The sequence below is a fragment of the Poecile atricapillus genome, chromosome 9, assembly GCF_030490865.1.
Source record: "Poecile atricapillus isolate bPoeAtr1 chromosome 9, bPoeAtr1.hap1, whole genome shotgun sequence".
In the NCBI taxonomy this organism is placed as follows: Eukaryota; Metazoa; Chordata; class Aves; order Passeriformes; family Paridae; genus Poecile; species Poecile atricapillus.
The window spans coordinates 20,916,376-21,204,733 of NC_081257.1; the positions used below are offsets into that span (position 1 = coordinate 20,916,376).

The following is a 288,358-nucleotide window of genomic DNA, read 5'->3' on the forward strand; positions in this document are numbered from 1 at the left end:
GGCAGGGGGCTGGCTTGTGTATCCATGTGTGACCCTTTGGAGTGAAGTTACTTCAAATAACCAACTTCTAAACATAAATATTTTCTTCCTGATCATTTAAAGTGCTTGCAGTAGGAATTTCACCTTTATGTAATTTCAAATTCTTACAGCATTTTAAAATAATCACAGGAACTTCCAGTTTAGGAACTTTGTGGAAAACATTAAGCTAATATTTGCATTTTCCTAAGAGGGACAGTGTATGGATGAATTTCTGGTAGTGCTTAGCAATAAACCTCAGGTGTTTATAAAAGATGCTTGTGAGTTTTCAGTCATAAGGCAAATAAAACTATGAAGTGAAAAACAATTCCTCAGTGAAAAACAATTCCTCAGTGAAAAACTGAGGGTTAAGAACAACCCTTGCCATGGGTAGGTGGGAGGGATCTCCAGCACTCACACCTGATGTGTTTCAGGGGAAGATTTGCATCAGCTGGGGACAATTAGAAATCTCCAGTCCAGAGGGATCTCCAGCACTCACACCTGATGTGTTTCAGAGGAAGATTTGTGTCAGCTGGGGACAATTAAAAATCTCCAGTCCAGGTGGTGGAGTGGGATAAAAAGAGGTGGGAAAGAGGCTGAGTCCTTTGTGGGTGTGAGGGGATGGTGGAGTTGCTGTTGCTCTGTAGGTAAGGTTTTTTTCTTAGCAGATCTTCAACTACTTGTTTTAAGGGCATGGGTTCTGTTTGAAGCAGAAGGGAAATGATGTGCTGAGCTCTGGTGTGCTATGAAGTGGCTGGGGCACTGGCATAGCAAATTAAAGATGTGGTTTTTGGAAGGTGGCAGGGCTTTATGTAAAAATGTTTATAATTTCAGGGCAGAGAGCCAGGTACCTGCTGACAAAGGGGAACTTTTGAGGCCTTGGTGTGTCCTGTGGAGGTTGTGGAATGAAGGGTGTGTGGGCTGTGCCCCTCTCTGAAGGGATGGGGGTAAGGAGTCCAGCCCCAAAGCTATTCCAGCTGAGTAATTCTGGATTGACCAGAGGCTGCTCTGCCTTGTTTTAAGAGAGCTGAAAAGAGCATTTGCTCAACTCCTGTTGAACACTGGCTGCTTGGACTTCAGCCACCATCTTCTTTTAGGAAGCTGCAGTATGGAAAGCTTTAATTAGTTCTTGTGAATGAGCAAAGCACTAATTACACCTCACCTTCCCACAGAAGTATCTTTTTTTTGTAGTGACTTCTTGGGGTTGAAACAGGGCTCTTGTGCTCCCGCAGGGTTGCACAGGGGGGAAAAAGTATTTGGTGACCTCTTTGAGGAGGTGAAACATCCATGCAAAATACGAGCTGTGGAGCATAAAAAAACCTTGATGTTGTAGAGGTGAGTTAAAAAGTACAGGCAGATGGACAGGTGAGCCCTCTCCCAGGCCACCTGGTGCAGCTGTGCTCTCCAAAAGAGCAGAGTGAGGAATAGGTGAGCTCTCTGGGGCAGATGTGTTTTGAGGAGCAAAAAGTCCCCCAGCCATCAGGTGTGGTGGTGCAAAATGCCTGTGAGCACAAGGACTTCTCTTGCTCTGTGTGCTTTTCTGGCTGGGGCACGTAAGGCATTGATTCTGAGTTCACCTGTGGTGTGTGGCTGTTGGGTCTGGCTTTGATTTCATTTTAATGTTGCTTTGACTCTGCTCAGTTCTCACCTGCAGGAATAAATGACTGGGTTTGCACTTTCCAACTGAGCTACAGAAAAAGCTCATCTGGGACTGGAGCAGCTTCAATTTGTGTGTGTGCACCTGAAGGCAAACTGGGTTTGCTCTGTGAGCTGTGAAAGGGTCCTAGGTGGGAGTGCTGAAGTCCTTTTCATGGGGGTAATTAAAGAGTCTGAGCAAAGCCAGCCTCCCATGGCTGCAATAGTTTCCCTGTGTAGCAAGGGGTTAAATCTCAATTTCAGCTGCATCTCTGCCCACAGCCAGGGCCAGCCTTGGAGCTGCAGCATTGCTGGGTGTGTGCTGGGGCTGGAGCTGAGCCCTGGGTCCTTGGCTGTGTCAGGAATTTGCACTTGTGCGTGTCTGGAGTTTCTCTGAAAAGCTGCAGCTCCATTCCTAACACAGCTCAGCTGCAGGAATCTCTGCCTGGGACTTGTTCTGGGACAGAGGGGTCAGCAAATTCCTCCCCTCTCCCACCCCCCCGGGGTTATTTGGGCTGGGCTGAGGAGGCTGTGACAGATGTTGAGAGCAGCTGTGCTGGGTGAGCTCTTGGGGTGATCTGTGGACAAACTCGGGGTGGGCAGCCCCGGGATCTTTGATCAGGCAAACCCACTTGCAGACAGACTTGACAGGAATGGAGAATTAAGCCTGACAATAAAAGTGGCTTTTAAAACTTTCCCTTCCTTACAAGTTTCTTTAATGGGAGTTCCAAATCCTGGCACATTTTGAGACTTGTGATTTCTTCCATAAGTCATAAGAGTGACTGTTTTATACAACTGCATTTGAAAGAGAGGCGTAATTCTGTGTTGGAGTCTGATGTTTTGAAAGTATTTATGTGATGGGGAACTTGTCAGTTGTGGCTGCACAGCCTCTCTTTGACTGGCTGCTTCTTAAAAGCACCACCCCAGAGCCAGTGGTTGCACTCTGGACAGACTTGGGCACATCTGGTGCTTTTTAAGCTTATGGGAAGACTGGACAGCTTTTTTTTTTTTTTCTTAAATCAAAATTGTTTAAACTAAGACAGTCTTTGTAGAAGTGTAACAAGAGAGTTGTAATGCAGGAGAAGGGTAAAACAGAGCAGGAAGGATAAATGTGAGAGATGGGTGAGAAGAGGGAGAAGGAACAGTCTGTGGCAGAGTGGGAATTCAGACCTTTTACTTTTGAGTATGGGAAGCAAAGCTTCCTGGAGCTCAAAGCATGAAATTCTGTTTAACATTCCCCTGTCCTTAGCCATCAGCTGGCTGCTCAAAGGATCTGAGTGTGTCTGTGTGGTGTTTGCTAATCTAAATCTACTGCAAATGGATGGAGGAGCTGGTTAACTTCTTGTGTGAAAGGTTATTCTGTAGCTGAAATTGCTTTAGGTGGCTCAGCTGCATTTTGTCAATAAAATGTGCCATCAATGGAGGAATTGGCAGTAAAGTTGCTCCTGTGAGCTTATAAATGGCAAGCACGTTTGAAGGGCAGCAAGAGAGTGTTTGGGAGATGTAGTTGGCAATTGTATCATCACCAAGTCTGCCTTTTTTTGGATTTAGAATTTCAGTGTGTTTAATTGCGATGGGCTGCTATGATTTACAGCCTGGATGTGATTCTCTCATCTCTTTTGGCTGTAAAAGTGAACTGTGCGGTGTGAATGAGTTCAGTGAAGGGCAGAAAAGGATTCATTCCCAGTACATTTATGGATGTGCTGGGAATACACCCTGTAACACCCCTGTAAAGCCCAGGGAATGTGTGTGGGGTGCTCATGGTACGTGGTATCGAGTTGGTATCAAGTTCTTTTTCATTTAAGGCACATTGAGAAGGGAGGATGGGTCTTGCCAGGCAGTGAACTCCTCATACCCTTCAGAAAGTTTGTGCTGATTTGTCTCCACCATGACCACATGGGCCAGGTTGTTCCTTAGTGCAGCTCCTCCTCCTCAAAAACCAATTAGTCTTGATAATAATGCTGCAGGCTGATGCCTTGTGGTTTTTTTCCTCATTTTAAGAGTGAGAAATGATGGTCATGACAAGATGACACTGGGGATCAAGTGTCCTTCTTTGGTTCTGATGCAGACTTTCTAAGTGACCTGGGATGAAGTAATTTATCTTTTTATTTGCCTCCTTCCTGCTTGTTCTATTTATTTGGGCTGTATTGAGTGGCACCTATGGGCTTTTTCTGCACACTCTCAGGTTAATGCAGTGAGGCTTGAGTGTCCTAAGGGTCTTCAGGTGTTGTGGCAGAACAGGTGAGCTTGAGCAGCATCTCAACACACCTTGTTAGTGAAGGACTTTGCCCCAGAGTTATTAGAGAGCAGCAAGCTCTGGTGTGTGTGGAGGGAAACAGCAGAATGTGGTGTGTGGAAGCTTCCAGTGATGTGATCAGCTCTGAGTGTCTGCTGCAACCCCTGAGGGCAGTGAGGGTACCCTGCCTGTGCTGGAACCTGGCCCCTGAAATCACACTCCATAATGAATTCTTTAGCAGTGCTTAGGAAATGTCATTGGTTGACAGAAATATGTAAATCTGCTGTGGTTGGGCTGTGTGAAACCCTGCAATGAGTCGGTGCAGTGCTGTGTGTGTCTTGTTCAGAGTCATTCAGGGGCACACTGGACACCAGTTCAGCTCCTCATGGGCTTCTGTGTGCCCTCAGGTTGGTCTGCACAAACACAAGTGGCTTTTTGGAGCTTGTTGCCATTTCTAGGCAAGATGAGAAATGAGCTGAGCTGCCCCACAGGGCTAAGATCCTGTTTTCTGTGGGAATCAGATGTGCCCAGGCTTTGTTGTGACTGTGGCTCTGTGAATCACTTCTCCCTGCTGTAATACAGTGGTGGGAGAGTGGCTTTGATAAGAATGGAAATATTTATCTGTGGGTGGAGAGGCTGTTCCACCTCTGCCTCTGTCTGTTCTTCCTGCTGCTCTCTGTCCTGAGCAGCAGCTTGGGCACTCTGGGACAGAAGATTTGCTGATTTAGCCTTTTTGCAGCCTTAGCTCTTTACTGAAGAGCCCTGAAGAATGGAGATGCTCTGGGATGTGTCATCCCAGCGAGGTGGATGTGCTCAGTTTGGCATTTTGGAGAGTGCTGTCCTGCCTGATGATAAAATGAGAGGATTTTGGAGCAGCTGTGTTCCCTCACTGCAGGGAGGGGAGCAAGGCATGGGTTTGTGAGAACTGCTGGGGGGGATCAAGTGTCTAATAAGCAACAAAAATAAAAATTATGTGTATCCAGACTAGGGAAATGATTCAAGAAATATGGAAATACTAAACAAATCCTAATTATAACTTTTGACAAACCTCAGGAAATAAGTTTGTTCTTTGCAGCTTATATATTTTTTTTTTTGTATTACAAGTGTTTCATGATTTTTCTTGTTGCAGCTGAGTGTAGGCTTAAGGAGCAATGCAATTCATATATTCAGTTTATATTCATGAAGCACCTAGCAGCCTCAGCTAGAGATCAGGGTTCTTTCAAATGAGGTATTGTGCAGGTTTCTAAAAGAACAGTGAAAAGCCCTTCTACCACACTCTGCAGTTTATCAGCTTCCTACAGCACGTCTTCAGTGGGGGCTTAAATCACATATGAGTGATGTTTTGTAGGAATATCAATGAAAAACTGGCTTGATGTCAGCAGTTTTGACCAACATGGGGTCGTTTTCAGCTTCTGCAGGAAAGCAGCAGCTGGTTTGGTTCTCTGGTGGCTGCTCTGGAGGAGGATGAGCTCTGTGAAGGTGGAAGGAGAGCTTTGTTGGGGTGTTGTCACTCCCAGGGCAAGGAGCTTCAGAAGCATTGGGAGGGGTGGGCAGGCTCTCCCAAAATCCACAGGATGCCACAAGAGTGCTGGTGAAATGGGTGTGGAAGAATTGGCAGGCTAGCTGTAGGTGAAGCACTGGTTATCTGCTGGGGGAGTGTGTCTGGGGAGCCAAACATTCAATTAGGCTGAATCTGGTGGGCCCTTGGAATTCTGGTTTTATGGTGTTTTGTCTCATTAGGTAAAATAAAATTGGAGTTTATAAAGAAGATCCAGAGTTCAGGGTTTGGAGCCTCTGGGGTGAAGGTGCTTGTAGCTCACAGTCAGTGAAAAAGGACTCTTAGAGCATCCACAAAAGTGGAATTCCTTGATATTGGGGCAAGATATCTTGTTTTTGCTTAGTGAGTAGGTAAATATTCCAGGCTGGGCTGAGCCCACCTCTGTGTGTGTCCAAGGTAATTTTCCTGTGCCTGGCTCACCCCTGACCAGCAGAGCTGGGTGGGGACAAGGGGGGAGCAGAGAGTGGATCCTTTGCTGGGATCCACTGCCCCTGTCCAAGGGACAGGACATGGAATTTGATCCAGATCTAACAGTGCCATCCTGAGCAGTGCATTGCACAATCTTTGTGTTTTCCTCCCCCAGAAGATCAGGTCCATGGCAGGACAAGGTTCTTTGTGATCCAGAAAGGTTTTTTTTTTCAGTCAGCTATACAGCCAGGGCTTGGTGGTTTTCTTTTGGCCTGGGGAAAGACTTGGAAATATGGAATTTGATACTGTGGAACTCAGGAAATAGATTTTTTTTTTTCTTCTGTTCCTCTCTTAATTATAAAACCTGGATAAATGTGTATTTTGGTATAAATATTACTAACGTTGGCAGTAATTGAAGGTGAACCTGGCAAATGTATCTCTCAAGCCATTTCACAAAGTAATCATTTATGAACATAGCTCTATTAATTTGTTTAGTCAGATGCAGAGAAGCAATAAAAGTGATTGACTAAAAACAATTAAAACAGTAAAAGTAAATTGTTGTGTGCATTATAAACCTGCTGAGCCTGTCAGATGAAAATTGTAGGTTTAAATGTGAAAATTAAAGCTATTGATTTTAGCTAGTGTGTGTGTGGCTGCAGAGTCCTAATTTGTTCTAGTTTCCTTTGCTAAAAGTTGCTGAGACACAAGAATAAAGATAATCCTAAAACTCATCCCAAAAAGGCATAAGCTTTCAGAAAGACATCTATGATAAATATTTGTCTTGTCTGGGAAAGATGGGGATGTTTTTTGGAAGACTTATCTTAACTGTCAGTATCTTGACACTGCAGAACTGAGTATAAATATTTACCAATAATGGTAACTTATTGTACCTCAAAGAAGGTGAGGAATGAGACAGACATGAGTCAAAAATACAGCAGTGGTACAGACCAGATTAGAGGGCTTCCTGCTTAATTTATGTGTATGACTTTATTGTCATTTTATTTTTATGCCTAACAGTAAATCTTGCATTCAGTGAACTATTATTTTTCAGTGTTCAATTAAAATGGTGGCACAAAGAGGGGGCTGTATCTGGAAGGTTTTAAGGGTTGGTTGGAGGCTCCAGCCTGTGCCCAGGACTTCAGCCTCTCAGCCAGGGCTGGGCCAGGAGCCCCTGAGCTGAGGTTTTAAACAAGAATTAAAGGTGTTGGCTTGCCAGTGTTCAGCAGTAGGTCACTCTAGTGTTTCCTCTTGCAGTTTTGTTGTATCTCTTTATATCTCAGCCCTCTGGACTGTACAATGTGTGATTTGATAGTTAACTACTTGATCAATAGACAGGATTTTCAAGTCTTGCTTTAAGGAGTGTAAAGAAGGTTTTCCAGCAGCCCTGTTTGTTTCCTCTTTAGGAAGCAGACTGAGAATTTCTGTGACCTACAAACACTGAATCTATCTAGACTAAGGCGAGAGATGGGGAAAGTTTGAATTTTTCTGCGTGCTTGAGCAGCCCAGAGTTCACAGGCAGTGTTTGTCTCAGTGGGGGATTTTTTAAATGAAAAATTCAGATACTGGGGCTGATTCATCTGAGCACTGTGGCACACCACGAATTCTTCTGAGTCTGTTCCCCCAGATGAACTCTTTGAGTGTGTCCTTGCAGCAGAGAACACAGTGGAGTTCTCCAAAGTGTTCCAAAGGAGCTCAGCTCAGGGGAGACTGGGAAATCCAGGTGTGAGCAGTGCAGCAGAACCAAAAAGGAGGAGTTGTTTCACCAGGGAGGCTGTCCAAGGGCTGGCACCTCGGGGCTCTGCTGTGGCCAAGCTCAGTGGTGCTGTGCTGTATTGGGAATGGAGAAAGTAACACACCAACTTGCAGAAGGAGCCAGTTTTATTCTTCCAGCTCCTCTTTTATAGCTCTGAGAAGGTAAACTTCTCGTTGGTCATTAATAGATCACCATCACTGGACAATTAGGAAAAACACCCCTTGACTGTTTGCTGCAAGTAAACAACAAGGTGACAAACAACACCTGCAAAGGTTGTTTTCCCTCTCCAAGGACTATTTGGATTCCTCCTGATGATTTCTCAGGCCAGTGTGAGACAGTTGTGTGGTTTAGTTTGACACAGCCACTGTGCTCCCTGCCTGGTTTCTCACACCCAGCATCCCAACAGCAGCATCTGCTGAGCTGCTTGGCTGAATCAGGTTCCAACAAAGAAACTTGGCAGAACTGTTTTACCTCTCCCATGCAACTGTCTGGGTGATCTTAATCCTTCCAGAAACTTCTGTGGGAAGTGTATTTTCCTAGCAGTGACTCTCAGTTTGAAGGAAGGTTTACAGTGTATTTCAGTTGTAGACTCTGAGTTAACCCATACTACTTTACTTTCTACTTCTGACTTTTAGATTGATACAGTTTTCCTAGACAATAACAAGAAACCTTTATTAAAAACAATGTTAAGCCTTTGTGTCACATTGATGCAACAGCCTGTCATTGCATGTTTATAAAGGCATTGCCTCATGCAGCTGCATCATCTCTGCCATGACCTCTACCTCTGAAGAATTTTCATCTGAAGCAGAGACTGTGAGGAAGAAGAGGAGCAATGGTGGAAAATTAAGCTAAAGCAATTAGCTGGTGGAGCATGTTCCATTTGTTTGGAATACAGGTACAGACTGGGAAATGCAGTGTTCAAATGCAAAGAGGAAACAAACAATATCCCTGTGAGCTGAGTGGGTCTTCTCAGTGCTCATCCAACAACTCACAGCTTGCTCCTAAAGTAGTTTTACCTCAGTTTCCATTAAATAATGGAATGCAGTGCTCAGGCAGTGAGCCTGGTAGACGATGAAGATGAATGTGTGGCCACAGATGGACAATAGCTTTCCCCAGTATGCTAAAACAACAAAGTGAGATGCTTAAATTTTATGGCTTTACATGTGTAGTCGTTGTCCTGACTGTGCATTTTGATATAAATAATAATTTATTCACACCAATTTAATTTTCACCAGTCCTAAATTTCAGTGTGTTTTATGTTTAACATTATCACAGTAGGAAACTCTTCCCTTGAGGGCAGGAACTTAGTGAATTTTCACATAAGCACCACAGTAGCATTTCCTTCCTTGTGGAGACTGTAGCATTCAGCAATTCCAGCCCTCCTGGGAACTATAGTGGGGCACCTTTATAGCAAATAATTGGAGTGGTTATGCTCCTATGTGCTGCTACTGGCAATGCCATGCTGAGCATTTGAGGCAAAGCAGGTGTGATTTTCAACTCTGGTTTAAGAGGAAGAGCGTTCCTTCTCCTATTTATAAGGATGTGACTTGATCAGGATGAATATATTGAAGTGGTGGTTAAAAGAAAAGCAACCAGAGCTCAGCTGTCTGTTTGCCAAGGGAAAAGGGATGTGATGTGTGGGGTTCCTGTTTCTGTGAGCAGCAGGTCAGTGCTCCATCCCAGGGTGGGGAAAGGATAATGGCTGTGAGGCAAAGGGCTCTGAACATGAATGTGAACTTGTGGGGCTCTTCCAAAGAGGAATGTCCTCACTGAGGAGTGGAGCAGGTAGAAATAACAGATTTTTCCCTGAATGGAGTGTTGGAAGCTAGAGAAGCTGCACCTCCAGTGGGATATTAGGGCTGTTTAGTCTCTTCCCCACGTGAACCATGGACTGTTCTATAGGAAGCACACAGCAATTAGGAATAAATATTCATTTCTATGCTGGCTGAATCTCCACACCTTTGGTAGCATTGATTCTGCCATGAGTTCAGTTTGGTACTGAAAGCTTGGCTCACATGTGGGGATAATGAGGTTCTGAGGGACCAAATTTTGTGATTCTAAGCATTGCTGAAATTCTTGTCTGGAATTGTGACTCCTGCTCGTATTGAAGCTGAGATGCTGTTAAAGGTGCTCCAGTCCTGAGTCACTTTCCTATCCAGAAAATTACTTGGTTGGAAGTTCCCAGTGTGTACCCTCCCTCCAGATTTAGACTTTATATTGTGGTAATGCAAACAGAAACTTTTTGTTGAAGTGACTCTATTCTTAAGGCTCTTAATGCACCACAATTCTTTAAAATGTCAAGTTGAAATACTGTTCAGTAATTGTATTTTCAGCCAGGACTGAATAACCTGTTACTTTAGGTATTGCAGAAATTCAGTTTAGTTCTTTTTCCCCCATGTATTGATAATACAGATTTCAACTTTGTTATAGAACATTAATATGTAACTTTCCCTGCAGTTTTAAATGCAAACTGTCTTTAATATATATGCAAATGACCTTTTCCATAGAAGTAAAATTTCACATAAATTGATAATTAGCAATTCAGCTTCTGCTGTGTAACATGCATTATGACATTAAAGTGCTAAACAGATCTGATTTTGAAAAGGATTCAATGTGAACTATGACTTTTGGCAGCACATTGTGAAGCAGTGCAATGAAGAAATAGTAAGACCTAAATGTATAGACCTAGTCATCCTAAAAAAGTTTTTATGATCATTAGAGTGGGTCATAAAAGCTGAGTTTTGTGTATGATAAAAGCTGAGTTTTGTGTATGATTGCCCCTGAAGTTTTTCTGGTTGGTCTTTAAGTTTTTTGGGCTATAGGGAATATTTTCCCATGTCATTACCTGTAATTTGCATGCTGAAATCAAACATAAAGGCAGAATGCCATTTTTATTTGTGCCAGGGTGCTCTGTGGTACCTGCATTCATTTTGCTGCAGGTGGGGGTAACAAAAGGTGTCAAAAAGCTGCCAGGTAAAATCTGCTCAGGAGGTGTTGGGTTCCTCCATCCTCTCTTAGCCTGGATGGTCCCACACTGCACTCCTCAGCTGGGAACTGTGCATTAACTCTGGCACTGAGATTATTTTTAAGGTCCAAGCCCAGCTCAGTGGTGGGGTAAAGCCCTGCCCAGCACTTCTGGCTCTGTCAGTGCTCCCTCCACTGCTGCATTGACCCTTTCCAAAAAAAGCATCTGGTTTTCTAAGTGCTGCTCCCTCAGATATCAAAGGGGGAAAATGAAACAGGAATGTTGCTGTGGAACTGCCTTCCCCAGTGCCAGACCCTTGGCCCTCTGCACTTTGCTGAAATCCAGTGGATGAAGCATGAGCTGCTCCTCAGTTGGGATATTAATCATGAGACACACAAAGCTGTTTTGCTGAGTGCTGTGTTAGATGCCATTGTCTTTGGAACCTCTTTTTTTGGTCATCTTGATGCTCTGTGGAGAAGCTTTCTGCACATCTGTCTCCTTTTGGAGGGAGAGCTCCTATCTTCCAGGAAAAATGAGACCACTCCATCAAACTGAATCGAGGGGCTTGGTAGAAACCTTACTTAACCATAGTTTTGGGCATCATTTCAAACAAAATATAAATCAGGCCAGATCTGTTTGAGCTAAAGCTCAAATCTGCCAAGAAGATTTGCAGGCTTGAGAAAATGCAGTCCAATTTTTACATCTTACACTGAAACCCCAACTTGCTACAATTTGATCACCTTTACAGAAACTCTGTGCAGCTCCAATGAGACACCTTTTTTCAAACACTTCATTTAAACTTTATACCACGAGAAGATGTGAGCTCCCACTTTCTCCAGCTCTGCAAGGAAAAAAAAAAGACTGTGGCTGTTGTGTTTGGAAGTGTATGTGCACTTACAGGAGGGGTTTGCAGAGGAACAGAATTTGTTTCACTGTGTGGCTGGGGGAAGAAAACACTTGTGAAGTGTTCCAGTCCTAATTTAATGTGCTGCAGTGGATAACTGCAGCACTGCCAAGAGAGAGAGAGGAGCAAGATGTGATGTAGAGCAAGATAGCATTTCCAGAAATGAAGAGCTGTTTCTTCTGGGGGTTGCTGGTGGGCTGTGGCTCTCCACTGGAGTAAGAAGTACTGAAATTAAATTCATGTTTTCTGTGAAGTGCTGAGGTGGTGAGCAGCGCTGCTGTGGGGAGTGGAGATGCAGAATAAATCAGAGTTTAATGTGGGTGTTCTTGAGGACTTCACAGACTCTGGGATTTCACCTGGGCTCTCTGAGGAGCCTGTGATGAATCCTGATAATCCTCTGAAGGGCTGAAGGATGTGTTGTGGCAGAGATGTGTGTCCTGCTCCTGGGGTTTGAGACACAGCTCTGCTGCCTTGCAGTGCCTCTCCCTGGCTATGGTGAACTTAATCAACTTTATTTAATGCAGGCACTTAATTCCCATTCTGCTTTTCTGCCATACTCTAACTTGCTAAGGAGTTTACTTGACCATTTTAAAAGAAAAGCGCAAATATGGAAAGACAGTCATTGTCAAAAACCACCTCTCTGGTTTTGGCTAGCTAATTATTTTACTTCCTTTTTTCTTTAGCAAATGCTGGAAAAATCATTATTTTTTAGACCTCTTATTTTTTTCCAGTTCTGAGAATGTTTGAGATTAGCCAATATGGGTTTGTTCTTGAAACTATGCTATGTGTTATAAATGAACTTTTATTTTTAAATATTTTTGCAGCAATAAGTTGGGGGTGAAAAAAGTGCCTTTGTTTTGCCTAATGATGTTGGCTTTATGGATCCATAGAACATCAGTGCTTTAATTACTACAAATGGATAATAAACACTTTGCTGGATATGAGAATGGGAGAGACACAGTGTGACTGTCATTAGGAACAATTGGATTTTCTCGTGATAAGTTGGTAAAAAATGTAAATACTACAAATAACTGCCTGAGGGCTTGTTTAGATAACGGTGCCAGAAACCAGGCAGCAAAACTGGGTTTTACAGAAATTGCTTCCTCTGTTGGAGCTGAATACAGAACAAGCTGAATGCAGATTCTCACATAAGCTGTGATGTTTTTCAGCTTCTTTGTGACCATTTTGCATTAAGATATCTGGTGCATCCTTGAATTACTGGAAAGACCTGGATATTGGCACAGGAGCAGTTGGGATCCATTTTATTTCTGGCAAAACCATCACAGGGCTGTTAAAATCTCTGCTGTGCCCATGGATTCCCTATCAATATATTGGAAATTTCCACCTTGCTGGAGCCCCTGGGGGCTGCCAGAGCACACAGGGGAGAGGGAGCAAGGCAGGGCAGAACTCTGGCCAGAAACCTGGATGTGGTTGGGAGTGTTGGCTCTGGTGCTGATGGGAGCACTGGTCAAGCTGCTCCTGGTGTCCAAGGGATGTTTTGTAGGGAGCTGCCACGCCACGAATTGAGGAGGAGGAAGCACAAGATAAATTAGCTGTGCCATCCTTTGTAGGGGAGGTTTTATGATGTATTCTTTCCTGTCTGGGACTCCCATCATACCTAGCCCTTAAAATGAGGGCTGGTGAATAATGGCTTGGGCAGGCAATAAATACATAATGCAATGCCACCTTTGAACCCTGTAGCTTGTGTGTAGGTCAAAGATTATATGGGTTGTAACTATGATTTATGCCTTCAGTCTCTTGGTATTTTTTAGACCATCTTTGCTTGTCTGCTGGTATGACTTTAATTATTTAATTATTCTATTTTAGGAGGCCACTGTGATCCTTCTGACACTGCTACAAAGTACACTTTTTATTTTTCTGAATATGAAATCAAACTTTGTGTTCAACAAAAACTTGTTTAACTATATTCAGAAAAGCATCAATAAGTACATTCATGGAAGTGTCTATATTCAAGTTTATCAATTTGTTAAAAGGAGAACTTGATTCATTATTAGCACCAGGCTTAGCAATTGTCTCTCTGAGCAAATAATGTAAACTTCCTAATTGTTGCAGAACGGTAATTACAGACATCTCAACAGCTTCTGTATTAATTAATCTCTCAGCGGTTGATCTGAAATTTTTTAAGTGATGAATGATGGCTTGATCTCAAAGCTTCCAAGATGAATGTTGTTTGATGTTTAAAGTGCATCAATCAACCCTTAAGCAGAACTTGACAAAATAATGTGATGTTTTCAGGTCTCTCCTGATCCTGTGTCTCTGCTGTACCTGAGGTCTGGGCTCACCTGCCTCATGCTGAAGGGCTTTCTGATGACATGAAAGCAAATATTGATGTTTAGTTCCACTCTGCTGTTCTTGCTGTTCAGCTGGCAGGAATGGGACCTGCTCCCAGTCCTGCAGAGAAAAGGTGCTCACACAAAGCTCCCTCTCATTCCCACCCTTTCAGGCTGAGCTGCTGCATCTGGTGAGGTGTGAGCACCTTGTGTTTGCTGCTGCAAAGCAGCTCCCAAACCCAGAGCCCTGGCAGTTCAGACATTTGGATGTGTTCCTCTCCTGGTCATTCCCTTTGCTCTGGTGTTTGAATTTCCCTGTTCTGGGGAGCAGTGGGTGCTCTTGGCTCACCTTGTTTCTTGTAGCATCCCTCAGTGTGCAGCTTTCACTCTGTGCCTTGTGCAGTATTTGGCAGGCTCATTTTGTGCTCCCTGAGGCTGTTGGAGGTAATTTTCTCCTGGAAGAGGTTGGTTTTATGGTATTTCTGCTCAAACAGTGCTGCAGCAGCCAAGCAATCACTGCATTCCTTCTTCAGTGGCATGCTCAGGGTGCTTTGTCACCTGAGGGGAGTGACTGATGTGATGGGCTCAGCCTGGAAGGGAGGGAAAGGATCACAAGTGTCACAGGTGTGTCACTGGAAACCTCAGGAGGCTTTTCTGTGGTCCTTGCAGTCTGTAGGATGAGGAGGATGCTGGGGCAGTGTGTGCAGCCTGAGTGCTCAGAGGGGTGGCTGCCCTGGCAGTGCCACAGCCTGGCTGGGTGTTGGCACTCCCTGTCCTCAGTGCCAGCTTGTCACTCTATTGGGAACGGCGAGAAGAGCGACACAGACTCTCCTGGGAGTCGATCAGGAGAATTTCTCCCTGGTTTATTACCTCAGGTCTTTTCTATAGACCGATATGTGAAAAGTACAGAAAAGAAACTCTTATTGGTTAGTAAACTAACACATCACCATCATTGGTCACTGGGGTTCACCACCCCTCGACTTTCTCTTGCAAGAAAATAAGGAACAGACAAACAGCACCTGCAAGGCTGTTCTCTATCTCTGAGGATTGTTTTAATTCCTCCTCATGATTTCCCAGGCCACTTTCTCAGGCAAGACTGAGAAAGCTATGTGGCCTGCAATTTCCACAGGCACCGTGCTCTCTATTTCAGAGTTAGCATCCGTACCAGCTCTGTTTTTAAATCTGCTGCCTCTACAGCACACAGCCCAAAGATTCCAAAGCCATGTTGTCTGCTATCACTGATATTTTAATCCACTGTTAGCCATGCTAATGTACTTTCACTTTGTGTTTCAGTTGTAATGATCTGGATAATCCCATTAACTGTCCAGGAGCTCTAGCACGGCCCATCAGAAGAAAACCTCAGGACTGCAGCACTCAAATGTAAGTGGTCCTGAACATATACAGTTAACAATCAAGTGTAATTGCAAGGAATAGTGCTTGGAATAGATGACTGCACTCTAGCCCCAGGGTGTTGTGGCAGATGCAACATAAGGTTTAATAAACTAGGTCCCTGTTGCCACTATTACTATATAAGAGTAATAATAGCAGTGAGAGTGAAAACATCCATCAAAAGCTGACAAATCTGACACAGATTATACATATGCACATGCACTGACTAAAAGATGCCATTTAAATCTGATGGAACTGCTAATAAAAAATCGTTAATGGTCTTAATGAAACATCATTTTGTTCTTATTACCCCTTTCACATGAGGTTATTTTTGTGGAAACAATTATTTGAGTGTTGGGAAAAGGTGTTTGTAATTACAAAAGTAAAGAGCAATATGTTGCCTGATAAATCATAGACACAATAACTCTGTTTAGGAAGCACCTTGTAGTTAAAGCTTAAAGTCAAAACTAGAAGCATGGTGAATATACACACTTATTTTTAGCACAGAGACTGTGTCTTTCTTGTTGTGTATTCCACCAGAAAACCCTCCTAGACAAATGACTCTTATTTCAGTTTGTGGGTGGCCTCGTCGCAGATGTGCTTTTTTAAGAACCAGAAAAAGAACATGTGTGTGATTATAATGAATTTGTGTGTGGGTAGGTTTATTTTTTAAGCAAAAGAATGTCCCAAAAGAAGTAGCAAGGAGGGACATTCCTTTGAGCTGATCCTGCTGTTGCTGCTGGTGGTGCCATGAGTGTCCCACTGAGGGGGCTGATGTCTTTGTTGGAGCTGGCAGTGGTAACTGCAGGATACAGTTCTGACATGATTTGGGCAGGTGACAGCTTTGGCAGCACCTGAGGGGCCAGGGCATCCTTCCTCCTCCTCTGGAATGAAGTGTTCTGAGATGGACTGGTGAAAACCAGTGTGGGTGTGAGTGGGTTGGGGGAAACTGTTCACATAAGTCAATTTTCATGGCAAGATCCAGTGCCAGTGTCCTATTTAAAGAAGAGCAAGCTGCTTGTCACCCATGAACCTAAAATAGCAGTGTAAATAAAAGAAAGGTCTGGTTCAACTGTGCCTGCAGCCCTTTTCCATCCCTGTTTGTTCCTCACTTGCACTGCGTGCACATCTTTGGAGTTCAGCTTCCACATCAATGCCTCTGCCTTGAATTCTGAAGTGCAAGGTGAAATGCCAGCCCTGTGGGCTGCTGGTGAGCTGTGTGCCCTGCCCAGGGCTGGAAGGAGATGCCTGCAGCTGTGGGTCCCAGCCTGGCAGGGAGATGCTGTGCTGCCAGCTTTGGGATGTGCAGCTTTGGGGCTGGCATCTGTGTGTCAGACACATCACTGCTCACTGGAACAGCTACCTGTGATGCTCTGGGGCTGTGCAGGAAGGGGGGACTCCCTCCCACCAGGCAGAGTCTCAGATCCCACTAGAAATCCTCTTATCCCTGTTTGGTGGTTTGGTTAAATAATTTTTTCTCAGCCTGTCAAACATGGTGGCAGTCACAGAGCCTGCAGGCTTAGGGACCCCCTCCTGTGTGATCCACCAGCTCAGAGCAATTCTGGGCATTTCCTGCTGGTCTCCTGCGGCATCCAAGGGATCTGGGTACCGCTGTGCTTGTGCCTCATCAAAGTCAGTGGAAGCTGAGATCCTGATTCATGCAGCTTGGAGCCTGTTGCTGAAAAAATGCGCTCGTTTTCAAGGAAACACCCTATTTGCATTCAAATGCAAATGCTAACAATTGTGTGAACCTGTTGCAGGTGCTGAAATGTGGCACCTGCTCCAGGGGGTTAATAACACCAGTAAAAGAAAACGTAGCCATGAGGCTTGCTTAATGTGGCCTCAGAGACTGGGTTTGTTCCTCTGGAAATGTGTGCTAATGAGAAAGCTATTCAATAAACCTCCACTTTTCTACTGCATAAAATGTGTGGCTATTGGAGCATTGAGTTTTTGGCTTTCCAAATTAATACCTTGCAGCATGTCAATGTTGTCCATCCCTGTGGGGAGAGTGAGGCAGGGACAGAGACACTCTCAACTCTAGTTTTTGGATAAAAACTGTTTAGACTTATGAGGCTCCTAATCTGGCAGTATTTGGAGGCCTGGGTTTGTCTTTGAGTCTTGTTTTGTGCTCACCAAGCCCAAGGAATGATGTGGAAATGTTTATTAATTGTTATTACTGTTGGAAAAAATATGGCAGCACCTGAATTGTGCAAAGGTACTTCCCAATTCAGGAAGGTGATGTATAGGCCACAGCAGAGATCACATTTGTTGAAGTTTATATTCTTTAAGTGTGTTCTTTGTGTATCTTAGTGGACTTATTTGTGGCCAATGACCAATAAAAACACTGCTGGATTTTGCTGTTTTTTTTCCCAAATGTGTAATATATTCACATTTTCCAAAGAGGGAGGGATTTGTTTGCATTGCATGGTTGTGCTGCAAGAGCTAATATATTAAACATTTTCCCAAAGGATATCAGTGGTCTTTAATTAACTTTTTTCCCATAGGCCTATAATACAGCATTATACAATATTTGGTCAGTACCCTGCTCTCCTACTCCTGGCTAGGACTTATTGGCTCTCATTTCCTGGGGGAGCTTTATGAGTGCAGACAGGAAGAATGCATCAAATGAAAAGTTAATTGTGTTTAAGCTGTGGGTGAGAAGGAAACAGGGTTGAGGCATCCATTCTGTTGTGCCTCTACAATAAGAAAAGCTAAATATACGATTTCCTAGGCTACTAATGCAGGAAAGCAGGGGAGAATCAGCTCAGCTGGAGGACAAAATATAAAATATTCAGGCAGCCACAGGAAACTTCCTACTTGAGTCTGAGAGCTGGTGGCAGGATGGTGGAGGTGCCAGCGCTGGTGGGGCTCACGTCCTGAGGAAGGATAAAATCCTGTCTGCTTCCCCAAGGCTGTTAGCCAGATTCCACAAAAGCAGCAGCGAGGGCTGGGACAGAGGGACTGATCCCTGGGCAGACTCCTCATGAGTGATGGCAGGGTTTGGTGCCAGCCCCTGGGCAGGGTCCTGCCCCTGCCCTGCTGCCAGGGGGGGCTTCAGGGGAAGCCAAATGGGGCACATCTGAGATGGGGATGTTGGAGCAGCTCCCAGTGCTCCTCCTCCAGCAAAATCTGTTTTGTGCAAGGACATCAGCTCCCAGGGGGGTGATAACATGAGAAATAGCAGCTGTTTCAGAGCAGGATTTCCAATATCCTCCTCACTGGAGATGTCCCTATTGCTTATAAGACATTTTCATTGGAAAGACTCCAACTGTCAGCAGCAATTTACCCGGTGAGGGTCTGTTGTTTTCTGCTCTAATCTGGTTAATGGGGCTTTGTGGAAGCAGGTCCTCAGATGTTTGCTTGATCACTGCTCCCAGAGAGACAGTTCTAGATTTTCTTTATTTTTGTGGGGTTTAAGGTTTTTGTAGGAACTAAAATTTGGTGAGAATTGCTGCATTAAAAAGGTGGCTTCTACCTCAGTTCTGTGTCAAATATTACCTAGCATTGGAATTTCAGATTTGATCCAGATTACTTTGATGCTTGCTGTAATTTACTCAAAATTTCATAAGCTGTAGGATTGTTTTGCCTGTGACTTTAGCAAAAGTTGGTAATGTTAATTTAGAATTTATCACAAACTCTGCCTGGTCCTAGTTCAGGTTTGAGCAGTAGAGGCCAACTCCAGAGACAGAGTTTTGAGGACTTCTGGTGAGTGGGGCATGGGAGGAGGTGGGGAAAAGACAGACAAAAATGCAACTGTGATGATTCTCTTGGAATTTGATTTGCATCTTTTCAGTCTTTAGAGTGCACAGACCAACATGCATTGAGTGAGAGCAGCTCAGGACCCTTCCCAACAGTGAGCATGTGTGTTCTTGTAAATCAAAATTAACTGGTGTGCTGGGATCTAATGTGCCAACTGCACATGGCAAGTGACAACACCACTGTGGCTTTATTGCTTGGATGCTTGTAACCTCTAGAGATCTTAATTAAGGTTTCATTGTGCCGTTCATACACTTAATTAAAAAAATCAGTTCAGTCCAGTGTCCTGATGCTGCAAATACCTGCATGCTCTTACCTTTATAATGAGTGGTTTTGCTGGAAATATTCATAAAATTCATAACATTTCAATATCATGATGAACCAAGCAGGTTGAGTGCTTGTATATGCCCCAAGGTTGTTGCTATTAGGCCAGTACTGATGATAATGTTTTAAGAAAGGTGGATTATCGGTAAATATGTGCTCAGTTGTCACAGCACAATCAGAGGAGCTGCACCCTGTGCTCCACATTCGTATCCAGGTGCACCAATCACTTTGGATTTTCCTCTCAGTGTGATGTGACAGACTGTGACTGACATTGGGTAACAGTGAAAGTGATCATTGCCCAGGAATCTTGATTGGCAACCCAGGGAAATTAAAGTAGTTTTCTGAAAGAAGTCTGGTGGAAGGATCTTAAAATAATAAAAAAGGGTGGGGGAAGAGTATTTAGTTAATAGAAAGGAGTTCCTACTTGTATCAGACTTTCTTTAAGAATGTGTACATTAAGTACTGAAATGCATTAAATCCCCTCTCCTCTACCACAATGGTTTTATTCAGATTGCAGGCACACAGATGCTGCTGTGCCTGACTTCAGCTGTTATGTCCATAAAACCAAAACAAGATGATTGGACTGAGGCTGTTTGTACAGAACACATTTAAATTAATTTAGAAATGGTGGTTTTCACTGAGATGGACAAAGTTAATAGTTTTCTTGGGTATTTGTTGTGTGATGGGCTTTTCTCTGCTGTTGGGCATTATGCAAACTCCCATTTTAAACAATGTTTTTGCACATTGTTTTCCCCTGTAGCCTAAACAAGACCATAAAATTGCTGCTACGCTTCTAATCCTGATGGCAACACTTTATATAAACTATCTCCTGATCTCAGACATCATTAACTGTGATTAAAACAAGTGGCAGTGGTTTGATGAGCAGCTATAAAGGGGTGTGCTTACCTGCCTTCTCAACCTTTTGTTCTTCTAACAGGACACTTAGATCAAATCCAGTATCAGTGGAAATTTAATATGCAGTTTCAGGTAGGATGAAATAAAGAAGATCACAGCTTGCATTAATTTATGGACAGAGCTTGGAAGATGTCATAGGAATCTTTATTTGAAGTTTTAACAAGATTTTTTTTTCCTGTGTAGACAAAGGAGTTGCCTTTGAGATGAGCTTGGTTCTGTGTGAATGATGAGGGGAATAATTCCCCACATGGATTTGTGACAATCTAGCTCAGGGTGCTGGTGATTCAAACTCTAGACTTACCCAGTTCCTACAGGGAAATGTAGAATGAATTCTGGATTTGTGGTCAGTGGTAACCAGGCCTGTATCTTTTTACCAGCTGGATGTTGTGAGTGCTGTAGAAGCTCCTCCTGAAGGAGCTTTAGTTAGAATCTCATCCCACTGCCCCAGGCTGTGCAGAAAACGTTCAGCAATAGCCAGGTCATCATTTGGTTTGGCTACATGTCAGAGATGTGTCTGGGAAGTAAAAATTACACATGACATTTGTATGAGAGCTTTAGGAAGTGTCACCTGTTTCTTTCTCTGTTGTGGTGGCACTGGCAGGGTGAGGGCACAGAGCAGGATTTTGGCTGCTGGCCCTGCAGATCTCACCTGAGCCTGACACAGGATCTTTGTTACGGAATCTGCCAAATTCCACAGGCACCTTGGCTCCATCACCTGCCAGCAAGGTGGGTTTGCTGATCAGCCCCTAATGTTTTGCAGTTGAATGTTTGAAGGCCATCCTGAAAACCCCAATTAATTATTTAGGATGTTCTTTCTTTACTGGGAGCTGTGTGAGAGAGCACCCAGCCTTTGCAGAGGGGCTGATGCCCAGTGCCAGCTCTGTCCACATCCATCACAGGGTGAAGATTCCTCCTGTGCAACAAAGGGTGCTGGAAGTGTCCTGCTGCTCCTGGGCCTGTCTGGAGCTGAATCTCCCTCTGGAGCCTGGCAGGGCTGGTGCTAACCCTGTCCCATCTGCCACTGATGCTCCAGCAGCGAGCATCAAAAACATCTAAAACAAAGGCCTGCACCTATTTTGATCAGTTTAGAACTTGTCAGGACTAAGTTCTAAAATTAGCACCTACCTGAAAATAATAATAGCTGGGGAGAGAGACTCTGTGCTCTGCTAGGAGCCTTGGAGTACTGAACTCACTTAAATCATGCTCTGAAGGCAGCAGGGCTGCTACCAGAGCGTAAAGGAGTTTGTATATGAGTCTATATATGGATTTCCCCAAGATCTTGGATCTTAAGGAGAATTTAAAGCATCTGAATCTTTCATTATCTCAGCTCTGGTAAAATATGAAGGCTTTTTATGCTGTGGCACAATGATATTTTATTATAATTTATTTTTCAGTAGGCCCCAAGAAGCAGAGGAATTACTTTCAAGCAGTCTAATTTATAGTCTAATATTTGTATGGGACTGATTCACAAGTAATTAGGTATCTGTGCTTGTATTGAATTTCCTTTTAAAGAGCAATAACTTAAGTCTATAGAAAATGCTGTGGGATTTCACCCATTCCAAAGTCTGCAAGTGTTTGTTTTTTCAAAGTAAACAATGGATGGCACTTATTTCCCTGCATGTAAAACAATAAAAAACCTCTTTTTGGATGCAGGACACAGGTTCACTATTTTAATGTCCACTGCACTATTTATGGATTAACACCAGCTGGATGATTTGGTTCCTCTTTGAGAAGTTGAACTCTCTAGAAAAAGTGAGCTTGGAGTTTCTTAAATCTTGTCCTGGGAGTTGTTTCCCCTCCAAATTATAAAATCCACTCATCTCTCTTGTGACTTCTTTGTACTTGACAGAGATGCCTTAAAAATGGCAAAAATGGGAGCAAGAGAAGCAGGAGAGGTAAAAGTCAAGGAAAACATCAAGGCATCACTTGATGACTTGAGATAACCACTCTTGGAGTTCTTGCTACAGGAGATGGCAGGCAGGAGGCATTTTCCCCATTTCCCAGACATTTCCTTCCCCCATGTCCTCGTCATGGGGACAGCTCTGCCCCACGGCCACTTCCTTGGTGGCACCAAGGCATTGCCAAATGTTGGCCAGGGAAATAAAGATTGGATGCACCAGGAGGGTCTGGCTGAGCTCTGCAGAGGTGAAGAACGGCAGGGCTGTGGTGTCAATCACTTCCCAAAGGGTCTCTCTTCTTTTGTCAAAGCTTTATTTTCTTTTGGTGTAGCAGCTTTGCTGGGAATTAATTAAACTCCTGACTAAATGCTATGTCTTGGAAGGGGGAAATGGGGACTTCCAGAGGAATTTAAAGCCAAAATTGCAATGGTTCTTTACTGATGAGGTTCAACTCTTTTCTCAAACATTCATTAATGTGGTGATTTGGATGCCTCTGTATAGAGGGAGATTGTGCTGGATCTTGGTTTTGAAAAGCATTCAGTGAATGGAATTACTGGGCATTTGGATGGGATTTGTACATTGTATCTTATTCCTCTTAATTGTAGCAAGATAAAGTAGGGATGACTTAAAAACTTAATTCAAACTTGGAGAAATGTAGCAGAATTTGGCCAATGTTGAAAATGAGATTCCAGAATCTTAAATATATGTTAGGACAACTTGGATATCAAGCAAAGCAAGGTCTGCTTAATGTTTTAAGCTCTTTCCCAAACAGCAATGAGTTTAAGCTTGTGCACAAGTGTGAATTTGCAGAAAATTACCAGGATTTCAGAACTGAGCACAGTTAGTTCTGTTTGGAGCCCCCTCACCACAGGGAGCTGTTTGGGGATATTGGATAATTGCTGCTGCTCTTTGGTTGCTGTTAATATCTGTGTTTATGGACATCTGGATACTTTCATATTGTTAACTTTTTATAGGGATCCTTAAGGGTGTGTCTGTGTGTAATTATGCAGCCCTGTGGTCTGTATAGAATTCTGTGATCCAAATTGGACATAGCTGCTATTCTGAACATGTCAGCTTCCCCTTGAACACTGAAACTTTGGGTACAGTTACACAAATTTGCCAATAAACTCTGCTTTTAAGAGCTGGTTTGTGGAAATATCTTATATATTGAACCCCTCCAAAGCACCAAAACCCTGCTTGCTGGAAGCTAGAGTGAAGTGATATGTGAACGGCTGATTTTTTCCTCACACTTTAAAATTACATAACTGCTACGCTTGGGTTGTGAATTACCAGAGCAAGTAATATTCTGCATCCAGTTGGACTTCTAATAATATGAAATGTCCCACTGAACACCTGTTTGAATTATTGTAATGGTTTACAAGCCTGTGGAGCATTTCCCAGGCCATTCTGTGCAACGAGTGCCTGGCAAACCCAGCTGGGGCAGTGCCTGAGGCTCTGGAGCCACTGCTGCTGTGTGAGAGAAGCGTGTGGGGAAGCTGCAAGGTGAAATTCCCAGCTCCCTGTGAAGCAAAGAGAACGTGGTGCTTTCACTCCTCCTGTAAGGATTGCAACGAATGGGGAAATGTTGCTTTGCATCTGTGAGCTGTGAGGTTTTTAAACCCCACATTGTTGTGGTGTGATTTTGGTGTTGGAAGAGTGAGCTCTGGAACACTGCTCTTGGTAGGCACTTTCCCAGCCCTTATGACATTTGGTTATTAAGTGAAAACTCCCAATCAAGTCCTTGCTCCAATTTGTATTTTCCATGAGTTTTTAGGGAACAGAGCTGAGGAGGGAGAGAAACCCTGAGGAGTTTGAGTGGGACGTGCAAATCCCACTGGTGCTGAGGAGGCTTTGCCTCAGAGTCACGTTGTACCTGTCTGCAGGAAGGTCATTGATGAGCTAAGGCAGAAAATAATCTGGGATTCAGTCATGGAGGGGTGAGCCTGTGTCCTCAGAGTGGGTTTGTACCTTTCAGGTGGTTTAATCCCTCTTTGGCAGAGTCAGCTGCAGGAATGGAGCCAGTGTCATTAAGCATCCCAGTGCTGTATTTCTTACATAATCACTGACTCTACAGTGGCTTCAGAGCTCTTATTGCCCACAAGCTTTATCTCATCACTGAGGATTCTTTCTGAGATGAAAAATACTGTTGTGCTCTGCAAAAACCGGATCTGAAGGCTTGGGAAGTGTCTGAGTGCATCCCCTCTGTTATTTTGGCTGTGGTCTCTGTGGGATTGCTGTGTTTGATTGCCCTGGTGACAGTCCCTCATCAGGCACAAAGGATAAGCCACCTCATTTGGACTGAGGATACAGTGAGAACCCTCCTGGCTGTGTCCATCAGTCTCAGCAGCTGGAAGTGTTTAAATGGTTGAATATCCTTTTATGCTACTGAAATAAAAATTATATTATGAATAATATATATTATATTTACTATTTTATATACATATAAGCTATACTATAATTATATTGTAAGTATTATATAATTTAATATACTTATTATAAATTATGTTCTTAAATAAGAAGCAAAGCCAAGGCTATTTCACTATTGTTTTTATTATTTCTACCTTTATGCCCCTAGAAACTGATGGAAATGAAAAGTTTAATTCAACAAAAACTTTTGTATTAGTCTTTGTGAGAGCTGCCTGAAACCATTTGTCAGGACTAGGGCTCAGATCTGTGACTTGTTTACTTTTACAGCCCCTTATGCCAATACTTTCATCCAGTATTTGTGCTATTTTGATTCTCCTGACTCAAAAAAATAAACCCCAACAAAAAAATAAAAAGTTACTCTTGTTACTCAAACTATTCCTTGTCACTGAGCAGACTTCTTACATAATGTTTCCTTTCTTTGGGTATGATGAAAGAGTGATTATTTTTTAAAAAAGTTCTGCTGACTTATTTTTGAGGAAATAACTTGATTTTTGTGAAATTGCCATGATTCTAGAGAGATGGCTCCTGCTGAACATCGAGCAGGCAGTGACTGCTCAGCAAGGTTCAGCAGGGCTGTTTAATGAGGGGTGAAGACAATACAAATGCAAATCCAGGGAACAGTTGCTTTTTCACAGTTGGTAGGCTGTGTTGCAGGTGCATTTTCTTAATGAAGGTTAATTTGTCTCATATTTTAACCTGACAGTACTTGGCATTGTTAGTATATGGGCTTGCTTAAAGAGGTAAAGGGAAGCTTTTCTTAGGTGAGGTTGGGATTTTGATTTCAAGTGTGCTGAATATTAGCTGGAGTTATTCAGGAAAGTCCTATTAGATTTTTATGAGAGAAAGGGCCTTTTGATTATTTTGACAGATTGGCACAAGGCCAAAACCAGCTCTTTTCCTTGGATATAAATCCTGAAAGGCTGAGATAAAATGGAATAGATTGGTGCTGATCAAGATTTACTGAAGGAGAACCAGAGGCAGGCTTGAGTACCACAGCAAGCAATAAAAAGGCCTTGGACACCTTCTGTCACATTAAACCCAGAGTAAGAGCCACTGGCCTGGCTCAAGCTGGTCAAAAATCACCTTATAAAGTTTACTGTGTAACTGTGAAAAAAAAAAAAAGAGAAAAATTACCCTACACTGGCAGAAGAAAAAGCTTTTCTGCAGTTGCTTATTAAGCATCATGTGTAAATTATCCATTGTTATCCTACTGTACCTCAAAGCCTTTTAAATCTCTCATGCCTCTTGTATCGACTTGTTTTCGTCCAGTATGAGCTCTCATGAATGCTGGATGCTGAAGGACTGGCTTAGAAATCAATTCCAGCTTCTGAAATATTACCTCTATGCCAGTGACTTCTGCTTCAGGGAATCTAGTTCAATATCCTATCTTACACCCATACAGATGACTCCTTCACCTTTCTTATTTCTGGAACATGCAAAGGGATATTTCTACTGTTGTAAAGTAAATAACACCAGAAATCCATGTGTGAAAAGGGCCTCTGGTATCTCTGGCAATGGTCAAAGGAATTTGGAGTTTTTCCCCTCTCACTTGAGATGTGATCCCAGGGGATAATGACTGAAAGCACAATTTCCATGATATTTATACAATAAACCAATGACTTTAGTTCAGTCCTTTATAGATTGTCACGGAAGAAAAAGAAGCATAATCTGGCATCTGAGTAGAAAGTCTCAGTGAGATGTTGTATCCATTGGCATTTTCATCTTGCTGCTCTTGCACAGATACAGAATTGGTAAAAGGATTTCTGTATTAAAAAGATGCTTATCTCCTTCAGCTGCTGAGTTCACTTTAGGAGTAAGTTTTAATAAGGAATTGCCTGTATAATAGAATAAAGTCAGATTAGAATCATGTGGGATACCTTTGAGGGGTAGTTTGCTTCATGTTGCTCAAAGTGAGGTGCAGTATTTGATCCTTTATAGAAGGATCAAATAGTGGAATATAGAAAAATTTGGATGTTTGTCAAGGGATGTACTTAATTCATGTGACAGTTTTGTTTTTTAACTTCTCAGAAGCACTTTTGAGAAGGATCTGTTATATCAAGAGTTTGGTTTGAGCAGAACCTTTGGCATTTATGCCTGAATCTACATTGAGTGTGTGTGTTCCATCAGTGGGAATTACAGTCAGCCTTTCTCGAGGAATCCTTTGGAGAAGATGATGTTTAAATGTTTAAATTAACAGCCCAAAGCCTCAGTTATGCAGAAAGAACCAAGACAGTTCCTTGGCAGAGTCAGAGTGTCTATGAAAATTGAGGATAAAGGGAGTTTTGATCAGTTGCAGGGATTAAGGCAAAGGAAGCAGTTTAATAAGGTGAGGTTTCAAAAATGTGGGTATTCCAGAGCCTGTTTTTAAAATAAATTCCTGCTTCCAGAGTTAGAGCTTCTCTCTCACCTCACAGACTCAGTTCCTGCAGCATCCTTGTGGCCACACAAAACTGAAAATTTAAAATGTTTTGAGACAGTGGAGTATGAAGCTGACTTGCTTTGCAGCAACAATTATTGATCAATCCAAATTTAACTAAAAGCCCACAATAAAGCAGAGCAGCCAGAGAGCAGTGATGTTTTTACAATATTGGTTGCAGAAGGTCCCTGTGCAGAGCTGTGTCCTCAGGGCTGGAGGGGACACAGGCATGGACCAAGGAGCCTCAGGGGGCACAGCAGCGTGGCTGGACACACAGAAAAGGTGTGGAATGAGGAATCAGCAGCTTTACAGAAGCTGGTTTTGCACTCCTGGGTGCTCTGCTAGGTTAATTTATTTCTGTCTAGTCAGAGCAATGATAGACACAAATCTCACTTCTGACTGAAACCAAATAAAATCATTAGTCCCCTGGAGCAGCTGGGGTGCTGACAATACTTTAAAGAGGCATATCCATCAAGAGAGGAGCTCGAAAATCAGCTTAGGATGAGGTCCTGAGCAGAACGGTGCTGGACTTCCAAATCAAATACAAATACTTCTGATTTCAAGTAATTGTGTAAGTTTAGGTCCTGGCTTTGAGAAAAGAGGTTTGTTTCCCTTTTCCTTTACTTTGCAGGTGTGAAATTTCACTTTGATGTACCATATCTGTGCTCTTGAAAGGTGTGCTCTTATTGCATCATACTTGATGGGCATAAATTGTTGGTGCTTTGGGTGCTGCTCACAATCTTAATGATTCGTGTACCACATTAAGCTACAAATTTGCTTTTTATTTTGATTAAATTTGTAACAAGATTGCTGGTGAATGTTGATTACTTTTAAAATAGTAAATTCCAGAGTATATTTGAGGTGTGGTTAATAGCACATATTCCATACTAGACTTTTAACCAAAATAAACCAGATTATTGCTCATTATCTGGTTTATTTTGGTTAAAAGCAGAGTTTGTCATTAAGCAAAGTTCTGTCCCTCTGAATGATGCCCTGTGTTGCTTCACCTCTCTGTGTGCAGCTGAGGTGTGCCTTGGCAAGCAGTGAGGATGTTATCTGTGATCACACCTGCCTGTTCTCCTGGCTCCATCCCTTAGAGAAAGCCCCAGTGCTTTCCCTAACCCTTTTGGGGAAGGTGTGAGAGCTCAAAATAATGAGCTTTGGAAGCTCTCATAAGACCACAGAGGAAATTGTTCACTTGCACATGGAAGTTCCATTTGGAAAATCCAGCTGGATGGGGCTTGGAGCAGCCTGGCACAGTGGATCCCTGCCTGTGGGATCAGCTCTAAGGTTCCTTCCTGCCCAGACCATTCCAGGGTTCTGTGACTCTGGAAGCTCTTGGGAAGCAGGCTCAGATTTCACTCTTAGCATGGCCCACAGTGGGAGTTGTTTTGGTGGGAAACTCCTGACCAGCTCTTCTCAGGGTGGTGGGAGGTTGTGTCCCAGTCTGGGCACTGCAGTGTGTCTCTTGTTCACCTGCTGAGCTCACAGAAATCCAGGGAGTATCTGCTTGATGCTCCTCAGAGTGCTCTGCATTTTCACACCTTGCAGAAGGACAGCTCTGACACAGCTTCACCTCCCTGAATGCAGTGGGTGAGACTGAGGCTGTAAATCTCCTGGATGACAGAACAGAAAATCTGCATGGATCCATCTAATCTATCCTGCTCTGACTGATAAAAAAGAAGGGTTGCTGGTGGGTGGTAAATTAGGATGCAGCACAAAAGTTTCACCTGCTGGAGGTGATAAATCATTGAAGTGTATCAGGCTTGTAGGATTGTCTTTGTTAATAACAACAGAGAGGATTATCTGCATTGGGGTGGGGAGGAACTGGAGGGAAGGTCAGCACCTGCAGATCCTTTCCCATGTAGATACCATCCTCTGCAGATCCTCGTGGGTTACTTCTGTCATTTTTGTTATTGCAGTTTTTCATCAGGATATTGGCAAAGAGTTGGGTGGTGTTGCACTCCTTCAACAACAATGTGAGGGGGCAAAGAAGGGCTGGCTTCACTGGCTGGGGGTGGGGAAGTGGAGTATTTTTGTTCAGATTTCCTAAATAGACAACTAAAATCACTGAGTTGTTTAAATGGGTACTTTACCCATATATCTGAGCCTTTGTGATGGAGCTTATTCTGGACATTCTGCTAGATGGTCCTCTTATATATATAAAATAGATATATTAAAAATAGAATATATATTAAAAAGTATAATAATGTATCTAATAATTATATATAATTAATAATAATTATATATAAATAATCTTTAACTTTATATATATTTATATTTCCATGTATTTTTCTCTAACTTTACTTATATATAATGATTATATGTATAATTAACAATTAATAATAATATATATAATTAATCTTTAACTTTGGTTGCAGAAATACATTGAAATATGCTGGTGCCTCTGTTATAACCAGTGTCACCAGTCAAGTCCCTGAGCTCTTGCTGTGCCTGCAAATGCCCAAGTGCCTGTTCATGCAGCCACTGTTAAAGGTTGCAGGGCTGACTCTCAGTAGATTTTGGTTCAAATTCTCCCTCTTTGCTATAAAATGGAGCTGTAGGAGTTGTCCTTGCAATTGCTGGGAGATGCTCCTGCAGCAGACTGTTCCTGCTGAGCCCAGGCTGCAGGAGTGGAAGTCAAGCAGGTGGTGAGTGTGCCAGGACATGGAGGATTTATGCAAAAGATGGATTATGTATTTCATTGAAATTTTAAGCTCTTCCTCCCTTCTCTCCTTTCAGAAGCTGGAAAGATCAGATGGATCCTAAAACTAAGATCTTGACGTGTACAGCTGAAAATCTCTGCTTCAGATCACTGGTGTGCTTTTTGCTGTGTTTTACAAAGGGCTTTGTTAAAACCAGAAATTCAGCTTTAGGAACTGCTGAGGAGGAAATGCGTTCTTTGTAAAACAAATAAGTGTGTACAGAGGTTTGTTTGTTAAAGACAGTGTTTTAGGATGCAATTAGAGCACAGCAATCGAGGAGGAGTAACCCAAGCATTTTCCAAAATCTGATAGAGCTTGAGCTGTGCAGAATGAAAGAGCTCTTCTGCATGCTGGTACTTTGTGACTGGAAGAAGCTGCACAGGTTAATGCTTTTTGAGACCCTTCTGAGTTTGCCACTGCTGGCTGAGTTAATTTAGGCCTTGGTTATCAAAGTAGCTCCCAGTGCTGACCTGACTCTGCTCCTGCTGAAGCTGGAAGGGGTTGGAGTGAGGCCAAAGCCAGGTGGTTTCTGGAAACTGCTGGACTCTGGGTACCTCTATCCAGCCTGGGAAAGGGAAACTGTGCTCTGTGAGAGGCAGGAAACTTGGGATTTTTTTTGTAAAGTATTAGAGAACAGCATTGCTGAAAAGTGATGGTAGGTCCTCTCTTTTCTACAGAAAATATTCCTGCTTATTCCACTGCTGGTGTGCATTGCTGCTCCCAAGACAATTTTTGTGAGTTATTTTAATTGACTCTGGGAGCAGGGGAGTAAATGTTATCAGGTCTTTTGATTTGTTTACTTGCTGAAAGAAAGGCAGACAGAAATTGTGGAAAAGCTGGGCTTTATCCCAGGTGTTGCCTCTTCCAAGCCCCAAAAAGATGTAAATAACCAGCCTGGGAGTATAGAATGAAACTCTGGGCAGCAATATTGCAGTTGTGTGGGGTTTGTGAGTGGTTTGTGGCGAGGAATCAGGCAGCCAATGCATTATGAGATTTCTTTGTTGCTGCAAAGGGAGAGAAAAAGTGAACCTGCTGATCAGTGAGGGTGAGAGATGCTGGAACTCTGCCTGGAGGTGTCAAGGATGGAGCAGAAGGGTCATCCCATGGGACCTGTGGCTTGGGACACATCCAAACAGGCTCAGTGAGACAAACACAGTTTGTCAAAAGTGTGGCTGGAGTTCTTGTACCCAAATCTTAACTTAATTTGGGGTTGGCAACGGTGTCCCAGCAAGAGGGTTTCACTTGGGGTCAATAGGAAAGGCTCAGATTGCTTTGGGGGCATCTTGCTGCAGAGAAAGTTAAAAGTTTTGTCTGTTAACAATGTTGCTTGAGAGAATCACAGAAAGCAGAATTTTATATATTCAAAGCAGTGTGTTTGTTTCAATTCTTTCAGGCATTGCTGCTATCATTTTTTTAAGAGAAATTAATACATTTTTGGAATTAATATTTCCTTGCAGGTGTACTTGTGTAGAAAGGGAGTGTGAGAGCTAGAAGGAAAGAAAAATTACTTCAGGATCCCATATATCTTCCCCTTCTGAGCCCCCTTTATTTTCCATTTCCTTTGGGATGGAAGATGACTCTTATCTACTGTGGAACAAGGAGAAAGAAATTATCACCTCCAAAAATAATCAGTCAGTGCCTGTTCAGGATGACCCTGTCACTTCATGTTGATATCATTCCTGAAAAGCCAAAGCAGTGGGAGCCAGGCTGTCCCTGGCAGATGGGTTTGGCTGTGGCACCCAGCTGAATCCTGGCCTTTCCTGACCCTCCTGCCCAGCAGGCACCGGAGCCACTGCCAGGGCAGGGATTTCTCCAGCACAGGCAGCTGGAGGCTTCTTGGCTCTCCTTTGGCAGCTGAGTTGCCCCAGGGAGGGTTTGCAGGGCTGCTCTAGGCTGGTGCTGGCCCCAGAGCTTTGCTTTGCTTTCTGGTTTAAATAGGCTTTGGTGCTGTAGCTGTGCTCTGTGCCTCGTGGCATTATTGCAATGAAAGATCTGTCAGCATTTCCAGGAGAAGGTGTTAATTTCAGGCACTTAAAACTCAGCAATAAAAGTTGCTTCGAGCAGGAATGCAAAGTACAAGTGCTTAGCAGTGGTGTTAATATTTATGCCCAGTCTTTCAGAACAGCAGTTTAACAATTTAAGAGATTTCGGCTGAGCTCTCCTCTCTGCACTTCAGAAGGTGGATTTCCTCACTGGCCATATGGGCTCCAGGTGTGTTTTACACTGAGGATGACAATTTGCCTGCAGGGGACACATTCCCGAGGCAGCTAAGCATCCAAAATTATTGGTGCCAGCAGCAGTAACCAAAAATTTGGTGTTAAAACTCCTCACAGCTTCCAGCACCACAGGATCTCCCCTTGTGGCTGAGTGAGGATCCTTTGGGAAAAAAATCCAAAGCCACCAACACATGCTGCATGGAATAAATCCCTTGCTATTCCTTTTTTTAACTCCTTTGAGAGTTTGGCTGAGACTTCCAACACATTTGCTTTCTTTGGGAGTTTGCCAAAGGTTTCTGTACTTATTCTTTAGTTTGCATCACATTCTCCATGTTGTAATGCTGATTGGGTGTCTTTTTATGTCAAAGCTGTAGTTTTTTATATTTTAAAAGAAGAAAGTCTATTTTTTTTTTATCTCTTGCCATTTTGAAGCAAATGGCAGCAGTCAATCTCTGAGACTGAGTTTGCTGAGCAGAACCTCAGCTGTTCTCCAGCACAGCTATCGAGGTTTAACCCAGCTAAGAAGCTCTGTTGGAGGTGCCTTCTCCATCCAAGAGTTTTACAAGCATAAGGGATCTTCCCAACTTGGCCATTATTTTGAATTACCAGCCGCAGCTCCTGAATTCCAAACACAGCAAGATTTGGGTGAGGGGATGTTCAGTTACTTCTCACAGCAGCACTATGGTCACAGCTGAGACTGATGCAGAGAAAGAGCTCCCAAGTGGTGTTATTGTCCCATTCCCAGCCAGAATTCCAGAGCCAGGGATGCTCTGGAAGGTTTCCCTTGGAGCTGTCTGGGCACTAACACTGGCTCAGAGCCCCTGCTCTTAGTGACCTGCTTTGCCTGGACAATCTGGGTGTGTCTTGGCTCTGATTTTCCATCGTAGCTTCCAGCTTTGCAGAGGAGCACTTGGGATAACCTCAGAACACGCAGGAATGTGGGTTTGTACTCCCATGTCCTGTGTTAGAGAACTCCTGTGGGTGTTTTCTGGTTTTGGTGGCATCACCTGTACAAAGACCTGTGGGGTGTTTGGGATTTTTGGAGCTTGCTCTTACAGCTACATGACCTCTACCAAAATTGGGGCTGGAAAAATATCCTGCAAGCCTGTCTCTTCCAATATTTTCCTGAACTGCTTGGCACACTCCTTTCTCTTTACCCTTTCCATGCAGTAAATTTTGCTCTTGCTGGCAGGCCTGGTAATTGCCTTATGTAGAATGAAAGTCTTCCATTCTCTTTGTTTTTATAGTATGCAGCCTTCCCCAATGAAGTTTAAAAGGACAGAAAAATTCATGGTGTTTGCAATAAGAGCATGTTTTATGCTTCCCTGCTGCTGCAGCAGAGACAATACTGCCCTGATATGGAGATGTCAGGGGCACAGGCCTGTGTCTGAGGCAGTAAATGTTTCTTTTATTTCTTATTCCCCTTTTTTCTGGTTGCTATTAATTTTAAACTTTTCTTGGCATTTGCAGCAATAAAAAGGATAAAATCTTGAGGCTTTGTTTTTCTGCTTCTGAAGCAAGACTTAAAAGAGACTCAGATGGGACTTGGGCTTATTCTGCTTTCAGAGACAGCTGGGAACTCTTACAAATACATGTGAGCCCTGGAACACCACTGTCTTGGGGCTGAGGCATTATCAGCTCCTGATCAACTCCACACAGAACACGTGCAGTGGGGATGAATGGAGACAAATGTCTAAGACCATCATGTAAAGAATTAAAATCTATCTTCCAAGCCCTTGTGACTGTGGCCAACTGTGGTGCTGAAGTTGCTTTTGTGGGTTTTAACTGCACCCTGATGTGCAGCAGCTGCAGGATGTGCTCCAGGCTGTGACCTGAAGGTGCAGAGGGCTCTGCTGTGCCTTCTGCTCTCCAGACCATTCTCACCCTCACCCCTCTCTCTGTGTTCCAGGAGATGGGGGGCACTGTGATGGTTTTCTTAAAATTTGTCCTGACTGTGGCAGATCAGCCTCAGAGCACCCAGGGGAAGCAATGACAGGCTTGCTGCTCTTGTGTACATCAGGGCTCTGAAAGCTTTGTGAGCTCAGACGAAGGAATATGTGGGGTTTGGCAGTGCTGTGCAGGGCTGGAAGATAAACTCAGCTGTAGGCACCTGCCAGCTGAATTTCCACATAATCACTGGAATTTCCATAACCACTGGAGCACTGACAGGAGGGTTTAGCTGTGTTATTTGGGTCCTAGGCTGGAACAGGTATTGTCATGTTAATGGAAGGCAAGTTCTGCCCTGGCTCACGGTCTGAACAGCCAAGAAATAACAGCTCCTTGCTTGACCCAGTCTGCTGATGGAACTGGGCTTGCTGGAGCAGGAAGGGCTGTGCTCAGTCTTGGTGAGGATGTGAGAGGCTCTGAGAACCCTGCACTGCTCAGGGCCTGCCATGTGAGCCCACTCTGACCTGCACTGGGAGCACTCTGATAAATGCTGACACTGCCCTCAGGAGTGTGACCAGTTTGGTGTTAATCCCACACCACTGTGGTCAAGTTCAGCCCTGTAAATAAATGTTTTATAATTATATAATAGGCAATATATATATCTGTTATATGATTATATATAATATGATTATATATGATTCTGTAGTGTTGATGAATGTGAGCAGCTTGGGCTAGTGGAAGGTTCTCTGCTTGTGATGAGATGATCTTGAAGGTCCCTTCCAGCCCAAACCATCTTGTGATTTTACTGCCAAAGTTTTCAGGGGACCTTTAGCCAAGATGCTGCTCCGTTATGTCACAGGAAGGAAGATTCCTTCAGAACATTCCTCTTTCTGAAGTGAGGTTTCCATTATCTTCTGTGTAAATAAGCATGGAAGTGCTCATCCTTTTTTTCTGATATTACAACAAAGGGGATTTATATGTGAAATAAATCTTTGTAAATCTTTGCAAGAGTGCCTGAATTATTTATGGGGGTTTTAGTTTGGTTTGCCTGCCGTATTGCTCTCTTGTGTTAAACACTTTATTCACCACCCAGCTTTTCACATTAATCACTGCAGGATGTGCTCAGTTATCCCTGCTCAAGAGCCATCTATTACATTCCAGTGGCCACAGCCAAATGGTCTAATTTTTCTGTTGGTTGTTCTATCCAATGGTTCATAAACTCATGGCTGTTATTACAGTAGCAGAGATGTTTTGCTGTATCACATTGATGCATTTGTTGTTTTCATGATTTTGTCATTTTCTTCTCTCCTTTTGTGGAAGAAATCATGATTGAAATGGGGTCTTGTTCATTGAGCTGTGTTCAGCAAGTCCTATCCTGAATTTCTTTGTCTCTTTATGTGTAAATAGGCCCCTGGTATTTCAGCTTAGGCTGTTTTCCAAACCAGGTGATGACTGCTTTTTTGGGAGCATGTCCAAAACCTTACAGACATTGCAACCTTTCCTCATTTTGATTGGGAAAAAGCAATAACCTTGACACATTCACATCTTTTATGGTATAATTGGCACGGAGTGGGAGACGGATGCAGGTGACCTCAGCTGCCTGGGATGGGCTGCTTTAGAATTGGCCCCAGTCCCTAAATGTGACCTCTGTTGCTGTCATTGAAGTGTTCAGTGTCTGTGCAGCTCTCTCTGAGTCTGTGTAAATGCCTTGTCTAACATTTAGCTGAGTCCTTCTGTGGGTCTCTCAGTGCTGTGGCATCTCCCCTTGCTTCATCACAAACAATAAATGGTGCATTAATTTGTATGTGCACACACAACAGGGCTTTCTTCTGCTTGTGGATATGAATGTGAACTCCTAGGGATGATGAACAGGATGAAGATGTGCAGCCAATGAGGTTTTGGTGTTGTACTTTCCTCACACACAGCTGACAATGTCTTTGAGGCTGTTTTGATCATTCCTTGGGACGCTGAATTCTTCATCTTTGTGAGTCTGAGCTATGGGACCTTAAGGGCAGTGCAGCCTTGTCCTGGTGCCTCTCCTCACCTGCCACACACAGCTCACCTCACATCAGGGCCCCTGTGAGCAGTGCAGGGCCTGTCTGATAGCCACAAACACAAATCAAACACAACTTTGGTGGGAATAGCCAAAATGATGCATTAAAAATACATGAGCACAGATGGCTGTAGAGTAAGGAAGTCACAGCTGTTTGCTCTCTTATGATTCTTAGGAACATGTTTTTAGCTAAGGTGCCTGAACCACCTAAAAACAAGGGAGGGGGAGGCCAGGAAACCTCCTGCCTTTGGGAGAAAAGCACAACAGGAGCCTTGTTCTGCTGTAATTCATGGGGGTGTTGCTCTAATCCGTAAAGCACAACCATGTGTTCACATCCCAAAGGGGCATAATTATTTCATGATAACAGCTCTCCCCAGAGTGGCCTTACTGGTATTTTAAAAAGCAATTATTGTGGAGAAAACCTATATTTTTAGTGCTGACAGTTTTAAGAATATCGAACAGTAGTTGCAGCTGAGATAGTGATTCACAGAGATTAATGCAGCTCTTCAGACTTCCCTCTTCCCAAACCAGAGAGCCAAGGGGAGAGAAAGAATTCTTTACATAAACAGCTGTAAAAGTAAAGAACTTTTAGCACCCTCATGCAAACACCAGCTGTTGTCAGGTCCAAAGAGAAATTGTTCATATTTTCCTTTTAACAGGCCAAACTGTGGAGTTCTTTGATGCAAATCTCTGCACTGGTGCTCGCTCAGGTTTTTCCAGGTGCTCTGGGAGGGCAGAGAGCAGAGTGTGAGTGACATTTGCTTTGTGAGGGAGGGGTGTTGCTGAAACCTGCATGTTGTGGGAGGTGAGGCTGTCACTTTCTAAACAGTCCAGAAATAATTGCAGAGTTGGAATCTGGCTTTGTTCATCCCCCTCTGCAGATACCCATCCTCAGGTGATCACAGTGCCTTACACAGTAATGGTTCAGCCCTCCTTATGATGCTGCAGGAGAGCTTTACTTTAACAGCCTTTCAAAAGCATGTTTCAGAGCTCAGAATTCACTCTTTTTTAAAGGTTCCAGTGGAAAAACGTGTTTGCACATTTCCTGGGGTTGTTCTGTGTTAATTCTTCAGTGATGTTCCTTTCCCCAGAGCCAGCAGTGCCCATAAGAGCTGTGTGAGTGAGGGGGAATCTCTTTGCCTGGGCACTCTCCACATCTCCTGTCTCCCAAGGAAGATGGGATATAAAAGCACACAGTGAGTTTGCTTGGCTGGAATCTCTCTAAAGGACTCCTGAAGCCTGGATGTCTTTCACCACTAAATTCCCCTTCTGTTCTGGGGGAGGTGGAACACAGGGTGGTGCAGCAATTGTTTTTGTTTGTTTTTAATAACAAGCTTTAAGGCAATAACAGGCAGGCAGTGTCAGCCTGATGTATTCTGCTTTGATTTCAGGCATTACACAAGGGACCTGACTATTTTCACATCTCCCCCTAGAGCTCTTTAGCAACAACAGTAGCAATAATAACATCCAGGTTATTAAAAAAAGGGAAGAAAGGAGAAAGCATCAGCCAGTTCCCTTAAGGAGCAGCACAAAGCTATGGTGAAGGTGCACAGGACTGGGTATCTTTGCTCCCAGGGTGAGAATAGTGCACATAAATAACAATTTCCAGCACTTTGAGCATTTCTGATGTTCAGGAAAAATAGCCCTCCTTTCAGCGAAGGAAAAATATGAGTCTTTTCACAGGAAACGTTGCCTTTTCAACCTTTGCCTGTGTAGGAAAATGAAATAAATTTTTTTAATCTCTTTGGAACAAGCATTGAGAGAACTTATGGGATTGCAGTGAGTCAGGCTGTGCCCGGGGTGTTGCCTGGGAAGGAGCAGTGAGTGATGTTATGGGGGCTTTGCCTCACCTGAAATGAGGGGCTTGGGACCTGGAGCGAGGGAATGGCACTAGAGGGGAGAGCTGATGCCCTTTTAATGGTGGAAGGGTCAGTGCTGGCAGGAGGATTGATGAAGTGCCCCTACAACGAGCTGTGTGTAACACTGAGGCTGTGCCAGGCCTGGATTTCAGGAGCACAGGGTCTGTCCCAGGAAATGGCACAGATTCACCTCTGCACTGGGTCAGTCTCAGACCTGCCATCTTCTACAGCTTCAGTTAAGTCTTTCCTTTCTCTCTCTCTCTCTCTCTCTCTATTTTTTTTTTTTAATTTAAAATGATTAAAAAGAGAACCTCTAGGCTCTTTTGTGCCGGAACTCTCAAGAGGATGCAGTTCTGGATTTCCTGTGTGCTGATCAGGTGTGTTGGATGCCAAAGAGAGGAGGTTATGAGAGGAGCTGAGGAGAGAGGGGGAGCAGTGCTGGAGGGGAGAATTGTGCAAATGTTTGGTATGAACATTTCATCAGAGCAGGAACAGCAGAAATGAAACTTCTTTATCAGGTTGGAGGAGGCTGGTAGCATTGCAAAAATGTTCAGAGCCTGTGACCTTATTTTTTTTCCATTCAGAACCATCTGTGGGGATAAACAGAATTCCCATCCAGGTGGGAAAACAATACCCTGGATGGAGCCAGGTGCAGAGCCATTGTCTTCTAGGCTGTGGCAGACATGGAAGATTCTTCCATGTTTTGAGCTGTCATCTGCATCCCTGATGCCATTTATGGGCAGAAGATTTCTTTTGCATCAGTAATTATCAGGATTAATTACATCAATCACAAAGTATTTGCATTGGTTTGGCTGGGCTGACTGTCCTGAAAATCTTTGAGGCAATAGTTGCTGAAGAGTTAAAAGAAATCCTGTTTTGCAGTGAAGGGTGGTTATGGCTGCCCTGTCAGCTGAGAGTTATGCTAATGGAGAGGGCCCAAGAACAAATGTGAAATGTGCACATTAGTGAGCACACTCCTTGTTAATTAGTGCTTGAACATGTGCATTATGCTGTGATTCAAAGGCCCTGGAAGATGTCTCTGACTGCATTTCCACTGCAAGGCATTTTGCCTTCTATGAAAATGTTTCAGGAATGCAGGTTCACCTAAAATTGCCAATTTTTCAGACTGAGAGAAGCAAAAAAGAATTCTCTTTGTTTCTTTCTTGGTTTAACCTTCTCCTTGTTCTTCAAAACACAGCGTTAATCAATGACAACAGAAACTGCTACTCTTAGGGCTGTCAATGTTTATAGCTTTGGGTTTAATGGCAAGGACATAAATATATACTTTTCATTACATTTTTGCTGTTATTTGCTCATCATCCACAGTGTCTGATATTATCATAACTCTTTGGTTGAAGCTATTAAAGTTATGGTTTGTAGCTCAGGCTGGCATGAAGCAGACAGAGCCATAAAAGAAAAAAAAAAAACCCTCATAGACTGAGATCAGCTATTAGGAAGAACTGGTCATTTTCTCCCTGGTCATGTAACAGCAGCTCCAGTCTTGGTAGATGATTTTTCTCCTCTCTTCTTCCTCGCTCTCTCCCTCCCTCCGTTTGCCACTGCTGGTGCAGGTTTGGTTTGGGATGGGCCAGCACAGAAAGTCTGTTCCTGTGCTGAGCCAGGGCACCCCTGGGAACAGGAATTAGAGCAGAGAGGACTCGAGGCTGTGCTTGCAGCTCCATGTGCTGGGGTAAACATCCCCTGGCTCAAGTGTTTAGGAGGTCACTGGAAGTTTTCTCCAATGGAAAATCTTTGCAGAGAAGCTTTTTCCTTCTCTGTGTTTGGTTTTGCCTGGCAAATTCCCCCAGTGGGGCCCTGCCCTTGAGCTTCTCATCTGCACTGGGAGGCCTCTTTCCTGTCAATACTTTGGCCTCTTTCCAAGTGAGTGGGTAGGAAGACAATGAACTGATGGAACCAACTCATCCCTTAAGGATGGCCAATAAGCAAATAAAGCCTTGGTTGAGACTTGTCAGGGTAGGAATGATGGAGATGGTGACTTCATGGGTATAAATCATTCATCTTCTGGTAGAGGATGTCTGGCTTCCTTCAGTTTGAAGTAACCAGCAACATTCTAGATGAAATTCTGATCTGGTTTGAGCTTTGCTGATTCTTGTAGTGTTTCCAGGTCCTGATAGGCATAGTGGGAAAGGTCCTTGTTCAAAACCCCACTGCCTCTGGCGAGTTTTGACCAAGCTTCTGAGGACTCCCAAGCATCCCATACTCTGTAGTAGTTTAAATTTCTGTTTACACGCTGTATTTCAAAATATAAATTTACAAAGAGTACCAAGGCTCTTTCATATCTCCCCCTTCAGAACCAGTCAGCTGTTGGCAGAGACTTACTTTTGCTGGGTTTTCCCAGCTTTCTGCAAATAATCCAGGCTAATCCTTAAATAGCATAATTCTGTGTCAGAGAATTTTAGGATTTATTTCAACCTCCAATATTCCATGTGACTACCAAATAAAATAAAACATCCTTCAAAAAAAGTCTTCATACAAATCTAATTGTATTTCCCTCCAAAGCAGCAGCAGCAGCAGCATGTTTTAGCAGCTTTAGAACAAGTCTGATTTCTATTTCCAGTGAAGTGTAATTCTGCTAAAAGCTTGTGGTAACTCACAGAGAGGGACCAGGAGTGATTGCATTTCCCACCTCCCTTTTTATGTGCATTTGCTGCTTCCTCACCTGAAGCAGCACCTTAGACTCTCTCTGACTGTGGTGTCCTTTTGTGTTTGTCCCATTTGTATTTGTCACCAGGGTGTGACACTCAATCCTGGCACAAGCCCTGAATCCATGACAGCCAGAGTTTTCTCTCTACCCACGCTGTTTAGGAGATGCTTCTGGAACCAGCTACAGAGGAATGCCCAGCCCTCATGAGTTAGTTCTGGCAAATAATAGTATAAAAAATAAGAGAGGTCTGTGTGAGTGAGGGCTTTGTGTCAGTGTCTAAAGCAGCATTTTTCTGGTCCTGTGTGTGCAGGGAGGAGCAATCAGTGAGCAGAGCTGATGGCACAGCTGCTGGACTCAGTGCTGGTGTTTTCCCAGCTGCTCTGCCCCTGTCCTGCCTGGATTCCTCTCCACAGCTCAGCACAATCTGCCAGTCCTGAGGATTTGTCCCTCTGGGTGACACCTCCCACAGGACAAACTCCAGGCTGACCTGAGACAAGGGAGGTTCACAAGGGGTCTGTGAGAGCCCTGCAGTTCCTGCTTCTCACTCCCTTCTCTTCTCACCATCAGCACTCATGTCTAATCCCCTTTAGCCTACGTTGTGGGGTAGCTCATGGGGCATGGATTGCTTTGGAAAATCCTTCCTCCTCTGCAGAGAGGGACTGGGTGCTTCTCCCCGGGAACAGAGCGTTCCCTTTTACTCGCCACAACCATTTATGTCTGAAAGCCTCAGGAACATGAGCTCTGCCTGATGTCTGTCTCCAATGAGAATGGCCTTAGCTTACACAGAAAAGTGCTGCCTCTGTCTGTGAGTGCTGCTGGAGTGAAAATTTATAATTTGATCCAAATAAGGTTAAAAAAAAAAAGTACTTTTTCAGATGAGTGATATGCTTGGTCTCTGAGCTTGTTACTCTGTGCTCCTGTTTTTTTAACAAATGGTTGTTGTCACCTGAACTGATCAGCTAGGAAAGTGAGAGGGGAAGGGCTGTTTGTGGGGTTCCTGGCAGGGTTTCAGGGGAATATTCTGAGTTCTTTGCTGGGGTCTATTGCTGATGTGGCACATGGGAAGCCCCAGCCAGAAGCAGGTCCCCTCCTCCACCTCTGGAGAAGATGAAAACCTGAACTGCATTGTTAAGGCACCCTTGCTGCCTCAGATGTTGGTGATGACTTGAGGTTTAGGGCTGTGCTGGGAATACACAATCTCTTTGGCAGGCACTTGTTATTTAGCAGAATTACTGCATTTTGGGCTCGTGTGCCCCGGCTGATGGCACTAATCTCCATGTTAGGAGACAAAGTACCAGCTGTGCCTGGCCCTATTTGTACTACTTTAGCCACATGGATGTTCACCCATTTAATCTGGAAATATTTCTCCACGCTCATCAACAGCCACATGCAGGCAAATGAAATTGCCACATTTATTCTGACTTAGTTTTGAAAACGACAGATGCTGCATTACTGTAGAACAGGGTGAGAGGGTTTGCTAGCTTTGGTTTTGTTCCTGACTTTTGAGTGTTTGATATATGAGCTATTAATGCTGATTGAGTGAAGCTACTTTTCTTCAAGGCTGGCTCCTTCTCTCAGAGCATCAAGCAAAGCTTCCACTGCAGGACTGGTGTCATTTATGCTCAGATAAAGGACTTAGAAACTGCCCTGGGACTCGGGAAGGAGAAGAGTTGGCACAAGGACTTGCAAACACAGGCAGATGTGTTATGTGGTAGTTATTACTTTTTCTTAATAATGTGAGTTTTTCCCCAGCCTGAATAATTCAGAGGATGCTGCTGTGTACGTGCCCAAAGGGGCAGAACCTTCTGCATCCTCTGGGCATGTGGGGTGTGTGCTGCACCCAGTGCAGGGATTTTAAGGGGCAAATGCAAAACCACCTGCCCAATCTGGTGCATCAAGTGTGAGCCTGGTACAGCTGCTTCTCTTCTCACACCTGACTACTTCTAGGGCTGCGCTACAGCCTTTTTTTGCAGGGTGGGGTTAGAGCCTTGTTCCCATTCCTGTGCTTGTGAACCAGCTGTGCCTGGGTCACCAGTGGGGACAGGGACCTGGGACCAAGGGGCTCTGTCCACACAGGCACTGCCCTGTCCCACATGCCAAGGGCCACCCAGGTCTCCTGTTTAAAACCTGAGCCTCTGTCAGTGTTTAGGAAAGCTGGCACTGGGGGGGGCTAAGTGAAAAGCCCTGCAAGAGCAGGACAAGAAGGACATGCTGGAGTGCCTGGCAGAAAATGCTTGTGGAGGAGGGAGCCTGTGTTGAAACTTAAAAAAAACCCTTTTAGTGTCTGGTTCATTGTCCCTTTGGGATTTGCCCTGAAGCTGCATCCTGCAGCACCTTGTTTGTTTATTTTGTGTTAAGAAATCCTTCCTAATGCCGTGTTTGAGTGGTGAATGGGGCCAGAGGATCTCCAGAGGTCCCTCCCAGCCTCAATTACTCTGTAATGCAGATGTGCATTCTACAAAATCTACAAAAACTCCTGGAAAGAATAAATGAATCAGAACCTTTCAGCCTCATTGGAAAACACTGACACAGGAGAAAGCTTTGTGGCTGCAGGTATAGAAAGGGTCAGTCTTTCCTCACTAGACACAGTTTGGAATGGAAATACTGAAAAAGGCTCATCAGTTCATTACCAAACAATCGTGTAGTGCTTGAGTCCAGTTTGTGAGTTCAGATGCAGCAGAGCAGAGAGGTGTTTCTGGAATAGCTTTGTAAGTTTGCTTTTGTGTTTTATTACATTTTGTTTTTTGTTACATTGCTGGATCTTATGGTGTAAACAAGTTTTGTTTCTTGTGGAAATTATTTGGATGTGACCTTATTGCTTTTATTTGGGCTGATCCTTCAAGCCCTAAGGAATATAAATGTTGGGTGCTTACTCTGAACTGGAGCAAAGCAGCAACTTGATAAACCTTGGGTGCCTTCAATTTGCAGCCTTTTGATTTAGTTTTATTAAACAGTTATAGCTGGATTTGCCTTTTGGGGAGCCTTTGTTTATGGCATTCAAAGCTAACAAAGCCCAGCTAAGCCGGAGGATGGATTATGGAAAATCAAAGCTAGCTCTGCAAATCGGGACAATGGAGCCTCGCCATGACACCTGGGAGGCCCACACTCCAATATGATAAAGTATTTTGTTTGAGAGAAGGTCACCAAAAGTTCACTTTTACACAGAAGTTCTTATTCTCGGCTAATGGGGCTCCCCGTAGCATGGTCCTGCAGTTGCTTCACATAAAAAGGATGGATTGTCAAAGAAATTACCTTTCAAGCTCCTCCCTGGCAAACTGATTTGAAAGGACAGCCCAAGTGTTGTGTCCTGGCCAGAGGAGCAGTCCCTGGCCCAGCCACACAAGCTGTGGTGCCCCTTTGCACTTGTGCAGTTCAGGATTTGTCAGCAGCTCCAGCCCAGCCTTTGTTGCTGGGCCTTTCTTTAGGCTTGTGCTTTATAACAGAACCTCCTGGCTTCCAGAGCAAGCATTTAATCTGTTCATGCTGTGGAAATGAAGACATTTTCAGTCCTTTGGGGATATTATGTGCTTCTCATATCGTGAGTGAGATGGACCAAGTCCTTTTTTGGTCCTGAAGAACAAAACACAAAATCAAAACACATAACAGAGGCAGACTTGGCACTTGTTCTGTGTGTTATGTATGTGATTTCCTGCACATGTAATTGATCCCCAGTCATAGCTGGGCCCACACCCAACTCTGGAAGACAGTGGGGATTATTCTTTCTGATCCCCTTCTGGCTTAGCTGGCTCAGTTTTCCCAGAAGGGGGAGAGAGATGTGAGCAGGGTGCAGGGAATGTGACCTAAAGCCAGCATCATCTGCTGGGAGAATTAGGAATGGGCTGTTTGGGCTTGCTTTAACTTGATTAGTCTTAGAGGTGATTGAAGAAGATTTTGGAAAAATGTAGTTATCTTTTTAAAATTACTTTGATTTTGCATAGAAGGGAGAAATAATATCAGCCCAGATGTTTATTTGGGCACTGGCTCCGCTGATTTGGCTCCACTGATTTTTTTATTTTTTTTTTTTATATGCTATTGGCATTATACTTTTGTAAATTAAAACCCTAATTGGAGCATTGTTGCCAAGTCATTATTAATTGATTTGATTAAATCTCCTCTAAGAAACATTGTGTCAGAAGATGACAGTTTTTCATAGGAAACTGGTAGAACCTTGTTCTCATTTTGATGAGTAAAAAGCATTGCAATTATGCACTGAGATCCATGATGCTGATGTGCAAATTTAGGTAAAAGAAAGCAGGTAAAGTTTTAATTCCCAGCATACAAAACTGGCAGATTGACTCCAGTAGAACTGACACGAGGCTTTAAAATTAAATTCGGGTTTTGTTGTCTACCAAATTCTCAGAGCAGGCAATTGCATTTGTTATGCTGTAGAAATGAGGACGTTTCTGGGTATTTCAGGATTCCAGCAAGAAGCTTTAGACCCAAGAACACATAGCAATGCTTGCTGACTGTGAACCTACTACAGTCAGTCCTGTAGCAGCTGCACAATTCATTTTTCAGCATGAGCTGGGACACAGAACCCCATGAGCTTCTGGAGGAGGGCACAGGTTGGGGTGGCAGTGTTTTAGCAGGGCTGCAGGATGGGTTTTTTAAAGCAGTGACCATGAGAAGGTCTGTGGGAGGTGTGGTGAGCAGCAGGAAATGCAGTTTGCTGTGATGGCTTGTCCCTTCGCATACCTCACTGGCACAGTGCAGGGTAATTAACTGTGTAAGTTAATAGAGTGCTTTAAATCCCCTGGGACTGCTTGGAGTCGTTCAGCTCACATAAGTGGGCTTTGTGGCAGGCCTGTGCATTAAAGCCCTCATGCTTCAGCATGAAATCAGCCCCTTTAGATGTGACCCCTTATATTTTATAATGTTAAATACATAGCACTGTCTCCACCACCCTCAGCTCCTCCAGTGGCCAGTGCTGTGTTCCTGCAGACATCATCTGGTGGTGAGATCTCCCCACAGAAACCCCTGAAGCTGCTGCTTTGTGCCATGACAGACACCTGGAGAAAAGGGAGGACAATTCTGCACGTCTGCACTCAAGGAGAGAGCACATCTCCACACAAACCTCGCATGGCTGAGGTGCTGAACTCGTGCAGAAACCTCCACTCTCCCAGCTGAACTCTGGCTGGCAGCTCACAGAGCTGTTCTGGTGAAACCCCAAGCAGAATCTTTGCTATTTTGACACATCAAACAATTCACATTCAACAAAAGCAAGGGCCTTGGGATGGAGGTACAGCATCTGCTGTGTCAGTCTCTGTCTCACTTTTGGTTTTTGAGTTTTCTAATTAGTTTATGTTCCAATAAATCCTTAATACAAAAACTGCTTTAAAACAATTGAAAATAAAACAAAGAGAAGAATTTAAATTGCTTATGGCTTGCTTTGTATGGCTTCCAGGCATTTGAGCAATTTTGCTAACAAGTATCCGGTAACCTATTTCCAAAGGCCACTAGCAGATAATTATATTTGGTTAATTTACATACTTTCAGTTTATAATCCTAATTAGTTCTCCAACCAGTAGTCCCTAGGCAATATGTAGTCTTACCTCATTTTATTTGCCATCCCTACTGTGCAAGATCTCTTAATTTACAAAAAAATGCTGTTAGGTTTGGTTCAGGGCTTTCCCATTTCAGTGCACATCTAAACCGGGCGATTCCATGCCGCTTTAAACCCTATTTGCAAATAAGTATTTTACATTTTTATAGATTTTTACATCTGGGAGACAGTGTGTAATTCAGGGAAGCTGACCCCAGTTTGACACAGAGCCTGTTTGCATTGCAGAGAGCCAGCCAAATTCTGTATCCAGGGTGTCCCCTTGTCACCTCTGCTGGGATGGAGCTGCCCAGGGATGGGGACTGAGGTGCTGCCATGGCAGGAGCAGGGACAAGGAGCAGCAGGAATGTGCAAGGGGCTGTGGGAGAATCTCCAGGAGCTGCACACACAGATTCTGCTTGAACCTCTCAGCTTGGCAATTCCATGTTCCCTCCTTGTGTATTTAGGGTCTCTCCCTGCATAATTATTTATTATTTATCCTGGGGTCGCTTTTGCTTGAGATTACACTTGATATTAGGCTGAGGAGGCAGCTGGATATGAAGTTTTATACTCCCAGGTTTAAATGAACTTCAAAAACCACTTGGAATGAGCATCCCCAGTGGAAGGAGCACGTCCCCCAGTGCTGATCCCTGCAGGACTCTGAGTACCTGAATCTGTGTCCACCAGGACCAGCCCACCACGCTGCCCCACAGGAGTGGCCGTGGTGGAGGCTGCTGGGTTTTGGGTACAACCCGTGGTAACCCAGGGGACAAAACCTCTGCTGCTGCCTGGAGATTTCTGGAATATCCTTTAGATATCAGCACAATTTCCAGTGTTATCTTTTAAGCACCGGGGTATGTACTACAATGTCATTTTTAGAAAAACTTTTGGATGAAATATTTCCTCTTAGGTATCCAGGGCTGCTTTTAGCTGGGTTCTTTGCTCTGTAATGTCAGGTTTGGATTAATTTTATGGTAATTTCCAATGTTTCCTTGCAAGTAGTAAAAAGACCCCAAATCTCCCTTTTCAACACCTCATTAAGTTCTTTGATAGGGCAATGAGAAGTGGGATGACAACTGAAAAAGGAAAATCCGTGATTTGCAAAAGCTTTTGTTCAGATTTCCAGGATAACTGATGGATTCTGTGAACTGATGCTAATTAATAAATCCTAGTGCTAAAGGAGAGAGGTAATTTTTAACTGTCCAAAATAACAAGTATTTATTGAAGAAAAACTCAAAGCTGTGAGAGTAATTCTTGGCCAATAATTTTATTTCAACATCTTAACGAATGTAGATTTTATACTGTGGATGCTTTGTTATAATTCCTGCATACCACACCGAATTCCCAAACATATTCCTGCTGCTACCCAATGCACAGAATGCTCAGCATTGATGTCACTGGTGCCCAAAGGAACCCCTGCGTGGGAGGTTATTCCAAAGGAGTCTGGTTTTTTTTTTTTGAGGAGCAGCTTGATAATAATTATTCCTCATTAGAACATTTCAAATCTTACTCTAATATTTCCAGGCAGACAAAAGGAGGCTGAGCTGTATTCTCATGCCTGGTTTAAGGATTGTTGCTGCACACTAGTCACAGCTCTGCACATTTGAGTGTGTGGGCTTGAGGAGGGGCAGGATTTTGCTGTGGCTCTCACACCTGCAGTTGGGATGAACAGAACATGGACTCAGGGTGAAGCAGATTTGAGACAGAGATGGAAAAATGTCTTACACTGAAAAAAGTGTGCAAAAAATCTGGTGTTTTCCCCACTGTACCACTGGTGATGGTAACAGCTGGTGCACGTCAGGAGAAATCCCAGCTCTGACAAAGTCAACAGAGAAACCTCTCACAGACTACAGTAGGACTAGCTCTTTATCCTGAAGGAAAAGAATGGTTTGAAGATAAATTTGCAGAGGCTTACTGACAAGATTACACAGGCTGAAGGGGCATTTCCAGGTATACAGAAGCTCACTGTGGAGTGTGGCAGACACATTCCATGGAATTCAGTGCTAGTCCACAGAGGGAGCAGAAAAAAACCGTGGACAAATCTGCTGTTTGCTTCTCCATGACAGACAAAATAGGCACAGGAAGCTGTTAATCTCTCCCCTTCCAACTTTGCACTTCTGTCACTAGGATTGCAATTCTTGCTCATTTGAGTTATGACAGAAAAGTCCAGAATGAAAACTTAGGAGGTTTGGGAGTAAGTTTTCAAGGAAAAAGGGAGAGTGGATGAAGAATCTGGGAGCTGTTAATAATGAACCTACATCACTTAATCCAGAAGAATATTCCAATTTATATCTGAATTCTTAGTCAGAAATAGAAAACACAAAGAGGAATGTGATATCTTATTGACAGCTCTGTTATTTTTTCACCATCTCCTTTAATTTGTATATTTATTTGCTTTAGTTTTTATATGCATTAATTTATATATTGTCTGGTTTTAATGCAAACCCCCACTGAAGGCTGTAGGTGGGTTTTATACAAAGCAAAGCAGGAGAACAGAAGTTCTATTTCTTTCTTACAAGTCACCTTAAACACCTTGTGAGCTGAAGATAAACATTGCTTGATTTTACTCTTGATATTCTTTGTGCTTCTCCCTTGCCTCTTCCCTCACGAAAACCAAAATCCAAATTCCCCCCAAAGTCAGGATGCCAATTATTCCCTCAGGTTTGGCTCCAGTGGCTGTCCAGGCATTTCTGCACCACTGGAGCTATACTGCATAAAATTATATTCTAGGTGGTGAAACCAGAAGGGAATAAAAAGAATTTAAGGTAGTTTGAAATATAAAACAATAATTTATTTTACTTCATTTTACTTGTTAACGTTTGTAGCTAATGATGATTTCATGAAACTGCTTTTATAATTCAATACATTCAAATCTATAAAGCAAACAGTTACTACCATGGGCTTTTCAAATTCCACAAACTGTCTTATATAAACAAATTAGCTGTACATGCACGTTTCTTCAATAGGTTGCAACATTTGCAAACATGCTTTAAAATCCTTTAAAGCTGCATAATAGTCTACTTTGCCTCAGGCTTTTCAGATGAAACCTCTATATTTTCTTCAGAAACCTTAAAGAGAAAAATGTTTAAATGTTGAGCATAACTCTAAAAACTGCTGTTTGATAAATGTTAAATATTACAAGAGAATGATTCTAATTCTGAGTTTAAACCTTGAGCTAAGTATTGATAAACAGCACTCGGTGTAGAAGTGAACAACAGCAAAATAATATCACAAAATATGGTTTCACAAAAAAAAATAAAAATACATATGTGCAGTTGTTCTTGTGGGTTTCTTGCATTCTTCTTTTAGGTAAAGAAAAGCATGGGTACCTTTTAATATGAATATAGTTTAAGCAAATTACCTGTGTAAGTATGGTTAATACATTTCTGATATTTAGACACTTCATGTAAAAGGGAACAAGTAAAAAAAGTACAGTCAGTGTTCCAAAAAGCACTGCTAATATTGCCTTTGAAGGAGATGGGCAAGCTTCCTCTCCACTGCAGAATGGAGATCCTGGCACCCACGGTCGTAGAGTTCAGTATTCGAACTATAAACTCGGTGACTGTATCTTATATACAAAACTCTTGCCACATTGAACGAGGCATTGATTCCTACCCCACTGGTAGTGTTTTATGTACATAATTTAGCACTGGGGATTGATTATACAGTAGTCACTGACAGGAAGGAATTGTACACCCGCGTGCCGTCCGGTGACTTTGTTCCATGGGTTAGCAGTTCTTGGATTGTCATCCAATTGTCAAATATTTTTTTATTTCTCTTCTTCATCATTTTTTTGTGGCTCAGTTCAATGATGTTCATCTCCTTCTTCTCCTCTGCACCTTGCTGCTCCTTTAAGCACTCTAACCTGCTCTGCATCATGAACTCCCGCCGCCTCCTCTGCTCCTTGGCTTTCACCAGGTGCTGCTTCCTCTCCTCCTTGCTCCAGTACCGGCCCATCTTCATCTCACTGATGGCATCGTCATCCGTGGTCATCCCACTGCGCTCCTCCTTGATCTTTATGGCCCGTTCCCTCAGCAGCCTGTCCCTCACCGGCCTCTTGGTGATGTAGCGCGTCCCGTCGCTCCTGACCTTGACCTTCCACTCCATCCTGGGCTCGCTCTGGCCCGAGGCCAAGTCCTTGCACATACTCACCAGGCTCATCTGGCTCTGTGCGTATTCCACGGCGGATTTCTGCTGGATCAGCTGCATGTAGCTCTGGTAGTGCTGGGCGTGGGCAGGGATGTGAGCGTGTTTGTAGGGAGAGTGGTGGTAGGGGGACACGTAGGAGGAGCCCGAGGCTTTCTGCCCTTGAGTTGGGCTTTTGCTGCCATCGCTGCCTTTCCTCTCCTTGCTCTCCAGCTGCTTGCCAAGGTCAGGATCTTTAGTGGAGGCGTGGCATTTACCAGCGCTGGATTCATGGCTCTCCGAGCCAGCAAACAAATTCTTCTGGGAGACATTATACGCCACTGCCCCCTCGTTTCCTTGACAGTTAATGCCTTCTGCAGTTCTGCGCAGGGAATTGTCAGGGGAGATCTCCAGCGTCAGCGGAGTGCTCCGGCAGCTCTCGCCCGTGTTGTAGGCACTCGAGCTGTCCTTGTCGGACTTCTCGGGCAGCTCGGTGATGTCCGAGAGCTCGTGCCTGCGGACGTCGATGCTCGTGTTGTAGTTTCGGAAGCCGCTGTTGTGCAGCATCCAGGGCTCCCGGTACTGCTCCTTCAGCTGCTGCATTTTGTGCGCCCTGACGATGTTGAGGCACTCCAGCTCGATGTTGCGCAGCTCCTCGTTGAGCATCTCCAGCTCTCTGTCGACGCTCTCTTGGTCGCTTTTGCTCATCTCCAGGGTGCTGTTATGGTAGTACAGACCGTAGGGGTTGGCAGACTTCACCTGGCACTTCAGCTCCAGCAGCTCCCGGAACCGCTCGCACTCGTCCACAGGGATGCCGAGGAAGTCGACGTCGGTGCAGTCAGCTGAGATGAACGACTCGTTGCTGAACTGCATGTCCCCGCTTCCCAGGGTGTCGTGGCTGTAGGTCAGCTTCTTCTGGCTCCCCAGAGTGTTGGAGGAGGTGGTGTGATCGTCCCCGTTGTTCTCCTGCTCGGAGCTCTCGTCGTTGCGCGTGCTGTCGTCCGTGCGCCCCACGCCGCTGTCCTTCTCGTGCTGGTTGGACAAAATAGTGGCTGTGTCTGTGGTACCTCCATCCTCCTCGTGCTTCTTCTAACAACAGAAACAGCAGGACACAAAGAAAAATTATTGCAAGTGCGTGAAATATGTTTATTTTTAAATAGTTCTCCTAATCCATCACTTTTTATGCTTTCTGAGTCTTATATGGAAGGATTATTGTTAAGAACTCAGAGAAAAGGTGAGCAAGCCCACAGCCTGCTGTGGATGTCCTTTTCAGAAGAACCTGAGGTCTGATTTTCACCTATGCAGCAACAGTGGTAGATGCCACATTTTCAAAATGTTTCTTCTCCCACTTGGGTGCACAACGCTATCCAGTTCTGCTGCAGTGCCAAAGTGAGAGCATGACTGTTCACAACATGGGGATGGCACAGAGGATGTAGAGCTCTAGAAAAATTTAGAAAAAAAAATCTAGGCAAAAACTGAGAAGGAGCTTTAATCATAGCAGAATGATGGAGAACATAAGCCTGTATCTATGGCCCTGCATAAAATTTGTAATGTAAAAACTTTTTCTTTGCCTTTTTCCCCTTGTATAGATCTTACTTCAGTCATTTGCCTGAGTTGTCCATTTGGGTTTGCAGTTTGTTTGCAGTCTGTGCATGCACATCAAACAGGAGATTCTGTAAATCAGCTCCCTGCCTGCTCTATCCACCACACACCCAGTTACTCCTCTCAGTGACCACAGTGACAGGGGATCTCCAAGAATTGTGATCATGTTGTTGTAAGGGGCAAAGCACAAAGGGTACTATTTTAAAACATCTTGGTCCCTGAGATGAAGCTGTGGACAGTCAGGTAATATCTTGATTTTACAGAAAGCCCTTTTGCCTTGATCTTAGTGTCACTCGAGACACCAAGTGTATTCAGCCAAGCTCAATATTGACTAGTGAGTGCAGTGGGAAGTTTGACAGCCCTGCACACCAGAAGGGCAGTACCTGCTGAAGCATGCTGGCAGTAAATTGCATTGCCTGGTGGTGCTGTTCCTCTAACATGTCCATGTGCAAGTCATCCAGAAAATCGTTTCTGTCATCATCCATCCATCCTTCATCCAGCTGTGTGGAAAGGGAGGGGAAAAAACAAACCAATTGTTGTCAAAAGACTGAAGACTGACATAAATTATGGCTTTTCTTTGTGAACAGTGGTTGGGAAATCTCAGGAGATTCCCTTCTGTGACAGTGCTGACGTGTCTTGGGAAGGAGCCTGTCCCTGTGCTAAATGTGGGTATTGACTGTGCCACCTCCTCCCACAGCTGCCTCCATCTCCAGGAGCAGGGTTTTTATCTTCAATAGCCCTCTACATATGAAAAAGCTCAGTCTTTTGATCCGTGGAAATACTTTAAGAGTTGAGGCAGTTTTGGTTTGTGCACAACTTGATTAGGATGTATAAAAACAGTCCAGAGCCCAGAGCTCAAACACGCCTCTTGTGAGGCAGCATCAAGGGCCAGAAGGAAAATCTGGCTGGGGTCTGTAGGACATTTTTACTCCCATTCCCGATTATCCCCAAGGGAGAGATCAGAAATCTCCAGGCTAAGAGAACAGTGATGACCCTGACCCCGTGTCTCCAGGTGCACTGGCAAGGGCTGCTCTCCCAGCACTGGAGCAGAGACAGATCAAACAATGGTGCTCCAGGCTGTTTGTTCAACACCTTTGTTGTGCTAATCCCTGCTCTACAAAGGGATCTGGTTCAACCTTTTATTGCAGCTCAGGAGGCTTCTTGACAGTATTCAAGTACTTTAAGAGACGGTGTGTGAAGGGCTAAATAATAGGTGTTTTAATGAATGAATAATCAATAGCAATAGGAATTAGAGTTCAGCGTGTTCTTCAAAACTGGCTCAAAACCATTCATAATACCTTGCACTGATGTTTGTAATAGCATTGCAGCACATATAAATCACCAAATGTCTTAGAAATTGAATTTTAATATAAAATATATATGTAAGTACCGTGACTGTTGAATTCCATTATTTTAGACCATATATATATGTGCAGTCAAAGTGTATAACATGGTTTTTGTAGATCTGGTAGATTTAGACAGGTTAAACAATTTGAAAGAGCTTCTTTCCACAAAACAGCAACTGTTTTAATGAAGACTCAAGCAAGGGTTTTTTGTTGCTGCCGTACCTGAATTTCTGGTCTTGCCACAAGTAAGGAGATATTCTTGCTCTCCTCACTGGAGAGAAGCGCCACAGCTTCCTCTCGGTTCTGCACCTCGATGCCATTGATCTTTAAAGAGAAAAACACCACCATGAAGTGTTTTGAAGTGTTTTCCCAGGGCCAGCTGGGCGCTGCTGTGCCGAGCTCCATGGGGACGCTTGGCTGGATGGATCCACGCGCACATCCTCAGCCTTGTGCGAAGTGCTGGGCGAGTGTGATGGTTGGGACATGTGAGGCTGCTCCATCCTCCTGCACAGCACCTGCAGAGCCTTGTTAGGAGGGCAGGAAGGGGAATTCTGGGCTTTTGGACACTCCCCACACGTACCTGGATAATGCGATCTCCTTCTCGGAGCCGCCCGTCCTTCGCGGCGATGCTGTTGGGGTCGATCTGCAAAGTAAGAGAATTCTGAGTGTTCTGCAGGTTTGGGAGCTCAGTATTTACTTCCCTGAATTTCCTGAGTGGTGCATTTTAATGGAAGGTTTTAGGTTTAATTATGGGTTTCTTTCCCCAAACTGGTGCAATTAATTTGAAGTGGCTCTGCATGGTGAAGAAATGTTGCTGTGTAAAATGCTATTTTTTTCACGGAGAGGGACAAAGAGAGACAAATGGGCCCCAGATGCTTGCAAATATAAACATGTGGGTGTTTTTATAATTTATATAGTTTCAGGAATAATCAAGAATAAAAATTAAAGGGGGAATATATGAAAATACTCTGAAGGCATCATCAGAAACTGAACATTGTTAATATAATGAAATTTGACTTCAGTGGGAGCAGGAGTGCACTCAGTTTGGAAAAAAGGAAAATAATTAGATTTCTTCCAATTACTGCATTTTGGCTGTTTATCCAACATGGAACAAACAGAGGATGAATGCCTTAACTGCCCAACAGTGCAGCTGAAAAGACAAATAGATGGTATCTTATGGAAAGCAGCTCAATCTTACCTCACTCACATAAATACCCATGTCATCTTCATCATCTGTTCTGTAACAGACAGTGAGGCCAAGCTTGTCCTGGCTGTTCACTCTGTGTAAATCCACTTCCTGAGGTTTTTAAAAAAAGGAAAATACATTGTCAGTGAGACACTGGTGACTGATGGAAGCAATTTTTCAAATGCAATGAAAATATTTTGCTTAAGTGATATAGTGGATGTCTTTTCATTTCACTTGTAGACGAGGTTAACTTACTGAGCAAAACGTGATTATATGCAGACAATCAATACCTGGGACATTTCTGACCCTTCAATCAATAGGAAGTCATTTTGAAAATAGACCTTTTATTGATCTTAAGGAAGAAAAATTACCTATATTTCATGTAGTGGTAAGACTTCAAAGGCTAAAATACTTATAAAACATGATTTCAATATTTGTCACAGCTGATACATATTTCCTAATAAGCAGGGTAAATTCTCTGGCTTTTCAGAAAAAACCTATAATACTTCATTAGTTTAAATTGTATAATTTTCATGAAATCATATAATAAACTTCTCAAAAGTGTGACTGAAGATCAATATATTGTCAGCAAAGCATTTGGAATTGGTAATAGAAACATAATAAGCATTTCAGTATCTTGCAACTGTTTGGTTTCAGCAGGTCATGGTGGTCTTGTTAATCTCAGAGACATTTAACCCATCTTAAAAATGGATGTTCTTCCTCTATGCTTTTTTTTCCCACGAGGAATTCCTGAGGGTTATTTTTTTTTTTAAAGGGTGTGTTTGCCACTGCTGTGTGACACTGGTTGGGAGGAAGGGCTGTAAACCCATGGAGATACCCCCAGGCTGTGGGATGTTCCTGGACCATCCCTGTGGCATCTTTCAGTCCTGCCTTCTTGCTCCTGAGGGATATCCTGGGGGGTTTAAGGTGTTTAAACAACTTATTGTGACTGCTGTGCTGGTCCTGAGGATGCTGCCGTGGGGAGGAAGGATTTTGATGTGCAGACAGAGATGTGAAAGCACCTGGAGATGTTTTTACTTCCTCAGGTGAGGGGAGTGAGCGAGGCTTGGCAAGGTCCCTCTCCTCCTCAGGCCAGGCAGGACAGAGGCAGATCTGGGCTCTGGTGCAGAGGGAAAAGGGAGCAGGCAAAGGGACACAGTGGGATCCAGGGGTGTCCCAGCCCCAGGGCAGACCCTGCCCCCTGCATCTGTGCCTGGACCTGCCATTCCACAGGAAAAGTCCTGGTAACGCAGCTCCTTATTTCTGACATCTCTCTCTGTTCCTGTGCCATTTGGAAGGGGCAAGGCAATAAAACAAGCTGATATGAATAATTTATTGGTGTGTCTAGCTGACAGCTGCCAAGATCAGCAATCTCATGTTATTTACTTGTCAACATGTGTAATTTCTTTTTTTTTCCCCCCTAAAGAAGCGTAGCTGTAAATGTCAGTGACATTTCAGCTGGTATTTAAGTGGTTTCAATCAATAGTATCCATGGTGAACTGCTGTGCTTTTCCCCCCCCTCTTTTGTTACTTAAAGGTTTGAACACAATGCTTTAATAGCGGGGTTTTCTTCAGATTTCCAAAGCTTTGGAGCTTTCTAGAGAGGAGATGGAGATTCTGCAGAAGAAAGATGAGACAAAGTGGATTCAGTTCTGATCTCAGCTGATCCTCCAGGATGCCACTGCAGTCAGTGGGTTTATGCTGCATTTAGCCTTGGGGTGAGGTGGGAATTTGTGGATTGAGCCTCATTCAGGCCTAGAATCCCATATTCCCTGTATACTTTAACAAAAAAGTTTCATTACCTTCAGGACTGCTTTTTATATATTTTATTGATTTGAAAGCGTGGCAGGAAATTTATGCTGTGGCTCTGCCTGCCATGCTGGCAGTGAAAAAAAAAATTATAATGTTAAAAAACCCCCACAAAAAACAAACAGAAAAATATGGTGACTTTGGTCATTGCTTAAATAGATCCTGTGTAACTACAAACTCTTGGAGTGGAAGGACAGGAGGGAGCAAGGTGTTATTTTCTCTCCTACTTACCACATGTTTTGACTATCAATAGGTTGTTTCCACTGTTTCCAACAGTGCACAACTATAAAGGGTATCATCATTAATAATAAAGTATGGGTTTATATTAAAATTGTTCCATCTGAGATGTCACCTGTGATACACTGGAAGGTAATAAATCATCTGGTAAAATTAAATAATATCTCTTTGGAAAGGAAAAGGACTATCTGTTGTTTTAAAATGCACTCAGAAATAGAGCAGAAAAAAAAGCTAGAGCAGAAAAAAATTTATAGAGCAGGTGTTCAGAACCTGAATTTTTATGAGTAATTAGTTGACAGACTTACTCTTGGGTACAATCCCTCTAGTCTTTGGTAGGAAGAGAGAAAGTGGATTTGATGCTACCCAAATATGATAATTTTATGAACTTAAACATAGGAGCAGCTGCTTTCCATGGGTCTTTGCATGAGTGAAGTTTTAATATAATCATAAAGGTTTGAAATATTTGAGAGATAAAAGTGTGTAATTCCAGTTGGAGTTGAAGAATCAACACCAGAGTCTTCAAAGCAAAGGTTATTTTCCATATTCAGAGGCAAGTCTGTGTAATGCAGAGATACATGAAAGGGGAAAATAGAAAACTGGCACCTGCAAGTACAGGTATTATGGCAGCTTGAGTGATTGTACCAGGAATTAATTAAACAGAGGAAAATTAATATGGGCCTGGAGAACTTTAAAGGTGTAAGTTCCTGTGTTTGCAATGCCACAGGGCTTGCCATTTCTTACAGATTTGTCTCAGGGGCTGAATTCCTGGGCAGTGGAAGGGACACACTGAGGTTATTCCACACCTGCAGCTGGCAGGCAGAGGTGCTGCCCACAGAGTGTGGGAATGTTGGGGCTGGGTTAGGATGAGAAATGTGAAAATTCTGTCTATGAGCATTTTTACACTCGCAGATAATTCAAATCTGCTTCTTCAGATCAGGTAAAAGTGACATTTTGAGAGATGTTCAAAGGAGGATTTGGATGCTCTTTCAAAATAGTCTGTGCAAGAGAAGTGTCTGAAAGATTATTGGCTCCTCATCAAATGCAGAGCCAAGGAGGACTCAGAGCTGGTTGCTGAAATCCATCTGGCATTTGCAGCAAGACAAGAAGAAATGAACGTGCCCTGTGACATTATACCTGCAACCACTCGTCATAATGAATTAGGAGCAAGTGATAATAGTAAATTAACCTCTCTAAGCTCAGAAGATCCTTCATTTGCAGAGGATTATTGAATTATTGTACTGCTGATTTAGAATTATGGCCTGCCTGCAAATTTATAAAAATCAGAGTCCTTTCTCTAACAAGACAGAGATGAGCAGTAGAGATCTGAAATGACAGATGGGTAAAAATAGTTCAGTCACTCAGAAAGCTTCATCCACAGCTTGCATGGCAAGTGCTCTGTCCTTCTCCCTCTTTCTGTAAGATGTGGTGGTTTTTTCCTGTGCTGACCTCTGCCATACCTGACCAGCAGGGTCCCCTTTTTTGTTATTCCATTAATAGGTTTCATGCAGAAAAGCAAGTCAGGGAAATAAATATAAAGAGCTATTTCCTTTTATACTGCACAAGGCCTTCTTGCTACTTTTTGGCAACTGACCCTGCCACAGCAGGAGGAAAAATCTTGTTCATGCATTCTTGAACCTAAGAAAAGTAATCTTTAAATTTGTGTTTTCATATCAAAGTGGTTTTCAACACAGGTAAATGGAAGAAAATCCCACCCCTTCCCTTTTCAAAGGAGAAAATGGTATCAACCAGATTTTCTTTCCAAAATTCCCTGCCCTAGAGAAGCTGAAATCTACCTGGAGGTTTCTGTGGCAGCCCAGCTCTGTGATGGGAATTCCCTGCCAGACCACAGAGGCTGGACCAGCTTTAGTCACCAGTGGTGCTGGGGAAGGCAGAAGGAAAGTGCTTCTCACCCCGATGCAAAGAGGTTTGGGGTGCCTCAGTAAGATAACTTGGAGGATGGCCAGGCTCTCTGCCAAGCAGATGGGCAGAGCTCCATCATCCAGACCTTTCTCACACAGCACGGGGCGTCAAGGCCAGGCTGAAAACCTCCAGAGAGCCCAGGGAGGACAACTTGCCCTGCTGGCTTGTGAGCCAGATGAAATGTTTTACCACTTCTGCGTTTGTTCCAAACAGAGAACATACAAATATTTGTGTTAGAAAGTACAGCTGTGAAGCTTTTTAAACCTTTACATATTCAATCACTGCCTGAAGCAGGCCTGCTCGGGCTGCAGCTCTTTGTATTCCGAGACACAGCAATGCCTTGAGAAGCTCCTGATCAGTGCAGCTCCCTGCAGAGCTGGAGTTTTCATAGAGAAGAAATATATTCACATAAAAGATGCTTTGAAATGCTTTGCAAACCAGGATGGAATAAAAATTGCAGAGTGCCTGTGATGGAGCCTTCCAATTCTCATGTTCAGAGAGTCGCCTCTCGCCTCCCTTGCAAACAGATTATTGGAGAAGTAAAAGAAAAGTTTCAACTGAAGTAGCAAAGTACAGCAAAAGGGAGAGCTTGAAACTCTGGTACTCAGCTTTTACTTGTGGTTTCCTAAAAGCAGTGGAGCATTAGTTTCAGAACTTGAAGCACGTTTTTGTGTGCTCAGTGTTGATCTTTTGCCGGTCAGCTGTTGTGGTTTCATGCTGGGAACACTGGGAGCTGTGCACTGGGTGGGCAAAAAGCTCTTTGAACAGATTTGGTGTCCTCCTTCAGTCTTTTGACAAGAGTGCTTCATTTCTGTCCAAGACTGAGTGAGAGTGTCAGAGGGAAATTTCTCAGCAGTAGCAAACATTTAATGCAATTTTCATCTCCAAGCCTCACTGACTCTCAACTAACCATTCAGTTGAGTTCAGTTCTTTTCTTGGAAAGCCTACATACAAGCTGCATATTGGGAAGGGTGAAGACAGAAAGGCAAATGGGAGGGAACAGGCCCCTTTTTGATGTAGAATGTTCTCCTTTGTAATGTGAGAAAGTTCCACTGAGAGAGCCCTCGCTTGGGCTGTGTCTGACAGCTGGACAGACTTGTTTGAATAAACATATTAATGCATAACACTGCTGGGGAATCCTGGAGTGACATTATTCTTCCTTTATGAGCCTGAAATGACTTCTAGCTGGGCCTCCGTGAAGAATGAATGTACTTTTAATTTATAATAAAGTAGGAGTTCACAATTTAGTTCCTCTTTACTTGCGGCATGGCAACTTCAAAAGAAAAGGAATGGTATTTATTTATTTTTGTAGCAGAGAATACATGGCAGTTACCTCTGAGTCATCAATTTTAAGACAAATGTTGAGATAAAACCGAGAATGCAATTTTGGCACCTCAGCAATACTGCCAGCATAAATTCCTTCCTATGGATATTTACATTGGAGGTTTGTTGGGAACTTGGCTATTTCACCTTTTTTGTCTTGTTTGCTTGTTACAAATCACTAACCAGTCAGTTATAGACCATAAAAGTTTAGATGAGGAGCTTCTGATTTAAATTCAAAGCACATTTTATAGACATAGAAACCCAGAAGGCTGACTTGATGGCTTTCTTACTTTCGACATTCCTGCTGCAGTCAATGAAACAGTGCCTTTGTGGTCTTTTAAAACATATCTATCAAAAGGCAAACAAAAAAGCAACCAGCCAGTTGAGTCCCTGTTAGCACTTTGACCTTACCATTGATCATAGTCTTTACAATTTGAACAGGAATCTTTAGAGGTTTTTAAGAAATACTATTAGGCCACAGAGACTTTCCTAATGCTCATCTGCCTGTATACTGAGCTGATCACCTTTGGCCATCAAGTGCTATATCAATGTCAGAATTATTAATGTTGTGGTTTAAGGCATATTAAGGTTTGGCTACTGGAGTGCGTGTGTTTAAACTGTTTTCAGCTCAACTGGTTGACCTTCTAATGGAAACATTATAATTTATCTGCAATATTAGATTTCCTAATAGGTAGATTTTGGAAAGATACCGGTAGAAAACACTGACTTGTTCTACATTTTCCTTTGAGACTGAAAACTTTATTGTATTTGTTTTTATTTAAGAGGAAAAAAAAAAAAAAGAAGGCCCTTGTTTGAAAAGTAAGGCCTTGAAGTCTGCTAAGTAGCATTTGTTTTACTGGCACTTTGAATTTATCCTGCCTTTGATTTATGTTTGTATACAGAGATGAATTGCTACCAGATCTGCAGAATTTGAGAACAGCTTGCAAACTTTTTATGGGGTTTTAGTCCTTGATCCTGCAAACACTTTTATAGAAGGAAACAACCTGGTGCTCATAGAATGACTGAACTCTGCTCCCACTGAAGCTGTTGATAAATCCACCATGATTTCAGCAGAATTTCAGGCAGGTCAGCACTGCTTGCTTTGACAAGGGTGTTAGCAGGACCAGGATGTAAGAAATCAGAAGTGCAAGCTAGTTATAAAATATTCTCTTACTCATGATCTTGGATGGATCAGCTGGGTCAGGCATTGCTGGCAGTATTTAGAACTATTGGGATATTTTGCTACTATTTATTACAAGTAATTAAAAACACTTCACTGGGTCAGTAGTGCTTAAGGGTCTTGCAGAACCCCACAGTTTCTGTGCTGCACCTTGAATGGCAGATTATTAAAATTAGGAATGGGAAAACTGAAGATGAACTTCTGATGGGATATACAAGCACTAAAACCAAAAGTGATTTTTAAAGATTTGGCAGGGAAAAGGGTTTGCATACCTTCATGAGTAGTTCAACTTTCATTATCTGTAATTTCAAATGTATACATATGTCATTTAAGTAATGAAAAAGGGAGGAACAGCTTACTTTAGCGGCAAATCTATCCTGGCCTTGTCTTGTAAAGTTAATATACTTCAAAATTATATGATCAAGAACATCTGTTTCTCAGCCAGGAAATATTTAAGGGAAACTCACAAATTTTTACTGTGGTTGTGTGGAAGAGGTCCTGCCACTCAGCAGAGCCTTTCAGATTTTCAGAAAGCCTAAATCAGCACACTTATACAGAATTTAATTAAAAGAATCAATTACTTCATTATTCATGTTAAGTTGTTAGCTGAAGATCATCAGTGCCTGGCTCACAGCTCAATGGAGTGATAAAGGTATCAGCAACTGGTGAACAATGTTATCACAAATATCTGCTTTGAAAAGTCTTTTCACTTTATACAAATCAAAGACCTTGAGGTGTGTATGGAAAGGAAATAGTTACTCTAATAGTACCTCTAATTCCAACTCATCCCGGTCCATTTCTTGATGAATTCCTCCCATGTAGTCATTTGGGTCATAGTATTCATGCACAGCTGGATGGCTGGAAAAAAAAGGTATTTTTTAGGACAGCACTCAGGACTTTAGTGGAACTTGTTAATGCATTCCAAGCTTGTAGGGGAGATGATGGACTAACCCCCACACCGAGGAGCTGCATGTGGTTAATTCTATGAGCTACACCACTTATCCCAGTTAGTGTTTTAAATGAAAATTCCATGTATTGAAGGAGGGCAGCCTGCTGCTTTTTACTGCTTGAGCTCTCCCACACTTCCACCGCCTTTACTTTGGAAGTTGTAAGCAGTGTGAGCTCTTGTGATCGCTGTTTTCTGTGCTGGATTGTTTTATCTGCAGTGAAAGTAAACTCCCTTTAATTCTCTGTTAACTAGATACATTCTGAGGCTATTTATGTAACAGCATCTGCTAATTGGCTAGCAGAGTCAAGTTGTTAGAGATTAATGTGAATGGAATTGGGAGAAGTGAGAGGAAACACTAGGAAATAATGACTGCTTTCACACGGTGGGTGACAGCACACCCTGGGAGCTGAGTGTGGACCATGAGAAGGGCTGAGAGGGAGCACCAACACCTCCATCTCACTGGTGATCCAGCAGCTGGGATCTGTCTAATGGCTGAGGAACAATACGAAGTTGAGAGGGCTAAGCTGGAATAATGCAGGCATGTTGAGACCTAAATTGTGGAATGATTAAATCATGGAAGAGTTTGGGGTGGAAGGCACCTCAAGGAAAATCTTGTTCCACCCCTGCCATGGGCAGGGACACCTTCCACTAGACCAGGTTGCTCCAGCCTGGCCTTGGACACTTCCAGGGATGGGGCAGCCACAGCTTCTCTGTGCACCCTATGCCAGGGCCTCACCACCCTTACAGGGAAGATTTTTTTTCCCTAAATGATTCACCAGGAATTAATCTTTGGCATTTTCTAAGTGTAACTGGTTTTTCAGTTGGCAAGTCAGAGGTACTAAAAGCCCCTACTGCAGCTGAGGTTGGGAGGTGGTGTCGGGGCCCTAGGAATAATCATGTCCTCTCCACAGGCTCCAAGCCCCGCTGTTTGTTCACTGCAAGCTCAAAGCTCCAGCCTTTTGTCAAGTATTTCCACTAAATCGTGCTGCTGCGTTTGAATTTTCACTGGGCTGGGAATATTGGCTAGAACCATCCTCCAGCATCAGCAGAGGGTCAGGAGGGGAGCAGACACTGCACACAGTCCTGGCTCAGTGTGTGGGAGTTAATGTGCTGTGAAAGGCACTCAGGGGCAGTGCAGGATCCGTGCCTGTTTGAACCCAAACCCCATTCCCCAGGGGTGCAGGCAGGGCTGTGTGAACCCAAACCTCACTCCCCAGGGGTGCTGGAAGGGCTGTTTGAACCCAAACCCCATTTCCCAGGGGTGCAGGATCCGTGCCTCTGTGAACCCAAACCCCGTTCCCCAGGGGTGCAGGCAGGGCTGTGTGAACCCAAACCCCATTCCCCAGGGGTGCAGGCAGGGCTGTGTGAACCCAAACCCCATTTCCCAGGGGTGCTGGCAGGGCTGTGTGAACCCAAACCCCATTTCCAGGAGTGCAGGCAGGGCTGTGTGAACCCAAATCCCATTCCCCAGGGGTGCTGAAAGGCTGTGTGAACCCAAACCCCATTTCCCAGGGGTGCTGAAAGGCTGTGTGAACCCAAACCCCATTTCCCAGGGGTGCAGGCAGGGCTGTGTGAACCCAAACCCCATTTCCAGGAGTGCAGGCAGGGCTGTGTGAACCCAAACCCCATTTCCCAGGGGTGCTGAAAGGCTGTGTGAACCCAAACCCCATTTCCCAGGGGTGCTGAAAGGCTGTGTGAACCCAAACCCCATTCCCCAGGGGTGCTGGCAGGGCTTTTGAACCCAAACCCCATTTCCAGGGGTTCAGGCAGGGCTGTGTGAACCCAAACCCCATTTCCCAGGAGAAGCACGCTGGGAGGGTGGGTGCACACCCCTCCTGCCTCTCACCACGCTCAGGATCGCCTCAAAAGCAGGAATTTTTGTGGCTTGAGCAGGTCAGTGTCTCACACACAGCAACTGAGAGGGTCAGAATCCCTTCCACTCCCTGCTCCCTGTGGATTTTCGTGGCAGGATGACAGGCAATCTGCAGGGGCTCCTTGGGGAGCTGTTTGCCTCTCCAACAGCATGTGAGGGCGGGGGGCGTGTGCGCCAGGAGATAATTGTCATTTGTATTTGTAAGTACAAAAAGCATCAAATTACCATTAACAATAATTAAAATTTGATTCTAAAACATCCATGACAACACTGGTAAGTCATTTTAGTCCCAGGAAATAACTTATTCGAGTAACAGCGCTGCAGGGTTATAATAAAGTAATTAATACACTGGAACAGAATGTAGCAGCTCTTAGCATTACAGAATTTATGGCAGCCATAAAAAATAAAGTTAAAACATAAGCAACCCAAAGAGGCAGTGAGAGGAATTACAAAATGCAATAACTTTATCCATCAAATGCCAGCAAAAAAAAATGAGCTTTATGAGGCCGTGTTGTGACTCGGCGGCATTACTCATGTGAGTAATGTCTCGCTAATGTGTAGGAAAAATGAAAATGCTGTGAGTTATGGCTGAGTGGTGGATGAATCCCGGCTACTTCTGGGAGTACATGTTTACCAGCGAGTCAGGTGAGGTTGTGGACTCCTAACACGCCACACAAGGGTTTTTTTGAGGCTCAGAAAAGCATGGCTTACTCTTCAGGCAGCAGGTAGGGGTCCAGCACGGGGACGGGAGGGCTGGGCGAGCCCATCTTGCTGAGGGCCATGATGTGCTCGAAGGTGATGTCGGTCTGGGTGCCCACGTCCACCAGCTGCGGCTCGTGCGCCTTGGCGCGCGGGGCCCTCCTCAGCACCTGCACCACGATGGGCTCCTTGGCGGTTTTGAACGCTTCCACCGCCTGCTCGTGGGTGGCTTTGGATAAATCCTTCCCATTGACCTGTGGGGAGAGAGCAACAAAGCCATCAGGGACCTGGGCTCAGCTTCCAGCCATCCCCGGGTGCGAGCGGCCGGCGCCGGGAACGATCCCCGCAATCTTTGCGCGTCTCTCATTTTCCCTTTTCTCTACAGCAACTTTACAAATCCTCTGCTCTGCCTTTTATTGTGATAGATTTCACCGGGCTCGCTCTTTGAGGTGAAGTACAAACCAGCACCCCATTTGTTTCTTGCAGATTAGAAATCCCTCAGCCCTTGTTCGAACACAACAAGTTATTGATTCTCCTGTAGTTTTTCTAGATTTGTTTTGCTTTTTAGACTCTTCACCCTTTGATGAACAAAACCAAAACTACAAAACTATGTGTTTGGGTCTGATAAACAATTTTTCAGATGAAACATGACGGTAGTACTCGGTCACTGCAATAAAAAACTCCATTTTAGGGTAGTGGAGAGAAATAACAGGAGACATGGAATTGGGAAGAGGAGAGGAGAGGAGAGGAGAGGAGAGGAGAGGAGAGGAGAGGAGAGGAGAGGAGAGGAGAGGAGAGGAGAGGAGAGGAGAGGAGAGGAGAGGAGAGGAGAGGAGAGGAGAGGAGAGGAGAGGAGAGGAGAGGAGAGGAGAGGAGAGGAGAGGAGAAAGAAGAGAAGAGAAGAGAAGAGAAGAGAAGAGAAGAGAAGAGAAGAGAAGAGAAGAGAAGAGAAGAGAAGAGAAGAGAAGAGAAGAAGAGAATCCACACACTGCACTAGGTACACACTCTGCACATCACATTAAAGCAAGTGGGGCACCTGAAGGAGAACATTACTCAGCACAGTAACTGAATTTAGCCCATATTTAACATATTGCCCAGGGCAAAATGCTGACTGATGTAAAGAGGTTTAACTTGAGTGCAGAATAGATTGAAAAGGGTAAATTCCTGCTGAATTACCTCGTGCAACACTTTTCCCCTGCTGTCATCTTGGGTTTGCCTTAGAGAGGTGATGACACCAGGATTTTTGTGAAGCCAGCTGAGAGGGGAAAGTGTTAGCATGATATTTACATCACACAAACACTTGCACTGCACACGATTGCTCCCAGTAATGCACAGCATGCAAAGTTTGGCCCGGTCAAATTAAATATCATTAACTCGCCCAATTGAGCGGATTACTTTAAAACAGTTTGTACAGCTGTAAAATTAGGTTCAGCGTAATGTTTTCTCTGGAAAAAGGAAATGCTGAGTTTGGCTTGAGTTTTATTATTTGCTGCAAATTAAACATTGCACATTTTACTGTGTGCATCCTAATTTTTTTGTTGTTGTTGTTGTTTTTTGGTACAACTCAACAAGCAATCAAAATAAAAGAATCTAAATTGCAGCGTATAATGGTTTTCAGAAATGTGCTCAGAATAACTCTTGAGCAGGGAACTATTTATGAAGATCCTTTCTCCATCTTTATAGTAAAACCTGGTAAAAAAATCTCCCAGAGGACAGATTTCCAGTTCATTCCCAAATTCTATAACGATCCTGGATCACAGACAGTTTAGCACAGGCCTGCATTTTAATTTAAGTTCCTTAGGACACTTTTATTCCTGCAAATCCGTGGACTGGCATCCTCTTTGTGCTCTCCTATGCAATTGTTACATAAATAATCATAACTTCAAGGACAGGTTGATGTCACGCAGGGAACAGGCGGTGGTAGCTGGGCTCTGTCATAAATTGTTACTACAGGAATTATTTCCAAGTAGTTTCCTGACTGTGTCGTCTGCAAGCTGCTCATGCCATGGAAAAGAAAAGGTGCTGCACAGCCAGGAGGAAGGACACAGGACCAGACTTTAGAACTGGGGTGATGAGCCAGCTAAATTTTAAGCTAAACTCTCTCCTGCTGCAGAGGGACCTTGTGTAGAAAAGGTTTGAGACTTTCTGGCATTCAGCTTTTGGCTGGTAAACTGGTAACTAAACAAGCAGGACTGTATTTGATGTGTATACAATTTTAAAGTATGGGTTTGGTAAGATGGCAATGATTACAGTGAGATGAAAGCATAAGTCACTCTACTGCTGTTATTGTGGGTTTCTTAGCCCACTTCAAAGATATGGTTGGGGGTTTTGTCTTTAAAAGTTAATATTTCTATGAGCTGTGGCAGCACCCACATCATGTTAGGCAAACAATGCTCTGGACAGTAGCTGTCCACGTGATGAATGGTTTTGGGGTCAGTCTGTGGATCCCTTACAAGAGGCTGATTCCTAAACCCCAGCTGAGTGGGAACCTTTAACTCTGCAGGTTCCTGTTCTCATCAGCAGCCTTGGCCACTGGGGTGGATGCTGATCCATGAGACGTGGTCAGAACTGCTCTAACAAATGTGGAAAGAATACACAGTGACACAAAAATATGCTTAAAAGTGCTTTACATTCCTGAAACTGGCTCCTAAAAAACCTGCAGTAAGTGCCATAATATGTGGTAAATACTGAACAGTGAATAGTTTGTAATTACTTTTTTTTTCTTGTAAGCATTTCCCATCTCAGCACACCAATAATACTATTTTCCATTAAAGGGAAATGAGGATGGCAATGCTAAATATTTGGATAATAAAAAGCAGTAATTCCCAAGTCTGCTTATGCATAACAGAGATAAATTGCTTTTTAGTCTAGAAAAAGTAGCAGGTATTGGTATTTTATTTTTAGTAACACAAAAATGGTGCAGAAGAGAAATATACTGGGATGATCTCAATAGCTTGATTTCTGGTGTCTGTGTAGTACTTGTCTCTCATCCTGACTCTAGCAAATAGGTGATACTAATATGCTTAGTTTCCATCTGAAAAATTTGTTACAATTGACAAATAATTATTCCCAGTGCTTAAAAGCCAAAAAAATACATAATAAATAAATATGTTCAGCTTTGATTTTTTTTAAAAAAGGGGGAATTTTATATTCCTAGACTTTGTTCCTAATGCTGCTGAATTGTGCTCAGCAATTTTTTCCTTATAAACAGTTACATCTGAAATAACACAGAAAAAAGAAAAAAAACCCATGCACACTAATGCTTCAGAAACTGCCAAAACCTACAAACATGCATAATTTCTGAGGAACACACCATGTGACAGAGACAATGGGATCTTTCATGGCACAAAAGATGGGTAAATTAACTTGTCTGAAAGGGTGAAATGATTAGCTTTTGGACCTTCTTAGCATTGGAAATACAGTGGATATGGAGAAAGCTGTAGATAAAGTGCAGTGACTGGAGTTAAACAGAGGTGAGTGGACTTGGATGAAATTTGTGGTGCAGCCAGACAGTGGGGTCTGCATGAGGCAGGGACACAAATACTCTCTATTAGGACCAGACAGTAAATAAGGAAGGGATGCTTGATTTTTATTTTTATTTTTTACTAGAAGCTATGCATTGATTATGAAATGGAAATAGCTTTTTACAGTATTTTATTTTATAGTATGTACTGTATGTTCTCCTGCACTAAAGTAGGCTGGAGATAGGACCAAGAAATCTATAGAGGCAGCAAGAAATCTATAGATAAAAATGGCATAATCCTGTCTGGGAGGTCTGTGTCTCCTGGAAGTTTTAATACTTGGAATGAAAACAAAATAGACACTTGAGCTTGATTTGATGCTCACTGGAGTCAAGAGGTGTTTTGCTTTTTCAGTGCCTCAGCTCAAGCTCTGACTGAGAGAGGACATTAACAGCAAATCAAGAAGTTATGAAGCCCAGTGTGCCACCAGCATTCCCTGGCCAAACTCAGATAATGGAAAGGAAAATGCTGCCATGGTCACTTAAGGTAGAAGTGATGTATATTTGTAATTGAGAAAAAGAGAGCTGATGCCCAAAGGCAGAAGAGGAGAAGCCATGGCACAAATCCAAATGAGTGACCCCAGCAAAGAAAGAAACAATGTCTTAACCTCTTATTTTGATCATGGAACTCTCATTAAGTCCTATACCCAAGAAGTAAATGGTCAGAAAAATAAACAGAAATTAATTAAAGAAGAATTAAAATAAATCTGATGTATCTGACCCCAAATGGAAGCAGCAGAACTTCATTGAGGAACCCTAAACACCAGGTGGAATTGCTGAGGAACATCCCATGACACCTTAGGAGGTGTGAATGCATCAAATATGTGCTATAGTTTGAGATTTGACTCCTAAGAGCCATGAAAAAGGCTGGAAATATTTGAGTGCTACCTTGAAGATAAAAGGGTAAAACCAGGCAGTAGAATTTTGGGGGGATGTAGGGTTGATAAGACCCAACCCCTTCCTGAGTCTGTTTTTAAATCTCTCTCAGTTGGTAGCAACATGTTAAGTAGAAAAAACAAAAAAAGTGGTATTTTGTGATCAGTGATGCTCTCAACAAGGAGAAAAGGGGAAAAAAAAAAGCCAGGAAAAACCCTCATATCTCTTAAGGCTTGTGAAGAATTTGCTCTACCTCACTAGGAGATGGCTTTCCATATAATTTTCCAGGGCTGTGAGTGTGTAAGGATTGGATATACAATGGATTCTCTCTGCTGGAGCTGTACAAGGCATTTGGCATCTCTCCTGTTGAAATCTCCTTCTTTTAATTCTGGATATGTCACAGTGAAATACCTTTTGCAAAGACAGATTTTTGCACTTTTTTATATTTAGGTATGTGCTTTTACTTTAACAATCATTCTACTGAGAGGTTTGGGATCCTCCAGCGATTCCTGAGCCAAGTACCACTGTTTAGATGCTAATTTCCTGAGGTCAGAATTGGCACAGGGTCCAGGGGCTGGAGCCTGCCAGCCTTCACACTGTGAGGACAAGGCTGGACCTCCTGTGCAAGGCAATGGGAATTTGCAGCCAAGGTTGGGATGACAGAATTGTTCTCTGGTACCAGAAAACACATTCTTATTTTTGTTTGAGGTATGAGGCAGGATAGTACATGGTTGTGCTATTATAAATGTCACTTTATCAATAGCTGCTGTTTAATTATTGAGCAAGGTAAGTGATTTACATACCTTATTTCTCTGGAAGAGAAGGCTAATTAATTGCCACTTTTTAATGGCAGACATAAATTAGAGGCCTTCAGGTATACCAAAATATGTCACTTGTTTACAAGTGGACAAAATTTCCTCCTGGTGACCACCAATTCTGATTTTCTTTTCCTTTTGATACAGCACTTATAGAAACCCCAGTAGTGGTGGTTTCTCTTTTCCTGTGAGAGCAGAATTAACACACCCGGGTTCTCTACACAGGGATGTTCCTGGAGCTGATTCCCAGTTCCCCACTTGCAGCCACAGCAGGAGCACACAAGGAGCCCCTGGGAGGGGACATTGGGACAGGGCTGTGACAGGAAAGGGCTGGCAGAAGAGAAAAGGGGGGAGGATGCTCAGGGAATGGGGCAACTCAGCACTCAGGAATGAGCAAACATCATCTGCAGTAGTACAGACAAAGTCACTCTGGGCACTGGTGGAAGTAGTTACTGAAAGGCTGAGAAATCCCTGTGCAGAACAGTGTAATTATAATTATTTTGTATTTTATTTTTGCAGCAATAGCATCTAACATTGTTTTCTGGATGTTGGGAGCACACAGCAGAAACCAGACGGGTTTCAGTAAATTATTTTTTCCCATTAATTTAGACTGATTTCTGTGGGTTTAATGCCATGCATGATAAACATTTGTATGCATTGTACAGCTTGTTGGCTCTTCTGTGTCTCACAAATGTCACAGAGAAAAAAAACTTTTTTGCCTAAGAATGAGTAAGCAGCTTTTCTTTGTAGAAATTCATGCAAATCCTTGGGAAGTGCACTATAAAAATGCTAGTTCTGTTAGACTACAGACGTCTGTGCTCCATTTAAAATGCTCTTTATGGTCTGATTCACTTCTTTAGTGAGTTCTTAAGGAGTCTGCATACTAAGAAAAAGCAGCACAACTTTAAAGATTTTTTATAGGAGCAAGAGCAGCAAAAAGCCCATTTTATAACCCCCCTTTTCCTCAGGAATTGGAGAAAAAGGTTCAAAATATAGGTTAATTCTTCTTGCAGCTCCATCTAATCCCTCTTTTATTTCCCTCATATGTACAGTCTCCCTCTTTTTGAAAACCCCAGAATTATATTGTTTAGTAATAGACTGTTTCCATGTGTGTGCACTTCCCTTCCACCTTGCGAGCCATCCATGACAAAACAGTTCAGAGCAAGGAAAAATTCCTTCCCTGAAGAGCACAGAATACATTTGTTCTCCAAACCGTTAACTTGCAAATGGAAAATCTTGGGAAAAAGACCCTGGAAATAAAGGAATTTTTATTTTGCTGGTAATTAGCACATTTACGTATTACCAAGGCAGAGCCAGGACTGTCTGCAGCATACTAAGATGCTCTTGGTTGGGTTCTCAGGCTCTGCTCCTGTGGATCACTACTCAAAATAAAACCACAGGGAATTTCATCATTTGCTTCAATGAAAACACAGAGAAATGCTGGGACTTCTGAGACTTCGACTTTTGCTAGAAGCAGTTTAAGTGGAGCCCTTTCTTTCCCAAATATGCATTAATCACGTTAAATGACTGCATATCAGGGCAGAAATGCTTTTCCTTATTTTTTTAAGTGATCTTTTGTGTATCTTTTCAGGGTTTAATAAGCCAGGTCCATCTAGAACACAGGCAGAAGTTTACAGGCCTCCCCTTTTAATGCCCCTCTGCCATTTCTGCAGTGTGACCCAGAGGGGGCCAATCAATGGGATCTCTGAGTGAGGTACAAATGAGCCATAAATAACCATGAATTACTAATGACTGGGATTCAGCAAGTGTAATTACCCGTTTTCTCACATCCTCTGCTTTGTCCACCTCTGGCACTGCATCTCCAGTGTGGCTCCTTGGGAAATGCTCTTGTCCTTCCCACATGCACTTTTCCCAAGAGGCAAAACCTATGTCTGTGTGTTCCTCTAGCACAGCAAATTGCAGATTTTTATGAATGACAGCTTTGAGAAAGCTGTGTATTCTATATTAACGTTTAAAATAACACACAGTGAGAATGAACAGCACGAAAAAATTAAAACCCTTCTAGCTGGGGTGCCAGGTTATGTGGATTCAAGTTGAATTTGAGTAGCATAAGGAACAATTTTTGTACTGAATCAGATCAAAGGTCCCTGTAGAGCAGCACCTTTCTCCCACAGAAAAAGGGAATGGTCAAAGGCTAAGATTTGGAGGGGGCTTTCCCCTGCTGTGGCCTTTTGGCACTCGCAGTTTGGTAAGGCAATATTTAACACCATGCCTCAATTAAAATCAGAGTAGTACAAGTTTCTGGTGAACAGCCCAGCACCTCAAATATTGCTGATATAATTTTAGCAGCGTATCAGACTATGCAAGCACACAGCAAAAGCCAGTTCTGCCTCTGGAGACCTGCTCCAGGCACTCAGACAAAAGGAACCTCGTACAGATGCGAAGATGAAACACAAAACAAATAAATGATGTGCCTGAGGTGACAGCAGGGCACAGCACAACTGAAACCTCCCATCCCTTCTCCCAGGCACTGTGCTCAAGACCATTCCAATTCCCAGCACCTGTTTTCACACTGTTGTTCACTGTTTGTAACTTTTAAGTCCAACTTCCCACTCCCTCCCTTCCTCCACCAATGCCTCAGTGGTGCAGGACGGGGAAAGAGCAATTTTGGACAGCTCTGAAGATCAGCTGTGATGAAGAGGGTTATTGAAGCTGGTTCCATGAAAAGATGGAGACAACACCCAGTTCTGCTCTGTGGGAAGCCAGTGGCAGATCTCAGAGGGTTTCTCAGTGAAATCCTGCTGCTTCAGGAGCTTTGGCACCTTGGGCCTCCCAGCAGCAGAGCTGAAGTGGCTGGAGAACATGAACCTCAGAAGGGCTCGTGTAGGCAGGAGCCCCACCACCACCACCACCCTCCATGTGCCATGGCCATGAGCTCTCACAGTGTGACATTGATAAAAACACCTGCATTTTCCTCTGCTTTTGGCTAAAACCAGTGGCAGTTACACAGGTACATTGGGTCAGATGCAAGAGCTTCTGCTGAATGCTGAATTTAAAAATTCTTATCAGCTGTGATCTTCCAACATATGAATGAAACATATGAATGATTGCTTTCTCTAAAATGATGTGCAGTTTCCACTTCACAGGAATGTACAGGATGCTGGTTTGAAGTTGCAAAAAACCCTCTTGTTGCAATTCCATTTGAAGATTTTGTTATTATTTGGGATAATTTTGATATTTTAGTGCCCAGTTCCTGTGCTAGTGGACAGTATGTCCAACCACCTGTTTGTACCTACCCAGTGCCCTGATTCTGAACATTTGTGTTTCAGATGGTGGCATCTGGCTTTTTGCCTAAAGATATTCCATTATTAATAGGAAGTTTTTCCTTAATTCTCACTGCTTAAATTAGTATTGTAATATTTCATGTTTATGTATATTTGATATTATTTATTCTGCCCCTCTCCTGTCAAATCTCTGACTTGTGACCAAGTTCCAAGGGGCCACTTGGATCTGCTGCCCTTGACCCACCAAATCTCTTCAAGGACCAGTCCCAGTGTTCCTGTGGCTGTAGAGTTGTCCTGTCCCACTGAAAATGAAGCCTGACCTTTTGTTCCATCATTAATGAACACAAAACACATTTATTGAATCTGCACTTTTTCATTACTCCATATGTTTCCTTTTTTCCCCAGCCCATGTCTGACATGTGACAGTAAAGCTCAGAGTGATTGTCCCTGGTGCCTTCTCCCTTGTGACTTCTTGCCACCTGCTTCATAGCATTAAACAGATGTGTAAGTGTAAAGCATCACAAAACTCAGCCCTTCAATCATTCATCATTTAAAAAAAAAATCCTAATAAATCCACCCTATGGCTGAGCATTTTATCTGCCCACTGTAAAGATAAAAAGCACTGTAGATTTTAGGAAGATTATTCAGCAGTGAGACATTTCGTGTGCAAAGTAGGTCAAATTATGCATTTATATCGCAGGTGACCATTAGGCATTTGTTTATTTCACATCAGATCTTGTTTATGTTCCTTTAATAGCCAAAATATTCCTCTAACTTTATAATAAAGAATATCTTCCAGAGAAATCCTAACAGAGGCATTGCATTATTCATCATCAAGTGAAGAGGAAAATTTCAATTGCCAGTTTCTGGTAAATGTCTAATTAGGAAAGGGGACTTGTGAGCCACAGACAGGCGCCACGATCATTAAAGGGCAGTTTTCTGAAGATTATGAGTCTCCAGTCTGTCAAGCAGAGTTTTTCTACAGCTGAACTAATTCTGCTGTAGAAAACCCCGTCTAGAACAAAGCCCTTGGAATTAACATCTTGTTTAAGCAAACACATGCCTACTTTGAAGTAAGTGTGATAGGTTCACAACTGTTATTGAGGTCAAGTTTAATGGTAGTGAAGTGACAGAATCGAACTTCAGCACTAGTTTTAATTTCAGCTGCAGCACAGGCTCCACATACAGAGCACTTGAAGCCATACACTGTATTTCAAGTAGAGCAGTTCCCTATAATTGGCACCACCACTTTGGTCTGAACATGGAAAACTACTGAAATGTAGAGAAACTAATTCTCTGGCTGCCCAATTAAGTTTGAGGGTGTGAAAAGCATATGTACAGAGGCAATTATTTCTGTTTCCCAAATCTTACAGTTTTGATTAGTTTTTTTTTTTTTTTTTTTGAGCTGAATGTTTACTTTGGCAAGGCTCACTTTGGCCCTCCTTTAGGATAACACCATTGCTCAGTAGGTTTTAAGTCTAGTTAGACTGTTTCCTTGAATTAGGCTTTCTTCCTGATTGATTATTTTGGTCTCATTTTCTCAAGTCTGAACGTGCGAATGGAATTCTGATGGGGAAGGGCCCCTTGCTGGTGATTAGCTCAGTGCAGCAGGTTTGTGTGGGAGTTCTGCTGCACAACAGTGCCCTGCAAGCGATGCCACTGGAAGCTGCCAATGGAAAACAGCCTTGGCTTGTTCCTCATCATCACTGCTGACCTCTCGTTAGCACAGAATTTGTCTCTGACCTCGGTGCTTATATAACCTCGGCCACAGAGCATCTCAGTCTGGTGTGAAACACAAATCCAGCTTGCCCACTCTTGTTTTTCACCAACACTGTCACTTTTCCACGTCTCAGGGACGTGCCAGGCCAGGAGTATGAGTGAGGCTTTCAAGTTTCCGACAGGCTGAAAGATCATGGCAACAACTGTTTATTTATACATGAACTTTAGTATTTGTGAGGGGTGCCAGCTCAACAATCACGGAGAAGAATCTTCTGACCTCATCTCAGCTGAGCCAAGGGCAGTGGCAACGTGAGCTTGTTTCCTGCCAGTCTGTCCTTACCCTGGAGGGACAGCCTGGGCTCTGTGCTCCTTCACCTCAGGGTTTCTCAGCTGCAAGTGCCAGTTTTGATGGGATCTTCTTATGGTATCTGCCAGCACTGGCTGAACTCCATCATCTTCAATCCCAGGGAACAGCTCTGAGCACTGCCCATGCAAGTTTAGAGTTATCTGTGGTTTAAAATTCTATATTGACATCCTTGGAAATTCTTCCGGGGGAAGGTGTCCCTGGCCATGGCAGTGGGGTTGGAATTATAGAATTCTTCAAGTCCCTTCCAAACCATTCTGTGACCCTGTGAGGATTCTATAAAACCCTGTGTCCATTTAGGAAATGATTTCACTGTGTGTTTACCTCCCACACTCTGGGCAATGTGTGCTTAGAGTGAAACAGGTACCCAGAAAGTTCCTTAAATTGCAGGCTTAAACCTTTTTTACTCTATTTTACACGCCCAAAAGCTCTGTCTCAGATGACCCATTTTTATGTAAGTTTCCTCCAGTGGAGTTTACTTTTTGGTCCCTCACAAATTTTCATACAAAGGGAAAAGCCCTTATTTCTGTTCTTGTTTATGTAGGAGTTGACATTGAGGAAAGCACATCAGGAACCTGCTGTTAAACACCCTCTCGATTTTTTTTTTCTTCCCCCATCTCCCTCCATTTTCACAACTTTTAGTATCTTATGAAGAAGATTTCCATTTAACCAGACACCCAAAAATCTAATAGCACATATTACTTCATTTAATTTGCTGTATTCAGCTGGGAAGTAAAGCCTGGGCTACATCTAGGATGGGATATGCACCCCAGTGCTGCCACACACCCGTGGTGACACTGCCCTGCACCAAGGCTCCAAGCTGCCACAGTCCCCTTCCTATTTGTAGCACAAAGCATTGATATGCACAGCTACAACAGGCTCTAATGACGAGGTGTCTTAATTTGGTTTTTATTATGTGATTAAAGGTACAATAAGGTAAGTGCTCAACAAGAGGGAAGACCATTGTTCTGCATCATTAAGCTCACAGCAGCCCAAAAAGAAACTGTAGGCAATGTGCCAAAGCCCTTAATGAAGAGGATCTCTTTGAATTATCTATGGATGAGGAAGGGATAAAGCCTGAGCCCTGGTATATTTGATCCTCTTTGAGCTCACTGTTAGAGGACTTACAGAGCCAGCCATACTGGACCTTCTGGAATTGTAATTCATGGAAGCATTAATTTCCCAGCCACACTAAAGCTCTTGGCCTAATAGAAAAAGTGCAGTTATGCACTATTATTAATTCCTTCAAGTGTTTTCTGAATTCCTACATCTTGGAGTCATGAACTTTTAAAAAATAAGGCTATGGAGATTTATTTGTAACAATGCTCCATATTCCCTAAAATTGAGTTATGCAAATTTTGTCTGACTCAGATTTCTTAAATAGCAATGCCTTCTTATCACATGATATTAGGTTGTTATGTCACATGGATGACACAAAAAAACACTGAAAGACATTTTCTACTGTTGGCAGATTTTGAAACTTTTATCTTCTATATTCTGTAATAAATGGCAGTGATCCTTCATCTGCCTCACCATTAAATTGCCCTGGTGTGCAGGTTACATGAGGACGTATTTTTATAGTTGTAGTGACATATAATTATCTGGATGTGCTCCATAAGCTACAGAATTCCCTCCCTCCTATCTTGCAAAAGAGAGAAATCAAAGTAGACCCCTGTTAAAATAATTTTGCACAGTTATTTATATTCTAGAGTAATCAGGGATTATAGTCTTAAATAATTCAGGTTTTACTATGCTAGAAATCCCAGTTTTACAGGATTACATGCACCTTTCACTTCTGTGGAAACTGGGGGTATTCCAGCAGTGTTTCCCCAAAGACTTCCATACTTAATGAGGAGTACTGGGCACTCACACACTGCTGAAACCAGGCTGCAGCACTTTGCAGGTTGATAGAATTCTAAAACCAAACTCCTGCCAGGGATCCGCACCTGCAGCTGGCACTGGATAGTTCAGTCATCTCAGATATCAGCAGGAACTGTTCCTGGGACTGATTTCAGGACATGTATTTAAAGAATGCTGTCCTGCATCTGTTGGGAGATGTCAGTAAGTTGCAAAGGTTCTCTGCCGCCTTCCCTTCACAGCAAAAATTGAGCAAGCTTCCTGAGCAATCACAGCGTTTGTGATCAGCTGCTGTCTCAGTCTGTCCTGCTTGCTGCGCTCCTGAATGTGACTCACTGACAGTCCCCAAACCCAGACTGCCCAAAAACGTGGCAGGATAAGGAATTATTCCCCCAGCCGCTGCTGGATCTGAGCAGAGCATTCACACAAAGCACACCTGGCCCCAGGTGTGCTGCTGCAGGCAGCATCTGCTTCTCACTTCAGAACACTGTCCCAAAAATCTGACTACCTCCCCCTAAAATTCCTCCCCCCATCACATGCACAGCAGCTTAGCAAGTGGAAGTGTGCTGGTATAAATAGAAATGACAGTCAACATGTCTTTCTATTTGCACCCACAGGTTTTTTTTTTTTTTATTCTGTAAAGCGTCAGCGTCCTTTGGGTGAGCGAGCGAAAATTAGATCACAACTACGTGGTTAAAATTTAATCACTTCCCTACTAGCCTACCATACAGACCACATCTTTTATTCACTTTGTTGTCAGTGACATCAGTATCTGGGATCAGCTGCAGGTGGGAAGGCAGCAGGACACGGGATTGCTGAGCAATTCCCTCTGCCGGCAGCACGGAGCAGCGCTGGGAATGTCACCCGGCAATTGTCACTTATCCTAAACCACCAGGGGAGAAAAGCACAGCTGGAAGGATCTGGGGAGGGTCTGTCCATCCAGAATCTTTGTACAGACAACCCAATTCACCTTTCCAGTGTTGACTATGCCTGCATTTCCAGAGAGACCTGCAGGAATACATCCTGAAACACCTGACCATCACTTTGCTCCATCCTGCTGTCTCAGTCCAAACTGTAGACGTGACAGAGTAAGGAATTTCAGAGGCACGTAGAAGGAAAAGCAGAAACAGGAGATAAAGTCTTTGTAATTGGGGTTAATATGTTAATACATTCACAGTAAACTTCCCAGAAGGTGCATATGAGTAATTTGGTATCTAAAGATCTGTAGGGCAGTAGTTTTAATCTGTTTCTTAGCTGGTATTTTTGCACCTCAAGGTGCAACACCCACAAGAAGTAGGTACAAACTCCCAGTGACAGGCACAGACCAGGCTGAGCACACAAACAAGTGGCTCCAGGCACTTGTAAACAGGTACAAAACCTTCCTCGTGCATCTTTTCTACATGTGAAAAGAGTGTGTGACCAAGCCATGATCCCTGACAAGAAACTTAACCTAATATACACTGGAGAAACGAACACAGTCTTATCTCGTGATGAAAGTTTTGTGAGAAGTTTGATGAACAATAGCTACATTTAAATATCTGATGTTCTGCACATGTGAATGGGAAGATACAGGCTAAACCCATAAATCGCTATCACACAGATTTCAAACAAGGCAAACCCACTTTCATCTCCATCTCCTGGCACTCCAACTTCCCTGCCCTTAACAGCGGCCACAAGCCTAAAAGAGAACAAAATCTAATTCTTTACCTGACAAACTTCATACAGTAACTTGTACTGCTCTTCTGGCTTCTGCAGAGTGCACAAACTGCATCCCATGTTTAAATTCAAGCGGCAGAGAGGCTCTTCCTTATTCCCGCCAGCAGCCAGAGCGATGCCTGTGGCCAGCACACATCCAGGTGGGGCTGGGAGCCTCAGGTGGGGCAGGTGAGGAGGCTGAAGGCAGCAGGGAAAGCTGTACCGAGGAGCTCTGCCCGTCCCCGCTCGCAGCTCCCTCCCTCTGCCTGTGCCGGAGCCCAGGCACGGCTATATACCGCCACTCATGCATATTAATCAGCCCTCATTGACTATTCATAACTACCATACACAAGCTATAATTGCCAGCTATGACAGCTGAAATTTCTCTAATTAACAGGCGAGTGCTTCAGTAGCAGGCATAATAAAGGACACTAACAATTTTGTAAACCGTTTTGTAGCAATTACAAATAAACACGACTGCGTTTTTTACTACGGTCCCTCAGGATAATTCCTCCCGCATTTCGGCAGGCTGGAAGCAGGGTTTAAACGCAAGGCACAACGAAATGAATGTCACGGTACGGAACTCAGCTCTGCTGAAGTTGAATATGCTCAGTAGCATTTATTTCCCTCCTGGACTGTGGTGCTATTTGAGAGGCTCAGTTTTACAGCAGCAGCTGACTGAACTGGGTGTTTAACAGGCACAGCAGAGAAAGGCATCTCTGTCCCTGAAAGCCTCCACAGCCTTAGGACCTGGCTGCAAAGCAAAGAAGATCTATGTGAGTGTATGTGGATTTAGGGGGAAAAAAAACCCAACAAAAAGAGCATCTTTTATTAATATAGATTAGCTTTAGATTAATATGTATTCCAAGTGAAAAATGGCCATTTATGCTATCAGCTCCCATTGTGTATGTGAGAGGTGTAAATGACAGGTTCACATATTATCTGTGATATTAAAAATATAAACTTTATGAGAGTATAAAAATATGTACAATAAAATCAGAATGGCATTTATGAGTACTCAGCATTTGAGTGCGTAGATCTGCATTAAACCTGTACCACAGATGTAAAGGGTAAGACAGCAGTGAACTGCCCAATGAGCTAGAAAAGTACTCGTAACTCATAGGCTTTATGGATATTTTCCAGGCTGTGAGAGGCACTACATTGCACTGGGAGTGTGGATTGACCACCATTTCCCCAGTTGTTTAAGCATTCAGAAGGGGGTGCATTTTTATAACCTCACTGCAGCCCATTCTGCCGTAGAGAAGAGAAGAGGACAGAGCAGGCAGGAGCGAGACCAAGGGTGCCACAGGCATTGCATGGAGAGCCTGGATGGATCCTGGGCCCTGCTCATCCAACTGGTTTTGACTAAACTCTGTGAGTTTCTGTGGCTCACAGGGAAATGCTGTGCAAGGACCATCCTTTCTGTCCAAACTCTGTACCCAGGTGCTCGCTGTAGGGATCCTGTAGAATACTCAGCTCGTGCTCCAATGGCACTGACTCACAGTTTGCATTAAAATGTTGTTACTGCAATGCAGTTCATGCTTTAGTACAACTTTAGTAAACAGAGACTGACAAGAAGGGGTCCCTTGACTCTGAGGCTTTATTCTGGTAGTAAAATTTGCCTGCCTACAGAAAGAAACAAAGAACAGAAAGAAAGGAGACCTCGTTTCAGTGGTGTCCAGCAACAGGACAAGAGACAATGGGCACAAATTGAAACACAGGAAGTGCTAGCTGAATATAAATATAAAATAAAAATTAGAATTAAATTAAAAAATTCTATAGATTGAAAAAACTTCTTTCTTGTGAGGGTGGCAGAGCCCTGGAACAGCTGTCCAGAGATGCTGTGGAGTCTCCCTCTCTGGGGTTATTCAAAACCCACCTGGACATCACCCTGTGCAACCTGGATGAGCCTGCTGTGGCAGGGGGGTTGCACTGGATGATCTCCAGGGCTCCCTTCCAATCCCACCTGGGACTGAAACCCCTGCCAAACACCCAAAAGCAAGCAGGAACTTTATCCTTGGGCTGTGACTGTGCTGCTTCCCTGTTGAGAGAACTGCTGCCATGGTGGCAGAAATTGCAAGGCTGGAGCAAGGCAGAGGAGGCCTGGATGTTACTGCTGCCCTCAAGGAATATTTCATATCCCTGGGCAGATATGTCACTCACACACTGCAGCTTTTCCAAAGCCAGTGACTGTGGATCTTGAACAACTGGAAAATTCTTGCATGAGGGGACTAGAGTTCCCTGAGAAAAAGATGATGATGATAAGTGAATTAAATAAAAAAACCCCTCAGACTCTATGGAAATTGTAAAAAAGTTTATGGCTTTGATTAGATAATTTTTTGGTAATGTAATTTGATTAAGCAACTTAAGGTAAAGCCTCCAAAAAATGTTGTCTGTGATTCTTCTTAAATGCAATTAAGTTTCTTCTTAAATACTAAATGCCATTTAAATAAATGTTAGTGTTCAGTTCAGGTGGCTGAGGTCAGTCAGGAATGATTTTTTTTTAGGAATAGCACGCAGCTGGATCTGCTTAGAAATAAACCAGAAACATGCGGGATATTTAATTTCCAGTTTCAACGGAAACACACCTATTTGTTATTTCCCTATAGCAACGTGATAGACTGCAGCAGATAATGTTCCATCTGATTCAGAGAGATAATCCCCAAGTCAGGCCAGGAGAATAAACCCAGCAGAAGACTTGTTTTGATGTGTGAGTGGAGGGTCCCATAAATGTGATGTTTGGGATTCTCCAGCTGCCACAGCCCCAGCAGCAGAGAGCTCAGCCTGGTAAATGAGCTGCTCCTGGAGCCAGGCCAGTGCCCATCTCACTGGAGATGTTTCCATTATTGAAATATAACTTGTATCTCATCTATTCATCTCACAGGCAAGAAATGGCAGCACTGCCTCGGGTCAATATGGACTGATTTTCACAGCTCTTTGCCAAACTTTAAACATTTGGGCTGTAAACTTGTGTTCTGGGCTTTGTCCAGTGCTGATTTCTGCCTTTAATGGTACACTTGAGCTGAAGTTTCAGTCATTTCCAAGAGTAAGATTACAGGGAGAAAAAAAAAAGAAAAAAGTTTGTCTATGTTCTGAAATTCTGGATACTTTCTTTAGGAGGGTTTTAGTATCAACATAATTTGAAACAAGAATTTGAAGTTTGGCACCGGGATGGTTTGCGTTGTCCCTGTGAAATCTGCTAAATTTGGTCAGCTCCTCCTAAGCTGTTGCAATTTGTGTGTTCTCAGCACAAAGTTGGTACAAGCTTCCAGTTTAATTCCTGTGAGACTTTAAATGAGCTCAGTGAGTGATGCCAGGTCTGGGCAGGCCAGCTCCGTTTCCTGGTGGCTCTTTGTGAGGCGGGAGGACGGGTACCAAGAACAAAGGGATGCTCCCTGTGCTCCCCTCTGCTGGACACACCTGGGCTGGGAGAGCTGGATGTTAATGATGTGATTTGTTTTATAACATATTGACCTCACAGGGCACCTCCTCAGCACTTGCTGTACCTGGGGCAGGTAATCCCAGGCTTCTCTCGGCGTGCCCGGATCAGGCAGCTCCTTATGGGATCTGTGGTGGGCGCTAAGGATGGGTCATGTGTGGTCTGGCCAGGACCACAGATAATGAGCTGAACCAAATGGACGGCGGTGGAGGGTTTACATCACGTGTAATGGCAATGTTAGAGTGGTCCCAGCTGAATCCCAGCAAGCCAGGCTGAATGGGAAGTCAGCGAGCCAGCTGACTGGGAACAATAGGAAATAGCCTTTGAATACACGAGGTGCCAGCAAGAGCTTTCATTAGCATTTATCTAGATTACTCACTGCCTGCCTGCCTGCGTGTGACCGCGGCTGCAAAATCCCCTTCACCACAATACCTGGCTCCCACTATCAGACATTTGCTTTTGTGTCCAAAAGCTAATTCCCAGGGAACAGAAGAAGGTGGGAAGCAGCCAGACTGCCACCACAAAGGGGAGGGTGCTGCTCTTGTCCCCGGGCAGCTGGAGGTCCTGGACAGACAAGGAGGGAACGCTGCCACAGACCACGGGCTGGTTTTGCTCTTTGCACGTGTCTTAGTTTCAATTCGAGATCTCTCAGCTTGCAACTACAAACTTAATATCAATTTTAAAATGTTTGATTTATTCCCTGTTTTAAGCCTGCCAGGTGCTGGCAGGTAGGGGGAATCTGCAGGAGACTGATGCACTTCAGGTGTCCTGCCTGTCTGCACGGGATGGTGAATCAGAATAAAGAGGGAAATGAAGCACTCATGAGGGACCTGCACCCTGGAGAGGATCATTATTAGGGAACTCAAAGGCTAAAAAGCACTCTCTGCCAGCTTTTCAAGGGTAGGGCCTGGCGCTGGCAAGGGTTGGCTCTTGGACAGCAGTTCCCACCAGCAAGAATAAACTCATGTCCTTTGTGTGAGGAGCAGATGGCACACAGCTCCTGCTCAGAGCTGGCCACACACCAAACCCAGCTCGGGGCTGGGAGCTCCTAATGCTGGAGTGCCTGCCTGCGATATCAGTGATGGCTTGGCATTGTTTATTTTGTTTCTTTAAATGCAAGTTGGCTTTCCTACTCCGCAGCAGCTATTTAACATTGTATTTCTGTACATATGCTTAGCAAGCTCTGTTTAAACAAGTGATTCCTATTTCAGCAGCTTGATCAGGGAAGCGTTTGCTTAATGTATCAATACTTTAATTACTTTTCTTGTTTTTACAAATATTTAAGACTTGTGAGAAACAAAAGCTAGGAAAAAGAACAGCTGTGGCTTTATAAATAATTCTTGCTTTGGTGGGTTAAATAAACAGAAGTCATGGAACTGTGCAGATTATGGTTAGCCAGAGCGGTGTGAAAGAGGGCTGTGTTACACAATCATGCTTCAAAGTTAAGTATCTGGGATTTTTCAAAGTGTGAGAAGGTGTTTTTTAATTATAACCATTGGGTTACCTTTATTAAAGCTCGAGCGCCTCTGTTGGGAACGAGTTCTGTTTCCCTGTGTTTATTTGAAAATGTTCAATAATACAACCCACTGATATCTGTGAAGCATTGGCTTCTCAATAATACATGTAATTAGTGTAGATCTAATTTAAAAATACCCTTCTGAAAAGTTCTTTGTTGAATATGTGAAAGCAAACCAGTATTTTCTATGGCATCGTGCAGGCACAATAATTAAATACATACTCTAAATATAACAGCAAAAATATCTCAATTCTGGTGGGGTTTTTTTGCATGTGGGCATAGCAATCTGCCTATGCATTGGAAGCTTCAAGACTGAGCCAAAATATTTAAACTAAAACATACCACAAGAGAGGATGTGAAAGCAAATGTAAAACTTTGGCTTTATTCCCATCAGTTAATGCCGAAGTCTTGAGATCCTTATTTGCTCCACTTAGCATCTCTGAAAGAGTTCCAATCCTCAGAAGTAACTTAAATGAAATGATACTTATTGTTAAACTGCTGAAGGAACTCTTCTGCCCTTGAAGCCCTTTAAAAGTCCAATATCTCTGTAATTTATGCCACTTGAGGAAGGCAGTGATGCTTCAGGAGCATCACAGCCCCATCCCTGCAAGCAGTGCAGGGCCAGCAGATCCAGCACTGTTGTGTGGATTCAGTCTTCCATGAAGCACAACGATGAGGTCAGAATAGGGTAAATAACTGTTTAATATGCCACTGAGCCCTTGTGATGGGGAGAACCAGGAGAGCTGACCTATGGCCCAAGAAACTCCTCCTCCCCTGGGCTGCCTCTCTGGGTGTTGATTACGGCAGTGCCAGGAGGTCTCGGTCAAAGCTGAAGACAAAAGGTGATCCCTGAACCTGAGGATGTTCAGGCTGGATTTACAGTGATGATGCTGTGATGGAAGCGGGTGAAGTGGAGTTTGAGCTGCCAGGGCCAGGGAATGAACTCATCAAAAGGGGGGTGCTCTTTCACCTAAAGCACAACCAGCTCCAAAATCACCATCTGCCAGCTGCAACACTTCCAGCCTAGCAATGCCCAGCTGAGGGAAGGACCTGGAGGCAGATCACACTCCTCATCCTTTAGCTCAAATCCCTCGTCCCTTTTCCATTCATGACACAATGGAAGCAGCCACTGTGAACCACAAAACCAAAAGTACGGAAGGCTGGCAAGGAAATGAGAAAATCTGATTATAGGCTGGATTTGTGTTCTAAAAGCTTCTTCCCTGTTAGCTGAAACCTCAGCTTCCTCACAAAAAAGCATCTTTGATTTCCTGGTTTTGATGCTGCAACAGCCAAACTAATCTCTGTAATTTTTCATGGGTTATTTAACTGGACAGCTTCTATTTAAGAAGAATGACAAATTTAAGCTAGCAGAAATTATCACTTTTTACATGGTGAAAGTGCTGTGGTTATTGTTAGCAGTTATGAGAATATACAATAGCACATTAGGAAGATTTAAAAGAAGAAAGTGTATAATGAAAGTACAGGAGTGTAGAGTCAAATGTTAGTTCTACACGTGTGTTTATGAGGTTCCCAGGCTCTCAAATCTGAAATTACTTACAAAGCATCAATCCCCATTTTGATTTTGCTGTGAAATATCACTTTAGAGAGACAGTGCTGGTAAGCACAGGCTGCTCTGAGTAATGGTTATTTCAAAATAAGAATGTTTTCTGTAAAAGTGATAATACACTTTTAATAATCTCAGAGCACACCGAACTATTTGGTGGACTTGAATGCTGCATAAAAACTATTGACATAGCACTTCATCTTTAAAACTGATAGACACGTGCCCCCAAAGCTAATAAAGTTCATTCTAATACAAACGAGAAAGTAAAATAGTATATCATAGCCTGTGATAGCTTTGGCTCCTGATCATATAACTGTAGCCCAGGGACAAAGAAAATTGAAGTGATTTAGAAAGGTACCCAGTAGGATGTATCTGATATCAGGCAGTTTGCTGAAGCAAAACAGTAAAGCCAGAGAGATACAAAGGTGTAAAATCCATTTGACTGTGTCCAAGTGCTTCTGCTCTCTGACCTTAATGTCTCCAGATGAACTCCCCTTAGGGTCAGCTGAATAATGCTTAATAACCTATGGCCAGAGACTGCCAAGACCTGCTAAGGATCACAGCCTTCACTTTTGTGCTTTAGCTACTGTATTCATATTAAGAATTTTAAGCCATTTCTTTTTGAAAAGATATTATCTCTCACTTCTCAGTTTTTACTGCTCCACATTTAATATGAAGCAGAGCAAAACAGGAATGCCATCAATGGTTCATTAGGTTTTATATTAACCACCCAACGAAAAGAATATGTGGGAATATTAAGTATTAATGGTAAATGGCAGTCAGAATGAAAGGGCTTGCTTATATGTTTGCCTTTGTTTTCATTCCTAGGTTCAGGTGGACAATGAGGGGTTTGATTGCTAATTCTCAGCTAGAGCTCCTATGCAGGGAAGACCCAGGAGACGAGCAGACCTTCAATGAGACGGGATTCGAGTCTTTTAGGAACAAAGGAAATGTAAGTGTTCATTTCTGTCTTTGAAGTTGGGAAAGATGTGTTTTCACTGAAGGAGATTGGCATTAGCTCCAGAGCTGGTGTGTGTGATTAATTCCACTGTGGGCCCTCAGAGGGGACAGCAGGGACTCTGCTGGGGACGTGAGGCAGCAGCAGAGTCTGGGCTGCAGCAAAAGCACAGCAACAGCAGATCTGGTGTGAGGGGTGAGAGCAGAGGAGAGGAGAGCAGAGCAGAGGAGAGCAGATCAGATCAGATCAGATCTGGTGTGTGGGGTGAGAGCAGATCTGGTGTGAGGGGTGAGAGCAGATCAGATCAGATCAGGTGTGAGGGGTGAGAGGAGAGGAGAGCAGAGCAGATCAGATCAGATCTGGTGTGAGGGGTGAGAGCAGATCAGGTGTGTGGGGTGAGAGCAGATCAGGTGTGAGGGGTGAGAGCAGATCAGGTGTGAGGGGTGAGAACAGATCAGATCTGGTGTGTGGGGTGAGAGCAGATCAGGTGTGTGGGGTGAGAGCAGATCAGGTGTGAGGGGTGAGAGCAGATCTGGTGTGAGGGGTGAGAGCAGATCAGATCTGGTGTGTGGGGTGAGAGCAGATCAGATCAGATCTGGTGTGTGGGGTGAGAGCAGATCAGGTATGAGGGGTGAGAGCAGATCAGATCAGGTGTGTAGGGTGAGATGGAAATGGGGACCCTGGCTGGCTGCAATCCCAGAGCCAGGCTGTGTCTGTGCTGGGAACTCACCTGTGTTCTCCCAGCACCACCTATCTTGAAACTATGGGAGGATACAGAAGGTGGCTCAGGTCCTACCCAGTGCAAATGTCCATTGTTTAGCTCATGAAATGCACCAACAATACACAACAATATTTTCTTCCCATTTATCCTCTTTGCAATGTAATCTCACCAGCCTATGGAATTGCAGCGATGCTGGTTCATGTCTCATTTCATTACAAAATCAATCCTATTGCAAAAACATTGACTGGATAAAAGACACTCTAAGTACCAATGTGTCTCTGACACAAGGACACTTTTCATGCTTAACTTGTCTCGTCTTGAACAAGGAATTCTGGTTCAATGAGGAAAGTCATAGGAGCATTTAGGCTGGAAAAGGTCTTTGAGGTCATCAAGTCTGAGCATTTATCCCTGTTGGAGGGCCCATAACTCCCAATTTTGTTCCTTCTCTGGGTCACATCACCTGGCTTTACCTTCAGTGGCAATGGAAGCGATTTCCACCTGTTATTAGCACTGTATTTCTGGGAAGCCCTGTGAATCAATGTTTACCTTAATGAAAGACATAAATTACCCACACTGGCTCTTGTATTGGCCAACTGCATGGAGTTATCCCCCAGCTGTACTTCCTCTGCCATTTCTTCCTTTGAAATACACATTCTGATAAGCAGTATTGATCAGGCAGAATTGAAATGAATACACAGATATAAATATTTGATAAAAGAAAAGGCAAAGTACACAGGGAATCATCATCCAGAAATGATCATTCCTATCAAAAGAAACATTCACCCACTAATCTTGTCATTTCCAGCAAAGCCTCAGAGCTGCTGGTTTTCCCTCATCCAGAAACTGCATTCCAGTTTTCCTGCAGACTGATGTTTCTCTGCATGTCTCTGCAGAAACAAATGACCTTGATAAGAATTTTCAGGATGGAAGTTAGGGTATAAATATTAATTAATGAGATTATCTAGTAACAGACCAAATAAGTGGTGGTGTTTCTTTCAAAGTTGTATTATGTGTCCAGAATTTTCATCCTGGTGGCTGACTGCAGCATGAGCATGGGATGAAGGACTTGAAAGTTTGTGTGATTTATGGTGTGACTGTATTTACTTTAAATATTTTTATGGCTTGGGTTGCAGTTTGATTGTTTTGGGGTATCAGGTATAGATGGGAAATAAGATTTCAATGACATTTCTTCTCCCCTGCCTATCTTTGTTCTCTGTTGTTTCCCCTTTGAGAAGCTTCTGCAGAGTGCTGGATTTCCTTTTCAAATTATTTGTGTCTGTTCTGACCGTGATGATGACAGAAAACTCAGAGTCTGTTTAGGACACAAATGTACTGGACTGCACATACATATCTAGAGACACAATCACATGGCTGGGGGGAAGAGACTCTGGATTTCTGAGAAATACACCTATGAAAACATTAATTAAATCACAGATGAAGCCCAGATGATGGGGCTGCCTACTTAAAACACTACATTGGTTGCCAGTATGATGATCAACATAATTTTCTGCACTATTTAATTTTTTTTTCCTGTTTCTTGGCTGTAGTTAGAAGGTTATAAACTGCCAGGCATGTATTCCTAAGTCTTTGAAATTCAAGTTGCTCTCTGCTTTCTTTGAGTTTCATGTTCTTAGAGCAGGAGAGAAATCACAATAATTACAGCTTAAAATAGTCTCATTTCATGGTGTGGCTAACAAGTGAAAGTACAAGTAATGATGTAATCTAACATGTCAAAAAAGAAAATGAAAAGAGGAGACAGAAGGCAGGACGGAGCCAAGGGATGCGATGTGCCATGTCATCTTCTAATTAACTAACTGATCCTTTAAACTGTCAAAATCAGCCAGGAACTCCATGGCCCAGTGTCTTATTAATATTCATACTGGGCCACGAGAAGCTCTGATTCCAGTCCCAGTGGTTATAGTTAAACATTAAAAAAGAAAAAAAAAAAAAAAAAGCATAAAAAAAGAGCTTGGCTACCCAGGGCTGCAGGAGCATCACGAGATGGGGAAGTGAAGGCAGGCCACCCTGCTCCCCCAGCCTCTGCTGGGGGAACCCTCCCAGGCTGCACATTGATTCCTGGATTATTAGGGGAGTTGTAAATTGAAAAAAAAAAAAACCCAAAACCCACAATTATTTTTCCTCTTGCTCCGAGCTGCCGCATTGTTAATCACATTAAGCCCCACGTTGTCAAAGGAAAGAAAGATGCATGGAATGTTTTGCAAGACAAGCCCATTTTTAACTTTTGCCCACACCAAAGGAATATGCAGTTAATAAACCCTTGGTTGTTTGGAGGAACGGGGGAATTCGTTTTGCCATGTAGGATGCAATTCAGGATTGTTTTTGCAGAAATCTGGGGCCCGCAAGAAAAATAATCTTCCATAATCTTCTTATAATGCAATTATTCTCTTACATTTCAGCCTGCCAGTCTCTTCCTACTCCCACTAAGCAGTTTCCTGAACCTTGAAGTCTAAGGGAGCAGCTGACATTTGGTTTCTCCATTCATTTTCTGTTTAATTCTTCATGGCAGGACAATGCTCAAAAAAAAATAATAAAAATCCTCTCTGCTCTGAATTACATGGACTATTTTGGGGCCCAGTCTGCCACAGACAGGGATGTGCCTGTGTGGAGTAGGAGAAGGGGATGAGGAGGTAATTCAGCACCTTCTGAAGTCAAAAGGAGTTTTGACATCAGCCTTTTACAATTAATTTCAAGCCCAGACTATTTTGAGGGCAGTTAATCCCGTTTTATACTTGCCATTTCTAGCTGTGCATGCCATAGCAGAAAGCAATATATTATGTAGCCCTTTATAGCAGCATGATCAGTAAAGGAGTAGCTGAGCTGTAAATCACATGCTGTACCTCTCAATGAAAAGTAATTAAATTGTTGGAATCTCATTAATTGATATCCTTTATTTAATTGATACACTAAAGGAAAAATATCTTGGTTTATCCCCTATTTCTTCTGCTCTTTTCCCTGCCCTTGCCACTTTCCTCTGATATAACTTTTTGCAGTTTGACACAGCAGGTAGAGGGAATAAAGGCCATATTTTGCAGAGCCCGTGGGGGTCCCTGTTCCTGGGAATCAGCTGGGTGAGGATTGCAATTCCCTGGGAATTGCCCTCCCGATGCTCTGGGCTGGCCCAGCACCTCCTGCCTCCACCAGGACCATCCCAGCTGAAGGATTTTGGGTTCTCACCACGAAGCCCTCTCAGCCCTGGGTGACAGCAGCCCAGTTTTTGGCAGCTGAAGGAATTTTCCCTGATTTTCCATTGGCTGTGGAGCCTGGCTGTGCCCCTGGAGCGATGTCAGAGTGTTCTGGGATAGACAGCAGAGCTGGTGCTGCAGAGTTCTCATCTTCTTCCCTGGCCATCAACACACAAACCCTGGGGCAAGATCTGCACCAAAACATCCACATTGTGCCTAGAGAGAGCTGGGATTTGTCTGGGAGCTGCTCAGTGCTTTCTCACCCCCCCAAAAAAAAGCCAAAAAGCTATCAACCCAAATATTTAACATCACATATTTAACTCAGTTGTTTAAGCTCTATTATGGATAAAAGGCAGGCTCCATTAATGAAATAAAATAAAATTAAATACTCCAAAGTGTCTATCAGCTGGGTTAACATCAGGCTCTGAACTGCCAGACCACAAATCTCGAATATGTTGACGCTAAATGTCTACGAGGAGCATATGTTATGGATCAAAGAACACACTGATTAATCCAGCAGAGACAAAAGTCTGTCACTTTGGTCATGGTGCCATGATACCACAGAAGACAGGACTAAGGAAGCACATGAATAGAAAACAAATGCCAATGAAAGAAAGAAAAGAGAGAAAAGGAGGTTACAATCTAAAATAACAGTCAAATGCTTACACCCATGGGTGTAGCTCCTTAATGCAATTCCTATTTTTAAAAAAAACTAAAGTTCTCAAGGTTTTGGGACAGATATGAATTTCTCTCTATTTCCCTGCTATCATTTTATTAATTAATATAATTTGATATTAATTCAAGCAGTCCATAATTTTTCTTGTGAAAGTTGTTCACATGAGGCTGTCAATTGACACTGGTACCTCATGAGGGAACAGGAGCCTGGAATCACAGCAATGCATTCTGAGCTAGACTCTTTTTCTCCAGTAGTTTGTTGGTTTATTTTGCATTTCTGCCAAGCAGTTTAGCAGAGCAGTGTCTTGTTCACATGTAGTTTTACTGCAGTCCTTCAACTGAGGTATTAAAGTAAAACACACTCTTCTTAAAATCTACTTGAAAGCAGAGGAAGACTTCTTATTTTTTAGTATTTTTAAGTATTTTTCCATTCAGTATCACAGGCATGAGCACATCCCCATATCTGATATTGCTTCCTTAAAGAATGCTTCAGAAAACCTTTCCCATAACCTACAAAGCAACACTTATTTCAAACACTTTCCATTTAGTTTCAGTGTTTGTTTGAAAGTGTTTCAAACACTTGCTTTCTCTGCAGTCATATCTTTTTCCTCATTGTAGCATTTACTTTTTAATTAGAAAGGGAGAAAAAACAACTTAGGAAGATGAGACTTTCCTAAATTCAAGCTTTAATACTTGAAAGTATTATTGAATACTTGAAAGTATTTCTTGTGCAGGAGGTAGCAAATCCAATGGTCTGTGAAGATCCTCTGCTTGTAAACTGGGGGATCTGCACACAGATTACATTCAGGGCCACCTGATTTTCATTCTCTGCTGAGAATGGCATTCCCAGCACTCTTTTTAGCTTCCAGAAGAGTCTGTGGCTGGGCTCTGCTGCAGGGCTCCCAGTCCTGGTGTCATTCAGTGGTGTTTTAATGCAACCCCTACCTTTTGACAAGGTGGCCCTTCACCATCATAATATCCTGTCCATGCATGTAGGATAAATTAATGTATAATGCATGAACTAGGTTTCTCAAAAGTAGTCTGTGAGGGAGCATATTAACCATAGATGTTTTGTCATTTTTCCATCTCATTTGAGCACAGATAAGTTGTCAGTGATCTCAGACGAGAGATATTTGTGTGTGAGCCACTGTGCATGTTTTGTGTTGGCAGTAGCTCCTTATACCATGGTACCTAGCAAGCACATCAGGATTTCACCTGAATTTCACCTGATTTTATTGCAAAGTGATGCCATGGGTTTTCTGAAGGAATAACCATGGCTGTATCCAGGAGATTCCTTTAACAAGGTTGTATTTGCCCTCAGCTCATTTTTCTGCCTAATTTAAAAGACAGCTGTCACAGCTACCTGCTGTCCTGCCTCAAACCTGGACAGTGTGAAGGAAACCTGACATTTTCACAGTGCTAAAGAAACCCCACACTGGGCCCAGCCCTCTCCATGAGCCTCCCTGACCCCATCCCCAGCAGCCAGGCTGGGATACAGGGAAAAACAGCAGCGACAACTCATCACATCACGTTACACTGCCAGAATGAGCAACCTTCCCTCAGAGAAAGAGTTAAAGTTAATTGCATGGTAAAGACCATGAGATCAGAATCCTGGGACTCAGGAACTGATTTATGCACTGCAAATGTGTATATCCTTTGCAGAAAAGGCCATTTCCTGTTTAAAAATGTAAAAATACTTGATTAAACTCTGCGGTTCCCAAACCAAACACATTACACTCTTTAGTCCATTAAAACTCTGCGAGCCCGTTACTTATCGTGCTGTGATGGATTGATTGTAGTTAATCTCTCCTCCTTCTGAAGTTGTTTTCATTTCCTGCAGCCCTGTGCCCTCCCAGCAGCAACACACCAGCTGATTATAAAAATCTATTGTCACTTGGACAATGTTTATGTGAAAACAGCTACATTTTATGAGTCATTATTATTTTTGTTATTATTGTCACAAACCCAGATGGAAGCTGGAGCAGGATGGCAATAAGGACACCTGAGCAGGCACCACTGAAAATTCTTATCTTCTACCATTAGATTAAGTCGGTGTCAGAAGGTCTGATACATTCAAATGATGCTGCACTATATTATTCTACAAAAAGCACATTTTAGCTGAAGCTAACGCAGAGTAAACATGTTTCTTAAAGGGGAAAAAAAATGGATCTTGACCTTTACTCTAATTGTCCAATAATAGTTTGCTATTTACCCAGAAACAAAGGTAAATATTGTTAGTAGACCAACCTTCCCTGCAGTATTAGAAATACACAGGGGCAACGGTGCCGTCAGACCTTTTCTTTCTCACACCTACTCAGGGACTTTTTGTACAGCTGAGACTCTCTTAGAAGTGTTAATCAGGCTGGTTCAGGAATTTATGAAACAGAAACTCTCACCAAGTTGGAGCACAGTGCAAAACCCTGGTGTACAATATTAGTGTCATAGATAATTAATTTCCTTAAAGATCAAGTTCAGGAATATTTTTCTGTGGAGTTTCTGAGTCATTGCTCATTTCATGGTTTAGGGATCTGTTTATCCTGAGACTGGTGAACACATACAAGCTTCTTAAAGCTGTTTTCCAGGTCTGTGCTTCTAAATGATTTCCTTTCTCTCTGCCACTCACACATTTAAAAATATGAAGTGTAGCACCAAAAAACCCAAAAAAACCCAACAAAAAAAAAAACCCAACAAAACAAAAAACCCAACTAAACTGCAGCATTCATAAGTTCATTGAATTTCAAAAGAATGGAGTAATTTTTCAAAACCTTTCTTGAAAAGGTGTAATACAGATAAATTCTGCTGTAGACTATTTTATATTGAGAAGGGAAACTTCCTGGTGTTTGTTTTCACTTAAAGAGTTCTTAGTAGAACTCTTTAATTTTCCTCATATACCCTTGTGTATGAATTGTATTGTGAACTTTCTCTAACAAACTTGGGAAAATGGTGATGGGGAGTTACAGACTCCATAACTCAAGGAACACTAAGGTTGGTGCTTTTTCATTTCTCTTAAGCACAGAGATCTAGCTAAAGCTCAGGATTTGCATTAGTGCTTTTTCAATTCAATGTGGTGATCAGGAGGCAGAACTAATGGGATGGCTCTTGAATTATTGCATGCAATCTGAATATGTGGTTCAGACATCAAGAACAGTAGTAAAGAAGAAGGGAAGAATTATTGTTCTTCCAACAAACACACGGCTTTTGAGTGGTGGGAGGCAAGAATTGCTGTTATAAAATATAATACAGCCAGAAAAGGTGTCATGTTGGGATTTTTAAATGCCTAACATCAATTTAATCAAAATGATGCCCCAATGGAAACGGGATTATTTTATCTGTTAACTTATCTCCAGGAATCTAAAAAGCTTTGACTCATCAGTCAGGTATAGTTAATGTTACACCTTTCAGTTCTTCAGTAAGTCATTTTTCAGATCAGTCTGACTGTGTGGTTGCTGGAGAAAGTGAACCAACAGGAAAACATGGTGTGAATTTTTCCCTGCAGCTCTGGATATAGCCTTTTGGTTGCTCTGGTAATTACTTGGATCAGACCACAGGACTTGTGTGATTAGCCTGCAAACTTTGCTCTGACCTGGAAGAGAAAAGATTAATCTTTTTAATCTTTCTAACTGTCACAGCACAACTGGCATTGTGCTCTTGGTCAGGGGGGTAATTTCTTAAGTCTCATGTTTGGGGTTAAAGTCTTGCTCTTGAGTTGCAATATGTGACTAGGGTTTAAGTAACTGTTATGTGTGATTAAGAGTAATTCTGAGCAATTAAAGAAAACAGTTCATTTGTGGCAGGTGGCAGAAAGCTAAAGAAGATAATTACTCTTTTTAGCCATCTGTGTTAAGTGCCATTAGCAGAATTAAACTGGGATTCACCACTTTGAAATTTGAAGCAAAGTTCTTTTCCCTTAACTGCATAATGTAATATTGTCTGAAGTCTAATTACAAAAAAAAAGGAGTAATTTCACCCTGCTTGCCATGAGGTGCCTATTTGTTAATTTTGTTTAAAATGTTGGCACTCCAGGATATGATAAATTGGACAACTGCTTGTACTAAATGTCTTTGAATTATAAAGAAGTTCAGCTTGGAGTGAGTTTATCCTGAAAAGCCCTGATCTGCAGTGAGGAATTTCTGCTGAAAAGAAGAAACATTTCTGTCCTTCTGTCAGGTGTCTGAAATACCCCACTGCCCTTCCCAGGTCTGCTGAGGATCTGAGCATTTGCAGCGCTGCTGGCAGCCCTGTGCAGGGATCAGGCAGTTCCAGGAATGTGGATATGTGGAAAATGCACATCACCAAAGCAAAAAAGAGAGCAGGGGAAACCTTTCCTGGAGGAATGAGCACGCAGTGTAGGAATTCCTGCCTCCTGGAAGCTTGCAGGGACTACAAACCAGTCCTTTCTCTCTCCAGCTGTGTGATGATAGCACCAGGCACTGCTGGAAATGAAAAGTGCAATTCTGGAAAAGGAGGAATCTCTGAAAGTTTGAATTTTTTTTCCAATTTCTCTGTTTTCTGGTAATTATAAGGAGGCTGAGTTTCATGACTATAGGACCTGGCTCATACCCTCTGGTATTTATCAGTTGTGTCTGCTCTGTACTTTCACTTTGGGTATTAGGATTCAGGTAAAATTCATGTCACGCTGTAACCACACACAGACACAGTCTCACTCACTGTATTAAGGTTACTCAGGAAAAATTGCAAATTTTTCCAAATACTAATGGAGCTTTTGATTATAGAAGTACTTGGGCTTGGGATTTTTTACAGGAAACTTTAATTACCGGTAGGAGTTTTCATGTTCACAGGATGATCCCAGCTAATTAATGAATCTTTCTTACTGATTAATACCAACTACATTTCATTTAAAAATGGCTGGATTATGTTAAGGGAATTTTATCAGACTTTAATGACTATAATGACCAATTATAAATGTAAGGGTATATTAGGATTCCTCTCTTGTGTGAAACACTTTACAACAGCATTTCTCATAACCTGAAGTGCTGTTTATTGGCAGTACTTGTGTAATTCTGTGCCAAAATTAGTCTTGAGCAAGGACAGGAACAGGACACCTACAAGGACACCACAACAGGGCTGGGTTCAGAAAGTGCTGCTCTCTGAAGGCAGCACAGGACAGGGTCTGAGATGGTCTTGAAATAAGGAGGAGGTTCACAACCTGAACCTCAGTGATGTAACAGATTTATAAGGAATGAAGGACTGAGGATGGGATCCCCAAAACCCTTTTTATCTCCTAAGAGCACTAAGAGAAAGCATCAGGGGTTCCTGATGGAGCAGCATCTCCAGCTCTGACAGACATTTTGATCTTTCCCTTTTTCAGCAGGTTTGATATGAAGAGAGTTCTGGGTGATTTGTGTTGGCAAACTTGGCTTAACAAAGCTGCTTTTTGTTGTCAAGAAATACTACATTTCTCTTAGCATAGTGTTAAAATGGAAATGTAGATACAGACAGCCAGAGCCACCCAAGATTCCTTCAGACATCCAAGCACCTGGCAGGTGGGATGCAGGGCTCAGGAGGACCTGCAGTATCTGGAGGCCAGTCCTCACATTCCACAGTGCCTAAAATGCCACTGAAATTGGATGTTGAGGCAGAAAAATCCCAGTTCTGGCATGGTATGAATGCTACTGCCAAGCTGATCAGGCTGTTGGAACAAGCTAAATTGTAGCTACATCCAGATGAATTAAATACACATTTACTCAGATTAGATGTTATTCTGTATAAGGTTTCTCACTCTGTTTATTGTGCTTTGGTCTGTAAGTCATTGCATTGTTCCTTTAGCTGGTGAGATGTCTTTGTTTGAAATAAAAACAATGTTTGCTATGGAGGCAATATAAGCATGCTGAATTCTAATGAGTAGGTTTATGTTAAATACACAGGACAGTTATTCAAATCTCCTCACCAGACATACTGGGAGTGATGTTGCTAAGCCAGCTCTGCTGTGGAGCTGTGTGTCCTTCCCAGATACTTCTCCCTTCATTATTTCCTTCCTGAGCTGTGTTCTGGGACCCGTACAAAAGAAAGGAGTGGGAGGCAGAGATTGTGCAGGAGAACAAAAGCCCTTCAAATAACTCTTTTAGACACTTTTCACACTTTAATTGAATAAATTGTACAGAAAATCCTGTGTCTGTGGTATACAACTCCCCAGGTGCTCTCAGCTACCATATCCACAGCTGCTTATATTCAAACTAGGTAATTTAATACACTTTTATCTGTATATATTGTACAGTGTCTTTTAAAAGCAAATGGCTGTGAATTTTGACTTGGAACAAAGCAAACACCCTGTGAAGGGACACTGCCTCCCTCCTTGGATGCTGCTGTTCATCTCAGAGTATCTGAGTTATCGTTAAGAAAAGCCCTTTATGCTGATGCATGAAGTCTGTTTTCAACCACTGCGTAATGTCACTAACATGACATCCATGCACAAAAAAATGTATGGCTCATGGCAGTTGGCAAATCAGCTCCTGCCTGGTGCTCCCCAAGGGGAGGGATTCATGCATGAGGCTGCCAAAAGAAGGGTCATGATTCAGTTTGGCAGGGGCATAGCCTGGACACATTTTCCTTTAATTGCTCCTTGTCATGTGAGATGTGGTCCTGGGTGACACTGTGGCTAGAATAGTACAGAAAATAAATGCTCACTATCTCATCCATGCCAGGGTCTCTAAATGCTCTGTTTATTTTGCCAGTGATCGTTAAAGAAAAAATAATTAGTGTTTCATTTTCTCCCACCTTTTTCCTCCCCACACTTCTGAGCCATGCAGGAGTCAACATAAAGAAGTGCCAGTACAGGAAACCATTTTCCTGGCTGATCTGTAATCTTACACTCAAACTGCTTGTGCCTCACTTTGTAACTTCATCAGCACAGGGAAGAGAGGCTAAAGACACTTCTGAAGTGTCCCTGTAAAGCCTGATGGCCAGGGATGTCCTACAGCTCCTTCCCAGTGGGAAGTGCTGTAATTGTCAGCTCCACATCCCTTCCCTGAAGAGCTGCTCTCTGGTGAAGGCAGGGAGAGAAATGTGAACAGGATTTTACAAATCTGGCATATGGCAGAGCAACTGCAGGGGCTGGAAGTGGCTCAGCAGCTACAAACTACAGGGAAGAACATCATTGTGGACATAATGAAACCCCTTCTGCACCTGGGCACCCTGCACACCACGCTGGGTTTATTGGAGGTGCAGTTTTGGAACTGGGGAGGAAGGAACTGCCTCTGCTCCAGAGTGAATTTGCTGGAGATGAGGAACATTGCAGGGAGGGATGGGAATGGTTTTTTGTATTAACACTTGACTGAGATGCATTCCCTGGTAAGACATTGTGCATCCGGGAGGAAATCCTATGGTTTGCATATTACTGCAGTCTTCTTACAGCCCCTTTAGTGGGCTCAGATCTCACAAAATGATATAAACTGGCCAGGAAGGACTGCAGAGATTCCACTGTCACCACCAAACCACCGGGCAGAGTGTTTGATGTGTCCCCTGACACAGGGCTGGGCTCTGCCAGGGAACACTGGCCTGGCCTTGGGGCAGCTGGAGAAGCTCCAGCCCAGGGCAGAACTTGTGGCAGCAGCAGGAACTGAGGGTGGCTGAGGGACAGGAGCCTTGGCAGAGCAGCAGGGCAGGCCAGCACAGGCAGAGCATGAGCAGTGACCCAAAAAGTCATCCAGAAAGGCCAGACCACCCTGCCTTTCCAGCTGATCCTTTACAGGCACCAGCAGAGAGGTCTTTGTCTCACTTGTCCCCAGTAAGCTCCTTGTGCAATTATCATTAAGACTGTGTCAAGTGTTTGAAGGAATCGGCCATTTAATTGTATGAAAGCAAAGGTTTAACCACAAAAGCTGCCAGGCACTCCCACAATTATCATTTATCAGCCAAACAGAATGTCCTCGGGTTATGTATTCATCAAATGGTTATTGATTTAAGCTTTGGGCATTTTACAAGATTAAAAATTATTACTTGTGATTTAAATAGTGTTTAGAGGACAGAAATCAAATATAAACCAGTGTGTTTATAAAATGACAGGCTTTTATAAAATTGCACAGCAGAGATATTGTAGAACAGGAGCCTCCTTCCAGTGCTTTGAAACCGAAGAATGGTCTCCATACACAATTAGCCAGGTATTAAAAATACAGTGGGCTCATTTTTCATGTCAAGAGTGCTCTTCCCTGTGACTCTATTGAGAGTATTAGAGAATATCAGGTACTCTGAAAATCTCTGCAATTAATGTGAGAACACAGAAACATGAACAGCTCCTTCTGCCTCTTCCTCTTTTCTTGTTCTAACAGTCCAATTACTGAGGAACACCTGAAAAGTGACAAAACTCCTTTGGTGTTCATTTGAAATGCAGACAGCAGACATGGGTTGGGTGTTAGGAACTGGTGGAACTGGTGGCTGGTCACTCAGGAGAGGTGCTGGGAAATGATGAGGGAATTCCTGTCACCCAGAGCGGGGGCAGCTGATCCCTGATCCCACACACACACACACGGTCAGCAGCTCACAGTCACACAGAAAAACTGAGATCCTTGGCAGGAAAAAGCACTGGCAAGCTCTGTCCAGGATGGAGATCTAAATAAATTATCTTCTGAACTATGGAACAGCCTAATCACATCCAAGTGATCATGCCCTGAAGGTCTTTGGGCTCAGTGAGGACATCTCAGGTGCTGAGGATGAGCCCCAGCAGCCCAGGGTGCCACCCCAGAGGGGCAGCCTGGCACATTCCCTGTGGCCCAGCCCCTGTGGAAGCTCACTGAAGGCTGTGTTTATATACACAAAAGCTATTGAATGTTTTCCCTTGGCCTTTGGAGGCTTGGCCTCTCCAAGTGTGGCATTTGTTTACAGGTGGAACGTGTTTTAAGTGAAGGGCATTTCTCACAGCAATTTGTCTGCGTCTGAAGAGCCCGGGGCAGGGGGTAGACATTTACTTAAAGAATCTTTAGACTACTTTAAGCAGGCCTTTGGGACCTCCCTAGTGACCAGCCTATAACATGGCCTTCTGTAGCATTTCTCTGTGCTATTTCCTTTAATTGACTAACCTCAACTCTGGCTGTTCAAAATCACTTTAACCCAAACATGCCCCCGGTCTGAAGCGCCTAATGACCTTCCCCTGGCCCTAAACACATATGCTGAGACAATGCAAACATCATTTGGAAGATGAGTAAATTCAATAACCCAATTACCACTGCACCAAAATACCATTTATCAAAGGCTGGCCACAGCAGTTCAGATCTTTAGCTCTCTCTGTTTCGATGGGCCGGCATTTGGGTGAAAGTAACTAATCGATTTAGGAATGATTAAATAGAAATTTGTAACACTTGGCATTATTAAACCTTCAATCTTCATTACAACTGCTTAACAATTACATCATGGGCTGTGTAAAATACATTAACAGTAGCTGGAAACAATCTCCTCATAAATAAAGACAGCAAAGGTATTAGACTAGCGTTCAATAGGAAGTCTGATAAAAATACATATATTGTGGCATCATTAGTAGGTTGTATATTCTGAACTTTGGAGGTGCTTCAAGACTGAAAAATTTAAAAAGCCCAATGAGAATCCCCCAGCTGGAATCTAACATTGAGCTCATTTATTTTAAAAGGTCTAATTTAGTGGCAGAGCCAGCAGCCCAAGGGCTAGAGCTGAACAACAGGTCACCCTTCCATCCTCCTCAGACAGGAGAAACTTCTTTACAGCCAGCCCAAATCCCAGATTCTCTCATGGCCTCCCCACTCTCATCCTTTGCCTGAAGTTCAGGGAGTTTCTAGTTCCACCTGCTCCCTTAGACATGCAGGAGAGGGTTCCCTTTTCCTCTTTCAGTACCAAAATATTCAATGTTTAATATAAATTTTAAATTTTTAAAATAATTTCCTTTAAAATAATTTTTTTGCTGAATTTTCCTACCATCTTTGTCAAAGCCTGACCTTCCCGTGAACATCCAAACTGGGCAAACCATTCTACTAATTTTGGAAGCTTCACTTATTGCCAAAAGAAATCACAACATTTAAAAAATGTTACCCAGGCTAGCTCTGGATCACTAATCTAAAATATATGTTTATGTCCTAACACTTGGATGCTAATACAGCAGATCTCAAAGTGAAATATTTGTCTCATTGAAATTCAGTATTTACATTTACTTTTGTGTATACTGAATTAGCTCTTGACCAGCTCCTTCCATAATCTGGCAGCTACATCATTCCTGTAAAATGTTTGGATTTTAGGATATTTCCAAAGAGCATTTAGAAAAAATACAGCATATTTTGAACAGCTAAAGTAAAGGTTGGTATGAATTGTCACTAAATGCATCTCAGGCATTAATGTGAAATACATAAAGCACTTTTCCCAGGCAGAGCAATGTGTGTTCCACGGATGTTTAGTGCACAACAGGGCTGTTATTACACTTCCCCAAATCTGATTTTGGGAAGTTCTGCTCCTCTTACCAGCCAGTTCTGATAATCAGCAGTGAAGTCACACATGTTAACTGTAACAATATTAACCCATGGATTGATTGTGGGCTGGGAATTGGAAAGGTGCTTTATCTCCAGGCTGGCTCGATTTATCCCAGGTCAATGGCTGCTGAAATTTGTTCCAGCTGAGTGAGTGTCACTGTCCCATGGGAAGGGGCTGGGTGGGCCTGGATCAGGATCTGGGGAATCTCATTAAAATCCTACAGCAACCAGTATCCTTAAAACACAGCCAAGATGCTAAAAAATGAAGTATTAACCTACTGCTCCAAATCAACAGGCTTACAACTCCTATTGAAGTAATGGGAGAGGAAGTTTGTTTTGCTCCTGGCTCTCATATCCCACAGTGTTTCTGTAAAAACAGAGCTTGCCCTTAAAAGGCAAGGAAAGCTGATGACACTGATCCAGAGGGATGAAACACATTTCTACACCCACAGCTTTAAAAGCCAAGTCCCAGAGTGTCTGAAGTCAACAGAAGGATTTCTGTAGACTTCAAACGCCTTCACATCAAGCTCTGGGGAGCACACGTGTCCCATGGGAACCTGAAGAAAGTATCAAAGAGACTGGAAGTTCAGATGCTTCCAGTTAAGTTTATTTTATGACCACACCACGCTGCATCAGAGATTATCTCTGTGACTGATATAAATGTGATTTGTGTAGGGCAGGGCTAACGTCACCAGTGCCCCAGCCCAGGCAGATCACGTCCCAGGGCTGGCATCTCAAACCCTGCTGTGACAGAGTCTGTTTTCATTATTTTTCTAAACAAGATCTTAACCAGGAAATGTAAAATATGCCTTAACTTTCGATAGCCTAATGAGGTGTATTTGCATTAACTCCCCAGGCTTGAATATAAATTTAGGATTCTGTTGGTGGTCTGAACTAATTCCCACATCACTGTCTGTAGTCCAGAGGTGCTGAATCCTGTCAATGCAAACAGGTATTTCTAGGTTAATTACCTAAGACTGATCCTGTATTCCATGTACAAATAAACTATTTAGGTCATACACCTGTGCTTTGCACCCAGCTTTGTACATGAAGCTTGTATCTGAAGTTCTGAATCTTCATTTTGACCAAAATGTTTAGCAGATGTTACAAATCCGAGAATATCACGCCATCAGTAATTCAGGCATTGAAAACAGCAGTGAGGAGCAGACAGCTCATTTTAAATGAAGATGGCAAAGGTGCTGCAGCCAGGACTGAAGAATTAAAGCTGAGCCCAGTCCCAAAGCCTGTAATAATGTGCATTATTTAACCCCTGACTGAAGGTTCTCTAACACCAAGTCGCGTCTACTCGGACTTTTCCTTCAGTCCCAGGATATCTGAAGCTTGGACAGACAGCTGAGCTTGGTTAGGAGTGACAATGACTGGGCATCTTTTCAAGTGTTTAACTTTGCTGAGCTTTGTTTAGCTTTTGCAGACAGTTTTAAGAGCCGCTACTGACGTACATCCCGCCAAGCTCTGCGCTGCCAGAACTGCAGGGTAATGCGCAGCAGATGGGAGAAATCCTGCACCCAGCACGGCCAGGGTGCTATCAGCTCACAGGACAAGGTCCTTCTTGCAAGAAAAACACTTTGAAATGGTTCCTAAAACAGCCACATATGGTGGCTGTAAGGACCGACTGCCGGAGGGTGAAGCCCACAGTCTTGGGAACAGTCAGAACTCAAACACGGTAAAGATGTTTGAGTTCAGCTCTCTACACTTCCCCCTGGTAGTTCTTCTGTTCTTGTTTATTTACAGAGAAATAAAGAGTATAATGGGGACCAGTAAAGCTAATCGAAAACATTTCAGCTGGGTGTGTTTGAGTTGGCAGCACAATAATAACGGTAATAATCTCACAACAGCACTGGGTGTCTCAGAGAGCGAATCCAGTCTTCACTCATAAATGTCCAAGTGTTTATGGAGGAGGATAAATCCATTCCCTGAGTTCACCAGCTGCTGCTGAGCAAGTTTTCCCCATTGTGTTGGAGATTTTCTGTAGGTGTTGCTGGGGAGCTGTGCCTCGACAGACACCTCAATCATCCCTGCTGGGAGTTGTGCTGGCTGCAAACACCATCCAAGTGTCACCTGACTACCTGACACTGCTTTATTTGCTAAGAAACTACACACCCACTGGTGTCAGCCTGGTGTCTGGGAGACATTGGCACAGATAATCTGATTATGCTGTCATCAGGTGTCACCTCTGTGCTGAGCCTGCTCTGCTCTGCTGTGATTCTCTGGCTTGGATGGGGAGGAACGTTTGAGGATGCAGCAGGTGGTAGATAAAGGCACCCATGGACATGGGATACCCCAATCAGCTCAACAGAAAAATTAACAAACTGATAAGAACAGGGGAGAATTAATGGTTTTTCCATGAATTTCATCCTCTTCTGTTTCCCCATTCTGAATGTGTAAGGTTGGCTCTCTAAAGAAACCACAGGGAAAAGGGCATCAATCTCTGTGCCCATCTCGTTCATTTGCTAGAGTATATATACTGATTGTTCTTACAGAACATAAAGCTCAAATGCACTCTTTAATTCATGCTTAAAGGTCTGAGGACTTCATCTAAAGTTGTAACTAAATGAAAAAAAATCCCAGTGTAACCAGGTGAAATTTTTTAAGAGCAATTTCAGCTCTCAAATGTCATTTTTGTGTTGGTATCTTTGGCATTCTCAAACAAACTCAGATTTTTAAAGCTGAATTACAAGCTATGAAAAATGCAGTTACTGATGAGGTACCAAACCAGCCACACTCATATTGGTGCGAGTGATACCATTCCAACACAATAATCAAATGAGTTTCTCATAAATTCTCCTGTAATCCAATAAAGCAACAGCCTTTGTTATACAACCTTTATCAATCTCAATCTGTAATATTTACATACATATCACAGGGCATGAAAGGGACCTGGAACAACTGACAAGCAAACTGAGATAAATGACAAATAACCATCATCATGGCAAAGAAAAGCAAAATGCAGCATTATGTAGAAACTTTATCAAGTAATTAATGATCTATCTGGGAATAATTATATGTGACTCACCACTCCCATTTTCTTAAATGAATTTAAAAGCTATTAAATATCCTCTCAACAATAACCAGCATGTGAGACGCAGCTTTGCCTCTTTTGTCCACAAAATTTTATCTTAATCAGGGAAGATGGAGAGTCTTGAGGAAGAGTGGGTGAGCGGATACAGCTGTCAGGGAGTGAGGGATGGATGTGTGTGCTTGTGAGGACAAGGCTGGGTAATGGATGGAGCTACAGAACCTTGGCTTTTATCAGTGGGATAAACGGGATGGACGGGATGAACTCATGGACTGCATCTTTTTATGGCTGGTACAAGATGGGCCCAGTGAAGGGCTGTCACAAATATTGGCATTTCTGTAAAGCCAGGCTGCAGGGAGCAGGGTGTGCCCTGAGCAGGGATCCCAGAGAGCAGAAAGGTCTTTTATCAGAGAGCGGTTTAAGATGATTTAAGATGTTCATGCACGAGCAGCGCGTGCTCCCCTAAAAGTCTCAATGTCACACTGTGAAGCCTTCTTATTAGGAGAATAAACTCAGGTGATGATGAGTGCAACCATGGGGACCTCGAGTGGGGTGAATCAAACCCAGTGAGGGTCATGAGCTCAGCAGGAGAGACAAAAACTGTATTTTCAGTCCTTTTCCTGTGCAGAAGGTGGAGGTGTCGCTCCAGGCTGTGGACAGTGTGAGTTTGAGGACAGCACTGCACAGAGGTCTCTTACCAAGTACCCTAAAGACTCTGAGATTATTAGGAAAGTTATTTGCTGCACTATTTTGAAAATAAAGCAATTCAACTGCTTTTTTTGCTATCATAGGGAAAGGAATGGAAGGAACCTCCCCACCAGACTGAACTGCTCAGGGTGGGTGACTCGAGTTTTGCTTTTGCAGCTTGGCTTAGGTAGAAGGGAAGTGCTGAAATGTTTGGAGTGGTGATGGTTTTGTGAAAAAAAAAGAGAATTTAGGGCTCCTGGAGGTTTTTAAATGGAACCAAATAATGAACCATTTCTACTGGAGCAAATTTTGCACCAAGTCCTGTGTCAGTTTTTCTTCTTCATCATGTTTCAGGATGAGATTATTTTGCCTTTATATTAAGATTTTATCCCATTTTTCTACCTAGACTGTAATCTTTCTGGGCAAGGTCTGTGTTGATAAAGGTATGCATGAAAAAGTCAGTGCTTCAGCTGCATTCTCTCCTCATGCACAAAGAATGCAGCAGAACTCACATGCACAGACACCAAAGTTTTGTTCCTCATGGAACAAAACTCCCTCTTACAGTATGCAGCTGTTTCAGCTCATGATTACAGCTGGGTTTTCTTCTAAAGCTAAAATTTGCTTTAAAATTGTACAGAAATTTCACTTATGAGTCTACTTTAATGCATTTCACATACAAGTTAAATATCCCAGGAAAAAAAAATCATCAAAACATCAGCAACCTTTAAATCTTATTTCAAAAGACACAGTCTTTGCCATTAAATCTTTTTCTTTTCACCAACAAAACTATATTATGCAAACTTGGTGAGTATATGAGATAGTTTATTGTCATTATTGGTGTTCTGTATGAGTGCTAACGACCTTGCATAAAGCAGACATAAATTATTTTCACATATCATCCCTCGAGTAGCTTTATGGAAATGCACAGAGTGATTGTGTACCGAGCTCTTCAATTAAATGCCAGAGAAAAAGTGACTTTGGTATGGTTTTGCCATTTGATTTCATGGGATGATCCCATTCCCCAAAGTGACAGTAACCTACTTTTATGCTAAAGGGCAGTGGTTTGAAGGACCATATCAAAAATCTGTGCCTGTTGTAGCTAGCATTTAATTTCAACTCAATTAAATTGCAATCTGACTGGGGAGATACATATTTTAAATATTCAAATGCAAGCATTCAAAGACAATATTTTCATCTGAAAGGAAGAAAATCAGATACTTCTTGAGCGAAATTTTGAATTCTGTATCAAACCACAGGCCACATTCACACTGGACTTTTCACAGCACACAGGATGTGTATGAGATGTGCAGGAAATGTTTAAAAACACGAGCTGGTTTGATGTGGACAAACTGCCAGGAATGTGGTACACATACACCAGTGTTCATAATGAGGGAAAGGCAGTTTTACACAGGCAATCTGTAGGCTACAATTAAAACAGATAGATAAAATAGATATATCTATAAATGTGTCTGTGGAGGGATCAGGTTTTGTTGCAACTTTTGGGTCCAGATGTGAATTTTGGAGCTGGAGCATTCCCAGCTGGCTTTGAGCATTTGCTGTCCTCTCACTTGAGTGCTTGATTTAAAACTGGCTTCAGCAGCACACCTGATGTTCCCAGAGAAGCCTTCTGGAACCAACGTGCTGTGCTTAAAGGATTCTCAAACAACTCCATGAAATGCAACACAATGGAGGAACATGTGTGTATCCTGTTTGTGTAACTTCAGCTTCCCCAGGTGCTCCTGGATAAAATTCTCTCATCTTCAGCAGTTTCTCACAAAAAAGCCCAACACAACAAACCCAAATCAACCCCCTCCAGATATTCTACACTGAGTAGTAAATATGTAACAACTGGATATATATTATTTTAATTGTTTTATAGCTCAGGATCAACAAGAAACATGAGAAAATAGTTGCATTTTTGGTTTGCAACACATTTTTTTTTGTTCACTAGGCAACATATCCTGGCATCTCCTCACAGGAAAGTTAGTTTTGCTTAAAGAACTCCTCTTTTGTCCTCTTAGTTTGAAGGAGAGCAGCCTTCCTCTGGGAAATAACACCTGAGCTGACAGAAAGGATTGTGCAAGCAGCTTGTGAGCTTCACTAGCTCAAGCTGCTGCTTGTGACAACCTGGAATTAAAGGCAGTGCTCCTCTTGGCCTGGGAATTGGTGCATGGATGGGCTCCAAGCAGGGCAGTGCTTTTCTCAAAGCCCATTTCACAGAGATAGCCGAGCTCCAGCAGACAGACACACCGTGTGGGGCTTGGAGCAATTCCCCAACCCCGCCAACCTCAGCCAAGCTTTCCACTCCAGTCTGACACAATGGCTCACTGTGTTCCCTGTGCCAGCTCCCACCAGCCAAGAAATGCACACTGAATTGCATCATAAGGAAAATAAAACCGGGATTATTTAATTTGACATCGATTTCTCCTGAATTGGTAGCTTAGCTATTGCACAGTGCAGTGACTGAGCACCTCCTCCAAGCCTGGGCTTTTTCTGTGTGTAAGGAATAAAATCACAGGCTTGGAAAAGTTTCCCCCTTTCTTGTTGCCCAGCACATAGGGAAAATATGGGGAATTGTTATCTTTGGCCTCCGTATGACGCTATGAAAGTGATGCATATAAAATACGTGTTGACAGAAAGCTGAAGTGCCCTGCTCTTTTCTTTTTGATCATCTCCACTTTAAATAGCTTCGACTCTATGTAATTCTTCCTTTCCATTTAATTTGTGGGTTGAAGAAGTGAGAACAACTGTTTCCAAAGATAAACTCAAGGAATTGAAATTATATTTTTCTTTAGTTCCTTGCTCCTATGCTGGTAAATTAATTCATAAATGGAAATATTAATACTTATGATGAAAATACATCCTATAATTGCCCTGCTTAATAGATAAAGAACCATGAGAAAGACAAAGCAAGAAAAATGAATTAAAGAAAATTAGTGTTTTCATTTTGGGCACGAAGTTTTGAGTTGCAAATGAAGATAAGAAAATGAACCACATTTCCTGTTTATGTTGCCGAGATTCTCATTAAGGTGTCTCCTCTGACCTATGTTGTTATGAGAAAGGAGCTAAGGCAAGCAAGCTTATCCTAATGAGAGGCAAGAACATCCCTGCTTTTTCACAATTAGAATAAATGTACTGGGGAGCCAGATGGGGCCTTTAAAATTTTCCACAATTATACGCCTGCTGCAGATAATGGCAAAGACCTTACTTTGTTAAGGCAACACTTAAATGAACAGATTAGCAAATTTTTGGGTTTTAGCATTTTCCCTCCTTTTGTTGTGTTTTGATGTTTGGTGAGTTCTAGGGAAGAGAGAAGAAGGGAAGAAAGAGCTGATTTACTGGAATGTTTTCATTTCAAATGATAAATTTCATACAACATAACTAGAAACAGTTTTTTACTTGATAAAAGGCAAGCTGAATGAATTACCAAAAAAAAAGGGAAAGTCTATGGTGGCTTACATAAGCATCAAATGATTCTGTCATTTTTATCTGACTAAAACACCAGTGTCCTTGGTACTTCCACTACCTTGGATGTTGCTTCTCTGCTCATAATCCCCCTGCTTTCCTCACATGTCCCACGTCCCTGGCTCTGCCACAGCAATTCCTCCCAACCACATCATTCCTGGGTTTCACACCTTTCTACTGAGAGCCTTTTGCCTGCCTTCCTGCAGGTTTAAGAATGCCCTTCTTTCTTCAGAATACACTTTTCCTGGTTTGGTTTAGTTGTGTTTCTAAATATTCTGGGACAGAGTGACAACAGGAGTCACTGATGTGCTCAAATGCACGGTTGTGGTTCAGTGGCTTCAGAGGGATCTGTGCATGAGATATTGGTCATCTCCAAAAATCAGCCCCCCTCTTGACAGCCACAACTGGATGTTACCAATGAAGTGACCAGAGAAACTGACTGAGCATTGTTTAATTGTTTAAATTATTTTTTAACAATTATTTTTAGCTGTTTAGTGTGGTTCAAACATTTATTTCCAAACCTTTCACTTGCCCTTTTCTTGGAAAGCTCCTGGCAAGAACAGGAGTGAATCTGAGTGAGTTTGGATGAGCATGAGGAGGAGAAAACTCCACACTAAGAGTCTGTCTCAATACAAATACAGTGGAAGGTAGTGAAAAGCTGTTCCAAAATTTAAACCCTGTTGTGCTTCACTTGATTTAAATCTGAAGACAATCAGGAAGCAAATAACCAATACCCACCTTAAACCTCCCTGGGGTTTGGACACAGGGTTATTTAACTGCACTGACTGCTGAAAACAGTCATTCAGGAAAGCAAATTTTGGCACCATAAACAAAGTCCAATTATTTCATCTTTACCATGGCACTCAACAAAATTACCAATAAATAAAACAACTGGCAAGGCTTTAAGATCCATGAGAGTATCCAGCAGTGCAACAAAAAAAAAAACAATCGAGTTACAACTGCTATAAAGTGGGTAATAGACACAGTGGGCCCAATTTTCCCAACTTTACAATAATTTGAAAAGCCCTGCAGAGCTCTTTTCACTTGTTCATCTTACTTCCTTCACTGGGGCTCATAATTAATTTAAACCGTGCAATTCACGAACAGTTGTTCCATTGTATTGTCAACTTTGTGGAGTTTGAAAATTGTAGGAGCACTTATTGGAAATAATGATGGAAAACCAGAAATTGTGGTTGCATCCACCTTGGCTGCTTGCACTGAATTTGCATTGCTCGAGGTCTGCTCTGCACTGGGGAATTCAGGCATGGCTGGGGCAGTTCTCCACCAGATTTTTTACTCCTGGGGCAGGATGAGCACAGAGCACAGCTGGAGCTCAGCCTCTGGATGCTCAGGATGGTAAATTAGCTCACAGAAATTGCCTTTTTGGCAAACTACCCTGTACCAACCAAATTCTGGCCAAAAATGGCATGAAAGCACGCTGACTTTCCATGAAGTACTGCAAAGAAATTATCTCAATCAAAGGATCACAGAATGTCCTGACTTGAAGGGATCCTAAAGGGATCCTGTTTCAACTTCTCTTCTATGGGCAGGGACACCTTTCACTATCCCAGGTTGCTCCAAACCCATCCAACCTGGCCTTGGATGCTTCCAGGGATGGGGCAGCTTCTCCAGGCAACCTGTGTCAGCACCTCATCCGCCTCACAATAAGAAATTTTTTTTCTAAAATCTAATCTAACCCTTCCCTCTGCCAGTTTCAAACCATTCCCCTTGTTCTGCCATTCCAGACTCTTGTCCATAATTTCTCTCCATGTTTCTTGAGGCTCCCTTCAGGCACTGGAAAGGGCAATTAGGTGACCTCCAAGCTGCTCCAGGCTGAATCAAACTGATACAGCCATAGCCCCTTCTGCCTGCACCCCGTCCTGTGACACAGATTGTGTCAGCTTCACCCAAAATTGGCACAGAAAGAGGTTTTTTCCTTCCCCTGCAAGGGGTGCACTCAGTTTCCCGTGGTGGGCCTGAATGTGGAGAAGATCTGTTTGCACAAAGTCCACAGCAATCACTCAACAAACGTCTGAACTTCTGAAGGATGGGGGTGATCCGAAGGAGCTGCAAAGATTCCAGCCTGTCACAGCCCTGAGCAGGGCAGGCTCTCAGCCCCTCTCAGGGACAGCCAAACTGGGCTGGATGGGAGCTCAAAGACAAGAGGTTATTGACAGTCAGCTGATGAATGGCAACTCATTAAGCCGTGGGAATATTATTGCTTGCAATGCTCTGTCCATACAGGTAATCAATTTTGTAAGTGAATGAAACTGCATTAGGGTCACTTTAATTTCCAATGAGAATGTCGACACAAGCACTTAGTGAAGTTTGACTAATCTATTTAAAACAAACTTAGATTTGTTTCTCTCAGTAGCTGTATGTAGGCAAGTCTTGGACAGGATCAACACAGCTACTTCAGGATTAACATGCCAAGGAATTCTGCCATTTCTCATTTCTCAAAGCGTATTTCACCTCAACATCTTCCAGATACAGCTTCAAGAACCTGCCCTTCAGGCTGATGTTGCAGATTTATTTCAAATCCAAAGGGACAGCAGACTTACTTTGTCTTCATGGTAAAAGTTCTTATTTTTTCATTATAGGGCTAGATGGAAATGTCAAGAAAGTGAAATTAAAAGAGAAAAGAAAAAAGAAGAGGGTTTAATAAAGACCAGTAGTTGTCTTATCAAGCAATCCACAGGAAACGTGGGAAAAGCAAAGCATTAGCATAGCATGCCACACAGAAGAAATCTCACACTGAGCCCAGAGAACTGAAAAGGCACCCTCATCTCCTTCAATCTGGTGGGAATTTGGCCACTGACTTAGAGGAGACAGGTTGACACCCACACTGTCTAAGGGGATGATTTCCTGCTGAAGCACACTGTGGCAGCCACCCCAGAAAAACAGCAGCACCACGACAGATGCTGACTCAGTCCAAAACCTGTTCTTAGCTCAGGGACTGAGTTTTTGGCATGGCTTTGTACCTGCTCTTGTTTTATGTGCTACAGCCTCATGTGGGGATGGCACAAAGCTCAGGGAGAGAATCTTCCAACAAACATGAAATGGAGATCACAGGATCCCAGAGTAGCCAGGACGTTGACCAGCAGCAGGATGACTGGAAGCAAATGCTAAAGGAAATCAAGTTTTATTTCCTGCCCTGAAATATTCAGAACAAAATCAAATGATTAAACTTTATTTCATCCCATGAAAAGATAAAATTTTTGAAACGCATCTCCTGTGCTCAAAACATTTTGTATACAAAAGCAATCATTTTTCTTCATCTAGTTCCTCTCTGTGGAAGCAACTTTTCCACTGCCCTGGATATTCTGGTAAGCAGAAAACCTGGTCAGGGATAAAAAAAAAAAACTTTATTGTGCTGACTGCTAAGGGAGCCTAAAACATGATATGGCCACTGTCCTATTTCTGACTTATGCCTCAAGTTACCTGTCCTGTTGGTTTAACATGGACTTGTCTAACAAAAGTGTCAGATTATTCTAAATACTAACCAGCCTCCAAGGAGTAATTACAGCAACAAAAGAAGCAATCACCTGAACACAACTGGATATCTGTTATCTCTCACTGGTCACCCCAATGGCCCAAATAAACCACAGCAAAGGCCCTGATTAGTTCTGAGCACTGATGGTTCAGCTCACAATAAAGCCTCTAACCCTCAACAACAGACTTGGTGCACCACAGAGAAGAATTCTTTGTACTTGGTGAAGAAATTAATGTACCTAGGAATAGCTGAGTACAAAAGCTCAGAGTTTTGAAGTGATTCTCAGCCAGTTACAGACTTTCTGCAATCCAAGAGGGCACTGTCCTGTATGGGCTGCAAGGACTCGAGCCATGGGCACAGGGAGGCTTTTCCTGGGAGGAATCCCTTTGCAAAGGAGCTGTAGTATGAAACTCTAGGGAGTGCCCTTGTTGTTCCTCAGAGCTCTCTCCATGGAATCCCTTTCATCAACCTTGTCATGGCTCCACGTGAGAGGGCCGAGAGGTGAAGGAGGGTGAACCTCTTCTGTCCATTGGGATTGTCAACCATGTACAAAGAGTATTCAAATGATCTCATTAGCCAACAATCCTACTTCCAAAAATCCTTTCAGATGCCCATGGAAAGACAATTCTTGTTAGCCTGGCATAATTTCCATCTGATATTTTTTTCTTAAAAAGAACAGTGCACATTTGTCTGCAAACTTTTCATGCTTATCTGGGAGTAAATACTATAAACCTGGGGCTCAGCAATGTTTTTTTTAGTTCTATTAATGTTTCTTTTGAGTATTACTCACATGAGAAAAGATATCTAATTCTGGAAAATAGCTGCAATATATTTCATACTGCGCAGGAAATCAGCTTGCACCTAACCCAACACAGGCATGAGAGGGAGTCAGATATTATGGAAGGAAAAAAAAATAATTGCTTTTAAAGTACTCCAGCTCCATTCCCTTCTTGCTGTTTTGGATGCTTAAGAGCCATCCATCTCTGCATGTCTGCAGGCAGAGCTCATCCCTTTCCCAGGGAAGCCAATGGCATTGATTAGGAGGAGAACTGCCTAGTTAGCCACCTATCCATTCTGGAGAAGGGAGAGACCTGCCCATGTGTTACAGCCCAATCTCAGCCTTACAAACAGGCCCTGCTTTGCCTGGAATTGATGGTTACAGACACATCGATCCCATGGCAGAAAGGTCACACTCCCCAAAGCCAGACACATAAAAGAGAAAAATGGAGATGAAAAGCCTTCACTCTTCCGAGTGAGTGTTCTCTCTGCTGAGCTGCTCAGCATCTCTCCAGAATTCTCTCTGCATCTGGGATGGGGAGCTCAGATCTGCAAAATCCCAGTTTACAGCAGCCCAGTCTGAACACCCCAACCTTTACAAGGCTCACTGTGATTACAACAAAGCCATGTGTTAATCACAAAGAATGTCACCTTCATGTTAAAACCATCCAGACAGTTTTCAGTGGATGTGGTTCAGCAGGGTCCTCTGAGGCTGAAGTGTGCCCGTGGTATTATCATTGTTTTATACTGAATGAGGAGAGAAACTAATTCACTGTCCTTTTGTACTGGGGATAGAATAATGCATGTGATTTTCCACTTTGAAAAGATATTTAATAATCCTATTTAATGTTGAGTTAAACATTTCATTGTTTGCCATGACTAATCCACAGATTTGAAGGGAAAATTCCACTTTAAAGTGTAATGGAGCTTCTCTACTCCTTCACTTTTGAATTAGTACTAACACAATTTTAAAAATAAGTACCAATTTGTGGGGATATTTTGCAGCACATGTCCTAACACACTTATCCTAAGTGCAGTTTAATAGAGGGTGCTTTGGATAACAAATGCAAATTCGGTCAGACTGGTAAAACCAGTGCAATCTTCACACAGAGAAACCTTCTAATTAAATGAATAAACTTATTCTGAAAGATGTTCAATGAAGGATACAGAATAGGATTATTCTACTCCATCAAGCACCCTTTTGATGTTTAATGAAACTACAACACCAGGTAAATTATGGGTTTGTGTTCACTGCACACTTTTTAATGAGATTATAAAGAAAAATCCAATATATTACAAGTGGGTTAAATATATTTTTATATCTCTGTCTGGAGAGGCAACCTCCAGAATGATCATTTAGAAATATGCAGCTGACTACTGGAAAATATTGAAAGGAACACACTGTTATTAAAACACAGAAACCACAGAACTGTTGCTATTTTCAATCTGTCATGGCCAGTGAATACAATATAAAAATATGTAAATATTTATCGGTGCACAGTAATGACCTATAATAACAAATCCCATTACAGTATTTTTAAAGAAGTACAGCTGCCACAGCCATTTTTGATATTTCCATATTTTTTATTTTTTATTTTTTTTAACACTGTAGGTGTCAGGATTAGGAGGAAAGAGGCACTGAAGCCTCAGGGGCCATGAGGCATGTGCCACGCTGCACGGGGTTACAGCCCTGTTAACATTTCTAAGGAAATGAGCCTTATTATTCAAATACTTCAATTACACGAGCTCTCTGCCAATTTGAAGCAGCTGAAAATGTCACACCTCAGCGGAAGAGGGTGATGCTGGTACCAAATGGTTTCTGTAGAACCAGCCCTGCTGCTTGCTGGCACCAGTGATCAGGGGCACACAGGCAGGCTCTGGCAGCTCCCACCTGGAATTACCTATGGCACCAAGGCAAGGATGCTCTGCTGAGTCTCCTCTGATCACCAGAGCAGCTCCCAGCCCACCCAAACCCACTGAGCTGCCTTAGAGAGCTTTGCTACGATCACCACCTTCTCTTGAGCGAAAGTTACACCAGTTACAACCACTGCTGTCCAAAGTGGGTCAGCACCCACCTTAGCTTTGAACCAAAGAGAAACATTTCATCCCCCCTCATTCTGCCCAGAGGAAGAGCCCTGCCCAGGCAGTGTGAGTGGGAGCAGGACCCATTTATCTGGCACCTCCTGCACGCCAGGCACTCTGCCCGCCAGACAAAGCCTCTAAATCCTGGCCAAATGGCTAAATCACTCCTCCTCCACTTGTCAATGCTGGCTTTTGAGGAAAGACAAGTTGTCTGGGGAAGGCTGGATGCACATCTCAGCAGTCTGAATTGGACACAAACTAATTGGAAACTCCAGTGCAGATGAAGCACTGTCAGCCCTGCTCTGCCAGCCGGGCAGCGGCTCCCGGGTGCTTCACACCAGAAATCAAAGCAGGGACAGATGAAAAAGAAGCATTTGAACACCACAGAATTCATCTTGCAGTTTCTCCTGAGATTATGGTGTTTGATGGCTCCAGTGCATCACAGGTTCCTGGGAGTTGTGACTGGAGACAGACAAATGGACATTCTCAGGCATAGATTTGTGAAATTTGGAGAAAATTTAAGCTTGCTTGCTTCTAAATCCTCCATAGCTAAACCCAATATTTGTCTGAAAGCCAGGTAGCATAAACTGAGTTCCTGTATTCAGCAGTTACAACTTTGACAAAGCTTTTTGCTTTACTCAGAGACTTTGAGTCGTTGATGACACCAGTTCCAATGCTAAAAGCATCTTCATAAAATAAAACTTGTACCTCAGGGAAAAGACTAAGACTGTCTAAGACTAAGAATCAACATGAAAAAGCCAGATTACCAGGCTTGGAAATGCTGGGAAAGAATTTTTTTTTTCTAAAAAAATAATGTTATATTTCAGCCTCATTCACTGCTCACCCTATGGACTTGGCTGCTGTCTCTGAAGGAGACCCTGCACAAAACAGGTCTTGAGCCTTAGCTCAAGTACAAAAAGTACTTTGTACTGTAAAGTACAAAGGAAGATGAAACACTGGAATAATGTCAGAAAACACTAAACTGCAAGTAGCTTTAATGTTAATAATGAAATGGAAGCTCCTCACTTTGACTCCTTGTTCAGAGCTGGTGAGTTTTGGTAGGCTTTGGTTGAGGTGTGAAGGGCAGGAGGCTGAGGAGGTGCTCAGTGTTTTGGTGGGGCTGGACTCACAGACAGACAGACAGACACACAGACACATTTCTGCAGGTCTGGTGACACCTTTGGCTCTCCTGTCAGCCTCAGCTGTGGCTGTTTCACCCCAGCTGGTGGCTGCGTGTCTGTGCCAGGGTGGAGCAGAGCCTGTCCATCCCTCAGCCTGGCTCTCCTGTCCCCCACACCGCCCTCAGCACTGCTGCCAGCTCCAAGCCCGGGCTCTGAACTGGCACATGTCCCATTCTGTCACCCTCTCCAGAGGACGCTGATGCTGGCAGGCAGAGAAGCATTAGGTGAGCAGCTGGAGGTGCTCATGTCTCAGGCCAGTGCAGCTGAACCTGCCAAAGCCCATCAGTCAGAGCACACAGCTCACACACGCAGAACCTGAGCATCACCAAATTGCTACTTTAAATACAATGCATTAGCCTGGATGAGATCGATTCAAGAAGAATGCAAGTAACAACCAGAACATCTGAGTGCTTCAATAAAAACCACACTGTTAACACAATTTAGGGAAAATACAGGATGCCTAAACTTTGCACGTAATTTAATAATACTCCTCAGGATAAAAAAGAAAAAAGAAAAAGATGTTATCTGCTCTCTTGATAAATGCTTCAAATTTACAGAGATCTGATCTTCATCTGGTTTAACTCAGAGTGACTTCACTTAAAGTCAGAGGAGCCATGAAAGTCAACAGCAGATGAAGAGCTGGCCCCAGTTTGCTGTTCACTAATCTTCAGGGAAATAGTAAGATTATGGACAGAATACTTTCTTTCTCCAAGATAAGGAAATATAATATCCCTTGAATACCTCTTATCTACCCTCCAATTCAATCTGGAAAATCTTTCCTCTTTTCCAAGCTTTCTGTAGAATTTCTGTTCCCGAGCACAGCCCTTCCAAGTTTATTGGCATTTTTAATGTGTTAAAGCTGTCGCTCCATTTTTGGCCACAGCTCTTTCTTTTCCTGAGTCCTGTCAAAAAACTAAAAACCTGTTCTTTTCCTGCTCCTTCCACTCTTCAGAGAAGTTTCTTCCATCTTTTGTGGACGGAAATATTTGCTCCAGTTACAATCCCCTTGAGGCTCTGCAGGTTCTGAGCTCCTCAGTGCAGTGTGTGGGACAGGGCAAAGCAGTGTGTGTGAGCTGAGATCCCAGCACTGTTTGCTCCGTGGCTATTCTCATCACCACCACAACTCATTTATGGCAGAAAAGCAAACTGGACTCCAGATAAATCCAAGAACTGAGCGCGTCCTTCCAATGTTCCTGGGGCTGTGGTGCCATCTAGTGAGTTACTTACAATCCTCTGCGTGTCCATCTTTGCACAAAAAACAAATTTATTTTAAAATACAATACTAAATAAATATACTGCTATCCTCTGGCGGAATTCCATAAACAGAGTAATCAAATCAAATGAAATTTTTACCCAAACAGTGCCCTGAAGCATTGCATTCCCAAGGCACTGGGGTTGCACATGATTTAACGTTCCAGTGAAAGTATAAAACTTGAATCTTTGATAAAGTCATTCCAAGCAGAAACAAAGGTGCTTTAGTTAGTGGTACCCAGCCTGTAGACTAAACACATCACTTGTACAGTCGCTCTTAAACAGCTGTTTACACAATTTGCCACACTGGCAAAAGGATGTGTGAGGGACTGTTATCTGCCTCGAGTATTTTCTTGAAATCCAAAGTCCTGCAGAGCTTCTTTGTAGCAGATGCTCAAAACCACCAAGAAAAGTGGCTCAGTTTGAAGCCAACAGCTTCAAAGCAGAAATAGCAGAAATTTTCCATTTAACCCTTGCTGTCCCTCCGGGTGGAACACAGGATCTTTTTCTCTAGCTCTTCATCTCCTTCAGGTGAGCTCACTCTGAGCCACAACTGGGGCCTGTGGAGGGGACCCAAAACACCCCCATGAGAGCCCCAAAGAGTTTTTAATGTTGCCCTGCAGCCACTGAGCATCCTCAGAGCCCGGCAGCTCCGTGTCCAGCTCCCAGCCAGCCCAACCTCTCTGCACTGCACAGAAATGTGAAAACAGTGTCCACCTGCTGCTTTGAGCCTGGACATCATCAGCCTCCAGCTCAAACAGTTCAGAGGAGCCAGTGAAATCACACAGGCATTGCTCAAAGCTCCTTCATTGTGTCATCTTTGTCTTAAAACTCCTGTAAAAAATGCCACACCATCAAAAGGGCTTTGTCTTACGTGTTTCCATCTATTGCTGCTCTTTATGACACTGTAAAAATCAGTCCAGACCTACAAACCAGCTCTCCCGTGTGATGGCTGTGACAACTGGAGACAGCTTCTCCCCAAGAGACTGCAAATCACAGATCTGATCCAAAATCTGTTCATGAACATCTCCTCACCCATCTCAGAGGGGTCTGGAGCAGGCCTAACACCAAAGATGTTGTCTATTAAGTTAAATTCTGACATTTTGGAACTGTTGGCATAGTTCATGTTTCAGTTTCCATTGTCTGCAAACAGATGAATTTAATATTTTACAACAGCTTTACATAGAGATTGGAAATCTGATTGAAGTTATTCCTATTGCTGCTTTACTTCATTGAAGGAAATTTGTATTAAATTGTTGGTTGTATTTATGTGTCCACATTTGTTGCTACTTCAGTCTGTCTGAAGTAGCTGCAACCTCCAATACTTCATTCTCACCATTAATTAAAACTTTTCCAAGCTTAACACACCCAGGAAGGAGGATTGGGGATCAAGTGTTGTGTAACAGATGAACTCATATAAAATCTAAACGTGATTTAATTAGTTGATAATGGATCATTAATTACAAAGCTAGTGAAATGAAACACATTGTTGTGGAAACACATAATGGAACTATTGAGAAAGAATAGATTTGTTTTTACTAAGTACTTGTCTGCTAAGAAAACCACCTGTGCAAATAACCAGCTCAAATCGGATGACAAGCAAGTTTTTTTTATTGCTCAAGAAAGATTTGGGTTTCCATGACAACGCACCCGGGTCAAAATAGCAAATTATATATTTTTCTGCAATAAACATCTCATTTACTCTAAAAGGTTTAACATGCTGGTTTATAATGTGTCTAAAATATATTTATTAGCTAGCAGTTATTTAATACAGCAGCTTCTGCCCAGAAATGGCTGTCCAGTGACTGGGGATTCAGCTCCAAGTGTATGGGATCTATCCTAAGCCTTCTGGCATTTTAAACAAATGCTGTAATGCTGTTTGGCTCATAGTAACCTACTGTGAGCTCTGGGGAGAACTAAGCAAACAGTTTAAATGTTATACAAAAAGTTTTATTTAATTGAATTCAAGCATTTATGAAATTATATTAAATTAGGTCATATTCATAGGTTATCCAGTATTTAACATTTTCACCAGTAATTGCCTATCCATCTAATTTAAAATTTAATGACATTATTTAAGAAAAAGGTTTTTCTTGATCTGAGGGCAAATCTACTTTATTTATAGGCCCTTTCTGAGCTGGAGAATGGAAAGTACAAATGTGTTACTCATTAAGGCCCACGTTGTTACGTGGCTGCACGACTGAATCACCGCTTCCCCAGGGTGCCTGCACCAAAAACTGCTGCAGTCAGCACAAGGAGGAAAAGAGGTGTTCCCATTCCTGAACCGAAAAAACCAGGAGTAAATCTCCCCAGTAACGAGGGGCTCCATCCACCAGAGCTGCCTGCAAGTGGCTCTGAACTCAAACCCTGAGATCTGATGGAATTCCATCTCAGCCAGGGAAACAAAAAGCAGAGTTATTTAACCAGCCACAGGCTGGAGGCCACCTCTGCTTTAGGTGTGCCACTGCAATTCCTGATTGCAGTATGAATCTCTTTGATGGATGCATGACAATGCAAACATTCATTTTTCTACTAAGGAATTTGAAGCCAGCATACAGGAAAACTACAATTAGTAAAAAACAACCCCTTTCAATGATAAGTAAGAGTGTCTAAATTGTTTAATCTTTATATGTTTGCACTTATTTAATAGAGTTATCAAACTATTACCAACCAATGGGAAAAGGAGATGTCATGAAAAGAGCCTGTGGTCCACCAGAATATATTTTTAAATATTCTTTTCCTCCCACCCTTTCTTGACACTGTTGAAGTGTACCTGGCAGGAATCCTCTGAATGAGCCTGACTCCAGGCAAGGCTGGAAACTCTTATATGAAATTCTCTCTTCCTCAGAATACTCCACATCCCACAGGGAGGAGGAGGAGGAGCCTCCTCAGTGTCCAGCAAAGGTTTCCCGATTTTGCAGGGAAGTGCAGCTTGTACAAATGTGCTCTCTCAACTCCTTGCAGTAACTCCTGAAGTTTGGAAGCTGCCCCAGCTGTCCTGAGAGCTCATGGGGGCTGAGCCAGGGGGCTGAGGAGAACATTTTCCTTTGGGAAATCCACAGCATGTCCAAGTACTGCCCGGGGTCACGGCGATACGGGGCTGAGAGTGTGCGAGAGGCAAAGAAAGAAATTTTTCCTCGTGGAAAAATGGCTTTAATTTATAGAGAAACGGCTCAATTAGCATTTCTGCCATAGAACAACTTATTTTCTTTCATGGGATCAGCCCAGGCTCCATGGCAGAACACACCTCCTTCTGCCTGGAGTGATCACAGGGACAATATTGAATCCTTATCCAGACACCGCTTCTCGTGAGCAGCATTTCTTTCTGGAAGATTTTCTCCTTGTTTCGGTCTGAGCTGTGAGGGGAATCTGCAGCGGGCACACAGCAGGGCCAGCTGATCTCCAGTGGCACTTCCTTGTGTGAAGGGACACACGAGGCTCTTTCCTGAGTGATCCAAGCTGGATCTAAGGATGGGGTAGCTCATAGGAGAATTGCTGCAGCAGGAAAAGCAGGGACCAGACTCCAGCCACAGCTCTGGAGAGCCTGGGCTGGGCTGGAGCAATATGAAGGTGCTTTATGAAGGTGTTTTATGGTCACTTTGGAAAATAAAGTGCAATAATCACCTTCCAGTCTGGAATTCAAAGGTAGATTGCTGTGTTGTGAGTGAAAATAGGCAGCTGGATCAAACACCTTTTAATGCATGATTTTTGTTTGAAAAGACTCTCTGAAGATAGCCTGGGTCAGCTCTGTTCCTTTTTCCTAAACTTTCAACTAAAAGAAAGACTTATTCCTGTTTCAGTAAGAGTACATAAATACAAGTCACAGTCCCCCTGAGACATCTTGAGAACAAAACCTGAATATAAAATTCTTGATAAAAGGAGAAGTTTGCTTTACATAATTCTGCTCCCAATATTCACAACTCTCAAGTGGATAAAGAATAATAAAGTAAAGCTTAAAAGGTGAGACTGAGAAAGAAGCAGTGAAAAACAAGGGCTGGTGGAACTTAGGAAAATCCTAGCATGTTCAAACATCAGACATGCTGCCTCCCATCCTCAGAGCACATCCTTTACCCTGAACAGCCCTTGCACCAGTGAATGGGAAGTGTGGAAGGAGTTCATGGGATTAGCTATGCCCTGCCCACTCCTCCTGTCCCACCTAGAGAAACATTGCACAAACCAACCCAGGCAGCATTTCCTCACCCTCTTGCCTTTGATTAATATCTGTAGCCAAAGTGTTAATTACTATTCAAAATAAAGAGTCTGTGAGCACTGACAGACAAATAATCAGAAGAACTAAAACATTTCTATGCACGCCGGCTTCCAGGTCTGGACACAAACCCTTGGGACAGTGGATGTGACACATTCCACGTGCTCTGATTTGGTTTGGGGTGTAGCTGGGCAGTTTGTGGTCACTCTGCCATGCAGGGACCAGGCAGGCACTAGATGGCTCCCGAGTGACAGGCTTGGTTTCTTTAGAAATCAGGCTTTCTAAGGATCGCTTCCCTTCCTGGCTTAGAAATTTGTCCAATATCTCTGTTCCCCTCTCCTCGCAGAGTTTTTTTTTTGCAATTCAGCTTTGCCTTCCCAGGCACTGTGGAGTTTGTTGTTTTTTGAGGTGGATGGGATGAAACAGGGCTGTGCTGGGCTTGTGGGCTGCCCTCACACCTGGACACAGCTGTGGAAGGAGGAAGGATTTCCTGACTTCCACCCAAACTCTCATGAGGAGCTGCAGAACTGGGTTAGCTCAGCTGGGAGCCAGCTTAACTGGCACCAGCTGGCTTCCCTTGGCTGCTCATGCCTCTCCAGAAGTGACTTCCATCTTACTTTTCCTGGAGAAGCGCTTCTGGTCCTTCTGAGAATGTGACAACACTCTCACCCTTTCCCAAGGCAAACAGCTACCACCAAAATCAGCTTTTCAAAAGAAATGGGCTTTGTAAACAACAGAATGCTCTTGAAATCTCCTCCCTGTTGTGATGTGGTGACCACACAGGAGCACAACTGCTCCCAGCAGCACAGCTCTGAGTTCCACAGAAAATCTGCACACTGAGAGAGCTTTAGTAGCCTTTCTCCAGTAAACAGAAATAAACAGAAACCTAATTTCCTCCCTGAAAAGAGACAGAGGAGCTCACTTTCTAAACATGGCACGCACTTACAATTCCAAGGTAAAGCTTTCCACATGGGGAGTTTGTCATGGAAAACAAGGCCAGTTTGCCTGTCACTGGATTTGTGTTCAGGGCTTGGACACAGACACCGGTGATGTGGGAATGCTGGGGAGTCCAAGCTCAGTAATGATGGGTTTTAGATGTCAGTGAAGTTGTCTGAAGGTTATAATGCTGAGCACACTGAAGTTTCTGGCCCGTTTAATGGTGGCTGAGTGACGAGGGTTGGCCCTGGGAGCTTTTCAGGACATTAAGGGTGTTACCCAAGCTCCCATTCTCCTCTCCTGCTCCCGTTTCTCCTGGAAGGAAAGGTGCAGGTGTGGGCAGAGGGGTCCCAGGGGTGGGCTGGCAGCAGGACTGCAGGACACTGCCATGAGCTGTTCTGTTCACCTCTGCTCTCAGGAATTATCTTCTGTAATTTCACAGTTGTCTGGGTGAGGAGGAATGCATCACTGCAGTCTCCAGCAAGTACAATCACCACTAAAAGTTTTTCTGGATGTGTGAAAAGGGTCTAATTAAGGTGACCTTGATAGTCTTGAAACCCTTTGCTGAGATGGGACCTACTGGGCAGTGCATTGAGTCCAGCTGGACTGTTCAGAAAGAACAAAGCCCAAACTCAGACCATGATCAGCAAACACTGGGGAATTACCATCAACACACAGTGGAGGCACAATGTAGAAAATATAAATTCCTATTGAGTTCCTCACTTTCCCATTCCCTGTTAGTGAAAGTTCACAGAACTCCAGCAGAGATGTTGGAATAAAGAACAGCAGCAGCTCCTTGTGCATATTAAATAGATTTCCTGAGTCCATCCTCCACATTAGATTGGGCAATACACTTAAAAATTTTTAAGCATTTGCATTTTGAGGGATGAGACAGTGTAAAATGTTGCTGTGCTGCACATTAAACTTATAAAAGCGTGGCTCAGGATCCCATCACACAACAGCAGCCTTCCAAACTCAGACAGGAAACACCTGGACCTCTGTGGTCAAACATCACCAGGAGTGCACTGTACATTTTGGAACAGATCATTTCGAATTGTTAATAAATATTCATCTCATTGCAGTAAAACACTGTGTGTCCCCTGCTATAAACATTGGTGGAGCTAAATTAAATATGTGCAAGGTTAGTCATCTCGACTTTTTTCCTCCATTAAAAAAAAATGAATGCTTGACTTCCCCTCCAAGAACATCTGAAGTTTTAAAACCTTTAAACCCCTGAATTCTATGGGATATACAATTTAAATATCTCCATTTCTGTTACATTTATTCTTTGCTGACACATTTTCCCATCTTTTCTAAAAGGCTCATTATAAAGCTCCCTAAAATGAAGCCTTTGTTTCCTTTCCTGGGAAAAGCCTTGCACCTTGGCAAGCAGAGCCCTGTGGGCTCATACAGGAGTTCACTGTCGCTCCCCTCGTGGTCTCAATTTGAAAAACAAATCTAGAGATGTCTCTAATTATGTGAGAGCCAAAGGGCAAAATGCAAATTGTGTACAAATCCTCAGACCTTTCCTCCAGAAACTGCACAAAATCTGTGTCTCTATTTTTGCTGCATTACTTTTGAGGTAAAAAGTTGCAGAATCATACCTGAATTGAGATTTCCCAAATATTAGGATTAAGCATTGAATTGCTGCAAACCAGCCCTGAACTGAATGAAGCCCTGAACCTTCTGCTGCTGAAAGAGGCAGAACAAATGATCCAGGTTGGACTCGGTTCCAAATAACACAGATTTGTTAAAGGTCATGATATACAAATCCTGCTTCCATATCCTTGTCCATAAGGCTGATTCTTTATAGATAATTTGCTCAGGTTTGGGGGCTGTTTCTACATTTCTCTTGCCTAACTATCTTTTTTTAAAGCTTGCTTGGTAATATTGTATTTCCATGTCTTAACAGCTTGCATTGTTTAGATTTAACATAAGCATTCAGCAATTTTCTACTGAAATATATTGCCTGTGGAAAATTAATATATTTTTCTGTCTTTTCTCAAAGCATTTTAATACTCAGGAAAACAAGATATCATAAATCTAAGGAAAGAAAAGCTGCTTTCAATTGAGCAGAAAAAAAAATAAAAGGCAAAGTCTGTTGTGCATGTGTGTCAACAGCTTTCAAAGCTGCAAGTGAAGCACAAAAAGCAATCAGAAAAATCCTACTGCTCATACAAAAAATATTTCCCTTGGTGAGAACTCCACCAGCGCTGAAGCAGCCTTAAAACTTGGCTTATTGTGTCTGTCTGTAGCTCCACAAAGAAGACTACTTGTTTCTATTTTCTGAACGTGTTGAAAACTAGAACATGGCAGCTGTAATTCTGCTGCAGAGCTCCCCCAAACAAACAGCAAAACAACCCTGGCCACCTGTTTTGAGCAGACTTCAGCTGTGGAAAATGCCTCTCCAAAGGGAAAGTGCTGGGGAATATTTATGAGACCCTAAAAGCAAGTGGATTCTAGCTGAGACTTTTCTAGACACTGTGTTATTTATTAAATATCTGTTGCTTTGACCCCTCTGCCCCAGGGAGGTTGTTTATTTGTGCAGTCATCACTGCTGGGAAGAGCAGTATTTCTGTCCAGGGAGATGCAGGATGCAGGCAGAGCTGGGATTCCAGCCTCAGCTGTTACTGCTGTCCTATGGGGACAGGAGGAGGAGGAGGATGGACGACTCCTGACCTTCTCCAGACTTTCTCCAGGCCTCCTCCAGGCCTCTCCCTGGGCTGATGGCTCCTGAAAGGGACTTGTCAGGCTGAGTGATGGTGAGAGGGCACAGGATGCTGAGGCAGCCCCCATCCCTGAGCACCAGCCCTTCTGGAGCCACCTCAGGTGTGTGAGCCTGGCCCAGGTCCCAGTGCAGCTTTTTCTCTGGAGGGGCTGGGTGACATCTGGAATTCACAGCCTGGGTGACATCTGGAATTCACAGCCTGGGTGACATCTGGAATTCACAGCCCTTTGGAGTGACACAGGCACTGCTCACTGACTCCTGCTCCCTTTGAACACTGCTCAGCCTCCCTAGGGAGTGTTCCCTGCATCCTGCAGCAGTCCCAATGCCCAAAAATGAGATGAGTGGAACCATGGTTAGCACATCTGCTCTGCAAATTGTCTCTGAACTCGCCTCTTTTCTCCCAGCAGTGATTTTTTTTTAACTGTACCTTCACAGTGCTATGGATAAATAATTCCACAATCCCCCCTGCCCTCCATCCATTGCCTGAGGATATCCATGGAGCTGCTCCTCCCCACACCCTCCCAGCTATTGCCACACTCAATTTCCTGTCTTCTGTTGACAAAAATAAGCTTGCAAAATTGCAGACATTCTTGAAGGCCATTGTGTATCACAGATATTGGTATTCCCATAAGTAATCAGGCAGTCTGGGATTTACAGGACGCAGAAAACTGCGTGAGATGCCCAAAGTGTTTAAATACAGCAATAAATTCTGAGAATGAGTGATTCAAGAGCTTGGAAAGGCCCAGGCAGAGCATCCTCTGGAAGTTTGTAAAGTTCTGGTTAGCAGCATTACCTACACAACAGGAGGGATGAATAACAAACTCAGATACTCAGCTAAGGATGGGCAGAGAAAGGTGGAAGAGCTTCCTCAGTGGCTGAGCTGTTCTTTCCTAAGCCATCTGAACAGAAGCAATTTTTATGTAATAAAGAGATCATAGATCATCTGACATGAAGACTGTTTCAGCTGAGTGGTAGCTAAGCAAAGCATCCAGTAGCTTGGTTTGTTTTTTTGGCTGATCATAGCCAGTGTGCTGGAAATGAAAAGGAGGAATGGGAGAAGATTAGCTCATCCACCTTGAACAGATTTAATAATCTTTTTCTTTTTTTAATTTTTTTTTTAAATTTTATTTTTACAACTCCCTCCTCTAACTAGCAAAGAAGGAGAAGCTCCCATCAACAGCAGCCCAGCATCATTCCCTGGAATGCCCAGCTGTCTGTCCCCACTGCTGGATATTCCCATGTTTCTCATCTGCTGCCTGGAGCTGCTGCCAGGCTCGGTGGTGACTTCACCCCAGACATTCATGTGGAGACCAAACGTTTTCCCTGCAACCTTTGAAACATTCACGGTCTTACTTGGTATCTAGAGACCTTTATTTCAGAATTTATTCCAGCTGGACTGCAGAGCTGGGCTGGGATTTCCTTGCTGGCCTTGCCCCACGCTCAGCCTGTCCAGGGCCCCTCCTGCTCTCATGAATGGCTTGTTTGTACGGGTGGTTTTGCCACCAGCCTCGGGACTATGAACACTCTCACTGTTACTGTTTAACTACAGTAAATCAGTTAAAGACTAACTGTGGTGTTCCGGAGAAATATTTTATTTCATGCAACGAGACTGGCCTACAGTCATGGATCTGACTCCCAGACTGGAAAGACTATAAAGAACAATGATTTTGAACCTCGCTGCATATTTCTCTCCATGACTTAAACACACATGGGGTAAGGAAGAGAAGGACTTTGTGCCTTAGCAAGCTCACATGTGAATACATCTGCCTTTTCAGGTAGAGAAAATAGTCTGCTGGGTCTAAAAAATCAGCAAATAGGTATTTTTAATGAAAGATTTCATTGTGCATTTCTCTAGAGGACTCAAGAGCTAAAAGCAGACATTATTATGATAACTCCTGAGTGACCAGTTCAAACAGGGCAAACACAGCCCTGCCCGACGGATGTTAGGATAAATGCCTTTCCAAGAAACTCTCCAGATTCTAAACTACAGCATTTCATTTTTCCAGGAGCCTCTCAAGTGCAACCATGTGGATTTTCAGTGGCAGAAATATCCTGCTCACAGCTGATGTTTTGGTTTTTTCCCCCAGCCAAGTCAGGAGAAAACAGTAAATATTCTTCCAAGCAGGTCACTTATTTCCCAGCTGACATGCATTTTGCATTCCCCTATTTTCACTCTATTTTCCTTACACTCACAGGCCATATTGTAATAGGGAAAACAGTTTATATGAGAACACTGGCCTGGCACAGGTTAAACTCTAGAAAATCTTGAGTAAATACCTGTGTGGGGCTCTTTTCACTGGAGATTGGAGTATTTTTATTTAATGTGAAGCTGTTAGGGAAGGATTCAACTAAACTGAAGTTTGGTTTGAAAACTGGAGTTTGGCACCAGTTAACTCTGGTTTTTGTTTGTTTTTCTTTTTCAAAAGACAGATTCAGATTATATCATGGAGACTTTTCCATGCAGAGAAACCCTTAAACTCTGTATCATTTTGAGATCCAAGGCTTCCTGCAGCAGAACTGCTCAGATTTAGGATACAGAGAGGATGGCAAGTCTGTTTTGCATTATTCACCATCTGAATAGGGACTAATCCCACTAGAACATGCAGCCATAAAGCAGTGAGGGATGAAAATCAACTCAACTGATAGGTAGGATGTCAGAGGAAAAGGAAAACCCTTGATGCAGAATACTAGAGAAAATGAGTTTTAAATCCCTGCATGAACAGAACAAACTTCTGACATCTGGAGCATGATTTAATACTCCACCAGGTGCTGCTGTATTTAGTATTTTCAGAAAAGCATATGACAATCTTGTAGAGGATTTTTGCTTTAATTATCAGTGTGTGAAAACAGCATTAAGGAGGTGATCACAGTAAATCTGAAGCTTTGCTCTGATTAACAAATTAGCCAGTTCTAAACAGATCAAGTAACAGTCAGAAAAGCTGATGACCCTTGAAAGCAGGCTTAAACTTTCATTGGGCCACTTATTACAGACCACTTGCTTTGGATGCAAACCATATCAGGTGTGCCCCCTTGGACCAGAAAATCTCTTTATTAAAAAATGAAAGAGCCCTCGGTTTTCACTGGATGCTTTGAAGTAACAGCAGTTATTCCAAATAAGAGGGATTTTCAGGAACCAAAGAGCCTGCATTTAAAAAGAGATTGCTTACACTGGCATACTCCAATTTAATTAACTCAGATTTATAAGAAGAAAGTCTGTGTTAGTTGCATTTGTAATAGGAAATAAAAAAAAAATAAAAGGAGTTTGTAATGAAATAGAATTTATAGAAAGGGAAACAGTATTTTAGAAGTTAGCATATCAGAAATATGATGTTGTTGAATGCTGAAGAATTCCTTTTTTGTATTAGAGGAGACACTTTGCAAAGTTTTCACCAAAACTGAATGACTCTAAAGTGACATTCATAGGAGCAATTTGCTGGACTCCAACAGGTGCTGAGCTGGGCAGAGGCACATTGAATAACGAAGTTTTTTACTTTTATCTCTGTGGTTTCTCAAATTTTAAAATACTAAATCCTTCAGCTTCTCCTCAGTCTTCAGAAGTGCTATTTGACAGGAAGAGAAATGATTTCTGTGCTGGAGTAACTCGGTGTAGCTGAGGACCTGTCTGGAGGATTTACTTGCTCAAAGATAATGTTCTCCTACACACATTTCAACAGGTACAAATTAGGTGGGATCTCACAGACTGGGTCAATGCATTGCCTCACAGTTCAGCATTAATAAAGGATCTAACAAACCATTTCAATGATTCCATTTGTGGAAAATTCTATTTGTGAAGAATTCATTTTAGTCACAGAATGAGACTAGGACAGTACAGCAAACCACAGCGTGCGCTGAGTTTACAGCAGTCACAGCGTAAATTATCTGTTCATTAATTAAATCATTGATTACAGATTCCCTGTGGGAATGGCATTCCTCCTCTGAAGCTACACCATCATTTGCTGTAGCATTAAGTCATGAGTGGTTTCACCATTAACATGCAGCTCATAATTGCCGCTAGGAGAAAATGTAGGTCCTGACCTTGCAGGTACTTCTGCATGAGTAACTTTATAAACAAATGTAGTGCACAAAGAGCTCTCTCTGGAAAAGCAGAATGCCTTTCTCCAGGAATTAGAGAGTGGTGTGTCAGTAAATATCTTGACTAGGGGAGGGTGACATGTGACAGAGCCACCAGATTAAAGCTGAAAGCACATCCAGAGTTCATCTCTGTAGGACACACGTTGCAGAATGCACCCTGCCATGGGCAGCCAGCTCAGGGGTGTCTGACTTTATTCAGGGGTATATTTATTCAGAGTCCAGAATATATTTTCTCAGTCTCCAGGTTTCAATCTGCTACAGGATTTCAGTTCCAAAGTATGATCTAGTCTAGCTTGGGAATTTTCATGCGAAGGCTGTTCGTGCATCTGGTTTGATTTGTTTCTAATCAACCACTGTGGACTTTTAAAATGTATTCCCTAGGAAAGTTTAGCTGATATTTTCAAGGAAAACAATAAAGCAAATTCAGCTTTGACATGCACATTTTTTTTGCTTACACAACAAAAACTTTTGCTTTCAAGTCTGTGGTGTTCCAGAGACGCTGGGGAACAGAACTGTTTTTTTCATGCCAAAGTATGCATTTGTGTTATAAGTAGATTATTTAAAGAAACCTGTCCTGTTAAATGAAAACCCTCAGTGCAGCAGTTCATAAATGAGCATTGCCAGTATCAAATTAAAAAATGAGAACATTCAACAACAACAAAAAATTATTGCAGATCTTTGTATTTTTATCAGCTACTGAAATTACCTGTGGGGAATCTTAATTTTCTGTGAATGAGACCCATGCCCCAGCAGGTACAAGACCCAAGGAGGCACTGGAGAGCAGCTTTCCAAATGCAGCTTCAGCAGGCACTGCTTACACTTCATCCTGTGTCCCTGTGGTGGGCTCTGATTCTCTGCTGCCTTCTCCTCGTGTTTTCTCTTGGCTCCAGCACCAGCCTCTTGGTTTCCTGCTCTGTGTCATGTCCCAGTTCCCATTTTTGCCTGGATATTTATCTTTCTCCTGCTTGCCCTCCAGCCTCAGTTGACTGCTGTAATTAATGGCTTTGATATCTGCCTTATTTCATCCCTACCACTTTCTGGGTCACTGAAATAGAGCCCTTTGGAATATTTACCCACTTCCCTACCCTCTGGGGGATGCCTGGCTGCAGAACATGCCCTGCTCAGTAGAACTGCCAACCTTTCCACACACAATGTGGAATAACTAGGGAGGTTTCCAAGAGTTTTTACAGCACCCTTTTTATTTATTATAGGTTTGAGATTGGTAAAGATACCTGCAACCAGTCATCCTGGGCACCTTTTCAGATCATTTTTAAGTTACTCACACTTTACCAGCTTTGGCCAGGAGGTTGAAATTATCCACACTGGATATCTGCTTCACATTTAGTTTTGTGGAAAAAATTTCAAGAAGAAAAGAAAAAAAAGAAAGAAGCTCATCTGTTTCTGAGAATGAATATAGGGGAAAATATGCTGGTTTGCACACAGGGAGCGTTAGGACATCAGGTCTGCAAACTGTGCCTGCACAGGCAGGGACTGGATGGGGCTGGAGATTTAAACTATGGGGCTGTGCCAGGGGAAAGGAACCAGAGGGCCACAGAAATTCAGAGCCATTAAGGCTGGAGAAGACCATGATGGGAGAGTTTTGGGGGAAATATGGCCTGTTTATTAAAACACTTGAGTATTGCTGTCGCTCAGTGAAAATGAGATTTTTGCAGGTGGCCACAAGCTGGGCACTGCCCATTGTGTCAATGCCCTCATCTGACTGATCTGGAGTGCTGCCACCCCACAGCCTCACAATGCAGTCCTGGCCCTTCTCTAAAGACTCAGAGTTATGATGTAACTCTAAACACTCCAAGAAATCCCATCTAGGGCTCACAACATGCCAAATTTTCTATCACCCACCACGGAATTAACTTTTTTCCCTGTGTTTCAGGTTCGTACCTCTTAACGTCTCGCTGTGCAGTTGGGGAGATTAATTAATGATTGGGAAAACGCCACAAAAGGGGACAACTGTGGCAAAATTAGCAATTCTGTCCTTGCAGTACTGTGTCAGGGAGTCAGTCATGTGAAACAGCCACTGAGCAATTTGGGGAACACAAAAGTCCGGCAAAGCTGCTGGTCCCAGCCGGGCTGGCCCTTGCGTGCCCTGAAGGGAGCTTGGGGGGACAGCGTGTGATCACAGGGATAAAGGAAAGGACACAGAGCTGCCCTGGCCCTTGGGCCTTCCCATTTAACAATTTAACAATCTTTTAATGCGGTTTGGGTGTGTAAAGGAGCACATGGTGCAGCTTCTTGCTGTTTGCTTTAGGAATTCCAAACTGCCCAGCTGCTGCAGCCCTGCACACACAATAACCCCAGACAAATTGCTCTCGCTGCTAATCAAGGTGGCAAGGGCCAAGGTCAGAGTTCAGCTCTTTCTGATGTCAAGGGCCTTCCCTGGAGCCCATGTGATGCAGGGCTGCTCTTTAGTGCCAGCTCCATTAAGGGCTGCAGCGTTCACGCTCCGCTGGAAGCTGGCTGGGACATTTGCTTACACCAGGGGGGCTTAAGGCTCCTGGTGGTTAATCCCTCCAGCGGCCCTCTGGCTGCTTTCATGAACTACACTGGCAAGATTAAAGCTGCCTGATTTTCTTTTCCCCCCTCAAGTTCAAGAGAAACTGCCAGTGTGACTCTAAAAACCCGTGAGAGCACCCAAAAACCCCTTTGAAAGAGAAACAGGTTTGTGAAGGAGTTGGATACTGAGTTTCCTGGTTTTCAGACCAGCTTTGAGTGATTATTTAACACATATTTTAGGAAAATCTAGATTATATCTCTATTACAGTTAAGGGGAAAAGGCAAGTCTGATACTCAAATCTTTTCTTCTCCACAGCCAGGCTTTTATGTTCCCTAAAGAAAGCTGGCATGCCTAAACAGATTATAGGGAATATCTGACACTTTTATTATTGCCTTTTCAGGAAGAAGCTAATATTCAACATGAAACAACACTTTGCCCTTCAAACTTTAAAAACCTGAGTGTTAACTGTGACATTTATAATTCTCACCTCAGCAGTGAAAGTCCTGCTGACATGTGTGAAAAGGTGAAATCATAGGAGCTGGAAGGCAGAGCGTCAAGCTGGGTTTGGCTCTTCTGAATGTTTAGGTGCTTATCTCTTTTTACTGGCCTGAAAAGTAGTTGGGTGCCTAACTTGGGGATCTGGGTTTCATTAGGCAGCAGGGATCTTTACTGGGGGCTATGGAGCTCAGGTTTGCATCATTCCACGTTTATTTTTGGCTCTAAAATGGGATTTGGCTGTGGCTCTGATATTATTCCTTCTCATCTGAAAAGTACCCCAAGCTTTTTTGTGCTGCCTCCTCCTCTGTGGCTGCATTCCACATGAACTGTGGGTTTTCTGCTTCAAACAGATGTCATTTTGGATAATGTTTTGTCTGTGCAGATAAGCACGTTCCTTGTGACACCATTTCTTATAATGACCAAGAACCAACACAATTAATCCTCATACTTCAATTCTCTAGATAATCCAAACTCTTTTTTCTTCTAAACTTGAAGTTAAAAGTTAGCACAGGAAAAAACAAGTTGTTGTACTTTTGATTCTTTGTGGGAGAGGGTACAGAGTAAGTGCAATACAAATCAAGATATGTGATTAATCTGTTTAAAATCAAAAATAACAGTCTCTATACTTTCTAGCTGATGTTTCCTAGTCCTTACACAGTGTTTCTTCTACTCTGGGGGGCACTGGGAATGAAAGCCTTTGGAATCTGCATCCCAGACTCTTGCTGCTGTTTTGGTGGGAGCTGGGAAATTTTACAACTTGCTTTTTCATCCTTATTTGTAAACGGTCCAGAGAAATCAGCCAACTTCTTACCCACACGTTGGCCATTCTTCTGAAAGTGTGAAAACATGACAGCATTTTTTCCATCTTAGTAGAAAATGTCTTTTTCAATGTAAATATTTGTGGATGAAACTCCCTCCTCATTTTCTACACTAGCAGCTTTTTTCTCCTTCAAAGGGCAACTTGAAGTATTTATAACTTGAGCTGATTACAAATAGCCCATTATTTTAGTTCTAGGAAATTTTCTCACTACCAGCCAACTACTTTTACCACTTTGTACTCCACTAATATACCTACTAATGGTATAAATAACTAAGAATGGAGAATTCATAGGTATGCAGAACAGATTCATGCAATTAGAGGACAAATGCTACTTTTCATACATACATCCCTAATTAATTCTTCTAACACAATCATATGGGAAGGCAATCTGATCCACATCTTGCCTGTTCAAAACTGTTTATGTTACATGATTAGCCTTCAATAAGACAAAAACGTGAATTTATATTTTCTTTTGCACCCAGGCAAGGCTACAAATAAATATTACATGACTTCAGAGGAGTTTAGTATATAATAAAGCCAATCAAAAATCCGGCCAATTGACTGGGAGAATAAATATCATCCATAACTCCACAGATCTTTAATTGAAATAAGAATGTAAATCATTGTGGTGGGTTGATCCTGGATGGATGTCAGGTGCTGCTGCATCACTGCCTTCCTCAGGGGAGAGGAGAGACAAGGAAGGGGGATAAGGGCAGGGAGAGCCTCCTCAGCGACTTTCACAGGTAAAACAGACTCCACTGGGCACACTGGTTTCATTTATTACCAATCAAATCAGAGAAGGATAATGAGAATTCAAAACTAAACCTCAAGATGCCTTCCCCTGCTCCAGCACAGGTCTTTCCAAGGAATGCAGCTTTTTCCCTTCTCAGTTTATCCCAGAGGTGCCACCACTGGTGCTGATGGGCTGGGCCTGGCACTGGCTCACCTGGGCATGGAAAACTTCTGGAAGCTTCTCACAGCATCCACCCTGGAGCCCTCGCTACCAAAACCTGCCCAAAAACCCAGCACAATGTTCAAGCAGCTTTCAAACAACCAAATCATGGGAGAGATGAGAAATATCTCTAGGTTTAGTTACAACAAAAAGGAAAAGATGAACAGAAAATGAAATTGTAGGGCACATCTCCTGGTGTTTTTTCCACCAAACACAAAAAAAGCAGTGCTTTATATTAGCTAAAAACCCAATCTATCATTTTTTTAACTGACCATATTTTTTTCCAGCACACTCATGAGCTGGTGACAGCTGCTCAAGGCTTTCCCATAAATGACATTCCTCAGCATTTTACTAACAGAGGCCTGAGCTGCTCCAGTATTTCATCTGCATGAATTAATCTCTGTGAATTAACGTTATGGCTGTGCTGCACTCATTTACCATTACTTCCATGAACATATATTCCATGACTACTTGTAAAGGAATAAGGTTCACATTTTCTACATAAATACATACTCTTTATGTCTCTCCTGACTTGCTCTCATTAGCTCTGCACTAAATGATGTTAGACATGAGACTGAGTTAGTGTTGACTCTGGAATGCAGCACTTACACGTGGGTGACTGGCCCCTTTGCTAAGGTTTATAGTGTAGTTTTGTAGTTCATAATGCAGCCAATCTTTACAATGTAACACCCCTGCTAATAAAAATAAAATTGTTATGTAAGGCCACTGCTAAATAATGAAACCAGTACTATGTTTAATTTACCTATTAATTTCTGTGTGGCAGTAAATGCTGTTATAGAGTTTGTTATTAATGTGAGTAACCTCAAGATTGCTGCCAACACTTCCAACATAAAATTTCTGTAAAGATGTTGAAAACAAATGATACAATGCTCTGCAACTTCGTCCTCATTCCTAAATCAGGGGCAGGCTCCCAGTAATTAATTAAATGAGAGTCCCAGTGACATTATGGAGTGTACTGAAATGGAGAGAAGGAGAGGATGTTGAGCCCACCTGCTAAATCATCCCAGGTGCCTCTTCCAGGGGATTTCAGCACTGTTATATTGCCAGTTGTTTCTGGATTGACTCAGTTAAGCGATTCATGTTCACCTTTTGACTAGAATCATGCAATGTTGGAATAGTTTGGGTTGGAAGGGACATTAAAGATCATTTCATTCCAAATCCACCTGTCCTGGGCAGGGGTGCTGTTCACTACATCATCCTCATCATCCAACCTGGCCTTGAACACTTCCAGGGATGGGGCAGCCACAAACACGTGAGTGTGCATTAAATGCAAGGAAGTCTCAGGATTGTGAAGGTTTATTTTCAAACCTCCACTTATTTCCATTAAGGACCATGTAGAGCCTCCAAAAAAGATGCCAGAGTCAGCCCCACTGAACACCAAAATGCTGTGACAGGCTGGGGACAGCCCTCTCACAGAACATAACCAGCTCCAGACTCCTTGGATCATGGTAACAAATAGCTCTTTGTTATAACTAAAGCATACATAACTGTAAAATACAATTATTATCTACCTTCATAATGAAGGAACTCTGAACTAAAACTCCATAAATAATGAAAAGAAAACACAGCATGTTTAACAAAGTTCTGCCTCAACAAATCTTCACTGTGACCTCAGGATTCAATTTTAACAAGTTGGTTTTAATCCTGTTAGTTTAAGATCAAAGGAAAAGATTCATTGGCAGGGTTAAATGAAGCAACATTGAAGGATTTGGAAAAATAAGGCCAATACCCACACCAGTCCTTCTGTCTTAATTAAGTTTATATTTTTCTAAGTATTGCTGGCAGGAATTAATACTCAGAGACCTAAGCCAAAGTAGCTCACTTTAACCCGAGGACATTTTTTCACTTACTCTGACTGTAGTTCAAGTTTTCCATTTTGAAGTATTTAGCTTCATTTCCTACTTGAGAAAGTAAAGCCCTTCTCAGCAACTCTTCAAGTAACAACCATTTTCCTTTTACATGACTGAGTCCACATCGCTGGGCTTGACATTAACCTGTCCTGGTCTTTCTGAACAGTTCCCCCTGGTAAAGGTGCCAACCAAACCATGGTGCAAAAGAATATTGATTTCTGTTCCTGCAGCTGCTTTATCAGTGTGAAAAATTGTGAGAAAGTTAATCCTAAATATCAGTGATCTTTGTAGTTATGGGCAAGTAAATTCTGACATGCAACAATACACATTACTGCTCAAAAATGAGCCCGTGGTGGTCTGGTTGTCAGTGGAACTTGTGCCCACCCCGAACATCTGGCACCACTCAGAACATCTGGCACCTGGAGGCAGGTGGGCTCTGCCTGCTCTGACAGTTCAACTGCTGCTCAGATTATCTCCAGCTGAAAACATTTGGGCTACTGGAACTGGTAAAACTTCAGAGCTTTGCACAGAGAAATTAATTCCTGAAAATACTCCCTGAGAATGGGTCACCTGTGGACTTTCCCTTGTTCCAGAGGCATTCTAAGGAGGAGGGGGAGGTTGGAGGGCAACCAGTCTGCACTCAGCCTACATGGAGAATAGAAACAGACAAGCCAGATTTAGAAACCTCTGGAAGAGAAGTGAACATATAAAACTACCACCTCTAATAATCTTATTTATGCTCTAGTCCTTCCAGCTTTACACTCCTGTCCCTAAAAAAAGAGCCATGGTTTGGGTTCCCAAGACAAACACTTCAGTGCAAGTTAAGTACTTGTTACATCCCCATCCTGTTTCTCCTTTTGTCTGTACAAAATCTTTCATTAACTTTCACTGATCTCATTCTATACTGTGGTCTGGATAAATGCTGTAGGAGTTGCAATTTTGGCTGTGTCTTTGATCTCCGTAGAATGAAGGATAATTTCCTTTTTTAAGTGGTTTTGCTTGGCTCTTATACAGCCTAGCACATGGTGTAAGATTGTCCTGAGACAAAATGGAGAGGTTGAGAGGTGGTGGTAAAATATCCAGAGTTGTGATGTCAGTTCTTTCCGTCCCTCCTGAAAACCAGGAGACCAACAGTTAACTCAGGCCATCCATTTCTGCATCTGTGTGTGTACATGTCATGCATAAACTTAATTAAAACCAATTGGAACTGCTGAAGTGTAACATTACTGAGCATAACATGTATTTTGTCATGACTTCAAAATGAAAATGTGCCTTTTGACTTGTTATGGAAGTCCCGCTTGCCAGACATTTCTAAATAAAGCCCAGGAGACTGGATATACATCTTCCCTCTTTTAACCCTTCTCTTAATCACTTCCCTCTAATTCCACTTTTTATTTTTTTTTCCTCAATGTGTGTGGCTTGAGCAAAGACTCTTCTCTGTAATTGTCTTCTAAATTGGCAAAAGGACAGTACAGGGTGTGACCCTCCTCCAGTTTTTGTGCACAGTTGTATCCTCCCGGGCCCCATTCTCCTCCGAGCTCTCCCACATCTCTGTTAAGTAGCCAAGATTATACAAAGCAGTCAGATTCCTGTTACACATCTGTGCCTTCCTGCAGCAACTGGGGCCATAAAATGAGTTGTCATCGTGGTATTTGATAATATTCTGAGCCAGAGGTACCAGTCACATCTGGAATGAGTGGGTTCCCTCTTTTCGGTGCAGAGGATGGTGCATCTCACTTGCGCTGAAGTGGCAAAAGATGCAGCCAAGGATTTCAGATAAAACCGAGGGAAATGTTTCTTTTTGTCAGGGATTCATGTGGAGCTGTTTCCTTTATGGTGTATTTTGCAGGCAGTGCTCAGCTTTCCCAGAGTGAAGGTTCTCTCAGCTCCCTGTGAGCACTGAAAATGCTTTTCTTGCCTTGGGACTGCAGGGCACATCCCATTCCCTGCCCAGGGTTACACACCAGAGTGCAGCTCCCAGGGCTTGAACAACACTCAATATTGTGTTCTGGAGGACCAATTTTAGAGAAAAAACATACACTGTATGTTAGTCTAACATTATTGCTTTTGCCTTAATTCTCTTCTGTTTGCTAAAGCCAATGTTTTCAGCACCTGATACTCAGCAGTGAGCTGGGCTGACAGCTTCTGGCGCACACTGGTTTTTAATGACTCCCATCCCCTGGCACACACTGCCTCCTTTAATAAGTACCAGCCACAGGCACACATACCAGGGATGTAAAACAGTTTTATTAAATTAAGTGGAGGCACAAATGATCACAATTATTTTCTTACTAATAAAGGGAAATGTTTGCATTTATTTACACTCTACTGATTTCAAACTGAACGCACGATTGGCTGTTTTGCAATATCTCCCCACATGAGTTTTGATGGGTTTTTTAGAATTGGGTTTTCTTACCAAACACAGAATTTCCCAACATTTGGACTGTTCCTAAGGGCACTGCCCTAATGAGATGCAGCAGCAGTTTCACATCCTTGGCTCCAGCCCTGCCCTGGGGCGAGTGTCTGTGTCACCCCCATGTCCCGAGCAGGGCTGGCTTCACCTGGGTACAAATTCAGCACTGCTGTGTGCTCAAGCTGCTCCATCACCTGCACTGCGCCTGATTCTTTCTCCTGAGAATCCAATTTACCACCTCAGTGACTGAAACAAAGTGTCAACAGAAGGAAGCCAGCACGAGCTGTGCCCTGGGCTGATCCAAACCACTGGGCACTGTTTCTCTGACCCACTAACAAATATCCATACAAATCCCCAAAGCTTCTGTGGAGAATCTTTTGTTTCACTGCTGGTTTCGCTGCTATTTAACTGGCAGAGGTTTACTGGAGCAGTTTAGTGTGCCACAACCCCACTGATGGCTGCCCTGGGTGTGTGGGCTGTGTAAATCTGTAGAAGTGACCTAAAAGTGAATCTAAATGATGATGAAGGATTAATCTATGCCCTTGGTCATTAAATTATCTTCATGGCATCATAAGTGCAGCAAGAAAAGCTTACTGTCTTCAGGATGCATAATGCAACTTGGTTTTGCTTCTGTTCTTTGAGAGAAGTTTACAGGAAAAGGATAAATGGATTTTTATTCACTATTCACTGCACACTGGAATAAAAACTCAATCTGCTTTACATGGAAATTATTATTATGAGCTACTGCACACTTTTCCAGCAGAAGAAGCTCTTCAAAAGAACTAGACAGGAAGATATTCTTTCTACCTAAATACTTATTATGTTATGCAATATTTAGAAACTGCTATGGTTAAAAAAAGTGCATTCTCAAAAATCTGATCTTCTGATTGGTGTATTTTAGTACTCTAAATAGGGGGTGGTAAAACTATGGTTTCTTGGCACCTGCAAACGTGGCACTTTTGAACAGTTTCTATCTGCAAATAGGAGTATTTTGGAATTATCTCTGATCAATCATCCTACCAACAGCCATACCTAATTCCTTTCTTTTTCCTCCTTTTCTCCTTGTAAGATTTCTGCACAACCAAGCAAAAATGGGGTAAGCACAGGAGCCAGCAGCTCTCCCAGTACCACTGACAAAACAATTTTCACGCTCCAGTATCAGCGCAGTGGGAGTGTTATAAAATATCCCCCAAGTTCTCAGTGGCACATCCCCACACCTTCCTGCTGCAAACAGCTCTTGGCTCTGAACCTCTTGGTCTCCCTGTGGATGCTGCTGCTCTAGGGAATGTGGGAGACAAATCCATAAAACACTTTGCTACCTCCTGCTGCATTTTTATTTTCTCTATAGTTTCTGTGTGTTCCTTTCAGGTAACATGATATCAGGCTAGTATCACTATCATGCTGCTTATCTCCAACAAACTGCCCTTACTGAAGTCATAAAACCACAAGATTTATCTGTAGGTATTTGTACAATCTCAGTATTGTATCAGCATTTTATAGGGTGTATCTGGAAGTTCCTCTGATTTCTCAGATGTCTTTAATTTTCTGCAGTAATGTAGGTAAGATTAAATGCAAATCTTGGCAAACAAACATCTGGCATTGCAACAACAGAGAGATATGGATTTTTTCCTTTATTATTCTGCTAGAAAAACTTGGAAAATGCAGGTTTATTTTCTCCCTAAGCTCCTGCAGACCCACTCTTATATTTTGTGCAGGATATTTATGTACTAGAAATTACAATTCTATGGTGAGAGTGGCCTGGCTCTCCCAAAGGATGTGGCATTGCCGTGACTGCACACAGATGGCCCCAGGTATGTCCCACTATGTGCAGCATCTCCTGCAGCTGGTTTTGCCACAGAGGGAATGGGAAAAGGAGCAGAAACGGGTTCCTGTGTTCACATGGCTGGTGTGAGCTCAGGGAAAGGCTGGGGTGAACTCCCAGCTGGAGTCAGTCCCACAGCCCTTGATGTCAGTGGATCTGCGCTGAAGAATTGCAAACTTGAGCATATTTGGATCACACGCTGCTTCTTTATGGCTCGATAGATGTGACAGATTTCCTGTTGAGTCCCAGCTGCTCTCACTTTCCCATTTCACAGAGCAGATCCCCAGCGAGGGTAAAATTGTGGAAGATGGGCCAAACCACGGCTCTGCCCCCTCGCACAGAGCAGCAGCTGAACTCCCTGGAAGCTGTGTGAGCGTGAACGGCGCTGTGCAAAAACCTCGCAGCAGAGAGTCAAAAACCAGCAAATATTCCAGCCTTGGAAATGCCTGGAATGAGCTGCAGTGCCTGGATGGCCGGAGGAGGCTGAGGACTGTGATTTATGTTTGCTTCCAGGTGCATGTAAATTTTCCATCCCCCATATAGACTCGAGCTCTGTGCTACAGTCACAAGAGATTAAAATTCCTGCGCATTTTCTGGAACTATCGGCCCCGCTGAGGAAGGAGCATGGGAAGCACCGTTTGTTTGGTGCTTACAGGAATCCTTCACACATACATACATGTTCTTAGCATTTTGTATTAGCATGAATTAAATATTCCATTTGGGCGAGATGTTATTTTAGCTAATTTCCTGCAGACTCTCTCAGCCCGTTCCTCGGTGAATGGTGAATAACTCTTCAGTGGAGCCCAGCACTTTCAGCCCCTGCTGCTTAGAATAGCTCCCTGCTTCTCAAGTATTAATTGTACCTGGTTATGTTTAAATGTCATTAAAATATGCAGCAAGTGATCTACAGGGATTCATATTTCTACCAAAAATCGAGCCTGCACCTTAATTTCCCGCTGCAGGAATCTGGGATGGGTTTTTCCCGCTGTGCCTGTTGCAAACATCTGCCACTTCTGAACACTGAATAGAGCCCTTGCAATCCAAATTTTAACATTGTAACCCAACGCTTTTAAGAGAGAATATTGCCATTTTATTCATAAACTGTTTCAAGAAAGGAAAGGGGGAGCAGGAGCGAGGAAGGAAGCCAAGAGAGCTTTGAGTTGCTTTCTGTTTTCAAGTGTCTTGGGGAGCGCTGTGCCAAGAAAAACAGAGTCCAGAGCAGTGAGCAGCGGGGAGATCCTGTTACAGCAGCCCAGCACCTCGGGAGATGGGGCTGCCTCCGGCAAGGAGAAGCAAAGAAGGGGAGGAGCAGGGCGCTGGCTGCCTCTGCACCCCAACAGCTGCCTTATTGGGGGGGGGAATGACAGGGACCCCATTCTTCACATGATGGCAGCCCAAAGGGCAAGACAAGCAAAATCAGGCCCTGGCTGGAGCAGAGCTTCCAGAAATGGGTGACTGGGGAAAGGCAGAGGGCTCATTATTATCAGAATAATAAGCAAAAGTAGGAAAAGTGTTAAGTGAACTTACACATGGGACTGCAAACTGCTGCACAGTCAGTGTGGCCAGCTCTGGGGTTTAGAGCTTCACCACTGAGCTAACAATAAAGGAAAGGAAAAGAAAGACTTTCCCCTTTCCCCAGCACAGATGTGTGTTTTCTCTGGGTATATTTGTTAGTCTTATATGAGAAAATGAGTATTTTTGTCTAGTTAGGGTACAGATTGTAGAAAATTGCTTAGGACAAGCCAGCGACTCACCCCATACATTTGTACAGGGAGTTTGGACAAGCCTACAAAGCTCCTATTTATCCCCCCTTTAAAAAGAAAGCAGGGCTGCAAGTCCTTCCAGGCAGGCAGAGAGGGAATGGGAAAAATGCAGAGCACATACCAGTGAGCCTGAAGACGGAGTCTGGTCAATGCCAGACTGCCCCCACTTACACGTGAAGCCTGTGTCTTTCAGAGGGATGATAAAGCACAAGGAGTTAAATTAAAAAGTAGACTTGTGAAGCTGTTCTAAGCAGTGACACCAGCCTGGCCATTGCTCTGTGCTGTCACTGAGAGGGGCAAAACTGGTGAGCCCAAGGAGCCAGGCCAGACCTGGTGTGTTTTTGAAGGATCATCATTTTATGAGGGGTGAGGGCTGGAGCAGGTGGTGTGTGAACTTTGACAGGGGGCAGTGACCTACAGCAACCCTGCTATTCCTGTCCCTCGTGTCTCCAGGGACAGCTGCCACTGCTGCTGACAAGGCCAGCACAGGCTGGGAGTGCCAGCGCTGGCAAAGGACACTTGTGGTGTGTGAAACACAGGGACAACACAGAGAGTAAAGCTGTGTTGTTTCTTGGCAGTAAAGATGTGGCACTTCAAGGGTCTTACAAGCACAACAAACTCCCTCCAGGTTTAGACTGGGACCCTAAAGCCACCCTCCCTAATGAACAGAGGGTCTTTGTGCTGCTCTGGGAGAAACAGGGGCTGCTGAGAGCACTCAGAGGCCTCCATAGCCCTGACCAGCCTCAGCTGGGCTCTCTGCCCACCCCACCCATAGGCCCAGGATCCACTTAAGCTCAGATGTGGGGCTTTATTCCCTTCCTGAGCCGTGTTGGGGCTGTCCTGCTGCCTCTTCCTCTTCCTGAGGTGTTGGGGCTTCTTGGCTTGGCCATGGTGCTGCCTCGGCTCTGCCCAGAGATCACCAGCTATCGGCAGGACATCTTCTTATTGCTGCCCTGCTTTATCAGCAGCGGCTTCATTTTTAATGGGGTGTTTTACATTGCCATCAAAGTTGCATTTTGATTGTATCAGGTCAAGATTTGCTGGTTGAATCTTGCTGGGGTTTGTTTATTACCTTGGTTGCATCCTAATTAATCTCTTTGCTGAGGAAGACAAGGAGAAGGCCCAGAACGGTCTGGGCAAGGTTGTGTTTCATGGTGGGTGGAAGTGCTCACTGCTGTGCTGCACTTCCAGGCCCACAGTTAAATCCTGATCCAGTTCTTTCTGGGAGACATTGCAATCTCTTAGAAATGAGGATTTCTCCTGGAAGGGGAGGCTACACCAGGCCTTTCACATCCTTTGGCTGAGGGGACTGTTTGAGCTCTTGGCAGAACTCGGAGCAGTTCAGGTTTGCTCCCATTTGTGCCCACAGTCCCAAGCTGCCAGATTACTGTGGAAGAATGAGTGATAATTTGCTTTAGGCATTTCCATGAGGTTTCAGTCTATGAACTGCCCCTCTGAAACTGCTCAAACCATCTTCTTCCTCCCTTCCACTTGAACAAGGGGAACCATTATGTGGCCCTGGCCACTGGTTTACAGATGAACCGCTTTGTGGATGATAAAATCACTGACAGCATTGCCAAATATTCCCCAGAGCATTGAACCAGCACTGTCTGAACTCACAAGGATCTTTATTGTGGCTTTCCTGCCATGAAATTGTTGGATGTTGCTGCTTATTTCTGAACACAGCAAAAATAGCCAGCAACTTGGATGTATTTTGTAAAATGACTTAGCTTACAACTAATCCTTTAAATCTGTATGGAGACAGGAGAATCCAGTGGTTGGAGCACAGAAATAAGATCCAGTGAACTGGTTTCTAGCATTGCATTCTGCCCCTTGCATCACCTCCCCACCAACAGATCTCCATCTGTAAAAACATTGCCAGCATCACTCAGCCACCCTTCTACATGGCTGGGATGTTCTGTTGAAAAGGGATCTTAACATGTGAAAGACATTAATGAAACTGCAGAGAGAGTGAAAGGCATCAGCCAATATCCAGCCAGAAACACATTAACTGCAGTTGCTCACTGCTGGCCCTCTCACAGAGTACTTTCCAAGATAAGGTACAAAACACTGCAAGCAAGCAGTCCAGCAACCTAAATCTGAACTCCAATTATCAAGGGAGAGTCAATTATTTGGGATTACAGAAGTTAATGCACTTCAGGATTGATTAAGTGAAAGATTGTTCTGAACAAAGACCCTGTAATTAAAAATATATGTATTTTTTAAGCTTTTCTTACTCTGAAAGCCTTGTATACAGTAGTGGGAGGGAAGCTTATGTTATAGATGTGTGTGTGTGTACATACACTACCCAAATTCTGCTATCAATTACAGATACAAATCTGGAACAACTCCAGTGCTATTTGCATGGGCCTAAATTAGAACAGACTGTGGTTTGTTAACGAGGTGTGCGCGTTCAGTGCTGCTTGCTGTTCTGTGAAAATGTTTCGTGTGGAAATCAGCTTTTCATATTTACTGGTGGTGTCAGTGCTCAAGGTATCTCTTCTGCTCTATAGCACTGAGTGCAGTTGTACATCCACTTCCCAGAATTTAAAATTATCACCTATGAAAACTCTGAGGTTGCTCGAATGTGGTATGATGACAAACATTTTGCGTGTATGAACATCACTTGCTGGTCAATCTTAATACTTTTATTGATTTTATTCTGATGTTCCCACATGTATTGGATTATTCATCCTGTTTCTTAGCCAACATTCAAGGTCTTGATTGTTTTCCAAGGTAAAACTGCATTTCACTGGGTTTGTCTCTGAATCACTGTGTAGGTTTTAGCTTAAATATGGCTCAGTAAGGTAACTGGAATAATATGCTATTGGAAACATGACCTGTATTTTCAGAATCCTAATTACTGAACCAAGAAATACTAAACAGTGATAGATGTTTGCACAAGAGGGCTTGATACACATATGAAATGCCTGAAAATTAATTTCTTTTTAAAAAATAGTATCAGTGCTGCTTCTAGTTTAATTCCTTACATGTAGCCAGTGCCAGCTGTGCTTTACTGCATTCAGATGGCACTTCACATACCACAAAAATATAGTTTGTGACCAAATTACAGTGTAGTAACACTAAGATTATACAGCCATTTAGGTCAGGAAACATAAAATAACATCTTATAAATAACTCATTACATCAGCTCCTAGAGGGGAGGAGAAAGGCAGTAATAAAGAATTTAAGCGTTACTCATTTTTCATTTTATTCTTGCTATAAAAATCTATCAAATTTTCAACTATTTTCTTGAAAAGGTGGAACGATAGGGTGGGTTAAGCTCTTCCACTGCTGTGGAAAAGGAGCTGCATTTCAGTAATCCAATGGTGTAACAAATTTCTCCAGATCTTAAAACTCTGGTTTTGAACAGGTTTGATCAGTCCCAGAAATGAGAACAGGAAGGTGACAAGGCACATTCAGCTCAATAAATTACATTTAAAAATTACAATTACACAGTTACATTTTCTCCCAGGCCAGTCTCGTGTGGTTTGTGGTGGAAAATGTCGTGGAAAATGACTGACATGGCATGGAAGTGTGAGTTGGGTTTGTCACAACACACACAAGCACACATACACTGCTGAGGGCTTCAGTGCCACTCAGGACACTGAAGTGACTTCTGAGGTGTCATTTCAGAGCATTTCTTGATTTCTTAAGCTGCAATGATTTTTAAACAACGAGTTCCCTACAGATAAATGACAGTTGATTCAAAACTAACAATGCAAACTAGCCCTTCAGCATGCTCAGCTTTTTGGCCCATTTCTGAAAGAAAACATTCTGCTGGTTTAAGGAAAGCAGCTGGTTTGTGTTTATAAAATTTGCATTATCTTTACTTGGTACTAGATCATCAGCCTTGGGTTAGAAAATCTGGAAATATTTCACTGACTCTTTCTGAGCTGATTTCCATCAGTTTGTTTCCTCACCCTGACTGCAGGAGCAGGATGGACCAGGTGGTCACAATTTATCCTTGATTTCCACCAGCAGAGGTGAATGCTGAGAGCAGGACTTGAGAAAAGTTTCAGGGTATAATTCTCAAATATTAACAATGGTAGAAGTGTTCAAGTCATCCTAACTGGTACAGGATGAAAGGATTAGCTTTGTTTATTCACTTGTGATTTTACTCTAATTTTTTCCCTTGTTCTTTACATTTTTAGCTTTACAAACTTCTGCTAATAGGGTGCCCTTCCTCTCTTCATTCCTATTATGAAGTAATGAGTCAAGTCCTAATTGCCATTAAGTCAAAACCAAAACAAAGGCAACACAAAAACCCTTCATAAAGTGAAATAACCAAAAATCAGGAAAGCAGTAGTTAAAAACTGCAAAGATACACTTGTATATCGCTGTTGTATCAATATGAGTGTGGTCTGCTCTCCTGGACCAGGGACTGAGGGGGCTTTTGTACAAACACAGACAAGAGACACCAGAAACCCAAATCTGGGTCTGGGTTTTTTTTTTTTTTTTGCAATGACAAACATGTTTTAGTCACCATCAACACCAAGCTACCAAAATATGGTTTATAAGGTTTTGCTGATGCAAATTTTATTTACATGCCTCAAAACCAGTAATAATGACATCTGCAGGGGGGTTTGTTTGCCACCAGGAGGGTGGAAGGGGTGGTGAGAGCCAGGATGAAGGCACAGCACCTTGGGCACTTAATGACAGGCGAGGCTCAAACGTCATTTCTTGCTGTTCTGGGATACTCCTGGCAGAGTAAACCAGCTTCCTAGGATATTTAGCTACACATGTGGTGAAATTTGCTCTTACAGCTGGTAACTCCTTTTGTTGAACACCATCACCAATTGTTCCATGACCCAGGCAGCACCACGCAGAGCCCAGTGCAAGCCCAGCTCAACAGATGACAGCCTGGCCATTTATTTCCACAGGAGCTGGACAAAAGCCATAACTTTTATTTCTGAAAACGTTCTGGCTGTGTGTCTTGATTGAGTCAAATGGAATGTTCTTACAGCAACAAAATGCCCTTAAATATTTCAGCACAATTGGATTACAATTATTTCAGAGTGCTTAGCCCTGGAGACACTCATGTATCCATAACAGAGCTGAGTGCAATAAGATCCCACAATAGGAAGGAGTTTTTCTCAAAAATGTGGCATGATTATATGTATTTTTAAAAGCTCCTAAGGGTGAGATGTTTCAAGTCTGCAGATGTATGCATCTATTTTGGGAAAGCACTAAATCATAAAAACATTGCCCCGAAAGTTGTGCTCAAGATGTGTGTACATGTGTATCATTTTGTGTGTGTTATTTAACAGTTAATGTGACACATCTGGTGGTCAAGAGCTGGTTTGTCTGGGGACAATTGCTCAGGTATTTGAGGGGAGTTTGATGGTAACCAGACTGATATTTGATAATGCAGACCTAAACTTGCCTTATGGTGCTTCCATGAGCGACAGGGGTGTGAACATTTGAAAGGTTATTGCTTGGCAGGCCACACGTCCATGGAGCATTTTGGGTGCACAATATTTTTGTTTTGTATTTCTCCAGCTGGCCACTTCTAAAGAGTGAAAAATCTAATAGCTCTGCTTAAAGAGAATGTAAATTATCTCCATTTGACATTTGTTAGCAAAGGTTTGAGTCATTTTGCCATACACCTGTCTAGACTAAATGTTTCCTAACATAGTTACTATACTGGTTTAATAATTGAGTATTTTCAGGTTTTGATACTCATAAATATTACCATAATTTGCAGCATGTAACAATAGGAGGGAAAAGGGAAGGTTTTGTTGTGTCAAATTCCTCTTACCCCAAAGTACTTGTTAGGTTCCCCAATTAGAGGTGCAGGAATAGGAAAGTATGGATGCTTTGGTCAGTACAGCTCTAAAATCCTCTGTACCTGAGGATCAGCAGAGCCCACATTGGACTGTTTCATTTAAAACAGCACTGTCCTGAAATGCTCTGAAATCCTTCTGTGTGTTAAGCCTGACAGGTTGGTACCACCTGCCTGGGGCCTCAGCCAAACACAGATTTCAGATTCAAGTGTGATTTTCATGAATCACTGAACTGTTGGCAACCAAATGTTTTCTTGATGGTGCTGCTGAGAGCACACACAGAGCTGTTTTCATGCTTAAACTTTGTTCCTAACACTTTTTGGTAACTTCTGCTTATTTTAATAATTGAGATGTACAAGGGAGATGAAATAATTAAAACAGGCTGTGAATGTTCTGGATCATTAACAAAAGTATTCATGGCATTAGTCTAAGATATCTTCAAGAAAATATGGTGTTATTCATTCACTATAATGCATTGCAGTCAGCAAATGGATGAAGAGAGTGACTGCAGATCACTGTGAATATCAGATTGGGTTGGCACACAAAGTCTCACTGACTTCAGCTGAGAATTATTTCAGTCCCTGCTTGTTGGGGGTCTGCATTTTCCATTTCAGTGCATTTTCTGTAAGAAATGTTCCTGTTCACAAAGTACTCAAAAGAACTCCCTCTACTTGAGGGTAGGACTTCCTCCATGGATTTGCTCATGGATCCTCCCATTCCTTCCTTTGACTCTGTTGAGCTCTGTGAATATGAAATTGTGCAAATATTTGAGTCAGACCTAAATGTCTCAAGGCAAAGATTCACAGCATCAGTTCTGATAAAGGTATCAGAGTCTACAGACATTTGTGGTGCCTGTAGGAAAACGCTGAGCTTTCCTGCAGCCTGCATCCCTTGGTGGCTGGCAGCCAAAGGATGATGTGACAGCCTGCTGTCCCCTGTGACAGCTTTTCCTGTGAAGCTCCTACATCACTGTGTCTAGGACACCTTCATAAACTTGCTGGGAAATCAGGACTTCTCAAAGGCCAGGCTTTTTTCCAGGAGTCTTAACAAATGATCACTGACTGTATCAATTGATCCATTTGCTATATCATGAATACTTTTATTTCATTCTGTAAGGGCACACTGTGTTTGGACACATTTCCCTGCTGGAGCAGGACACTTCCATCCTGCCCTGTCCTGTGGTTTTGTGATTTAAGTACAGACACACATCTTTAGTGCTGGGATTGTTTCTGTTCTACTGCAGGGCTCTCTGAGACAGTTCTTTGCATAAAGCCCAAGCAGAATAATTATAGTGGCTCCAATAAGACATATGTGAATAACAAACAAAACATAATTCTTCTCCTCTTGCATTATACTGTTACAGATTTATTGAAGTGTACTAGCGTAAACTTTTGCAATTAATAGAAAATCATCAGCAAATACTTGCAATTAAAGAGTATCTAGTGTTGGGAACTACAGCACCAATCAAAGTTGTGTTCTGGAAGCCTTCAGGCAGTGATTTACACTAAATTTGTCTGGAAAGGGCTGTGGAGATGCCTTGGTGCCTTTTGAGGAGAGTGAAGAACAATAAATCAGGCTACTTTGGATTTGATTTTACAACTGGAAAAGATTACACTGATCTTGACAAAACAGAGAGGCCAGTGCTCTGATGCACAGAATTTGATGGTTACCACTCATTTTTGTCATGGAGAAGAAAGGAGCAAATTGTCCATATGCTTTTAAATAGTACTGTCAACATACTGTATTTCTAAATCAGCCTAATCCCCTTTGCTATAAATGGAAACCATGCTTTCAGTATTTCTGGTGGGAATTAGTTAACTAAGTGCTAAAACTTGCCAAACTGCATTTTATATAAAAAAGGAGCTTCGTGAATCAAAAGCTGTGTTCAGCTGCACATAAATAGGCTCCCAGAAAAACGTATGCCTTGTAATCACATCTTGATAGTCTAATACCTTCTATAAAATCCAGAAACTATTTTTTGCATCTGACAGTGTTTACAACACGGAGCCTGAAGTCTGCCCTCCTATAGTTACTGCTGGATACGACTTTACTGATGGCAAAGAAACTGAACAGGCTTCCTGGGTATTTATTTATCTGTCAGGTAAGCACCAAGTGTCCAATTCCAGTCCTGTTTCTGTGGGAAATAGGATGTGAGAACAAATGTAATCCAAAGTAGAATGTAAATTGTTAAATACCTGTGAATTTGCATGAGGCTCAGCATCCAGTCAGGACTGTATCTCAGAGTTTAGAACTTCTATGCAGGGACAAAACTTTGTTTATCCCAGTGTTGCCTTGTTTTATGGCTGTGGAGGCAGAGAGTACTTAAAACTAGAGGGAAATCTCAGCTGCACACAGAGCAGGTGCTGGATCAGTATTTTACTGCATTACCTGGAGCAAGGAGGCAAAAGAAATGGCAAAGGGGGTTGTGTAGAATTTGTGGAATTAGGTTTTAAGAATCTGGACAAAGTGTTCCCATTTGAGGCAAACCAAGAGGGATGCTCCTGAGAACTGGACGTGGTTGGACTGGGCACCCTGGTGTTCAGCCTTTAGATTCACTCTGGTAATTCTGGCCTGATACACTGCAGGTACATTTATATCCCACAGGGCTTCCTGTGGATTATCAGGTGCTTGTTTTGCTTTCAGCTGGAGAGGCCCTTTAGGGGGGAGGTACCTTTTACTATCCACTTGACAGCAGTAGATTTGATGGATGTGATTTAAAAAGAGGGGGAAAAAATGGAGTAAGTGCTTGGAGCTGATTGACAGCTGCAGTAAATCTAAGCCAGTCTTTGAAGAGAAATAATGAGTGGTAGGGCAGATGCAGCCCCATCCCTTCCCTCTCTGTGGAGGCATTTCAGCTTGTGAACAGTGCCCTGTCTTTTTCATGTGCTGCTGAAAACCAAACATGTGGTTCTGCTCAATAAAAACAAGTGGGAATCGCTGTCAGATGAACCCAGATTAAAACCAGAGGAGAAATGTGACCCATTCGGGTGCTGTGGCACTGCTGCCCTCCCACCCAGCACTCAATGCCTCCCTCCTTCTCCCAGCCTTTGCTGGGAGCACCCTGGCAGCAGGAGAGCAGGAAATGTTCCTGTTAAGGATGATGTACGATTTCCAAACACTTTGCACAAGAAGAAGTTGGTATTGATGTGATTATTTGCTGTGAAGACCAAGGTATCACTGCGTGGCCTCGTGCCCAGCCTTTGTAAGGGGGACACGTCCTGGCACAGCCTCTGCTCTCCTCCTCAGAAAGCAGGAGCTGAAGTTGTGCAGCTCCTCTGATAAACAAGTAACCCTGATTTAATGCAGTTTGTCTCCTTTTTCACTGCTTGTTTGCCCAGGATTGTTATCCCTCCTTCTCCAGGGGTTCAGCTCGCCTTCTCTGCAGGTCAGAGCTCCTCTGCCAAACACGTTAGGTGGGAAGCTGACTCTTCTGCAATATTCGTATTCCAGTGCCTCTGCCAGCTCCTCTGCTTTACAGGACCAAGTCCAGCAGAGTGAGCCCCTGGAAACCTACACAATCCCCCTCAGCATGGATGATTTTAAGCAGCAGGATAGAGGGATCCTATGTATAACATCAGGCATTGTCCAGCCCAACGGCTGCAGCTTTTCCTTAGGTGCAAAGCTTTGTAAAACACATCTTGAATTCGCTGGAACAGCTGCAGCTCTTAAATCCCACAGGAAGCTGCTTTGGGTTTCAGGATAGGGTGAGACCAGCCTCTAACAGGCTGCTGACCCTGTGAGAACAGCCCCTCACAAAATTAAGCTTTTTGTAGTAAAACCACATAAGGAGATGACTGCATTACAACCAAAAAGGCTGCAGTGCTTGAATTACTGTTTTAAACTATTTAGAAATAAATTGCTTTGTACATGTGCAGTTTATACAGATCCTAAAATAATTTATAATCCTGCATTTAGGTAGTGACCAAGATGATGAGTGTGCCAGTCCAGTGCCAGTCTGGGGGTTGATGTCACATCTGATACATTTCCTATCTGATTTCCATGAGTTGGTGATATGTAATATCCATCATGCTTTGCTGTGTTAGATCACATCTTAGAGATCTGCTGCAACATTTGTCAGCTTCTTTACCGAGCAAAGAGAAACTCAAGGAAATGTCCTGCGCTTCTGATGTTTAGCCAAACATGCCAGGCTGGTAATACTTAACAAATGCTGCTCCAAAACCCGAGTGGAGTTGGTAGCAAATCTGATCAGAGAACTTGCTCTTCCAGAGAAACTGCAATTCCCATTTACAAAATCCAAATCTTAGTCTTTCACCATTTACCCAAAGATAGAATTATTTTTTGGAAGAGTAATGTTATAATCTAAAAAAGTAATGAAATAACATGGCTGAACAGCCAAAGGAAGGAACATCGCTGTTTTAAGAGAAAAATCCCAGGAAGAGTGGCACAGTTTTTCCTGCACAGCTTTGCTCAGAAGGAGCTGAAATCCTTTGAGTAAAAGTCTGTGGTGCTGCTCTGTGCAGCACTGCTAAAGGTTAAGTTGCTGGCTGTCAGAGCTCAGTTATCCATCACATTTCTGCTGGGGGAAGGGAGCACCAACTGCTCCTTTTCCAGCTCTGCAGCCAGACTCTCTAAACAATTTCCTGCACTGGGCCCATGTAAGAGACTAAACTGTTTCTAATACAAGGAATGTAGTTAACAACTACTGATAGACAAATACCTTTTCTTATCACTAATGGATTACAACACTTGACTGCAAAAGCAATTTAGACCTTACAAATGGCATATTCAAACCCCCAACAGCAGCTACGCAGGGAGAATTGTTGTTACAGCAGCTTTTCATTACATCTTTGAATGTTTGTACTGGAAGTTGATTGTATTTTTGTTGAAAAATCAACAATATAGCTTTTTATCCCCTGTATCTCTGAAGATGAGAGTTTCACGAGATTATTCTATAGCTGTGGACAATATTTAATGTCTAACAGCTCATACTGACACTCAGCAGCAAAGCAGTGATGGCTCAGGAATGGTTTAATGAAGAAAAAAAATCACTGTATTTATTAAAACATCTGAGCTTAGTGTCCCAACATGATGGTAAATGTTGTGGGTAAAAGCTGCAAATGGAGATGTGAATAACTAATCCCCAAAGGCATGGAAGCATCACAGGTAAAATGGGATTTGCCTGACATTGCTTCGCTCAGGGAACTGGGGAATAGAAACAGAAGGGAAAACTCTCCTCTTTCATGGATTACACACATGGTCAGGCAGCAGAGTTGATCCTTCCTCCTCTTCCTCTGCCACTTGTATTCCTGTGACTATTCAGTGTTTGTGGCTCCATGGTGAGGAACCAGGACAGTCTCTGTGTGTCCCCAGCAGTGACAGGACCCACAGGGTCTGTGGATTCCAGGGGGCATCACTGGATATAAGGACCTGTTTGTGCTCTGGGAATTTTCTGCTATTAAAGAAGTCCTAGTTTTGTGTTGTTCTATACTTACCCTACTCAAAATCCTAATTACTGACAGGTTATCTCAGCCACATCAGTTTTACAGCAAATCTGTGACTGTGTCTACATAAACCAACACCTTCTAACTTAAAGCACAAACATTTTTTTCCACATATCTGAATTATGTGAAATTATTATCTCAATTAAGAATAATAGCTCCTAACCTACAAAGGTATATTTGGCATAAACCATGTCTCTATAAATGTGTTATTCCAATATACTGAGCCAAAATCATCCTGGAAGTCATGGGTTATGCTGGGGAAGGAGAAACAAAGATTTAATCTGAATTTGATACCTCAGTTGCCTACTCAAAGACTACCTAATAGTTCTGGGTGAAATGAATTGGAAAGGTGTATCCTTTTCTAGCTACTGGCACAAGTCAAAATTCTGTTTATCAACTGTTCCTGTGCTGCAAAACATCAAGGCTGGGAATCCTGGGGGTTTGGTGGGGAGGCAAGAACATGGAGTGAGCAGAGCATCCAGGGACAGGAAGCAGAAAATCAGTGAGCAGCAATTTGTGCACAGAATTCTACCTGCTCTGGGTCTCCTCCCCTTCTACTCTGTACCCTTTAAAATTTCAGTGAGTGTGAAAAGGTGGTTTACACCTTTTTCACATTAAACAAAACAACCACCCAAGGGACAAGATAACAGAGAATATGGCCCATGGGAGAATCTGTCTGAAATAATGGTTTCCTCTGAGTGTGACAATCCCCCTGAGATTGTCTGAGAGTTCTACTTTATACAGTGACTCTTGGATTTGTGGGGAGTCTCTGGTCTGGTTTGGATCTTAATTTTTCTGCTGCCCAGAATGAGTGTCCCAGCATGTGGGGAGTAGTTATGAGCTGCAGGTCTCAGCCTCCTCTGCATTTTGGCAGGATTCCATCACTCCCCTGCAATCCATCTTCTCCAGTATAAATACCAGCAGCTCTGGCCTGGACTATCTTTGGTTAAAGCAGCAGTGACGTGTCAGTGCTCCAGACTCTGTACATCAGCAGATCCTCACTGGGTAATGGGTCAGTGTTCAGTAGATCCCCAAACACATTCCCTGAAAACACCTCATTTCCCACTGTAAAAACTCAGGTTTCAGCACAAACGTCAGGCATGACAGTGAATCCTTACCCAGCCTTTGGGGGGAGGTCACTTAGGAGCCCGTTTTTTGGGAGCAGGTGCCATTTGTTGGAGCCTGCCCTGAGCTGTCACATACCTTCCCCATCTCAGAACAGCTGCCAGACTGATATAGTCCTGCCCCACCGCCCTGCAGAGCTCATGTGCCCCTCTTATCTCCCCAGGGGCTGGAGCTGCTGATACCAAATCACTAAAAATGGCAGCAGAAACAGCAATTTGGGGCTGATCTGACAGCCAGGGCTGAAGGGAAGCCACAGTCCACCCCACCCTGCATTCCTTGGACACCCAAATCTCCCTCTGGGACTCTTAGGTATACACAGAATAAATGCTTTCTCCATCTGACACTGATGCATGTTGTGCTTTTTATTTAAAGGAGTAGTATTAATTGTTGTTAGAAACAATCAAATATAGCAAGTTACAGTTGAATATATAATTCATGGATAAACCAAACTTTAATTCAATTGGAATTTTAAGCAGCTGTTCTCCATGTCATGGATGCTTCCCATTCATCATGGAATTGCAGGTATAGTTTGTTTATTGGGTACAGAACTGCAGGAGTTCTAGCTATGGCTCAAGAAGTATTTTAACAATCTAAGCATTTGTTTTCAAGACTTTTCTGAAAAGATTCCTATATTTTCTCAGACTTTTACTGTTCTCTTAATCTCAAGGAAACTGATTTATAGTTTAAGGATGAGTGAAATTCTAAAAAAGCATTCTGTTATTAATGAAGGGATATTTCCCCTAATTTTCTCTCTGTTCATTTTTCTGTCACTTTATGCTGTGCCTTAATTTCACTGATTGCAATTCTCTTAGAACTGGTTAGCTAGTCTGGTCCAGCATAACCAAAAAAAACCCCAAAATCAGTGTGGGTGTGATCTATACTTTAATATAAGCTCAGCTGGTCACACTGACAGCGATGCCTCCCTAATCCTTCCCCTGACTAGCTCAGCATACAGCAATTTAAGTTACATGTGTCATATATTGAATTTTTAGAATTATCTATCTAAATCTTAGTCTAGACAAAGGCACTGTGAAAGTACCACAAGCTTCCATCTGTACCCAGGAGTAGCACTAAAACAACCTGGAGAGGATTACAATTGTGGATTTATTCCCTGCTCCAAGGGAAGCTGCTGCTTTTGTGGTTAAGTCACCCTGTGGAGTAAAAGCTTGGGGTCCCAGCCCTGCCTCAGCCACAAAAGTGAGTAAATTGAGCTTCTGTGAGTCAGTTCTGACAACAATTGTGATGTAACCCCTCTTGGCTTTGCCCTGCTGTATGTTTTTGAGTATTTATATTTCACTTTATTTGAGATAAGCCCTGGTGACAGTGGGGATTTGATTTCTGTGAAGGTCCCCAGGCACTACTACAGGAACAGGAATAGATGATGAGCCACAGCCTTGGATTTTGTGTGAATGTTCTGTGCTGGGTTAGAGGCTGAGTAGGACAGAAGGTGCCCACCCTCTCCAGAGCAGTCTGTGTGTGATGTGTGAAGCCAAAACAAGCCCCCACCTTGATGGGCAGCCCCATTTTGTATCTGATGAGCTCCTTCAATAAACATTAGGGTTCTCCTGGGAGAGCTGAGTGAGTGAACAACCCCTCAGGTCCCCGTGGCACTGACACAGAGCTGCTTCTCAGCACCTCCTCCAGGCACGAGCTGCTCTGAGCATGGGAGAAAGCCAGAAATGGAAAGAGCAAACGCTCTTTATCCCAAAGCAGCAGTTGTCAGGAATAACAAGCCACTTGTAAAACTGTCAAATATTTGATGCTTATGGAAAATACTGTTATTTACCTTCTGTTGCTCAAGACTGTTCTGCTCCATTCACCCCACCCCATTTAGTTCATTTCTCCATTTAGCACTGGCAGTAGTAACACAATTAATTTTAGCAGGCTCTTGTTATTACCAGTATTTGATCATTTTGCTTTCCTACCTCCTGCACTGGAAAAAGCAGTGTCAGTGTGACTGTGCTGACTGCAGCAGGGAAGAACTGTAAGAGCTGAAGGTATTCCATGAGGGACTGCTGTGTGAACTAATATAAATGAGCACAACTCTTTTTTGATAAGGATTTCAGACTTGGACTGGGTGGGTTTTAGAACTGACAGTGGACACTGCAAGAAAGAACCATGAAACCTTCACATGTGACAGTTTCTGTGTATTTGTTAAAGTATATTCTTATATTCCTGTAAGAAACAGGAATGGAGATTATTCAAACCCCTCTGACCCTGCAGGGCTGAGGGCAGCCTTAGTTCAGTTTCTGGCAGTAGTTCTGCTCTTGATGAGTCTTGGGGCCCAAATTCAGAAGAACAATAAAAACAACAGAGCAAACCTTAAAAAATGTTACAGTCTCACCTCAGGCCATGAAAGGAATGGATATTAATTCAATGCAAGTATAAAATTTCATGTAAGAAAGACCTTGAGAAGAGTGCGTATCTTTCTGGCTCGTCCAGCTCTGTCATCAGGAATCCTTTAACTGCCCAAGTTCAACTTGAGCATTTTTAAAGTGGAAAGAATTTCATCAATGGACTGGAACAAAAATATTTTAAAGCATAAAGAAGACATCTGGCCATTGTGCTGCTGTTGCACATGAGATGAGATGTTTGTCTGCTCACACACATTTTGAGGCAGAAAGAAGTCACCCTTGCCCTGACTGCTTATTAGAAAAAGCATATAGAAAATATGTGCAGAACTCGCTGAAAGTCCTGTCTCACTAAATGAGAAATAATTCATGTGGCTAAAATGAAAACCTTGGAAAGACTACAACTTTTATGTACTGCAGTTTGACTCTAACCACCTGTTGCAAGGATTCAAAATAGTTGAATCCCAGGGCTCAGTGAAAGGGGTCTCTTAAAAGGGGTGTTTGAAACAACCCCAGTCCCCACCTGGAAAGGAAAGTGAGTGTGAGGCTTCACAGTGGCCTGGCAGCTGCTCCTGTGGAATTCTTCCTGTGCTGTGCATGGGGAGAAATGGCCATTTTGATTTATAACTGAAATCTTACCTTGGTTTAAGTGTGTGAAGTGAGAAATTTGCCCCTGTGCCTCTTAAAATGGATCGGGCACTTTGCTCCATTGAACCTCCTGGCTTTTACAGGCTGAGAACTGATTCTATCAGTACAAAACAGCCACTGCAGGAACATCTGTTTAACCACAAAACCTTCAGCTCCATCTTGGAAGAAAAATCAGCTTTTCCTTCCTCCTGCAAACTTCCCTGGTGTCCCCTGCAGCTGTTCTCCCATGAAACAATGGATGGATTCACGCTCACCCCAAAAGAAGAGATCTCAACCCAAATTATATCCCCTCAGGGTTACCAAGGCAAGAACTCTCTCTCTTCTTGCTGGCCTGCAGCACAGGGGAGCTGCCTGTTCCACCAGCCAGGATGTGTCCACTTGGCCTCTGCACTTGTGCTCTTGGATTCCCCAGTGACTGAGATGGAGATAAATGTGTTTGGGAATAAAAGGTTTTAGCCCCCTCTAAATTCCTCCACAGTGTTCTCATGGAAGCTGAGCAGCCAGACAAACAGCAGTGAGGTGTAGCTGTTGTCTCTGGAAAATATTCTCAGGGAACTTCAAACTTCAGTTGACAGCTTTTTTTTATTTCTTTGTTATTTAAAGTTTTTCATACACTCAACTAAATGCCCTAAACTGATGGTGGTAATGCTCTGCCTGGAGTTCAGTGGTCCACAACAATCTGTGGTTTTGCAGTCAGATTCTCCTATTTTTGGAAAACCTGTGATTTGTAGGTGAGCAGGAATCCCCAGGGATAGAGCTGCCCCATAATCAGATGTGGAGAATGTACTGTACACAATGTCCCAAAGCAAACCAGATTATTTAAGGCTGAATGTGAATAAAGTTAGGTAAATATTTCATCCAGAAGTGAATTTTAACTTAAGATACATTTATTTGTCACTAACTGAGACTTTATAAAAATAGTTTATAAATAGTTCCTAGATAAATAGCTTGTTAAGGTCCCAAAAGAATTTAAAACATCTTGCCCTGTGCTTTCTTCCCTAAAAAGCCTGTTCTGGAGAGATGCACACTTTATTTTCTTTCCCTTCCTTATCTATTTATTTATTTTCCTTTCTTCTAACTCTAAAGTCAAGAAATTACATAAGACAACATCTGAATATACCCAGATTTTATAACAAGTTAAGTGTATAAAATGCTATTAGCTCTGTCTAGAAAGTCTCTAAATGTCTGTCTAATGGCTTTCCCTTCAGTGGCTCCTTTTGCTTTATATTTCCCCCCATGCACAGCTATTCCAAGCACCAAAGTGTTACCAAAATGGAATCATATTTTATTGTTCCACTAATTTTCCACTAAGCTTTCCCTTATTTGTTTGTTGCTGGGCTATGGCTTTTCTCTTCTTTAGAATTTCAATTACTCCCCTCTCAGGGTAGGTGGTCTGTAACACTAAACCATCAGGCAATCAGTTTTATGCTTTCCTTTCCAGCTCCAGCTTTCTTTTCCCAAACAACAGTAGGAAATCCTCTGTCTGACACAGTACAGGATAAAGAAAAACAAAAATCAGGCCCATTTGTGATTCAGAGATATGCTCAGTGCTCTTAATGCCTAAAATGCCCCGTGTTTTGATATAACAAAATACTTTAATCCAAAGGCAATTTAAATGATGGACAAAGTAATGGTTGGGAGAGAACAACAACAATAAACTGCAGCTTTAGAACTGACCTTGATCTAGAATTTGTTGAATTTGTACATCCAAGCAAAAGAAAACTTTTAACTGTGGAGCTGAACTATAAACTTGAATAGGATAAATCCAGTTAGATCAAGTCACACACAAAGATTTACATTCAGAGAAAAGCAATTTTAAATAACTTGGATGCCTGACAATAACACAAGCCTGATGTCTCTCTAAATCACAAAGAGTGGTAGAAGTCAGAGTGTTTCAGCTGCAAAGTCATCACTCCAGGTTCCAAGCCTGTATCTACTCTGCAGTTAATGACAGAAATTGAAATTTAAAATCAGGACTAGAAAATGATTGTAACAAAATAACAGGAACATTCTGAAAAGGAAAAAAAACCCAAAACCTCCAATGTTTTTAGTTTTCAAACATTAAGATAATGTTGCATTTAATTTGCTTAAAAAGGTAATATGTGCTATTTAGGCAGCAACATAAGACACTGTGGTTCACTTTCTCCTATCAAAATTCCGGTTTATTTGGAAAATAAAAGCAATTGCAAGTGTGGATAATTAGGAACTGAAGGAAGCAGAAATTGAGCTGTTTACAATTGTGTTGTTATGAAGTAGGAGACTGAACTAAATATTGTTTTCCATAAAATTCTTCTCTAATGTCAAATACCACAATTTGGATTCTCTAATGATGAGTTAATGTTTTAACCATCCAAAGGAAAATATATTTGTGCCTGTCATAGATCAGCAAATTTGTCATTTGTGGATTATTTTCCCATGTTTATGGACTCTGACACTGAGCAGTGCCTAAGACCCCAGTTGTTGTTTATCTAATGCATATTCTTTAATTTAGGCAAATAAGTGACAATTTTGGATGTAGTAAAACAAATCCTCCACTTAGCCTGAACATATAAAACATGCTTAAGTTTCTCCACTGTTGATAGACACAATTTCTCCATAATTGATAGACAGTTATGGGGCAGCTTTATCCCAAGGGTTTCTGTTCACCTACAGATCCTGCAGGCTTGCACAGAACCTCCAGTAATAGTTCCAATAAATAGTTGTGAATTTACTTTGTATCCCTAGATTAGAACAGACTTTATCAATGTGACCATCAGTTCCCATAAACTCTCTTAGTGAAATCTTCGTTGCTGACTTCAGCTAGGCAGATATCAAATTAATCAAACATTGTGCTCATTACTTCAGGTCAGCGTTTGTCCTTCCATTTTTAGCAACTTTTAAAATACCATCCTACTCTCCCTGGCCACCCAGTTCCATTTCCTTGGAGAAAGGCCTTGAAATGTTGTGGTTTGCAGTTAACAAAGTGATTAACACATGAAGGCTAGATACAAACAAAGGCATTTATTCTTTCAGCATGTTTCACTTACACACTTAATTTCCCAGTCGTTTTTCCCCCTGTGGAAGATGCTGCACATCACCTGATTGCCTCGGAATATGAATGACTGGGGCTGATTATGAGCCTGGTGGCAAAAAGCGGTCAGGACCTTTCCCAAGACCTCCATTTATAGCCTTCATTTGCATTTTCCTACAAGGATAAGCAAGTTCTACCATGGTTTATCGCTCCAGTGACAACTCCCTTGAAGCAGCCATGATAATTGCATTTTTTCCTGAAACAGCAGGGAAACACTTCCTAAGCAGTTCAAAGCTTTTGGGCTTAGTTTTTCTCCAAATGTTTTCTAAAGGAGAGGAATTTAGTCCTTGCAACCAGACAAACAAGAGCTAAGCACCAGTTTCTGCATCTTGTTCATACTGAAGAGCACCGCAGGCAAGGGGATAAACAAAAGGAGAGCAAGTTATTTTTAGTTATTTTTAGTTATTTAGTTATTTTTAGTTATTTAGGACCAAAGGGACAGAGTCAGTGACAAGTGTATCATCTTTGTTCTGACTGTGGCTTTGCTCTGTAAATCTATTCAAATTGTAACACAGCACCTAAAACAAGAAGAAAATTTAAGTGAGGGGCTAATAGAGTTTCACTCCAGTCTGGAGGGCTTTTCTTTTAGATTATGCACAAAATTAATTTCATCCCAAAAGAAACTTCACAGCATCTCCTCAGCCTCCCAACTCCAACAAAGAAGTTTGCTTGGGAAAAAAGTGCTGCACAGAAAAGGGTTTATTTGTTCTTAGGTTTTGATGAAGATGATAAACTTGGGATGTTTTTGCTAAAGGAAATACAATTAGGCAGAAAGCAATGGTTCAGCTCCACATGTCACACATCTAGGAGAGGCTGATAATTTTCAGTTTCTAATTCCCATCCCCTCTGTCTGCAGATCAGGTTAGGCACTCAGGGATTCCCGAGCAGGACCTGGTCTGAGCCAGCATTCTGTGTCCAGTTCACATCTGGAGTGGCCATGGAAGCCTTGCTCTTCCCACCATGATCTGGTCCTTAGCAAACCACAATGTTTCTCCATCCTAACCCATGCTCCCAGAAATGCAGGCCCTAAAATCCTCACAATTGCAGCCACAGAATATTTTTATTTTGTCCACGACATGGTTTCTTATTTATAAGCAGAGCTTGAGTTAGCAAAAATATAAATAATCACCTTATTCACTTAACTCATGAAAGATCTGCCCAGAGCCCCTCACCATTCTCTGTCAGATTTTGGGCTTGAGAAAAGAGGTTCGTTAAAAGAAAGGAGAAAAATATTTCTGTTTAGAAATCAAGTTAGGGGAAAACACTTTGGAGAAGGCTGCAAGGGTGGAGATCAGATGATCTTTGTGTGTTTCTTTAGGAGGAAAAAGAAGTTATGCAATTCCAAGCAGTCATGTGGTATGGCAGCTGCTAAAGTTACTGCTAATTTTTATTAGAGCTGGCCAGAGCCAGAAAAAGGTCTGCTTTATAAGCAAGACCTTTTAAGAAGTAAACAAAATCTTCCTGAGCTGGGAGGCCTGCAGAACTGAGAGAAGAAAAAAATAGCACTAAAAAGTTCTTTTTTGGTTTTTTTTCTCCCCCCACCTTCAAATGATTCAGGAAATATTTTCACTCTCCCTTCCTGTTGCTGGTTTCTTTCTCACATTCATCCAATCAATCAAACAGCTGTACAATATTTACCAGTTTTCAGCTCTGATTCCTGCTCAGCCCAAAGGATTATTCACCTGCAGAATGTGGGGAGCTTTTATTCACCCAAGGCAGGCTCTGGGGCCAGGCTCTGGCTGACTCTGCTGGGAGCAAGGGGCTGGATTAGCTGCTCTCCAGAGGTCCTCTCCAGCCTCAGCCATGCCATGATCCTTGGAAACACCCTGTGATTTTACTCTCTTTGATAAAATTGGGGATGGGATTCCAGTACTCCCAACAGTCTTGTGGTATTTTCCAGGTCTGAGCACCTGTAGCTCCTGTCTTTGAAAATCTGTGCTGGAATTAAACTGGATCCTGAGCCAGGCTTCATCCCCAAACCTGCTCCCTTTTGTGCCCTTCAAAGTCATGTGGATGATGACAAAAAAAAAAAAAAAAAAGATAAAATTCACCACACTGAAGAGACCAGACACAGCTCTTCACATGTCATCTAATCTCTGTCCAAACAGGATTAATTTTGTACTGCTGTTAAATGGAGCACATAATGAAGCTGTGGATACCCCTCTGGGGCTGTGGATGATAACTGTGCCAGTGGGAAAGGGGAGAGAGGAAATGCTGCTGCAGGGATGCTGAGATCCACAGCTCCAGTTCTACAATGAGGGATCTATAAATTAGTGTTTTGTTTTTTTTTAAAAAGAGTATTTTAACACCAGGCTTAATTAGACTATGAAAAGGGGACTAGCACTAATGAAAGATACTGTTTTCCATACTCTGCCTCTTTTCCCACCTGCTTCACACAGCTGAAGCACATTTAATGCATAATTTAAACTGGAGATAAGACACTTGCACCATTTGCCCTCCTTGGGAGCAGGAATCCCTTGGTCCCTCCTAAAAGGGATGGGATCTGTCTCCACCATTTACTGCTCAGCCCTTCTGCACCACTCCTGCACCCTAAAGGCCCAGCTTTCCTTTGTGGATGTAATATATTCCCCCACACAACTTGTAAAACCCAAATTCCCTTCTCAGAGATATAAGACTTCACAGGTAGAAGCTTCTCTAAAGATGGCACACCTTTATATGAAAGCTAACATAACATAAATTTACTTTGGATATGAAAAATGCATAATAAAAGTCTTAAAAGGAAAATACTGTTTTCATTTAAAAGCCTCAGTGGTGAAGCGAAATTTTTCAACAGCTATTATTGTCAGCTCACATTTGTATTTATAAAAACTTTACAAGTCCAGTACTTGCACTTTGTAGTGGAACATAAAGTAGTCAGGTTACATTGTTTTGAAATTTATCAATACATGCAGAAAGTAAAGCAGCAGTCAACAATGTTGGAACTAAATTCCAGTGTTGCTAAGTTGTCACCATTCAGTGTTTAAAGCCCAGAACTGCAGTTAATTGTGGATAATTTTTCATAGTGCAAAGAATTAATTAATTAGAATAATCCCTGTGTATGAATCTAAAGGCATAATTGCCATACCATTTACTGGAGTACATTTGATAAACTTCTAGTGAGCGCTCTCCTTTTCCAGGTTTTCCTGCCTGGAGTGTTTCTTGTCCTACCATACCCTCACTTTTGACAACTTTGCTAAAGCAAACAAAAACCCCCACATCCAGTACTGGAATAGATTTTGTTTAGTATTAAACACCTTATTTGTCATTAAAACTAACAAGACCACTAGGGAGGAGAGACTTTGTTTTGTACTTCTCACTAGAACAAGCACCACACTCCTGCTCTGAATAAAACTCCCTCCACCAACATCAACCAGGGTCGAGCTGCAGGATCAGGATTTGGGATCCCCAGGCAGATTCAATCATTCTCCCACACTTGGCATTTCTCACGTTCAAATTCCATTTTTTAATTCCAAATGAAGAGTTATGCAAATGTGACTCAAGTGCCTTTGGATAGTGCTGGTCTGAGCTTGCTCCTTTTGTCAGTTAATTTGCACTTACTTCATGCATATCTTTAACCCAATTGGCATGGTAATGTGCCACATATGTACTAAATTAAGGATGATTGTTCCTGATTGCCCAATTATGATACCAAATGTGTGAAAATAGTTGATAGGACATTCTGTGTGTTTTCTCTAAAAAAGACTCCGCGCATTCAAAAATCTAAAAATAAAACCTAACAGCTAATCATAATGGTTTGGCTTGAAATGTGGAAAACTAATGAGATGATTTAAAATGCAAGGAATTGTACCACAAATGAAAAGATTAAATTGTCCCATTGTTATATGCTGTATGAGCAGACTTTAAAATGGCCCAACATTTGTTGGAGCCTGCCACGTTTCTCTCTGATGAGCTACAGAGGATGAACCAGCTATTTTTCACTTCTTTGAGAGAGTAATAATTCCTAACCCCAAATTCTAGATTTATCTAGGTGGTTTGTATTTTGAATTCATCACAAACTGTCCAAGGTCCCCAGCAAGGGCTGACCTGCAGCCACCAGGTGCCACACCAGGATGGGAACAAGTTCCACCAGTGCTGGGAGAAGGGAACAAGCTCTCTGTGCCTCTCACAAGGCAGGCACCCACCAAGAGCTGCATTATCCAGGCAATTAGCAGGGATTGGTTTAGCAGAAAATGGTAAACACAGCTGAGGGAGGATGGATGAGGGAATTCATGAGCTCTGGGATCAGCACAACAGGAGTCAGTGGAGTGAGTCCCTGACTTCATGTGAGATTTGACTGGAAATCATCAAAGCAGTTTGCATTTCCTCTCCAATCTTTTTCTTTGTGGCCCTAAACAAGTTAACCACACCAAAGAAAAACAACATTTGCTAAATAATCTGTGACTTTCACCATGTTTTGAAGCATTGTATCAGTAGGATTTTTCTCCCAATTTTTCCAGCCTTACAGTAATGAAAAGTTTGAGGCAAGAGGATTCAAGCTGGAGAGCAAATTCCTCATAATTGATTCTCCTTTTTCTCAAGAGCAATTTCCTGTTTAACTGCAATTCCAACACAAACATGAGCAACATTATTTAACTTCTCTGCAAGGACTGTGGATGCTCCATCCCAGAAAAGTCATTCCTCCCAAATCCAGCAGTGGCAATTCTTTCCCTGATTTGTGCACAGTTGTCATGGTCCCCATCCCGAGAGCACCAAGGGTTTTATAGGAGAGATTTCATGCTGGCTAAAGACTGAAATGGTTGTTTTCAAGCAGACTCTGTGAGCAGGGAAAGCAGGAGTGGAGGGAAGTGCAGGGGAGAAAGGACACCACACCATAATCCCATTAATTTAATTTGTGTTACACATAAGGGATCTATTCCTGAGTTTAAGAGAGCTTTCTTTGGATAATTTAGTTACCTCTTATTCATTCAACACACCCTTGAGAACAATATTCTAAGCTTCCACAGATTCAAAATGCCCACATTTTGCTTAGGGTCAGCATGATGTGGACTTCTATTAAAAAGAAGAAAGAATAAGATGGTGTGGAAATTGGAGGGGAACCCACACAGGACCATTTTCAAAAGTTACAGCATGAAATGTGTTTATAACTTGAGCTCTGCAGCCTGCAGGACAGAGAGTGTTGGTCTGTAATATTTGAAACAATATTGCTTTTTTTATTTGCAACACTTATATTTTCATTCCATCCAATTGATTTTTCTGGTTTTGTTTGTGGGAAGAACAATATTACAGTATTTAGTGTAGAAATCCTGTTGCACCTCTTTGGTTCATTCTCTGGCTCATCCCCCTGCTTTCCCCACCTCGCTGCCACAACTCAGCTTGTAATGCTGGTATGAAATCAGGGAAATAAATTTAAGAGAGGAAAAAATGCAGTGATAACCAAGGCCGCCTGTTTTCATTTACATTTTCCTCTTTGGCTTGTTATTATCACTCCCTTTCGACTGAGCTGCAGGATCTATGTTCCAGCACAGGCACGATGCTGCTTTGTGAGACACCATTAAGAGATATGGACAAAGGCTTTGGAAAGTTTTTTGGGAGCATAAACTCCAGAAAGAGCTGACTCTGCTGGAGCTGTGCTCGCTGCCCCGCCGTGTCCCTTCCCCACAAATGCTCTCGTGTGCTTGCGTGTCCTGGCAGGAACTGCAACAGCCAATTTTAAGTCACTGTCTGAAAATGTTTTCTTCTAGAAAATTAATTCCTGAGAGTACGGAGCTGCACAGTAAATCTTGTTTGCGGAGCTGAATTTTCCATTCATGACAATTCTGTTTAATCTGTATCCTTGTCAGAGTTCAGCTGGCACCCAGTGTCCCGCAAGGAGCTGCAGGTTTAGGATTATCCTGCTAAAGCTGGCATTGTTTCAAAAAGTGCTCTCCAGCAAATCAGAAATGGAAGGCGGTGTTCAGACAGTGATTTTATTGACTGATTATTTGTGGAAGCTGCCTGTGAGCGGTGATAGGTGAGCAGGGCACCCAGGGCAGCACAGGCGTGCACTGACAGTGCAGCCAGACGGGCAATACACTGAGCCCTTTCAGCCACAGGCTCAGCCTGCTGGAAAAACGAGACCCATCACGCACCACCAGACCACAAGGAATGTTTCTTCTTTTATTCATTCACTCACTCTTCAAGCCATCCTTGCCTCGCTTCGTGTCACTGGTGAGGAGAGGTTCACCGTGCTCTGCCAGGGTGTCCTGTCCTGTCTGTGGCTGATGGATTTCTGTGCGCTGATGTGGCTTTTCAGAGGCTGTGCTGTGAACACAGCTACCAAATTAATCTCCCTGAAATCCACCTAACCCCCTCCTGTGAGCAGAAAGTGGCTCTGCCAAAACACGGCGCTTTCTACACGGTGAACAGGGAGCCGGCAGCAAACGGCGAATTTTGTTTGTACATCCACAAGATTTGCTAAAAAGTTTCATTGTTCTGGTGTGTAATCTGTGAAGAAATGCACGTCCTGGAAAAGCAGCCTGTAATTTGTAGCACATGAGTGTGCTTTGGGGAAAATCAATCAAATGAACTAAGACGTGTTCTCAACTCCTAAACTAATGATCCTTCCTGTGAGCAGCATGAAACACCGGGCGAGTCCCAGATGGCATAAATCCTCCAGGTTTCAGCAGGGCTGTGACAGTTTATACTGCCTCAACAGTGCCCTAATTGTGCTGCAAACTTTTTAAGGTGGCGAGTAGTCAGCCTTTTCAAAAGCCTCCTTCTTCCCAAGCAGTCCCAGAGCCAAACAAACAAGTTTACTGGTTAGTGAGAAGAGAATGCCAGATTTAATTTATAATCTTTCAGGGTTGATGTGCTTAAAAATAAAAACTCTGAAAATCTGATTTTTGTCTTAAGAAATGCCAAGCAGCTGTGTAGAGGCATTCAGGGCTGGGACCTGAACCAACTTCTGTTGAGAGAGGAAATTAGGACCATTTTGTTACCCTGACAAAAATGAAATCTATGAGAACAGTAATTCCTTTGCAGGAAAAAAAATCAATAGTTTCAGCATGTTTTTAACGCGGCGATTTGCTATGGAACATCTTAACAATACCTCAGTAAATCACCAGCTGAAATCAGCTGCTGGCTTTGAAGGTACAAGCACAGAACTGCATGAAAAATGTAGAGGAAAGCAGAGGAAATCTCCCAGAATCGTGACTTCCTCACTCCTAAAGTCACTGTGAAAGATCTGAGAACAGATACGGGTAAGAAGCTTTGGTTTACATAGAGAAGTTACAAAAACACCAAAATCCAAATCTTTAACCCTAATCTGTTAAAAACTTCTTGGGCTTCCTTCCCTCTGTGCCTCAGATTACCCATTTACAGAGTAAGGATATTATTAAACAGTGAGGGGAAATTATTAAGCAGTTAATACCCTCAACATGATCTTCATAGTCCTATGTAAGCACTAAATATCATTATTCAACAGATTCCATAAAACAAAATACAAGAAAAAGGCCATTTCTCTGTATTTCTTACGTGCTGTTCTGATGACTGAGTAGTACAGACCATGCAACATTCATCTTGATTTTTGTCATTTAGCAGTAGCAACATAGACCTCACAGTCCCATTACTTATTTCAAAGACATGAAAAGGGCCAAAAAATTGCTTTTAAAGAAAATTCAAGCCAATTCTTAAACCTGGTTAACTTTGCATTTAACCTTCTGAAAAATGCAGAACAGGAAATCCAAATTACATAAGGAAAATGTGTTTAAAAATTATCTCTGACATAATTCCAAGGTTATCTCTGGATCGAATTGTCAGGGGATAGAATTTGCAAGCAAACAGCAATAAAGCAATGCTTCTGCTATCAGCCCTGAACAGTACCCTGATGTGTCTGTATTTCACTCTGCCTAATTCCTGCTCAGTAATTAGAAATGTTGTGGCAGTTCTGAAAACAAGAAGTGACACTCTTATTTTATATGTGCTCCAAAACACATCCATCAGAAGATCTGCAGCAAAGAAACATTTTCCAAAAGGCAATCAAATGATTCATGTTTTAGTTCATTGTAAATTCTCTGTGATGGATGCTGGAATTAATTAGGGAGATGTTATGCTCAGCATCTTATACTGGAATAAGAATTCTTTGTGGAAGAGTCTATTTAGAATCATGCTGATGATACATAAAACCTTAATATTGAATGAACAAGCTAGAGAAGTTCTAGGTAGCTGAATTCAGTTCTAGAGAAGTAAGTTGCCATCTTTCCTCACCACTTTTTATGCTTTTGAAAGCAAATGTGACCTGCTAGGATGCTCTGCTCTGTGCCAAGTCCTCCAGCTGTGTTCTGCTAGTTATAACTACATCTGTAAATCATTTCTGAGTCAAACTCCCAAATCAAAACTTTGACAGTGTGAAGGTTATACAAAAACTTGCCTCTAGAAGGACACCACCACTGGCCATTATTAATTCTCATCTAGATAGTTTACAGGTATTTCAATTATCTAAGATAATTAGAAATTAGGATGATAAAGCTCACTTAGATGCCTTGATGCAGGAGGTATCTCGTTTTTCCTTATCCAGAGCAAGGTTAGAGAAAATGTGCTAAATATAAACTCCACAGGAAGGAGAATACTCGATGAAAAAGCTGCTCTCAGGAGCTGGTGTCCACAGTATCTGTATTCTGAGGGTTCTCTTTTAGAGCACTCCAGTCTAGTGCTGTGAACTGGATGCCTGTAGTGGCTTGGCTGCATGAAACAAATTAATTTATCTAAAGAAGAATTCAATTAGCACTCTTGGAGACTGCTCCACAATGGGAACCAAACCACATTAGCTGGGCACCACTCAAGGACACTCCTGATCCAGAGTGAGATGCTGGTCTGGAGGCACCCAAAGCCAACCCTTGGCAAACAATGTGCTCCATTTTCATCAGCATTTTGTGTATATTTAGAGGTGAGAAGAGTGAATATGACAATGAGTTTGTGGTCAGCACAACAAGAGCTGTCAACACATGTCAGCCCCATGTCAACACATTGGTTCCTGCTACCCTTGGTGTGTTATTAATCCAACAAATCTGGGCTTTTCTCTTCTCTGAAAATGCAGTTTGAGCTGTGGAAAAGGCTCAGCACAAGCACAGGCATGGCTCTGCTCAGGGAGGGGACATGGCAGGAAAGCTCAGCCTGTCCCTTGTGTCCCTCTCAGCTCCTCTGGACACAGAGTGGGACTCGCTCCTCAGCCTGGACTAAGCTTGGGGAGCAGTAAGGAAGGAGCAAAACTAAACCAGAAGGAAAGAGATGCCTTGCAAGAGAGCAGATGGTGCAGAGCCCGTGGAGGTTGGATGTCCTTGTCCCCTGCACTGTGAGCCAGGGTCACTTCCACAGCTGTGACAGGGCTGGTGCTCACCGAGCCTGAACCTCAGCCCAGGACATTTCCTAACCCTGCAGTATTTGATCTCCCAGAGTTTTGGTTTTCATAGGGATGTTTGGTTTCTGGGACTGTGCACTACTTCAGAAACGGATGTCAGCTTTCCAAGGAGGCTGTGGGGAAATTCAGGCTTATGGGAAACCTTTCAGTTCAAACAAAATCGCAGAGTTCTCACAAAACCGTCCAGACCTTTTCTCAAATGTTACATCACACACAGAGTTTGAGCAACTCTGGATCATTTCACAGCTCAGCTTCTTATCTTTTTATAGTTCTGCTACTGGGGCTCCATTCTTTCCCATATGAAGAAACTTAATTAATATTTTATACCCTTACTAAGTGGTGAATACAATTTGCCATAACAGCACAGAAAAAGGCAAATACAGTTTGTCCCCTGCCAACAGAAAATCCTTAACAGCTGTTTATTGCTCATTTGCAAAACATAAGAGCAATGGAATTCCATTACTTAGAGAAACTGGCTGTTCCATGATATCCTTGGCAACAAACACCAAACTTATCTTTTTGAACAATAGACTCTCAAAGTTTCTCCAGCCTACAAAAATAAGACAGTGAGGAAGACTTTTTCTGAACTGCAGAATCCCAAACAATGGGAACTGACTCACCGTCAGCTGCATTTTGTTTCATGAAAATGAACCTTTTTCTTGCTCTCCCCCCCAAAAAAAAGAAATTGGCTTGCTGCAAATTTAGAAGAAAGTTTCATGCAACCATCTCCTTCACAGGAAGAGCTTTTTATTGAGGTCAAGACTTTGGCAAAATGAGAAGAAATTCAGACTGCAATCTAAGTAATGTAAGAACTCACCACCAACATTAAAGGAGTTACTTAAGTTTATGATAAACCATAGAGAAAAATCACAGAGAAGATTTCTCTTCTTTCAAGAATTTCCCCTGACCGTTCAAAACTTAAATACCAAGAAAAATAACGTTGTGCTTTACACCACAGATATTTCACATATGGTTTTAACTAAATAACTTCCAAGTTTCCAACAGCTTAAAAAAGAACTATCTATGGCATACCAGAGAGATGCGAGCTCCTCAGGAAGTCAGGACACGCACATACCATCCATAATCTGGTTTCTATATTTAGGGAAGGACTATACCTAAAGCCCCGGAGGTCAGCACTGAATCGAGCCCAGCATATTTTCACAGACAGATCTTCTCGACAGTGTTTACCACGGTCCACTTCTCCCAAACCCACAGCAAACATGCCATGTGAAGACCTGAGCTGGAGCTTGCACTATTAAAAGGCAGTGTATTCTCATACCTCAATAATCCTGTCGTGGATTTGCAGCCCTCCTTCCTTAGCAGCAGGCCCAGTGTCAACTATTTTCGACACAAAAATCCCTTCGCTCGATGACCCATCCTGATTGTCCTTCAAGGATGAAAAGGAAAACACATTATTGTCCCTCTCGTCTGCCCTCAGCTGAAGCTTGTCCATGTCACAACAGTGCATGTAATTTGAGAGAAATATTCTTACTGATGTCTTAATATGGAATTGCTTCATGCTAATGAGGACATCTGATACGCCAATTTTGACAGATTAAGCAACCAGGGTCGGACTTCCATTAGGTAAATTAGTTGCTTGATAATCATTTTCCTCTGACTTAGGCCAGCTCAGGAGTAATTGTCATTACAATTATTCTCACAGCAAAATCCAGCGAGACACGGCCTGCTTGTACATCAAACATAAGACAACAGTGCAATTTTCATTTTTAGTTGCACAGCTTTTCCTCTGGGGATTTGAAAATATACCCATGAAAACCCCTTACACCTAACGAGGTATTTTCATATTCCTGTGTATTGTGCTTCTACCAGTGCAGAACAACGCCTCAGAAAGTTGAAAAACTCTAAAGAAAGATTAACTTTCAAGTGAATTCACTAGGAATAAATCGTGATTAACATCAAATTTCTGAGCAGCCAAGAAGTAGTTCTGAATACTTTCTAAATTACTAGGACAAGGTATAATCCACTCCTTGATGTAATTAAAGTCATATGCAGCAGCTCCAGCCAACAAGCATCCCTAAAAAATACATTAGTGAGTGTGTGGTGCAGGAAACATCTGCTGAAGTCACAGAATTCCAAACCAGGCTGTTCAAGTTCCACCCCTTCACCTGCACAGAGGGCTGCTGGATCTCTGATGGAAAGCAGAGTGAATATTTGTTTTTTTTTTTAATGAAAGGGGCTAAAGTTGTGGCTCTGAACCCACAAACTTTACAGCAGTATGGCCTGAGAAGGAGACACCATGGGTTTTATCATTTTGGGAGTGGCACTGCACCAGGGTGTGAGGATATACAAGAATAAACAGGCAGCGAGAGAAAAGGCAGTGCAGTTAATAGACATCCATACAACCTCAAAGGAAGAACTGCTCTGAAGGAATCCCAAGAGGACCAAATGCTTGTCAGCAACATTTTTCCTCTAAGTGTTGACCTCCATGCTTTTCCCAACTGGAAAGGGCAAACATATTTTAACAATTAACATACCACGCATGGCCGGCCACCAATAATATTAAATCCAAGAGATCCAGAGTCCCGATGAAGGACCAGAGTCAGTGCTTTAGTTTCTTCACCCTAAAAAGAACAGATAAACACATTTAAAACATTGTGTGTGGGGGTTAAAACAGGACAGGTAACACTTCTACCCAGGTTTTTTGTTGGGTTGGTTTCTCTTTTTTTTAAAATTATTTTTATTTTTTTTTATCCCCTTGTAGTTTAGAGACAAATGTTTGGAAGAACTTTGCAGCTCCCAGTGGCTGCTCCAGCCACCCCACTGAGCTCCAGCAGCAGAACCTCCCCTAAGATTTATGTGTCTTTTTTATTGAGATCTACAGTGAGACACTTAACAGCAACAGAAGGGGTTTATATGTAATGCTGGTTCCTGCAACTACTTGACCCAGTCATATGTGATGTGTTATGTAAAATACTCCACGCTTCCAGTAGTCAAACTCTTCGACTTTTCCAGTGCTTGGGGGTGACTGAATCTTAGGACTGGATCCTTGCATTGCCTCTCTCTCCTGCTGGCTACGTGACATTGTTTTAAGTGACACTGTTTTAAACAGCATCAAACACAAAATTCTAAGCAGAGTTTTAGAAAACAGCATTAAACAAAACTGCTACAAATTTTGCCACAGGCCCAGAATGGAAATTGCTATTCACAACACCTGCTGTGCATATTTTTTTGCCCTCTGGCATTTTAAGACTAGCAAAACAGAAATCTCCCATCACTGAAAATCATCATGTTAATCCCCTAAAATATGAAATTCTGCAGTGAATAGTTTTCTGGACAATCAGCATACAATAAAGATATACTAGAAGGACATGTAATATTTGGGGGGCTGTGTGAGCAGGCTCTCTTATCCTGGTCTCTCATCCCAGCTTGTTCCTAACTACAAACTCCTGCAAAATGTCCTTTATGAGAGAGGGATGCTGATTAGGCCTATTAACTTTTATAAAGACAAAACTTTTATAAAGACAAAACTAAGTGCATGAACTGTTAAAGACAACTAAATGTTCACAATGTTCTCCCTTCAGTCTCAATCCAGTGTTGTTATTTACAGCACAACAAACAAAAGCAGAGCACTGCAAAAAGCCCTGTGAATAACAACATTTAGAGAGCAGAACAGGATCAGTATGCACATCTAGAGATACAGATGAATTTTTCTACCTCCAAAACCATTTTTTTTTTTTGTTTTATCCAAAGGGTGAAAAAGTTATGAACACAAAAAAAGTTTGAGGAAGTTATCTTACAAGTCTGGTTTTCATAACCAATTAATGACAAAAATTGCAACAGTTACATTGTAATTCGCTGCAGATGGTTTTAGTTTGTGCATTTTTCTTCTAACATGTCAATTTGAAGTTGTCAATCAAATATTGCTGTCTATTAAAGTCATAAAAAATGTCAGAGTAATCCTGGATTACTGAATTACTCCCAGAGATTTGGGGATGATAAGGAAGCCCAATTCCCTGCCAGTGTGAACTGGCAGAGCTCCACTGACCGCACACTCCGAGCTCCTCCATGGGAGAACTGCACCAACAACTTCACCTGAAAATGTGCTTTTTACATCAGTTTCTGATCATTATCTTCCCTAATGATCGACTGATAAATGGACTTGGACCTGATACAGAGGAACAAGAACAAACTCCGATTTTATTGGAATCTGCCTGCACTTGGCAGCAGTGAGAACCAGGTAACTCTTCTGGGTAAGAGAGCTGAAAAATGAAGTAAAATCTATTTCCCTGCAAGTCTACAGACCCAGACCTCAGACAGGATTTCAAGGAGCAATTTCCAGTCCTGTGAGACCACTTTCAGGGACTGATGATTCCGGATTTGAAAGACAAGCACATACTAGCACGACTGTTTCCTTCTATTATCCCTGTTTAAGAAGGCAAATCAATTAGAACGATCAAAAAACAATTACAGCATTGCTCTCAAGACACTTTCAGTAATTAGAGCTGCCTGTTTTCATTAAAGCCTCCTTATGTGGCTTTGATTTGACACTTTTATACCTGGCTGAACAAGTGTTGAAGCAGGTGGGATTGAATCAGTCGGGTTGTGAGGGAAAAGAAACAACTAATGCAGCTTTCTGTAGGTACTTCTGAAAAAGCACTTCTGTCTACAGGGGTTTTAAAGGGATTTCCAGGTTTTTCTGGTGGCTTTGTGCAGTGTCTCCATGCTCCCCATGGCAGCAGTCACGTTCCAGAGCACCAGCCCCACCGTGGGTGCAGAGCTGCCCGGCCCCGGGGATGCAGCAGAACCTCGCTCCAACACTTGGCCACTTCTGCACATTCACATCTCAGCTCTTAACCACTCCCTCAACAGCCTTCTCCTTCTCTTCATAAGGAAGCCACGATGCAAATGATTTTTCCAGGGCTCTGCCTTTCTCTCCCCCTCCAAGATCTGGCGTTCCAGCGGAGCAGTCATTAAACAGTGAGGTAACTGTGGAAATGTGGTGGCCAGGGGCCAGCCCTGCCCCGGCAGCTGCTCCGGCAGCAGACCTGATGGTTCCTGGCATGTTGTATTCCCACAGCTGAACAGAACTCTTTAACATAATTCTTGAAATTACTGTACTTCCCAGCTGAGCAATGTGCAGCTAATAGACTGCCTTTCCCTTTAGATAGCAAAGACTAATTTCTTTGGTAGTGCTGTGGCTAAGAAGGTCTTTCTTCACCAGAGGAGGCACCTCAGCTCCTTGCTCACTGGTGAAAGGGCTGCCACGACCAGCCTGGACCATCCTGCCTGGGGACAGGCTGAGAAAAACACATCATCTTGTTTTAAAGGACTTCATCTGGCTCTTACAAAGCTCAAATCTGTGGCACCAGCACCACAGAGGTCCTGAGTGTCAGGTCCTAACTGGTTCTTGCCTGGCTGATCCATTTAAAGACAGTCCCTGTCTCTGGTTGCCAGGAGAGGAGAAGGGTTTCCACCCTGCAGCCAGCACTGTCACCTGCTTCCAATCCCCTCTCCCCTTGCTCCTTCCCAAAGGACTTTGTCGGCTGTGTAAATAAGGGATTGACCAGATCAGCTTATCAAGAGGTGTGCACAGCGCTGTGTTTCACCAAGGATTAAGCCTTGTTTGAATTGTACAAGCTTTTTTCTTGATTGTTTAGACTTTGATTTTCAGGATTGACATGTCTGATGGAAGGAAATACTGATTTTCAGTGAGACACACCACCTTCCCTCCCACTCCCTGCTCAAGCTCATCCTCAAAAAGCCTCTCTCCTCTTTCCCCCAGTCAGTCATTCTCTGAATAAACCTTTGAACTGTACACAGTAAAATTAAAATGTTCCCTCAGTGATAATACACATGGATAACACAACTGGGGTCACTTAGGGCATAACTACCTGCTTAAGGGGCTTATAAAATTGTGAGATGCCTAAAGATGTGTGTATAAAATATATATTTATTTATGTCTTCTCTCAATATGGTTATGGTGGTGTTAGAGAACTCACCTGAGAAATGGTAGATGAAAGCACAGCAAAGCTGTGACTCATTCAGCATCACAAAGTCTATGCTAAAATGAATCCTGACCTGGGTCTCCAAAGCTGCCAAAGGATCACAAATTTGGGTCTTTAAAGAATGGTCTAATGTCACTCAATATCGTATTTCCCCTTTGACTAAGCATTTAAACACAGCTGTACTTGGGCATTTCTTCTGTTTTGACTACAGGGAATGTCGTCTGATTTATTCTGGATTGGTTCTGCATCTGCAGCAACAAGCAGCCATCAGACAGGAAAGTCAGAAAATCCTTTTTCTCCATCTACTGAGGAGCCAGAACATCCCACAGTAAGTTCTGCAATCACTTGTAAGCCATGAACCCAGATTGTTGGTCCTCAGCCTACTTGTGTTTAGCACAGACCAAACTACTACATCTGTGAATGTATGAAACATGATTAATGATCATAATTTAAATAATGATACCAAATTGGTTATTTTACACTACCATACCTCTAATCCCTGTGTTCAGGGACATAATCTTTAGGCAAATTTATGTGTCCTGCTGAGTGTTCCTGCACAGTCTGTGCTACTGTCTCTGAGAAAATAACCCTGAACTTGGAAGCCTGCCACAACCCCAAAGTGGGAAAGCATCCCCAGCACCAGGTGATTACCACAGGTCTTTTACTAAACCCTCTGGGTCACAAAGATGCAAGTTTTCTACTTGTGCTTGCCTGGGAGCTGGGCAGCAGAGAGCTGTTAGTGTTGGCCAGCTGCCCAAAATGCTGTGAAAGCCACAGAACTGAGTGACCACTGTCCCAGCGGCTGTGGTGATGTGACACCTTCCAGCTTTCTTCAGAGTGGTGGCTGCTCCAGAGAACTGCATAACAGCCCTTTGTAACGGGGCTGGACCCAGCACAGGGGTCTGGGCCAGCTCTACCCATAAATCTGATAGAAAGGAGAGCTGGAAATATGTGTCAAGAACATTTGCAGCTAAGAAGGAGCAGCTCTCAGGATTACAGCAGCTCTGTACAGAGCTAAATGATGCAAACCCAACATTATCAGCACTAGCCATGAAAGAGGGGAGGTGTGAGAATAAAGGAGATCAAAGATGAGGAGGCAGGGGTAGGGTGAGATGATTTCTGACAGCAGGACTCTCCTGTCATCAGTGATGGAAAGGGAGCTGCATTCCAGGCTGTGGGAGCAGAAAACCTCCAGAATGCCATGGCAAAGTGCTGCAGGAAAAGGGGGAGACAGAACTGTCTGGATCTTGATATGACTGTGAACCCCCAATTTATTTTAATGGTATTACTAAGATTTTGACCAGCACGCTCTCAGTATTGCCTGAAGTTAGAACAGTTTGTTTAGTATTGAAATATTTTCTGGTTTGAGTTAGGAAAACAGGGTGGGTTCTGTCCTGGATTACTAAGAAGGTTAAAAAAAAAATAAAAAAGATCCTCTAACATGAAGTTTTATTTCCTTCACATAGCTTTTAGAGCCTCAACATTACCAAAGTTGTGAATACGGATGCTTGACAGTTTAGAATAGTTTAATACTGCTGTGTCTGTGGTAGCACATTCCAGGTCACTGGAAGGACTCTGAATATCTTCATTTAAAAGATAATTGGCTTGCAGGGCTTCCCTTGCTGGGAAGCCTCATTCCAATTAAAACTTGGGGATTGCTGTAGCTCTGGCTTTTGATTCTGGTCATTTTATAAATGCCCTAATTTTGAGGAGTTGAAATCAAGTTAATTTTTCCCTTCCTAATTAAAGAACCCTGTGTGACTCTGGGAAAGAAATGACAAGTACACAGCAGATGTCTTGTATTTCATGTGGATGTTACAAAGACGATGGCTGCAGATCCTGGAATAGCTGGCGAGGTGTCCGAGTTGCATCCTAGTTAATCCCAAAGCCTGCATTTTGTAGGAAGCCCTATTGTGGGATGCTAGGTGAGCTCAGGCTCTGGAAAGCATCGCGCCACAGCGGCTTCTTCCAATTCACTCCACTTTGTGTGACTCCTGGGAGTCAATTTCTGCTGCTTTAATACCATTTCCAGCCCTGGAAATTCCACTTTTACAGTTTCCTTCGGGGAAGAGAACCAAAAGAAAACAGTAACACCGCGACCTCGTTACTTTCCTGTGCGAGTTACCTTACGGGGCGCAGCTAGCAGTGACGGTCACACTTAAAAGTATGTAACCTATAGAAAGCGGCGTATTACGCCAAAAGCTCAGCTACTTGAAAGGGTTCTGCGGGAGAAACCCGGCATACAGCCGGCCTGGGGGGACGGCGGGGCTGGGGGGAGCATCCGGGGGAGCATCCCGGGGAGCATCCGGGGGAGCATCCCGGGGAGCAGCGGGCAGCGCGGGCCCGTCCTTACCTTGCCGGGGGAGGCTGCTCGGGCGCGGGCCAGCGCGTCCAGGCGGGCGCTGTACTGCGTGAATCGCTTCTGGTAGCGCAGCGCCGTCACCTGCAGCTCCAGCTGTGCCGCCGCCAGCCGCGACAGCAGCGACTGCTCCCTCTTGCCGGCGCGCAGCGCCTCCTTCTTCAGCGCCTTCTCCAGCGCGGCCGCCCGCGCCTGCAGCGCGGCCCCGTGTGCCCGCAGAGCCCGCAGGCAGCCGTGGCCGCCGGCCCGGCGCTCGCCGTGGGTCAGCAGCAGCCCGCAGCCCTGCTCGCACAGCCCCGCGGGCCGCGCCTCGCAGCGCTCCCGCATGTGCGCCTCCACATCGCGCAGGTTGAGCACCTGGCGGCAGCCGCGGTTGCGGCACTTGGCCGGGGAGAAGTCGCAGGTCTCGGCGTGCTCGCCCAGCTGCTGCAGCGGCACCACCGCCTCGCAGCCCCGCGCGTGGTTGTCGCACTTGATGTCCAGCTTGAGGATGAGGCTCTTGAGGGGCAGGACGTGGTTGAGCTCCTTGGTGGAGATGCGCTGGCAGTTGACGGGGCAGCTGCCCTGCTGCACCACCCAGGGCAGCACGCAGCCCGCGCAGAAGACGTGTCCGCACGGGGTGGTCAGCGGGTCCTCCAGCACTTTGTTGCACAGGTTGCACTTGAAATCGGGATCCACCTCCCCGCTGAAGCGATCCAGCTCGAACCCCATCCTCCTTCCGCTCCGCCGCAAACAACGGGGAAAAAATAAAAAAATAAAAAAAAAAAAAAAAAGCAAAGAAAAAAAAAACAAACCCAGAAAAAAAAAGCCCAGAAAAAGTACCCGGAGTGCGGAGACGGGCCGGGGCAGAGGCGGAGAACGGGAATCAATAAGTACGAGCCGCTCCCGCCGCCGCCCGAGAGGCAGCTGAGCCCCCGGGCCGGGCCGCGGCCGTGCCCCGTCCCCGGCGGCCCCGGAGCGGCCGCGGGAGCCGCGCACAGCGCCCGCCCCCGGTACCGCCCCCGGTACCGCCCCGAGCCCCGCGGGCCCCCCGGACAAGGGGGCTTTGTCTGGGGAGCGGGCTGAGCTCCGCACCGCCGCCCCTGCTCCCGGGGATGGCACAGGGGCGGCCGGGACAGCGCTGAGCCCGCAGCACGGACACACGGGCGGCGGGAGGGAAGGGGCCGCGCACGGGGAAGCGCCGGGAGAGGAGGGGAGAGCGGAGAGGGAGGGAGGGATGGAGGGGAGGGGGAGCGCAGGGAGGGTCGCGGCGGGGTGTGACAAGGTGAGAGCGGGCGGGGAAGGAGCAGTCTCGGATGATTGCTCGGAGCGATGTGGGACAGGGGCAGGGACGGGCAGGCCAGCCTGGAGCTGCCTGGTGTAGTGGAAGATGTCCCTGCCTGTGGCAAAAGGTTTGGAACCAGTGATCTTTAAGGTTCCTTCCAACCCAAATCCATCCGATGATGTGATGGCTTTTGGAAAGGGCACTCATGGAGTTGCCCCCGGGGTCAGGTCCGGATGAGCTGTTTGGAAATTGGGCTGACTACTCAGTCCTCAGCTGAGAATTCTTACATTACCGACGAGAAAAAGTGCAAACAGAACGATCTGCCAGTGTGTGAGGGACTGAAACGTGAAGGGTTAATAATTTGCAAAAGCAACAGGGTGCTTTGCTGAGGCCAGGTTTGCGCCCCGCAGCCGAAGGTGGAGGAGAGCTTTTGGGTGTGCGGTGGCAAAACCTCTGATCTGCCTAAGAACAGCCCAGATACGGGGGGTGATGGACACCCAGCACACCGCCTGAGGATGAGCACCACAAACCAACCTTTGTTTAGCAACAAACCGGGTTTGGGTCAGAAGGGGGAGAAGGGCGGTAGGAAACAGACCCTGTGGAGGTGGAGTGACGCTTTCTGTCATGCCCATGTCCTCCCTTACAAACCCGGCTGAGCTGTGAACGCCCTCCTGGGGGAGGTATCGGGACATTCACAGGCAGACCTGATGGTTTCCATCCCTTCTGAGAAGGCACAACTGGCTCAGCTATGCAGTCATGTCTGAGAAGGGGCCATAAACCATCAGTGATCCCCAAAGTGCCCCCAGAGTCATGATGCACACTGCAGCCCACGATCCACAGTGTTCCAGAAGAGAGTGGAAAATTCCCCCTCCAGGGAAGGTCCCTGGGCACCAGCACCTGAATCTGAACCTTCATTTTCCATGGATTTCCTCCACCCCGATGGATGAAGACTGAGACCATCACTTTAACAAATGGGCATCAAAACTGCAGCAGTCAAGTCTTGTTTCTGGATCCATGGGTGCTGCTATCTTTCCTCTCCACTGCCTACTCTTATCCTTTCTTTCTTCTTAATTATTTCCTTAAGTGATCTCTTTATTCTTTCATATTGCTCCATTACTACAGATAATACCCAAAACAGCTATGTACCTCCTTTCCATTGCAACCAAATTGTTCCAAAATCAACTTGCCATACATTTTATATAAATAGAAATACTTCATTCAGTGTCATTTCACTCTAATCCCCCCCAGGGATGTATGAACAAGAACCTGTTACCCTGCCATCAGGAGAATAGCACAGTGCTGTCCATATCCTCATGGAAAAGGGATGAGATTTTTCTGTGTTTGCACAGGCTGTTAATTCTCTGTAGCTGCCACTTGGATGTAGGTGATGTAGCTCATTAAAAGTCACCACTTTTGATACCTATTTCTGCCCAGGGATGATTTAAAAGCACTCCTGAATATGCTGTAAAAAACCAGCCAGACCACACCTGAAGCACCAGACACAGCATTAGGCAAAAGCAATTTCTCCTACAAGGCAGATATTCAAGTACTGAAAAAAAGCAATAAAAGAGACCAGCTTTGTTCATTGTGGATAGTGATGCAGAATTCTCACGTGCACCAGAGCCACAGAGCAGCTCGTTTCTTCTTTTAATGTGTTTTGCTTTATGGCAAAGCAGAAGCCAGCAAGAAACTTCAGCTTCAAGCAACCTTTAGTCTGTTATGTCCCAGTAAAATGACTTTCTGAATGCCTGGGATGATTTTTTGTGTGTTGGTGACCTCTAGAAGGTAACAAGACTCATGGTTACACAACTGTGTTCCCATTTCAGTCTCGGGCAAGTACTTTTTAGTGCTAAGGCTTTTCCCTTCTCAAATCTGAATTCCATCTGTAGTGCTCATTCTAATTATTAATGTTCCATAAAGCTTGAGGTTGCTTTTGGCTGCATACATTGCCCTGCTGAATGGAGCATGCATCAATATTTAGGGTGATATACCTAACTAAGGAATTTTTAACAGATTTGTTCCTTTTTTTTAAAAAAAAAAAGCAGATGATGTAATAGAGAATTGTGCATGTAGGTTTCTGTTAACTCCATCTGAAGGTTGTGTGCAGTGCAGGGTGATGAAGTTTAATTAATACACATATATTGCTGACTTTTGGATGATTCTATTTAAACTGTAGTAGTGATTCTTGTACTTTTTCTTATGCTTCACTGCCTTTTGCATCTTCCTTCTCTTTGCCATCTGTTTCTCCTCAGGATATCTCTGCTCACTTGTCCCTCCTGCCATTCCCCTTCCTTCAATGCCACTTCTCCTCCCTCCATCCCTCGGGGCCAGCAGCCCTGTGCTGCTGTGTCCCCACACTTCACACTTCCCTAGCAGGACCCTCTTGTTTTGCAGTTTGCCACAAAACTTGGGATTGCTGTTATTAATCCCAGGATCAGGTTTTTCCAAGGGCATTTTATATGAAGTAAAACTCCTCGCTCCCTGGTCAGGGCCTGCACATAGTCTGGCTGAGGGGGATGAGTGTTCATTCATTGTTGAAGCTGCTGTGTCCTCTGATGGGGAAATCCATCAGTGCTCCTGGTTCTGAGCAGGCTGTTTGGAGATAGCTGCTCCAAATCAGCCACCATCGCCTTACAACCTTCTTTACCCAGTTTAAAAACTGCCCCATGTGCTCAGGATGGCTGTAAATAGAAAGAAATTAATTCCTTCAATGATTGCTGTGGAGGTTTGGGTTTAGGATTTCAAAGTTGTCACTACAGGATGCTCGAGGCCACTGCCTGAAGCCAGAGGCAGAGCTTTTATTGATTTCCATGAGGGTGATGTCAGGACCAGGTTCCTTGGGCTATTTGAAACTACACAAATATTTGGATGGAAAATATAGGCAAGAATTGGAATAACATTTTCACTTGGAGCCGTGGCTGGGCAGATGCTGTGCTGAATTCTGTGATACACTTTCATGTGACATTTATGTAGGAATAGATACTTTATTTATAAATTAAAGCTTTTGAAGGCCACTGCAGTCCTGCACTGAGACTACAGCTCGGAGTGCTGGCAGGGAATTGAAGTCCCCCTCTATCCATGGGAGAAGGCACAAGTAGAGTTTTCCCTACTGGAGACACATTTCTGTTCTCCCTTGGAAAAAAAAAAAAAAAAAAAAAAAGTCTAAAATCAGCCTCTCAACATGAGCCTTTAATGTTCTTTTCAAAGCCTGAGGTTTGTAACTGAGGAGAGTTTTGGGTTCCAGGGCTGAAATTACACTGCCCCAGCTAAGGAAGGTCGTTTTTATTTAGTAAGTTCTCTCATCCTTAGAGGTAGTGCTGGCGTGGGAGCACTGCTGAGCCATTAAGGCTCTCCCATTTAGCTTTGCTCCCCTGTCAAAGGAAGGCTGAGGGCATGTCAGTTTGGGATGGAGCACAGGTGAAAATGCCAGCTCTCCAAGGGCTGCAAAAACGAGGGGTTTGCTGCAGGTTTCACTCAGGTGCTGGGTTTTTTTCCTGCTGCTGTGAAGTTTTCAGTCCCACAGAAAATCAAATGCAATTCATCATCACCTGCCTTTTGTCCATAAATGTTGGCATCGTTTTACACTATCATGAAGTCTTTGCAAGAAACCTGATTTTTTGGGTTTTTTTCTACATCAGTTTGCCTTTAAAAAGGGGGAAATGATGAGGTAATGCAGAGAAAGAGTCGAGTCCCTCTCCTTGTCAATCATCTGGGTCATTCTGACAAATCCCCTGTGGTTAATAAGACATGTCCAATGTAACAAATTCTTCCTCGTGCACTTAATTCATGACTTGGACCACTCCCAGTGGTCCTGGGCATATTTCAAATATTTTTAATATATCTAGAATATGTGCAGTATCTTAAAATGTACCTAAAGTGTTAAGATCTTCTCAACATTCTGTTCATTGCCAAGCACTGTAGAGAGTTATAAAGTTGAAAGTGTCTCTCTTCTTTGACATTTTACGACCTTTCTTGTACTATGTTTGTCTTACATGGGTTTCTTTATCTATCTATGTAGCTCCTATCATTAAATTTCAAGCAAATTTGCCTCAATCCTTTATTTTTACTGCTGGCAGAAATATAAGTTTGCATTAATAGAAGGAGCACAGAAGAGCTGGGGAACATGGGCCAGATAAAATGTCACGGTGTGATGGTAGAGCCATCAAGCCCAGTGGAGATGGTTCATAATGATAATGGTTTATATGACATTTATAGGCAGTATTTTGTGAAAGGTCAGGCTCTGACTTGGCAGCTGAGCGACATTTCAGGGTTTTACATGTTCAAGTAGAAGGTGGATATGAAATAAAAATGGGTTCTTAGAGATAAATGGTACCTTAACAGACCAAGCTGTGTGAAAAATGCACACCAAACCCAGATGTTCCAGAAGAAACATCTAAGCAAGAGTGAAAGACAGCACTTGAGCATCCTTTCCTGACATTCCACTTGTATTTTTGTGTAGTTGCTTCAGAGCCACTTCAGTGCCTCAGAAATGTTGCTGTCTTCAGACCAGCTTGAAGGACTGGCAACATCTGAGCCTGTTTCGTAACTTCCTTCTCCTCATCTCTGCACACAGCTCATGAAATTGAAGAGTTTATATTTTATTTAGGAATAGCTGAGAGGAAAGAGCCACAAGAATTTTGGCTCTAAGTATGCATTCCTATATTAATATGAATAGGGAAAAATATAAAATAATGCTCTTCTTTCTGGGTTTTTTTAGGAAATTTGATCAGCCAGCCATGTTGATTTTTGCTGCTCTTTGTCTGAATAGTTACATTATTCACCACTACAATATCAGAGTCTTAAAGTTATTTATTGTACATTTTATTATCAACAGTCCACTTTGTGATATGGGACAATTAGCCATGTTTGAAGACTGAGCTTAATGTCATAGAAGTTCTTGTTGTAATTCAGCAAATCTTTCTCTGAAGTGCTAGAAATCGAATTCTGCTTTTCCTGAGCTCTTCTGCTCTGGATACTGGGGCCAGTTTTGGTGAGCAGTTGCTTGCTCTGAGCAAGTCTTGGATTTGAGAACAAGACTGAGGCCCAGACCTGACCACTGCTGGAAACTACACAGGGATTTTAAATTTCAGTGGAGGCTGCATCCCAGAAAGTTTTTGGTACCCAGCTTATAGAGCCACAAATGCTGCATCTCTGACTTTCCCCAGCACTACAAACCCCTGCAGTAGGCACCAAATCCTGATGCAGATGCCACATTTTGCACCATATAATTTCTTGTCTTTTCCTCCCTTATTTAAACAATTTAGAGCAAGAGAACTGACATCATTTATGCCTCCTCCCCTTTAACACATCTTGCCCGTTGTAAGTAATGATAATGTTTAAATCCAGGCTGTAATTAACTCGCTGCTGATGGGTGGGACATAAAACACAAGGCATCATTTAGAGGCACATTCTGTCGGGGTTTGGGGGATGAGCTCAGCCATGGTGGGGGCCAGCCCGTGTCTCAGGGAGTGGGGAGTGCTGAGTGAACACAAATTGCTGAGCATTTTCCAGTTTTCCATGCGTGTGGACGCTGCAGGGCTGTCACAGGCAGTGTTCCACACGAGTAGGTGTGTTTGGGATTGGATTGGGCTGACAAATCTGATTGCCCTTAACTGACAGTCTGGCCCCCTGAAAAAGAGGTGAAGCTCTATTTATCCCTGACTGTCTGCTCACACACAAGCATTTCCTCAAGTCTTTTTAAGTCCAACCTTCCTCTGTTGAAACATGAAAAAAAATATTCCTGTTTTCAAGAGCAGGAATGGAAACTGATTCACTTTTCATACTGGCGGGATGACTGTGAATGATGTGGAATGTTCCGGTTTTTCCACATCAGCAACGCTGCTTTATCTCAGGATGCTTTTGTTCTGTTTCCAAAATAAACAACTCTTAATACTTGCACGAGGTGTATTTGACAAGCAGGCTTTTGGGATCATCCACCATTCCTTAGGTAAGCAGTCGCCCTGCTTATGTATTTACAGCTCTGTTTACATTTGTATAAACGAAGGAAAAAATCCCTTTTTAAAACACGTCAGTTCAAAACCAGAAGCCTTATGGAAGGCCCAGGCTGTTTAGCACAAATTCTGAATTTTTGGGTCAGGTGAACCCAAAGATAGGAAAGAATAAAAGATTAGTGGGGGCTGATTTATCCTAAGGAGTGTTACAGCAGGATGATGAAGAGCCCAGAGCCAGTTCGGGGTTCAGGTAGGGCATGGAGCACCTTGGGGCAATAAATCCAGCTCTTGGTACTGACCTCTGTCTCCAGAGGTTTCTAAATCACTGCTTGCCAGGAGCTGGGAGAGAAACCCTGCAAACAGCCCCTGCCATTATCTGTGCTAGATGAGGATCCTCAGTTGATTGCTCTTGGGCAGGATTCTGGGCTTTAGCACCTCGAATTTGATCCTAATGGAGCTTTTGGCTGTGGGTTTTTTTTGTTTTTTTCTGATAGTCAAGTTGTTTTGGAAAACGGTGGTGGCTTAAGGCAGCCTTTCAATTCTTGGATCTTCTGTGCAGTTTACATTGCTTTAAAACAAAAGTCTTTAAAAAGGAAGTTCCAGTGCTTTGGTGATTTCAAAGAGTTGTTTCTTTATTTCTTGTAGTTAAGGGGGTTGGGATAAACTGAAGCCGTGGGTTGAGAGGTGGAACAAGGTTTGTGAAGCTGGGAGGTTACACTGGCTCAGGATTTTCTTTTCCTCATTAATAGGCACCAATATTTACTCTGAATTCAACACGTGGGGGTTTGTGTGTGTTTGTTACCCCAGACCCTCAGTTTACAGCAGGAAAGCAGCTCCATCCCAGCTATTAAACACCCTCAGGTTTGCTGTTCAGAGACAAAAGGTGCTTCTTTTAAACGTGAGGAAGTGTTGTGGTTTTTTCTCTCTAAAACAAAACCCAGCCACACCTGAGATAGGAAAATTCTTCCTCTGCATGAGCAGGGTCCTGGGGAAGCTCTGAATTTCTGTGGGGTCATGGCTGAATGGGCTCAGAGACCCCCAGGACCTTCCCTCAAGGGCTGGTTTGTGTAATTTCCTATCTGATGGTGATGTGGAAGGTCAGGAGCTTTTAAAATCCGTGTTTGTGCTGTGAACAGCACAGAACTGAGGGCAGTCCTACTGCACAGGCCACTGCTCCACACCACTGGCATCCTTAAACATTCATCTCCAGAGCTTTCTCCCTCTAATGAAAAACATTTTGTGTAGCTCTCACAACTATTTCACTTTCAGCATTTTTTTTTTTGTGTCTGTTTCAAATGCCTTGATCTAGGCAGCTCCCAGCTTATTTCTTCTTTTTTTCTTTCTTATTTTTTCCCCCTTTTTGGTTTTGCGATATTAAGTATGCCCTCAAATCTCATTAACATTTTAGACATTTACTTTAAAAGTCTACTTGGTGTTTCTAAGATCTCTTCTGCGCTTTGACAAAAGTTCCAAAAGGAAGAAAAGTTGTATTTTTCTATTTTGGCAGGCTCTGCCCCATTTGTCAGTGACAGAATGTGAGCCTCTTGGCAAAAGAGTTTTTAATATAAATACTAGATCTGACTATAAAAATAAAAGCTGAATTTTCTGACAACTCCCTGAAATGTCAAGTTTGTTGTCACTGTAACAAATTAGAAACAGATCATTATGAGGAAATATTCTCCATGGCTTTTTCTTTAGAATTTCTAAGTGCAAAATGTAAATTTTCTGTACATTTTTTTTTCCTTAAAGTTTTATTGAAATAGATTTTGACTTTTTTTTTTTTTTTTAGGAAATAAGCAGTTTTGAAGAAGAAATTAATTTGTTAACCAGGATACCACATAAAAATGCAAATATCTAAAAAAATTAACTAAGTAATGATGATAATACAGTTAATGTTATAAGTGGAAAAGTGTTGGGAGTGGGATAGGATTTTTTTTTTATTTCTAAAAACTGTGTTGACATGGCTGGGTCTAGAATGAATCAGAACTGCTCTAGTCTTTTTCTTCCCTGAGAAAATTTCCATTGCAATGGGAATAAACCCTTGAAAATGGCCTGAATAGCAATTCCATGGGTATTACTTCTTTTTCATTGGAGCTCGTGTTTTTCACAAGGGGATGAAAGTTTGGCCATTAAATTAGGATGGAGGCTGCCTCCCCAAGTGCAGAGAATCCTGCTGAACATCAGGAGAAGATCAGAGCAGTAACCAGCACAGGGTGTTAATGTTTGGGAGCAGATCCCTTGCCCAGTTTTGCTGCTGCAGGCTATTTGAGGATTGTTTTCAGGATTATGGCTGGGGCTGGCTGTTTGTGTATTGCTTCAGCACAATGAGGAGATTGCTGCCATACCTACTCCTCACTCATTTTCCATTAGCTGGCCTTCAGAAAGGCTACAGCCAGGTTTTTCCATCCTCCAGTTAAAAGAAATTCTCTTTGTAAAGGGGCTTTGTGCAGTCAGGGAGAGCTGGAGGCCAACACAGCCCAGCTCCTTCTTCTCCTGTGGCTGTCCCAGCACCCTGCACACACACAGCAGCCAGCTGCAGGCACCTCACTGACAGTTCCAGTTGAACAGCTGGATTTTGGGGCTGGGAGGTGCATTTCCTGCCCTCTCTGCTGTTCAAGCACCAGGGCTGCAGCTCACAGAGGGAAGGATGCTCAGCTCTCCCCCAGACGTGTTTATGTAAGGCCCTGCTTGCTGTGCCTCTGGTATTTGCAGTCAGAGCTGCTGCTGCAGCCCCCAGGAGCTCAAACCCCAAAACCTGTCCCTTTAACTGAGCCTCTGAAAACTAAATTATTTGGTTCTGAAGGCAGGAATTACCTAAATATATATATATTTTTTTTTATTCTGCAATGACTTCATGCCTTCCAACACCCTTTTTTTAATCCATGGTGGACTTTTTTTCCCCTTAATGTAGAGAAATTCAATCATGTTTGTAAAGAAAACTGGGCTAACTGATGAAAAATCATCAAAAAACCATGATAAAAATAGTTGTTTTATAGATTATTGAAGCTTGATGAAGTAGGCTCCAGTGAGTGATTCAAGTCATTGAATAACAAGATAGAAAGTAATGGAAAAAGCCGAAGGTAACAACCTTGATGGTAGAGTTAAATGATTTATCTGACTACAGCTATTCTAAAGGCAAAGGTTAGTGTACTGAGCTGGTGTTGGGAATTATGGCAGGAGGAATGCAAAGCCCTTTCAAGTTGCTGAGATTTGTTTTTGTTGTACATTTGCCATTCCCCTAGCATTAGCCTCAGTTATTTTATAAAAGCACTGCATTGACCTCTGCTGTGTGAAGTTTGCACACGTGCAAGTACCAGGAGTTTATTGAAGACAAATAGATTGAGAAAGGGGGTAAATGGCAAAAATAAGGGTAAAACTGCAAATAGTTATGGTAAAACTGCAAATTGTAATGGCAAAACTGCAAATTGTAATGGTAAAACTGCAAATTGTAATGGTAAAACTGCAAATTTAATGGTAAAACTGCAAATTTAATGGTAAGGTGGTATTTCTACACAGTAAACCACTGTGATTCATAATTTCATGTTTTGCCAAACACGCTGCCCGTGTCAGCTCTCCCAGTTTCTCTTCTTTTGTTTCTTCTTTCATTTCTCCCCTCGTTTCCCTGTCTCCTCCCTTTTTGCTCATCCCTTGCTGCCAACCAGCTCAATTCCCACTCTGTGTCTTTCCAAGCCACCGCATCTGGTTTTGCTTGGCTGTCCTTGGCAGGCCCGTTCTATTGCTCAAGGGGTTGGCTCCTTCCTGGAATATCCACCCTTCTGGGGCCGTGGCTGGTGAATGTTAATGCTCAATCTGTGTCTGCACGCTGCTGGTGGCATTTTGCAGTTGTTCTGGCTCTGGGGAGGTGAGTCTGTCACAAGGGCAGGGACTCTGTCTGCTCCCAAACCCTGAGGTTTCTGCACAGCAGGAATGACCTGGGAAAAAAAGGAGAGCAGAACAGGCTGTGAGGTGTGGTGTACAAACCTTCCAAAGTCACAAAACTTTGAGAAAGCTATGAAATAAAACAGTAGAGAGAGGTGGAGGCAAGTGCTGACTTGGGAAAGCTGCTTCTCTTTGGTTGGGAAGTGTTCCACAGGGGGCAGGACAAAGGGAGAGGGGTGTGATCCTTAAAATAATGGTGAAGAATAAAAGTATTTAAGGAGGGAGCCACAGCTCGAGTGAATATAAATTGCTAAAGTGACACTCAGTTCTGCACAATCCAGAGCAGGCTGTTCCTGTTAAAACAGTGCCTGCCTGCTTGAGAATTCACAAAGGCTGGATAAAATTAATGATAAGCCAAGAAGGAGGAAGGTGTGAGACTGTCAGATTTCTTGAAATGTGTGGAGACATTAGTGTGTCTCTCATCTTGGTGGGAGTAACAACAAAGAGAACTGAATATAGAAACAACACAACTTAGCCTGGTGCTTCCCTAGCAGGAAATGCTGCTGCACACAGTGGATTTCTGCCCTAGCATTGATTTATCTGAGGGATAAATCAGCTTCTTTCATTATTATTTGTTGTTGATTTTTTTCATATGGCTCTCCTAGCTGAGTGTTATTTTCCCATAGCATTTTCCCAGCATGCCTTCAGAAATATCAGAAAATGCTCACAGACGCTCCAGAAAAGTGCCAACTAAATATTCCATAAAGTGCTTGCAGAGCTTGTGCAATGTTTCCCCTGGTCCTTCCCAGCTGTTTTTGAGCATTGATCTAATATTTCCCCCGTGAGCAGTTAGCATTTTTGTGACATTAAACATAGTGGGGAGATTGTGTTTCCCTGGGTGAATAAAGTGACTGATCTGATTTTTCAGATGAAAATGAATGCTCAGTGTTCCTCCTCACCAAAAATTGCTGCCCCAGATTGCTGCCTAAAGGTTTGGTTTCTTCTGCTCTTTTGGGGTTGTCTGTGGCTTCTCCAGAGGAAATAAGGTGCTTTTAGTGTTACAATTCAGACTACTCCAAATGCATTACATGTGACACTTTGGTTTCTGCTGGCATTGCATCAGGCTCTTAATGGTCTCTATAATATTTAAGCAGATTATCTGAGGTATTTTTCAGTATACCTAAAGAGAAGGTGGCTATGCCAGCTGTCTGCAGCAGGAGGAATTTAGGTTGTATGGATGTAAATAGAAGTCATACAAATCCTATCCACCCCATGAAACACTTTGCATTCATTTTCCCAGAAGTTCTTTTCTCTTTTCTTCCCTACAACTTGTGTCTAAACAACATGACCCAAAGAAAGGCTGACAGCACCAAACAAGCACAAATTTTGTGCTGTTTGTTCCGTGGTAATTGGTTCATTACAGGTCAAATCCTGAACTGTAGCACTGCAGTTGTGAAGCTCTGAACCTGTTCATGTAAAACATGTGGCTTTGGGAAGCACAATTATCATTATGCAGAATCAAGCCTCTAATTAGGCTGATAAAATTTCAGTAATACTTTTGCTTCAGCAGGACAGGTGCAACCCATGTTCCAGTTTGCAGAGCTTGCTGTCTCTTGAGGAAAAACATTTTTATACAGTATCACAAAGTATTCAAATCCATTTCTCTATGATTATAATTGGCATAAATCAACATGTGCCATTTTTGTAGAGCTAATGAATGTCTTGAAAATGTTCCAGGTAGATCTCAATATGGTCTTAATGCAACAAATTTGCTGTTTAGTAGAATACATTGGTGAAGCCCCAAATTACTTGTCTGGTTTTTTATCAATTTATCAATTTATCCCAAATTTCACTGAGAAATGTTGACCCAGAAGACGTTAAAGGCAGAAATTGTAGCATAAGCAGCACTTTTCTGGGTGTCTTCTGCAGCCAAGCCCCAGAAAGACCCAGTTTCAAGAACTAGCACTAAAAACTGTCATTAATGTTTTCAACAGCAGTGGCACACGAGTGAGCACAGGGGCTGGGCTCCTCTCAGAGCTCTCGTGCATCCTGCACCTCTGGAACAGGACCTGCATGGTCACTGTGGGTAACAGCAGCACCTGGAATAGTTTCTGTGTTTGTAACAATGTGTGTGTAGATGTCAGAAGAAAAGTTCATGCTGTAAAAAGTATGTGCTTGTAAAGCAGAACAGTGAGAGGAGGGAGAACAGCAGGGACTGGAAAATTCCCCACTGATGTAGCTGTGATGCAGTATTTACACCAAGTGGGAGCTGGGGTGCAGCCCCTGGCTGTAAGTGCTGTCTGCAGACTCATACAAAATCTGTATGAAGGAGAATTTCTGTTGACTTTAAAAATGACTGTTAGCAATTTCTTTTTCCTGGTGATTCGCTTATTTGTTCTCAATACTGATTAATTAGAGAGGAACCAAACCAAGACATGCTCCAAGGCTTTCTGAGCTCCTTAAATCAATCAAGAGAGACCACTGCTCCAAATAAAACTGGCTGTATAAACACACCAGTGCATAAATGTTTGAGAGATTCTATTGGACTGGAACAATATCACTTCTGAGATTTATTGTCTGGGAATCTGAGTAATATTCTGTAGAATCCCCATTATCAGTCAGGCCCCGATCTGCTTTAATTGACTGGCAGCATGCAGTGCAGCTTGTTATTTCTGCTCTCTCCTTAGTCCTGGCAAGAATAAAGCAGTCTCTGGAACCCACAGTCTGAGGAAAGAAACCATCAGAGTTTAGACAGGCCAGACTTGGGGTTCAGAGCCAGGGGACCTCTCTGGGCTCAGGAGTCCTTGCATGAACAACCCACAGGGAAACTTCATGTCTTTGCTCTGTGATGAGCTGAAGTGACCCCTCAAAGCTTGGCTTTGTTTCCTGCTGAGCCCCAGCCAAGGCAAGAAGCACTTTTTGTGCTGCTGACAGCGTTTGAGCATCCCTGGGTTTTAGGAAGGGGGATGCTTTCTGCAGCAGTCACCCTGCATTTCTGCTCCAGGGTTGATTTAGTCCAGCTTAGTTGGATGTTTGCGTGTTTGACTTTTAATTTAGTCCTTGCAAACAGAGAGCTGAGAGAGAGATCCAGGTTGCAGATGACATTGGGGTGCCTAAATAAGAAGACAAAATGTTCTGAGGTGCCGCAGGGAGATGGCAACTGTGCGAGTTCACAGTTAGTTTTCACATTTCACAGAAAGGAGTTTACATTTAGGCCCTTCCTTAGGGAGCTCTTTGGCATCCTTGTGTAAACAGCGAGGTCTTCCTTGCCCAGAGTGGGCTCCTGTCCCAATCTCAGCAGGCATCCCAGCACAATCCACAGGAGCCAGAGCCCTGGCTGTGCAGGAGCTCCAGCCCTGGGAAGCTCTGCTGGCCTTGTGGCAGCACATCTTCCCTGCCAGGACTCCCAGGAATCCCACCTGCAAATCCATCTCAGCAGCAGGTGCCAGGAGCAGGGCTGGGCATTCCCTCCTCACAGCTGGGGCTGCATCTCCTCGCTGCCCACTGGAAACCAAACCGTGACTGGGGATGGCTCAGCCTTCCCCCAACTAGCCAAGCAATTTAGTTACTTAATAATTAACTTGCTAGACATGCCCTAAGGAAAAAACAAAACCCTCTGACTGATTTTTTTTTTTTTTTTTTTTTTTTTTAATGGAGAAAAGCACAGTTGCCAGGGAACAATAGCAACAGTGGGTTGCCCTCAGCTGGGGTATTTTGGGTGGGTTGAAAAGCAGAAACCACGTGGATTGTGGTTATCTGTGGCTGTATCTGGTTATCAGGGTCGTGTAGGACTTGTGTAAATACACACATGCTCCTTCCTGAGCTCTTTGCAGTGGGGGAGTTACTCGTAATTGGGTTGGATGTTGTGTGGTTGTCCAAATAAGCCATTTGTTTGGAGTGGAAAATCTTTTAAGGCAGAGCAGTTTTCCATCTATTATTAGATCAATTGATTCTGTTAAAAAGAACACAAAGTTTTCTGGCACTCAGGCCATTTTTTAAAATCTTGTGGGATTCTTTAGGGTTCTTCAATGACATGAAAAATGAATTATCTGTTCCAAATCTGAGGATTTTTTTTCACTGTATCATTCAATCTACTAAATATTATTGTACTTTCAGGCCTTGCCTCCCTTCTCCTCTTGGAAATATTGCAATTTGAACTCATAAACCTTCACTTGGGAATTGCAAAATCTCACATTACGTGTCATATTCATTGAGGAATTTTAAAGGAACCCCTGGAGTCCTACACGCCACGTTTTCATAATACTTAAATCTGATTTGTTGTAACATTCTCCAAAGCTTAATTGGAATAGTTTTCAATTGGCTGGAGGGAAGATCCAGGGATTTATCTTAAAAATATCATGCAACTTAATCTACTTAAAAGAAGGACAAAATTGTGGTTGGACATGAGCCTGATCTTTCAAATGTGGTGCCTCTCAGCTGAGTCTGGTGACGAGCTCCAGAGCTGGTGTTTAGTGATGGTTAGAGGTAGCATAAAACAGCAGTTTGATTTTTTTTCAGTCATTGTTTAAAATTCCCTGTCCGATGCTTAAAATTCTCTCTCTCTTTTTTAATCCTTTCAAGCATTTTTCAGAATTTTGAAACTTTTTTGGACTCACAGTTACTCTGAAGGCGTCTGGGTTAGCACAGGTTCCTTCTGATGGCCAAACCCTAATGTGAACCTCAATGAAAATGCTCTTGTGGCTTTTCTTTTTTAATCTGAGACAAATATCTGCCATTCTGCTGTGACCACTCAGTCACAGAAAGCTGCCAGCATTTCCCAAGGCAATCTTAGAGAAAAGCTGGAATTACAGGAATATTTAGGGACATTATTTTTAAAAATCTGGAATTGATATGCAGAAATAACTTACTAAATTCTCAGTGAACTTTCCTCACAGCAGAAAATTAAATGTATGTGGACACAGATGTGTGCTCAACTCTTTAATCAGGATGGTTTGTGTCCCCATCAGTATATTAAATATGGGTATATATGGTTATATATGTTATATGTTATCTATATTACATTATATTACATTATATGTGTTCTGCTGATTTCTTCTGAAGCTTAACTGAGATCTGAAAAATGTAAGAGTGATTTCTAAAAGCTTCCCATTTTACCCTTTGTTGCTTGGTAGCAATAGTTTCAGCCCAAATATGACTTGAAAACATAAAGAAGTGTGGTTTTTATTTTAAATTAGAAAATAAAAATGATCAGACTAGAAATCGTCCAAACCTCTTTGCAGAACTGTTTTCAGAATCAGTTTTCCCCAAATACTGCAGGGGAAAAAGTCAGTCCTTGGCTCCTTCCAGTGGAAAATGTTTGTGCAGTTTGCATGGGATGTAAATTAAAGCAGGAGAAAGTCGTAGGGAAGCTGACAGCAACTGGGCCTGTTTGAAAGAAAACAAAGTGAAAGTCAGTGGGAGCCTGGCTGCCCTGGAATGCCTGCCCCAGTTGTGAACTGTGGGATCCAGATGGTTTTCCTCCTGGAACAGGGAGCTTAACACAGCCAGGACACGGCTCCCAGGGCTGCTCCTACCTGTGCAGGGAGAGCCTGCCCCAAATCCCTGGGGATGGCTCCAGATTGTGGGGAGGGATTGCCCCAAATCCCTGGGGATGGCTCCAGGCTGTGGAGAGCCTGCCCCAAATCCCTGGGGATGGCTCCAGGCTGTGGGGAGGGATTGCCCCAAATCCCTGGGGATGGCTCCAGATTGTGGGGAGAGCCTGCCCCAAATCCCTGGGGATGGCTCCAGGCTGTGGGGAGGGATTGCCCCAAATCCCTGGGGATGGCTCCAGGCTGTGGGGAGGGATTGCCCCAAATCCCTGGGGATGGCTCCAGGCTGTGGGGAGAGCCTGCCCCAAATCCCTGGGGATGGCTCCAGGCTGTGGGGAGGGATTGCCCCAAATCCCTGGGGATGGCTCCAGGCTGTGGGGAGAATTTGCCCCAAATCCCTGGGGATGGCTCCAGGCTGTGGGGAGAATTTGCCCCAAATCCCTGGGGATGGCTCCAGGCTGTGGGGAGACTTTTCCCCAATCCCTGGGGATGGCTCCAGGCTGTGGGGAGGGATTGCCCCAAATCCCTGAGGATGGCTCCAGGCTGTGGGGAGAATTTGCCCCAAATCCCTGGGGATGGCTCCAGGCTGTGGGGAGAGCCTGCCCCAAATCCCTGGGGATGGCTCCAGGCTGTGGGGAGAATTTGCCCCAAATCCCTGGGGATGGCTCCAGGCTGTGGGGAGGGTTTTTCCCCAATCCCTGGGGATGGCTCCAGGCTGTGAGGAGCCCCGAGGGTTTTGGCAGCAGGAGGAGAAGCAGAGGTGCCCCAGCTCTCTGGACAGGGAGGAACAGGAGGAATGTGGCAGGGACAGCACGATGCAGTGTGTGCCCCAGACAGGGGTAGTTTAAATGTAAAAGGAACTGCACTGAAATATTCCAGATATTTACCGAATGAAAATGCCCTGTGTTCTGCAGAAGACTGGTTCTATTCAGAGGCAACATAAATTTTCCAGGTTTGCCAGTCTGATGAAGCTTATGTGGAATTAACAGCCCAAAGGAGATGATTCAGGCTTCTGCAGGACCAGGAACTGGATGATCACCACCTGTTTGCTTTGGGCCACCTAAGCCAGTGTCACTCTGAGTGCCAAATGTCCTTGTGAGAGCACGGAAGGGTGTGGGGCAGGTCCTGCCTGGGGTGTGGACAGGGATCTCTGATCCTTGGTGGCAGACTGCACATGGGAAGCAAATACGTCCTTGTTTTCAGATACATGTCAAATTCAAGTGTGGGTCCTCTCCACTGACAGGGAGTGGGAGAGAAGAAAGCTTCCTAATTTCTGAAATGTTATTAGTGCTCATGTTGTAACTGGAGATGAAAGAACACTCTTAGAGGAGTCTCTGCCTTCTGCAGCTGCCCCAGAGCTGCAAGGTCAAATCTGGTGCTGGAGATTCTCCATTATTTTTTCTGAGGAGTTGATGTTAATCAGCTTTCAAGGGCAGGCTGGCATGTTTAATGCTAATGGAAGTTTCTAATGCTCCTGCTTTTCCTGGTTATCTCTCCCCTGCCTTCCTTCCCCCCATCCATCAAGATTAACAAGAATTTATTATATTCAGCTTCCTTTCAAGAGGTGTCATTAGAGGCACAGAACCATTTGTAGGATTTATTTATTCACCCCAAGGATGCTGGAAAGGTGTGCAAGCTCGAGGAACACACACATAACTCGATATGGGATGGGGGAAGGCTTCCTCTTATCAGAATTGTTCCTTAATGAGGAATAAATATCAGCCCAGGGCACCATCCTGCCCAACTTCAGTCTCCCTCTAAGGCAGATGCTCTCTGGTCCTGGTGTAGCTGTGTTTATACAACTTTTAAAGCAAGTTTGGTTGCCACCAGGAGGCTGAGAACACCTCCTGGTATCTTTAACTTCCCCATGAAGGATCTCGACTCAAAACTTGATCCAGCATCTCCCTGACCTGACTGACTCACACCCTGGGAACGGATGCAGAATCCCAGAAACTTCTCTGGCTCACTTCAGGAGTGAGCACAGAGCAGAAGTGACGCTTCTGTAAATGTAGGAGCTGTGATACACAGTGTGTACAGAGAGGATTTGCATGTGCTCCATAAATCCATCAGGATCCGTTTACCCGAGCATCCATCACGGCCTGGCAGCCCCAGGGGCACGCTCTCCTTGCAGGTGCCTGGCAGAGTTGATCCAGATGTGGCCAGGCAGGGCTGCTCAACATCTGGAAGTGCCAGACAAACTTACAAAATCCTCCCTTTTTTTTCCATAGCAACGTTTGTGGGTGGGAAGGATGGATTTGCCTCATTCATTCATTCATTCATTCATTCATTCATTCATTCATTCATTCATTCTGATCCCACGCTTGTGAGTAAGCCCAAGAAGGAAAATGCATGAAAATAACACAGATTTCAGCTGTAATTTCTGGGAATTCCTTTGAAGAGAATTAAGGGAATGGAATATTAATAGCTGCTTCCCTGTTACCAAAACTTCATAGAGGACTGAAATGAATACAAGATATTGAGTTCTTCTGTTAAGGAACTCCACAAATGAAGTGTAGGAACTCTAATCCTATCTCCATGACTGATTAGAACATTCTCCTGTAACCTTGATGTTATTCAAAGGAAGTCAAGGCAGTGGGAAAACTAACTCAGGCCCTTAGTGAAGCTCTTGGTACTCCTGAATTTGAAAATCCACGTACCTGAATAAAAATTTGGAAAACTTAAACAGTGTCTACATCAAGAAAGTCACCTGGAGCCCATGTGTAAATTATTAAACACTACATGTAATGGAACCCAATATTCTTGGAACATGAAGCAGCAGCTAAATGGAAACTTTGGCTATTACCATATTCATGTTTCATGCAAAAATATTTTCAAGATCAAAGTTCTGTTATTAAAACAATGGGCATGAAAATAACAAAATTGCTTCTCATAAAACAAACATATTCTTTGTATCTGAGAGGCTTTTCACAGAAATCTGTATTTTGAAGCAGTAATGCATTACAGATTTCTTTGCTGCGCCACTTTGATTCATTCATTAAAATAGTTTTGATTTTGGCATGTTGCAAAGGTCTAAATAAAAGCATTTTAGTTACATAAATACAGACTCTGTGGATTCAACAGTAATATAGTACGTTTGGAAAAGTGTCATTTGTTCTGAAAATACACAAAGACCAAACCACAGACAGAATTTTCTGTACATTGTAAACATTCTCACAGTATGGGTATAAATATCCCTTTTTTTGATTCATTGCATGCCAGGTCGACAAGAGATAGAAAAAGAAGCTAAAGAAAAGGGATTATAAATTTACTAAGACGCTTAAAGGCAGCGAAAGCCAAACAATAAAAGAGGTTACAAAGTTTTAAGTCACTGTATACAGACAGGGCCATAAAATTATAATAACAATACCAGATAATGTAATCTCATATTTACATCACTTTCATCCACAAGATCCCCACAAGCTGTGGCATGTTTGGGGATTTGTGGTGGGTGTTTGGTGTCTGGTGGGTCCTGGGCAGAGCTGGGCTGTTGTCCCTTCTCAGAGGGATGTTTAGGAAAGGTTTCAGGGGGTCAGTGAGGATCCTTCTCCAGTTTGCTGCATTTTCACTATGAAGTATTTTGAGCCCAGGTTACAAATTCTTCTCCTTCCCTCCCTAGAAAATGTTCCCCCCTCCTTCCTTGCAAACTCTTCACTGAGCCAGTTTTCCCCTTTGCTTTATGGAGCATTTTGTCCAACATCCTTTCTCGGTCAGCTCAAAGTGTTACTTCTTTTCCAGGAATGGGAATCCACCAGTTGGCAATCAGATCCTGTTCTCCCAGACATGAACTTCTGCCTGATTTTGGTCCTGCAGGACCTGGCAGAAGGCAGGAGCAGGTATGACGTGATTGTATCAAACCTGTCCTGGCAGCAGCAGATGCTGTCACTGCCCACAGCCAGCTGTGGATTTGGATTTACATCAACATCTCTCACTCTGCTGTCTCTTGTGTACATCCCGTGTCTGGTGCCCAGCAGCACCTCGCTGTCCTGGCTGAGGGGTAACGAGCATCTGCAGATTCCTTCTTTATGAAACAAAGCCTTTTTTAAGGAGAGGGCAGAGATTTGGGCTGTTCCCCTGACCAACCACCCAGGAGAAATGATCCCAAGCCCCTGGCTTCCCCACCCTGCTGGGAATGAGGAGGAGGAAGGTCCCTCGAAGGAGGGGAGAGAGCTCCTGAGGGTCCCCACTCCCTGCTGGCTGCCAGGCTGAGGAGCTGAATAAAGCCTCATTTTACATGTAAATGTATGTAAATTTTGATGGGTCCAAAGCAAATTTAGACTTCAGAAACTAATGATTTTGGTGCCTTTTGTTTATTCCTTTTATCTATTCATTGTCTTTTAAATATGCATTTTAAAATTCACCGGTTTGTGCCCAATAGAGCAAATCCTGAAGCCTTTCTCCAGCTGAATTCCTCTTAGGAGCCTTGTTTGCTCTTTTCCTGGCTGAGCTCCCAATGCCTTGATAGCAGTTTTATGTGAGTAAAGCCCTGAGTATTTGCATGACACTAAAGAGCTAAAATTATCTCTAAATGGAGCAAAAAAAAAAAAAAAAAAAAATAAAATTGCCAATATATATTATTCTGAGAAAGATTGCTCTTTGGTGGGCCCAGAGGGGACATATTGTAAATATGATTTAAAAATGTCTCTGCTACTACTGTCTGATCTTATCATCAGATGTTGCTGTGGAATTTGTCTACCCAGACCCCAGAAAGGAAAAACAGATTGAGAACATTAACTTGTGCTGTGAGAAAATATCTCCAACTTACTTTGTCTGGCACAAAAAAAACCCCAAAACAACCCACCAACCCAACAACTCTGCATTAAAAATGTGCTCTAAAAATGGAAACAAACATTAAAATGCTGTCTGTCTGCTTTGATCGCTCTGAACTGAGATTGTAAGCGCTGCTTATGGATTCTTTGATGTCGGGGAAGTGACATTTTCCCCCAGTTCTGTCTGACTGTTGTGATGAACTTGAGGTTTTCATCCGTCTTTGTGACACCAAGGGTCCAACACGGCTCGGAGGGGATCCCTGCCTGGAATCTGATTACAACAGCCAGCTCTTCTCAGGCTTCTTTATGTTAAAAACCTTGTATTTGGCCAAGAAATCATTATTTGTCTCACAGACTGGCCTAGAGACAGGCTGGTTTTTTGTCAGTGGTGCTTTGTCAGCTCAAGTCAGCAGCATATCATACTATAAAAAAGACAATTTTTGGTTTTTTTTTGAGGAGATGCTCAATAACTCAGCACTGGGCGGTGAAGATGACAAGGCATATAAATGTCTGAAGTTAAAAGCAGTTTAAGAAATAGAATATGTTATCAGGCAGACATCACAATTAGTTTTGTAGAGCCAAAGGCTTTCAGATTTTGTCATTTTCTAAGACTCAAACTGTGCAACAGGAGAGCTTACAAGGAGCTTCTGTGCTCAGAACTGAGGGATTCAGGAGAATGCTTAGCAGAAGCTGGCATGGTTAGAGAAAAAATAAATGTTATCTCCAGGGGCTCAGGGTGAGAGTGTAATCAGAAATAGATCTGAAGGTACAGGACTGTGTGAAGAACAATAAATGAACAAATGATAAATCCTGCAGGTTCTGTGTAATCCTTATATTTTTATAGAAAAGTATTTATGGTCGAAGGAGATGTGCACTTGTGTAAATAGAAGCTTCCATGTGGAAAGAATGCTTGAAAAGGAGTGAGGTTTGTCTATTTTTTATTATCTCAGCTGCTTTTTTGGCTTCTGTAGCTGCTGCTAATGCATTCTGTGGCTTGTCTTCTTTTCTGACTGGATTTAGAGACAAATGGGGCATCATGAGGAGGAAAATATTTCTGGAGTGCTTCCCAAGAGTACAATTATTTTGAGCAAAAATTGTACAATCAAAAATTTGGAAAAAAATCCTAAAATTTTGGTAATGTGTATACTCTGCTCTTTTCTTATTTTCATTGTTTTATTTCAGTAAAATGGCAGAAGTCAGGGAAGTTGTTACTGTTTCCTCCCACAGAATAATCAGACCAAATGGCAATGGCAAGAAAATTTCATATACAGCAGCAGCCAGTTTAAGGGCATCTAAAATGATGTGTCTTCCCTAAATTCTGATTTGGAGCTATTTGTTTCTATTAAGGTTGTTTAAGGAAGAATCAGAAATAAACTTGTTTAAGTTTATTCCCAGTAGTTTTGAAGTCATAGCCAGTGTGCTCCTACTTTTCTGGTATGATTATTTTGGGTATTTTAAAATGCAGAGATTTTCTAGAATATATCCCAATAAACATCATTGGAAATGTCCTTTTTTTTCCCCTTGTGCCTGTTTTGGAGCAGGCTGGAGAATCCCAGTGATGTCAATGTGTCATTTTGCCTTTTGTTTTTCTGACTATTTGAATTCCAAATGGAACATGACAAGGGCAAACTACACTTTTGAACTCTGACCTCTGCTTTAAATTGAATGTGAAGTCTAAATATCTCCCTCTTTGACTGTATCCAAAGAGAGGTTTGTCAGAGACATCTTATAACCTTGTGGCTGCAAGGCTATCCTCTATTAATTAAAAAAAGTTTTCTGAAGAAGTTCTGACTCAGTAGAATAGACAGGGGGCAAATGTGGGGAAGAAAGGCACATTGTTCCCATGGACAAAGACAGGGGATCAATTTTCATAAATCTGCATTCCCAAGACAACTGTTCAAATCTGGTAAAAGGTCCATTTCTTTGAACTTACATACCAGAAAGCTTTTATTCCCCTGCTCTGCAGCAGACAGGAGTGCAGGTTAACTGTGTCTCATCAATGTCATGCCTTAGATGTTCCAGCGAGAAATTCTTTAGTTTAATGATGGAAGGTACCACCTACCTCAAGGAAAGAAAAAAAAAAAGGAAAAAAAAAGGGAAGAATGAAAGGTTACCTGTGGTGCCAGACTGTGTTTTAGAAGATTCAATTTCTCGAAGTTTTCAAAGCCCAGCTTTTAAGCTTCATGGTTTAAAATTGCTAGATGTTATAATTAAGGATTTAACATCACTAAAAAAAAATAGCTTTTTTATTTCTGGAATAGCATGAATCAAAATTCTAACCACGAGTGTCTTGCCTAACCTAAAATCGTTTGGTTTGGAGTTCTTACTGCTATTTATTCACTCTTTTGAGACTAAATGATAGTAAAAAATGAACTTTATTTAACCCAGTTCACTGCTTACACAGAATCCACAGCACTTTGCAAGTTCTCAGCAGCGTTGCACTGGAATGATGTGCTTGGCCACTCGTGCAGAAGAAGCATATTTGTATTTCCAGAGCTTGTGAAGCACAAACATTTGTGTTAGTGTTTTCTCCAATAATATTAATATGAATTGAATATTTTTGTTAGAGGAGCTTCTGGACATCCTGAGTGCAAAGAGACCATAGGTACCTACATTTATATATGACAACCAGTGCATAGTCTAAGAGCAATCCCAATCTCAAAAAAATTTAAAATAATAAAGGCAGGGAGAAAAGATTTATTTGGGCTATTCCCTAGACTGAAATTCTTTCTGTCCGCTTGCCCTTTTGCTTCTCTTCACCTTCTTATCTTCATTCCTTTTTTTTTTTTTTATGTTTTCAAATTTTTTCCCACCACTAGGAGGGCCAGGAATAAACTTTCCTAAAAATGATGGGTCCTGGCACCATCACAGCACTTCTGTGTGGAAGGAAATTCAGGAAATTCAGGAAATTCAGGAAATTCAGGAAGATCGGGGCTGTGACTGGGAGCTCTAGACCAGGTTTGTGCCAGAAGAGAAAATGCCAGGAATTGCTCTCAGGTTCACAGGGGGAACAGACAGACAGAAGTTAATTAGCTAGAAGTTAGTTAACTAGAAGTTAAAACACCAAGAACTTCATTTGAACGCCAACAACTTCATTGATAAATTTCCTGCTCTGAGTTTGCAGACTGCAGAAATGCTGCCATAAAGGGAATGCAGCAAATCCAGGGAATGCAACCTGGAAAAAACCCATCTGCTGAGGTGTAAAAATACAATTTATTTTCCTGTTTTCTTTTTTCTCCTCTTTGCTTCCCTGACTATTCATCCTCATGATCTTTTCCTTGTCAGTTCAGATGAAGAAGACTTTAATGAAGTCTTCAGCCAGACTTTAATGAAGAAACTTTTACTGCATCACCTTTGGATCTGTACAGTTGTGTTACACCTATCTAAAAGTGTCCATGAAATGAATGAGGAAAAAAAACCACAGAGGAAAAAAAACCTGACAACTTAGTTTTAATTACAGCATCTTTTTGTAGATGTATATATAAATATATATATGCACTTATTATTTAAAGACAATTTGATAATTAAAGTAGCTGATCAGTATCTTTACTCTTTTAAATAGGAGCAGATTTTTGAATTGGTGAAATTTGGGTCAATTATAGAATCTATGAATTAAACCCAGTGTCCACAAGATAATCTGTTATAAGGAGTAGTTATACTCTGAATGTGAATTCCTGTGTACCTCTCCCATGGTGTTGATAATTGCAGATGCTCTTTTTCCCCAGAAATAAAGGCACAGGAGCGTGGTGTAACCAAAATTTCACTTCTCACCGCTTGGATCCTTGCATTGGCACAGACAATTCTCAGGAGTTATCACTGGGCACTTATTCTATGGCTTTTTCATACACATTTTAAACTTTCTTTCATCATCCCCTCTCAGTGTCTTACAGCCCCTTCTTGTTTGAAAAATCTACAGAGATTTTAAGGAATGAATTCTGCTCTCTGTGGTGCAATCTGCACCCTGCCTTGTGCTCTTGTTCTTCTTGGCTTTGGTGAGAACTGAGCTACTGCAAGTCTTGCACAGGATCCTCAGCAATTACCAAAACCTAAACAGATTGGCACTTCAAAAGGATCAGCATTTCCTTGGGAAGAGTTTAAGTTAAAAAAACATCAGGAAGACCCAGGATGACAGAAAAGATTTGGAATATTCCACAGGAAAGGAGAAACTCCAAAGCACAGGATTTATATGGTCTAACTGCACTGTTTGTGTGTGGAATTATTATAAATGATTTTCATCAATGGGAAGAGTTGAAATATGGAATTAACTCCTAATGAATTGGAGATGGGCATGCACTCCCAGCTGGAGAATGTAACCTGAGATACAATGGCCCTTTAATCTTCAGGTTCACAAAGTAAGTGATGTATTCCAAGATTTTCCATGCTGGGTCATCTGGAAAGCAGTGACCATTATGGTTTTCATTAGGAAAGGCTGAGGGAGATAAAGACGAATTGAGATAAAGGAGATTCACGGGCCTTGTAGGCTTTAAACAAACACAACTGATTTGTTAAGGGAATATCTTTTTTGTTTTCTGGACAAAGCAATAAAACTGCAGTTAGGGGAGAGGAAGTTCTGGGCCCTGGAAGTGTGGGATGTGGGAAATGGGAAGGTTTTCACTGTTGGAAGATGAAAGATTAAGGTGTACATGGCTGTTAGTAATTTTAATGTGCTGTTGGATTTCATGATGTGTTATGCCATGTTTAATGGGCACTGCTGGGTTATTAACAGAGCAGGAGCTGGCTGGCAGCTCTGGGTTTATGTGTGGCTCTCACTGGATAAGGTGCAGTAAATAAGGCATAAATTAGATTGCACAGCAAGGAAGGTCATTCCTGCATTGTGCCCCAAGGACTTTGAATGGATGGGCAGGGCTCACACAGCTGGGTGGGAGCTGCAGGAGGCTCCAGGAGTGTGGGATAACCAGGGGGACACAGAAGGAGCTGGAAGTACCCCAGCAGTTGTTTGCTCTCACTCTGTGTGCTGAGGATGGGCAGAGCTGTCACAGGAGGGTCCTTTACCCCCACGAAAGGTCTGCTGGGCAGAAACTTCACAAAAATTTGTGTTATTGTCTTTAATTCCTTTTCCCAGTCTTAGCTGAGGTTGTGGCAGATGTGAGTGGCTGTAGTTTCTCAAGATGAGCAACCAAATTAGAAGTGCATGGTGAAGGCAGAGAGCTCTGATCCCTGAATACTCATCAGCATTCTTGGTAAAAAGCACAAAAACAGCTATGGTTTAAAGAGATTGCCCAGAGAAGGGTTAGTGTGTGAGTAAAGGAACAGAAAAACTGTGAGGTGATGTAGAAGTGACTATTTAAATATTGGTATTAAATTCAATCTTGGTATTAGTGCCCACTACCAGTTTGGTGGTGTGAGTTCAGAACTGAAGGTGTGGTCAGTGCAGGGGACTGGCAGCACTGCAGTTCTTGTTCCAGCAGAATCAACCAATAAGTCTGCAGTAACCAACCCATTTGAAAGGATTCCTTCAAATTCCATGATCTAAACCTGTTCATTTATCATTCACATTCATGGATTTGATTTATGCAAAATATTTATAACAGATTGAGGTGGTTAAACTCTCTTTAAAAAACCTGATTTGATTGATCTGCTACAGTTATTAGTATTTGCAGAGTGAAAAAGTTATGAAAACCCCAGTACTTTCAAGTGAGGTTTCCTTAGCTTGAAGACATGCTTTCTGTGTTTACAGAAAACTGAAGATTTAGAAAGTGATTTCGTAATTCCCAAGGAGAACAACAACATCACGCTTCTGTCCAAGGGGAAATGGATCAAAAGGGGTTTGTTTAGAGAGCAGTCACATTTCTTCACATCACTTCCAGTTGTTGCAGGGCTGCTGTTGCCACATCATCACTCCTAGAAGTGCATCAGCCTTGGAACACCACTAAACTTTCTGTTGTGGCCTGCAAAAATGTATTCTGCTTTCTGCTCGGTGCCTAGGGGAGGGGGCATTTTTCTGAACCATTAAAAATATGCCTGAAATGATGTGAGGAGGTTTTCTGAAGAGCTGGAATGTTTATTCAGAGGTGAAAAGCAGGCTGGGTGGCTTCTGTGTGTCTGAGGAGCTGAGACAGGGGCAGTGTGAGATCCACCCACCTCTGCCATTGCAAACGCTTTCCTTGCAGAGGTACCAGGGACATCCTGAGGGAAACCCTCGCTGTGTGTCCCTCCTCCTGCTCTGCCCCACTCCAGCACTGGAATTCAGCTCCCAAGGGGCTTGGAGGGGCTGGATCTGCACAGCCACAGCCTCTGCCTGCCTGTGGCTTTTCCCTCTCCATCACTTTGTGCCAGCCTGGAGACCCAGCTGATGCCTCAGGATTTTAGCTCTTCTATTTCCCATCTCTGTGTAACCCTGCAGTTCTTTAGTGCAGAACTCCAAACTCCACACCCAGTGCCAGCTGCTGCTTCCCCACTTTGGGCAGACACAGCAATTCCTCTCCAGGCCTGGCAATCAAGGACACCTCACTGCCTCAGGCCCCAGAGATGGAAACAAAAGGGACTTGGGGGCAGCAAACTTGGGCTAAATGACTTCATTACCTGAGCTGGAATTGGAAAATCAACCCCCAAAATGCAAATGGACCAAACTTATAAAAGTGTGAAACCTGTGGTCCATTTTTGGGTGCAGCCCCTGGGGGGCTTTGTCTGCCCTAAATGTCTCTGAAGGCCTCCAATGAACAGAACTGCTTTTTATTCCTTTAATTCTGCTTGGCCTCTGTTTTTAGGTAGCCCCAAAAGGCATCAGCTGTGGGATGTGGGACTCCAGGGGCTCTGGATCAGGCTGCCCTGGGCACTTTGTCCTGAGGTCCAGGCTGGCAGGGTGGGATTGCCTGGCTGGTTCTGTCCAAACTTCACAGCAGCAGCATTCCTGCATTCTGCTGGTTTTTCCCAAAAAACACTTTAAAAGGCTGTTTCTCCAGCTACAAGGGATTGATTCTGGTTTGTCGGTGAGGGGAGAGAGCTGATGCTGGGCTGGATGCACCCAAACAGCCAAAGCTAAAGTGATTTTTATTTACCCTGGAAGGCTGGGAGTAGATTTAATGACAGCTACAAGCAGCATTCGGATTACGTGAACCAGGATAACCCTGGTCTGAGTTTTGTTATAAAGAATACAGTTTTTAAAATGAATTAATGAGGATTTCCACTTTTATCATCAGTGGAAAAAAATCTTTTAAAATTTGGAAGACAGTATGTTTTGTTTGCTGTTTGTTTCACAAAAGTTTAGACTATTTTGAGAGGCCAATAAAGATTCACTGACGTCAAAATGGAATATTAAAGGCAGATGTTCCTGGTTAGCTTATTTATCCCAAACCACTTTTCCTGATTTTTTTTTTTTTGAAAGATAAGTCTAGACTACACCAAGCATACTTCTGAAATGTACTTTTTAACTGGTTAGTGGAATAGCCAGTAATTTTCAGACTAAGACTCAATTTTATTTCCTCTACCTAGTTTCATTATTAATTAGTGGGTGACATTCTGATAAGCCAACAATATTATTGAGCTTTATCCAGGAAAAAAAAGGCTCAGCAGTGTTATTAGAGACAGATGAAATGTGCTACTGGTTTGAAAAATCAAACATCTGGAGAAGATGGATGCTTAGGTGAATAGTATAAAAGAGCTTTAAGATTTAGTTAAAGCAACAAGATTAATATATATGAAGAATATTGCCTCAGTGAATTATTTTCAGTTCATTCCCTGCCATAACCTCAAATATATTGTACCCAGATTAGTTTGTCAGAGGAGGCAAACTCAGGGCTGGAAATTGCTTGAGATGAGGGTGAGGAAAGCTGTGCAGCAGCACCCAGACCCACAGCACCCCGTGCTGATCAGAGAAGAAATACTGCTCCATTAACTCTGGTGGAAAATGTGCTCTGGATCAGGATAGCAATAAATATAAATATAGAGATGGCTGCTGGAACCAGTCTGGCCTGTTTGCAGAAGCAAAAGCACTCCAGGCTGCTTCCAGTTATGCCACCACATTTTAGGCAGCTGGTAAGGTCCTGTCTCCATTCCTTTTCCACCAGAAAATGGATGTTGCCTCTGACAGAGGTTACAGGGGATTAAGGCAGCAGATGGAGGGATGACAGGCTGCTGCCTTTGCTTGAGGAGGTGAGGATCATTTGTTACACATTTAAATCTGTGTCCCTGCCTGTGCTGTCCTGCTTCACAGCCTTTCCCTGTGCTGGGGTGGCTCCTGGGCAGGGGGAAGGGCTGTGGCTATCCAGGGATGGTGTGGGCAGTGAAGTGTGGAAAGGAAGAGCAAACAGGACAGACAGTCCCCACACCCCAGCCTTCCTGAAACACCTCAGTGCCCTCCTGGCCTTCTTCCCTTCCTCCTCAATCCATTTTTACATCCCCAGTGCCTCCACCTATTTCACATCTCATTGGCCTCTCCCAGTCCTTCATGGCCCGTTCATCTCCACCAGGAAAGCCACAGTGCTGGCCAGACTGGCCCCTCAAGCCCTCTCTGCCCATCTCCCAGCCCCAAATTTGGGCTGAATTCTGCCTGTGTTGCTGAGCAGCCTCAGCACTGCTCCTCTCCCAACCTCCTGGCACTTCCCAGTGCTCAGCTGCTGCTGCCCATCCTCACCCCTCCCAAATCCTGATCTGGGACCAGCACTGAACTCAACTGAGCCAGAGTTTCTGGGCAGACTTTAATTAGCTCTGGGAATAGAGGCTCTGGTGTCAGTCTTGGAGCAGCCCAGGATCCTCGTGCTCCTCTTGCCAGGGTGCTACAGCAGCACCCTGGATTTGGCTGAGCCTGTGGCTTGGTCATGAGGCTTTTGACCTTTTTTCCTGACTGACTTCATGCTATTTTTAAAACTCTGCCAGGATTTCTTTTCCCCCTTGACAGCTGGATTTGGCTCAGTGTCTCTGTATGATTCCATAACATCTTTTTACAGTATTATCATATTACTTATTTTCATTTTTAGCCCAGGGCTTCATTTGAGGGCGCTGAAGGAGTTATTGTAATAACTAACATTCCACCAGATGTGTAGAACAACGGCCAATGGCTTCAGACAAATCTTTTTATGGTTTTTCTATAATAATAAAACAATAAACTTTGAGTTTATGTGAAGACACATTAATGTAACTTTCCACATGTAATTCAGCTTATAGGAATCTTAAACCTTCCAGAAAATAATGCTTAAGTAGATTACCATGAGCCTTACTGGACATTTAAGGGGCTATATTTATTAAAATGTACTTTGGTCATGAGAATGTGCTTGACTTTAAACATGAAATTGAAACCATTTTGGACTGGACCCTGCCAGCTTTGCTGTTGGGCTGTGACTTATTCCAGCTGAAATCAAGAGGTGACTGCTGGAAGGGTTCAGGGTTGTTTTACCTGAATTGAAGTGCCAGAGCTGGGTCTGTTATTTAGACAACTTCTTATTAACAATTATGATTATGTGGGATGTAAGCAGGTGTGTCTAGACATGGCCTACACAGTGCAGGTGATGTGATGTTCTCACAGGATTTACTCAGTGCTTTGCCACGAGCTCATGGCATGGGGACTCTGCTTCCCCATGAACAAACTGGGGGTGGGCCTTGGCTCTCAATCCCAAAGTTTTGTCCAATTTTCCCTCGTTCAAGGGTGCATTAGCAGCTCTGGGAGTGGGCAGCACACCCTCTTCCCTTTCCCATCCCTTGGTGCATTCTGCTTCTTAAATACCAGGACATTTCCCCTCAAAACCTGCTGCTTTACAGCCCTGCACATCCTCTGCTCCTCAGTTCCACTGCTCACTCCTGTGCTCTCACACCTGCATCACTTTCCCTCCTCCAAATCCTCTAAAGAGACCCTCTCTCCTCAAGCAGTACCTTCCTTCCCAGGGTCACTCCAATTCTGTTGCTCTTTATTGTCATTTTAGGAGTTCCAAAATCTGGAAACAGTCTACTGCTAACTGGAGCAACAAAGAAGCTTTGATTACAGCAAAGCCTGAGCAAAATATATAGCATGAAATTATGGGATGATCCAAATAAGTGGGAATGTTGCCATTGGCTCCAACAGAGCAAAGATTTCATGCTTGTTTAAATTCAAAAGCTGAAAAGCTGAAGGAAGTGAAAATGCCATAAAAGATGCTGGGAGAAAAAAAGCCCCAAACCACTTAAAAAGGGCTGATTTTCTTTGAAGCTCATTTCTTGATAGCTAAACTGAGCCTGGATGAACACCAGGGTCCCCAAATAAGTAGAAGTTGGGTTTGGTGGGGGAAGAATCTTTCAACAAACTTAAAAGAGCCTGGAGAGCAGCTCTTGGCCATTTCTTCTCCTTCCTTTGTTGATCATTTATGATTTCAGTCGATTCCCCCACCTCATTTTCTTACCTTGAGCTCTTTTAAAAGAAACAAATGTGAAAGGTTGGTGCCTGTGAAACAATAATGTCAGTGCACAGTTGCTCCATTGAAATCCAATACATTCCCTCACATTTCGGGCGATTTCCTTGAGAGCAGAGTTTTTACTTTCTAATCTGTCATGTCAAATTCTTTGGCACTCACACATAAATAATCACTCCCAGGCAGTTGTTAAAAGTGGCACTGCATGAAATACTCGCTTATCCAATACTTCCACAGAGCCCTCTATTCAGCTGTGAATTATTAGGGAAGAAGAACGGATGTGATTAGCTCTGATAGCCATTTCAGCTCACTTGCTGCTGTTATTTCATAGAAGTCTTGCCTCACCCTCCAAAATTTAAAGGCCCTTCAGCAGCCTGGCAGCTTTGCAGCTTGCCCTTGTGATTTTTCATCCATCTCTTTTACTGCTGGTGGCTCACATTAGGAAACCACGTGTTTCTTTTCCTGTTACCTGCAGAAAGTTTCTAAGGTGCTTCTCTGAAATGCCTTGGAAAAGGTCTTGCTCAGTTGTTTAACCTGGAGCCTCCCAGGTTCCTGTCAGGTGTTGGAGCTGAGGTTGAACCCAGGGAAAGCTCTGCTTGCTTTTAAGAGCTGGTTCATGAAAGCAATTCTGTTCCAGCCTGGGGCTTTGCTCAGGCTCAGCTTTTCAGGCAGAGCTGCTCAACAGGAGCTGCAGACTGGGGGGTGTTTGCTGTATTTATTTCTCTTGCCTGACCATCTCATTCCAGGGAGGGGCTGTGTGGATAACCAGCTACACTGCTCTGACTCCTCCTGTACAAACCAGTTTGGATTTTAGTTTTAACCTGGCCAGCTTGAAAATGGCCATTGAGAGATTTTTCATATCCCTTTCCCATCTTTAACCATCCAACCTTAAAGAGAAAGTTCAGGGTCTATTTTCTGGAGAAAAAGTCTTCCCTATGATCCTTCCCTTTGCAGTGTGGGTATCTCTCAGATTTATCCAGAGAAGTTATTTGGTGGGTGCCTTTATCCCAGGTTGTTCTGTTTGAGTGCTCCTTGTTCAGATCAGTTGGGTTCTCTCTGCTTTCTCCACTCCCCTGTGGAATAGCTGGGTAATTTCAAGGACAAAAGTGTTTGTTTGTTGGGGTGGCTGATGCTCACCAGTTCTCTGAGGTCAGAGCCAGCAGAAACGGGGTGTAAATGTCTCAAGATCATCCCAGACCTCCAGGATCTTAATGCAGCATTAGAACATTTCCCACAATTAACCCTCTAGCATTGCCATCTAGCTATCCCAGCCATAAACCTACACTTTTGTAAGGCTTTCAGACCAGCTGGACTCTCCCCCACTGTACATTTTGCTGTGAATTTTAGCAAAGCCACACAGCCGTGTTGGAACAGAGAGCTCCATTTCACAGGAGTTCACTGTGCTTGCAGATCACTTTCTGTTCCAAAACGAGAGTGTAACACAGTTTTGGATTTCTGTGGCATGAGATTTTGGAGGTAGGTATTATTTTAATACAGCAGCAACTTTTCACTTTAATATAATTTTGGTCTGAAATGGATTTTTCTGTTTTATATTGTGTAACATGAGATTAAAAGGATTGAAAAAGTGCATTTCAAAGCAGGAAAGTTCCACTCAAAGGAAGTCTGAGTGCTCAATCTCAACCTAAACCCTATTCCAGCATTTTTCAAAACACGGTGTCACTGAAACTGACACATTTCTGCAAACATTTTGGATTCAAGGAAACCAAATTTCCTCCTGGAAGAATGTCCTGCTGGAAAACTTCTCACCATCTCCATCTCGTATTACTTGGCAGATTTCACATTAGGCACTGCTTGTTTCCTTAGCCTTATTTAATACTTTTCTTGGAAGTATTGCCAATTTTTCAACCCCAATGTGGAGAACCTTAATATGTGAGGAAATTCACATCAATAAAACCCTCCTGACTGCAGCCAGTTTGCCTGTGGCAAGGCACAGCTGAAAGATTGGAGCCCTCTGTGCAGGGAGCTGAAGGTTCTTTGCATCCACCCAAGGTGTGAGCTCCTGGCACAGCAGTGTTTGCCCCAGTTTATTTGGGGCACTGCTCACTGGGTGAGTAGCTCTTTCCAATTTTCGTGTGCAAGGACTTGCACAGGACGTTTAGAGTGGCATTAAACTCTGGGAAGCACTTAGAGGATATTTTATTAATGCTGCTACTTCAGCTGAGGGGTGGGGTAAAGCAGGGGCTGAAAGGTGGATCTGGTCACCCTGCAATAGCAGCAGGGTGTTGGTTGTTCCCCTCACACGGGGTTTTTTTCCCATTTCCCTTCTGTCACACATAACAATTCCCCTTCTGCCTTCCCAGTCAGGCACCAGCACAGGCTGAGGCTGATCCCATCCCTGCAGGGGAGACCTTTCTCTGCAAAGACACCCATGCTTAATCCAGAAATCCCCTCTCCCCATTCCTGGAGGTGTGGAATGAGCAGAAGAGGGAAGCCTCTCCCTGCTCTGGGACAAGCCCAGCTTGCTCATGTCAGGCTGCAGAAGAGATCATCCCACCCGTGTGATGGTGTCAGGACCATCTACATCCCCCTGGTCACCTCTGCCCCAGCTCCTGTGGCCACTCTCTCCTCACAAGGATGGATCTTTGACTTTTGCCTGTCCCTTGCAAAAATCAAATCAGCTGGCACACTTCAAGCTTGCTGTTAACACACACAGGCTGTGAGAGATTAAAGGGCACCCAGTTCCTCCTCTCCACATGAAAAGGGTTTGTAAACTCTTTCTTTTTGTTTTTTTTCTTAATACTTTTGCTAAAGAAATAAAACTGAGTCAAATAGTTTTGCAAGATCTAAGAGAGAGGGCTCTGGGTTATTTTGCACCCTGCCTTGGGTAACATAGTTAATAACTCTGATTTCACAATGCACGGGGTTGTGAGAGAGGCACAGAGAGCTGTTGTCAGGGAAGTGCAAAGAAATGCAGGAGACTTCAAGAGACACCTCAGAGCAGAGCTGTGAGCTTCTCAGCTGCTTCTTAGCTGGGCTGGAAGTGAAATTCCGCTGTGAGTGTTAATGTCATCACCTCCACAGACTTTGGTATTGTAAAGTGACACTTCCTGCAGCACTGGAGGAAGTTTTCTGCCTCCATTTGGGCTTTTAGATGTTTGCTTACTCTTTTTTCTTCAGCTTTGAAGTCGTGGTTTGGATAGCTGGTACATTTTGGGGGTCTTTGGGCGAGCGGGACCAAGCAAGAACAGATCTTGTAGAACACTGGATATAAAAGAGACTCTCCAGTAAGTGATGTGGTGGGTTTGGATGAGCATCTCTGGGGCAGACAGGCAGCAGCATCCTCTGTGCTGGGTGTTGAATCCTCCACAGCCCTGCCACTGAGCTCTCCCCTCCAAATTAATGTGCTGTTTGTGAGGCATGAGCAGCAAAAGCCACCCTGGGAGTCCACAAACACCCAGGGCAGCTTTGGGCTGTGTCAATAACTTGTGCTCAGTCACTGATTTTCCCTATGGGCCGTGGTTCACGCAGGGATTTGTGGCTGAAGGGTCTCTGCTGTAAATCCTCCTCCACAGGCAGAGCTGAGCTGGGGATGTGCTCCCCAAAATCTCCCTTTAGATTCCAGCTGGAGCAAACATCTGACTTCAAAGCTAAATGCGCTGGGTCTTGTCTAAAGGAAACTTTTCAAGCTGATCATTAAGCAAAATTAATCCCCCACTCTGTCTTTCTGTGAGTTGAAACCAAAGGCTCTTGCAGCAAAATGGCTGCAGGTTTTAATCCCTCCTTAGAAAAGTAACTTTTTCAGACCAAATAAACAAACGAAGAAAGAGGAAATGTAAGATGATTAAACAGGATTCCTCTGTTCCCCTATGTTCAGCATTTGCTGTTTCTCTTAGGTCATCAGCCACCATGAAACCAACATTTCAGTCACAGACTGATTGCAGCAGCTGCCTGAAGCCCTGCTCATAACCTCAAAAACCAAACTCCACAAAATATCCAGATGAATTTAGTTTAATTTGCTCAATATATTTGTAACGGAACACGGTATTGCAGATTGGCATTGAAGTTCAAAATTTCATCTGCATTAGATAAGGGAGGAAAGTGCTACTTTATACAACAGAAACTACTCTGGGTTTAATTCAATAAATTGTAATCACGTGCAGTGTACTCGTGTTCACAACAAATGTCCCAGATACCCTGGAGAGAAAAACATGAAAGGCTTCATGTCTTTTAGCTCTGGAGTTGTTAATCTTTTTGAATTCATTTGTTTGGTTTCCCTTGGTGGAGCACTTAGTGTATGTAGAGCATGACAGTGGTTCAGTGAGCATGACTGGTGGGTCAGAGCAAACAGTGTTTTTCTAGTTTTAAGAACATTCCCATCTGTCTGTGGAATACAGGTTCTGCCTGGTGGAGAAGGAAAAAATCCCTTTTCTTCCAGCTTGTGTTGCAAGTCTCCTACATCAGTGTGTGTGTCTGCAGTTGAGTCATCTTTTATTGCAGTTTCAGAGCACCTCTGTGTTTATTTTAATAGAACAAATGAAAACACTGATTGAAGCGGGCAGTGGAGGGGGACAGGGCTGGAGGGGGATGTTGCAGGAGATGTGTGTGACCCACTGAGGATGTAAATCATCCTGAGCTGCTGCTCAGACTGCTGGACCATTCTGTCTCTTGTGGCTGGGCAGAACCAGGTGGTGATGGGTTGTTACTCCTCTTGGAAAGGGAACGGAGCTGGACGAGACAGATGGGAGTCCAGGAGACTAAAACTATACAGAATCTGTGTGCTAATTGTTGGGCAGGGGCCACCAAAAAAGTCCTTAAAATGTGTCCCCATTTTCCCAGGATGCCCATCTAGCAAAATCAACCTTTGCCACTCATCCTTGCAAATCACAGATTGGAAAAGACCTCAAAGATCATCAAGTCCAACCATAACCTGGAACCACCACCATGGGCACCACTAAACCATGTCCCCAAGTGCCACATCCATGAGTTTTTTGAACACTGCCAGAGATGGTGACTCCTCCACTTCCCTGGGCAGCCTGTTCCATTCCTTTACAACCTTATTTGTGACTTATTTTATTTTTTTTTCTCCTAATACCTATCCTAAACCTCCTTTGGTGCAACCATTTCCTCTCACTCTGTCCAGCCATGCAGTGGGTGATGCTGCAGTGGGTCTGGTGATGCTGCAGTTGTTCTGGTGATGCTGCAGTTGTTCTGGTGATGCTGCAGTGGGTCTGGTGATGCTGCAGTCAGTCTGGTGATGCTGCAGTTGTTCTGGTGATGCTGCAGTGGGTCTGGTGATGCTGCAGTGGGTCTGGTGATGCTGCAGTGGGTCTGGTGATGCTGCAGTCAGTCTGGTGATGCTGCAGTTGTTCTGGTGATGCTGCAGTGGGTCTGGTGATGCTGCAGTGGGTCTGGTGATGCTGCAGTGGGTCTGGTGATGCTGCAGTCAGTCTGGTGATGCTGCAGTGGGTCTGGTGATGCTGCAGTCGGTCTGGTGATGCTGCAGTGGGTCTGGTGATGCTGCAGTGGGTCTGGTGATGCTGCAGTGGGTCTGGTGATGCTACAGCCAGCCTGGTGATGCTACAGCCAGTCTGGTGATGCTGCAGTGGGTCTGGTGATGCTACAGCCAGTCTGGTGATGCTGCAGTCAGTCTGGTGATGTTGCAGTTCTTCTGGTGATGCTGCAGTGGGTCTGGTGATGCTGCAGTCGGTTTGGTGATGCTGCAGTTGTTCTGGTGATGCTGCAGTGGGTCTGGTGATGTTACAGTCAGTCTGGTGATGCTGCAGTTGTTCCGGTGATGCTGCAGTGGGTCTGGTGATGCTGCAGTGGGTCTGGTGATGCTGCAGTTGGTCTGCACGTGGGCATTGGGAGCTGAGCAGTGGTTTGGAGGCTTGCTAAAGCCAGGAACGTCCCTCTGGGGTGGTGGGCAGCATCCTGAGCTGCTCCTGCCCTCAGAACTGGCTGTCTGGTCCCCACTGAGGCCAAACAGGAGCTGCTGTGGTGCTGTCCAGTGGGGAGGCAGCACAGATCAGAGTGCATGGGAAGAGTTCCCCAAGCTCTGCTACCGAGGCTCAGCCTCCAGCAGCTGCTGCTGGAAGAGCTGCTCATTGTGAACACCCCAAACCTCTGGCAGAGAGGTGTGGGAGCTGAGCTGCTTTGGAAATCTCCTCCTAAGACTTCCTGCCCTGGCTCTGGTACAGACTGAGGTCATTGCTGGGCTGCTGGACTCTCTGGCTCTTTCCATTCAGGGAAGATTTCTGTAATTAGGATGATTCCAAATATTTCTATTTGCCTCATGTGCTTTCCATTATTTGTTGTTTATTTTCCCGCATGAAATCGTTAAGCTGTTCATGGCAGGAAACATTTGCATGAACAAATATTTTGCTAGTTGTGCTCAGACCAGTCAATCCCCCAGCAGGGATATTGCCTTTAGTTGCTCTCCCTCTCTCTTTTAAAAACCTAATTCAGAGCCCCATTACCCAGCATGGGGCACCAGTCATTGGCATTTCAGTGAGAAATTTCTAATGATAACCGAGGAGCAGTTGGCTCTCTATTGAAAGTCATTGAAACACCCCACCTGTCACAGCAAATTTACACATTCATATGCTAAAAAGCTCTGAATCAGCTGGCGTTGTGTCTCCTTTCTGAGCCAGACTGTCACCCAGGAGCAGATATTTCCTGCAGGATTTCCAGGGGCTGGAGAGCAGCGGGTGAGGCTGCGCTCACAAGCTGCTGCTCGGTGCCCTGGGCTGGCTGATGTGCTGGGAGGCAAAATTCCCCACCTGGTATGGCCACAGTTCCAGCCCTGGTGGCCTGGGCTGGAAGGGAAAATGCTCAGGGTTCTGTGCAAACCCAGGATCCTGGGGGCTGATTGTGCCAGGCAGTGAGATCTCTGGGCTCGGGGTTTTGGGAATACCTAAACATGGCTCAGTTTGAAGTTGCAAGGCTTAATTCACTCAGGAACATGTATCTCATTTTCTAGAGAGGATCCTGAATCTGCTGCACCCTTCACCTCCTGTGAAGGTATCTGAAGTGGTTGGGGAAGGTAGATTTTAGGTTGTGGCCAAAATAACGCATTTTCCTCTCTCTGCAGGGCTAATTCCCCAAGGTCAGGCACTTTTCAGTGTAGTCACAAACTTCCCAGGCTGGAGCTGGTTCATGGGCAGAGCACACACACATCTGTCTGCACCCTGCAGTGTAATCAAAACTTATCTGAGCCCTTGAGAGGCTGCAGCACTTTTGCTGTGACGGAAATTCTTCATAACCGTGAGCACATCAGCTCTCCTCCTCCTCCTCCTCCTGGTGCTGGGCACCCTCAGGGTCAGCGCCTCTCCAGCATCTCCCATTTCCCATGATATTTCCAAGGGCTGAAAATGTCCCACCGGACACAGGCTGGGATTGCTGCCCTGTAATTCATCAGATTTATGCTGGAAAACCTCCACCCAGCCCAGCCTGATGCCCAGCACCTTGCCCAGGCCATGTGTGTCCCCACCCCGCAGCCGTGATTTAGGTGTTTCTAACAAAGCAGCTATTTATTTATTGTATTGTGCGAAGGGTTTTGGCTGCAGCCACCTCACGGGGGACGGCTCCCGACATGAATGATCACTAATTGAGCGGCGGGTGTGTAATTTGTCATTATTAAGGCTGCATTTGTGCCGGCAGCTGCTGTTCGGGGAGGCTGGAGGTGATGGAGCATCCAACACTGCCACCTTCTGCTAAAGCTGCGGAAGGTGGCCAAGGGGAGGATGGGTCCGGGGAGGGTCAGGATGGGTCCGGGGAAGGGGAGGATGGGTCCGGGGAAGGTCAGGATGGGTCCGGGGAGGGTCAGGATGGGTCCAGGGAAGGTCAGGATGGGTCCAGGGAAGGTCAGGATGGGTCCGGGGAGGGTCAGGATGGGTCCAGGGAAGGTCAGGATGGGTCCGGGGAAGGTCAGGATGGGTCTGGGGAAGGTCAGGATGGGTCCGGGAAAAGTCAGGATGGGTCTGGGGAAGGTCAGGATGGGTCCGGGGAGGGTGAGGATGGGTCCGGGGAAGGTCAGGATGGGTCCGGGGAGGGTGAGGATGGGTCCAGAGAAAGTCAGGATGATCCACCCACATCTATCCAGGATGGGTCCGGGGAAGGGGAGGATGGGTCCGGGGAAGGTCAGGACGGATCCAGGGAAGGTCAGGATGATCTATCCACATCTATCCAGGATGGGTCCGGGGAGGGTCAGGATGGGTCCGGGGAAGGTCAGGATGGGTCCGGGGAAGGGGAGGATGGGTCCAGGGAAAGTCAGGATGATCTACCCACATCTATCCAGGATGGGTCAAGGGAAAGTCAGGACGGATCCAGTGAAGGTCAGGATGATCTACCCACATCTATCCAGGATGGGTCCGGGTCCTCCTGCCGTGCCAGACCCTGCAGATCCATCCCATGCCGGGATATGAAAGGTGTCCCTCCATTATTAGGGGAGAAGTGCAGTCCTCCTGCCACTCCCAGCTCAGGCATCCCCCATCTCTTTCCAGAGTCCTGTAGGATGTCACTGTAGACAGGCTTTTGGTGTCAACTCATCAGGAAAAATATTAGATTTAATTACCTCTAATTTAGATTGAATTATATCTAACGTGATAGGAATAGGTGTAACTTGTAACGTGGCTGTTTGATGAATTGTAGCAGGAGATATTGCCGATAAAAAAAAGGTAGTTCCACATATAAATCTGATTGTTTTGCACGGGGAAGTCACTGAATAAAGCAAAACAGCTCTAACGAAAATGTTAAATAGTTTGAAGTGGGAAATTTTCATCAGCTTAGAAACACTGTGCAGATAAACTGCTCTGCTGTTCTAGGGAGGACTGGGCAATGGCTGATACTTCTTAGGGCTAAATTTTAGCATGGAGTAAAAAGACCAGCTGAGAAATATTTTTGCTCTAATAAATAACACAGCTTAGAAAGTGTTCTTGTTGCATCCAAGGGGATGTACCTTGATAAAGTGAAGAATTTTGTACTCAGTGCTGACAGGGCCTGGCAGGAGAGGTCTCTGAGGAGCCCTGATGGGGTGGAGCAGGGAGATTCTGATTTGAGCCTGGCCAGGGTAACACTGGCCTCAGAAGTGTTAACCTGATTCTTCACTGGCCAGTTAACTGGCTTCTAAGAGCTGTTTGCACAAATGTGCTTTTGCACAAGGATCCACTGCCCTAAAGATCCCAGTTAGCACTTGGGAGTGTGTGTAAATTCATGACATTCCTCAAAGGATTTGGGTTCTATAAATCTAAAATACTGGCAGGCTGGGACAAATGAAATTCCACTTCCATATGTTTCCTGCTACATACAAAAGAAAATAAGCATATTTACTTCATGCTCACACAATGGAAACTTAAGCCATTAAAACATTTCTTTTCCATTTGAGGAACAGAACTTTGTTTGATACCTTCTGTTACCACCAGGCTTCTGGGCTGAGCAGAGCCAGGGCAGCATTAATTAATCCTTAAGAGTACAAGCAAGATGAGACCAGTGTGTGGCACAGGGGAGAAGGGGGGTGGTTAACTCTGTGTTGCACTGATATCTTTCCAGATTTCTCCTTGCTAGAATCAAAGGATGATGCTTCCTTTCTTCCTCAGGAGAGTCCTCTTCCATGGAGTCCTCTCTTTGATTCCTCCTCCCTTCCTGCTCTGTGCCAGCCCCAGACCTGCTGTCATTGCACAAGGAATTGGTCCAGTCTTTTCCACTGTTGTTGTTGAGTCTAATATCCAAAGATTACGCTGAGGCACAGCTTGGCTGGATGATCAGAGTTACCTTGACTGCCCTGCTGGCTTGCCTGTGTCCCTAAATTGTCTCTCATCTTGGTTTAATTGCAGCCTGCCTCAGGCTGGGTTGTGTCTTCATGTCTTTGCACAGTAGATCAAAGCATTTGACCAGAGCTCACAGGTCCTGCAGTAGCAGGATTAATGAGAACATTCTGGAGGTCTGACAGTATTCAAAAGGGTCTCTTTGGACACAAAACATCTCTAAAATTGTCTTTGGAACAGCAGGATTTTGTCTGCCATGTTTGCTTTTATATAATTCAATCCTTTGGAAATATTTACTGTGTTTGGGACTGATTAAGAGAAAAGGATTTTCTTGAAGTCTGTGCTGTTAAAGCCAGGCTCTGCCACAGAGGAAGGCAGTGCCAAGCCCAGTTAGCCCAGCAGAGCCCTTACACATCACACCTCCTCCCTGAGCTGCCCTGCAGGTGAACTTGAAGCTGAAGAGCTGCTCTTGGCTTTGAGTTTTAGAAAACAACCCCTGGTTCACCCTCACAGCTCCAAAAGGGCTCAGCTCTGTTTCCCCCACCCCACAGAGCCTGGCTGCAGGGCCTTCCCAAAAATACAGCCTGCAAAGATCTCACAGCATCAGGCAATATTAGCAACACCAACGTGATGGCAACACTGTGATCTTGGCAGGGTTTTATTTCTCATAATGTCTGGTGTTTCTGCTCAGAAATAGGCACTTAATGACTCTGTGGGTGTGTTGGGAGGACTGTGGGAGCAAGAGGATGAAATGTTTATTCTAAGCTGACTATTTGATGTTTTCTCTGCCGTGAATTGCCCAAGCACAGGGGAGTGCTCTGGTCTCTCCCCAGTGGGCAGTGCCCTCAGAAATGCTGTCTGGATTGGGGGGAGGGTCTGGAGGGGTCTGTTGCTTTTGGCAGGTTCAGCCATATCACAGGGGAACTGGTTACTGGGAGAGCATCACTGGTGTAGCCTGTGTCCCTTTTCCCAGCATCAGGGCTCTGAAAAGCTCCCAGGAAGTTCCAGGCCTCTGAGGATGTCTATGAGACTCACACACACACAGTCCTTATGAATTATTATTCCATATTTATTCCATATTTACACAACACTTGTTGCTTTTAATTTTTTTTTCCTTAAGCCAAATATTTGTTCTCTTGATGTGGGATTTTTAAGGACTCAGTGAAGGTGCAGACTGCTGTAATCTGCTGAGCAAGACTGCTGTTCTGCCCAGTGAGTGCAGTGAGCAGGGAACACCCCACAATATTTGCAGGACAGGCAGTTCTGCCCAGCCACCCTCCAAGGGCTGCCCTCCAGCTCCTCCACAGATTTGAAATTCAAATCTCTTGGAAGGCCCTTACTGCTTTTATTCATCCCCAAACCTCAAAAGCCCCATTCCACATCTATCCATCCTGAAATGACGAAGGGTGTCTGGGTGTGGGGAGGGGACAGGAACTCTCTGGAGCAGAGCTGAAGGCAGCTGCTACGAGCAGTGGGCAGAGCCAGGATTTTGCTGCTCGCTCTCTGTCCTCAGCTCACCTCCCATCCAGGCCTCTGGACCATCACTCACAGGCAGAGACAGCATATTTTTGAAATTATTGGGTTGTGCTGCATTGCATTTCCTCGGCCTAGTTCCTGCTGCTCATCAGATGAGCTGCTGTGGAGAGGCACAGCTCTCCTATAAAAAATTTAAGGAGTTTGTGCAGCTACAGCCCAATGAACTTCCTGGCCTAAACCAAATGCAAAAAGATATTTAAAAGCATGAGACTTAAGTGCTGAAACAGGGCCTAAATGTTGCTTTGGGACTTTGAAAATTTGTCTTAATTTCCAAGGCACTTGGGAATTGTGGAAGACATTCCCTTGGAGCTGTATGAATCCTGTTTCTGGCCAGCTTTGTGTTTAATTTTCTGATGGTTGGTTGGAACATGTATTACCGTGACCTGGAAGAAGAGAATTGTATTAAATAATGATGGGGGCACTGGGGCTATTTTTCTTGCTGTATGCCAGAAGGTGTTTGAATAAATTGACAGGGTATTTTCTTTTTGTTCTTCATCTTGATTTATTTCCATTCTTGAACTTTCCCCCTTTGGAGAATCCAGTTATAGGTTTTCCTCCTGTACACGGAGCCAGCCTTCAATGAGCAGTCTCTAAACATATGTCAAGAGATTAAATCACTGTTTTTTTCCATTTGTGTGGAACAGATAAGACGAACAGGGGTTACTCCGAAACACTAGAATTTGGAAAGAGAAGGAGAGCGAATTCAGAACAAAGACCACCCAAAATATTTTCAAGCTCAAGACTCCAGCAAAAACAAACACAACAAAAATAATGTGCTTCTGATTAGCTACATAAATTAGCTGGTATTGTTCTTCTTCCCAGGGCAAACGATTTACTGATTCATCCCACCCAATGTTAAATGTAAATGTGTAAAATTACATTTGACTGTGGAGCACACAGTGTGTACACACAGTTGGTGAGCAAAGCCAGCCCCACATGTTCTGTGCATTACAGGGATGCAGTTTCAGAGCTCTGGCATGAGCTGCCAGCTGCTGGGCCCTGGCAGGAACGCTCTGCACCCCGAGAGATATCAAATGTATCAACCTGGGACAAGGGAATAATGAACACATTGAAAACAAAATGACATTACTGGACCAGCTGTGGGTGCCCAACTGCTCAGTTTTCCCATTTGCTGCATCATAAAAGCAAGAGGTGTCCTTGAATTCAGAAAGAGAAGGGCAAGAAGGACCAAGGAAAGAAAACTTCTGGGGTTTAGGGACCAAAATCCAGAGTGAGACCCACAAATGCCTACGGGCAGAGCCTGCTGCTGACCTGAACAGCCCCAGCTTTGGCAGCTGCTGCTGCCCTGGGCCCCTGGTTAAAGGATGGTCAGTGCCAGTTCCCTCCCAGCTGGGTGTGCTGGGAAGGGCTGAGAGAACAGCTCTGAGAACTGCTTGGCCCAGATAAGCTTTTTGCTGCTTGTTTTGTGGATCCAGAGCAGCTTTAGGATGCAGGGAACTTTGCCTTCAGGAGTCAGGATGTAGCCCAAGCTCACGAGTTCGCTGTCCTTCCCTTTGTGCAACTAGATGGACTTTAATGTCCCTTCCTAAAATCTGTGATTTTATGAGAGGCTTCAGCCACTTCCCACTAGAGTGAAGCTGGCTCTGGTGTGTGGGAGAGACCTTCACACACTGCTTGAAGTTACTCAAAGAGGCAGAGGGCTTTTAGAAAGGTGATGGGGCCATCCTGTCACACCCCTCTGGTTTAAGCTCATGTCCCTTTCGTATTTTAGCACAAAACGCTGCCACTATGCCGGAGGAATTCTATTTATTCTCTTTGTTTAGCACTGAGCAGCGAGGGTTTGTGGTGTGGTGTTAGTGAGTGTGTGATGTGCATATTCACACCTGCACGTGTCCATTTGTCAGGGGTAGCTGAAGAAGCCCTGCTTTGTTACACACCTGCCTTTTTGCAGGATGTTTATTGACTGATGGCTGTTCTCAAAACATCTCTCCCTCCCATGTATTGAATTTCTGCTGCATTTATTTATTTATTGTTTCATTTGTGCCTGTTCCGATTCGTTCTGCCCTGTGTTTTCCTTATCGGTGTCAGTTGTAGTCAATTACTTTGCATGAAAAGACTGAGGACCTAATTTATGGCATGATGACACACAGTAGATGCACTGTTCCCATTAGAACCTGATGAAACCTCTCTATTAATTCTCTCAGTGTGCCAAGTCGAGTCACAGAGGGGAGACTTTTGATGAATAAAGCATATTTTCTTATTTAGCTCCATTCCTAACTAGCTCAACTTTGAGAAATAATATCGGTTGGCCAATGAAAACACTTCTTTGATAGTGGCAGGAATTTAAGATAAAAAACAGCTGGGTGAGTTTTTTTAGAGGAAAGGAAACAACTTTGAACTCTGCAGACAATGTAGTTTAAACCCAAACAGATGTGGTTTAATCTTGTTTTTGATCCCCTTGTAGATTTTCTTTTAAAATGCATGCATGTGCACAGAAATGATGACTTTCAGATGGCTGGACATAATTTGTTAGAGTATCACCTTGGTGCATAAATCTTCTCTGCCAAAGGCTGCACGTCTTTGAACGTGGCCTGAAAGGTACCAGAGGGAATTGATGTTGTTCTTTTGGTGCTATCCTGCAACTGTGTAATAGGAAGGTAAAGTCTGTAAAATGAGAAACTCAGATGTGCTTTTGTGGTTCCCAATAAATCTTTTAACTGCGAGGGCCTAAAGTAACTCCAAGACAGAAGAGACAGTATGAGACTTACTCCAAATCAGCAGAGCCCTTTGATCTGAGCTCAGCCCTGTCTCCCTTTGAGAGCTGTTAGTCACATCTGGCATTTTCATATGCTAATTTCCCTCTCCTTTCCCTGTTCGTTAACACAAGTGGAAGTAAACATATAAACAGACTTCCCTTCAATAGATAATCAGCTTTTCATATAAACGTGGTAGTGGCACTGTCTTTCAGCACATGTTCCAATCACCATCAAACTTCAAAGCTCTGTGCAATCAAGACCTGCTTCTTCCCCACAGCCAAATCAGAGGATTGAATGCAGGAGGGCTGGCTACAGATGTGCCTCTGCACAGATGTGAGCATTTCTTTCTCCCCATCTCTCATCCTTACTAAATTCGGGGAGGTGGGATAAAAACCAGCATAAAGAACAACCTCTTTTCTTCTTGGCAGAGGTAAAGAGCATTCTGAGGAAAAATAATAAAAAAAAGATGCTACATTGCTACTTTAAACAGGTTTGGGAGCTGCACCAAGTAGCAAGGAGAGCTGGGAAGAAGAGCAACTCACAGAGAGTTTTGAAAACCATGCATATTTTTAGTGAATCTCATATTTGGCCCCCAGCTCTCGAGCGTATTTAGGCCTTTCACACACTTTGAAACCAAGGGGCATTAGTAATTTGAGTAATTTTTGGATGTCTGAGCCTTGCCACAGTTTTCCTAAAGTTTCTGTTTCTCAGATGAAGATAATGCATGAGGCTCAGTAAGGGATAAATTTGTTTTTGTAAACTTCAGAAAGAAAAATATTGAAGATGTCCTGAAAAAACCAAAACAAACCAGAAAAAAACAACTTCATTATCTTAAAACAAACAAACAAACAAACAAACAAGCAAATATGTTTTCTGATTATTATTTTAATATTCTGGTCATTATTTTTGTGTGGTTGATTTGTGATTGCAGATCAGAATGCAAATGCTGTGGGCAGGGATGTGTTGGTGCTGTCCTGCCAGCCCAGCTCTGAAATGATCCAGGCTTTTCCTGCCTCACCTCCTCTGGCACAGTCACTCTAAGGCAGGGACCTGGAAGTAGATATTTTTAAAGCTGAAGGTAAAACCATCACATGATTTCTTACAAGATTAAAACCAGAGATTCTAGCAGAATAAATACAGCAGATATCCTGGCTTTTTACCATGGCCCAAGCAGTTGTTGTTTTAGCAGATAGCAGGAAATTATTAGGAAGCCATTTTCAGAGCTGGGTGGAAATAGGGGTAAAGCTGCTGTAGATGTGACTCTTAAAACCTCTCCTGGACTCATCTAGACCTTGCCAGAGGAGACAACTGCCACTTCTCCATTTCCTTCCAAATCTTCAGAGTGGCTCTGTATTTTATTGATATTTTCTTTCTCTTTGTTTTACCTCCACTAGCAATAAAGGGATTTTTTTAATACAAACAGATTTATTTTACATGATCTTTTAAAGATTACCTAGTTCCAACCCCCCTGCCATGGTAGGGACATTTTCCATTATCCCAGAGATCTCCAAGCCCTGTCCAGCCTGGCCTTGGGCACTGCCAGGGATCCAGGGGCAGCCTCAGCAGCTCTGGGCACCTGTGCCAGGGCCTGCCCACCCTCACAGGAATTATTTTTTTCCTAATATCTCATTTAACTCCACTGTCTGTCTGTTTGAAATCACTCCCCCATGTCCTGTCCCTCCATCCCTTGGCAATTGTCTCTCTCCAGGTTTCCTGCAGCTCCTTCAGGCCCTGCAAGGCCACCCTGAGCTCAGCCCAAAGCTTCTCCTGTCCAGGCTGAACAATGGCAGCTGTGCCAGCCTTTCCTGCCAGCAGAGCTGCTCCATCCCTCTGCTCATCCTGGAGCCTCCTCTGGGCTCTCTGCAGCAGCTCCAGCTCCCTCCTGTGCTGGGATTCCTTCTTCTTCCTGTTTGTCCTGCACAGCAGCTTCAGGTTGTGCTGCCCCTTTTTCACAGCATCTCCCAAAAGTGCCCCAGCCCAGGGATGATCAATCACCCATCCCAAAATCAGCACCTCTCCCTGGGCAGCCCCAGGGCCCTTGTGGGGTGCTCTGCTGCCCTTGTGGATGCTCTGCTGCTCTTGTGGGGTGCTCTGCTGCTCTTGTGGGGTGCTCTGCTGCTCTTGTGGGGTGCTCTGCTGCCTTTGTGGGATGCTCTGCTGCTCTTGTGGGGTGCTCTGCTGCTCTTGTGGGGTGCTCTGCTGCCTTTGTGGGATGCTCTGCTGCCCTTGTGGGGTGCTCTGCTGCCCTTGTGGGATGCTCTGCTGCCCTTGTGGGGTGCTCTGCTGCCATTGTGGGGTGCTCTGCTGCTCTTGTGGGGTGCTCTGCTGCTCTTGTGGGATGCTCTGCTGCCCTTGTAGGATGCTCTGCTGCTCTTGTGGGGTGCTCTGCTGCCCTTGGAGCTGCAGGGCTCCCCAAAAAGCACCAGACTGAAACGGGAGCAGGGCTGGCAGGCAGGGAAGGAGGCAGCAGTGAGTGGCAGGAGCAGTCATTTGCACAGATAACTACAGCAAACCTGTAATCAATCAATGATTTGCATGTTCAGGACGGAGATGAGTTGAGCAGTAAATTATTAACTGCAGTCTAATAGCTCCAGCTCCATGATAGCGGATAATTTGCTCTGCTTACATTACAAATAACTGAGGCAGGCAGGATACAGAAAAATCCAGAGCTGTGGAGTGGAATCAAAAATACAGCTTGAACAAAATTTATTGGCATGCATTTTGAAGAAAAAGGGTTTTTTCCATTAAAGAAAGTTTTAACCAATTATTTATATTTTCCAAAAAGTTTTTTTTTTTCTTTTTAGAAAATAAAAAAGAAACCAGAAACCTTCAGCCTTCCTCTCACATCTCCACTCCCTCCAAAGTCAAAATTAAAAACAAATAAAAATTGACTTTTCATAACCCCCCTGAAATTTTATGGATAAGTTCTTTAAATCTGCTTTTATATGCTTCATTCATATAGACATGCACAATAAAATGCCACTACACTCACAGCTGAATCTGTGAAACATCCTGCCGGTCCACCTGAGATAAATCTGGTGTGGACACCAGTGAAGCTATGCCCAGACCTCTCATTTTCTTAGAAGTGGCCAAGTTTTCAATGATCTGCACCAAATATTATCTAGTAACACAAATATAGCCCATGTTTGTTTGTTTTTAAATTTAAAGCCATGTATAAATTGCAGGACATCTAATTTCATGGCAAGTATGAAAATCAATTACATATATTTTAGTTAAGCAAGGATTTCAAGTCATGGCTTTTCTCCTTTTATTTTAGATTTTCAGGACCATTTCCCTCATTCTGCTGTTTTGAGGGTAATTCAGTTTTTTTAAAGCACACTGTAAAAGCATAAGAAGTGGGATTTATGAAATAATATGACATATTTAACTATTAAACAGCTGACCCTATGTTGAAGTATTAAGTATATGAAGGGAAACTCTTGGTCAGTATTTTGATTAAAAGATTTGCTTATGGCTTGAAATTAATTTATCACTTCCACTTAAAATTGGTGCTTTAAATCTTGGCCCCTTGACTGCTGGAAGCTCTTACCTTGTCCTAAAGATTACACAAAGTTATGTCAGTGATACCAAGAGATTCTGGAAGATCTGAACAGCCAAATGGTGAATAAAATCCTGGGACTGGGATGCAATGAGCTTTTCTGATAACATGGATTTATCCTGCTTCTTTTTCCTTTAATTCAGCTCTTCCCTGCCAGCTAATCAGAGCCAGCAGAACATGATTTCTCAGGTATAAGGGGCATCAGGAGTTGCATTTCCCAGGTGAAAACTTCTCTAGAGAACTTTCCAGTCCCTGCCATGCCCTCGGGAGTTTTGCTGCTGCAGGATGTGGTCCATACATCCTGTTGCAGTCACCTTAGGATAATTCTTGGCTTCAGGGAGAGCTGAGCAGATCTTGCTGGTTAAAAAGTGTGTGTGTATATAGGCATATCTGCATCCTCATTTTCAGATGGGTGATTATGTTACAGAGCTCATCCCTGCCTGCTTTCCATCTTTTTGAAAGACAGGAACTTTAGCCTGCCTGATTATCCATCACTTACAGACTTCCAGCCTGATTTTTCCTTCCATTCCATGATTTTCTGTTATTTCCCGTGATGCTTTCAGGACAATGTTGGCACGGATAACTTTGCTGCAATCTGGGGAGTACGAGCCCATATCATCCATGCTGATTTTACAGGAAGCTAGTTACCCTCTGTGCATGAATGGAGAGGGGAGAGAAGTCCTGTAATTCCATGGAATTACCCTTGATTTGATCTCTGCTCGCTGCAGGAGCCAGCTCGCTGTCTGCCATCGCCTTGCCCTGCTGCTGTCGTGCTTCACACTGCCTTGGATCACGTTCCTGGCCCGGGCAGCATCCCTGGGGCTGCTGGAGCAGCTGGGATCCGTGTGGGCAGGGGGCTGGCACAGGGACACCCCAGGGACGTGGTGCCGGCACTGGGGACACCCCAGTGACACCGAGCTGGCACTTGGGATGGCACAGGGACACCCCAGTGACATGGTGCCGGCACTGGGAACACCCCAGTGACACGATGCTGGCACCGGGGCTGGCACAGGGACACCCCAGTGACACGGAGCTGGCACAGGGACACCCCAGTGACACAGAGCTGGCACTTGGGCTGGCACAGGGACACCCCAGTGACACAGAGCTGGCACTTGGGATGGCACAGGGACACCGCAGGGACACCCCAGTGACACAGAGCTGGCACAGGGACACCCCAGTGACACGGGGCTGGCACTTGGGATGGCACAGGGACACCCCAGTGACACAGAGCTGGCACAGGGACAACCCAGTGACACGGAGCTGGCACCAGGGCTGGCACAGGGACACCCCAGGGACACAGAGCTGGCACAGGGACAACCCAGTGACACGGAGCTGGCACCAGGGCTGGCACAGGGACACCCCAGGGACACAGAGCTGGCACTTGGGATGGCACAGGGACACCCCAGGGACACGGGGCTGGCATAGGGACACCCCAGTGACACGGAGCTGGCACTTGGGCTGGCACAGGGACACCCCAGGGACACCCCAGGGACACAGAGCTGGCACAGGGACACCCCAGTGACATGGTGTCGGCACTGGGGACACCCCAGGGACACCGAGCTGGCACTTGGGATGGCACAGGGACACCCCAGTGACACCGAGCTGGCACTTGGGATGGCACAGGGACACCCCAGTGACACGGAGCTGGCACCAGGGTTGGCACAGGGACACCCCAGGGACACAGAGCTGGCACAGGGACACCCCAGTGACACAGAGCTGGCACAGGGACACCCCAGTGACACAGATCTGGCACCGGGGCTGGCACAGGGACACCCCAGTGACACAGAGCTGGCACTTGGGCTGGCACAGGGACACCCCAGGGACACAGAGCTGGCACTTGGGATGGCACAGGGACACCCCAGGGACACAGAGCTGGCACTTGGGATGGCACAGGGACACCCCAGTGACATGGGGCTGGCACCGGGGCTGGCACAGGGACACCCCAGTGACACAGAGCTGGCACTTGGGCTGGCACAGGGACACCCCAGTGACACGGGGCTGGCACCACAGGCTGCCAGCTCCCCCTGCTCTGCCCCCAGCCTGAGGAAAACAAGGAGTGCACCCTGCAGGGACCTGGCTGGGCTGGTGCCACTGTCCCCAGGAATCCAGCCTGCTGCAGGGCTCCTGTGGTGGCTGCAGTTGTGTCTGGAGTGTGTCACACGTGGGGGAGTGTGAGCAGAGTTCCAGTAAGTGCCTTTCCTGGTCAGCAGTCAGATTGCAGCTGCAGGGGTTGTTAATCCCAGAGGATTTTTAGGATAAAGGTGTTGGGTTGGAGATCAGTCTGGGATACCTGCTTGGTCACAGCAGGGTTTTGTGTGTGTCTCTGCAGGGAAGTTTATGCTGGTTTCAATATTTGTCTCTCCTTCATTCCCTACTTAGAGAGAATTTTTTGACAGGAAATTCTAAAAGCTTCTGGATGCACAATTTGATTTTAGCTCAGAACTGATTCAGACAAGTTTGGAACTGGGATAGAATTTTAATAAGCTCCTAAGTGACCTAGGAGACAAAAAGGTGTTGGGATAGTTCCTGTGGCTTTTTGGGGCCATGTTCATCAGTGTGACACAACCACCTCATTGTGTATGTGTGAGAGACATTTCCCTGCTCTCTAATATTTAGTATTTTGATCAGCCTGCTGGATTGACAAGAAAACCTACATTTATCCTCTGGAAATGTTTATTCCAGCTGGTAAAGCAACTATGGTGTATTGTTTTATTTTTACTGATTGCATTTGGCATAATTTCATGTTGAGCCAAGAAATGCCAAGTTGTCACTTGCTGCCACGGCAATAATATTTGTGAAAATTCTAATAATATTGTGGAATAATCAAATATCCTTCATGCTGTTTCTTTTTCTTTATGGAAACTTTGGGATTATTTTTCTGTATTCAAAACCCTTTTTTTGTCTAAACTGTAAATTGCAAAAATCAGAATTGTTTGTCCATACAGATCCCTTTATCCAAAATGCTGCAGTGTGTCCTGGTTGGTGTTTTACCCAGCAGATGTTCCAGCAATCCTCTGGGCATGCAGGCACAAACACTGGGCACCAGTGCAGCTGTGTCCTGAGCAGCACAGGTCAGTTGGGCTGTGGGGAACTTGGGATATATCCACATTTGGGATGGGAAAGTGCTGAGGGAACACAGCTCTGGACTCCCTTAGGCCACTAACAACACTTGTACAGCATCATTTACACTCTGGTTTGGGAGCCAGCAAAGAGAGGGGCACTGGGAGGGCTGGAATGGCTCAGGACCTGGAGTTTACTCAAACCCAGTTGAGAGTAGGGTTAAATATGCTATTTTTCCTTCAGCTGTGAGGTTTGAGATGCAGCCCTAGAGGCCTGGCCTCGGTCCCTGGTCTGTAACCAGCAGGAGCAGCTCTGCCCGCTCCGGGTGCGTTAATCCTGTCAGATACAGCGGCAGATTGTCTGGGAGCTGCAAAAACCTAAATCAGAGAGTGTGGGGACATCATCAAAACCTGTTCTGGAGGAGGCAGAGCAGCCTCAAAGCAGGGGGGAGTTGTTGAGGGCTGCAAACAGGAGCCAAGGCTCCTCTCCAGAGCGCCCAGCTCACTCCACATGAAGAACATCAAATCACGGTGCTGCAACAAGGGCACCCCTGGCCCCAAAAAACCTCCTGCCACTCCTGCAGTGAGTGGGGGTGATTAGAAAGTCTGTATTCACTGGAAGGAATCTGCTTTGGTCTCTGCTCTGGTACAGATTAAACAGAAAAGCAAACTGTCGCTGTGTTTTGACTAATTGCTGTGGAAACTTTTCAGCAAAATGTCAAAATGTGAAGTGAGGCCACATCAGAAAATTAAAGTACAGTAAGTACATGGCTGGTATATTAAAAAAAAAAATAAAATATTGGATGGATAGATCTAAGGGAAAAGAAATTACCAAACACAGTTGCTTGGGGTCCATAAAATGAAATTCAAGTTCAGTGTACTAAAAAACATGTGCACTGTATTTGAAAACATTTTATACAAATGCTTGAGAGCCAGAAGAGGAAAGATGTGGCTGCAGATAAGCTCTCGTGTTCAGAAGAGAGATCAGGGATCAGGCATGAAAAAGGAGAGCTAAGGGCAGGATCAGTGTCTGATGGGTTTCAGTAGAATTCAGAGAATTCACAGAGTATCTGTTCACAAACTTGGTGAAGGAAGGGCTCCTGTCAGCCTTGGTGAACTTTAATCCAGGATGGCACTGAACAGGATTTATGGGAGAGATGGTTTTAATTCCCAGATCCTGCTAAATGCAGAGAGATTTGGTGCTAATAATGGCAAGGTTCTGGGTTTGATCCCGGTATGGATTCACTTGAGGGTTCATTGGGATAATTCTTGTGGAACCTTCCCAATTCAAAATGTTCCGTGATCAAATATTGGAAATTTCAGAGTTGTCTGTCAGTAAAAGGTACCTGAGCACCATTTTCTGGTTGCAGCAGTGGGACAGTCAGCTCAAACTCCTGAGTTTTGATTGCCAGTGGAGACACCATCCTTGCTCCATCTGACTGCTCTGTGTAGCTGGCATGAACTGGATTGGTGGGATAGAGCCTGAAACAAGGATTTTGGTAGGTCTCTCTGCAGATCCAGTTACCAAAGCTACTCAGGAGCCTAAAAACCAAGGCACAAACTTAGTGTTCCAAAGCTGCACATCGTGTTTTGGCACCCAGCTTTACTGTGGGAAGTTTCCTGGTAACTCATTAGCCACTAACGAAGCACAGCTCTCTGGGTAACAGTAGGTGTGAAACCATTGGAGGGAATTGTGCAGGGATTGACTGGCTGCTGGAGACAGGGGAGGGTGTTCCAGGCTTTTCTGGCTTTTTTGGCCTCCAGGGAGAGCCCTTTGTTCGCAGCCCTCATCTCCAATATCTGCCCTGACTGGTATTTTTTATTCCTTTGCTCTGCACCTGTTTTGTGTTAACAACCAGCACAAGCTGAAGTGTGCCAGAGGGAATTTGCCATTTTCCTGAGGCTGTGGGTGCTGCTGAGTCCTGCAGGGGTGGCTGCCTGCTCACACAAAGCAGCACAAACCAGAATGGATCCACAGCTGCATGAAGGAGCTGAGGGCGTTTCTTGCTGACCCCTTAGCAAATGGTTCCAGGGGGCTGCTCTCAATGTCTCTGTTCCTTTTGCTTCTATAACTTGAGGGTGTTTCAGATCCCACCTGGAGTTTTGCTTAGTTTAGGTCAGGAAGTTGGCACCAGTGTAAAACCAGTTTGTACTGGTCACAGAATATCCAAAGGAAGAGATTCCTTGACAACAAGAACAGTTCCTGATGCTTGTTATCCCTTGAAAAGTAAAAGTTTCTTTCTAAGGACTTCATCAAGAACCACTTTTCAGATAAGAACTCATCCTGTTCATGCTGATATTGTCTGAAAAATCACATCATTTTAGAAACTAATCCTGTAGACACTCTCACTTATGTTTCTCACAAAGCAGATCAGGAAATTGCAGAATCTCAGAATGGTTTGGGTTGGAAAGGACCTTAAAGCTCATCCAGTGCCACCCTCTGCCATGGCAGGGACACCTCCCACTGTCCCAGGCTGCTCCAAACCTCATCCAGCCTGGCCTTGGACACTCACAGGGATCCAGGGACAGCCCCAGCTGCTCTGGGGCACCTGTGCCAGGGCCTCCTCACCCTCACAGGGAAGAATTTCCTCCTAATATTTGGTCTAAACTTGCTCTGTGTCAGTTTAGAGCCACCAGCCTTTGTCCTGTCACTCCAGGCCCTTGTCAGAAGTCCTTTGTAAAAATAAATGGCAGGGAGAGACTCAGTACCACTGAAGTTTCATTTTTTTTTTAAGCCAGTGCAATTCCCATCTGCTATGAATTACATCATGAGCTTTATGTTTTCATTCTGAACAAGCACCACTAAAAGAGCTTGTTTCTAGCAGATTCTCATCTTATTTTTTCCATGTGCATTACTGTCTCCCATTTTCTGAAGGAAACCTGGAAGAATTTAAACTTAAATTAGTCTTAAACAATTTTAAGGGGGAATAAATATCATGAGATGCCTTCTGTCCTGTAGAGGACTTGGAGAGTGCCACAATTCCAGACTAATTCTTAGAAATAACTGGTCAGCATCACAACCTGGTTGTGATGAATTCATGGATGTGCAGAATTCCTCCTGCAGCAGTTGAAGATGGGAACACTGTGTGGCAGCAGCAGGAAGGGAAAGCTGCTATAGCATGAGATAGGTGGGAGTGGGGAATTTTTTGCTTCAGAATTTGGGTGTGTGTGGATCTGAGCTGCTGGTCTGGAGGGACAGCAGAGCCTTTTGTCCCACTGTGTAAGTGACACCAGTGGCATTCACTAAGTTTCAGTCTTTACCAATCTCAGGGAACGTTTGTACTTTGAAATGTTTCTTAGGAAAAGCTTTGCAAGACTTCTTGAACTTTTTTGTTGGTGTGTGTGTGTGTTCAAGCACTCCAGATTCTTCCTGCTGCAAAGGAAAAAGTGGGAATGCTTAAAGTGCTAAACACTAACATGTGAGGAGCACAACATTTCAGCAATTGATTCTGAGGTGGGAACAACCTTTAAACACTAACATTTGTTACAGAACAGAAGGCTCTGAGCTGTCACTGCCTTAGAAGAGCCAACACCTCCATGCCATGGCAGCACAGTGCCCGAGGATGAGGCTTTGGGGTGCACTGGGGTTTCCCTGAGATGATTTGGGTCTGTCTGTCTGTCCCCCAGAAGCAGAGGGACGTGCCCTGGCAGTGGGAAGGGTGTGACTGGGCACAGGGTGGACAGTGGGGTGGTGCTGGGGCTCCTGCAGCTGCAGGGGATGGTGAGGAACTCCACTGCTGAAGATGATGAAGGGAATTGACTTAGCAGCAGCTGGGGCTCCTCTGGGCTGAGCTGCTCAGAGCTTTCTGTGGCCTGGTGGGGAGTGCTCTAAAAGTTTAATCCTTGTTTCTGCCTCCAGTGTGGAAGGATTTCCCTTTTTCCCTGGATGCTGGTGTCATTCTCCTCCTGGCTGGGTGAGTACAAGGCTGGGTAGGTGTGGGTGTGACATGAGCTGTGTCTTTGTTTCAGGAGAAAAAAAGCCCTCAAAGGGTTACAGGTGTTAATTCTTCTGGAAACCCAGCTTTGATTCTGGTTGCACAGAATAAATTTTTGTGGATCTGGGAGTGAGAGAGAAGCTTGATGATCAGTGTTTAAATGTCCTCCTCCACAAGTAGTATGAAATTGCTCTTTCAGCACAGAGAAACTGAATAATTCCAAGATTTGATATCTGAAGGTCTCAGCTGTAGGAATAACACTAATAGGAACTCTTTCCTATTCAGAGGTTTTTAAAGGGGGAAATTCCAGAGTTTAGTGCTGAGAATCTCTTGCTGGTGCAGGCCTGAGATCTGCTGTTGTTGGTCTTAAGCCAAGGCATTTTTTTGGGGTGGGGAAAATACCTTTTCTGTGCAATACAAGCCACCATTTTTCTCTGGGGAAAGCAGGAATAATTTCTTTTCTGTGCTGGAGTATTTGAGCACCAAATAAAATCAGAAAGCATTCAAAAATCTAATTTCTATAAAAACATAATGGCCAGCTTTATAGTGGTACTTTGTCTTATGCAGGTGGATGGGGATGGAAGTGGAAAGGACTGGTCCAGAAGATGGGTAGATTTACTTAAGATAGTTTTAGACTTTTATGTGCCTTTGAATGACCACATAAGCAATTCTGTCACTTAAAGACTGAGAGTGGAGCTGGGTTCCTGCTGCTGCAGCAGCACAAAGGGTGTCCTACACAGAAAAACCCTGTGCTGTGATTTCTGGGGGTAAAATCAACGTGAACACAGAAAGCAGACAAGAAGGAACCTTTTCCAATGGAATGGCACAAGAGCTGTGCTTGTTAGCTGTGCCCAGCCCAGGAGGAGACGCTGTGCCTGTTTTAAGCCTGAGACTGAACTTTCCAGGTGATCTGAGCTCAGCTGTGCCCAGGCCAGCAGAGGAAGAGCGGGCAGCAGGAAGGCTCTTGCAGAGGGCAAAGTCTGCTGTGGGTGTCACTGTGGGAGTCAGGGCTCTGGAGAAGTTTGGGAGAGTGCCACAATTCCAGACTAATTCTTAGAAATAACTGGTCAGCATCACAACCTGGTTGTGATGAATCCCAACCTGGTTGGGAGAGGATTCCTGGCTCGTGTTTCTTGCTGTTATGGTCACACTGCTCCGTGAGAACAGAGCGGTGGCAGCTCCCACTCTGGCTGGAGCATTGCTGATCTTCAGGGCTTTCCAGCTTTGTTGCTGTTGTTATTCTGTTATTTTCTCCCTGTGATTCTGTAAATCCTGTTATTTTCTGCTGTGGCAGCACTCTTGTCATCCAGCTCTTCAGTGTGGGAACCCCTTTCCTGTCAGGGCAGCAGGAGGGATGCGCTCAGCAGGGTTTGCCCTTTGAGCTCCCTCAAAAGCACCACCTGAAATGTGCTAAGACGTTTTAGGAGGCTTTTAAAGGTGGAGAGGAGCTTTCCCCTTCCTTCATGAGCACATGAGCTAGACTGGCTCCCTGGTAGCTCCTGTGCAAGCTCTGGTTTCTCTTCCAGAGTTCTCCCACTCTTTTCTAGGTCTGCCCTTTTCCAAGCTGCTGACTCTCCCCACTTTCTGTGCTGCTCTTTTCTTGCTTTGCTCCCATTTTAGCATGAGAATCCTGCCAGTGTGGAGGAGTTAACAGCAGCATTGTGCAGCTGCCAGGAGGTTTGGGTTCTTGTGTCCTGGTTAAAGTGGAGACATTGGCTTGTAAGTATTCCACTCTGAGCTGTGATTATGCCTTAGCCCAGAGGCTACAGACATCTTCCTACAATATATTTTGGCAGGGCTCAGTTGATTAATGAAGCTTGAAGCATGAGAAGGCAAACTCTGGGAAACTCCTATGCTGCACTTAAAGCATCTCATGTAAATTAATATTTCTGAAACATGTTGTCTGCTTTAAATGTAGACCCAGGGGAGAAAAAGTGCTGATATGTATGAGTAGTCTGATTTCCTTCCCAAGCCCAACAAGAGTCTGTGCCAGGAAAGGGCAGCAAGGAGCTCTGAGCAGAGAAAATAGAAGTTTAATGTTTCTAGCTGTTGACTGAAAGAATTGGGCCATTATGGAGATGGCAGAAGGCTGGAACAGCAGCATCTGAAAAGCCCTTCAGCGTTGTCTGATGTTGTCCCTTTAAAAAGTGCTGTATTGATGTAATGGGTCCTCGAGGTAATGACTTTTTAATGTATTTAAGGGAAACAAGACCACCCTGATTAACTGGAGTTTTATTTTCAAAAGGGTTGTAATTACTGAAATGCTGTCATGCCATGAATCACTTGATTTTGTGGCTGAGGTACCGCAGGTTTGCTGCAAAACCATCAATTTTAGTGGTTGGGCCCCAAAGTTTCTTTCCTATTTTGTGGCAGTTTGGCAGCTGAACCAGGTCTAACTATATTAATGCATTTTTTCCTACTGGAATCAGTGTCCTGATAGCTTGAATGCAAAGACAGCGAGATTTTTGTATGGGATAGTGACAGTAGGGCTGGAAAGGGGATGCTGTGAGCACTGTGGAGTGTAAAATGTTGGTGGGGAAACCTATGGAGCATCTCTGCCTCAAGAGAAGTGCAGCAGAACACATTCTCTGTTCATTCCCTCGAGGAAGCCTGTGAAGTTTGGACAGCAAGATTTTACCACTGGACATTGATGTTCCAGGGGTTGTGCTGCACCTGGAAAAAGCTGCTGGTGGAAATCCTTCATGGACAAGCTGTAGCCTTTCAAGACTTAAAGAAAAGTTGTCCTGTTTTGTTTTGTCCTGTTTTCCTGCACACACAGGCTAAAGACAGAGAATTTGGGTCAGTGTGTCAATGTGTAAAGGCAAAAGCAGCTGTGGAAGGGTCAGCAATGGCAGCAGGATATGGGACAGCAGCCCACTGCACACTGGGCTGAACTTTTTAAAGTGATTTAGTTTTTTTTAAGTGACTGGTACCTGCAGAAGGTCATGATGTAAGTTCTGATTTTTTCCAACATGGATAAATTATTTTAAAAGGTGTTTCAAGCTGAACAGACTCAATTTAAGTCCCCTGAAATACTCATTTTCAGTTTGTTCCACCTGGAGGGGCGACAAAAGTTACCTGCACTATGTGGCAGCCTGGCAGAGGAGGTAAAACACACTGCTAGGAGTTAAAAATTATTCACTGAAAAAACTTGTCAGTGAAGGGCTATCAAGCTAAAATTGCTGGCTGGACTTTAATTCCCAGGATGGGCACTGCTTTGTTATTTGTAGATGTTTGCTGCTGTTGTGATCAATATGAGTTGTACTTTTCATGAGCCTTCATATTCTGCTGCTCCCAGCTCAGTGCTGGTTGTGTATTTCATTGTCAGTCTCCTGTAACTCATTTTATGTTCTCCAGCATTAATCTTTCCTTGTCAATGCTTTCTAAATCTAATCCAGCACAGCCTCAGGAAAATAAAGCAATTGTTTAAATTGATGGCTTTGAACAAAATAAATCATAAATCAGTCTATGATCTTTGAAACCTCTCTTCATCTAGATAGCGTGGTGTTTTTTGGGTTTTTTGTTGTTTTTCCTCCTGGGATGTGGTTAAGGATGTGCAGGGAGGCCGTGCCACCTGCAGGTGCTGGGGAGAGGCTGCAATTCCCAGCAGTGTCCAGGGATCCAAATAAACTCTCTCCCTTTTCCTTCTGACTCCAGCAAGCAGAAAACATGGAATATCATAGAAACTGTGCTTCCAGAACCCCTATATTGACTAAATGTGAGTGAAAAGGGCTTGGATGAGGCAGGATTGATAAGAGATGGTTTTCCTTTCTGTAACATTCCCAGGGAAAAACCCGAGCAGCCCAAGAGTCCCCACGGGCCAGAGCCCCAGTGCTTTGGTTTATTGGTAATTTGGTTTATTGGCAATTTGGTTTATTGGTAATTTGGTTTATTGGCTGCTTTATTAACTGATGTTCCTGTTTAATGAGATGTCTGGCAGGGAGCTGACAGGATGGGGCTGTGCTCCTGCTGAGGATGAGCTGTGCACAGTCGGGTTTCTGGGCTCAGGGTCAGATTTTGGCACCTGGCTCAGTGTGTGACCTCCAGGTGGGTCAGGCTGTCCCCCCAGCACAGCAGCGCTGCTGGAGCCCAGCCAGGGCTGAGCTGCCTCCAAATACCCCAAAAACAGCGAGGGAGAGCCAGGTGGGCAGTGATTTAGGGAGAACCAAAGCATTCTGATTTCTGAGGTGGTTTTTGGGCTGTGAGCAGTGCGGTCACAGCCAGCAGTGATCCAGGAGAGCACGTTCTGCCTTGTGGGAAGCTGAAACCCTGGGACTGACATTGTGCTGCTCCTGGTTTTCCATTCAGGATCGTGCAGGAGCTTGGGGAGAGCTGCTGGAGCTGCATAGTTCAGGATGAACCATAATTATATAAAGATGATCTGCAGTAGCTCCCCAGACTCAATTCCTTCTTGTAATTGGCAGATGGAAGAAGACTCAGAACAATTATCTGATATTAATTATGTCAAAGACTTTTGTGCGTTTGGATTTTCCTCATCATTAAAGTCTCATTTCTTGACGTGACCAGAGAGAAAAGAGTCACCACCTCCCTCCCCTTCAGCAGGTCTATCAGAAGCTGACTTGGGCACCTTTTGAAGGGTAGAACATCCCTCAGCAGCTTCAGCTCTGGAATTCTCACCATCTTCAGACACCCCACAGGTGCAGTAGGTCAGCAGCTCCTGCTCTGGACTTTCCTGGAGCACTCTGATGCTGGATTTTGTGGAGGAGACAGCCCAGGGCTCAGAGCTGAGCATGTAGTGCCCTGCTGGGGCATATTTAAATATTCATTTTAATATTGATGCATAGTGGGCTGTAAACTGTGAGCAGGTGCTGAAAATTCAGCCCCTGAATCAAAGTGGTGCCATTCCTACCTCAATGGAAGGGGAACTTTCCACAACCACGACTTTATTGGATGATTTCTGCTGTGAGGTGAAGAAGGGAGGTGTGGATTTAGAGGACATCTCTGCTACACCAAAAACTTTGAGTTTTAATCTGGCAGAAGTATCTATAAAGTTGTAGCTACTCTTGCAGGTGAGACTGGGCAATAAAGCCAGCCTTATTTTGGAAAGGTTAATTTCCAAAGGCTTGGGAATGTTCAGGGGGAGGAATTTGAACACAGCTGTGCCCTGATAAAACACCTCCTCCCAGGCAGGATCTCTGCAGTTGTTGAGTTCTGTGCACTGGCAGGAAGAGCTCCATTAATTCCACAAAACCCCTGCCTCAGGTAGCTCTGTGCTGGAGGAGTGTTACACACAGATTATCTTCTGGCTTTGTGTGGACTGCTCTTGGACACTGGTAGTTTGTTTTCTTGTTTGCTTCCCTTTGCCTCTCTGTTGTCTGGGCTTGTGGTGGCTGCTTGGGACAGCAAGGGAAAATGAGAATTAATAGTCTGTGCCCTAAGGAACTGCAGTCTGTGAGGCAGAGGAATGCTTTCTGTCCTGTTCCAGAGGGTGTGGAACACTGGATATCAGCTGTTTGTAAAGATGGAGTAAGCATGCAACCAAAAATGGACTTAAGTAGAACTCACATCGTGGCTTGAGGTTACAAAGTTGAATTTTTCCCACCTCTATTTGTCCTTCAGGTTTGTTACTGGATATATACCATTTTTTTTCCTTAGGAATCCAGGCAGGGAAGCTGGAAATAGTCAAATATAAATGCATCCTTCTCTTGCTCCTGTTTATTTAATGTCTGTGGGACTGTGGAGAGCAACTGTCTGCTGAGGGTACCATGAAAAATGGCCCTCACCCCCTTTTAAAGCAGGGCAATAATATACAGTATTTATTGTACATGCTGAATGCTCACAAATTAAGTTTTGGCTGAAATTTATACCTGGCCAGGCCCCTGGAGGGCACCAACAGCCAACGATAGGATTTTTCACTCCTTTTTAGCTCTTAGCCACTGACATGAAGACTGCAAATATATCCCCACGTATAGATTAAAGTGAACTCGCTTTGCCTTGCATAATTTGAAAATTCAAAAGACCAATTTCTTAGTGTAATTGAAAACCGCTACATTTCAGGCTTATTCATTGAATCAGTATTTCCAGTTAGAATTCAAATTAATCTTCCTACCTTTAAACAAGATAACGAGGGTGTAGTTATATTTACTCAGCCTTTTAACAATCAGGTTCAGTGTAGCTGCATATGATTAACTACACACACACAATTGCAGGGGGTGAGTGCGGGCACGGCGCGAGTCAGGAGGAGAATTCATCTCCCAAGGCTGAAAATCTGAACTGACAGTTCAGCTCTCAGCCTAATGCCTGAGTCCCTCTGGGAGGGAAAAGTAAAGAGGAAGGAAGGTGAAATGACCAAGCCCTACACAGGAGCTATGGGATTCCCCATGGGCTTTAAAAAAAAAAATAATTATTTAACTAATTTAATATTATTTATATTATTTTATATTTATAGTGTATTTTTATTTCTATTATATTACAATCAATATTATATAATTTATTTATTTACTATATATTTTATATATACATATAATTTACATATTATAATAATATATTATTATTATTATTATTAAATTTATTTATTAAATAAATTAATTTATTTAATTTTTAAAGCAAGAGGCCACTTGTTTTAAAGTTGCCTTAATGCAACTTTGTTGAGCTACTTCCAACACCTGTCAGAGAGATGTGACATCGAAGGGAGCTTGTGGAGCACATCTGGGTCAGCTGCAAACACAAGGCTGAGGTTTGTGCACCACAGGTTTCTGCTGTGGGGGGTAAATTGGGGGATAAAAATCCTTAATTCCTTGAAATAACAACAGATGGGTTTTAGGAGCTCAGCTCCCTATAGAAAATCCGAAGGGATCGTTTGAGCAGTCTCATCCTGGGACTTTGTGGTCTTTGAAGGGGCTTGGACCACAGACTTGGTGTTTGCAGCAGCATCATTGCTCTGCTGTGTGCTGATGTCAGGTGGGACTTGGCATCTTCACTGCAGGCCAGCAAGGGAAATCTGAGTTTTGGATGTGAGAAGATGGGGATTGAGTTTGTTTGGGCTCCCCCATAAGCAGTCCCTGTGCTACATTTAACTTGTAGAGACAAAGTAGGGAGTCCCCTGTCCATAATCATTCCCCTGAATTGCCCAGCATGAACTGGAGAGAGAAGAATTTGTGCCCCAATCCATTATTTTTGAAAGGCTGGATGTTGAGCTTGCCCTGTGGAATCCTCACTTGAGCTACCAGGGGGATTTTATTCTGGATGGCACCTTGCATATGTTTTTCAGCCACAGACTGGAATAATTCCAGGGAAGCTGCTCTGTTCTGTTGCCTGATTAATAATACATCCTTTTAAAGAAGAAATAATAAAAAAAACACCCAATGCATATTTAACTGATAAGCTAGAATAACTTCAAAAGCACAGGTTTGGGCCATGAGCTGCATAAAACAGTGCTGTGCAACTCTAAAAACCCTGACTAGAACAAAACTCAGGATGTCAGAGTTTGTACTATGCTTCTAAAGTACTTGGAGGGTTTAATGTGTTGAATTTCATGACATTTTTCTTTCCTCTCTTGTAGAGAAAGAATAAAATATACAGTTTATTGAGCTAAGTGAACTAGTGGAGGTAAAATTGTTATTTTTTCCAAAAGGGATTTGTAGCTAAGATGAAATCTGCAGCCCAAGGTGAAGTTGTAAAGCCTCTGCCCAGCATCACCTTATCCCCAACCAGCTGTTAAGTCAACAAGCTGCTCTGGAAAGCAGCTTAGTGACCATTCCCTTCTGGTGAGGAATGCAGGCTAAAAAAGGGTGCAAAACTGGGATTTGGGAGAGGATTTTTACCTCCTGCTGTCACTGTCCCTGTGCAGGGCTGAGCAATGTTTCTCATTGTGCAGCTTCTCATAACAACGCAAGAACTGAGCTTTTTGCATGAACTTTTGCCACTGGCACCTCTGCTGCTTTTTGTAACAGCTACTGACACTGGGTTTTGTAATAACTTTACTGGGGGAGAAGAAAACAGTTGTTTTTGCAAAGATTTCAAATAATTGTGAAGAAACAGGTTATTTTTTTATTCTTTGATGGCAGTTACTCCTCACCAACACAGGCTGTTGGCATGGGCAGAGGAAATGAGGAGGGTGTGGAGTCCCAGTGGGAACTTCCCCAGCAGACCAAGTTTGCTTGTGTGAAAATCTTTAGGTTTGTTTTCCTCTGGAGATATGTTTCCATATTCAGAGATTTCCTTGGTTTTTAGAAGAGTCTTTGGCACAGGTGATGGGAAAAGGGGCAGAGCCTCTCCATCTCTGCTGTGCCCTCCTGCAGTTCCCGCTCTGTGTGCATCCCCCAGCCTCCTTTTCCAGAGGTTTGCTGCAAAATTCCAGGACACAGGGGATCTCCCACTCTCTCTGTCTTTCACATGATTCAAGGAGTAGCAACCAAGACCAAAAACCAGCAATAATTGTGTTTTGTGATGCTTCAGGAGCTGCCTGCACACGGGTGAGCAGCACCAGGTACACCATGGCACAGCGGCATTAGGGATTCAAGGCTGGAGCTACCACAGGATCAAACTGCACATCCTGCAACACAAACCAGGATTGCTTTGATGAGAGCTGAGGCTTTAATTTAATTTGCATGGGCTCCAGATGAATGGCCTGTGTGATCAAAACGGATGGTGCTGTAAACAGGTTCAGAGAGCCACGGGCGCTGCCGAGGGAAGGAGCTGGGGCCGTGGGCTCGGAGGCAGGACCTCATCCTGACCCAGGCAGGGAGTGATGCCAGCAGCTTTTCATCTCCTGCTCGTCAGTCAGCAGCTCTGAAAGGCAGCTCAGCTCTGTTGGATTGCTGCTGGAGGGCAGAGGCAGTGCCCAGGTAAGCGTGTGTCGTGCAGGATGCAGAATCTCCTGTGGTGCTGAACGTGCCTCTGGAGCCCGAGCTGCTCCCATTTACAGCGCTGAGAGTCAGTCTTAGCCCCAATTAACAACCAAAACTCGCTCTTCTCGCTGCTGTACAACATGGAATATGCTAACAGGCACTGAGGCCATTGATTTAGGAACCTTAAAACCCCATTTCTTTCCAGTGGCTGACAGATTTGCTGAGGGAGTTCAGGTTGGAGGTGTTCAGGACTCAGGTGGTCAGTCCTGTACAAGAATCATTAGAGAATAGATTCTTTAAAGTCATCACCAGCATTTTGTAAAATATTTCTCTTTGACAAATGACTCCTACAAGTGGAGATCATCTTTATTTAAAAGATAATATGTAGTCTTATAGCTCTGAAATTGATCTCAAAAAGGCCAAAGATTCCATTTTTCAGTCATCTGGTTCCTGGGAACCATCTGGCTGCATTAAAGGTGAGAATTAACTTACTTAGCTAGTGAGTTAATTGATCCTAATGGGTCCCTTCCAACTTGAGATATTCTATATTAAGCAAGAATGATTTGGGAGCCTTGCCAGTGAATGACTTGGAGGAGATCTTGCATTTTAATTCTCAAAAATGGTGTTTAAACTCTTTATTTGTTTCCCCAATATCTCCCAGGCTGGATATCAAGCTATGTTAGTTAAACCTTTATCACTTCTGCAAAAATTAAGTCTTTCAAAGGGGCACCTTTAAAGATTTAAAGGTCTCTGCCTTTCAAGGGTGCTTTTAACAGATGTATCTTTGCTGAAATGTTCCTTAGCACAATTGCAGTGCAGTTAATTTACCACTCTTTGGAATTAACTTCTGAACTGGATGATGGAAATTACCCCAACTTCTGCATGTGCTCCCAGCTGCTTAAAGATGGTGATTGCAGCAGCAGGGAAACAAACAGCTCTGTGCTCCCTGAAAATGAGATTTATCTCGTACCACTCGTGTGCTCCTGAGGAATCCTGGAAATTGCTTTCAGTTATCAAATCCAGCTCCTGATTTTGAGAGCAGCTGTTACAAGAGAATCTCAGTGGAATAACCTGGAAGGATGTTGGAGAGGTCATGTAACTCATCCATCAGCCCCAAGGCAGGATCAGCTGTATATAAATCCTGACAGATATTTATTCAATGTCTTCTGAAAGATCTCCAATGGTAGAGAGATGCTCAGCTAATCTATTCTCTCTCCTCATCCCTGCTGTTAGAAAGGTTTTCTTGACATTTACCCTGGATGTTTCTTCTTGTAATTAGTTAGGAGAACTGAGAGACTTGTCTTATCTGTCCTAGATATGGAACAAGATGATATTCTGCTCTGTGCATGAAGACTTTGAGGTCCCCCATGAGTTGTCTGCTCTTCAGGGCACACAGACCATAATGTTTTTAATCTTCCATCATGTCATATTTGTAGATCTCTGATTAGTCTCATTGCACTCCTGGTGCTCTCTGCAGTCAGGCTGTATCTCACCTGATCTAGAATATCTTTCTCAAGTGCCTAAAATGGCCTTCCTCACCCACTTTTGATTCAGTAGCAGTGTTTGGAATATGTTTGCTAATCAACATGAAAGTGAACAAGTGCTATTATTTAAAAATTATTTCCTCTAACTGGATCAGTCTTCCATAGTAACAGTAGCTCTGGTAAAATTAAACATAATACTAAATATTAGTTTGGAAAGAAATGTGCATTTTAAGGTGAAACTGGAGTTCTGAAGAAGGATTTAGAAAGAGAAAAACTCTGTATTCTTGGGTCCAAACAGCTTCTGTCCTGACCTTTCCAAACTGATGTTTCCCTCTCTTCTTTACCTGTTTGCTCAGTTCTGAATACCCAGGGTTTCACTCACTTTTGTGTGTGTTTCTATTCCTCTATATCACATTCTAGATCTTTCTTCTTGTGGGAGTTACTCCTTCTCATTTGCACATGTTCCATGATGTGACAACTTATTTAATAGCAGATGACACTTGTTGCTGATCCTGTCACATGAAACTTCTTCAGAGCCTTTTTTCCTCCTGCAAGTAAATCCTGCATCTTAGTTGCTGCCTTTTGTTTCCTTTGAACTCATCAGGGGAGGAATATAATCAGATATTTGAAATTACAATCTTGGCTAAGAGGCAACATGAAGGTGATGAGTGCTCCACGTCTTTGTTTAGCATTCCAAAGCTGGGAAGGAGACAGGCCAAATAATCTGCACTCATTTCTGAGCAACAGTTTAGGATTCTGGGGGCCTGGATACTGCCCTAAGCAGCTTTGAGGAAATAAGATTCAGTTGATCAAGGTGGGGGAATAAAGCTGCAAGAGCAGAAGCTGGGGAGGTTTAATAGTCACTCCCAGCTGAGGGGTGCGTCTGTCTTCATCCTGCTGTGAGTTAGGGCTGTGCAGAGGTAGAGATGGAAGGAATAACATGCAGATAAAAATTTGGGATCAAAGGAGTCAATCTGATCCCTTTAAACCAGTCCAGAAGTCTCCACAGAACCTCTGGCTCTCCCCAGTGAGCCTCACCACATTCCCGTGTGGGTGCAGCAATCAACTCCAGACCCTCAGCACCAAAGTGGAACAAAATGTGATGTGCCAAAGGGAAATCAAGGAATAGGAAACTCTCACTGATGCCTTGAACTACTGAATTAGCAGCAAATTTGCTAGCTAAAAAAAAAGTCCAGCTGGTGTTCAGAAAGGAGTTGCTTTCCCAACTTCAAAGGCTCCACCAGGCTGTCCAGGGAGGATAATTCCTTCTATGAACAGTTCATTTAACTCCTGAGTGCATGAGCTAAGCCAGCTCCTGATAGAGGTTTCTTTTTTTATGTCTTGCAAAAGAAGTGTTGAGCAGTTTGGGTTTAAGGTGAGAGAGCACCTCTTTTGAAAGGTTTTTATGGAAATTGCTTCTGTAACAGAGTCAGAGAGAAACCTTTCTGCACCACAATTGCAGGAGAAAAGGAACCATCTGAGTTATAGCTGAGGGAAATTTGCTTTCTTTTTGAAGCCCTGGTGATTCCCTTAGAAGCTTTGTTCTTCAGGATGTGTGCCAGGGGCTTTTAGGAGAGGTTTTAGCTCTGACCATCGCTTGGCTCTTCCTTGGCAGAGCCCTTCTGTCCTGGGCCTGTTGTGAAGGGGGATGAGGTTTAGGGGGATTAGGAAAGTGTTGGTCAGCTTGGATGCTCCAGAGCAGGCGAGGAGGGGATAGTTTATAGGGAGACTTTGGGCTCTGTCTGGTGTTTATTCCCCTTTTTGAAGATGCTGCAATTAGTAAAATTGTGGCTAATTTCTGTAACAGTGAAACTTCCAAAATTGCTTTATCCCTGTGTGAGCTGGCTTTGTGAAGCACTGGTTTCCCCTGGAATTCTGCACACTGTGCTCAGTTCAGAAGGGCTTTTTTTGCTGCTGAAGTGGAGCTACAATAATTTCTGAGCTCTGTGCCTTGTTTCAATTATTTACCTCTGCAAAAGAGATTTTTATAAATCCTCCCTTCTCTTTCATATTATTAACTTTCTTGTCAAACTTTTATTTAAACCACAGAGACAAAGACAGATCTTTTCTTTATAGCTCTGCAAAGTTAGATTTACTTCTCTGACCTGTTTCAGCCTGATTGAAAGCTAATCTGTCTCCTTTTTATTGGCTTTTGGTAAAGCATGTATTTCTTTGTTTCCCCTTTTCATTCTGTATTGTCTTGTGAAAATATGTAACTTCAGGCTGTAAAAAATTATCCTCCTACGGGAAAGGAAAAAAAAAATGACAACCCTTATTCCAGTCCAAGAGAAGCTTTATGTCTTTAATTAGCTTGTTGGATTGCATTCATGGATGGTTCCAGTCAAATGAACTCTGAGCAATAATAAAGGTCCTGTGGCCACCTCTGACCTCGCAGAGAGGAGCGCTGGAGCCAGAAAGCTTTTTTGGCTCAACATCAGTGACAGCTACTTGAGTTTCTATTTTTTTATTTGGGAGTCAATTTTGCCATAAAAGCCTGTGGAGTGCTCTCACTGCAGTTAACTTGCTTGGCCAAGGGCACGATATGGCTTGTGGGCTGCTAACTCTGAAGACTGATATTTTAAATTCTGGTGCTCTCCCCTTTATAATTATTCCAATTTATAACCAGTCCTTTCTGTGCTCTAATCCTGCAGTATATGTTTCTAACACCTCTGCAGGAGTTATTTACTTTTTTTTCTTTTTTTTTTAATGCACTTGAGGATATAAAATTACTCCAGTGTTATGCTAGAGTTTTAAAGCTTATATTACACTTTATAGAGGCTGTTCGTGTTTTGCCTCATCCAGGTGGATTAAATTGTGATCATGCACAGCATTGGACCAGATAGAGAAGATTCTGCCCCATATATCTGTAATTCTTTTTGTTTTAAAGAGCTGAATGAGCATGAGGGCAATACCCAGGGATATTGATCCTGGAATTTATTTTAGCAGAAGATGCTGACTCACAGCAGCAAACCAAAATGGATCAGTTTTCCTCCTGTCCAGTGTGAAGCATCTCTGTGGTGTCTCCAGCACCCTCCTGACCCTCTACAGCAAGGCACCACTTCAAAGTCATCATGCCAGCCTTAAAATCTTTCTATTTGCAAGGTGTCTGCAGAACTGGGAGCACCAATAAAATCTGCACACTTGCTACCTGCAGAAGTTTAAATTTATCAAAGCATTTTACCTCTTTTTCTACTCAGTGGCTTCCAGTGTCAGGGTGTAAATAACTAGTATATAAGTGTAAATAATACTATATATGTGCAAATAAGTGCTGTGTTTAAGTGTAAATAAGTGCTATGGCTGCTTTTCACTTGTTTTAGGGGATGAAATAGCATTTTATTCAAGGAATAAAATGGAATAAAATGGAATTCAAGGGCAGGTTCAGGTGCCTGAGAGCAGAGTAAATATCATAATAGATACACTGGGATAGTATGTAGACAAATAGATATATTAGTGTAGCTACTGTTTACTGCTGCTTTGCTGCTCAATGTGTGAAAGCACATTAAACCAAACCAAATTGTAAACAAAGTAGAATAAATACTGCTAAAATTAACAGCTGTTCAACCTGCCAGTTACTGACAGAAAATCTTCAAAAGAGCTGTGCTGTGAACATGATTGACAAGTTCTGTGGTTCGTGTTTTTGGGCTGAAAGAGTGTGGATACAGGTTTTCATTGATGTTTCTGTTCATTTTTCAGGTGTATTTTGTTCTGGTGTCCCTGAGATATTTAATAATGCATCCTGACATTCATTAAGTATGTGCTCTTTTTATATGGAGTTGAAAAAATAGTTGTAAAATGCAAGTTAATATTGTTTATTTAGTACTTTCACCTTATTTATGAACAAATTATTTATGTTGGTACATTCATTATGTTGCTGTTTACCTGTAGATCTGTATTTCAGTCCCTAATTCAAATATCTTACCAAAAAAAAGTCTCTAGAACCAACTAAAAAACCCCAAAGCTCCTGTTTAAACCAGACCTATTGATAGTGAAGGCATCTGAGTACTACAGGAACCTCCTCCCTGAAATCAAATGTCTGGATAATATAACCTGGAGCAGCTGAAAAAGAGTTCTGAGCACAGATGCACATTCCTGAGTCAAAACTTGGGTTCAGGAAGCAGCTTTGACAAAGTCCAGCATCCAAAGTTAATTCATGAGTGAAATAGAAGGCTCAGGAAATGAAGAGAGGGGAGCTCAGAGCTGGGTGATAGAGGAACAGAAGTATTACCAACTGAAAAAGGATGTGTATGGGTTCAAGTGCTGCAAAAAAATGCAATATTTTATTGGCTAAAAAAACCCAACACAGAATTATTTTTTATAGACCTTGTGTAGCTCTGGAATAATGGTGATCATCCCCATTTTAGTCCAGGTGTTAATTTATGATCTGCCTTTCCTCAGATTACCACCAAAAGGAAAACACCTCTGGAAAAACATTCCCTGATTAGAAATCTGGAGAGGAAACACCAGTGCACTGCTGGGTGTGCTGAGGAAATTTCAGCATCTGAACATCACCTTGCCTGGCAGGAGAGTTTTGGTGAGGGGTTTGAGTTCAGGGGTTGTGTGGGGGAGGCTCTGCCCAAGCATTAAAGGCAGTGTGGGAGGAAATCCAAATAAAAGACACCAGAATGGCTCTGTGTGGCCCTGGATTTCTGATTTGATGGCTTTTTGTGGTAGCAAAACTAAATAGAAATAAAAATGGCTGACTAGGAAGGGGAAAGAAAGGAAATGAATGCAGCTAGATAGAGAGAGTCTTTGATCATTGATTACAAAGATTATTTCAGTGCATATCAATGCAAAGAGTAATGATGTCTTTGAAGAATTTGTAACACAAAAGTCCATGTTCACTGCAAAGTATAAAGGATGGAGGGGAGCAAAGGATAAAGAAAGGAAAAGAATTTGTGCATCATTAATGACTGATGAGGAATAGAAAGACAAATGAAAAAGTTCACTGCACAGAATGACAACTTTGATTCTTTTACCGAGCTTCTTGCTTAACATGAGGATTTAAAAAAGTAAAAGAGGAAAAAGGCACAGAACTCCTGTGCATCACTGAGTGTGAGGAAATGGTGGCAGCCACTTCCAGCAGGAAAAGGAGCCAAGAAGCAATTAAAATGTGCTGTTCTAAAGAGAGCTGTGGCTGCGGGCTGCAGTTGGGCGAGCAGGTGAAGCCCATGGTGGTGCTGGCCCCTGTTAGAGGGCAGGTTGCCCAGGGGAAGGGCACAGGGGAGGTCACTTTGGGCTACCTGCTGGCACAGCTGCCAGCTGGGCTGTTAGCAGCCCGTGTGTTTGCTGGGAAGAGGATTGCTGGCAGTGTGTGGGAAAGGGGGAGCTGCTGCTCCTGGTTTCTAGAAAAATCCAATGTGTGGAGCTGGGCTGGGGCTGCTGCCAGACCCTGGGCTCACCTGGTCCTGCTCCAAGGCCAGCCTTTCCCTGTTCCCATGGTACTGCATTTGCTGCCAGGAAGTTTCTAGGCAGCGTTATCTATCCTTATTTTCCTGCTTCCTGTAGGACTGTCAAAAGTAGCAACAAAAAAAATCAAATACAGGAGGTCTGCTGCTTGCTTTTATTAATTCACAATATTCCAAACACAGTTTCAGCTCTCCTGGATGTTTTTACCTTGTCCTGATGATTATTTAGCTGTGCTAGTGGGATCTTCTACCATATATAATGTGCTACCTTATAAATACAGTTACTTTCCAGTTGTCTCAGCAGGTATTTTCCCCTTTCTGGGGCAACTTGTAAACCAAGCTTCGATTCATTTGCTGCCTATTTATTGCCCCTTCTCATTTTTTCTCGGTGGAGCTTTACTGTTCCTGTTGGAGCCTGGCAATGGGAGAAGCCTTTTTTAGTCTGTAGACTGTGAATCATTGGTGGAATCGATAGAGTGCAATCCAGAACTTCTGCTGAAGGTTTTAAGGAGTCCATAAAACACAGGCAGGGAAAGGCACCAGGACCCCTGGGGCAGGCGTGGGGCTGGGCTGGCGGCTCCAGCCGAGGGAGAGGCTGCTCCAGGTGGGTGCAGAGTGGAGGCTGAGGGGGATTTTGGTTCATTCTCCAGCTCTCCTGGAGCTGAGGGAGCTCCAGCAGGGCTGAGGAGCGCGGCAGGGCAGTGTGAGTAACTCTGCACCAATTAATGCCTCGGTTCCTCGCAGCAGATGGGGAGTGGGGAAGGCAGAGATGAGCGCAGCAGTTCTGGGCTGGTGGGAGCTTTTATCTGCTGGGAGCTGTGTGATCATCAGAGAGCTTGAATTTCCACAATGTGGGGTTCACAGCATAGCAAAGGATAGCCTTAATAACTCCTTGCTGCTGTTGGTATCCAGCACCCAGAAATGTGACTCCATAGCAATGTGAGCTTTCTGTCGAGCTCTTATGAAGTTTAGGAATATGAATGGCTTATCTGTAGGCACTGAGATAAAGGATTTGTGAAATGCCATCTGCCTGCTTGTGCTGTGTATGCTGAAACAGCAAAGAACTCAGTTTTGCTCAAGTTGATTTCCTTGTTTGGGGTCTTTTTTTCTTCCAGTAAGTGTTTAACTCTGTTTCCCAGCTTTGCTCTTGGTTCAATCTGAAGGCAAACATTTAAAGTTTTTTGGGCAAGACACAGCCTTCTGTTCACCCAGTATTCTTCAGGGTACACAGTTTGAGATGAGCTTTAAAAACAAAAGGTAACAAGTGTTTCACTGTGAAACATAAATTAGTCACCTTTGTACAGAACTTTTTCTGAGTTGTACAAAAACCTCGCAACTGTGCTGCACTGCATCAGCACATATGTTTTGGTAATTAAAATGTATTCTTTCTGTGATGATCTCCCATCTGCTCCTACCTCTGATAAATTTAATGCTGCTTTTGAACACTGAAACACAGGGATGCTTTGTTCTGGCATGTGCTGGGCAAGGAGATCTTGAATCTCACAGGCTGCCCCTCCTGTGGGTGGCTCCTGATGAAATATATAAACAATAAGAGGCTTGGTGAAGTTAAACAAGAAAAAGGAATCATGGTTTATTTATAGTTTAAGAAAATCAAACCCATATAACCAACCCAACCCTCTTCTGCTGGCTTGTGTAGTAATGTCTCTCCTGTATGAATTTGTTTTAAAGCAATTTTTTAGCAGCCTCATAGGCAGATGATAAAGTTTATACCAAGTGAAGAGACCTGGCTTTTCCATTTGCCTTTAAATCACTGCAGAGCCTTCCCCTACAACTGCAAAACCCACCTGAGGAGGAAAATCTGTTCTCTGCTGCTTTCTGGGTGTCTGGTCCAGCTCCTGGTGCTGGGCTGAGAGGAGGGAAGGGTGAACTGGCAAATCCCTGGACTGGAGGGTGAACCCAGTGGCAAAAATGATAATCAACCCCCTCCAAAAAATTCAGTTGCTATTTTGAATATATGGCTTTAAAATGGTTTTGTTTTGTTTTTCTTCGTTCTTCTTAAAATTGTTAATTTGATTCCCTTAGTTAATCCCAACCTGCAGAAGCCCCATTGCCTTCTTCATTTTGTTTTACAGAATCTGGAATAATTCCACAGGATGTGTGTACAAGTTCAATCTCATTCTTTATTTGGATCATTCAGTAGCTTCTGCTTTGGGTTTTGGTTTGGCTGAAGTCGTGAAATAAAAGATCTGAAGTATTTTGCTGGTGGCAGAGGAGCTGCTCCAGAATTTCTCTCACAGGGATTGGAGTGTTCTGGGCAGATTGGTGCTTCCAATCTGGGCACTGCTTCAGCCAAGAGCAGCAACTGTCCTAAAATGTCTCTGATGATCTATAAGGCCAGAAAAAAAAAACCCCACTGATATTTTTCCTTTCTGAAAGCTGAGCCTTTCATTCCTACCCAAGTGGTGGTGGGTGGAATATGACGGTGCTCAGGACACAGCTGGATCGAGGAGATGATTTTGCTGTGTCTCTGTTTCCTTCTCCATTGTCGTGCACTTTTGCAGTCATTTAATACCTTTATAGGCTGATTGTGAAGTGATTGCAAAATAGAACAAGCAGGTGGTTTTGATGGTCTGAGCTCATTTGGAACTCTCTTCTTACAGCAGCAAATGAACACAAAGCAGAGATGAATCAGGGCCCCAAACAGGTTTTATTAGAATAATTTATTTTTAATGTGCATCACATGAAAAGTAATATTTTTTTATTATCAGATCACGGAAAAATCCTGTAAGGAGCAGCTCAGCGACTTATTCAGGAAGGTTCAAGATATTTGAAACATCCCTGTTATTGTCCTGTGGCATCTTTTCTCCTCAAAAAGCCCCACAAAAACACATCCAGAGGGTCTGTGCTGGCACTGACCTACAAGTCAGGGCAAAAAATGAATGAAATGTAATGAAAGTGACAAAATACATGAGAAAATAAATTTTTCTCTCAAATATTCCACTTGATGAGCCTGGAGGAGGTGAAGTGGGACCTTGAGGATAAGTATGGCTCATCAGCACAAACACATGGCTCTTCTCTTGCTGCCTGGAGATGGTGGTTGGAAAAATGTAGCTGGGCAAGGCCTTAAAAGTTACTAAAACAACCAGTGGTCTTTGTTTGGTTTTGTTTTGGAAGTAATTATGGTTATCTGACAGGACTAAGCAGAGAATAAAAAGGTTCCCTTTAATCTTTCAACTGTTATTAACTGGAAATCATCAAGTTAAGGGAATTCCCATGAAAAAGTGTTGTCCTGCCCATGTCAATATCCCCGGACATGCTACAGTCCTTAAACATTTCATTTGGGATGGATGCAGGACCAGGTACCTCTGTGTGCAGAAAATTCCTTTATCTTCAGCACCTCTAAAATCAGTAAACAAAAAGTGTTAATTTGGGAACTAGAGGTAAGGTGAAGATACTGAACAGGTGTGGCAAATAATTTCCAATGGAACTGAACACCAGGAAAACTCAAAAATGCCTTCCTTTCCTGAAAATTGTGATTAGCTTAGGGCAAGCAAAGAGCTTAAGGGAAATTCATCTGAATGAAGTTGTAATCCCTGGCAGCCATCAATAAAATCAGGAATTTTTTGTGCTTTAAAGGAGTGGCTTTAAAAAATAAATTGTCTTAATAAGCTTATCTTGCCATGGGATGCAGGGGGGGGGGAGACAAAGGGAGCTCAGGCAGGGTGGGAATGCAGATTATTGCCTTGCAGGGGATTTAGGCTGGGGAGTTTCTGCTGATGCATCTCCCTGGTGCAGGTGCAGCGTGTGCCAGCACAGCCACCTGTTTGTCACAGCCTGCAGAGGCCAGGCTGCTTGAAAAGAGGACAGAGGAACAAAGAAATGCTGTTTTCACCCAGCTGTGGCTGTGTCAGGGGTGGTGACAATGCAGGGTCTGAGCTGGTGCTTGGGGGTGTCTGGGTTTTGTCCAGGAGCTGGGAGGGGATGGAGCAGCCCCAGTGATCCCTTTTTGGGTCAGTGCAATAAACACATCTGGGACAGGCAGTTCTCTATTCCCTACCTACAGAATGTTTCTGTTCCTTCAGTTCCTAAATAAACTCAAAAGCTGGTGACAATTTCCTGGTCTGAGCAGGTGAAAATTCCCCAGATGGTTTCTGGATGCTCAGAAGTGCTGCTGGAGACTAGCTAAAAAACAAATCACAAACAGGACTTCAAATAAAACAAAAACTGAAAGTGCCATTAGGAAATAAAGGTGATTTTGGGTAACCCCATGGATCATCCACCATGGCTTTTTCATGGTGTGACTACCCAGACATGATGACATTGGGAGAGCTGGGAAGGGGAAATTGTTTTACTTGAAAGGGCTTAGAAATCCCTCTTAATTCAGGGGGTACAATTAGCATTACCTTTCTCCACCCAAACACATCTAGTTTCACAGATTTCACTGTTCCCATTTCTTCCAGCTACTAATATAAGAAAAGTGAAATCTACTTTAGAAAGGCAGCCAGGAGAACTGGATGCTAATGCTAAAATGTTCTGTTACAACTTGGTTTTCAACTGCTGCAGCACCTGCAAGAGGCTTTTTAAAGAGAAAAAAAGAGAAAACCCCTCTGATAATTTTACTGCAAAATGGATACTTCATCTCTATAGAGAATAAAAGTGTCATTGATCTCTATGATAAATTGTGTCTTGGTGTCTGAAAATACAGACCTTGTTTTTTTTCATTATAAGGATGACCTTGCCTCTATTGTAAATCAAAAGTAACCAGGGATTTGTGGCTCTTACAAGATCTACAGGAGGGGAAAAAAATGACTCTGAAGCTGCAGCACATTTTGGAGCTGAAGGAAGGTGAGGGCAGAGCTCCTGGTTTCATCAGGCTTGCAGCAGGATGGATTTCACTCCCTGCTGGATGGATGCTGAGCACTGCCTGCTTCCAAAGCCTGGGATGAAAGCAGCAACACGGGGGATTTTGGGCTCTGGCCAGGAGAGGGTAGAGAAGTGCTGATTCTCCCCTAATCAGAAGAATTTCCAGAAACTTTTTCCAGCCTAGGTTCATGTGCCAGCTGTGCCCTGCTAAGGGACTCTCCCTGTTTATTCATAAATGTTGCAGTGGTGCTGAAAGCTCGAGAATTTAAAACATTTCTTTCTCACACTGCTCCTCTTAGAGTTTGAATTAAGAAATGAGCAGTAGCACCTGTTTTTGTTTTACAAATGGTGGGGGGGAAAAGGTATGGGTTTTTAAACTTTAAATGGTTTTAAATTGTAGCAAATTTCAGAGCACTACCTCCTTTGCAGGAGCCCAGAACTGATACAGGAGAGGGTCATAGAGATGGCCTTAAAAACTGGAACCTAATTGGAAAGTCAGCCTGTTGTGGCTTAAATGAAATTACTTATTTTACTTATCACTTTTCAATTTATTTCAGACCTCAACCAGAAATGTTTTGCTGTCCTAGAGGTGGATAAGGATTAGAGCTGGGATTAAGAGCCAATTAGTCCTGGGATGGGTTACAGAACAATCAGACCTCCTGACTGGGGCATGGGCTGTATGGACACTTTAGGCCTGGTTTGGTTTTCCAAGGTACACTGAGGAGTAAAAATCTTTTGAATGGTTTGTATCACTGGAAAAATCCCTCTGGTGTCAGAAAATGCTGGCCTGAGAGTGAAATCTTCAACAGTGCCAACCAGAATGTCACCTATATGAAATATGGGATAATTTCTAAATGGTGGAGCTGGATAACCACCAGACTTGGGGCTATGTTAGAGCTTGACCTTGGCATTAAATGTTTCTGTGGGGAGTTTGGGAAATGCAGAGGCCTGTTTTTTGTCAGGGGTACCAGAGAAATGTCCATTGTGTGAGTCTCATGATTATGGAGGAAGTAGAGGAGGTGAAAAAGGCTGGAACTCTTCAATTCCCTTCTCAGGTTGTGGAGCATCTTTGATACAAGTGGATAATCCAGTTTCCTGCTTTAATGTTGCCAGGTATATAATCCTACAGACCTCACTCCTCCACCCCTGTGCTGATTGAGGCAGGATCTTAAAACTGGAGATCATGTTCAGGTAATTAAAGCCCACATCATTATGCACAGGCACGAGGGGGCAAATTGAGGTTGCACAGCCAGTCTCAATTCTGACATTTCCAGCTTGGAAGTGCTTGACTTTGCATCTCCATCCGTGGCAGAGAATGTGATTGCTGCTACTCCCTCCACTTACTTCAGGCAGAGGAAAAGTTGGGTTTCTTTCAAACATGCTGAGGTGGAAGTGTTTTGTAGGGAAGTTGTGTGGTAATTTTGCAATGTAATGTTCATTGAAAATAACCCTTTTCTGTTTATTTTGGGAGCTCAGTTCCAGACAGCTGGAGCTGTCCCATGGTGGGGCACATGCTGTTAGTTTACAGATCTTGCCTTTCAAACAGCCTTTCAAACTTTGGTTCAATTGTTTAAAATACACTTCCTGCTTGTGCCAGTACTGGCTCCCTGGAAGTTATTTTCGTGTTTCAGTGTTCTTCACAGCTACCAAAAATACTTCTGTGTAGTTTGAGTCAGAGAGGAGTGAAGATGCAGTGATCCTTGATTTATGTAACTCTCAATCAGGAACTGACAAAATGCTTCAGTTAAAGGGCAAAAATACATCCCAAGCTACCCTGGAAAGCACAGAGAGAGCTCTGCAATCAATTTAAGTGGTGATTCTGTGTTCTCTATTATTGTTCTAATATTGATTCAGAGCCTGCACTGTCCCCACAAAGGAAATGGGGTGGCAGCAGAGGGGACAATGGGCACAGGGGAATTTGGACACTGCTCTGTCCAGACCACGGGGCAGGGACAGGTCATCCCTCCTGGTCATGGGCACAGCCCTGGAATGACAGATGTCTAAAGAGAATAAACTCTACTTGGTATTCCATAGGTGGTTTTATTTCCTTTTCAGATTGCTTCTGAGCTGGAAGGCTGGGCTGTACCAAAAATCTTGGTGAAGACCTAAAGGCAGGAGTGGCTCCTTGTTTTATGGAGCCTGAGAGCAGCAAGGGTGGGAGAAGTGCTGTTAAAGGAGCTCCAATCAATAACTCTATTTACAAAGAAGGCTAAATCACTGTTCTTTGAGAGTGGTATCATGTATCATAATAAAAAGAATAACAGTCCAACAAGAAGTCTCTTTCTAGACAGTTAATGGTGTGTTCTGGGAAACTGGACGTGTTCATCCCCAGGTTCCACTAGAGAGGCTGGATTTTTCCTGCAGGAGCTGGTCTGTTATTGAGCTGGGTGATGGTAACAAGACATTCAGGTCACAAACTCCTGTGCTGAATGAGAAGACAATCAGACAGTTCTCCTCTGTTCTTCTCACATTTCAAGGATCCTTGGCTCGTTGGGAATGATCCGGGTTCCTTCACCCAGCAGTTAACTCTGAGCAGAGTGACTTCCCTGCTCCCAGTCAGGATGCAGCACTGGGGGGGTTGAGTGAATATTTTTATTGTTTAATGTTTTTGAGGTGCAGAAATTGGTGAAAAATGCAAAGCTCTTTGAAGTTTCTCTCTGAACCTGTTCTGACAGAGCATCCAGACATGGAGGGGCGTTTACCTGACATCCTTGTGCCTGGCTGTGGAAATGAGTTTAGGGCTTGAGCACTGAAGAAATGTCAGGAGGCCAACACAGATAAAACACTTCAAGAAAACAATTCCAACCGTTCAGTGCTAGTTTGCATTTATGATGACATCGTGTCAAAATCTACTTTGAAAATTTATTAACTCATGGCTAAACAAATGAATATTTTACAAGGCTTGCATTTAACACTTTTGTTTTTTAGAGGAGGGCTTGTTGTTGAATAGCAATGTTTCTTCTGGCTCATTTCTGAAATGTTGCTGGCTTAAAACCATTTCTTTGAAAAAGACAGCAAACCAACTCAGTTTATCTTCTTACTGGGAAAAGTACTCCAGTGGGTGATGGAAAATTTATCTGTATAAGCTAATCAGTTAGGCATTGTAAATTTGGTTGATGACTATGGCAGCTTCATCATAATATAATTTTATTACCTTTTTTTATCTGAGGGATTATATGCTTGAGTAGCTGTCTTTGAAATACCTGTCACACAGAGCACCTGTGACAGTTTGTTGTTCAGAGCTGTTGAGGAATATCAGCATGGATTTTTAGAAGCCAATTGAATAGCCAACCCCCAGAGTACAGTGAAATAACTTTATTAGGCAGTCTAAGTAGTGCCATTGAGTTTGTTTTGTGTCTCTTATTAAATCAGCTCAGTTAGCTGTTTCTGTAGAATCCCTGTAGCTATTAAGTCCTCATTCTAGAGCAGAACCAATCTTGGATTAGCAAGACTGAACAAATGAAGTTTCAAAGGTCCAAAGCAGAGGTCTGTTGGCTGAACTAAGGGATAATCAGGTTCCTTTGGGTGAGATGTGCTTTGCTGCCCTGGAGGGATGCAGGGAATTCCAGCTCTGCCTCTCTTGGCATGGTGACCATCGACTGCTGCCTGCACAAGCTGGTGTGGGCTGAGGGGGCCAGGAAGAGATTTCTGAAATTCTCCAGGTAATCATCACCAGGAATGCCCTTCAGGAGAGGGAAATACCCTTTGAAACTCCACAGACTCACTTTTCATCAGGTGAACAGCCTGGGGTCTCTCTGGTGGGTGTCTCTTCACCTCCAAGACACCTTCTGAGGACTCCTGGGTGTGACTTGCAATCCAAATTTTCGACATCTCAGCAGAGAACTGGGGTGGCTGGGCCTGCCTGTGCTTTGCCATGGTGTGAGCTTGGTTTGAGGGTGGTGATGAGAAATGTGGGAGGGGAGCAGGCTGGAGGATCCCAGCTCGGATCAAGGTTCAGGAGCTCCCTCCAGCCCCTCTCCTGCACTGCCAGGGGTTTCACATCTGGGAGGGTGCAGTGGATGTGGGGATGCTGAAGGGTTCTTGAGGGGTTTTGGATATTCAGAATATCCCTTTAATGAGGCAGTTATGTTATGAAGCTTGGAATAGTTATTTCTTCCATTTTTCAGAGTAACTTTAAATTCCATGTTTTTTAGGGAAGCATTATAGAGCGAATTGAATTTCCTTTATTGAATGAAATAATTTTTTCCCTTGAAAACTAAATGTAACAAGAATTTAATAATTCATGAATTGAGCTTCAACATCTTCTAAATAATAGATGGACTGTCATGCCAAGTTCAGCTGAAAACTTACAGAGCATACGTTTTTATGTTTTTATTTGACATTTCGAGGAATTACAGAACTGCAAACATTTATTTTGTATTTTTGCTCATTGCAATATTTTATTCCTTTCAGGTTGATTTAAGAAATAAAAACAACACTTGAAAAAAAAACGTAACTAGCTTCAGGTTCTGATGGGAAAAGAGAATAGAAGGGAAAGAAGCTGTAGGTACGCATTCATAAATGATTCACTGGACTTTTGGCTGACAGATAGAGAGCTTTCATAATAACTTTGTTTATTATTTTTCTTATCAGTGGAATCAAATGTTAAATAGCTCTACTGGAAAGTGCTGTAAGGTAGACTAACAATTACACCTCTGTCACCTCTGCTGTCTTTGTCCTTTTCAAAATAATCAGACTGGATTTATTTTATTGGTTATTTCTCCCCCCTCCATGAAACAGAAATGATTTTCAGATGTGGCGAGCTGCAGGAGCAGTCTGTCTTTTTGTGGTATTTTTGGAGATGAGGAGGATGGGGGAGCCTTTTCCTTAAAGCAATAGGAATGCAAAAGTTGCCCTTGCTGCTGCCTTTGTGACTTTTAGCTCTGCTGTGTTACAGCCCTGGGTGTGAGGTGGCCCAGGAGAGGTGGAGGTGGCCCAGGAGAGGTGGAGGTGGCCCAGGAGAGATGGAGGTGGCCCAGGAGAGGTGGAGGTGGCCCAGGAGAGGTGGAGGTGGCCCTGTCCCTCTGCCCCGTGTCCCAGCTCTGTGCTGTCGCTGTTTTCAGGGGTTCACTCGGGGCAGGCAGCCCAGGCTGGCTCTTTTGGGGTGCAGCAGTGTTTCCTCAGGATGTGGATGATGTGTGACCAGCCGAGTCTGGGGTGCTCTGCTCCTGACCAGCTCCGAGCCCACGGCTCAGCTCTGGCCAGCAGGACACCGAGCTCTCAGACAACACAACTTCCTACAGCTTTGCAACAATTAGGATTTTAAGTTGTTAATGTTTAAGGTTTCCCTGCTCTTCCCAATCAGGCAGAACCCCGACTCAGCCTATTAAACAACAGAGAATCCACAGCTGAGGGTGATGCTGTAAATGTCCCAGGAATGCTTGGTAGGCCTTGGAGCACCCAGCACCCATCACAAACCCACTGCTGCTTCTGGGATTCATGGCCCTGCTTCGTAATATCAATTCCAGAGAGCAGCAGCTGCCTCTGAGGTGATGGATTGCCTCATCTGTCCTGGCAAGACCTTTCTGAAATCCATGGAAGGCTCCTGCAGATTTCATGAATAGGTAGCCTGTGCTCTGTTGGTTTGGAAAGTTCTTCAAGGGACAGAAGTGAAAAGAATACTTTCTTCTTTTATTCCCACGAAAGTGCGTCTTTCTTTCCAACTCCTCCTCCTTCTGTGCAGTGGAGCTTGAGGCTGGAGTTGGTGAAAACAAAAATACTTCTTTTCAAAGGGATTTTTTAGTGTCTCCTGTTGTGAGCAGGGCCCAGTCAGAGGTTTGAAGATTTTGAAATTAATGGTGTTGCTCTGCACTAAATGAGGAAATCAGGCAATGGGAGTTTGAACAGATGTAGCTGCCCTTCTGCAGAGTTGTTTATAAGAGACTTTAGATATCTCTAGTAACAATTTGGGTTGATTATTTCAGCATTACTGTTTTAATTGTCCTGCCCTGTGTGCAGAGCTGAAGAAGCAGAGGAGGAAGAAGTATTTAAGAACCTGATACAGATGATTTAAGTGGTAGCACTGTGCTTTTGCCTTTGTCTCGTACTATTTACAAACTGCAAACTTCTCTTATTAGTCAAAGGGGAACAATCAATTTTACAGGAATCATTATCTTTGCACCAGATATTGCAAGCGTTGAAAGAGAACATTGGCACTTACAGGGTATTAACAGGCAAAAATAATTCACAGCTTCACTGTGATAAATGTTCCCACTTGTGAAATTACAGGGAATCTGTATTCAGTTCCAGCTTGTTCCACCCCAAGGAAATACTTTGGTAATTTGGGTGGTTACTTACAATAACTCATCAAGCTGATAATAGTGTTTATTGCACCATATGTTATCACTTAAGACTTGAACTGTAACTTTTACAGTTCCATTGAAGGGGAACTAGGTGAATATGGAAATCAGAAGAGCTTGGGGTTCCTTTCTTTTCTTTTACAATCCTGAGCCTATTTCTTGGAGTCTCCAAAAATGTAAAAGGATTAGGAGAAATCCTATTAGCTGCTTTTTGCACCAAGCTGGGCTGATCTCACGTGGGTCCTTTTTTAGAGAAAGGACAGAAAATGGGATTTTATTTATTTTTAATTTTATTATTATTATTTAGAACTAATAAATAAGGCTTTTCCCTCCACTGCTCATAGCCCTGAGAGAAGAGCCAGACAAGTTTAGTTTCCAGCTCCATCCCAGGATGGGCTGTTATTCCCTGGAAAACCTCACAGTTGGAGGGAAAAAGGCACCATTTGCCCTGGCTGAGTATTTTTAGAACAGATTCACCCAAATGTTCAGGTTTTTATCGATGGGCTTGTAGCACAATTATACCCAGGAGTATAATTTCCAGCAAAGTTTCCTTGAACAAAAAGCTATAAAAGTTCCTTATTAAAAGATGGTCTCTGTCCCAAAACACTTCTAGCATGTGTAGTTTGAGATGCAAATTGTGTTATCTGGCATGAAACCATTTTATTCTCCTTTCTAATATAATTTAAAGCTGTGCCTCCATGTTCATTTCTGATCTCTTTTGGTAAAAAAATCTGTTAAAATTAAAGTTTTTCCTCACTCAATCTTTTGCAGAGCACCTTTTCACCCAGGATGTTTCCTTTTCTCTTTGGGAACATTGCAAGCAACTCAATCCCAAGGGGAAGAGAGTGCTAATATTCAGTGGGGGAAGAAAATATTTGAGTGGGATAGGACAATGGCAGGAACATTTTGATTAAAAATGCAAGAATATTCAATCATTCTATCTCACAGACCATATGTACATGAAAAGCCTATCTTCATTCTGATCATTTGGGTGCTCGTTCTCAACAGGGTGATTGATTGGCAAGATTCCTATTTCTACACCTTTCATCTATCTTCAGTACTTTCATAAATGTTGAATTAAGCAGTTTTTATGAAACTTATCATAAAATGGAGTGTTCATTGAAAGTGACTGTGACAAAGTGGATTCCCTTACTCTTGAACTTCAACAGCAATATTGCACAATACATTTATTTCTGGCTGCTTAAAAGCACTGGGTTGGTTTTTTTTTTTACCTTCTGCATCTTTCACCCTGAGGAAATTATAGAGAGGGGAAGATTGAATGGATTTTGAGAAGAGCAACAGTGTATTGGAATGAAAATTTTGCTCTTTCTACAGCCACTTGGAAAGCAAGACTGTTGGCTTTGTGATGTTGACTTCCTTCTTTTGCACTTAACAATGTTTTGTTTTGGTCTGTGATTGCCTTTTTGTGGAGGTAATACCTTGAAGCCTTTGTCTGTCTTGGATTATTTCATGTCCTTGGAACTGGTACAGCCTTCTGATTCATGCCAGTTCTCTCTGATTAAGAGTAAATCATGTTATATTAACTCTTGCCTTGCAGGTATCCCAAACCAACACAAAACAATTGCCAAATAATATTTTTTTTTGTTAGTGGCATCGGATTTTGGGCTTTAGGAAGGGAAGAGACTCTCTGAGGGGGATTTGTAGCTGAACAGCCCCGCTGACAGCTTATTGCAGCTGACAAATTTCCGCTTGGGTGGCCCTCATGAGTCTTCCCAAGTTAGAACTGGATAGGGATCGATTTCCCACTTCCCTTACAATGATGCAAATCCAGTCATGTTCAAATACTCCGTGGTTTTGGGTATTTTTTTCCTCTGGAGCCACACTACATCTGCTGGTGCTTCTGGTACTGTGATGTTCTATTAAGTATCTTCCAAATTGGGTTTATGGTTTTCCCAGGGGGAAAAAAAAAAAAGAAAAGAGATATAAATGCTTGATTTACTGGAACACATGGCATTTGCAGATGTGTCAGTGTCACTGTTTCCCCCAATAACTGAATTAAATGGCTGGAAAAGGACAATCAAGGTGGCTGTCACATGCCATTGCATGGAAGTTAACACAACATCTGCTTTGCCTGCTGTTTCAGGAATCACTGGTGCATGGCAGAATCGGGAGGAGAATCTTGAGCACTTTCTTGTTGGTGCAGGCTGTGCATGGGGAATGTTTTAAGTTCTGCTGAGAGGAGCCTTTTGTAAGTTTATGGCAGCAGGCTGATGTTTTCACACAGTTCAGCACTAAAGTTACAAGAAACTCAGAAAAAGGGCATTTCTCTCTTTCTGTGCTCTCTTTTTATCTTCCCATCACTTGCCTGAGCCCCTGATGCTCTTCACATCTTGCCCCTGGGAGTGCCCACATTCATGGCCCGGTGAGGACTTTTTTTAATCCATACATCAAATTAATTGTAGCTCTAATCACTGCCAGCAGTCGATGTTTTGCTGTTGCAATTTGGTATTTTCCCCCAGAACCATTAGAGGAGGATGTGATACAAACTGCTGGTTAAAAGCTCTGTGATTCATGGCCTTTCTGGGGGCAGGAGGGAAAACGAGCTGTTGGTAGCGGAACCTCCAGTTAGAAACATTTATGGGGCTTCCCTTGGGGGCTATGATGGGAGAGTAAAACTTTTATACTCTCAGATGCTTGTAAGCAATTCTCCATCTGGGACTTTAGATTGGAATAGCTCCATTATTCATTTGTACCCCAGAACTCCTTGGGTGATAATCTGCATCATCTTCTAGCTGTGAGTGGCCACAGTCACATGTGCTGCTGGGTGAAGCACAAATGAAATGCTGCTTGCTGGCCTTGGAAACCACAAACCGTATTTCTTGCACTACCAGATGCTTCCTGCATCATCTTGGGCAGTCTCTTGCTGATAAAATCATTTTAGATGCAATTAACTCTCTGCACACATCAGAAATATTTAAGTGACTTGTTATCGAGATGATTTCTGTGCCTGACTCTGCACCTGTGGTTTGGGATGTGACTCCAGGAATGGGGCTGAGGTGGAGGGAAAGTGTCAAATCTCATTGTCCCTGCCCTGGAAGTGCAGTTCTGAAATTAAATGATGGTGTAGAAGCAGGAGCACTATTCCCACCTCCTTTCTCCATGGCTGTGTGTGGTGCGTGTGTTTTCCCACCTGCCCTGCTTTCAGGCGGGGTTTAGCACCAGGAGAGGAGGCTCATGGAGAGTTCTAGGGCCCAATCACGCTGCATGAGAGATATAAACTCCCCTTCAGGTAGGTTTTAATCATGTTGTGTTCCATAGTTTGGGCAGCAATGCAGGGAAGGAATCAGTGCTGAGCATTTTTGGCTCCAGGAGCACCAGAAATCCTCCCGTCAGTGACTGCATCTATTTAACAGCACGGCTGGGGACGAGGTGTCACTGGCTGTTTAGCTGTTGGCTTTGACCTATGGCAGGCTGGCTGGTTGTTAATTACCCCAAATTGGATTAATAGAACAATGAGCAGCAACTGGGAAAAGCAGCGGAACTCGGCGTGCGTTGGGTTTGGCAGCTCTGATAACCCCGAGGCTGGAGCCAGGGGGGGCAGAGAGCTGGGTGTGGCCACAAGGTCCCCAAATTGTCAGCCAAGGTCCCCAAATCGTCAGCCAAGGTCCCCAAATTGTCAGCCAAGGTCCCCAAATTGTCAGCCAAGGCCCCCAAATTGTCAACCAAAGTCCCCAGATTGTCAGCCAAGGTCCCCAGATTGTCAGCCAAGGTCCCCAGATTGTCAACCAAGGTCCCCAAATTGTCAGCCAGGCCAAGGGGAGCTCAAAGAGCCACGTCCAGTCTTGGTGGGGAAGAGCTGGTGACTACAACCATCCAGCCACTGAGGACAGGAGACTGAGCAAAAGGAGTTTTAGGAGAATTAATTGTGCTCAGCTTATCAGTGCCACAATTTCTCGTTTCCTGAAGGCTCTGCCAGTGACTGCATGTAATGTCTGCCACAGCAAGCACCCCTGAATTATTCCTGAGTGATTTTGCCCTCCTAGAGTATGAGTGTTTTCCCACCTAAAACCAGGCTGCTGCCATCCCTCGTGGAGCCTTTCCTGGTTATCAGAAGTTGTTGCTGATCACCAGCCCCAGGGGATGCTACAGCTTCTCCAGCTCCCCCAAACATGGCACATCTTGCTGCAGGCTCCCAAATTCTGGCCAGTTTGGTGTCCCTGCCCCTGGCAGGGGGTTGAAATGAGATTGTCTTTTAGGGTCCCTTCCAACCCAAACCATTCTGAGATTCTATTTACTGCTCTGTTGGATGGCACTGGGCTGGAGAGGGTTCTTGACAGCACCCCCCAAAAAAAAAAAAAAAATTTTTGGGTGTAGAACAGTTGGTTTACTCCACAAATACTGACTCAGTTGAAATTTTTACTTACCTCATGGTTGAGGAGGCATCTCTGAACCTGTTAGAGTAGGAACTGAAATTAATTTGTGAGTTTATCTTTTAATGAGTTTAGTGCAGCAACATCAAATAATTTTTCTCACAATTTAGCTCAACATTGATTCCTCATTTAGTTAAAAATTCAAAATCTAACAGGCTATACAAGAAATTAGGTTCTTAATGACTGTTTTATTCAATTATTACAGAGATACTCGTCCTATCACAGTTAATGTTCCATTGTGAAATTGGTTTGAGAGGGACTGTAAAATGTTACTATTCCCCCCAATATCCTCATGAGTAATATCCTCACGTGACAATTTAATGAATATTTCAGCCAGAGTGGATCTCCTTTGTGTGGTTCTGTTCCAGTTTTTTTACCCATATTATTAAAATGCAGTTTAAATTGCATTTTAGAGGCCTTTTTTTCTCAACAAAGATGGTTTCTTACCAAGTTTTTAGCACTTTTTCCAAAAATTCATTTTAAAAAAAACCCCAAAACCCTTCAGTGCTGCTTTTCTCAGGATAAAAGCCTCCAAATTCTTTATTCCTCAAGTAGCACTAACAGAAACTTAATGGGTTCTTGTAGTCCTTTTTGTTGATAGATAAAATTCTCTAACAGCAATTGATTTATAGAAAACCACTAGGTAAATCTGACAGGAGATACAATGCAGGAAAGAATTTTCCAAGGGGTAGAGGCTTTTTAGGATAATTTTTAGATATTGTTCATCATGACTGACAGCTGGGGATCTGTAGTTAAAGAGATAACATCTCTGGACTTCCCAATTTTCTGTACTTAATACAGAAAATCCTGGTAGTACTTGAAATATGGCATAAAGTGTTACTTTGGGCAAAATAAGCAAGAAATAACCTCAAGTGTGGCGTTCCTGGGGTGTAAAAATGGAGCCTGGGCAGGCAGGGAAGGGCTGGGAAGGAGATCAGAGGTGAGCAGAGGGAAAGGTTCTTGAATCTCCATTCTCCTGCCCTTTCTGAGCCAGGACTAATCATTCTTGGCTGTCCAGGGCAAGCTCTCTGCTGTGTTTCAGCACATGAATCAGGTTTATCCATTCTGCAACTTCACAGGAAATATTTAATAATATTTAATAATATTTAAATATTTAATAATATTTATTAATATTTTGTCACTTGGCTGCATGGCCATTTGGCTTTTATTTTATTTTTTTTTTTTGAATGGGAAGAAATGGTGGAGTTTCTGTTTGGTTTTTTTGTTTGCTCTTTTTTGTTTTATTTTTGTTTTGCCTTTTTGGTTGTTGTCTTCCCCCTCCTGTTGAACATCCTGTGCAATCCACTGCACTCTGTATTTCCATTCTGTGTGCTGGAAACCTCCTGGACACCTGGAGATCTGTCCTGTGGGTTTGTAACCCATCTCAGAGCTTTAGCACAGCAAGTCTGCAATTAAAAATCCACAGGGCCATTGATGGCTAATGAGGGTCAGAGGGATGATCCAGAATTACAGCTTCTCCCCACCTGATGGAGGCATGGCAGCAATCATGGGTTTGCTGGAGCAGAAGAGTCTGTGTGGTGTGATCAGAAGATAAAAAACAAAGGCAAAATATAAATACTTTTAAAGTATTTACCTTTAAAGTAAAATTCCAAGAGCTACTTTATGTTCTAGACTGGTCAAATATCTCATGGAATGTACTATTTTGATTTATGTGCCTTAATCTGCCCAAATCTGTTGCTCCAGGACAATTGTTTCTGAGTTCTTGTTGATTATAAAACAGAACTTGAAAATTGGCTGGGTTTTGTTTATTCTCAGATACATTTTTCTGTTTTCTAAAATTTAGGAAGAATTATCTAGATGGGGTTGCTGAAGAAACTCAAGGGGCTGCTGCATAGATGTGAGTGCTATCCCAGGGTTTTTAAAAGCTCCCACAATTGCAGGTAGCACTGTTAGTTCATTGTGCTCTGACCCCATGCAATGAGCCAGGATTGTTCAATAGAGAGCTCACTGCTGGCCCACTGATTTAATACATTTTTCCTGGGGAGTGCTGCCTTGGCCACCAAGGTGGCTCTGACTAGGCCTGCCAGTGTGGGAGTGGAGATAACAAACCTTTTTAGAGCAACTTGCATGGCAATTAATATTAAAGACTGCATGCAATTATCCCATCCCTATTTCAGAAGAAATTAATACTCATTGTCGAAAAGCTTTTAAGAATAGAAAGGTAAAAAAATGGATTTTTTTTTTTTTTTTCTGTACCATTTGCAGAATTTAGTTCATGGACAGCTTTCTTTTTCCTACCTGTTTTTATTTTGGATGGAAGTCGAGTGGTTCTGCCCATCTCTTTCTCTGCTCTTTCTTTGCTGTGCATCATATGGATCCTTTTGAAGGGAAAGATAATGCAGGAGTTGGCTGCTGCCTGGAAATACCCAGCAGAAATGCACATACATATTTGATTATGTATTTCTTCCCACCTCTGCAGGGCAAAATAAAGGTAATAAATGTCAGGTCTGCCAGAAGGCAGTGTTCTGTTTGGAGAGGAGGTGTTGGATGGCATCTCTGGATGAGCTGTGGCACAGGGAAAAGGTGGAGAAGAGGTGGGAATGGCTGTGGAAGTGAGAAACATCTCCAGAGTACACACTGAGCATCTGACAGATGTGATCATCAGGAGGAAGTCATGAATCTTTTAGTGACAGTGATTCTTGGTGCTTTATGTTGATTTCCCAAATCTTAACACAGAAGCAACAGCTGCATTTTAGGAACTTTGGGTTGGTCCATGAGCCTGCTCCTTCTGAGCAACTTGAGGTTTGCTTTGAGTGACCTGGCAGAGCACTGGTGAAGCTCTTTATTTAGATTTGTGTCGTTTCTCTGCTCCTCTGAGTAAATCAGCTTAGTGGGAGTTTACTTTTTTTATACCCAGATCTCTCAGGCTGGCAGAAGAGTTTAAATATGAGGCCTGAAATTAATCTGAGTGCTCTGCTCCGTATCCTGTGAAGAGTAATAAGATGCTTATAGATTTGCCAGCACCAAACATGGTACACAAGAATACAATAATCAATATGTGCTGCAGGAATACCAACTCTTTAATTTACTGCTTATTACATTGAATTGGATTACAGTCTGCTTTGTCTTTTCCTTTGCTTTAGTACAATAACCTTTAAACCCTGGTTTATATGTTCAAAATAAACCCAAATCTCCCTTTTCCTGTTTTTTTTCTCCCCTCAGTAACCTGCTTTATTTAACAGACACTTCCCATTTTTAGTCTCTTTGCTGGCATTTATCTGCTTGCAAATGGATTTATCATGGAGTAATCCTGGTTCTGAACAAAATGTGTTTTGCTATCTCCAAACCCCAGGCTCTGCTCTGTTTGCTGTGCTCCCAATTAAGTGGAGTGAGTCAATGAAAGCCTTTCCAGAGCATCATCCAAGGAGGTTGTGGAGAAGGAAATCCTCATGGCTGCTCTGCAGCTGAAGCAGGTGGTGCCCAAGGGCTCACAGGGCTTGGGAGAAGCAGGAGGATGGATAATTCTGGCAGGAGATTCCTTGATTCTTCCTGCCTCTTTTCCAAGGAGCTGTTCCGTGCCATACATGTCTGGAATGCTGCAGTGAAAGATTTCTGAAAATAAGGGGGAAATTTAATAGTCAGCTGAAGCAGACTCAGGGTCACCATGATGCCATCAGCACTGTGGCAGCACAAAAAATGGTGTTTATTTTCTGTGTTCCCGTTCAGAAAGGGGAAATCTTTAAAAATGCAGTAATAAAAGAGCAATAAAATGGTTTTTTATGTTTATGGTGTGAAGTTCTGTGGTAAGCATGCTCTGGCAAAGGAAAGGGGATGGGGGTTAGTGGAGTGGGGAGTGCCAGAACTGCCCTTTTCAGCATAAAAATAAAAAAGTTTCTTCATAAAAATGAAGAAACTTCATTGTAGTTTAGCTTCACCTAAGAAAAGTGCTATGATGAGTTTTCATTTTTGTCAGTGGCTCTGCTCAATGACATATCTGCAAGTCCTGCCTTGTGTTTCTGTGCTGGAAAGTTCCAGGTGTCTGTGGTTAACTCAGGGTTTGGACCTGGTCCCTGCCCCGGTGGGAAAAAGTTCTGCTGACTTCACTGCATGGTGCACTGGGCAAATGTAAGACTGTAGGGACTTTAATTCTGCTTTTCACATTTAACTGTGACCTTCTTCAGCCTCAGGATCCATCACTGTTCACAGAGATGAGAGTCCCACCTCCACAGCAACATCCTTCCCTGCATAGGGGTTGTTGATATTTACACGTATTTATTTCTAATAAATTTATTTTTAAGAAATTGCTGTAATAACTGAATTACTGTATCAGGAGGAAGCAGATAAGAAAGCTGCCAGCCATTTATTCAGACACTGGTCCAAGGAGCTGCATTTTATCCCAGGATAATTACAAAAGTAATCCCAGTCTGATAGCTCTGATTCTACAGATATTTCTGTTGGAGGGTTTGAAGCAAGGGGCAGAAGATAAATTCAAAGGTAATCTTCAAATTTAACAAAAAAAACCCAAAATACAACACTCCCAGGAGAATCTCTACTTATTTTTTGGATTTTAGCAAACCTGGACTAATATTTCTCTTTCTTTTATGCATGCAGGATGAACTCCATATGTCTGCTTTAGTTTGAATGGTATTTTGGGGAAGCAGGTACAACGTGTTGAGGTGTGTGAGGATGCTCCTGAACTCTCTTTGGGAGTGGATTCCTGGCAAAGGCTTCAGAATGCAGCAAACCTACTCAGCTCTGCTGCCTGGCTTGATTTAGCATTCAGAGAGGAAACAAGTAATTAAGACTTTGAAAAGTGCAAGAGAAATTGCTTAAGCTTCATTTTTTACACTGTCTCGGCTTGGATGGTGAGAGGACTTTCACCAAATGAAAGATCCTGCAAAGAAATTTGAAAGAACCCCACACTAACCCAGTGCCAGCAGCTGCAAGATCACAGCAGAAAGGGAAGAGATAAATGTGCAATAAGCAGAGCTGAATTTGGGTCTGAAGGCAGGTAAAACCCAATTTATGTCTGGCTCTGCCCTGGGGTACTGTGGATACTGGTGCCTAGCACACCCATTTCCCACTCTCTGTAGGATGGGAAGCCCTTGCCATGTGAAGGGATGCAGGGAAGGTGGGGCCAGGATGTGTTTGGGCTCCTGCAGTAATTTGGGTTCAATAATTTGGGTTCTTATGTCTCGTACCAGAATCTGCTGCTGCACCAGATGTTGGCTCGCTATCGCGGCCAGCGCAGGGGCTCGGGTGGGTTTGGGGCAGTGCTGGGTGAGCCAGGATTGGGAGGGTTTGTTTTTAGTGGGGTCTGGGGACTGAGCAAACCCTCAGCGAGGTGTGGTGCTGCCCATCGAGGATCTGTGCTGGGAAGTGCCCAGTGACAGGCGTTTGAGAGAGCAGCTGATGGACTCAGTGCCACACACATCTGCAGGGCCCCAGGGAGCCCTCGGTGCCACCTCACTCCTGCTGCTCCTTCCCAGGCTGGGCTGGGCACCTGCACTGTGACAGCTTCCCAAGCTTTCCAAAAGTCTCAGTCAAAAACCCTGAATAAATCCCAGCCTAATAAGATCACATAACGAGCTGTAAGATAGGATGACTTGGATGACATTGTGCTCCTAAAGTCAGAGGAGGGATGGGAAGGAGAGGATGCTTCTGGCACCTCCTCTCTGAAGCCACCCCTGCAGACCCAGCCAGAGCCAATCCAGCAGCACTTTAAGAGTTCTGAAAAATCTCCCTGCTCTGCAATGCAGGAGGAGAAGTCAGATGAGGAGATGGCAGGCTGGAAGGATCTGCCAATAAAGTGGCAGGTGGGGCAATAAAGAAGAGGGGATGAGGTCAGAGTGCTGGTCCAGGGCCTGGAGAGTTACCTGATGAGCAGAGAAATGAATATTTTATCACTATTCATCACCATTATGGCAGCATGAAAAGGCAAAGAAAGAAGTGGGGAGCAGTAGGCTGGGACACAAAACGTTCCTTGAGTGGTGCTGTGGGTTTGCTCTGATGGATCTGCCTCGTGTCTCGCCCAGAGAAAAGGAGCTGGCTAACGATGTGCTCTGCAGATGGCTCCGTGCTGGCACCAAAACCTTCCCTAGCCGGTGCACAGGTGTTTGATTTTGTTTTTGTTACCCAGCCAGTGGCAGGCAGATCCAGGGAAAATGGACCACAGTTACTGTGGAGAGACAGAGTTTCTCTGGCTGCTTGGAATCCAACTCCACCATATGTTCAGTGCGAGCCCAAGCCACGTCCTGCAGTCAGTCACCAGCCCTGCATCTGCTGAGAGAGGAGGATGGAGCTGCACCTCGCCCTGCTCCTCTGCCCTGCATCCCTTCAGCTCCTGTTTGGCTTTGCTGAGTTAAACCAGTGCCTCTGACAAGTCTCCCTGATTATTTGTCTTGTCACAGACTCCTGTGGCTTTTGTTGCTGCTTGTATCCCTTCCAGAAAACACTCCTCACAGCAGATGTTGGCTAATGCAGGAAGCCTTGGAGAAATATTTGTGAAAAGTAGATTTCAATGGTTTTTTATATATATATGTACACCAGGTGCAGTCATTCAATATGAGGATTAAGTAAAGATGTTGCTAGAATTGGGAAAGACTTCAAGTCTATTTAAAATTAACTGTGAATTTTCTCTAAGAAAAGGAGGGAATCAACACAGTCTGCCCACAAACCTAACACAGGAAATGCAAGCAATGTCCTGATGGACAATTGAGGAAACATGGAGGTTCTCCACTGGCTTCAGAATACATAAACTCAGAAATCTTTGCTGAAACTATTAGTGAGACTTTAGGGAGGATTTTGGTAAAAACTCTTGTGCCTTTTGAGGTCAGTTTGTGAAGAGAATGGGAAAACTGAGTGAAAAATATGATATGAAATGAGTAGTAGGTAAAATGTCCTCTCCCACACCTATGGATGCTTGCAGGTCGACTTGGTTAAAATATTTGCAGGTGAAACAGCGACACTGAGTTTTTCCAAACATAATCCAGATCATTCTGAACTGCATGTTCTCTTTACAGGAGCTTTTTACAGTGTCTTATTTATTGCTGGAGAGAAGACATGAAGTTGTCCTTGTTACTCACCCTGCTCTTCTCAGGTTCTCTTTGCTTTTTTTTTTTTAAAAAAAGCAGCTCCCCCCCTCCCCTTTTATTTTTCTTTTTTTATTTAAGATTTTAGTTCTTTGCCCTTTAGAAGGGAAGGCTCTTTCTCGGTCAGTTTGTCACAATTGGAAATGAAACCATGGCAATACCCTTTATCTGCAGTGCTACAGAGACTGTTTGAGAGTTGATGGGAGTCACTCCTTGCTTTTCTTGTTATCTTCCATCCCTGACTGATTTAGAATGCAGCTAATGCCTCTCCCCAGGCTGCTGACTCACTATTAAAGTACATGCTAAACCCCACACATGCAGTTTGAGTCACAAGGGAATATATTGTCAGAAAATAGCGCTTTGATTCTTTCCTTTGCTGGTGTAAACAGGGTGAACAAATAAATCTGGGTACTTTGAAGCCACACAGTGCTCCAGGGAGAATGGAGAGGGGATGCAGTAACAAGTCTGGGCAAACTCTTTTAAGAATGACCAAAATAACATGCTCTAAGAAATCCAGAATTCAACAGCTCTTCAACTCAGACTTTTAACTTGTTACTGTCATTTTATCTTGGATCATCACAGTTTATTGTGAAAATATTGTAGTGTGGCAGTCAAGGGATGCGTGGTCTGTATTAATCATATTTATGACCATGTTATGGACTAATAGCTTAAATTTTTATGGCACAAAGTGGCATTTATGAATAATTCATTGATGATATGGTAAACTCAACTGTAGCAATTCCTTCAGGTGGGTGATTTGGAAGACCTGTTGAGAGTAAGGAAACAGGCACTTGAAATCCTCCTGAAACCTCTCTGGAAGTGTTGGAATGTGATGTGCAGGCTGTGCCTGGGCTGACCTGGAGCTGGGACACCCAGCAATAGGAATAGGGAAAGGGCTTCCCCAGGCCCTGGTGCCACTCAGATTGGGGAAAAAAATGATTCTCCTTTCTCTCTTTTCTCTGTAAAGGCAAATTCACATTATTTTTATCGAGCCTGCTGGCAGAGCTTGCTTTGCCCTCTCTCTGCCCTGCCTGGTGCAAATCTGCTGCAAGCAGGCACGGGCACCCCGGCAGGGGCAGGACAAGGTGCCAGGGGAAGGGAGCACTGCTGGAAATCCCTGTTTCCCTGGTGGGAGCAGAGGCAGGCTGCTGGCAGCCCGGTAAATCAGCCCTGGAAGGCAGAGCAGGGGCTGTCACCCTGAATTTCCCTCTCACAGCTCCGGAGGGTGGCTCCCAGTGAAGGCACCTGCGCCGCAGAACCGAATTCCCCGATGCTGAACACGCTCCAAAGCCTGCCCCAGTGTTTTCCTTCTGCTTGACAGTTGTTTCCTTTATTATGTGGCTGCTCACGAGGGAGCTGTTTCATAGGGATTTCAAATGTCTTCCTTGTAAAATCTGCAACTTCTCCCGCCTGAGTTTTATTCCTCTCGCGCCGGTTCATTTTTCCTAAACTAAGCACTTTGCTTCAAAAGGGTGTCCTTGTAAATCTTTGTCCTTTTAAATTCAAAGGTCAATGATACTTTCTATATGCAAATTCAGTTGTTAAATGTATTGCACATTACTACTGCTGGCAGATGGGGGAAAACTGCAAATTTATCATGGTGATGGCTTCAGGAACAAAGTAAGTAATTATAGACACAGTATGACAACCAACAACAGTGTCTTTTATTCTCTAATGTTCTCAGTAGCCTCTCAAAGGAAAGAAGAGAATTGGAAGGTTACCTTAGCTGTGTCTCTGAATCTGGGACTGTATTACCAGAAACTGCAGTGTATTGCCTTTATGATTACCCATTTGAATGTAATTTAACTTCTGGCCCCTTAATAAAACCCTTCCCATAGATGCATTAATAAGCAGAAGTTTATTTGGTGTTCAACTTTGCTTTTGTTTCTCATGCAGCAAAAGGAAATATAGGTAGGAAGGTAGCCTAGGTTGGAAGGAGAATATTCTGCTGAGAGGGTTTTTTCCCAGTTATATTTTATATTTGGATAATCCAGGCTAATATTCAAAAACATGAGGTGTTTTGTAAAGAAGCTGGTTTGATTTTATGTTGATGGCAGTGGCCACGAGTCCTGTGTGGTCTCAGCTCAGGTGTCACCAGAAGCACAGTGCCCAAAATCCAGACATGCAGGTGGCTGTAGAGGAAAGGGAAGCTTGTGATCCCCTTGGTACAGGTGGGATTTTGGAAGAGCTGTTCCCCATTTCTGGGGGGACAGAGGGGGACAGCAGAGCCAAGGTGCCCCTTGGGGCTGTGTGGCTCCTGCCTGGCCAGGCTGGCTCACCTGGCACCCCTGGGCTGGGCTGGATTCCTCGCCTGGAGCCAGCAGCAGATGCCTGGGGGCAGATCATGTTCCCAAAGCTCCCATCTGCACCCTCTCAGCTTAGATTTAGGCTTTGTCTATCCTGATAAACTCAACCATATTTCCTTACCAGCTTGCTGTCAGTTGCTATATATTGATCCTCAGCGAATGCAGTGATCTGCACTCCAAATGACTAATTAAATATGCCATAAATCTGCAAGAGAATGAGTGCTTCCAGTACCAGAACTCCTTTTTTGTGTAATAAAAAAAAAAAAATCTCATTAAAAAATCATGTTTTAACCACAAGTGATTAAAACCTAGTTTGAAGTTATTTTACCAGTGACAGAACTGTGTAAACTACTGCACAGTGATGTTTACAGAGCTGCAGACATGGCACAGAAAATCAGAGGTCAAAAGCCCAGTGGATTTTATCCATAAACAGTAAAATGGAAAAGATGTAATCAGGCTAACACCTTGTGTACCTCAGATGTCACTTCTCTGATGTTTTGGGAAAACCAAATCCCTTGGCACTGATGCTTTGTGGAGATTTCAGTTTGTGATTTCTTGGATGGGGATGAACAACCCAATCCAAAGAGGATTTTTTGGCCATGAGCAGCTGTGGGTGCTGTGTTACCTTCTGCTGGCAAGGGAAATATCAGCGTGCTGTGACCTGTCCTGGCACACTGAACTCAGGTGTTCTGCTTCCTCCCCTGGAAGGAGGCTTTGATAACAGGAGATTAACCCTGCACCAGGTAAATTATCACTGGCAAACAAAATGCCTTGTGCCTCCCCAGACAGAGGGGAGGGTTTTTAGGGGAATAAACTGATATTTGATGGCTGCAAGTTGCCAAACTCCAGTGCAGTAGGCCAGAGACTCCTTCAGTACCAATCTAGGACTGATTTATTGCTGATTTCTTGTGTCTGCAGTGAGAGTTTTCTTAAAAATAACCCAAAATATTGCTCTCATCCCATGGAGTTAGTTTCTCCTTTTCCTCATCCTGACCTCTGGCAGCAGAGCAATGTGTGTCTTGACTGAAACAAAATTAGAATCTTGTACTTAAACAGATGCTCTTACAGGGCTGAGTGAGTCCCTGTCCCTTCCATTTCCATATCCATCTATAAAATGATACTGGTTATTCTACAGCTCTTTGAACACTGCAGAAACATTTAGGTAAACAAAATGTGTGTTTATAAGGAATATTTTAATAACCTTTATATGACTTTGTTGATAAGAAAATGGTTAAAAATTGAAATTCACTGGTTCTGTGATAGTGCAGGCCTGGAAGAACTTGAATACAGAGAAATTTATTAAAGTTTTGTTACAGTGATGTAACAGTAACTGCAGCAGAATTTTAGTCAAAACCAGTTGGCTTCAGTTTGCAGTGGGTGTTGTGGGCTCTGCAGACAGACCTCAGCAAATACATTCAAAAATGTATTTAACTACTACAGGTAAATGAATTCTAACAAATATAATAAATTTACAGGAAATAATATAAATTATGCAAAATATACGATTGTAAGTATGTGGCAAACACAGATTTATGAGATAAATAATTAAAGCTGTTATGGATACATATTTCTCTACCTTTTTTTTTTTTTTTACTATTTGAGAAAATCCCCTGAAATTCTAATGAAGTTTTGGCTATTCCATTCCCTTCATTACACTGTGGTGATTTTATCTAGTTTAAAGGGCAGTAGAATTGAGACCAAACTATTTCTGCTGCGATATCAATTGAGATCTGTGATCTTCTTGCTCTCCTTTTTTGGCTCAGGACATTTCTGTCATTTCAGTGACATTTCAGGGCCCAGTTCAGTTGATACAAAAATGTGGAATTCCCAGTGATTGAGACATTTTTGATACAAAATGCCACAGCTTCAGTGGGAGTTTCCTGAGCATCTTTGGCAGGATCAGGCTATTTAAAGCCAAACAGAATTCCCAGAAATATTTGCTGCACGATGGAGACTGCTGGGGAGTGCAGGATGGGGATGTCCCCACTGTCCCTTGGCTGAACAGAAGGGTCATGGCATGGAAAATGCCCTAGAAATACAGAATTACAGAGCCACAGCGTTACAGAATACAGAGTTAAGGCTGGGAAAGATCTCCAGGATAACACCAAGTCTGACCATGACCCCAACATCACTGTGCTCACCACTAAACCACGTCCCCAGCTGCCACATCCACACGTTTTTTGGACACTTCCAGGAATTGTCACCCCACAGCTGCCCTGGGCAGCTCTTCCAATGCTTGGCCACCCTTTCAGTGAAGGAATTATCCCCAATATCCAACCTAAACCTCCCTGGCACAACCTGAGGCTGATTTCTCTCATCTTGTCAGTTTTTAACTGGGAGAAGAGCCCAATCCCCAGGATTTTAAGTCTTTTTGCATTTTAAGGCTGTTTTGGGGGTTTAGAGGTTGCAGAGCTGTGAACAGGAGCCTGCTTGCTATTTGGAATTCCTTCACCAAGCACAATAATGGTGGAAGTGTCACATTTTCAAAAGTAAAATTCAGATTCTGCACAGCTACAGTGGCTTTGATTTGAATCACAAAGATTCTCAAATGAAAACAGAGCTTTGAAGTTTCAGGGAAATGTTAAAATTTGCTCTCCTGTTTCTCCACCAGCGTGACTTTGTCTGGACATCCAGACTTAAAAGCTGTTATTGACACACAGAAATCTCCTTTCAAGTGGGTGATCAGCACTGGGGCTGTGCTCTGCTGCTAAGCAGATTGGAATATAGCTCTTAAAAAATGACCACACATGAAAGGCTGTTTCCCCTCTTCAAACCCATCCTGAACAAAGTGAATGCTGTTCCATCTCATAAAGACAGATGATTGACATTATACAGTGCATGAAATTTTCCTTTTTCAGAATCATGACATTTTTTAATAAAAGTGGAGATAATGCTGGGAGCTAGTAATTACACTATATCCACCCCCAACAAGAAAAGATCCATCGGGGGAAGAAATGAAACAATATGTCTTTACAGGGAATGCAATTAAGTAAAGCCAGATTAGAGGAAGCACTGAGGGTAAGCGACATGCCTTATTATCTCCAATGTGTAAATTTAATTTTCGTTTTTTTCCTCCTAATTCTTCTTTCCCCAGCGTTTTTTGTTTTTTTTTTCCCTCACTCCATGGAGATCAACTTGCAACAGCTTCATTTTCCTATTGATCAATTTAATATTTTTCCATTGTGCATAATAAAACACCAAACAGAATTTGCTATCAAATGAGAGAGCAGCCTTCCTGTCTCGGGAAAGAAAGAGATAATATTGTTGCAAAAACGTTCTCCCTGGGGTAGATGATGACATTAACATTTTTGTTAGGGAAGGAGTGGCTCGAAATTAAATCTTGAAATTACCAGTATTTATCAGAGCCACTCACAGAAGTGGAGGGGAAAGGTGAAATGCCTGAGTAAATATCATCTTCTCTGCATCTCTAAAGGCAATGCTAAAAAGGCTTTAAAATAAGGATAGAAAGGCTCCCCTCGGGAATATTTATCAGAGGTGCTTCATCTTGATGACAAATCTAAGACAAGACATGCATGGCAATATCTGTTGATGTGGAGAGTTTATTAATAGCAGGTTGGGTTTTCTAAAAGTGAGATTTTGTCCCCTGGACAAAGAATGACTGGTTCTGTAAAGGCAAGGATGTATTGTAGATTAGTTCTGCACAACTGGACAAGGAAAGGAGTGGCACCATCTGTTAAACAAACCACTCTGAGGTTAGAATTCTGTGAGTGTCTTTTCCTTGGTAAAAAGGAATTTGTGTGCAAATAGGGTTTGTGTAAGTAGGGATTGTAAGGAATTATGGTCACACCTAATGCAGGCTGTAGGAAGGTTGGAAGATTCTGTCCTGTTTTCCTGTTCAAAGATCTGCATGTGTGGCACCATTTTTAAGCTCTTACAAACACAAATCAGACCTTGACTATGAGCATTTGTAACTTAAAAATTAGCAGTGGACCAAAACTCAGTGTTGTTGAAATAATGAAATATTTTGAATGGCAGTTCCACTGAGACCGTGGCAACCTGAGCATGGGCAATTTGTAAACAGGAAAAGGGAAATTACTGGTTGTGAGTTTATCCCTGACTGGTATTTGATATTATTGTCCTTGAAGAAGGTCCTGCCCTGAAGAGGCGATGATGAAAGGTGATGACTTCTTGCCATTAATGTCCTTGTATCATAAAAATGTCTGAGTTTATTGCCATAGAGTCCATAATAGCAGCAAAACAACACCAATTTCGTTCCTGATGTGTGCTCCAATAGCACAAGGTGCATTTCCCTGCTCCTCAGTTTGTGCAGGAGTTGTTTTGGTGCAGGGAGTTGTGCTAATTATGGATGCTGCACACTGAGGCGTGTTAGTCATGAATCTTGGCTTGGAGAGGAGAAGACAAGACTTTATAAATGAGATTCGTTTAGGCAGCATGTCATCAAATGACCTGATAAGTAGGGCCTCATCTGGGTAATGATTAGGTTTTATGTACTATTACAAGGATTGATTTCCTAGAAAGGCAATGAGCAAAAAAAAAAAAAAAACTCATATCTACAGCAGATTTTATCTGGCTGAGCAAATTACCTGACAAGATAGGCAGACCCAAAGCAGACTTTTAATTTCTGAAAGGGCAAGATTTTGACTCCTTATCCAGAATACTCTGTGTTCTATGTTGTGGATCACTACACCTTTTTTGAATAAGTTATTTTGAGAGGAAAATAATATCAGTTTCCATAGAAGTATCTGACTGCCTTCAGTGCCCAGCTAAAGGGATTTCTCACACACTGAGACAGGCCCAGGAGTCACAAGCCTGGAAATGGTCTTGGAGTGACTTTATGGAATGTTTTTGGAATGCAGTCTTATGCTTGTGAAATTCAAAGGCAAAAGTTTCACTCATAATAATTATTTATGGTGAGGACCTTCATTTACCACCTCAGGAAGGTTTCCATGAAGGTAAGAATTGAGTATTATCATAAAGCAGGTTTTTTGGATGTAAAAATTTATTTCAGTGCAGGAGAGCCACAGAATCATTACTAATCATCTTTTACTTCAACTCTATAACAGAGTAAGCATAAATTTCTCTGGGTTTGTTTTTGGTTGGTTTTAATTTTTGTTCCAGATCCAGAGAAAAACAGGCACTGTTTCCTTTAAATAAGCTTTGACAAAATCTATCAACTTTTTTTATTTTTCACGTTGGCCCCTTCATTGCCCAAAAACAATCCTGAAATATTAGTGCAAAAAATTACTGAGTGATAGTGACTACCCTCTGCACCTGGGATTAGTAAAAGGAAACAGTCACAAATTTTCATTCAGTTCAAATTAGGGCAAAACGGCACATCCTTCAAATCCCACTCTTTAGTGGGCATTAATGGAAGGCTGGGTCTTGGTTTTATCTTCAGGAATCCTGAAATAAAACAATTAATTTGGGTGTAAATGTGAATCCCATCCCCTAAAACCCCTACAAATATTCCAACTGGTTGCTGTGTGGCTTCTCTCTGATCCAAAAATAAGGAATATTTTATTAAACCAGCTCCTAGAAGTCCACAGTTTCTTTATACATTGTTTTATTTTTGGAAGATACAGATTAATGGGCTGCGAGGTTGGTAGGTTTATGGTTGGGCTTGGCAGAATTACACAAGGAATTATTTCAGTGGTGGAGATGTTGTGATGAATCACATTCCTGCAAACTTCTGGGCAGTCTCCTTAAAACAAAAGCCAGATCTGAGGCTGGGGGAAATTTTCAATGCATCCATGTAAATAGGGGTTTTAGAAATGAAATCTTCTGAATTATTCATGTAGGATGGGGGACTTTAATTTCCACTGCTGCCCAACTCTCTACTTTGGTCTCCCTCTTTCATTTCCTTGGTTTTCTCCCTAAATTCACCCAAACAGGCCAATTTGCAAGCAGGGTGATTTCCTCCCCATTTCCCACCCCAGGTTGTTCCCTCTGTGACTGGAGTTTCCCACTGAGCTCTGTGACACATTTTATGGTTCTGAGCATCCCCCCTGGAGGCAGAGGGATTCCCCAGCACACACAGGGATCTGGGAGCAGTTTAATGAGATTTTTCTGACTGCTGAGGCTGTAGGATGTGCTGACACAGAAGGAAGCTCCCTGTTGAGAGTGCTTTCCCTCAGCTACCGTGTTGACTTCAGTCCTCCCAGCAGGAAGGAAACACTGAGGGGTGAAAACAGGATTGTGTTCCCTGGGCTGGAGAGGTGGGGTGAAGGTTTAGAGTCGGTGGCTGGGGCTGGAGGAAAAATGGGAGCAAAGTTTTAATCTTGAAAATCATTGTGGTTTGTTTTTTTTTTTTTTTTTTTTTACTTTTTTATTATTTTTTTTTTAAATTCTAACCTATTATTTGATCCAAACTCTTTTGTGGTAGTGAGGGCCATTTCTGTTAAATTCAGTGACTTTTTATTCACGTTAAAAGCCTTAATTCAATAAATACAAATTGAAATCGTTGATAATGAAGTTTTTCAAAAGCCCTAGAATAGGAGCTGAGTGCCTGAATTTCTCTTTCTGTTGGATTCAGTATTGATTTGCCATCTGATTTGCCTCAGCTCAACTTGAGTTCTGGAGAGGCTGCCTTGTGTTATGATAGTGTTCTTTTGTCTTTTTTGGTTTTTTTCCTTGCAAAAAGCTGAAACAAGCATGATTAATTTGAAAGGATGGGATTTATTTCAACTTAGCAGATGTATTTGAGACCACTTGTAAAACAACTTTGAGGCCTTGAACATAAATGGCTGTTACAAAGATTCTTTGTATTTAAAATAGAAGCCTAGACAGATATTAATAATGGAAAAAGGCCGATAAATGACCTTTTCTTCACTTTTATAGAGTAAATGCAGTATTGAATTTTTCATCTCTTGTTTTCTTTTGAAATGTGAAAGATCACAAGAATGAAAGCAGGTGAATTAGATTGTACTCTCCACAGACACAACCTTGATGCTATAGCAGTGTTTGGATACAAGAGAATTATTTTTTCATTTATTCTGTATATTTTCTTGATCTCCATGCAGTATTACTGCTCCACATTTTCATGATCTAATTTTATTCATTTTTACAAATTTAATAGCATTTCTTTTGTTGTTTTCTCTGAGCTTTTTGTGCTGTCACGCTTCAACTCTCTGAGGAAGTTCATTTCTCTGGTTGTCAATGGGGCAGCGCTCTCTGAAATAAATCAGGACAACCCTGGGCGACCCTAGAAGAGAAATAAGTTTATGGCTAGCAAAGAATGGCTTCTATTATGCTATCACCTGATAATTAAAAATCATAAATCTGTGCATTAGGAGTGGTTGCCAGGTGAAGTGTCAGTGCTGGAGTCCTGGGCAGGAGGAGAGTGAGAAGGCAGAAGGGACAAGGATTTGGCTGGGACAAATCCAAGACTGGTTTGGGATGGGAGGGACCTTAAATCCCACCCAGTGTCCCCCAGCCATGGCAGGGACACCTTCCACTGTCCCAGGCTGCTCCAGCCCCAGTGTCCAGCCTGGCCTTGGGCACTGCCAGGGATCCAGGGACAGCCACAGCTGCTCTGGGCACCTCTGCCAGGGCCTCACCTCCCTCATTCTGAGCAATTTATTACTCAAATCTCATTCAAATCTCCCTTCTCTTAGATATCCACAGGGCTCCCTTTGGTCAGAAAGTTTTGAACTTCCTTGAGCCATGGGCCCTGGTGATTTATTTCTGAAAGTCGCATTATTGTTATTATTCACAAACGCCCAGTTGTGGCTTGGAGCAGAAGGAGATCCTCCTGAAGCAGCTGCTGAGGGAGGAATGAATGCAGAGGAGGAGCAGCAGGACCTGTGGTCTCTGGATGATGAATCCATGTGTCTCCTTGCAGGGTAAGCTGCAGGGAGGAGCAGAGGTCAGAGGGAGCAAACCCTGCCAGGGGCTGGGGCTGTGGCTCTGCAGCCTCTGGGGTGCTGCAGGCTGGCAAACAGAGCCCTGGGCTCCTGATGTGTGCCCTCACATCACATTTGCTGCAGATTTCAGCCTGTTCTGCTTGCATGGGGGGTTCTGAGCCCAGGCCAGGGAGCTGATGGGACTTGGGTCAGTCAGGGTGAGAAAACAAAGCATTTTCAGTGGTGGTTTCTTGTCGGCGCAGCCTGAGTTGACCAAAGCCTAAATTTGTTCTCTCTCTCTCTCTCTCTGGGGCAATGCAGGGGATGGAGTTTTCTTAAAATGCCCCATCCCTGTAGAAATAAATCCTCACTGCTGGTGGGGCCCCTTTGAGATGGAGAGGCATGAGCTGAGCCCAGCCAGCTCTGCCTTCCAGGACTGGAGGCTCATACAGGAGAGATTAATGTGATTTTCCCCAGCACAGAGCAGAGTATTTTGCCCTGCTCTCTTTCCACAGAGCTTCACTTAGCTTTTAGCTCTTTCCATGGCTTTGTTCATTCCTGAGGCATTAAAATTCTCATTAGCACTGCTTTATTCTCCTGACACGACTGAGCTCGGCCGCTCCTGGGGGATGCTCGGTAGGTGAGGAGCTGGGATGCCCTGGCTGAGAGGTGTGGAAGAGAAACAGACACCCAGAGAGTGACTGTGCATGAAACCTGGTGCTTACTGAGGGAGAGGATCCTCCTGGAAAAGCCTGGCAGAGCCTGCCCAGGAGGCTAAAACCTTCTGAAGGACAAGGTGTTAACCACAGGCTTAAAACTTGTGCTTGTGGCGTGCTGGAGGGCTGTACCAGGAGCTGATGCTGATTTCCCTGTCCCTCCTGCAAGCCAACAGTGCAAATCCCTTCCAGTTTTATTAGTCAGCAGATTGACTGATTGATTGATTGATTGATTGATTGATTGATTGATTGATTGATTGATTGATTGATTTTAAAGGTTTAGCTCCTGAACAACAGTTTAGAAATTCAATGCAATGCACAATCCTCCTTTGCTGGCCCCAGGAGCAAGAACTCAGCCTGGTGAGCGAGGCTGGGGCAGAGCACTGTCGGTGCAGGAGGCATCAGTGTCACTGCAGAAATGTGCAATAGCATGAGGGGACAATTTCTTGGGTTTTTAAATTTAAACCTTGTGTCTTTAATGGTGTCTGGAGTGAGGAAGTGGAAGAAGGCAGAGAAATTTAACAGGAAAAACATCAGAGAGAAGCAACAGAGCCTTCAGGTCTTGTGGTTGTCTCAGCATCTTGCTTGGCTCTCAGATGGGTGTGAGGGATTCTGCACTCGATTTATTCTGATTTTAAAGGAAAAAAGCCTCTAGTCATGGCTGAGGAAAGCTGTAGGAAGATCTACAACCTAAATAACAGGATGCAAAGTACTTACTGAGGCTGAATATGCACGTTCATGAATCCAAACCCAAATGAAGCCAATGAAATTATTCCCTAAGCTTTTGGGTTTTTTATTTTTGGTGGTTTTTTTGGGTTTTTTTCTTGTTTTTTTCATTCCTAACACTATATAGTAGCTTCCTGAATTTTAATGGATGAGTTCCAGTATCTCTGTTTACACCAGCTGATTACATTCCCTGCTGTAAGCTCCACTGTCAGGGATAAGTCTGCAGAGACCAGTATTTGCAAATTTATCGCCTCTCTATTTATTTGTAGGTAAAATATTCTCCAGTGATTCATCTCATCACTGGTGAATGCTTTTCCAAACAAATTGCATTGCTTCCTAAAATTTAATTCCTATTTCATATTCCTATTGTTTGCTTAGTTTATATCCTTTATCAAATGGCTTTGGGCAGGTTTCTCACAGCTTTATAACTATCATGGCTCTGATATCACTGATGCATTTCCATCAGGGTGAGAGTGTTTTGCATTTCCTCAGCTTCTCTGTGGGTTGAAATCCAAGGGTGGGATTCCATGTGCTGTCATATTACGTTACATTGGTTGGAAGAGGCTCTCACAAAGCCAAGACTCAAGCATTGCAAGTGGTACTGAGATACAGGCAGAGTGGATATATCTGTTTTTGTGTTAAACCTCACTCCAGCACAACTTGAACTTGTTGAGCTGATTCAGCTCATTTACATCCTCTGGGAGATGGTGGAAGGCAGGAGTTTTCCTTTTAACTGTTATGGTTTTATTTGTATTACTGTGCTATTTGGAGTTCCAGCCACAGACCTTGCATTCTAAGGCGCTTCAGAGAGAGACCAGAAAAGTCCTTTTTGATTCAGAAAGTTGAAGGTTTTTTGTCAGAAGACAGGAGAGTGTACAGATTGCAGTGCACAGGAGGCCCCATGAATTCCAGCCAGCATGAGCTCTGCAGCTTCACAGCTGTGAAGTATTTTAATGAAGGCTTTGTATGGACACAGATATGTTGTGCTTAGAGAGTGGCTTTTGTTTCTTTACAACTTAAACCAGACTTCTTCCTTGGAAAGGAAGAAAAAAAAAAAAATCATGAATTTTGGGGGTATCAGTTTGAAAGGAAAACTCATTTCTTATGGTTGCACTTAAAATGTCACTAGTCAAGAGAGAAAGCATTTCTCTTGCATTATGTTTTATCAAATCTCTATTTGACGTGGTTACAAATGCTGTCCATGGTTCTGAACATCAGCAGAGTCCTGTTGTGGGATTTTTCCTGGGGTGACAGCCCAAGCCTGCTGCTGGAGTGTGACCCAGAGGAGGGGGAGGCTCAGCCCTGCAGCAGCCTCAGCTCTGTGCTTGCACAGCCCTGGGGGTGATTCCGAATTTGCCGTGTTCCAGGTGAATCCCTCCTCCCACTGCCACCAGAAATAAATTGCCAGCCCTCACAGAACACTTCTAACACCGCACTGGAAAAACAAAGCTCTCCATTCTCCCTTAGTTTGTACTGCTTTGAACTTTAAAAAAGATGTAAGCAAGTCCCTCCCGGTGATAAACGGCCTCGTGCCTGGTTTTATGATGACTGAATTATTGGAGGAGAACAAAGTGGTGGGAGGATTCCCAGCAGACCTTGTCCAAATGACTGCCCTTCAGTTTTCCTGTGCTATTGAGATCTTTGCTGTGGGTGGGAACTGCCCCTTCTAATTAAAAATTATGGGTAGAAGCACTGCTATTATTTCAGAATATGGGAATTGTTTTTCTCATGAAGCCAAGACCTCCTTTTAATTGAAGGGATTAGATAATGATTTGCAAAAATATTCAAGATTTCATTGAGAATATATTGCCCAGGTCTTGTGGAAAGGTCAATGCACATAAAACACATTAATGCCCCCTGTGTTTATTTGGCTTTCTGTGTTAGGATTAGTCCCATTAGCTCTGGTGAGTTAAGTGGGAAAGCATATGGAGAATTGGTGTCTCAGCTGGAATCAAATGAGTTTATGAGTGTTCGTAGTCTCAGCAATGGGACTTGACTTTCAGTTTTACTGTGCCTTGTTTATACTGTCCCATCTGTAAAGAGAAGCAAAGACAGAGAGGGAGCCTTTGCCTGTCTGTGGTACAGCTGCTGTGAGTTCCCCCTGCTCCCTGGTGCTGTCTCCTGGACCCTGAGCTGAGCTGGCTGTTGGGAGTGTTTGTGGTGAGTTACAAACTTTCATGACTCTGACCAAAAGGAAAAAAAAACAAACAAGGAATCTTTAAGCTCACAGCTCTGTCATTCTTCCCTCCATTCACTTAACGCTGCAAGATGAAAGTCTGCTTTAACAGCAGCATTAGCATACTCCTCCACGCTCTGTTATCTCATACATAATCAATCCACTTAGGCACCAACAGCAGAAATGAAAAAGCAAAAGCTTTAACTTCAGTGTAATCACATCAAGGCAGTGATTTGTGCCAATAATGGTATTCCCCACCTTGCCCAGAGCAAACTCCCTTAACTTGGAGTCGTGTTCTCCCTGCTACACCAGCAGTAATTGAATGTCCAAATGTTTTGTCAGCAGTCCAGCTGCAAAGAGACGGATTGTAAAGGGCTGGGAGTGCTTCCCCCTCCTGATGAAACTCCATCAGCCATCAGAAAAATGAACCCGACGTGAGGAACACAAAACTAAACACCCACCCCCCCCTGAACGTGCAGCTGCTGTGTCAGAGACAAAAGGAGGCTTGGGGGATGCTGTGCCTCTTGGCAGGACATCACTGGGAGGACACAACTGTTTGGGGACACCAGCCAACATTGTGACATTTCCTTTTGCTGGGAGCATCTGCTCTCGAGGTGGTACCCGGCCTGCATGTGTTGTTTTCTGTGTGACTCGGAGTGGCTCGGCAGATTCTTGGGATCTCAGCCAAGTTTTTCAAAGTTTAAATCAGATAAGTTAAGAGTCCAAGGCTAAAATGTTGCCATCGATTTCTCACGCAGCACCTCTGATATTATTATGCTTGCTGGAGTATGGAATGGCAGTGGGAGAAAAGGGCTCTGCATATTTTTGTTGTTATTGGAGTTAAGCTGAACAGAGAGGGTCCAAAGTGCCTTTTTTGGGATTATTTCTAAGAAGAAAAGACTGAAATGAACAAAATTGGTAGCTGTTTACGGCTTTCCACTTTAGTATGGTCATTTTGGTGCCTAAGAAAATGGTGATGTTGTTTATTCACAGCATTTGTCTTCAGGTATTCATGTTTTTTGATGAGATATCCCAATGGGGAACTAATGTTCTTATGATGAGCAATTTAAAACCTCAAGAATAACTAAAAGTTGAGCCCCACTGTACACTTTAGTGAGAATAGGAAATAGCTCCAAGGATCTTTATTGTGATCTGGCTGGAAGCAAGCCACTGCCTTGTGTGCTGAGTAATTGAACCTGCCAGTCACAGCATCCAAAGCAGGGTGCCTGACCCAAATGCAGCTTCTCTGGTCTCAGAGGGGCAGAAAAGGTTCTGAATTCTGAGAGGGTTTCGAAGGCCTTAGTAAGCATTTTGGTGTGAAGTTCTTCTTTTGTCAGGGAAATGCATTTCTCAAAAGTTACAGCACAGCATCAGTGCTCCAAGGTCTGTTGGGGATGAAAAGGTGCTGGGATGTCTGTGGTTCCAGGTGCAGGAGCTCTTTGCTGTCTAGTAAGGAGCTGGGAAAAGGAGGGAGCAGAAGGATGCTGATAGCACCCTGCTATTCATTCATTCTGTGTTCTTGTGAGACTGCCTCCAAGGAGGAGGGAGCTGCAGGAAGGCCAAAGGACTGGTTTGTTATTGCCCTCCTCGCACTGCCATCTGTTGTTGTCTTTTTCCAGCATGAAAGGGAAGCTTTCACAGTTATTTTTTCCATCTAAAAACTGCACTACACCTACCAAGAGGATCATTCAAGTGTCTGGATGTGCTCCCTGTGTGTTGCAGGGTGAGACCTCTCTGCAAACACAGCAGGCAGATCTCTCCTGCTTTGAGGTGCCAGATGAAACCATTCCCAGGGCTTGTATTGGAGTGAAAATTTGGATAAGAACTAACAGCTACTGCTAATTCTTGATAGTTTCTCAATAATGTGTTGTGAGGAGAGCCACAGAGCGTGAGGCATTTTACATACAGGAGAATTTAGCCTGTGTTTTGTTGCTGGTGCTGTCATGTCTGCCCTGTGTCCCGCTGTTTTCTGGCACAGTGGCCCCTCAGAGTCCTGTAAATCTCCTGTTTGTCCTGGCACAGGAGTCACTTGCTGTTCTTATCTCACTTGGATGAGTGTCCTGAGCCATAACAGCGAACAATCCTCCGTGGCACAAACGTGTGTGCCCTGGCCTCGCTGGAGCTGACTGCAGGTGGAGCTGCTAATTGCAGACAAGTCCTTCAGGGCTGGCTTGATTTCAGTTCTACTCACCCCAGCCCTTCTTAATTTTTCAAGGCAAACAAAGAACAAAGGCTGATAATATTTTACATTTATTCTTTACACTTGTTTATCTAAATGGCATTAGGGAAGTGCTTTATCTGGCGTTGCTCTCCTTCTGGTAGAGCAGCTTCCATGTGTGCTTTTGGCAAGCAAAGCTGCTCCAGCTATCAGGAAAACTGCAGGTGCTATCAGAGAATGTTTTTAGCCAGCTGCTGACTGATATCCAGGGGTTTAATGCAGAGATCCTCCCCTGTGCACCATGTGGCTGTGGTCCTGATGGAGAGAGCACTGCCAGGGATGAAGGGAGAAGTGTGATTATTGTACACCCTCACCCTCATTTCAGCATTCAGCAGGGCTAAAGATGGGGCACTGGCCTAAAAAAAATCTTCAGAATATTCATTAAATAGAGCTGAGGTAGGTGTTCTCTCCAGCCTCTCTCCCTACGACTTAGCAGCAGCCTTTCCCAAGGATCTCCTCTTCTCCTTGGTGCT

At 43.4% G+C, this 288,358-nt stretch overlaps 1 protein-coding gene across 2 annotated transcripts; it reads right to left on the minus strand.

Annotated features, from left to right (window-relative positions):
* Nucleotides 1-48,583: 48,583 nt before the first annotated feature.
* Nucleotides 48,584-178,311, minus strand: PDZRN3 (PDZ domain containing ring finger 3). 2 transcript variants are annotated; one of them, XM_058845228.1, is made up of 11 exons: nucleotides 178,204-178,311; nucleotides 177,376-178,102; nucleotides 171,552-171,638; nucleotides 170,336-170,443; nucleotides 64,076-64,317; nucleotides 61,313-61,400; nucleotides 54,086-54,184; nucleotides 53,468-53,530; nucleotides 53,110-53,211; nucleotides 51,925-52,041; nucleotides 48,584-51,028 (listed from the first exon to the last, which is right to left on the minus strand). In XM_058845228.1, the coding sequence occupies exons 2-11, from the start codon at nucleotides 178,090-178,092 to the stop codon at nucleotides 49,475-49,477; spliced, it is 3,177 nt and encodes a 1,058-aa protein (XP_058701211.1). In that variant the 5' UTR covers nucleotides 178,093-178,102; nucleotides 178,204-178,311; the 3' UTR covers nucleotides 48,584-49,474. The 2 variants fall into 2 exon arrangements, with proteins under 2 accessions (XP_058701211.1, XP_058701212.1); XM_058845229.1 differs by lacking the exons at nucleotides 170,336-170,443; nucleotides 171,552-171,638; nucleotides 177,376-178,102; nucleotides 178,204-178,311 and adding an exon at nucleotides 78,167-78,408.
* Nucleotides 178,312-288,358: the final 110,047 nt, after the last annotated feature.

Excerpts from the sequence above, each read along its gene's own strand:
- PDZRN3 (XM_058845228.1), bottom strand. The coding sequence starts at position 178,092 with ATGGGGTTCGAGCTGGATCGCTTCAGCGGGGAGGTGGATCCCGATTTC. Across the intron at positions 61,401-64,075 it reads CCCTACCTGCTGCCTGAAGA|CCATCCAGCTGTGCATGAAT; the intron begins GTAAGCCATGCT and ends TTTTTTTTCCAG. Across the intron at positions 54,185-61,312 it reads GGGATGAGTTGGAATTAGAG|GAAGTGGATTTACACAGAGT; the intron begins GTACTATTAGAG and ends TAAAAACCTCAG.